The sequence below is a fragment of the Artibeus jamaicensis genome, unplaced genomic scaffold (genome assembly GCF_021234435.1).
Source record: "Artibeus jamaicensis isolate MK-2021 breed Jamaican fruit bat unplaced genomic scaffold, CSHL_Jam_final contig_851, whole genome shotgun sequence".
Taxonomy (NCBI): Eukaryota; Metazoa; Chordata; class Mammalia; order Chiroptera; family Phyllostomidae; genus Artibeus; species Artibeus jamaicensis.
Window position 1 is genome coordinate 10,144,723 of NW_026521986.1, and position 288,358 is coordinate 10,433,080.

Consider the following 288,358-nt stretch of genomic DNA (forward strand, 5'->3'; position numbering starts at 1 on the left):
GCTCTGGGAAGGGCCACTTCTCACATCCTCTTTCCAGTGCCCGCCAGTGGGCAGGACCTGAAGTTCACCTGGGAATTCGGCCTCAGTGAACCAAGAGGGTCTTCTAGGTGCCAGGCATCAGCTAGGCCAGTTGAGTATCTTATTTCATTTAGTTCTCACAGCAGCCCTCTGAGGTCTGTGTGATTGTATTTTCATTATGTAACTGAGGACTCTGAAGTTTATACAACTTGCCCAAGGCCATAATTTACAGGGGCCTGTGATTCACACCAGAATTTTCAACTTGCAGGTGCCTGGAGGTGTCAGGGAGGGGAGGAGGAGGCGGTGATGACCTTTCCCCTCCGTGCCAGCCCTGGGAAGAGGTGGAAGTGCCTGCCACATGCCTTTGATTTATAACCGGCCAGGGGGTTAGTCCCAGCTGTCAACTTGGGAAGCCATTTGAGGATTGTATTTAAAAAAAATTGCCTTGAATTCATAATACTGAGGAAAAACAAAACAACAAATTCCGAGCAAACAGGAAAACAAGTTCAATGTCCAACAATGGGGGCACCAGTTAAATCACTTATGGTACAAGCTGTAATTTTGCAGCTGTTTAAAAATATTTTCAAGTATTATTAACATAGGAAAATGCTCCAGATGATATAAAAGCATGATTATGTTTATACAACATGATCCTGATTAAACAATGATAATTTTGTATATGACTTATTAAACATAAAAAAAGGGTAGAAGAAAATGCTCTGGAATGTTAATAGCGGTTATCTCCAGGCTGTGAAATTTTATGGCAGTATAAAATTTCCGAATTATACTACTATGTATTTGGCACATATTTTACAAATCATTTCGTTGACTCATAGACCACTGGAGTCGAAAGGCACAAGCTGGCATCCAACCAGGGCACTGGAGAAACTGAGGCTGGCGGGCTGGCGGGAAGTCAGGCACGAGCCTCCTCACACCCCCGCCCCACACCCCAGCCTTGGGCCCCCCTGGGTGGCCCTGGCCAGAGTGGGGGGTAGTCCATGACCACGTGGGGCAGCTGGAGGGGCGCCCCCCCTTGCCCAGGGGCATATCTAGAACACAGAGGAGGGGAGCAGGGAGGGGTGCAGGTGGGAGGGGGCTGGGTGGAAGTGAAGATTGGGGACCTTTCAAAAATGGAAACCAGATGAGCTGTTCAAAGGGGAGCACATTCTGCAGGCGGATCCTTTGTTGGAGCTTGTGAGGCGGCAGTGGCAGCAGCTGTGCCCTCACCCCCAGTCCAGGCCCGATGGGTTGGACACGGATAACTGCATTAGACGCACTCGGCTCTTTTCAATGAAACGCTCTTGTTGGCGGCACAATAGGGGGAGCAGGGCAGCCACCTCAGGCCGGGCCAGGGCCCCCTGCCCTCCCCCAGGAGCACCGAGAGCACACTCATTTTTCAGGGCTCAGCTAATTGACATTTGGCCACCGTGTGGTTCAAAAGAAAAGGCCGAACTCAAGTCCACTTCTACCGGAAATGAGGCCGCCCCTCCCCCGCTAGGGTCGGTCTCTGAGGGCCCAGTGGGGACCACAGTGCAGCTGGCCACAGGTGGCGAGGGGACACGTGTCCTGCAGAACTTTTCCTGTGTTGCCCGGACTCAGAATATAAGGTGTCTTGAAGGTGTCTCTGCAAGGGCTTGGGCACCCAGCCTTCAAGTTCCTGTAGGAGAAATTAACCCTGGGAAGGAGGCAGGTGGCAGCTGCAAGCGTGCAAGACAGTTTCAGGGCTGGAGGACTTCAATAGCGATTACCAAATGGCACATTCGTTTAGTGAGTCTAATAAAGATAGCCCAGAACATTCTTTATAAGTTAACAAAAAAAAAGGGGGGGGATTGGGTATTTCTTGCCCCCTAACCAAGTTTTATCTAGGAGCGAGGTATTTACATCCCTGTTTTATGGGTATGCAAACCAAAGTTTAGTGCAGTTATTGGTGTGCTAACATCGCACGGCTAGGACAAGGCAGAGCTGGAGCCTGTGCCCAGGTCTGCCTGGCTTTAATGCTGGCTCCATCAGCCTGGGCATTATTGATGTTTTGGCCTTGATAACTCTGTTAGGGGGCTGTCTTCTGCATCACAGGACAGATGACAGCACCCCTGGCCTTCACCTTCTAGACGCCAGTAGCAGCCCACACTGACCCGCCACCCCCAACCCAAGTATGGCAACCAAACACTTCTCCAGGCGTTGCCAAATGTTCCCTGCGGGCGAAGTCATCCCCTGTTGATAACTACTACTTTAAAGCGACCCTGGCACCCTGCTGGAAGTGCTGGCAGACTGGCTTTTTCTGGGCCTGGTAGTTCACCTTTGGAGGGAACCAATTTGACCAGCAATGTGGGACTCACATGAAGTTGGCTCTGTGGTTTGTAGAGGGTGTGTCTGAGAGCTGGTTGTATCAGACAAGGTGAAACTGCTTGAACATCAGAACTCAAAGTTACGTTGAGTGCTGGGGGCATTTTGAATTGGGTATCTGTCTGTCTGTCTGGAGTGGCCCTGCCTATGTCTGCTCTCACCATTTCTTTCTGCCAAGGTTCTTCCACAGAGGGTGAGCCAGCCTCCCTCCTCCATTCACTCTGCCAAAGAGCAAGAGTAGCCTTGGCCACTAGAAGAGCTAAAACAGCAGGAAACACAGCCAGTGAAGGCAGCACGAGGGAAGGTGATGTCACTCGTGCAGAATGGAGCTGTGCCTCCCTGTGAAATAAGGAGACCTTGCGGCAGGCAGCCAGCCCCACCACTGGTGCCCTGGGTGATGGCAGGGGGCTTTAGCCTGAGTTTTCTAAGTCCTCCCAACATATTTAGCTGCTACTTGTATGTGACCCTCCCTCCACCTCCTTGTCCTGTGGTGGCCTGCTGCTGCTTTGGCTCAGTGACTGTTCCACTCCCCAGCCCCAAAGCCACTCAGGTCACTCAAAAGCCAAACTGAGGCTCTAGGGCCATACTGAACTAAGGCCTGGTTTTGTTCAGCTGCCTTTTTCCCACTTAGACTTGATTGATAACTGGCTCCATCATATTTATTTTTCCACTTCTGACCTTCCTCCCACCCAAATGGCTGTATTGACTTTTTACTGGAAATGCTATTAACAGAAACCCATCTGGTCCATAGGGAAGTCAGAGACATCAGGGCCTCAGTGTCCTCAGTGCACCCCCAGGCTACATATAGTTTGTGGGTGAGGGTGGCTCAGAGACTTGGGCATGAAGTTAATATTTTTAAATTGAGCCCTGTTAAGACAGCATAGAGGACAAGGGCTTGAGAAATTAAAAGGGAACAGACATCTGGAAAAAAAGGACACAGGAAATTAGGATAGTGTGAAGCAATCAACATTTCAGATAATGAAGGGTTAGGACTTTCGATAACTGGAGTTTGTTTTTTGTATCTCGTGCTTCCTGTAATATGCCTGTATGCATTGGGGGCAAGTGTAAGGGGTGCGCATAACATGTACACACCTTAGTTAGTTTTAGCTTGGCATGAGATACCCATCCCTTCTCTCCCCTCTCACAGTCAATGATACATGTTTGATGGCCAGACGTCTTTTTAAAAGGACCACATTAAAAAGGAAAGACACAGAAACAAGTGTGTGCAAACGTGTGTGTCTCCTCCATATGTAACGGCTCTTTTCTTTGCATGCCCCCTCCCCTGGGTGGTTTGCACTCACCCTCCTTGGGCTGAGATAATTTGCACTCTCCAACTTCATTAGTTGCACCCTCCTCCTGCCCTGGGACAAAAAATAGGGCCAAACTGTTCAAAAGAACACATGGAGACCCCATTAATGCTGGCCCTAATTGGGCCAATTCCAACCCCTCAATAACTCTAATTAAAACCTGTCTTGTGTGGGGCTCAGAGTGGCAACACAGCTGTCATTCCAAACAATTGCATAACAGAGCTATGGAAAAAAAAAGTCTCCATATGCAAGTTTTGGTGGTGGTCGTTATGGAAGGGGTCAATGGAGAGGATTAAGACAGCGGTGCAGTCAGAGTGGGGAACCTTGGGAAAGTCTTCTATGTCAGGTCACAGTTTGAAATCTGAAGACCTTTAGCTTTTTCCCTCTGGTTCCCCCTCCTGCTCGTCCCCCGCAGGCGGGAACACCTGCACGCTGACTGGAAGGGGCCATGACCAGCAGACACATGGGGACCACGAGTTGACTGAAACATCTGAAAGAAAAGGAAAGAAAAAAATCCAGGCAAGAAAACTGCACACCAAACACCGAGGAGTTTTTTTCTCTGCCCCCACCTTGTCTTTCAGGATCTAGCTGCACTTTGCTGGACACCATAAATAACTCTGCAATTACATTAATTGGTTGCATATTTGTTGACACTGGAGGAGAAGCCCTTGAGGTTGGGGGAGGTGGATTTCAGCTGCAATTTAACACTTTCCCCCTCTGCCATCCCTCCAAATCTTATTTCCAACCACCTTGTTTAGTGTTTCTGGATGGTGCAGGTGGTGGGCTGACAGGCCCATTTCTGAATAAGCTTTGACACCCCCAGTCAGACCCACGTCTCATTTGTTGGCTGTTCTTGGATCTTTTGATTGATCCACTGAGTTTAGAAGTTACATCCCTCTATGGGAGAAGCTCTATGAGAGACGGGTTTCTGGCAACCCTCGATGGAGTTTAATTCCCTCTGGAGCCGGGCAGTGTGGTGGGTTTATTGTCAGGTATATTGTTTGGATCAAATGAGAACTGGCCTGACCTCCATCTGAATCCCCAAACCTACCTTGGATGCTTCTACTGGCTTGGCCCATCTTGCAGAGTCCCTCAAATTCCATTCCTTGGGAAGTAACAGGATCTTCGTGACCTTGTTCACTTTACCTCTTTTGGTGGGCAAGAGCTGGAGAGTTCAGCTTGAAAACCTGCTCTCCGGACTTTCCAGGGCAGAGCAGAAGGCGAGTGGGGTGGGTGACAGGGACCGATGCCTGGGTGTCATTTCCAAGTCAGCTGAGGACCTGAGATACAGGACTCATTCCCTCTGCCAGAGTTAGGATGAGAGGGACTCAGGAGGGTGGTGAGTGGGTGAGAGTGTGTGTCACACTGAGGGTGTGTGTCTTGGAAGTGGCCCTGCTGAGTGGTGAGAGCCACCCTTCAGAGGAGGGGCCGTGTCTGTCGTGCTCATTGTCGTATCCTCACAGCACCCAGCATGAGCCCAGGAGACTCCAAGCTAATATATCAGATGGATGAAGACCTGAGGGTCTGGTTTCCAGGTGCTCTGAGCTGGTGAGAAGGAAGAAATGAGATCCATCTGAAGTCATATGGTTCACTTCACATGGTATGGTGGAGAGGGCACAGGCTTTGGAGCCAGAAGACCGTAACTTTACTACACCTACTTTCCAAAGCCCTTGTGTGGGTAAATAAGCCCATGTAAGTAAATACACTAAAAGTTACCTGCTTTTCCTCTGTCTGTGAAACCACTGAGGTGAAGAGCTTTCTGAATCTATCCGTCCGATTTCCTCACAGCGAAATAAGAATGATGCAGTTCTGCCAATTAACAAAAGGGAAGGCCGGCTTGAGAACCCAGCAGGCAGGGCCAATCTGGTCTTCTGACTCTCACTATTGGTTCTTTTTATTTGCCATTCCCTCTGCCTGGAATGTGCTTCTTCCAGATCTCTGCAGGGCTCAACCCCTTATTCCTTCAGGTCTCTGCTCAAATGTTGCCCATGCAGAGTGGGCTTTTTCAAGCACCCTATCCAAAATAGCAGCCAGTCACTTTCTATCTTCCTTATGGTGCATGCTTATCACCCCCTGACCCATTATATTTTAGTTGACTTGTTTATCTATCTTCTCTTATTATAATCAGAGACTTATGGGACTAGAAACTTGTTTTACTCAGTACTTTATCCATAGCACTTAGAAAAATGCCTGACACTTAGAAGATGCTCAACTGATAATTATTGAAGAAATGGGTGAGGGGCGGTGACACTCTCTGATCACCTAACAGGAAGAGAACACCTGGCCTCAACCATTTGCTGGGCCAAGTTACTTCATGGCAGCTGTGTTGTAAGAGGGCAGCCTTTCTCTCTTTGGTTTGCACCCTGTGTTCCAGAGCAGTGGTTAAGGTTGTGGCCTTTGGAGTCAGTTAGATCTGGATTCAAATCTTGGCTCCACCCCTCAACGTGAACTTGGAATAATTACCCAGCCAGCACCTCTGAGCCTTAGTTTTCTCATCTGAAGATAATCTTAGTTGCTGCCTCGAAGGACTGTGGGGTGAGTTGAGATAATGTTTGAAAAATATTTGTGGCAACTCTTGGCAGAAAGGTATGTGTACAACAAATGGTGTACCGTTGTCATCGTGGTCATCTTCATTTCATTATTTCAGTGCCGAGACCCCCGTAACTGACAGTGGCACCAATCTAGGGACTGGCTACACCATGGGGGTGAAGTGAGGAAAGGGAGCACAGACTTTTATTTTGAAATACTCTTTTCCAACTAATCTCACTTAAGGCAGAGGAGTGAGTCAAGCCTTCTTTTGCTGCTTCTATTCCTCTGCTCTCTTATTTTTAAAACTTGTACTTGATTGCCAAACACATAGTCACGTAGATGCAGAAGGACCACAAATTCCTTACTGAGTTTACTCTCTTGAGCTTGGACAGCTGGTGTGGAAGGGCCCCAAGTGGTATTTGGGTCATAATCACCTTGACAAGGAATCTGATTCCTCTCCAAAGCAGAACATATCTCTGTCCAAGGCCAGAGTAAAGGCCACCCCTTCAAAGAGGCCAAATAGATGAGTCAGGAGCAGACAAATCTGCATCTTGTTTTCCTCTTTCCCTAGGAGGTTGTGAGTGGGCATGCCCGTATTCTCTTATCAGTCACCAGGAGCTGGCGTTAGGTGTGGGCTTCGTAGACTGCCTGCTCCAGGGACTCTCAACCTGTCGGTCCATGTTTGGACCTATGACTTTTCTTGGGCAGGTTGGCATTTCCACTATAGTTACTCATCTAACCATTCACCCAGTGATCTACTAGATTGTATGACTATATAGATATGTATGTTTATGTATACCTATGGAAACACATGATATATATACAAACCCTAGTCATTTTCTGCTCTTGCAGTGTTGGAAACAGTGTGGACTTTGGAATTATCTAGACCTCAAGTTCACATTCTACTTTTGCTATGTGGTAGCTTTGTGACCCAGGTCAAGTTACTTATTTTCCCTAGAAGCATAACTGGGTAAAAGGTCCTAGGTGGGAAGTCCAGTCTAGTTCCACCTGTGTGAACATTTATGCACATCAGAAGGAGCTCTCCTTTCTCCCAGCAGGAGAAGTGGGCTTAGCTAAGCAAGAACTGGCTTCCTGGGTAAGGCAAGGGGCCAGGGGAAGAGCTTACCTCCTTTGGAGAAGGGAAGGACTCTTCGGTGTAGACAGTGACTGTACAGAGGAAAGAGTAGTGGTGAACCATTCCTGGAGCCAGATATCCACACAGTCTGGCCCAGCCCTGTTCAAGGGTGGTAGGTGCTGCTCACCCCAGACAGCTCAGCTCTTTGCAGCGTGTAGACCTCAGTCTATACACTAGCCATTACCTTGGCTCGCCTCACATGTGGGGAGTGCTGACGGGAGCAGGTAGGCTGAGGAGCTGAGGGCGGTTTCATCTCTGGGACAGTGCAGAGTCAAAGAGCTTTTCCAATAAGGGGATTGTGGTGGTCACCAAAGGGCGGCCCAAGGACAGCTTTCTGGGTGGGGGGGAGGAAAGAAGAGTAGAACTTCTAGCACTATTTGTAGTCTGTCTAAAAACAAGAAATAAAAGTGCTTGTTAATGTTTAATCACAGAGTGGCTCTTATTCCCTCACTCGGTTCGTATATCGTCCGGCAGGCACCATGCCAGGTGTGTGAGTGGGGGTCCCTGAGTCAGGAGGAAGGCCTTCGTCCTTTTCTGTGACTGCCTATTCAGAACACTTTACAAACTATATTGCTTGGTGGTAATGAATAGCTACCCTCACAAAGATTCCTGCCAAAAACTGAGTTTTAAAGATAGTAATAATATATTATATAACATAATATTGTGTTGCAAGAAAAAACAATGACAATGGATGAGCTGACACTTCCTAATGGCTCTTATGAGTTCTCTTTTTCAGCCACTTTATGGGGTAAAAACCATGACCTGGCAAGAACCCTATCTGTAAAAATGCGGGGAGGCAGTGCCAGGGTCCTGACTGTGTCCGGGACCTGTTAGTCACTGCAAGAACCAGGGCCTTACCCACAATGACACTTACACACTCATAACCAGTATGCCCATCATATTTAATTCCTACTTGCTAAAGACTTTGAGTGCTATTATCCTATTATCCTATAACTCTCTTATTAGGTAGTGTATATTCTATAACCTAAGGAGATAAAATTTTTTTGGATACATGTAATTCACCAGGTATTTAAAAATAGTCCACTCATCAAGGTTTTAAGCAATCAAACTTCTCTCTTCTCAGTTGGAGAAGAAAGAAAATTTTCCTGGAGTTCAAAAAGGGCTGGGCACAGAGAGGAAGAGGATCTGGGAGGAGCTGGGAGGAGGGTGAGGCAGGGAGCTGTGGATGGGAGAGAAAGAAGGGGGGAAAGCAGTGAGTGTCAGAAGAGAGAGAAGCATGGAGAAGGAGCAAGGGCTGGGGAGTGGGAGATGTTGGGGGGACCCTGGGGAGAAAGGGCTGTGGGCTCACTACACTCCCTGCTTCGATTAATCCAATTAAAGTGTTGAAAATCGGATCACATGGGAAGCTTTTAACATGAATTTTTCATTATGGCTTTGGGGTGGGAGTGCAGGGTGGGCAGGAGGGGGAGAAGGGAGAGACAAGATGTGGAGAAAGAAGCCCCTCTAAGTCTTCTCCAGGGCACACTGGGCCTGAGCCTGTTTCTCTTCTGGGGCCCACCAGAAACTCTGGCCTCCTCCCCCAAGTACCTCCTACCCCATTTTTATCTCCTTTAACCCCACACAACCCATTCTGTTAGTAGGGCACTTGGCAGGTAGGGTGAGCATGAGGGGTCCATTAAAGGCTCCCAGCTGCAGCCTCAGAAAGGGCACCCCTGCCATGTTCCTCTAGATCCCCTCAGCATTGCTGGAGCAAGGAATAAAATCCCTGTGCCTGAAACCATACACTTAACCCCCATTTGCTTCAGAACTCGGTGTGAGAAAAGTAGCCAGGAACCCCAGGCACTCAGAAAGGTCCCCCTACCTGGGTCCCGAGAAAACAGATCACAGGGAAGAGAAGAGGTGTGCTCAGGCTGAAGGGCAGCTCTCGTGCCTAGCTCCCCTCCTTCATCACACACCTTGCACACTTCATTCATTCCACTAACAAACAGGGAGCCCTGACTTGATTGACAGCTGGCATCATGCTGGCTCCCAGGTCTCCAGCACTGAGCTTCTGACGTTCTCTGTTCGGTGAGACTGACGATAAACGAAGTGAGCAAACAAACACATTCCTTCCGATGGTCCTAAGAGGGACTGACAGAAGCCATTCACATGTCTATTGGGTGTTTAGTCTCGGTTCGTGGTCTCCCTGGTTGGAAAGCAAGGCAAACAGTGAGGTACAACGGTCCCAGGTAGCCCTGTGAACTGATGGAGCTCAGATGAAAACCCAGACCCTCTGCCCCAGGGATTAGCCTCCAATTAAGTTTGTTGTGTGGCAAACAAATTTGGTTGATTTAAAAAAAAGTTGGTGGAAAAGCAAGTTTGGCCACATTTGGTACAGTGTTCTCATTGGTCCCACAGACTTGCCTTTGACTGTCCCTTGTCTGCTTGCAGGATGGATAAGGCTTGCCTGTGGTGAATGGGGATCCAGGTCAGCAGGGAGGGCTCTGTCCTCGAACTGCCCTGTCCGTGCTCAGCTCGCCTTCTGCACGGGAGGGGGGAGTGGGAGACCCTCCCTGGAGCCCGGTTTAATCTCCACCAGGCCTCCGCAGCACTGGGCCTGCTGTGTGTGGTCTTTCACAATGATGTGCCTCAGCAGCTGGAAAGAGTGAGGAGGCAAGGGGGACCTTGAGCATAAACCCTGGCACTTCTCAAAACAAAACAAATGATTCCAGCTTGAGAATTGTGTTTGGTTTTACATAGACAAAGCCCCCTTTTTTTAGGTCTCTGCTTTCAGAGAAATCCACTGTCCTCTACGCAAATAGCTTGGGCAGAAGGTGTTGGGGCTGTTCTGAATCTGGGGGCTGGGGGGAGGAGACCCAGGTGGTGGCTTGGCCTCCATCAGCCAGACCACTCTGTCTACGCTGAGCCTCGGTGTGGCTTAGTCCCCTCCCCTGCCCTCAGAAGCCAGGAGAACCACAGTGTTTGGAAACTGGGGCTCGCAAGAAACTGGGGCTCGCATGGCCTTCACCTTGGACAGGTGAGTGTCTTCAAAGTTGGGGCTGAAAATTTAAATTCAAAAAATTAATTTTTATGCTAAGATGGTTTAAAGGAGCTTGCTATTTCTAGGACCTCTACTGTGAAAGGATATATTTGTAAAGCAAAGAACCCTCTCCCGCCCTCTGCTCCCTGACCACTGCCCTGCCCAGGATTTTAGATACGGGGGTATTCTAGGGCCTGTAAGTATCTTCAATAGCTTAGTGCAAAGTCCTGGGGGAGGAGCCCTGCCTCTGGCCTAGAATTGCTGGACTTAGCAGATAAAACACAGGGCGCCCAGCTGAATCTGAATGTCAGATAAACAATTAATAAATTCTTAGTATAAGTATGTCCCCTCCAATAAAACAGGTTATGCCCTATTTGGGACATACTTGTTACAAAAAAATTACTCGTTGTTTATCTGACTTTCAAGTTGAACAGGGTGTCCTGTGTTTTCTGGCAGCCCTGCTGTGACCCTCTTTCACGTGGGGGGCCTGCAGGTCTTTGCTCTCTGGGTCTTTCTATGGCCTCCCTTTTTGTCCTGGGGTGTTTTGGGGATTTAGGTCTCCCCACAGCCCTGTTGTCTTTTTACCTTTCTGTCTCATTTAGTCCCCTCATGTCTCAGTCCGGGGTCCCCTGCTCATCTGCCGTTCCTTGTTCAGTCTGACTGGTAGGCCCTGGGTTGCTCAAGATTCAGCCTTTGGTTCTGAGCACTAAAGCTAATGAGGGTGATATCTCCAGTTTAGTAACTCCCTACTGTGTGCCAAGCACTGTCAGCTGCTTTACTGATGTTAATCCATTAGTAAACCAAACTAAAGGAAGAAACTTTTTTTACCGTGGTAAAATATATAACATAAGATTTACCTTAAGAAATTGAGGTATAATCAACTACCAACATTATGTTAGGTTCAGGGGCACAACGTAACGATTCGGTCTTCACATATATTGTGAAGTGATCACCATGGTCAACATCTGTCACCGTGCAGAGCAGAAGAGTTTCCTTATTATCTGTGGTGAGAACTTTCCAGATCTATTCTCTTAGAAACTTTCAAACATGCAAGATAGTATTATCAACTCTAGTCTTCACGCTGCACATTACGTCCCCAGGACTTTGTTAATTTGTGACTGGAAGTTTGTACCGTTTGACCCCCTTCACCCTTTTCACCCACCACCTCCTGCCCCTGGCAGCCGCCGATCTGTTCTCTAAGAGCTTGTTCCTGTGTTTAGCTTCCCCATATCAGTACGATCATACGGTGTTGTCTTTCTCTCCAAGACGTACTTCACTCAGCATAGTGCCCTCCAGGTCCATATATGTCATGACAACTGGCAAGGTTTTCATTTTTTATGGCTGACTAATATTCCATTGCATATAAATTTACTGTTTTCACCATTTTTAGATGTACTGTGCCATTAAGTATACTCACATTATTGTACAACCATCCCTTTCATTTATCTCTAAAACTTTTTTTATCTTCTCAAACAGACGCTGTTAAACGATAACTCCCCATCACCCCCTCCCTCCAGCCCTTGGTGACCACCGTGTTATTTTCTGTGTCTGTGAATCTGAGCACTCGAGGTGCCTCTATATGTGGAATTGTACAATATTTGCCCGCTTGTGTTCACCTTATTTTACTTAGCATAACATCTTCTAGGTTCATCTGTGTTGTAGCATGGGTCAGCGCCTCATTCCTTTTTATGGCCCAATAATATTCCACTGTGTGGCTCTACCACATTTGTTTATCCATTCATCTGCTGATGGACTTTTGCTTTGCTTCCAAGTTTTGGCTCTTATGATAAGGCTGCTCTGAATGTAGGTGAACAGATACTTGTTCTGGTTCCTGTTCTCAGTTCCTTTGGGTCTATACTCAGATGTGGAGTTGCTGGGTCATCCAGTATTTTCATGCTTAACTTTTTGAGGAGCCACTTTACTCTTTTCCACAGCAGTTGTATCATTTTACATTGCTACCAACAAAGAGTTCTGATCTCTCCATATTCCTGCCAACACTTACTGTTTTCTGGTTTTTGCCTTTTAAGATAATGGCTATCCTAATGGGTATGAACAAGGAAAGCACTTTTAATGGCTATTTCACAAGTGAGAAAACTGAGGCTCAGATAGGTGGAGTGACCAGTTCATGGTCAACCAACATCACAGAGGTAGAATTTGAATCAAGGTCTAACTCCCAAATTGGAACTCTTAACTATTACATTTCTCGCCTCTAACACATGCACCTAAATGCAAATATTTCTGTCTTTGCACAGATATCTAATTGTGTGAGACATCTAGCAAAGGCAGAAATGTAGGAATGAAATATATCCAAGGGGTTTTACAGATTCTTATTGAGACTATATCTCTAACATGGAAAAACAGCAATGACAAATAATTTCTCCTTAATAGCATTTCATTCTAGTTAATTTTAAAGTAACTTAGTCAATTTGGCCAGTCTGTAGTCCTTTGCCTCAATGTCATCTGGCCATGTAAATGGCCTACCGACAAGTGTGATGAGCATGGATTTTGACCTCACAGGGGAAGGTAGAAAAGCCAGAAAATAGGAGATTGGGGCCTCAGCTGAAGGTGCTTGTGGTCTAACTGGCCAGGCATGTGCATAGGCCCAGACTGCAGGAAGCAGTGGGCTGCTGGGAGGGCTGAGGCTGGTTGCAGGGACCCTGTGGCCTGTCAGGGAGTGTTCCTGGCCAAGGACAAGCTGCTCTTTGGCTTGGTGCAGAGCCTGTGTGAGTCCATGCAGTGCACCCCAGAGAAGGAGGCTGTGGTTGGCGTTGCCCCCTCTCATACTCCAGATGCTTCCCGAGTGCTGCTTTGTCCAGGGGCCATAGCCCTCAGATTACACTGGTAACTTTGAACTGAGGTTCCATGGAGACTGCCTGGATCCTGCTTCTGGTGCCAGCCCAGCCTGCAGATTGTCTTATACGAAAACTTCCATGTGGTTGTCCAGTTCTTCCAATACAGGCTAGTAGTGAAGAACATAGACTTTGGGGTCAGAAGAGCTCATGCTTGAAAAGCATGCTGCCATGAGGCCTGTGTAACCACAAAGAAATGTTTTAGCCCCTCCGAGTCTCACTTTTCTTGCTGAAATATAGGAATAACATCAGGGATAATAGGGTTGTCATGAGGAGAAATGTTTGTAGAGTGTTTGGTGTATTGTAAATGTTCAATAAATAGTAGCTATTAAAGTGCATCTATATGTACAGCTTATAGGAAAAAATACTAGATTTATATTTACTTTTCTTTGTTGGACAGTTTTGTCACTTTGGCTGCATCATCATGGTTGACTTCTTGGAGAAGGAGGCCAGTTGACTTGTAGGGAAGATGGTCTAGATGAGGACAGAGGCTGAATTCTGCAATGTGTGCGCCTTGCGCAGAGTGGGGTGCTGCCTGATGAACGATATCTTAGTTGGAAGGCAGGTTTCTCATGAGAGGCCATGAGAGTGAGGGACATTTATGATTTTGGTATGTGAAGAAGGCAGAGGAGACTGGACTTGACCTTTCCTTTTTATATTTTAAATAACACTTCCCCCTTATCACAAAAATACAGATAACTAAAGGTCCTTGAATAGGAGAATGGTGCAATGGAAATAGTGTATAACGACTTGTTTTCAGGAAATGCGTTGGAGGCTGGGAAAAACCCATGGCAGAGTGGAGGGCCACACCTGTGAGGGAAAGTGGTAGGGTTTGAAAGAAGTAGAGTGGGAGGGGTTTTGAGGCTGGAGGACCAGGTGTTTGGAGGTGTGATGGGTGGTAGCCAGGGCACAGGGGCAAGATGGGACTTTTGGGGCGGCCAGAAGACCATGCACTCTGTTTATGATGAGGCACTCGGGCTGAAGGTGTTAGTTTGAGAATCACCCAAGCACAAGTTGGTACCATAGCCCTGACGTTGACAACCCGTCAATTAAGGGATAGAATACAGGGGGAGATGAACAAAAGGCCCGCAGTTAGCGACGCTTTAGTTAAAGAAAAGGTGGGAGGGAGGGGAAATGAGGTGAGAGGGAACATACTAGGCTTAATAATCCCCTCTCCACAAAGATGTCCACATCTTAATCCCTGAAACCTGTGAATATGTTGCTTTATTTATATGGCAAACAGGACTTGGCGGATGTGATTTAATTCAATATTTTGAGACAGATTACTTTAGATGAGCTGACTGGGCTCACTGTAATCATAAGGGGTCTTACAACTCTGCCAGGTGGAAAGATGAGGGGCTGAGAGTTTGAGAAGCTGCAAGGAAACCTATGGGCAGAGGAGTGAGGATGGGGCAGCAATAGTGTCAGCTTCAGGTCATGCCAGTGGTGCCATTTCTCCCAAATCCAGTAAATCAGTCGTATTAATACCATCCAGGGTCCATTGGGCCCAATTCCAACTGATTTCTTAAAGTACTTGAAATTTTTGTGAAGCATTGGTATTTCTTCACTTTTGTATTAAGATATCTTCCAAAGCACAAAGACAATATTTATTTATTTTTTAGAGATAGAATAAAACTCATTCTATTTTGCAGTTATGAGTATATTGGACCTTAGTGATCATATATTTCCTCGTATCTTGGAATGGTTATTTTTGTCTTCCTAGAAATTATTTTATCACTACTCATCAAGTATTTCCAACTATGCTCAAAAAGACAAATAAGAAAACTGAAGAATAGTGAACTACCAAGAAGGGTAGGCCATAGTATAATAAATCATCAGTATTTTATCATCATCTAGTTTTCTTAATTCATTACCTAAAGTATTGCATTATTTTTCAAGCAGATATAAAAGAAAACTGGAGACACCACTTTTGTGGTCTGCTTTTAGTTTCATTTGATACAACTGAAAATTCTGAACTTTTCCTTTTCTGTCTATAATGGCAAAGAGAGGTGGAGGAGGAGGTTTCATAATTATTATATAAATCAGAAGATTAATGTAGCACTCTAGACTATAAGCGAATGAAGATGGTAAAATTGGTTGTATAAGACAAATCTTAGCCAATGAATCTTTAGATAATGATATCCTAGATGATTTTCAATAAATTAAGACAATTTTTTAAGGAAAAGAGGAAATATGGTATTTTCATTCAGTTAGTTAACCAGATGGACTTAATTATACAACATTTTATGACAAGAGCCTAAAATTTTCTGTTTTCCTAAGAAGACATATGACAATATTCTGTAATCCTTTAGATTTTTTTAGATCCTTTAGATTTTAATCCTTTAAAGGATCTAAATCCTTTAGATTTATTAAACTTTATTTAATAAGCTTTTATATTTCAAAATGTACAGCTGGTGGGACCTGATGTTCATGCATCTTCACCAGCAGCTGGGGCGTTCCTCCCTCAACCCCTCGACTTGGTGTTTCTGGTGTGAATTACTTGAGCTCTGTGCTTTGAAACTAGTTGAATCAGTCCTTCACTAAGGAGCTCCTGAAGGGCGCCCCTCGCCAGGGAACCGTGGTCTTCAGTCTCTCAGACAACAGCTGGGGTTACAGCAAGGCTATAGTTAGGAACTCCCTTGTCATGCGTAGCTTTGTCAAACAAGACTAGGTTGTTGAGCTTGTCTCAAACTTTGCCTTTGGACCACTTCTTCATTTTGGCCTTGCCCCCAGATTTGTTCACTGGGACTGTGTCTTTCTTGGCTGACTTTCCAGCATTTTTCTTCTTGTCATCCTTGGGTACAGAGTGAAACTCTAAGAGCAGCTGCTACCACTGCAGCCTTGCTGAAATGTTGGACAAAAGAAGTCATCTTACAGATTTTTGTGCACCAAAATTTACTTGAGGTGGTTTGTAACTGGTCAAATGTTGAAGGCAGGCGTGCATACAAAGAGGAAATAGGTGACATAGAAATAAAAATATGAATTGGATTAAAATTTTAAATTATGTTGTTGATCTACCTGAAAATGAAAATGTTATTCAATTATGGAGCAAAGAAGATGGCCATACTTTCTTCAACAAAATCATGAGCCACCAAATCCTGCAAAAGTATTATGCTTTTGTGATGCAAATGCAAACAGAAGAACCATAAGGAATGATAAGTCAGACCAGTTAGAGATACATTTAAAATCTGGAATCTGTATTTACATCATCAGTATGTTCCAGGTTCATGACATCTGATGAGCAAATGCTCTCAATCAAAGTTTATTGTCTATTTCACATACGTTACCTTTAAAACTAGAAAAATATAGAATATAATGAATATAATGTTGAGTTTATTATATTTACATTCTTATTAACATTTCTAACAAAGTAGTTTTTCACTACATGTGGTGGTCAGCCTCCAAGGTGGCTCCCACCGATGCCTGCCTCCTGGTATTCACACCTGTGTATATTCCTGTTTCATTTCATACCAGGGCTGGTCCGTGTGATCAATAGAATATGGCAGAAGTAATGGTAGGTCTCTCCTGAGATGAGCTTATAAGAGACTATGGCTTTCTTCTTGGGTTCTCTGGTTGATCACTGGCCCTGTGGGGAAGCCTTCTATTCTGTTGTGAGGACCCATATGGAGAAGAATGGAGGTATCTGGCCAACAGCCAGCCCACAACCATGTGGCTGAGACTGGAAGCGGGCCTTTCGGTCATAGATGATGGTAACCCTGGATAATAGGCTGACTGCAACTAGAACTGGCTACGTAACTTAAGGGGTCCAATGCAAAACAAAAGTGGGGGTGGCTCCTTGTTCAAAAATTGTTAAAAATTTCAAGACAACAACAGCAGAGGACTAAGCCAAATGTGGGGCTTTGCATGACTGCAAAGGTTGCATGCCTCTGAAGCTGGCTCTGACCAAAACCTCACATGAGACCCTGAGCCAGAACCTCCCAGCTACGCCATTCTCAGATTCCTCATCCATAGAGACTATGATAGAATGTTTGTTGTATTAAGTTAAGTTTTGGGAGTAATTTGTTATGTGGCAATAGATAATGAATACACTATTCCTTTATTCCTACTTCTTTAAAGTGACTTAAAAATATAAAAAACATAAATGAGACCATCAGACCCAAATGGTAAATAATGATAACTATTTTTTCTGGGCTACTGAGACTTAAAGGAGTAAGAGTGATCCAGTTCGTTGCAAATGTAGTTCCATGTTTTCTCCTGCCTCCGTGCCTTTGCACATGCTGTTTGCCATGCCCAGAATACTTTCCCCTTGCTCTTTGTTCAGCTTAAACATCACATCCTTAGGAAAGTTGACCCTCTAGATTGAGTTACCTGTCTTTTTAATAACTACCCTGTACATCTTTGTAGTAAGTACTGTGAACACTTGTAATTAGTGAATTAATAATAATTAGTTGCTTAATGTCTGTCTTCCCATTAAACTGTAAGCTCTTGGAGGTCAGTCGCCTTCTCCCTTTGTTATTGTGTACCCAGTGCCTAGTGCAATGCTGGGCACACAGGTGGGATGCAATGACATTTGTTCGATTGACTGGTTTGTCTCTGTGCCAATGCATTAGAACCAAATGGTGATAATTTGTAATGGAGTCTTAAATCCTACACTGAATGGGATCCTTGTAACAATGCTTTCTCTGAAGTACTCAGCTGTGGTGGTTATGGGCCTGAAGACATGGAACAGGCTCCTTGCCTTGTGGGCACCAGTGTAATAATACAAACCAATGAAGCCTGCAAATGAAAATTAAAGCAGGTAAGCTGGGAAACTTCATACATATGGAAATAAGAGTTAACCTTCAGTAATACATAACATAGCATGTGCTTCTGTTCTCTAAAACTAATAAATTTAAGAGGATGCTAAAACTTTTGATGTGCATGCAAAATTTCAGGACCGCCCTTGGTAAGGTTGACCTTTGTGATTAAGCCTCAGTTCCTCATCTGCATAATGGGACTAATACTACTGACCACATAGACTGGGCCTGAGGATATGAGATCACATGGGGAAAGTACTTAGCAAAAAGTTCTGTTAGTAGCATAAGGTAGATTGGGTTCAAGTTGTGAGTCTGCTACTTGTTTCTGGCTAGGTGAGTTACATAACCTCCCAAAATCTCAGTTTCTTTCTTAGTAAAGTGGGGCAATAATGGCAGCTACTTCATAGAATAAATGCCAGAGTATGTGCTTAAGGTCTGTGTACTTGGCATTTGCAAAGTTGTCTTATTACTACTACTATTATTAATAATTTAAAAAAGATTTCATTTATTTATTTTTAGAGAGAGGGGAAGGAGAATGAGAGGGGGAGAGAAACACTGATGTGTGGTTGCCTCTCATATGCCCTCTACTGGGAACCTGGCCCACAACCCAGGCATGTGCCCTGACCAGGAATCAAACTGGCAACTCTTTGATTCACAGGCCAGTACTCGATCCACTGAACCACACCAGCCAGGGCTATTATCAATAATTTTGAAAGCAGGCCATAGAAAAGTAACCAAGTAAAAAGAGAGATTTCCTGTAGGTGGAAAAGGGAGGGAAAGAACTAGATTGGCAAGAATATTTTCACAAAGATGTGCATCATTCCTGGTGATCATGATTGACTGCTGGTCTCTTTAAGGGGCTCCTTTCTTGCCACCCTGGCACAATGTGGCTTGAGCTTCATCCCTGTATGTTCTTGGTTCCTCCCACTGAAGGTGTCTAAGAGGGAAATAGCAGAAGCAAACTTTTGAGGCATCAATAGTTCGGGTAAAAATAGAACTATCATGTGATTCAGATATTCCACTTCTGGTATTTTTCTGAAGGAAACCAAAATGCTAACTTGAAAAGATATCTGTGTCCACTTTTATTGCAGCATTATTTACAATAGTCAAGACATGGAAGCTACCTAAGTGTCCACTGATGGGTGCATGGATAAAATAAATGTGGCACATGTACACACACACACACATATAATAAAATATTAGTCAGAAATAAAAAGGAAGGAGGTCTTGTCATTCGTAAGAACATAGATGGCACTTGAGAGCATTATGTTAAGTGAAAAAAGTCATAGAGAGAGGGAGAGACAAACACAGTATGATCTTACTGATAATATAGAATCTAAAAACAAAGCGAACACAGAACAGATTGGTTATTGCTGGAAGTGAGGGGTGGAGATGGGCAAAGGGGTGAAGGGGGTCAAAAGTTCCAAACTTCCTGATAAGTCCTGGGATGTAATGTACAGCGTGGTGACCACAGTTAATAATGCTGTTATCACATATTTGGAAGATGCTAAGAGAGTAGATCTTAAAAGTTCTCATCACAAGAAAATAATTGTAACTATGAGGTGACATGTTAACTAGACTTACTGTTGTAGTTATTTCACAATATATACAAATATTAAATCATTATGTTTTGTACCTTGGGCTAATACATGTAATATGTCAATTACATCTAAAAGAAAGAGTCTGGGTGTCAAACCGTTAATATTTTTCAGCATGAGGGAGCTGGACATGCAGAGCTAGAGGGAAGTCACAGCTGAATCCTTTGGACTCCATTGCATTGTCCATGTTTTTTTCATTTGGCAGCTCAAGCTGTCAAATGTTAACAGCCCCTACTGCTAGTTGTCCACAGTATTTTATTTTTCCTTAGTTACATAAACCCTGATTTTTAGCTGGAAATCTTTGGCTATCTTGAGCTAAGACTATATATTTTTTCCAGCTCTCTTTGAAAGTAGATGTGATGACATTCTAGCCAATAGATAAAATGAAATGTGACTGTTGGAAAGTGTCCTTAAAGATAGAGGCATGCTCTTCTTTTCCCCTTTGTCCTCCCTGTTGATGGGAAAACAGGTGTGATGAGCAGCTAGAATGGACCATGAGGTAGGAACCGCTTATTAAGTATGGCAGAGCAATATTAGAGAGGCCCTGGGTTGGAAGAAGCTACCCTGTACTTTGAGGGGAGTTTGTGTACAAAAGAGAGAAATAAGCTTATAAGTGGTTTAAGTCACTGTAATAATTTTTCTCATGCATATTTTGCATCTTTATTTAGGTGTAATTGACAAATAAAATTGTGAGACATTTAAAGTATATCATGTGATTTTTTAAAATATATTTTATTGATTATGCCATTACAGTTGTCCCATTTCCCCCCCTTCATTCCCTTCTATCCTGCACACCCCCCATTCCCCCTTTTAGTTTATGTCTATGTATCACAAGTTCTTTAGCTTTTACATTTCTCATACTATTCTTGCCCTCCCTTCTGTCTATTTTCTACCTACCATCTATGCTACTTAGTCTGTATCTTCTCCCCCCTTCTCCTCCTCCCACTCCCCTGTTGCTAACCCTCCATGTGATCTCCACTTCTATGGTTCTGCTCCTGATCTAGCTGTCTGCTTAGTTTGCTTTTGTTTTAGGAGTGGTTGGTAATAACTGTGAGTTTGCTGTCCTTTCGCTGTTCATATTTTGTATCTTCTTTTTCTTAGGTAAGTCCCTTTAACATTTCATATAATAATGGCTTGGTGATGATGAACTCCTTGAATTTGATCTTATCTGAGAAGCACTTTATCTGCCCTTCCATTCTAAATGAAAGCTTTGCTGGATAGATCAATCTTGGATGTAGGTCTTTGGATTTCTTCTTGGAATACTTCTTGGAATACTTCTTTCCAAGGTCTGTAAGGTCTCTTTTGAGAAATCAGCTGACAGTCTGATGGGAAGTCCTTTGTAGGTGACTGTCCCCTTATCTCTTGCTGCTTCTAGAATTCTCTCCTTCGTTTTAATCTTGGCTAATGTAATTATGATGTGCCTTGGTGTGTTCCTCCTTGGGCCACCTTCTTTGGGACTCTCTGAGCTTCCTGGGTTTCCTGGAAGTCTATTTTCTTTGCCAGATTGGGGAAGTTCTCCTTTATTATTTGTTCAAATAAGGTTTCCACTTGTGACTGTTCCTCTTCCCCTTCTGGTACCCCTATAATTTGGATGTTGGAACATTTAAAGATGCCTTGAAGGTTTCTAAGCCTCTCCTCATTTTTTTGAATTCTTGTTTCTTTATTCTTTCTTTCTTCCTTTTGGTCCACTCCATTGGTTTGAGTCCCAGTTTTCTTTCTATCACTATTGGTTCCCTGTGCATTTTCCTTCATTTCACTTAGTGTAGCCTTCATTTTTTCATCTAATTTGTGACTAAAATCAACCAGTCCTGATCACCAGTGCTTTGAACTGTGCATCTGATAGGTTGGCTATCTCTTTGTTGCTTAGAAGTATTGGCTCTGGGGCTTTGAGTTGTTCTTCTGCTTGACCATAATGTTTTGGTCTGTTCGTGCCTGTTACATATGAGAGGTGGAGGCTTAGGTGTTCACCAGGGTGGGTCAACCCAGTTGCTGAGTTGTGACATTGTGTGTGGGGACGGGGTCAGAAAGGGAGCAATGGCATTTGCTCCACTCTCTCTCGGATCTTGGTCTCCTCTGCCACCTCCCACAAGCAAATTGAGCCCTTCTGGTGCTGGTTCCCAGGTGGGTGGGCTTGTGTACATTCTAGGACCCTGTGGGTATCTCCAACAAACTCTCCTGTGAGGCTGGGAGCCTCTCCTGGCACCTCAACCCCCAAAAGTTTTTCTAATTGGTGCTTTTAGGCTTTATTTCCCAGCACTAGGGCCCTGTGTTGTGCGGTCTATCTCACTGTCCAATTTTTTACCTGGTTTATCTGCCTGTGAATGTGTGACTGCAGTCAGCCAGCGCCTTGCACCCTCACTGGGTCTGCCTGTTGCCACCCCACACCTGGGATCTACCAACCGCTGCCTGCGTGCCTGGGTCAGTCCAGCAGCCACCGCTTTTTCCTGCCTCGACCCCTTTCTACTGGCTGCTGACTCTGCCCCTCTTACTGGTCTGGATGAATGGTTTGTTGTTGTCAGACTGTGGTGCAGTTCCATTTTCTGTCTGTTTTGGTTGCGTTTTTGTTTCTAAATCTTTGTTGTCCTTAAATTTGGTTGTGTGAGGAGGTACAGTATTTCCACCTATGCCTCCATCTTGACCGAAAGTCCTCATGTGATGTTTTGATATATGTATACATTGTGAAAGGGTTCCCTTCCTGAGTTAATGAACACACCCATCACCTCACATATTTATCATTGTGTGTGTGAACTGTGATGTATATTTAAAACTTAAGGACTGACTTGGTAAAGTTAACTTCTGTGGATCAATCTCATCTGCATAATTGGACTAATAATACCTGCCCCAGACCAATGCTAAGTGTTACTGCAAGTTTGTGGTAAGTCCAGAAACAGGACCCAGGATTGTTGATGACCCAGGCTTCTGAGCTCAGTAGTTTATTTTAAGAGTCCTGCACCTTAGACAAAACTCACCTTTTCTATTTGTAGTTGTTGTCACAAATAAAGCAAATGTAAATCAAGCTATATTTATATTATAGAAGCACCTTTCTCCAAAGCCCCATTTTGAATCTGCCTTCTTCATGGGACCTCCCCTACCCGTGAGTTCTATAGTGGGTCTCTGCTCTGAGTCCCTAAAATACGGCTCAGCCTTTGCTCTGAAATACAGTCTCCAAGTGTCTGTCTGCTTTGTATCTTAGACTGTAAACTCTCAGAGGGCAGGGTGTGCATCCAGAGACCCCTCATAATGATGAGCATGTGCTGGATACAGAAGGAGATGCATCAAAGTGCCTGTTAAAATGAATGGAAAACTTTTATTCTGAATATGACACAGAGCAAACTTCCTCTGGATTACACAGAAACACAGATTTGTTTGAAATGGGCATTCCTGGCTAGTACTAAATATTTGAGGCCCTTAGGCCTCAATATAAGATATAGAGTATTTTTTTTCTTCTACTGAAATATCCCCTTGCAAATAGAAGTCCCACAGGACTGTACGGCTGGAACTGGGCAGACCACATGCCCGATAGCTAGATTTATTTGTAAGCCTGTCTCCAGGGAAAGAAGGAACTTGTCAATTTCACTCTTTGCTTGGATCAGAAGATTGAGCCTGGCAGAGAGACACTGTTTGAGACTAATAGTTCCCTGGAATTTCGAACCTTTTCTGGACTTGGGAGGCTTTGGGAGAAGAAATGCATCATTTGAATGATGGCCATGGTTATGACAGGCCCTGCATGCCAACCTGAGGGAAAGAAAATACTTGCTGAGCAAAGTAACTGGAAAGCAGTTGCTCATATTTTAAACTAAACTACGTGGTTGAAATACAGAATAATGTAGATTTTTGGACCAGCGACCACTTGGAAATAAGCTTTCTGGCTGGAAAGCAGCATGCAGTGTTATGGATGGAAAGGACTATTGCAATGCCTTTTCCCTGGGTGTTTGGTGCTGCCAGATCCTGGGGGCCCATCTCAAACATATTTACTTACTCCAACAGATTTCTCAATAATTCCAGCAACAGAAAGAAGTTGACCAGCTTGCTGGGGGTTCACGTAACCAGGTGGCAGAGTCTGGACAAACCTGTGGGGCTGCTGAACCCAGTGGTAACATCTCCATCCTGTGGAGCCCTTGGTAGGTCAACACTTAGGTGGGCACATGGGGATTGATGTAAGTGCTGCAGGAGGCACAGTAGTGCTGGGTAAATGTCACAAGTCCAGCTGGACAAATTCCCAGGATGCCGGATCAAAAGGGCTGTTTCCAGGAAGGGCTGACCCTTGCTGCTTCCACGCTCTTTCCCAGGAGCTCACTGAAGCTCGGAAGTCTCAGTGCCTGTCAGGCCCCTGAAGAGGTTCCCAAGGAGCACACAGGGAATGTCTAACCCTATGGCACTGAAGATGGGACATCATGGTTATCACAGAGTTAGACTCTGAAAACCTGGCCTTGAATCTCACATGTCATTTACAAGCCAAATGATGTCAGGCAAGTCACTGTCTCATGGAGTATCTGTTTGCTTCCTGCAAAATAGTAGTTGAATCTATCTACTACTTGCCAGATGGTGGTATTTCTAACTTAGCCATTCTAAGGGCTTTATATACTCCATCTTTTAAAAAATCTGACAGCAACTCATGAGGTGGATGATATTTTTATCCCCATTTTACAGAGGAGAAAATTGGACTCCAGACAAGTAAAGTGACTTGTGCAAGGTTATACCACTAGGTGGCAGACCCAGGATTTGAACCCATCTTGTCTAGCTCCAGAGAGCTTGTCTGACCACTGCACTGTTTCCCAGCAGAGGAAGCCAGGCAGTTCTCTTGGAGGTGTGCTTTATTTTTGTTGGGAACACCTCAAGTACTTTGTTAGTGTTTCGGCATCTAGTCTGGGCTTTTCAATCTGAGGGTGCTGGGACAGTTGACTCCTTTCAAGCAGCAAGCAAGTGATGCATTTAGGTTTGCTCTTTGGAAGAATGATTGGCTGCAAGGTGGAGGCTGCAAAGGGTGGGCAAGGGGCATGGGCAAAACAGAACAGGGGAACTGGATGGGGAGCTTGTTCATACAATCCAGCGGGCAAGTTGTTGGCATGCAGGCCCAGACGAGGAGGGGAAGTTAAGCGCTGCTGTTGCTGCTAGGGTTGGAGAGAATAATTTTTCCTCATGAAGTGGGTGGCTCGTGTCAACAGGAGTAAATTCTAAAGGGTTGTGCTCCACACAAGAAGGGAAACCATGGCTCTCTTGGGTGAATGCAGTGGAACACCTTGCTCTGGTTTGGGGCTGGTACGACACTGTGGCAGTACCCGAGAGGGTCCTCTCGAGACCACCCTGGTCAAAGCCTTCCAACATTCTACTGGGCCCTTTGCTGTGCTGTCCTATCCAACTGGGTCAGGCACCCAGGAGAGGTCTCCCCTCCCCCTCTGACTCACTTCTGAGGCCTTTGCACCCACATATGCCTTCTCCTGCACCAGGAGATGAGGGCCCCTTTGACCCCCTCTTCCAGGGCTCCTGGGCCACAGAGAGGTTGCCCTCCAGGTCAAGGCAGGGATCCAGGCAGAATGCCTGGGCTCCAATCCCAGATCCACCACAGATCCACAAGTGGGCCACTGTGGCAGACCCTGTCCAGCAGAGTCCACCTGTTGTGGCTTATGATGAGAATCAATGCACAGGCAACGACAATCCTGTGTGGAAAAAGGGAACAGGCACGACTACTCTCTCAAGGGGAGAGTGCCTATGGTTCCTCGGCCACTCCCTCAAGAGGGGAGCGCCCTGACCCTTGCCTAGACAGACTTTTATTGTTTTCCTGGGGTCTTACATCATAGAAAGATTTATTATCTATTACATAGAGTATTATTGTCTACATTTTAGGTACAACCAAGAAAATGAAAATAACATGCAGAGGGGAATGGCAATGAGCTGATTAGCTCTGTCCTTGGGAGAGCTCATACAGGCTTTGGAAATTACCTTGAAGATAGACAATATACACTTGTTGTTTTAGACCAGGGTGATGGAGTTTTAGCAAGAGCAAGCCATAACAATCTGTAAACATTTTCTAGGCCTGATTCCCACGGGAAAACTCGGTTTGAAGGTCTGGCTCCTGCCCACCACTTTGCATCTGTAGGTTTTCCATACAGAGCTGACTCACTTTTGCCAGGCCAAGACAAACCGGTCCCCTGCAGGCCATTACCTCACACTCACAGGGACTCTCCCTAGGGGACGGATACCCAGCGGTGCTTTGCCTTGTCTCTTCAACACTTCTCCTGGGGCAACCGCTGTAGAACTTGAGTGTCACCCTCCAGAAGCTTCTTTAAAAGAAGTGAATGTGTCCATTCCCTACTCCCAAGGCTGGTAACAGCCTGCCCGGTAGGGGTCGTATAGTGAGTGACTTTCTGATTCTTGGTGTTGAAACAGCGGGTAAGCAGATTTCTCAGCTCCTTTGTGCCCCTGTACTGTCATCAGAAAAATGGGGCTAGGAGTATTTTCCCTGTCTTTTGGGTTGTTGTGACCACTCAGGTACTCCTGTTGAAACCTGTTCGTGCTTAAGGCATTGTTTTGAGCTGGGTGGGCATGCTGGTAGGTGAAGGCTGCTGCAGCTCTCAGGCTTCTTCGGCACAAGGGTGGACAGAAAGTTCCTCTTGACCCCCATCTGTCCCTGAGCAACCGGGTGTCTCTTCTATGCGGGATTGACCGAGAACCGCCCCTCTTTTTTCTCTCCCATTGGCTTTCACCTGCCAGAGGGGAGGCTGCTACGGGCTTCTCGACCCGTCAATCAGGACGGGCTCCGCCCCGCCCCTCACAGGAGTTTATAACGGGAATTCCCATGGCCCAGGCTCTGGCATCCAACCTGCTGCCGCCGGGACCTGGCCCAGCTGAGTGACTGCCGACCGCGCGCAGAGCACACGCTCGACTCCAGCTCCCTCCTTCGCGGTTCATGACCGAGCGCTCTGCCCGCAGCCTCCGCCATCCCGCGCTGCACCTCCGCTGCCAGGGCCCCCGAGGGAAGGAAGGCAGCAAGGCAGGCGCAGCGGTGCGCCCGGCTGAGCCCAAGACCCCGGCCCGCAGCCCGCTGGCACCATGCTGCCCACGCACTGCGTCCGCCTGCTCACACCCCACTTGCTGCTAGTGTTGGTGCAGCTGTCTCCGGCTGGCAGCCACCGCACCACGGGCCCCCGGGTAAGTGCTTCCCCAGCCGCGCGCCCACCTGCGGAGGGAGACGAAGGTCACTCACCCTCACTCATCCTCGGGAGGGGGTTGGGAGAAAGGGGAAAGAGTAAGGGGTAAGGGAGGTGTCAGGCCTTGGTCCCCTCCCACCCTGCCACCCCCCCAACACACACATATTACTCAGTCTCCCGCGGGCTTCTTGGCGAAGTTGCCGAAATAAAAATTTCTCCCATTGTTTGTCCCCCACCCCCAATTCTTTCTTGCAGCACTGACTCTGCTTAGCCCCCAAACCCCTGAACTGTCACTGGTGGGTTTTCTTTCTCAATCTCTTCTCCCAAGGCATTTTTTCTCTGAGACCCTCAGAAGTGCCTCCTGCGTCCGAGAGGCTCGCTCTCCGCTCACGCAGAGCTGCCCTGTGGTCTCACACTGCACCCGCTCCGAGCGCTGGCGTTCTTGGCAGGCGGCGGGGGGGCCGCTCTGCCTCCAGAGTTTTAAGTTACCCGAGAGAGCCACACAAGGACCTTGTGTTGTTGTTGTTTTAAACAGCGATCGCTGCTCATAAAACCCACAGCAGATAATTTTAATGCTCCCTCCTGCTGGGCACAGCCCTGGAGGAGGTTAGAGGTGGGAGGGCTGTGGGGAGGTGGTGGAAAGGGGCTGCACGGAGTGCAAGGGTCTCTTCCCCTGGTTTGTGGGCTGGGAGCTTGGGCTACTTTTGAACCTTGGTCTGATTGGAGTTCCTAAAAGATATGGAACATGCCAATTCTGTGCACAGGACAGGCGGTCCGAGGCATTGTAAACTCTCCTGGAACCCACGACGTTGTGGTCATTGCTGGTCTAGATTATTGCCTCCCCTCCATTGGTCTAATGAAGAATTCCACTGCCTTAAAAAATGGACTATTAAACCACCTCGTTGTTCATGTAATCAGACAATCTCTGACCAAGAATTAGCTTATGTCAGGGCAGTCGCCTCTCAGGGTGGCTGCTTGCCTCAACAGGCATCATGGGGCCCATGAAATAGCTATGATCTTTGTAAAAACAAGGTTGGCTCCTTAACCAAAATGTGCTTTCCTGGGTATCCTTGGGCCTGGCCTCATTCCCACCTGTTCAGATTGCAGGTTCTTTATTCATTGCTGTTATGAGAATCGTCTTTATAGTCTTTATAGCTGTCGTGTGGGGAGCAAAAGCCCTGCAAAGTTTGACGAGCTTTAATGACTGGCCAGATGCTGGCTGATTACATCCGAGCCCAGCTATCACTGTGAGATCAGATTTGCAGCCACTTAGGAAAGAAAAGTGTTTGTCCCCGTGTTGGGCCGGCCCTTGCTTTTATGACCAGATGTGCAACAGCAGCAGTTAAAGTGCTGCAGATTAGATCCAGGGCGTGTCATAAATCCTCGACAGCAGGCATTCCCAAAGCTGGGGCAAGTAAGGGCTCCGGGAGTGACTTTTATGGATGCAGTTGAGGATGCCTTTTAAATGAAGCTGCTTGGTTTGATATTAGGACTCGCAGCTCTTAAACTCTGAGGTCAGGAGAGCCATGGTGTTCTCTCCAATAATTAGGAACAGTCAAGACAGAGATGCAGACCAGAGCACCCCGGCTGAAACCTGGACGCCCGCCCACACGAGAGGCCCGGAGACAAATGGTGGGGGGCTCTTTTGCTGCTGGGCATGTCTAGCGTCTCAAGCCATATGGCTCTCCTTCCCTGACTCCTGAAATTGGAGGGAGCAACTTCTCAGGGAAAACTAGGGGCTTCAGGGGAAAATAGGGGCATTGGTGAGATTTCCCTCCAGCTTCTTTAGTTTTTAATTTGACAGGAATGGTAGGACATAAATAGGAACTGTAAATAGGTTTGTGTGTGTCCCAGCTGCATTTCCCCCTCACATGCACACACACGTGTGTGTGTGTGTGTGTGTGTGTATGTTTAGAGTGTACCCAGGGGAAGCTGCTGTCTTGAGCATGTGGTTACCTGAGTGCGTTTATAGGCAACAATAAGGCTACCATTTATGAACACTTGGGCTAGGTATTGATATTTCCGGGGTTGCTTATGCTTAGGAGAACATTTTGTGAGTGAAACCCAGGGCGGCTAAATGGCTTGCTTGAAACACTCATGGTGCATATGTAGCTCTGGGAACCAAACCATGGTTTATACAGATTTACAGGTTGTGTGCTTGCCACACCACCGGGCAGCTGCAAGGAGTGTTTGTTGAACTAGGGATGCTGTTGCTTTAAAGGAAGATAGGTCAATGAGAAAATACTGAACCCAGATATGTGAGGCAAGTCTGTAAATATAACAATATTTTTGGGTGTCTGTATCTCTAAAGGGTGATGTCTTTGAGTTTCCACATATTCCAAAAGACTACAGTTTTCTTATGCTTCTTCTTGGTGGCCTCTGAAGTGTGGCAGTGTCATACGAAGAGCAGAAACATCTGGCTTATTGCAGTATTCCCTTGGGCATCCCTGGGTCTCTTCTGTTAATCTTTTGAGTGACAGAGGCTTAAGGATTGGCATCTTTTCCAGCTGGCTTTCTAGGAAACCGAGAGCATGCCCTTTCGGTTTAACTTTATCTGGCTCACTAATTGAGCTCCCTCGAGGCCTAGACCCCAATCTTTGCCCCCTTATTTGCTTCCTGCCTTCACAAAATTCCTGACATTTGTTTGACTCTGGAAACCAGCAGTGATCAAGTATCAGATTGGAGGCTATTATGTCGGAAGCACCTGAGTTTTTGGTCTCTCAGCTCTGGGCAGCATGACTACCTGGGACGTGGTCAGGATCCTTTTAATTACTGAGGAGGCAGCCGTTTCTTTAATCTTGTACAATTTACTGAAAAGTTTTCAGGAGGAGAATGGGTTGGGGGTGGGGGGGGGGCTCTCCTGGGCCAATGGAGTCTGGCTGATGGTCAGGCCAAGCCTGTCTTTGTCTAATTCTCTGTCTGCCCTTGAAAGCCTGGTGCTGGGTGAGAGCAGAAACTGTGCCCATCCCGTCTGTCAGTGTATCCCCAGAGCTCAGCACAAGGAATTGACTTTGTAGGTGTTGGTGGAATGAGCAAGTAAACGCCAATCATGCATTTACAGTGATGGATAGGTACCACTTTCTAGGTGTTTTAGCAGGACCAAAGGCAGGAAATAGATTTAAGAAATTTGAGATATAGGGGAAAATGGGAAGGTCCAGAAGTTTGTGTTTTCGGTCTGTTCTTTATTTGTTCTCTCTCTTGTTGCTTATTTGGTTCGTCCTGCGAAATCCAGCTCCTGCTTCCCTCTCTAGGAACTTTCTTATTGGTTAGAATTAGTCACGCTCACCTTCTACCAACTTCTGTATCTGGTGCACTTGTGTTCTAACTTTTGCTAATCTTCTACAGTGAGCATCTTGAAATCAGGCCAGCATCTGCATCTTTTTAGCACTAACCGGCCCCTCTGGCACTTCATGCATGATCCTGTCTTGTTAAATGAACAAGCTCGAAAACCCTCGAGGGCAGAATAGAGATCTTGTTGGTCACACTGCAAAGCATTCTGTAAATATTTATGGCAATGAATTGGACCGTACAGTGATTTCCAAGCTGGACCCTCTGCTCTCATTTGAACCTGAAATTGGTTACTTACAAGTGATTTCTTTTCTCATTTTAAGGCTTTCGTTCTTTGTTTAAAAATAAGTGTGTGTGGTGGTTACGGGAGGTTTGGGGGAGGAGAGCAAGCAAACTTGGATAGGAAACAGGCATAACTCCACCCTAAGCCTTTTTTTTCCTTGTTACCTCGCTTTCACCAAATGTGAAGCAGCTTCTAGACCGTTCCCTTCTGTTGGACTAGCCTGCCTCACGTCAGGGCCAGGGTGGGTCCTTGTGTCTGCATGGATGTCTCTCTTTTTATCTGTGTGCCTGAAAACAACCCTTCTTTTCCACGTGGGGCATTTATCTGAGATGCTACTCATGTGTTAGGTCAAGAACTTGCTTTAAACATTTTGATGGAACTGACATGCGAACTTTAAAGAAAGAAAATTAAAGAGGACAGGAGGAGGAAGCAATCATCTTGGAAACTCTGGGAAATGCAATCAAATGGAAAGCACTTTGATATTGTCTCATTATCTCCGAAAATTGAACATGCACATTTCTATGGCCCAGCAAGGAGACATGTGCAACTATATCTGTACCACCATGATCCTGGAGAGAGTCCAAATGCCCATCAGTTGGAGGACAGATGAACAAACCATGATGTACTCACACAGTGGAGAATTAAACTAGTCACAACAAGTGAGCAACAGTGCGATGCAAAACTATGGATGAATCTTGGCAATATGACATTAGCTAAAAGGACTGCACCGAAAGACGCAACACAGCAGCTTTTACAAATAGCTCAGATTAAATAGCAAAAAAGTTTAGGAATGCATACAGCTGCAATACAACTATATCAAAAGAAAAGCAAAGTAGCAATGGACACAGGATTCAGGGGGAAGTTAGAGTGAGGCAGGGGGACTGATTGGGGGCATGTGACCTGTCGGTTAGTGTAGGTTAGTGTCAGTACTTTAGCACTTTTTCTGGGGGAGAATGAGTTGGAAGGTATTTGTCCACGAGTGAAGATCCAATAGCAGATTAAATGAAAACAAAAGTGTGCCCTGCATGTACCATTGTTTAGTGTGTCACAAACCAAACATTATCATTAATATTTTTGCACTTCAGGTCAAGTAAAAATTTCCTAAGTAGGGATTCCTTTCTTGCCTCCTGCTCCCCCCACCCCCTTTCCAGATGTGCATGTGGCCCTTCCTAAAATACCACCTCAGGGAGTGATTATTGGCTCTGTTTCAATGCTTGGCCAGTTAGACCCAGAGCAGGCCCAGGCCCGGCACAAACATCTACACCAGCTGGCCAAAGGGCTCATGGAAAGCTGAGCTGGCGGCGGACAATCTTCCCTCTCCCTTGCTCAGGGGAATCCGCCCTGGACATCTGAGCGCCCAGCCCTGCAGAGTAGAAAAGTTCATTAGCTGAGGCCTGGGTCAGAAGCCTTATTTGCCAGTGGGGGTGGGGGAGGCGTATTTCTGGTTTGATTCCTGTCTTCATTCCGACCTCCTCCTCACCCCCCTTTGCTGAGGCTGGGGGAGGGGGCATGGCCCCGCTTAGCAGGTACAGGGCACCCTTTCTCTCCCGACCACATAGAGATCTATTGTTTAAGCAGCCAAGTTCCTGGCATTGCTGTTGGTGGAGGGGGATGTCCATGTGGAGGGCCCCCTCCTTCAGCATTTGTCACTGCAGAGCTGTTCGGGAGAGGACAAGGGTTGAGTTGCGGATGAGAAATCGATCGGACCTGCTTGTGAGGCCTGCCAAACAGGGTTAGCATTGTATATACACGCTCTGCACAAATCCCAAGTTACCTGGGGGGAAAGAGGATTAGATCTCCATGAACACTTCCAATAGCCCCATGAAGACCCCAGAGCAACAATGGTCATTATCACAATTAAATGGATTTCCCTTTGCATCTGACATCATTCAGCTGAATGGCTAGATCACAATTAATCTTACCTTTGGCAGACAGCTAAACTTGATAGGTGAGGTGCTCTGTGTACTTCCTGGATGTTCCCTGGGTAGATTTCAGCTTCCTTTCATTGGAGCCGGTATGGGGCAGCCTCTACAAAGCAGAAATGGCTACTCTTGAGAGCTGGCCTCTCAGCCCCTCCCACCTCCACACAGGACCAGGGATGAACGAGGTTCCATAAGATAATGTGTCAGGGGCTTTGAAACCTGACAAATACTGTACAAATGTGAGCGACATGCCCTCCCCCCGAAAACTGTTTTACACTCCAGTGTCGATCTGATAAGTATACATCTGTAAGCTAAACGGTTTTCTTAAAAAAAATTGACAGAGGAGAAAAATTAAACCTACTTCTGAGAATGTTGTTGTTGTTGTTTTTTGAATAGATAAATATCTGTAGGACAGTGCTGGGAATTCTAAATATTTTTCGTATGTGACTGTTTATTGTGCATGTATTGAAAAAATTCTGCAAAGCCCCTGGGGAAAGGGCACAGAAGTATATAGTAAGTGAGAGAAAGTGAGGTAGAGAGTGTTTTGAAAGGATGTGAATCACTCCTTCACGTACCCAATGCCACTGAGTAGACCTTTTGGCCAGGATGGAAATGGTCTGTATCTGCAGTGTCCAAGATTACACACGTATGGCTATTTGAATTTTAATTAAAGTTAGTACCACTGAGAAACAGAAGTTGTGACTTAATCTGATTTTAATTAATTTAAAGTTAAATGTTAATAGCCACACGTGGTTAGATGCAAGCTCCTTGGACGGGATTGGGGTCTGACCAGTGTGCCCTGGTTTACACCCACTGGGTATTCCCACATGACCCGACTTCGGCGGAGCTGAACCATGTTGCATTTCCTGACCTTTCTTCCCTTCCCATCTCTGTCAGTGGTCTGCCCCTCATTTGAGAGGCTCAGATGGCTCCACGCAGCCCTCACTGCAAACGGAATTCGTCCTCCTGTGCTGCTTACTCCTAGAGAAGCGTGCGTCCCCATCTGCCCTGTAATCCAGCCGACCAGAGGGAGGGGAGGTAATGGGGCAGCCTCAGCGCAGGCCTTGGAGGTACACAGATCCAAGGCAAGTCTGGCTCTGCCACTGTGAGCCTGTAGTAATTTAACCTTTTGGGTCCTTGGTTCCCTGATTTGGCCAATGAAGGTCATAGCATTTATGTGCCAGAGGGTGGGAAGAATGAGATGGGATGTCTTAGCTTCCTATTCCTATTGCTGTTGTAACAAATACCACAAACCTCATGGCTTACACAACACACATTAAAGGAGAGTGTTCGATGAACAAGCCTCAATGGGTTAAATAATCAGTAAAGCTGAGTTTCTTTCTGGAAGCTCTAGGGAGGGATCTGTTTTCTTGCCCTTTCCAGTTTCTAGAAACTGCCTGCATTCCTGTGCTCATAGCCCCTTTCACCTTCAAAGCCAGCATTAGCAAGTCCGGTCTTTCTCATGCTGCATCCTGGCCTAACTCTTCTGCTTCTCTTGTCCCCGTTTAAGGACCCATGTGATTGGGACCACCGCATGAGTCTAGACTGGTCTAGATTAGCAACTGTAATTCCACCAGCATCCTTAATTCCTTCTTGCCAGGTAACATGGCAGTATTAGGATTAGGACCTGGGCGTCACTGAAGGGCCATTATTCTGCCCCCCACCCACTCATTAAAGGTCTTATATAGTGCCTGGCTCATAGGAGGTGCTTGATAAATGGGGGTCATTGTTATGACCTGTATCTATTAGTTTCTTTCCTTTTAGAGTGGGAGTCTCTTAATGGTGGAGTTGTTTAATTTCCTTTATAGACTTCATCCTGCCCAAGAACAGGTGCTTAGTAAATGTTTATTGAATAATAGAATTTTCAATAAATGCAGATTGTTTCTTTTCTTGTAAAGAAATATTGAACAGTAAAAAGAAGTAAAATGCAAACCAGAATATATGATCCCCTTTGTGCAAAAAAAAAAAAAGTTGGTGGTTGCATAGAAAAATCGGGTGGATGATACGCCATGCTGTTAAGGTTGGTTATCACAAGGATGTTCCATTTCCATCAGACATGTCTTAGTGATTGTTAAAATATTTTTGTTTACAACGAATATCATTTAATATTAGAGGAAAGTAACAAAGGTTAAAACATGCATGATTCTTTTCAAAAGCTCCAAAGCTGTTTCAATCCAGCCTGATCCCCAAGTTGCCCTTGGACTCGGTCTCCATCTGGTGCAGGCGGCCTGTGCTCATGTTGGCCTGATATTTAGGGTTAGTAACTGTTGGTACCAGGCCCCCTGCTCATTTTCAGAGAGCTTTGAACTCAATCTGCTTTAAAGGGGGGTTTTCAATTTACCTCAGCAGGACATAGCTGGAAAAAATGTATTTATTGCTGCTGGTGGGGATATAAATGAGTATGGTCACTTTGTAGAATTACAGTTGAAATCGCACACACTCTTTGACCTTGTAATTCCACTCCGGTATACATGCTAGAGAAACACATTTAAATATAGACCAAGAGACATGTTTAAGAACCTTCACAGCAGCATTTTTGGCAGTAGTGAAAAATTGGAAACCAGCTAAGTGCCCATCAACAGGAGACTAGAAATATAAATTATGGTATGTCCAAATAACGGACTACCACTCAGCACTGAAAATAACTAATCTAAAGTTCTATTCATTATGAATCAATTTCATAATCAAAATATGGAACGAAAACTGACAAATAGGATAAAATATGCATTACACTACTTTTTATATAAAGATTGAAAGCATGAAAAAACTATATGTTGTTTAGAGGTACATATAAATGGAAAAATTTGTGAGAAAATTAAGGGCAATGATGACTCTGAAGCTCAGAGTTATGCAGGCAGGAGGGAGAGAAACGTGTTGGTTGGTAATGCTTTATGTTTTTGGAAAATTGGATTTGAAAATTCCTTTTTGGGTGTATTGTATAATACATCATAAATTTTTTCATAAAGAACAAAAATGCATTTGGATAGATCACAACAAGGTTTTAAAGGCAAATAATAAAAGTGATGCTTCTGTAAGGGGTCCTCTGCTCCATGCTGCTGATTACCATTTTCCTTTCCCCTGAAGAACCTGCTTGGCACATTCAGCCACATGTGTGCCCTTCACTGCAAGTGCTGGCCACCACCCTCCTGCCCTTCTGAGTCCCTGAGTCCAAATTCCCCTGACCAGCTCAAGGCCAGTTTCAGCCCAAGGCCAGGAGCAGCCCAGGGCCAGCTCAGAGGCAATCCTGCCTCTGCCTGTTAGTGCCTGTGCCCTGCCCCCCCGCCCCCGACTGCCCTGGCTTCTTTCTGCTCTTCTCACTGCACTTGCTCTCTCTAGATGACAAGCGCTCAGGGCGACCACTGTCTCAAATTCATTCGCCATTAGTTAGGGTTGTCAGAGTTGGCGAATAAAAATCCTAACCTAGGCTTGCCTCAATTATAAATTGGGTAAATTTGAATGTCACAGAATAATGTACATTTTGAATGATCTAATGTAAAACAATGTAAATTGCATGAATTTGTATTTAGATAAGCAAGAAATAATGTTTTGGTGTAAGTATGGTCCAAATAAGAAATTGTTTTTATTATTAGCTGAAGTTATTTGTTATTTATGTGAAATGTAAACTTACTTGGGCATTCTGTGTTATATCTGGCAATCCTCCATTAGTTCCTTTTCTCTTGGGAATCATCTGGACAGATGTTTTGCTAATTTTAAAAATAAGGGTAATAGTTTATGTTTCTTTTTTTCATACCTTACTGCCTGACTTGGAAGAGTTTTATTTTTTTCTAAATTTTTAAATTATTTTTTAATCCTCACCGGGGGATATGTTTACTATTTTTTAAAGAGAGGGGAAGGGAGAGAGAGAGAAACATTGATCATTGCCTCTCACATGTGCCCTGACTGGGGACCAAACCCGCAGACTTTTAGTGCACAGGATGGTACTCCAACCAGCTGAGCCACCTGACCAGGGCCCATTTTTACTGTTTTAATACTAAGTATAATAATTTGTTTTTCTGTCATGTCTGGCAAATGCCTTTCATTATGAAAATGCAGTGGTTTTCATCTACTAAATTTTATACCTTTATGAGCTAATCTGTCTTTGGGGTCAGAGTGAAAAAGGTCTTCCTCTTCTAAGATTATAGAAATTATAATAATTTGGATTCTATTTCACCTTTGGGTCCTTTCATAAAAAATCCCCCTTTTCTTTATTATGAAAACTTTCAAATGTACACAGAATAGGAGAGAACAGTGTAACGAATCATGGAGCCCTCACCCAGTCTCAACAATAAGCAGCTCTAGGCCAAACTCATGTCTTCCATCCACCCCCCTAGTTTTCCACTTAGATTATTTTGAAACAAATCCAGACATTGTATTTTATCATCTGTAAATATTTTCATATATATACACCTAAAAGATAAAGTCTCACAAAAACTCCAACCACAATACCATATCACAATGAAACAATATTAACAGTGATTCATTTCTTCATATAAATAATTCAATCAACATTCGAATTGCCCTGATTATGTCTCAAATATGCTTTCCTGTTCACTTGATCCAAATAAGTTCCACATATTGACTCATCTACATCTTAAATCTCTTTTAATCTATGAGTTTCCCTCTATCTCCTTTTTACTTTGCAATTTATTTGTTGCATAAACAGGTTGTGCTAGGGTTTTCCACACTAGGTTTTGCTGTTTGCATTCCTTTAGTGTCACGTGACATGTTCCTGTAAAATGACAGATCTGGAGGCTTGATCAGATACGGATTTGATATATTTAATATTTTTATATTTTTGAAAGTGTGTTTCAGGGGAGTTGGTATGTACTTCCATCAGGAGGCACCTGGCATCAGTGGTATTAGCACCCAATGGAGATGACTTTGGGACCTATTCATTTGTTAGGAGTTGTCACTGATATTTAAACAAGTAGACTGAAAAAGGCACCCACATTGCCATCCTTCCAGTCTCTGGTGTTGTCATGGAAGGGTGCAGAGGAAGAGGATTGGATGCCATCATTGCCTTCTAGGCCCACGGGTGGGGGAGCTGTGTGTGATGCAGAGCTATGAGAGAGGACCTCTGCCTGAGTTCTTGGTTGGTGGCCAAGGAAGGGGAGTCTCCTGGGTTTTGGGTGCAAGCAGTAAAAGCACAGAGGAGCTGGTTTTACTCTCTAGTACTAGTCAGGAGGCCTTTAAAGTGTAATTGTAGACTAGCTATGTGTGATCTTTGGCAGGTATACATTTTGGAATGTACATTATAAGAAACAGATAAATTGTGAACTGGCTTACCCATTGGCTCACGTAAGAGCAGAAGATACAGATAAAAAGTGGTTTTCAGGACTGGTTTGATTCAGTAGTTTAATGATGCCATCAAAGCACTCAGTGAATGGATGTCTCTCCCCTCTACCTTTTGTGGTGTCTGTTTAATCAGAAGCCTAGGTTTTCAGGGTGGTGGAATTCCTGCAGTGGTTCCAAGCTTCACATCTAAACAACAATTTCTAGAAGGAAGCGATAATTGGCTTCCAGTAGCCCTTTCCTCACATGCTCTCAGAAACTTTGGCTCCTTGCTTATTGATCTAAATTGGATCAAGTGCCCATTCTTCTTTTTTTAAATATATAGGATCTGGCACAGATAATAAAATGATTTTATTACAAAATATTTTATTACAAAATCATAAGCATGTAATTCTATAACATAACAACATCACACACAAGCACATCATATGACATTTTAGGTGCAATGTTCAAATTAAAACTATAAATTATTATTTATACCAACCACACTTAAGCAGGCATTATTTCTGCTAGACCCTGTAAGTATTTTTAAGATTTTATTTATTTATTTTTAGAAAGAGGGGAAGGAAGGAAGGAAAGAGAGGGAGAAAAACATTGATGTGTGAGAGAAACATCAATCAGTTGTCTCTCGTACACCCCAACTGGGGACCTGGCCTGCAACCCAGGCATGTGCCCAGACTGGGAATTAAACTGGCGACCTTTTGATTTGCATGCCAGTGCTCAGTCCCCTTAGCCACACCAGTCAGGGTCAAATGCCCATTCCTCTAACCAACCTTTTGGCCAGGAGAGTGCCATTGGGTGAGAGACTTAGGTCTAGATTCCATAGACCATTCACTGTATCAGGGAAGGTGATTAGGTACCCATTTCTGGAGCTGGGGGTCAGGTGATTCCTCCTTCTTTATCCTGACTGCATAGCTATACAAGATAGGAGAATGCAGGGGATGCTGAGACAATAAGCCCAGTGTCCACTTTGGGACCTGGAGCTTTGGGAGACCAGGAGAGTGGTGGTTGGGATGAAGTGAGGGGGAGAAATGTGCTAGATGTTGATGGTCAGAGCCCAGAAAGGGAGATCTGTGACTGTGTGATCAGTTCCTTCATCTATTTAAAAATTTTTATTGTTATTCTATTACCGTTGTCCCAATTTTTTCCCCTTTACCCTCCTCCACTCATCCCACTCCCACGGTCAGTTCCCACTCTGTTGTCCATGTCCATGGGTCATTCATACATGCTCTTTAACTAGTCCCTCCCCTTTCGTTCCACCATTATTCCCCTCCTCCCACCCCCTGGGTCACTTTCAGTCTACTCCATGTTTCTATGCCTGTGGTTCTATTTTATTCAGTAGTTTATTTTGTTCATTAGATTCTTTTTTTTAATTTTATGTAGTTATTTTTCAAGTACAGTTTTCTGTCTATTTCTCCCAGCCCAGCCCACCCTGCCTCATGCTCCCCACCTCCCTCCCATTTCCAACCCCCTTAGTTCTTGTCCCTGTGTCCTTCATACTTGTTCCTCCAAATCTCTCCCCTTTTTTTCCCCCTTAAATTCCCTCCCCTCTCCCCTCTGGTCACTGTCCCCCTGTTCTCTATTTCAGTGTCTTTGTTTTTATTCTGCTTGCTTGTTTGTTTTGTTATTTAGCTTCCTGTTAAAGGTGAGATCATATGGTATTTTTCTTTCACTTAATGCTAAGTGAAGTAAGGCAGTTCCGTCATCTATTGAAAGGAGACTAACTAACCTCCACTGTGAGTACCAGCATAGACATTCCAAGATCAGGAGCTGTTAGAAAAAAGGGAATGTAGGAAGAATTTGGACACTTACAGAGTAGAATAAATGGGTCAGAGAAGATGATTCCAGAAGACCCTCGCCCTTAATGAGGAGAGCATGATTATGTAGACCCATAGTTGGAAGAAATCTTGGGATGCCTTCCTTTTATACGTGAGGCAAGGATTGTCCAATTCATGCAGCCAACCAGCCATCATTTACAGCCAGAGCCGGAACCCAGATCTGCACCTCAGTTGCTCTGTCCATGACCTTTCTACTCACAGATGCCCTGGAGATCTGGGGAAGTTGCACAAGTCTAGCCAAGGGGAAGAAATAGCTTAAATTTTTGTAAAGGATTATCTTTCGGAGTTGCCTTTGGCTAATTAGCCTATTTAAAGTGGTTGGAACCAAAACAAGTAGCCAGAGATACCAATTGAAGAAGTGGGGTGGATCTTAACATTAAGACTCCTAATGCTGGTTAATAGCAATGCAACCATTGCAGACACACACAGAGTCACATGGCAAAGGGTCTAGGACATAGGGGGCAAGTTTCATACTTGGCACAATGTATTCTTGAGAGGCCTCTTAAAATCAATACCCCATTTGGTGGTTGAAATGGAAGCCCTCTGTGTTTGTTGACGAGTGCCTGACGGGGTCCAGGGCCCTCCTTCTATAGATGCTTTCTCCCTGCATTTCTGGCAGTGGCTTCAGAAAACCTTAGAGCAAGTTCATAGCTGCACTGGCCCAAACTGTCTGAAGTCAGGGGCCCAACAGAGGACAAAGTGTATTACTACTGTATGACTTCCATCCATCTCATTTTCACCTTGACTTTGAGGGTCCCGGACCCTCTCCAGGTTGTGTGTTATTATGCTTTCTTCTCCCATCAAGGTAGAGACTGAGAAAAAAGACTGGGCCCACTGTCGATTTCCAATTTTATACCTTTTCTTTTCTTAAAGCTCCATCTACTATGATTATGAAATGCACCTCCTTCCTCATTGCTGGATGATGGGACAACTTTGATTTGTTACCATTTGACTGCATGCCTGCTTTCTTGCCCATCCAGAAGGCACTGTATTGAGTGGCTTGGGGCCAAAGAGACCTAGGGTTAAGTCCAGGCTCTGCCACTTTCTAGCTGTGTATTCTTGGACAAATTAACTGAAGACTAAGCTTCCATTCTCTCATTTGTAAATTGAAGGTATCATTTACCTCATTGGGTCGTTGCGGAGCTTAAATGAAATAATGGCAGGATCCTCAGTAAATTTTCACTCTTCATAAAAATAGCAGATGAACCTTGGCTGGTGTGGCTCAGTGGATTGAGTGCTGGCCTGTGAACCAAAGGGTCGCTGGTTTGATTCCCAGGCAAGGCACATGCCTGGATTGTAGGCCAGGTCCCAAGTTGGGGGGCATGTGAGAGGCAACCACTCATTGTTTCTCTCCCTCTCTTTCTGCTTCCTTCCCTTCTGTCTAAAAATAAGTAAATAGAATCTTTACAAAAATAGCAGATAAAATAATAAAATATGGAGACCCCCAAACTTTTTTGTTTCATTTAGTTTTCCCCCATTACATGCGAGATTTCTAATCTGTGATTCTTTTTCTTTGGTAACTAATTTTTTGTGCAATAAATCAGATTCCTCCCATTTCCCAACCTGCTACAGGTCAGGGGGACCCCCGTAAATGGAATCAACGGAAGAAAAACGTGCTCTGGTGTGATTTCTGCGCATGCCACTGGGCTGCGTCTTCTCCAGGCACTGTATACCCTCTCCCTCCTGAAGTCTTCTTTCATTTTCTCTTTGCCTGGGATGGCAGGCTGTTTTCCTGAGTTGAGCATCTGAAGGAAGCTCAAGTAAGCGAGATCACCTTTCCTTTTTTCTCTAAGATTGTGAGAAGCAGTTTTGCCTTTAGGAAGTAACCCAAAGGCCCTGCTGACGTATCTTCCTTAGAGCTTCTGAGTTTGGGGGTCAAGAGGTGATTGCCCCGAATGTTCCCAGATCTGGTCCCCAGGCAGGTAGGTCCCTGGAGCTGGAGGAGCAGTGCCCGGTTTTTTGAACGCTCCTTTTCCTCTCACCCCCATGCCAAGCCTTCCCTTGTCTGGGGTTGCAAAGCCAGTCATAGCAGGGCCTGGGGCTGGGCCCACACATGAACCAAGCTGCTTTTAGAGCATTTCTGAAGCAAAACCCCTTGCTGTTCACATGACTTTCTAGAGGGATGTTTCCAGATAAGGTGGCTTGTGCCCACCGCATCTACTTTTTTCCCCTTCTAAATGTTTTCAATTGGTGTATTAAGACCATTGACATTTAAGGCGATTGTATTAATTATGAAAAACCTGACAACCAGGTGTTCCCCAGAGCTAAAGAAAATGAGTTGTGCATGACATACAGATTGCTTGTCCATCCCTGCACTCATCATGGCTGATTGGGCTCATGAGCATGTACCACGATGGCCTGGTCCAGCATGTGGAGTCTTTAGTCATGCCGCCTATAACTGGATGTCATCATTGGCCTCAACTACAGTGAGTTAGCTAGGCACTAAAATTGGCCTCTTCTCTGAGGAGCTGAGAACCAGCACTTAAGAATCTTGTTCATCCTGTGGACTTGTATTTCTCAAGGGTGTATTTCCTACAGTCCAGTCTGTAGCTCACCTGAAATGCTACCTGGTCCAGGACTCTGCATTTCTAAAAAGCTCTGTAGGGGATTCTCATGCACACTGTAGCTTAAGACTTTTTGAGGCTGAAATTGTAGAGGAGAATAAAATTTTAGGCAAGGCCTAGAATCTATGACTTAGACAATCTGTCACTTAAAAGATCATAAATGAATGCTAATTCCATTTGCTTTTGCCAGTAGCTGTTCACATATGTGAAGACAGGCTCTCTTGGAAGGAGAGCCTCCTGCTGTCTCTGGCCTTTACTCTCCCAGATGCTGTGTTCATGTTTGAAGGTGGCGTGGCTTCTTGTTTTGGGTTGGAACTATTCCTGCCCTGACATGAAATTAAGAATCTTAGCTGGGCAGCTGCAATTCTAAAACAGGGATGTCTAATTCCATGGAAAATCAAGTTTTAAGGCCCACCAGTAACTGCTATTCCATGAGATGAAATTAAAATGAAGATTTCTTTTCTCAGTGCCTTCCTTGTCCCATACTCTGGAGGTGTCTGGGAAGATGAAGACTGTTACAAAGTAAGTTAGTGCATTGGAGTCCAAGAGGTTCCAAAGAGATGGACTGGTTGGATTGCCTCAATGACCACCTTTGCCTCCTGTACCTGGGACTTTGGGCCTGAGCACAATTCTGGTTACTGAGGGACATTTTGATTCATTCCCTCATTCATTCATTTATTTATGAGTTGGCCTTTAATAGGGCTGTGGGAGGCAAGGAGGAAATTGTGTCTGCATCTGATCCAGAAAAACCACTCAGTTAAAAGACAAAGGGCATTCTGATTCTTATTAGGGAGGGGCATATTTGGGAGCAATGTGACAAATGTCCAAGAAAGGACATCTTTTGCCAGATGGAAGAATTGTGCAAGTGCTGTTGCCAAAGGCTTTGTCCTGTGTCTTTGTTTTTCATATTCACAACAAGCTCTTCAATGGCGCACATACCACCCCACTGGGAAACTGGGACTTGTCAGCTGGGGAAGTTGTACGGTGCATTGGGGGAGAGAATTTCAGTGCCCTCTGAGGGCTGTGTGCCCTGTCATCACCTCGAGAAGCCTATTATGGTAACCATCTGTTGCTTTGGTCTGCCTAGTACCCTTTCTCTCTTTTCTGGTAATAGAGTCTCTACTTTATTTTTTTAAAACATTTTATTGTTATTCTATTACAGTTGTCCCCATTTTTTTCTCTTTGCCCTCCTCCACCCAGCCCTCCCCATTGCTCTCAGTCAATCCCCACCTGTTGTCCATGTCTGTGGGTAATTTATACATGTTCCTTGACTAGTCCCGTCCCCAGAATCTCTATTTTCTTTGGGGGGAAATCCCTCTCTCATTCCTAGTCCCCAAAACTTAAGTGGACTGATTCCACCTCCCAGTTGCAGAGTAAGTGTGTGACTAGGACTTGCTCAATCAGTGCGTGCTGTCTTCCGGTCAGGGATGGGCACGTGATCCATGCTGGGCCAATGAATTCAATTCTAGGAATTTTGTTGAAACTACTGGGGAAGAGAAGTTCTGGGGTTGGGACATTGTGAGGATGTAGGTCTGTAGTGGTTGGTGGTTACTTGGTCACTATGAATGCTTGCCTGAGAATAAAGCCAACATAGAGAAAAACAAACTGAAAAAAGAAATTCAAGACAGGTTTCTGATAATACATTGTGAACTTTTGGATGCAGCTATGCTCAAAGCTCCCTTGTATCTACCATTTCAACTTTCTGTGATACGTTAAATATGGCCACAGTTTCTTTGTGGCTCCTTCCACTAAGTGGTGGTCTATTTCCCTGTGTCTTGAATCTGGGCTGGCTGGTAACTTGCTTTGATTTGTAGAATGTGATGAGAGAAACATTGTATGAATTTTGGAGATGGGGCCTGGGGGGGGGGGACTTGCAGCTTCTGCCTTCACCCTCAGACCTCTGCCCTGAGGCCACCATGTAAGAAAATCAGTTTGCTGAAGGATGAGAGGCCATGTGTGGGAGGGAGAACCATACTGGGGACTGCCTTCCAGCCTAATGCAGCCGTGTGAGTGAGCCCAGGTGAAACCAGCAGAGGAACCGCTCAATCAGCCTACAGAATCATGAATTGTTATATTAAGTTACAAAATTTTGGAGTGGTTTGTTATATATCAATAAATAGCTGATACATTCCTTTTGGCTTGTCAGTTTGACTTTCTTTTTTTGTCATTTGCAACAGAGACTGATTTGCAACAGTTCTGAGACACCTGTGTCATAAGTTAAGCCTTACTAGAATTGTGTGGAACTTCGGCCCACCTCTGCTGTCAATGCAGTGATATCAGCTGCCTCCACCTACTGGATTGTCATTTGTTAGGTACCTATACGTGAACCCCCTTGTTGGTGGAATCCATTTTGTGTTCATGGTTGTGTAACTTATCTGCATGATAGTGCTACTGTCCCCCCAAAGCATGGGTTTCTCCAGCACATGCACCCAAGTGGATACCATTCAACAACTCTTCTCTGCTGGTCCCTTAGGCAGTTTGACACTTGACATTCCTCTGCTTCATTGGAAGAAGTTCTCTCCAAGATGACTTCTTGAACTCGATAGTTCCTTTTAGTAGGTTCTCACGCCTTTGACTTCTGGGGTCCCTGGTCTGTTTTTAAAATGGCATCAGTTATCTGAGATGAGAGTAGGCAGTGGGGGCAGTGAAATAGCACAGGCCCTGGAGTTGGGCATATGGGTGTGGTCAAAGGCTGGCTGAGGGCCTGATTTCTGAAATCATCATCACTTGGGTGACTTCAGAAACTAGATGCTGTCACAAATCACATTGGGGAGTACAGAAAATAAATCAGACTCAATGAGGAGCAAGGAAGGACTGTTTTGGACTTGTTGAATTTGAAGCATCTCAAATCCAGGTGAAGTTTTTAGTACATATTCTAGATCAGATGTTGACTGAGGAACCACCAAAGTGTAGATGAGAGTTAAAGCCCAAAGCATAGTTAATGCTCTAATGGGAAAATGTGTTATGAAACTCTGGAGAATTAATGCTGCCGTTAATTTGGGCATAGGAAAAAAGCCATGGAGGAGTACTGTACCAGACTGCGTTTTCCAAAGACAACTGCAGCAATATCCTCCATCCCTCGTGTTCTTCTCACTGTGTGTCAGTGACATTCCTTCTGGGTGGGGCGGGCGGTGGTCTATGTCTCTTTTCCATGATCTAGCAGGCTTGTGACTCCAGTGTAGGTGATGCCGTGTGACTTCCAAGGCTAGGTAATAAAAGAAGATGCAGCTTTCACTGGTTCCTTTGGAGCCCTGAGCCACCATGTAAGAATCTGAGGTTGCCATGATTTGAAGAACTCAGGCTGCAGGGAGAAGCCAAGTGTAGGGGTTCTGACCTGCAGCTCTCTCTGAGGTCACAGCTGACAACCAGTATCAACCCCCATAAGTGCCCCCTGCTGTAAATTCAGCCTGTAGCCTTTGAGTCCTTCATGAAGCAGAGAAATGTTACCCACTGTGTTCTTTCTGAATTTCTGACCCATAGAATCTGTAAGCATGACAAAATTGTTGCTTTAAGTTGCTAAGTTTTATGGTCTAAATGTTTGTATTCCCCCCTTCATATGTTGAAATCCTAACCTACGGTGTGATAGTATTAGGAGATGGGGGCCTTTGGGAGATGTTTGGGTCACGAGGGTGAAGCCCTCATCAATGGGATTAGTGCCCTTGTAAAAGAGACCCCAGTGAGCTCTCTCACCCCTCATGCCATGTAAGAACATAGCGAGAAAATACTATCTATGAATCAGGAAGTGGGTCCTCACCAGGCACCATATTTGTCAGCACCTTGATCTTGGACTTACCAGCCTCTGTATCTGTGAGAAATAGATGTTTGTTATTAAAGCTGCTCAGTCTATGGTGTTTTCGTTATAGCAGCCTGAACTGCCAATTACATGGGACAACTTGCTATGCCGTAATAGATCCATGCCAACCAGAACGATGACAGCAAGAAAGTATCAGAAGTGGGAAGCTAACCAAGCAAGAGGGAAGCCCAGGAGAGGTCCAGACAGCTAACACCATGGGGTGTGCCATGGGTGTGGGCCACTAGGAAACCATTAGCATCTTCAGCAGGAGCACTTTCAGTGTATCACGAAGACGGAGGTCAGACTGCCGCGAAGGAGGAAAGTGGGAAGGACATGCAGGCCACTTTCTCAATAAGCTTGGCTGTGAAACAAGGGGCAGGAAGAATGAGAATTAGATGGAGATACAGAGTCAAAGCATTTTTAAAGATGATAGGAAACCATTTGAGACTAGAATGTGGTTGGAGATGCAGAAAGGAAGAATTATTACTGGAGGGAGGTCTTGGAGGAAACAGGAGGAGTGTGACAAAAACAAGGATGCTAATGGAGCAGCCTCTAGAGAAGAGGGCAAGAGGTTCAGTGGATGGTGGTAGAGGGAGTTTCTGAGGCTGGGAACTGTAAAGGCCTTTGCTTCCGGCGGCCACTGTGGTGTTCTCTGCAGAGCAGACATTGCCTTAGAATTCAGGGATTGACAACCACAAGAAGTAGTACGACTCCTTTTCCTTTTAATGTCTCATCCTTGAGGAATTGTGTCATTGTTTTGATAGCAAAACTCAGCTAACTCCACTATCTATTTATAGAAGGTGAAATTTACCACCAGGAATCTTTAGATGTACGACTAAATTCTTTCTAAAACATCCTTACTGATGATCTATTTTCTTATTTAAGTATGTAAGGATTGCTTTTTCCACTAAATGAAATTTCGTCTTTCTGAGACTTCTATCCATTCACCCTAGTTCTCCCTACCTACGCAAAAAGACATTCACCAGCGGTAGAGAGAACAAAAATAAGGACTCAGGATTTGAGGTGACTCGGATATTTTTCAGCTGTAAAGACAGTGTGCCTCTAATTTGGTGACATTCAGTAAAAATGGGGGGGGGGTGAGACAGAAACAGAAAAGAAGAATTAAGAATGAACCTAAGTAGAAAGTAGGTGAGTTATGGCACAGATCCATGGCACAATCTATAAAAATGGGTGAATTCGCAGTGGATTTCGTAGGGAAAAGGGAAGTTTAAACCTTGTGTTGTGTATTGTAGAGTCCCATTTTGTAAATGATAAATATGCACAGCAAAAAGAATACATGTTAAAACAGTGATAGCCCTGGCTGGTGTAGCTCAGTGGATCGAGCGTGGGCCTGCGAACCAAAGGATCTCGGTTTGATTCCCAGTCAGGGCACATGCCTGGGCTTCAGGCCAGTTCCTGGTGGGGGATGCATGAGAGGCAACCATACACTGATGTTTCTCTCCCTCTCTCCTTCCCTTCCCCTCTAAAGATAAATAAATAAAATTTTTAAAAAACAGTGATACTTACCTCTGGGTGGTGGGATTCTGGAGATTTTTATTTTCCTTGTTTAAAAGGAGTATGCATTTCTTGTGTGTATAAACACAATGAATAGAAATGAAGCAACCACTGAATCTGCCTCTCTGTTCATTTCAAATGTTACAAGTTGACTGACAAGATTGTGTGGCCTACCTACATGCAAGAAGGTAGATTGTGGCTGTCACCTTTCCTTGCAGGAGGCCATGTTGTACCTTCATGATGGCTGTTGCTCAGAGGGTGGTGCAACAAGACAGACTGGCCACAGAGCAGGCTGTGTTTAAACATAGAAAAGGGAAGAACACAGCCAGACCCCTGGGAATCTGCCAGCCGGGACTGCAGGGCCTGGGCCTCAGCATCCCTTCTGCCCTCCTTCTCATCTGGCCTCTGTCCTGTTTCTTTGAAACATTTGTGTATCTTGGATGCTTCTCTAATTCTGGTGATGCCTTGGGGTCTGCGGGTCCTGTGCTGGCCTTCCGGTACCCTCTGATGTTCTTCCTGTTAGTGTTGGAGGGAGGAAGGAGAGACCATTCTAGTCTATTGTGGTAACCTTCCCAGGTAGGACTTGGGATGGGCTGGGCCCGAAACAGTTCAGGGAGTTGTTTTTCTGTTTTCTTTCTCTTTCCTTCCCCTTTTCCTGTGAATGCTAAGTATTGAGGTGTGTGTGTGTGTGTGTGTGTGTGTGTGTGTGTGAAAGAGAGAGAGAGAGATGTCTGTGTATTTATTTACTTACTTTTTATGAGATATTTATTTGGGAGACATCTACTCTCCAGATTATTTATTTGAAATGTCCCTCTCCTCTTGCTTTCTGTCTACTCACATCTGCTAAGGGATGGATTGGTTTGTTCACTGTATGTTTATCTTTTTGCCCCATTAGACTGTGGGCTCTGTGGGGCAGAAATCCCATATTATCAACTATATCAAAAGTACACAGAAGACAGAGGCCTGTCTTCAATCTCTGTATTACCAACATGGTAATTCACAGGGCGCAATAGGTATTAGGTGCTGAATAATCATCTATTATGCACCAACCATCATAAATATGTGAGTTTCCTGTGTCTCGGGATCATAGTCCATATGTACTCTATAAGCAATGCACTTTTATTTTAACTAGTGTATAAAATATTGCCCTATGATCCAAATATGTAATAAACTACATCTGATAGCAGGAATTGGCTAATGCTCTTTCCTGTTTGGGGTAAACTTCGGAGGGCAAATACGTGCCCTCTGATGGACTTCACTTTTCGTAGACCGATACATTGGATGCTGACTAACCAAGCTCCCCTGCAGGGTCTGGGCAGTGGGGAGAGTTAGCTTTTCATTCAGGGGATCGCCCTGGGGAAACACGACTCCTGGCGAGGATTTATGTGAAAGCTTTTCAAAATTGTGACTGTCATTAATGAATGTTCAGTCTCTCATTTTTGTGAAGAGCTGTTTTCCACTGGAAAACAATCTTGGTTTTAAGGTTATACTGTGTAAAAAGTTTCCAGAAAATGTCAGGGCATTTTCCAAGAGCACCCTAGGAGGTGGGAGCAGTTAAAGCGCTTTAAAAAAAGTTTGTATTCTGATGGACATTGGTCATTTAATTTGTTTTTCATTGATTCTTGGGCCAATAAAGAATTCTAACCAGGTGCGAATGAGGGTTGAGGGAGTGAGAGAGCAGAGGTTTATTGGTATAGCCCTCCCTAGGAAGGGACCCCACTTGACCATTAGTCAAGGAGACACAACCAAATTTCTTTTCTTCACTCATATATCAGTCACTCCTCTGAACCAGGTCCTCTAACTTGGAGCAGATGGCTCCTTCCTTCTGCTCTCTGGTCATTTGCCTCTGCTCCCTGTGTCAGCTTTGTTTTTCAGTTGGGAGAGCTCCAGACAGAGGCAATAACCCAGAGGAGAGAAAGACTTAGATGCGATGAGCATGTTTTATGAGTCCAAGACCATGTCAGGAGTTTTGCATAGAGCCTCATTGATTTCCACTCACTGTTTTTGCAAAGGGGACCAATTATTATCCCCATTTATAAATGAGCAAACCAAGGTACAGAGAATTTGAGGAAAGTGCTCGGGGCTCCTAGGAAGAGACTGGATTTGAATCCAAGTCTGTCTAGTTACAAAGTCCTTGTGTTTTCCAACATGCTGTGCTGCATTTGCAGCACATTAGAGCAGGGCTCAGGTTACCCAGTGCAGGTGGGTAGAAAAAAATAGTTGGGAAGAAACCTTTCTGTGAAGGTTTTTACTATATTTCAAGCATCTAGGATGGAGTTTATGATGGCCAGGCAGGAGGTTTGAAGCTGGCAACGCTATTCTGGCACCTTCTTCCCACAAGACAGGCTCTGTTTATTTCATGCCAGCTAATGTGGAGGGTGCCTTAAATGATTTATGTTTGAGGGATTTTTTTTTGGTTGACAAAAATACCCCTATTGCAATAAGCCTTGGATACTCAATATTTAATAAACCAGGCTTAGTAGCTCATAAGGTCAAGAGAGACAGACTGTGCTTATGCTGAGGAGGTGTCAAAGCAAATGCACCCTGGTCAGAATCCCTCCCAAGCAGATGGAATTTCCATTGCCTGACTCTCAGGGATTAACCCTGGGTGTTCAAAGCTTTAGGGTGTTGTATCCTCTGGGAGATCGTCGGGAATCACTATCAGGAAGCCTGAAACTGGGGATTTTGGTGGCAGTGGGTCTGTCGTCTGTATTATTACCAAGGAGTTTCCAAGGACTGAGACTATTATGAACTATAGATTTAAGACTGACACATTGAACTGCATCCAGATTCCATGTTACCCTGGGCAGATCCTCAAGTCCTGGGAGCTGGGCAGCTGCGAAGGCCAGTTGCAGGGAGTCACCATGGAACGTGTTGCTAATGTTTATGCAGTGGCCTGTACAGAGCTGCACACAATATGGCTATTGTTCTGCATTTCAGGGGTGCCAGTTAGTGGCGGGTGTTAGAGTGTGTCCAGGATTTGGATGGAGAATCCCCTCCGCCTACCACGGTATTAGGTTCTGGAAGAAAGTCCAGACAGTGTCTGCAGGTGGGTGGGGGGTGGAATCTACTGGGACAGACACTGAGGCTGGGTCCAAGGTGGACACCCCAGGAAAGCCACAGGACCCACAGCTATTTTCCTGAAGACCACTCATTTCAACCTTTTAAACATTTATTTTCAGTTTGCTAGAGTAAATGAAATACTCTGTTTGGTGCACAGTTCTATGAGTTTTGGCAAATGCGCAGATTTGTGTAACCACCACGATAAAGATACAGCGCGGTTCTGTCACCCCCTGAATTCTTTCGTGTTGCTCTGTTTAATCAACCCACCCCACCCGAACCCCTGACAACCGCTGATCTGTTTTTCATCCCTAGAATTTTGCCTTTTCCAGAATGCCCTATAAATGAAATTATATAGTCTTCTGAGTCTGTCTTCTTTCACGTGTTATAGTGCATTTGAGATTCATCCATGTTATTGCATGTACCAATAGTTTTATTGCTGCGCATATATCACAGCTTGTTTATCCATTCACCAGCTGAAGGATATTTGGGCTGTTTCCAGTTTTTGGTGCTTATGAATAAAGCTTCTAGAAACACCCATGTACAGGTTTCTGTATGAACATAAATGTTCATTTCTAAGAGTGGGATTGCTGGGTCCCAGGGCAAGTGTATGACTCACTTCATGAGACAATGCCCAGCTCTGGTCCAGAGTGGCTGTACCATTTCGTATGCCCATCATCAGTGCATGAGGGTTCCAGTTGTTCTGCATCCTCTGCAGCACTTGGTCCTCCCACTTCTTATTTACTTACATTTATTTTTAGCCTAGGTATGTGGCATCTCATTGTGGTTTTAAACTGCATTTCTATTGAAATGTTTTGGACATTGTTTCCAGATGAAGTTACATGTACAGTCACAATTTACAGCATTGAAAGAAGTAAATAGCACAATTATTTTTGTATGCAAAAAAAAACGCCCATTCATCCATCAAGTGCATATATGGTTGACCCTCAAACAACATGGGTTTGAACTGTGTGGGTTCACTTATATGTGGTTTTTTTCCACGTATGAATGAATATTGTAAATGCATTTTTTTACAATTTTCTTTTTAAAAATTTTAAATATATTTTATTGATTATGCTATTACGGTTGTTCTATTTCCCCCTTCATTCCCCTCCACCCTGCACACCCCCTCACCCACCATTCCCCCCCCTTTAGTTTATAACCATGTGTCTCAAGTTCTTTAGATTCTATATTTCTCCTACTATTCTTGCCCTCCCCCCTATCTATTTTCTACCTACCAACTATGCTACTTATTTTCTGTACCTTCTCCCCCTTCTCTTCCTCCCACTCCCCTGTTGCTAACCCTCCATGTGATCTTCATTTCTATGGTTCTGCTCCTGATCTAGCTGTCTTCTTAGTTTGCTTTTGTTTTAGGTGTGGTTGTTAATAACTGTGCGTTTGCTGCCCTTTCACTGTTCATCTTTTTTATCTTCTTTTTCTTAGTTAAGTCCCTTTAACTTTTCATATAATAAGGGCTTGGTGATGATGAACTCCTTGAATTTGATCTTATCTGAAAAGCACTTTATCTGCCCTTCCATTCTAAATGAAAGCTTCGCTGGATAGAGCAATCTTGGATATAGGTCTTTGGATTTCATGATTTGGAATACTTCTTTCAGCCCCTTCTTGCCTGTAAGGTCTCTTTTGAGAAATCTTTTCTCTAGGTTATTTTATTGTAAGAATATAGTATATAATGTATATAACATATAAATACATGTTAATACTATTGCTAAGGCTTTTGATCAATAGTAGGCTATTAGTAGTTGAGTTTTGGGGAGTCAAGAGCTATATACAGATTTTGACTGCACGAGGGTTGGTGTCCCTAACCTACATGCCAGTTGTTTAAAAAAATTTTCTTTGTATTTTTTTCATTACTATTTAGGCGCCATGCCCCCTCCCCCTATAATAACCACACTACTGTCCATGTGTCCTTTTTCCTTAGTCCCTCCACCCCAACCCTCTCTCCTTAGCTGTCATCTTTCTCTCTGTCTGTGAATCTGTCTCTATTTGCTTGTTTGTTCTGTTCGTTCATTAGATTTCATGTATGAGTGAAATCGTATGGTATTTTTCTTTCTCTGACGGGCTTATTTCACTTAGCATCATGTTCTCCAGGTCCATCCGTACTGTTGCAAAGGGTAAAATGTTCTTTTCTATGGCCAAGTATTATTCTATTGTGTAAATGTCCCATAGTCTCATGGTTATCAAAATATAAAGAAACATCGAAACAAAGTTAAACAAAATTTAACACAATTTAACATAATTTTGATAACCTTATTTTGGAGTTTCTTTATAGTTTGATATGCCCTGAGCCTGTAGCATTTAGGGAGGATGTCTGGCTGTGATGAACAGATATTCACCTATAATTTAGGCTTCATTATATTTGGGTTTATTGTCTCACATAAAGGACTTCCAGATGTAGACTGTTTGGAGCTGGTGTGGTTGTCCCATGAAACAAACCATCAGGGACCCATGTTCTTCTTGCTTTTGTGCCACCATCCTTAGACTGTAGCATCCTTCCTCAAGGTCATAAGGTAGTTTCTGGAGGTCTAGCTATCATGCCACCTTCCAGGCAGAACATAGCAAATGGGAAGAGGCTCTTTCAGCTTTTTCTCCTGTGGGTCAGGTGCATTTCTTTACCCTCCTGGCTGTATGCCTGCTCAGGCTCCAGTTGCTCTTTTTTCCTTCAGTGTGCGTGTGAGTGTTCTATGCAGAGGAGAGATCCAGGCTTTCACTTGGGGCCTGTTTGTTTTCAGTTTAAGTGTGATTTGAACAAGTCTGTTACTATAACTTCATTTGCAAATCAGAAGCATTAAATTAAAAAGTTGGAGGAGGGACAGCTAAAGGCTGACAATGGGAGACACTGACCACTGACAGTGTGACAATGAAACTTCTTTGCAGACTAAATAGCAGATGATGGCCTAAGGCCATCTAGTATAGAGGTAAATAGCTCTAGTGGTTTCAGTGCCTCTGGCATCTTGATTGTATAATTCTCCTTCTAGGATTGGCTTGCCAGTAATAAAATAATTTCTGTACCACTTCCTACTAGACTGTATTTTCCTGAGGGGAGGAACATGGCGGATTTTCTACCTATATTCAATGTTCTGTGTACATATACATGTGAGCTTTCTAGGAAGACCAAATAAAGAGAAATGTAGTTGGATTCTTTGGAGAACCTAAGAGCTAAGCCTGACAGATACGATAAGGATACCTGCCCTGACTGGTGTGGCTCCGTTGCTTGGGCAATCATCCTGCAAAATGGAAGGTCATCAATTCAATTCCTGGTCAGGGCACATGCCTGGGTTACAGATTTGGTCCCCTGTTGGTGCTTGTATGAGAGGCAACCAATCAATGTTTCTCTCTCACATTGATGTTTTTCTTTCCCTCTTCCTCCCTTCCCTTCTCTCTAAAAATAAATAAATAAAATCTTTAAACACATAAGAATACCTATTTATTTTGTGTTTCAAAGAATAATATTTTTAAAACTATAAGTATATCCCAAATAGTGCATGGAATATACTTATACTAAAAACCTATTCACTGCTTATCTGAAATTCCTGACTAACTAGGCATTTTGTGTTTTTATTTGTTAAATCTGGCAACCCTAGTTAGATTACATGTGTATTGGGAGAAGGCCCTGATTACCTTTTAGTCTGAAGCAGCTGGGATCGAATCAATTTTAATAATTCAGTCTTGGCACAAGGGTACAGAATTTTTTTTATCTAATTTTGCTCTGAGTATGGGGCATCTGATGCTGTTGTGAAGCAAGAGAAAATAAGTTTCCCTTTTAAGAGCTGCTCATAAGACAATACAGTCAATAGAGCAGCCCTCAGAGAAGCCCTCGCTAGGGCTTCATGAGACCCAGGGGTGATGTGAGACTTCTGTTCCCTTATCTCCTTGGCTCATCATATGCCTGTTTAGAGAGGTTTTTTCAAGGCTCATGTTCCTTTTCCTTTAATATCTACTTAGCATTCGAACCTAGAGTTATAACAGCAAAGTTCGTGTTCACTACAGAGTCATGAATAAAGTCCTTATGATGTGAGCACAGTAGGCATATTCAGGTGACATATTCAGGGCTTTCCCTGAGCCAGTGGCTCTCAAAGTGTGGTTCGTGGGACCCACAGCATCAGTACTGCCTGGGAAATTGTTAGAAATGTGAATTTGGGCCCCATTCCAGACCTGTTGAATCAGGATCCCTTAGTATTGGGCCCAATAATCTGTTTTGAACAATCCTAGAGGTGATTCTGATACATGGTGAAGTTTGAGAACCACTGCTTGAAATCAGGGTGAGGCAACTTTTTTTTTCTTTTTGTAAAGAAACAGAGTAAATATATTAGGTTTGGGGGCCATAAATTCTCTCTGGAGAGAATTTGGGACTCAACCCTGCCATTGTAGTGGAGAGCAGACACAAACAATACATAAAAGCGGGGGTGTGGCTGTGTTATAAAGTAAATAAGGCTTTGTATTCACAAAAACGAGCGGCCGGGCCAGATGTGTCCCTTCTGAGTGGTTTGTGACCCCTGCATAAACTAAGACTCCTTCAGAGTAGTCAGACTTGCTTGTCACTTGCCTCTTCTAGTTACTGATAGATGGGAAATGCTCCTAAAATGCCAAATAATCAGAAGTAGGTGAGGAAGAAAGAAAACCAAACAGCCACCTGGACTCATGCAATAGCTGCTGTCATCAGAGAAGGCTTTGTCTCAAAGGGCCCAGTGACTAGCGTGATATTTGTCCATCTGTAAGGCTTCCCATTTCCAACTGGAATGCTTAATAATGAGACCATTCGGACTGTTCTTACTAGGAATTTGTTCCTGTTTATCTCATGTTAACTGACAGTTCTGTTTTATTTCTCCAGTGCATTCACTCTCCCTTTGTTCTGGAAGATGAGGTCTCACATTCCCTTCTCAACCTCTAATGGCATCCTCCCATCTCACTCTCAGCTGGTGGCCTTGCTTCCTTTTTCACTGAGAAAATACAGGCAATCTCTGACCCTCATGGCTCAGTTAGTGGGGCATCTTCCCATAAAGGGAAAGATCAGTGGTTTGACTCCCAGTCAGGGCACATGTCTAGGTTGCTGGTTTGGTCCCTGGTTGGGGTGCGTACAAGAGGCAATGGATGGATGTTTCTCTCTTACATTGATGTTTCTCTCCCTCTCTTTCTCTCTCTCTTCCTTTCTCTCTATTAAAAAAAATATAGACGAGAGTAGAAAAGTTCCATAGGCCATTATTACATCTCCACATCTACCAATTCCTGTCCCCAAATACTGTAACGTGACAATGTTGCATTACCTCCAATTGGTTAAGTCTATGGTCAGTGTTCAGTCTTCATCTTACTAGGCTTCCAGCAGCACTTAACATACTTGTTCACTGCGTCCTTTAATTTCTGGGATATCACTGCCTCGGTTTGTGTCCTGCCTTCTTCCTAGATGCTCAGCTTCCACCTCATCTCCTGGTTCCTCCTATCTCCCACCTGTAAATGTTGGAGTTCTTCAGGACTCAGCCCTTGGAACTCTTTCTTCCCTATCTATTCCTTCACTGATCTCATCTAATTTTATGTTTTAAAAAAGCATCTATATGGAGAGCTATCTCACATCTATATCTCTGGCCTGGATATATCATGCGAAATATCCAACTGCCTATTCAACATCCCTCCATGGTTATCTCATAGGTATCTGAAACTGAAAATACCAAAACCAAGCTCTAGATTATTTTTCCACCAACCTATCAAACCCATTTATCCTGTAGTTTCCCCCCAACTTAATCAGTGACAATGCCATCTTTATAGTTGTAACAAAACCTTTAAAGTCATTCTTTACCTTTCTCTCATGTTTGCGTGTTGGCTCTCAATGATATTTGATCAATTTGAGTTTATCTAATTTTTACCTTGTTTTTGTTTCCCTTTGTAAAGTGTTGAGAAAGACCTGATTTACTTTGCAATAGCAGGATATGCTTGAGTTACACTGACCCAGAAGTTTGAAGGAAGGATAGTAAGATAATTTTATTTCAAAGTTGAATGACTAGCAGTACTTAACAACTGTTCCTTCCTTTTGTCTCTCTTTCTCTGTCTGTCCGTCTCACACACACATACACACCAGTCTAGAAAGAAATATCCAGATTTATAATAAGGTCTCAAACTGTCAATAATTGGCTATTATTATGATGTGATAAGTTACACACTCATGGGTTTTTAATTGACCAAAACACTTTAACGGGACTACTTGCCGAGTGTAATTGCCTGAGCCTTTGACTGCAGTGCACATGTGCTGTTGTGGGGAACTTTACTTGCTTGTAGAATTTCACATGAACAGACATGTGCAACCTCAATTAAAAACAAACAAAGCAAAACACATAGAGCTTGTTAATCAATGAATGACATATTTAGAAAACACACAGAGATATAGCCTGGGAGAAGTTCTATTCCTGAGTGTTGTGCAAAAACCTTGGGACCACAAGACAACATGTTGGCAATGTTTAGTGTGTCAAAATGTGGACAGTAATACATCACTTGTTCATTTAAAAACAGTTAAACTGTTCTGACATTCTTTTTCTTAACCCTCTTTTTTAGAATGGCAAACGTGGTTTGTTTGGGTTCTATTATGAATAAAATCTACTGAGCAGTCGGCATCAGGACAGGGAAGCTGGGTGTCTTTTCCAAAGGGCCGTTGGGATGATTCCAGATATAGCCTCTGCGCACACAGTAGATAGTCCAGGAGTGAATATTAGATGTTAAATGAACACAGCGGAAGTCAGAAGGGGAAGCAACATGCAGTGTCCTCTTTAAACAAAATCTTGCTTCACCTTTCTTCCCGCCTGTATGATGTGGTTTTGACCATGAACCGTAGCATCAGACTGGCTGGATTCCCTGTGTGGCCCCATCAATAACCAGTTGGTGACCTCAACCAAGGAACAGAACTTCCTGGGCCTCAGTTTTATCTTTCAAATCTGTGGAAAATGCCTATTTGACAGGACTTTATTGAGGGTTAAATGAATTAACATGTTAAATACTTAAAACAGTGCCTGGCAATAAAAAAATCGCCATTATAACTACTATTATTATTCTAAGAGGTGACCCTTCTCAGAGCAGTGCAACAGGCAAAGACCTTAGGATGTTGAACTGCAAACAAAGCTGCTCTGTCCCTTCTGAATGGTAGTATTTTGAGGGGCTCAGTAATTCTCAGGACATCAAACACACCCAGACAAGCAATACAGAAATAAGGACCCGTCTTCTTTCTGCTGATGGGTGTATCAGGGGCTGATGATCTGGGGCATCTCTGACTCCCACTTCTCTGGAGTTTAAGCCATCTGTTTTTTTTTTTTCCTCTGCCGCCTCTTGAGCATACCCACTTGGGGGTGGGCTGGAGAAGTGATAACTTAGGGTTATTTTTTTGTAGAAGGGGGCAGAATTTTCTTTCTCATAGGGCTGGATTCCCGTGGGGAACCCCCGTTGCTACCTTGTGCAGCCAGGTCAGGCCCATGGTAAGAGCTGGACAAAGCAACCCTGTCCTATTCTGGGACATAGAAGATGCTGAGAGACCCAGGCGTGCCTTATAGGGCTGAAGAATAATAGCCAGCCTCCTGGTGCAGCCCTCCCAGTCCCTGCCCCCAATTCAGACTCCCTCCCCAGCCTTCTGTCTCCTTCATCTAGCTTGTGTTCTAGCCAATGAGGACATTACTCTGCTTCCCACAGGTAGCCTAAAACTTTTTGCCTTTTGTACTTTAAAAAATGGGGATGATTATTATTTTAATCATTAGAGGCAGCAATTATTACTACTAATATTTACAGAGACCTGGAAGGTGCCAGGTATATGTAATATCATATCATTTCACTTGATTGTTTCCATTTTATGGACATGCAGAGCAAACTGGTGTATTAGATTTGGCCTAAGCCTAAGGTCATTTGGCTTGTGAGTGTAAAGCTGGGCGCCAAGCTCTGAGCATGACTTAAAATCTCATGCTCTTAACTGAGCTGTCCAAGCTTCCACGAGGGCCTGAGACCTGTAGGGAATCCTACTTCGCTTACTCTCTGACTTTGACAAAATCAGTGGAAACCTACCAGAGGTAGATTTCCCTTTTTCATTTTCTAATCCTCACCCAAAGACATGCACATTGGTTTTAGAGAGAAGAGAGGCCAGGGAAGAAGAAAGAGAGACATTGATGTGATAAACATTGATTGGTTGTCTCTCACGTGCACTCTGACCAGAGATGAGCCCTCAACCTAGCTGTGTGCTCTGACTAGGAATTGAACCCACAACCTTTCATCTTATGGGATGATGCTCCAATCAACTGAGCCACCAGCCAGGGCGGAGGTAGATTTTTTTAAAAGTGTTTTTATGCTATAATTATTCACATAAATTTGGAGGATTATCCATTATAGAATTAACATAACCATCTGGACTAAATCATCCCATTAAGACAAATCTCTCTCTCCCTCTTTTTTTCTGGAGTAGGGATAAAAGACACACATCGTATCTTAATGCCAAGGTGCGTGCTGCCATGCCCATGGTCTCCTGGGAGCTGTGGGTGGGCTCTCTCTCCCTTGTGTTGCCGAGGCTGTTGCAGTAGGATGGATTCAGATGAAGGAATCTCATCAGAGCAAGGCTCAGAGCCTGTAGCAGGGCCTGGGTCGGCAGATAGACAGTGTCTGCCCCTGCAGCAGGGCCAGTGCCAGCAAGCATGACAGCCAGGACCCTTATATTCTGTCATGAGAAACTCTTTCCATGATTGGTTTCTTTAGGGCTTTGCTCTGATTGACTCTGAATGAACGAACCCTAATGTGCTCACCCTAGATATGTATGATCAGTGCCCATGCTGGCTCTGTTCTTGCCACCCACCTGGCTGTGGGTTTGATGGATATGCAACTTAGGCAGGTACAGATGGGGGCCCTCATTGGAAGCAGGCAGCCCTTATGTTATTATTAATACAGGACCGTTACAAAAGTGGGACTTAGAGTCATGATTCATATGCTCATACATCACCACAGCTTCTTGTCATATGCAAACCATTTGCTCCACCCGAAATGCCACTTCTCTGTCCTCCCAACACTATTCTAACATTCACCCAGCACATTTGTATTGAGCTTCTGCTCTGTGCCAGACACAGCCCCAGGAGAGGATCCAATGATGAGGCCAAAACAGACACAGCTGCAGCCACCACAGAGCTGGCTTCTAGTGGGGGAGGCAATAACATAATCACACAACTAAAATATAGCTTGTATGTAGTGGGATCTGCAGAGGAGATCTGCTTGACCCTGGGGCTTTGACTCCATTTGGAAGGTTATGGAGGGCCTTCCTGAGGGTGAGATGTTCCAGGTGAGGTCTGGAGGAGGATCAGGACTCCCTCAGTGAAGAGGGCAGGGAGGTACCCTATGTAGAGGTCATTGCCTCTACCTAGGAAAGGTTAGGTGGAGGTGGCCTGCTGAAATCCTCTCCATTCTTTTAGCCAGTTCAGTCACTGTTCAGATGGGGATCCCTGCTCTGTGCTCCTTAGCACTGGGTTTCTTAAGGTGTTTGATGCACCCCAGTTCCTGAGTGACACTTACCTTCTTAGGGATGAAGGCCCAACTTTGGGTGCCTGGAATGGGCCATGAACTACCCTCTCTCACACCACCTTCATGCTGCAGGGCTGGCCAGATGCTGCCCGAGTGCTGTTTCCCGACTGAGTCGCAGGCTGGGGAGACCAGGGGCAAGACCTTACAAGCTGGTGGAGAGAAGGAGTGAGCCTCATGTCTCACACAGTGTGACTAGACCTTCCCAGGACGTGAGGCTCACAGCCACCTTGTTCTTCATTTCCACTGACTCACTGTGAAATTCAGAGTGATGATTTCCTCTCTGTTCTGGGCCAAGTTTTTCAGTGGAGCGGAGGAGACATCGATTCATTCAACAAACATTTATTGCACATCTCTGATGTGTCATATTCCGAGTCCCTGGCCTCCATCCTGTATCCTTGGGAGCTCCCAGCCTGGTGACAAGGCCAGCCCTCTTTACCCTTTCTGCACTGGTCTGCCAGAAGGGTGAATGAAATCCTGTATCTGTGCAGGGCTTGTATTCTGGGGAGGGAGAGGGCTGACATAAACCCCAGGAGAATTTTATTAGTTTTCTGTTTCCAACCCAAGAACATTCCCAGGGGCTGGGCTGGTGCTCTAACTTGGGTGGTCTCACTGCATCCAGCTGGAGAACAAACTGATGCTTCTCATGTGTTTCTTTCCTTTTATAAAATGGCTCAGAGGGTCTTGAAGGCTCCAGTGCTTTGTGGTGGCAACCAGAAACAGCAGGATAGGCATCAAGATGGGGGGAGGGAGACCAAGGGAAGCAGGCCTCCCCCCTCCCCAGGGCCCCCGAGGTGCTCTGGGGGAATTGGGCTGGCTGCCGTCATGGATGCCCCTCCTGTGTACATTGCTCCCATCTTCCCCGACCTCCTCCCTCTCCTGGGATCTGTTTCAGAGTTAGTCAGTGCCCCCAGCTCAAAGCAGTGGGCTTCACATTCCATGAGCTCATTGAAGAGGCATCTCAGTTGTCAAGATGCAGGGACCACGCTCTAGAGTGGGACTGCCTGGGTCAGGGCTGTGATGCCCTGGGCTAGTAACATGATCTCTGGGGCTTTCTCATGGGCAAGATATAGGTGCAAGCTGAGTGGATAGACTGAAAAACACACTTAATGTCCTTTGCACAGTGCCCAGCATAAAGTCAATGAGCTCAGTAAGCAGCTGTGGATATAGTTATCTGCTTCTTTTACTCTTTGCATCATGCTTTGGGGTGTCTGTGTATTATTATATGCTCAGGCCCAGGATGTGCTGCTGCTTGAAATGCTGGAACCAGGGTTAGTTAGCTGAACCCTTCCTGCTATAGGAACTGGCTTACCTGGGGAAAGTCATGGCTCAGGCTGACCTCCTGCTGTTGCCCTTGACCATTGCTCTTTGGTGTAATATGTTCTCTACACATCAATGCTCAAACTGTGACCACTGCCCAACATCTCTGACATCACCTAGAGACATCAGAAATGCAGCATCCCAGGCCCTCTCCAAATGGACTGAGTGAGAACCTGCAGGTGCACAGTGATTCATATGCACCTTAAATTTTGAGAAGCCTCCTTGGCATAGTATCAGCTCATGAGGATAGAGCCTTAACTCTACTTTTGGGTGTGGTAGGGGGAGGGTACATAATGGCAAGGGAGAGGAGGGGAGTAAGCCGAGGAGATAACTGAAAACCAACAGAACTTGACCTCTGACTTTCTGCCTTGCACTGGTTGTCACACTGAACTTTGTTTGACCGGTGACTCTCTCCTCTCCTAGGTGGGCTCCTGGGGAAGGTCTGGGCCATCTTTACCATCCACCCTCCATGCCAGCTTGTTGCCTGGCTCACAGAAGGACTCAATAAATGTTTGAGTAAATACAGTGAACCCCTCCCACATAAACATGAATTTCCTATCATTGGTTCTGAAACCCAGGCACAGAGGAGGGCTGAGGTGGTGAAAGTATGTGGGGCGACTTGGTGTAGACTAGAAGGAGTGAGAGAGTTGCTGGCTCTCCTTTGATCTTACTGGGTTTTCCTTTTCAGCCTCGTTGGCTGTGTCATTCCATTTGCCTGTTCTCAGTGTGATGTTCCCCCAGATGATGTCTAGTCCTATGGCTTCACATTTACATTGCCCAGTCCTTACCTCTAGACTCCTACGACAGCTGCCTATTGGACTGCCTATTAGGTGTTTTTATGGTTGGTCTGCATGGTTGCTCAGACAGAGCCTGAGATGGGGATTCTGGTGCATGGATTTACTGAGGGCATGCTCTCTGGGTAAAGGGATCAAGGGGAGCATGGCATGGTAGAAGAAGAGGCTAAACAAGGATGTGGTGTCACTCCCTTACACATGGAGTCTGAGAGAGTTGAACTCATCGAACCAGAGAGTAGAACAGTAGTGACCAGGGGCCGGGTGGGGAAATGGGGAGATGTTGGTCAGGGTTGCACACTTCTAGTTATAAGAGGAATAAGTTTTGGGGATCTAGTGTACAGTGTAATGATTATAGTTGGTGTGTACTTGAAGTTCCTGAGAGAGTAGATCTTGTGGTCTTACTACACATTGAAGGTAACTGTGTGAGGTGATGGGTATGATATTTATCTTGACTGTAGTGGTCATTCCACAATGTATACATGTACCAAAATATCATGTTGTACACCTTAGATATATGCAACTTTGTCAATCCTGCCTTAGTGAAGCTGGAACACAAAAAGGATGTGGTTCCAGATAATGTCTGGCCTTGACCAGATCTACTGAGTGTGGTGGGGAGGGTGGATGCATAACCTCCCTGGTGTCCCCTGGAGGGGTGGCTGCCTTCATCAAGGCCATTCTATGGAGAGGATATGCAGTACTTCCAGTGATTGGTGGATGGAGGCACCAGCCTGAATAGAGAATCTGGGAGGGGTGCTACGAATAGCCACTTGTGATGCCCAGTGAGCATCTATAACTTAATAAACCTCAATTGCTCTTCCCTTGCACACTTAGTCCTCACCAGACTTTCCTATCTCAGTAAAGGGCACTGCCACTCACCCATCTTCTCCAGCCAAAAATCTAGAGATCATGCTTTTTTTTTCTCCTCAAACACCCACATCTGGTCCATCAGTGAATCTTGTTTAGTTACTACTATATGCAATCTGCAGTGACTTATCTCTCACTTAAATCATCCTACTCTAAACTGCCTGGATAACCTCAATAACCTCAATGTATTGTTCTCCCTGCTTCCTTTCTTACCCCTTTTCACATAGCTGCTGGGGTAAGCCTTTTTTAAAAAGAGCTATTTTTTAGAGTAGTTTTAGGTTTGCAGAAAATTTAAAGGACGGTATGGAGATTTCCCCTGTACCCATGCCCCTATGCACGCACAGCCTCCCCTACCAGAGTGCCACCTTTGTTACGGCTGATGAACCTACACAGTTCACCTCAGGGTTCACGCTTGGTGCCATGCATTCTGCAGGTTCAGGCAAATGTGTAATAACATTTATCTATCATTATGGTATCATATAGAGTGTTGTCATTGCCCTCAAATTTCTCTGTGCTCTGTGCTCATTTCCCACCCACCCCACTGATCTTTTTACTATCTCCATAGTTTTGCCTTTTCCAGGATTTTATATAGTTGGAATCATACCATATGTTGCCTTTTCAGATTGTGTTCTTTCACCTCACAATGTGTATTTAAGGTTTCTCCATGTATTTTTATGACTTGATAGCTTATTTCTTCTTAGTACTGAATAATAGTCTACTGTTTGGGTGTACCTCTGTTTATTTATTCATTCACCTACTGAAGAACACATTGGTTGCTTCCAAAATTTGGTGATTATGAATAAAGTTGATACAAACATCTGTGGATAGGTTTTTTATTAAACATAAGTTTTCATCTTCTTGGACAAATACCAAGGGCTGCAGTTGCCAGATGGTATGGAAAGAGTATGTCTCATTTTGTAAGAAACCGCCAAACTCTCTTATGGAGTGGCTGCACCACTTTGCATGCCCACCAGCAACGGCTGAGTGTTTCTGTGGCCTCACATCCTCATCCGCACTTGGTTTTGTCAATGTTGCGAGTTTTAGCCATTCTCATTGTTGTTTTAATTTGCATTTCCCTGAGGACATAGGATGTGGAGCATCTTTTCACATGCTCATTTGACATCTGCATATTTTCTTCAGTGGGTGAGGTGACTGTTAAGGTCTTTGGCTTATTTTTAATGGGTTATTTGTTTTCTCATTAGGGGTGAATCTTAAAATATATATATATCAAATCACATCATCCCCTTGTGAAAACCCTTCAATGCCTTCTCATGCCACTTAGGATGACATTGAAGCTCTCACCCTGGCCTGTGTCATGTCCTCTGTGATCTGGCCTCTGCCCCCTCACCCACTCTTTGCCACCTCCTGTATCAAGTGGGATGAGGTAAGGTCGGTGAGGTAGGCCATGACTCTCATGTCTGTGCATCTTTCTCCTCCATTCTACTGGGAGACTCTTGAGGGGAGAAGCCATGATTTTCCCTTGATTTTGTGTTGGCAGCTCATTCTTGACATTTAAGTTTAGGCTCAAATGTCACTCCCTGATCTTTCCTTGACCACATGATCCAGTCATTTGCTGTGCCCTCACCTTGTTTTGTTTTCTTCAGAACAAAAGTTACTGTCTGAAATCATTTGTCCACTTATTTGTGTACTCATCTGGCCCAACCCACAAAGGGCTAAAGTTCAGGAGAGCAGGGCCACGCAACCCTTGCTCAGGGCTATATCCCCAGCACTAAGAAAGTGCTGTGCACATAGTAGGCGCAGATATTGGTTGACTGAATGACTTCACACTGGGAGAAGTGCACGAAGAGACGTGAGGGCCACCAGCTTTCTGGTATCTCAGGGGCCAGTTTAGGGCAGCTCTAGCCATAAAGTTCACTGTAGGTTAGAAGTTGTTCTTTTCCCAACTTTCTTCTTATCAAAATAAGCAGAGCAGGAAATAAGACCCAGTTTCCTGCTTATACCTCAGACCACCAGGAAAAAAAGACGAATCTGGAAAAACCTGAGCACAGCCTAGAGTGGTGTCCCAGTTCTTCCCAGCTGAAGACACTCCTCCCTGGGGACTTGCTCAACTCCTCACTAGGGGCTTCTCTCAGGAGCCCTGTGGCACTGGGGCCCATGGGGCTGCTTAATATCACAGTTTGTTAAAATAGTTTCCATCTCCTGACTTGGTGTTACCAAAACCCTGACGAAGTCTGGAAGTTGCATGTCCAGGGAACAAACACAAATGACCTGTGTTCTCTTGGATGACAACTTTGAAGGACAAGAAGCAGGATTTTCCTGATGGGAGAGTCTTAGTACAGTCACGATGCTAAACGAGTCAGGCCTTTGAATTGTGTTCTGAGGAGAAGTTTTGGAAGGAGAAGCCTCAGTGCTGGGGCCCATTACCCTCCTAGAGACAGTGAGGTTGGATCTTAAGTGTCTGATTCTGTGCCAGGGTTCCAGGGGCCCAGAGGTCCAGGGGCACAGGGAAGACTGAACCACCCTCCCCTGTAAGCTGTAGGTCTGCCAGCTGTAGGGCTGGGCAGACTGTCTGTCCTGGTAAATAAGAGCCCAGGGGAGGGAAAAACAGGGCTCGAGGGGCCAGGCCATGGGTGCAAGAGAGATTTGGATTCCTTTTCTTATTGTGCCTCCCTCTCATAATCTCTGGTTTCAGAGTTTCTGCAGAGGATGAAATGCCATTTTCTTCAGAAGCCAGTACTTCTGACCAGTTTTGCTAACTGCTCCAAACCACTTTCCTCTCTTCACACAGCCTGCTCCTCCCAGGGACACGGATGGGGACCATGCTCTCCCTGCTCGCCATTGTTGCCTCTTAAGCAGAATGATACATTAGCACCAAATAACCATTCCCGAGTGCTGAATGGTGGGAAGTGTTTTGGAGTTAGAGACCTCATGGAAAGCTGTGTTCTAGCTCTTCCTTACGTGGTGACCTTCACCTCTTGGGACCTCTGCCAAGCTCTGCCCAGGATGGCTCACAGGTTGCTGTGAGAACCCAAACATTGTTACGATGATGACAGTAATGGCTAATATTCCCTGAGAACTTGACCAGTGCCGGGAATGGTGCTACATTCTTCACCTGCCATTTACTTGTTCTTCACTTTGCCTAAAACATCCACAGGTGATAGTTCTATTATCACATGCATTTTACAGCTGTGGGAACTGAGGCACAGATAAGTGCCACGACATGTCCAAGGCCACAGTCAAAGTGAGGGATTGAACCCATGCACTAATTTCCCATGACCAATTGAGACAATATATGCAGAACGTGCTTTGTAAACTGCAGGCCAATCACCAGCTGTTTCAGTATTACAGGTGGGAGAGGCTTCAGAAGGTCCAGGCCTGGGGTTTGGTCTGGGAGCTCACTGACAACTGAGTACTTGCTCTGTGTGCTGGGACTCACAAACCCCAGATGGGAAGGGCTTTGTGACTGCTTGAGAACGTGAGGGGACTGGCAGCGTAGGGAGCTGGGCTTCATGAAATGGTAGTGGGAAACCTCTCACCCTGCCCAGAAAACCTCAAAGGAGGTTCAGGGTTGCTTGGGGCAGGGCCACTTTGCAGCCATTCTCTGGTTTTCTGGAAGGACATAGTTCTTCTCCTCTGCTCACATTTGAACCAAGGACTTGGTAGGACTTTCAGGTCACCTTGGCCAGGGGTAAGGGAGCAGAGTTCCCCTCTGTGCAGTGGAGAGAGAGCCCTTGAGGAAACTGGAAGGGGAATAACCAGGTGGTAGTCAGTGTGGGGAAGGAGAGGGTGACAGGGAACTGGGCAAGGAGGCCAAGGAGGACCGCTGGGCTTGATGCAATGGGATTATTACCAAAGGGAAGAGTTGCCTTGAGTAAATCCAGGAAGCTCCAGACCTGAGGCCCAGATGGGAGAGCTTGCCCATGGCCTGGATGAGGCCGTGTCTATCTGCAGATATTTGTGGCTGACACCCAGGCTTGGGGGCGGGAGGTTGGACTGACCCCTAGTTAGCCTCCTCCTCCAGGAAGCAGGCAGCCTTCCTCAGCTGTGCTGTGTGCAGCTCTGATTTAGTTAGAGATTTGCCTCATCTGTATCAGAGATGGTTTTTCTTGGCAAATTGCAGCTCTTTCAGAAAACAAAAAATGCAATCTCCTCACAGCCTGGGTCAGCGTAATCCCCTGTTTGTTTATGCAGGCTCCAGTGTGTTGGAGGCCAGGGCCAGAGCCAGCCAGGGATGAGGGTCCAGCCCAGACAGCTTTGTAGCTGGATTTGCAGGCTCCAATGTGGCTCCAGCTCTGGACCCTTCTGATCCTTAGTGCATGTAGTGTATGTGTGTGTCTTGGATTTCCTGTGTGCCCTAGTTTGGGGGTACTCTTCCACGGGCCCTTTCCTGTTGCCCAGGAGCTTTATTTCAGAGTCCAAGTAAAGAACCCACCTCATATAACAATGTGGGAGAAAATCTAGAGTAATCCATTTTGCCCAGTTAATGTGTTTACCTGGGTATAGTTACTAATATTACATATCTTCAGAGTCCACGTAGTAAAGTCATGCATATTTATGCTTCCTATGCTTACGTTTGTTCTCATTTTCCGCCTCCATCCTGAAATCAGGTTTGGTTTGAAGGCTGTAGAATGGTCCTAATAAACATAGCTACCATTTTTCGAGTGCCAGGCATTGTGCTGAAGTGCTCGATACGCATCATCTCACTAGAACTCACAACAAATCCATGGAATGGGCATTATTCTTATTTTACAGATGAAGAAGCTGAGGTTCAAAGAGGTTAAGTGACCTGTTGAAGGTCACTTACAGCAAGTAAGTGGTGGAGATGGGATTTGAAAACCCGGTCTGTCTGATTCTAAAGGCCACATTCTTAAACATCATTCTACACTGGTCACAGAGACGCCTGAGAAACTGAGTGATTTCCAGGACTTCAGGGTGCATATTTTAAAGACACATTCTAGTAAGCCATTTGAGAGAGTTAAGCCTGGACACAGGTATTGAATCTTGGAAGCTTCTTAAAAAAATCTCAGTCTCCAGAGTTGGTGGGGGATGTCTTGGGTCTCAACTAAACTTAGTAGTAATTGGGAGTTTGGCCATATGTTGTGGGGCTCGTTTCTCTGTGTGGACATGGAAGGAGGCAGGCCCAGGATGTCGGGCTGGCAAAGGAGGTAAGAAGCTGTCTTACACTGAAACCTCTTCCTGGTGTCTGGGCCAGGCGGGGGGCAGTCTCCTGGAGGTTCAGGTGAGGTCTAGTGCAGAACTCAATGAGGGCCCTCTCAGTTCCTCCCCTTATGAGGTAGGACACTGGCCAGGGGGTGTCACAGCCCCTGGGACAGCAGCCCAACCCTCAGGTCCACTTAGAAAGTGGGCTGCAGCATCCACACTTGCTGCTGCCACCACCTTGCTTCTGGATCATTCCTGGCTCTGCTACATCATCTGCCTCCCACCTCCCCTGGGCTCCTGGGGACTGGCACTCCTGATAGGCCCCTGGCCATCTCTGCGCTCCTCCAGCTGGGTCAGAGTGGCTGCACCCTGGGTCCCATGGGTCAGCTGCTGGGCCACCCCACTTGACAGATGGATATGCTCTGGGGAGGAGGGGTACTGAGTCCTCTTTTGTGAAACATTAATTTAAATCGCCTGAATCAAACTATAGCCTTGGGGAAGGTGTCTTTTTTTCTTTGGCAACCGACAGAGTGCAGAGTAACACCACCCAGCCACTTCCAAACACTTTTCCTGGGCAGGAGCCAACCCCCAGGTCCCTGGGCTGGAGTTTGGAGTGTCAGAGTTGTGAGGAGGGGCCTTGGGGACACTAAGGAATGGGTCAGGGAGCCAGAGCTGCCAGCCTCTGGGGCTGGGCCTTGGAAAAGCTCCCTCTCCAGGGAGGACCTGGAGAGACTGTCCCAAGAGGAGCCTGGCAGAAGCTTGCTCCCCCTGACAAGGACACTCAGCTCCTGAAGTGGTGCTTGGCCCCAAGCAGGGAATGCAGGAAGTGACCTAATTACATCACATTTACTGAACTATGCTGGAGCCAGAAGATAGTGACAGCCATGTCCAGAATCTTCCTTTAAGCCATCTCCAGTACTGATTCTGTCTTTCCATCTGCACTGCCACTGGGTAGCCCTGGCCCCTGTCAACACCTCAGGCCTCGATTCCTGCCAGTGCCCTTCACTGTCTGTTCTGCATTTATTCTCTTTCTCCTTCAGTCCCCTCTACCCACTGTGGCCAGAAAACCAGCCGAAAACCACCGGTTTGATGAAGTGGCTTTCCTATCCCAACCTTCTGGCCTGAAGGACGCAGGGACTTCTCCCCACCCTCACATAGACATTCTGCTGCAGTTGAATCGGACCCCTCTGTGCCCTGTACTTGCATGGCCTCTCTGCTTACCCGCCCTTCCTCCTCCCAACTTGGAGCACAAGTTGCATTTACCCTTCAAGGAGCAGCCCACGTCTCATACCCTCTGTGTGGCCTCCTCAGCTGCTTCAACTCACTCTTCTCCGAGAGCCTATATATAGCCTGCTTGCGGTCACTGCTTTCGATGACCAGGTGATGTGGCCAACAGCGTATGGCTCCTTATTTACGGATCTTTTCTCTTCCACCAGAGTGTCGGCTTCAAGAAGGAAGGAGCCATTAGGGCTCTAATGGGTATTCGAGAAATGATTGTTCAGTTGTTCAAGAGGAAGTAAGCTTGAACTGTAGCCTGAGAGATTTAGAATAGACTTAAGGAAGGGTTTCTAGAGAGTAGTGTGATGTTTAGAAAGGACAACCAAGGAAGGTGGTAGCCATAGTAGGTCTAGTAATGTCTACAAAAAATCAGAGAAAATTGATCTGAGTGGTGCTGTCACGGTGTGTGGTGTTGGTAGCTGTGAGGTTCATGCAGAAAAAGGGGAGGAGAGACAGATGGCCAACCTCCAGTCAGACTCCAGATTTTCAGCTGGAATCTGCCTTTGTACTTCTCATCTTGTCATGTCTCAGTGCCTCCCCTACTTTCTCTCCTGCCATCCAGCCATAGTCAGGTCATCACTGAAGTGGACCCAAGGGGTGGGGAGAGAAGGGGAGCAGAAGGCACCTGGGGAAGACAGACTTGCCAACCCTCTTGGGAATGGATTTATGGAGCCATTTGCCTGTTCTGGAAGTCCTGAGCCAAAGAGTGGCTTTGCCATGCTGTTACCTGAAACCCGAGCTGTTCACCAACCGGTGACCAGGTGCGCAGTCGGTTGTACGGTGCCAGCATGCCCCAAACAACAGATACACACCCTCAGTCACTGCTGTTCCCATGTTTCCCCAGACACAGTTGGCTAATCAGGAGTGGCCACATGCTCTGGTTTGCCAGGGATGTGTGGAACCACAGGCTCAGCTCCAGGACAGGCACAGCTTCGTGAAGGGCTCATTGAGGAGGAGGGTATTGGTTTTATGGTAGGTGTGCATTTTTGCAGTAGAACACTGCCTGGGAAACTAGAACACAGCTAAGACACGGGGAGTGACCTTCCTCTGCTGGTGTGGGTGCACTTCCATGCAAAGCACCCCCAGAGTGCTGCAGTGTGGCCCTCAGCCCCTGCGCCTCCTTCTGTTTCACTGGAGGTGCAGTTGGGGGTGCTGCATGAAAGAAGTGACGTAAATGAGGAACAGAGACAGCTGCATCAGAGTTGGGGACAGAGGCAGTGGGAGCCACAGGAACCTTTCAGTGCCCATTTGGGCTATAGGTATAGTAGCATCGTTCATACAGGTGCAGCCCTCTTTCCCTAGCCTCCATTCAAGGGTGCATTTTTGGGGCTGGGGACTGGCCCTTGGGCTTTGGGAACCCCTGTGCCAAAGATGGAGAGACACTGACTGGCAGGTCAGTGGTGGCTCTCTCCTAGGGGTCACAGGAGCTGTGATGCGATGGTGGGAGCAGAGGCTGCCCTGCTGGGTCTGGGAGTTTTGTGGGGCTGGGGACACTGGTCCTCCTTTACAACCTTCTATCACCCCATGACAAGCTCTGAGCAATTCAGAGACACTATGTACAAGGCTAGACCAGCCCAGGGCATCAGTTTTCAGACTTCCTGAAGACATGGAACTCTTGTATTAAACCAAGCTATCATAATTTTAGTATGTGTAGAGCTCACATGTTATATGTGCAAAGCAGAACTTTAAAATTGGTAGGGATTTCTGAGTTTCACCCATAGAACAGCACAAGCAAAAAGAGGGTATAGTTTTGTCGCAAAATAAATCTTTTTTAAATTGCTCTTACAGTTGTCCCAATTTTCCTCTGTTGCTCTCCCCTATCTTGCCCACCTCCCCACTCTCCAGTCAATCCCCACTGTCTAAGTCCATGGGTCATTTATACCTGTTCTTTAAGTAGACCCTTTTCTTTCCCTTTTCCCCTCCCTTCTGGTCACTGTCAGTCTGTTCCTTGTTTCTATGTGTCTGGTTCTATTTTTCCTTGTTTGTTTTGTTGACTAGGTTCTACTTATAGGTGAGATCATATGATATTTGTCTTTCACCACCTGGCTTATTTCACTTAGCACAGTGCTCTCTAGTTCTATCCATGCTGTTGCAAAAGGTAGGAGTTCCTGCTTTCTTTCTGCTGTATAGTATTCCATTGTGTAAATGTACCACAGTTTTTTTTTATCCACTCATTTACTGTTCAGAGCAGCAAAATAAATCTTCAAGATACAGTTTTATCTTACTCTTTTCCTTCATGCCAGTGATTCCTACTGGGAGGAGTGGGTCACTTGAGGTGGGAGTGTTTACTTTTTGGGGAGACTCAGATGGCAATTATGGGATCTTCATAACATTATTCTCCCATTTAGAAAATTTAGCATTACTACCTCCATAAAACAAATGAAAGACGTTTTTGACTATAGGTACTAAATTTTAAAATAGTACATTTAAAAAATATACCATTTTAAAATTTATAACTGTTTAGAACTTAAGTATCTTCTACTTCTTTTTGTCATTGTTCTTGGTGATCCTGCTATAGATCAAAATAATGAAAAAATAATGTGAAATTAGAAATGCGCTCACACGAAGGAAGGTAATACACAAAATGTGGCTGTTTCTCAAAATAGTCAGAGTTTAACTGTGTTTGCAGACCAGTCTGCAGGATCTTCAGTGACAATAGGTGAAACTACAGAATGCAGTTTGACAAACCTTGATTTCGTTCATAATACAAGAAATAATATGGCAATAGCTAAGATTTACTAAGAACTTTTAAAATTATCCTAAGGATATTCTTTTATCCTCAGATCAACTTTTGATAGTAGACCTGCTATATTTCCTTGTATTAACAGATGAGGAAACAGACTCACAGGGAAGTATCTTGATTGAGGTCCACAGTCTAGGGACTGGGTCAGTGTATGTTTTTAACACTTGAGTTTTCTGCCTGATGTGGTTCCTAAGACCTTCACAAACAACACCTTCTTGGCTGTGTCCTGTGAAAGGCTCAGATCTGGCTTCTGTTAACAATGTTGCCACTGACTGACAGTTGGGGGTATCAAGTTAGGCTAGTATCCATCTTCCCCCAAACCATAAATGAGGGCAGCCTCTTTCTCCCACATCAGAAATAGAATGGCATTGACTCTGAACTTTGCTCCTGATATTTGCACCTCACCATATTAGAAAGAAGCTCCCCAAGAGACAGACAGGATTACTTCCCTACCTCCGATCCAGCCAGGGGAGCTGGGAAGATGGGTGGAGCTGGACCACTGGGGTAGAAGTGTTGGGTTCTGAGAAAATTGCTGCTGTCAACTGGTTGCCATAGCCAATGAAAGATCCAGAATCTTTGCTTAGTCCTGTTATTCCCCACTGGTCTCCTGTCCTGTATTTTTTTCTAGGGGGAGGGCTGGGGCAGGTGAGAAAGTGGTGGTTGGGTATTAGAAGCCTAATTGACTAGAAAATCTAGTCAATTTTCTATACTCAACTGTGTAAGAACATAACCACATCAGGCTGAAATCTTTATTTTTTATTTTTAAAATTTTTAACTGAATTTATTGGGGTGAAGTGATTAATAAAAGTATATAGTTTTCAAGTGTACAATTCTGTGATACATCATCTGTATATTGTATTGTGTGTTTACCACCCAGAGTTTCCGAGGAGACTATTTTTTGGATTGCCAAGCCTTTACATAGTCCGAGGCTAGATTGGCTAACTCTTATGGGTCCTCACATGGTTTGTTGTTCCTTGTTGGCTGGGATATTATGGAGTCACAGATCTGGGTTGGGATTCTGACTGTGTAGCCTTGATCAATTACTTAATTTCCCTGAGCCTCTGCTTTCTCATCTGCAAAATGGGATGCAAAATATTACCTCTTGAGTTGTTGTCAGGGTCAATTAAAATAATCTATACAAAATGCCTTGTACTGTGCCTGGTACATACAATAAATCAATTATTTATTTTCATACAATAAATGAGTATGCCCCCCCCCATTTATTTCTGCCATGGCCTCTTCCCCCTAACTCTTTCTTAGAGTGCTTTGGAATTTTAGCTATGCATGAAGGTGCTTCATAATCTATGTTAGATTAAGGTAGACTTTTTTTGAACTTCCATACTAAAATACAGTGTTTTGAGGCCATTTTCCAGTGAATACTGAGACCCTGACAGGTTCAGATCTGGCATCAAGAATCTATTTAAAGCAAAGAAGCTTCTACTTTAAGCATTTTCTTTGGAAATGCTTTCAAATACCCCAGTACTTGGGAGGACTTTCCAACTTCCCTAGAGGGAATATGTAAGACCAAGAGTACCAGCACATTCCCCTTGGCCCTGTCCTCTTGGAGGCCAGGCTGAGGCAGTTGCCTGGGGTCTTGACTCAGTCAGAGTCCTCTGATTAGCTCAGGCAGCATCGGAAGGTGGGCTGGGGCCCTCAGGAGTCTCTCTTCCAGGGAGTTACCTGGGTCTCTTTAGAGTTGATCTGTTTTTCTGGATCAGCTCAGAAATGGCATTTTCTTCTGTGGGAGCACCTGTGTTGTGACTCAGGCCAAGATGAACCTTCCCTGCAGAATTTGCTACATGTGGGTGGCATATCCTGCTTTGGCTTATTCCTACTCAGAGGTCTGTGCCTGGGACCCAACTCTATCTAGAAGGACATCATCTTTGTGTGAAATATGGACAACAGGATTGTAGATTCAACACAGCCCGTGAGGGTGGGGACCATGTCACTGTGTCCCTCAGTCTGTGCCCAGTGCCCAAGCACTGTCTCTGGCCCACAGAGGAGTTAATAAATATTTATCCAGTGAATGAATGTGGCAAATTGTGGAGCCAGAATACAAAACTGTCTTGTAGATTTTGATTTATCTTGCAAGGAACAAAATGCAAACACATTTTTGTTCCAAAGGTATCTTTAGCCATGATGGGAATGGTCCTCTACTTCCCTCCCGTACCTGAAGCTACAGCTGCTTGTCCTCCAAGGCCTTATTTTTAGCCACGTGATTTCCACTTCTTCCCTATCCTCCCAGATGACCACATATTCACCCCCCATCCTCACCCTGTACTCTGATGGCTGATGCAGGGCACCTGTGTGCCTTTGCGAGCAAGGCTGCTGAATGCCACTGGCAAAGCCTGTCACAGCTCTGCGTTGAACCAGAAAGTTAAAGCTCATCCTGACTGGTGAGATTGAGCCTTCCATAGAGAAGGCTGAAGACTTCCTGTCTGTGCCACCTGAACTGAAGAGGGAGACAATGTGGTGATGAGGCCATTGCCTGGATAGATGCTGCAGTCATCATTAGGCACCAGCGTAGCACCATGTGGAAAGATGCTAAGTTGTGATTCAGAAGAATGGGAACTTGATCAATATCTGGGAGATAGAGAAGCCAAGGGGAAGACAGTTTTCCCTTCCCACTGCAAACTAGGGCAAGCTTCTTCCAGTCCTAGGCTTTGTATGGGCCAATGGCTCTCAGGCTTTGATGTTGCTGAGGTGACAACCAGAGTCTGGGGTGCAACTTTGCCTAAGAAGCAGGTCTGGGTCACTCTATTTGGGGTTTTGTACATGCTTTACCCACAGTCCCATTAAAACATGCATATGGTAGGAAACTTGGAAAATAAAGAAAAATGCAAAGGGAACACAAACAAGCCAACCCATGTGTATTCCTACTGTTTAAAGATAGCCACTGTTAACATTTTGGTGTATTTCCTTCTATCTTTGTCCTCTTTCTCTCCCCCTTCCCTTTCTTTCTCTTTGGAGTGGGAGGAAGATATACATGTATATATGTATACCTATATGTATAATGTGTGTGCATGTATGTATGCATGTGTATATATCTTTCTGTCTATACACACATACATATATGTTTGATAGTCTTCTTTGGTTTTATTTAACCGTTTATTGTGAGCATTTCATTGGCCAATAAAAAGTCTTGAGAACCACTTTGGAGCCTTCTACTGCCAAGTTGCTGTAGGCACTGTCTCTCAGAAAGCCAGGGAAACCCATTCCTTGGGAGTGGGCAGGCTTGCAGGGTGTGTCCTGAGGGCTCTCCTGAACGCAACCAGCCCACCCCCTGTGTCTCGTCTGCTTCCCAGGTGGGAGATGCTGCAAAGGTACTGGTAAGCATCCTCTCAACCAGGTCCAGTGTTTCAGGGAAATCTGGACTGAAGGGTTATAAATGTCTGAGCCAGAAGAAAAAGATCCTCAAAAGTTAAATACAGGTTTTAATCCTGAAAAGAAAGGCTTTCTCTGTGTCCAGAAACTAAAAGGGTTGGAAAATGGAAGGACCATTCTTTCTCTGCCTCAGGAGTGGGCTTGCTTTGGTTTTCCGCTAATCGTCCATTCCCGCCTGTAGAATTTGACATGGTTCTATTTACTTTTCCTTGGCCCAGTTTGGGTCAACAGGGTTTCTCTCCTGCCCAGAACAACCTCACATTTGTGCAAAGTAAGACGTGAGCCTGGGCTCTGAACAGCAGTAATTAATCCTTGTCTGAGCGACGCAGTGGGGATTTTCAGCCTGAGATAGTCTGACAGCACCAGGTTTTATGGCACATGGCAGTCCCACATGGGCCAAACTATTTCTTCTTCTCTTTCAAGGCGCACATGTGTGTATGCTCATGGGCATGAATGTATGTGCTTCTGTTTTGTGATCTGAAGCCCACCACCCTTAGAGCAGGATCTCAAGATGAGAGTGGAAATTGCAATAAAAGGAAACACACAGTTTAAGCACACCCAGCCCAAACATTGTTCTACAACATAACAAAACTGGGATTTCCTCTTCTGTTTGTTTCAGTCTGTACTGGCTCAGCTCATCCCAGGGCTTAGTGCTATAAGGGAGTGGATTTCCTCAAGTGCTACGAGTAAAGCATTTCATCCTCTATCTCCCTTGTCATTGTAAATTGCTCCACTGCACAAGTGGATACAAATATGAGCCTGTGTGTGTGCTTTTACTGAGCCTTGCCCAAATGAAACAGGAATTAAAATGACATCTTCCTTTGTGATAATCCCATGACATTGAGAGTACACCAATTTCTCTGTTTAGTTATTATGGAGCCATGAGTTAATTCCCAGGGTCTGGGAGGCTGAATTACTCCAGCCTGTTCTTCCCACTCTGGTTAAACTGGGAAGGTTTTCTTTTTTATCTTGGGTGGACTAAGAAAAGGCTGTTTTGGGCCCCTTTGTGTTGATAAGGAATCAGTAACTGGTAAAGGCTGGAGGGCTCACTGCAAAATATGTGAGTGGACAAATCTCTTCTAAGGCCAAAGGACTAACAGCAGTAGCACTGAGGATCCGGAGTGGTGGACTCCTGAGGGCTAAAGGCGGTCCTTCTAGCCAGATAAGAAAAGAGGCTTGACCAAGATAAGAGTCTGTTTTTCAGGTTAAGGAGCTCAGTCTTGAAGGGGGTTTGGGTGTCTTGCCTTCACTCAGGATGCTGTGGGGCTGTTGGTGTGAGGATGGGGGCAGGAAGCGCACTGGGTGGTGGGACTCACCTGGCACACTGGCCAGTTGTAGGAGGGACTAGGTGTGCATGATCATGATGTCTCTGGGTGTTGTGAGGTTCACTAAGTGCGGTCTGCATGCACCTCGACTGGGGAACACACTGTGGTGTCAAAGGACTTATATCTGACAGGGCAGAGCAAGTCCCCAAGGAGAGGACAACAAAGACTTCAGGGCTATTTTTTTCCAAGTAACTTAGCTAGCAGCTGTCTCCTTCAATGTGTATGACCCTGTATTCTTGAACAAGGGCTAGTGATTTGCCCCCTAAAGACAATTCTGAGTGCGTGAGTGTGCACATGGATGTGCACACACTCATGCCTCTGCTCATGACCAGACTCAGTTGACTGGCCCTTTCTACTAGGGGACTGGCTAACTCCTGGCCACCTCTGACTCCCCACCCTATTCTGGACCAAGTGTGATTACCTTTATTTCAACCACATTATGAGTTCCTGAGGTATTTTGTTGACCTGTCCGGGAGCCTGACAACCATATTGGAAAATTGATTTCTGGATCCTTGGTTGGCCTTTGCAAATTCTTCCTAAGTTCAGGGCTGCTTGTTTTGCCTCCCACAGCCTGCTAAATGGACCTGCACTTGCATTAGCTTTTGTTCTAATAACTGGAATTTCCAAGCCTCTTCTGTCTATGATTACAAAATGGTGCCACATTTACCTTTACTCCCAAATTACAATGACTCATCTGCTCAAACAGCAATCCCCCTCAGTTCCTACTTTGGGGTGCTTTAAATATTTCCACAAACCAGTCACAATTTTTCCCCATGTCCAAAGGAACTTCATTGCTGGCAGTGCGCATCCTGTGAACACCCAAGTTTGTGCCAATGGAACTGTGTCCAGCTGCTGCCAAAGCTGTTGATTCAGCTGCCAGAGCAGTGCTAGGTTTCATGCAGAGGTGGGGAAAGGGACCTGCCTTGTTTCTGTGTCTCTTTGTCACCTAGGCCCTGAAATAGCTCTCTGTGTGCCTAGAATCTCTCATAGTGATCTTGAGTCTCTCAAGCACCTTTTTCAGATTCTGCACCTCCTCCTTTGCCCAGAATCTCACCAAGTCTCCTGCGAAAACAGTTCTGTTTCAGGACCTGGTCCTTTCATCCAGGGGGGCTCAGTCACCATCCAGCACCCAGCTGGAATAAAGACCAATCTCAGTCACCCCAACCCAACCCCAGTCATTAGTCACAATCCTGACCGAGCTCCTTGCTTATTCCGCTGGTTATAAAACACATGTCACGTATCATTGGTCATAGAATCTACTAGTGATGGCGGGACAGAGAATGGTGGGCAGGGCCAGGGTGGGCAGCAGTAGTCTCTGGCCCCACTGCCACTAGCCAGGATACTCAGTGACCCGTTGAAGAGTTCCGAACTTAGTAATAGTGAAAACTGGGAGCATGTCACTGGACCGAGCCTGCAGGAGAGTTCAGGATAGCCTTGGAAGGAGCTTCTAGCCCTGGTGGAATAAATTACTCCTGCCTCGTGGAGAGATAATGCTCATTTAGCAAACCCTTCCTACCAGGTGGGGAGATGTCTGTGTCATCGGGATGAAGGGCCGGACACTGAGATCCAAACCAGGACTTAAGAACACTTTCCCTGTCCTCTTTGCTCAGAACCCCATCTGAGTTCTCTCTTGTAATCCATAATCTCTTGGATGCACCCCAAATACAAAACCACTTTGCTGCTCCTTGTTAATACCATTAACTTAACCTTTGTTTGTTTCCAGTGCTAGTGGGCTGAGAGAATTGAAAAAATCTGGGCCCTGGGTCCTGGAGAGCACACTGTTTATTTGATTTGGAGGGAGAGGAGTTTTTATTTATGCTGGTGGCTGAGTTTGAGGGATGGGGCGGGGATGGGCAAGGGACTTTCTCCATGCCCTTGACTGTGAGTTCTGTTGCCTAGTGGTTAGCGATGGAGACCATCAGTAGAAAACAAGAACTAGTGCCTTTCGCCTCGATGCCCTGTGAGTGACCAGGGAAAGCTAAAACCTGCATGCATGGTTTTTAAGCTGAAGGACTCCGCTTATTCAAAGCAATGTATATTTTACTTTGATATTTAAATTTTTTCTTTCAATTTTATTTTGTATTGGTTTCAGGTGTGCTGCTCAGTGGTTAGACAAGCATATACTTTACATAGTATTCCCAGTACCCACCTGGCGCTGTACATAGTTATAACAATATTACTGATTATATTTCCCATGCTGTACTTCCCCATGACTATTTTGAAACTGTGCATCTGTACTTCTTAGTCCCTTCCCCTCTTTCACTCCGTCCCCCAAACCCCCTCCCCCTGGCAACCACCAGTTTGTTCTCTGTGTCTATGAGTCAGTTTCAGTTTTATTTGTTCATTTATTTTGCTTCAAAGAAATATTTTATCTCCACTCGTGCTCTATTTCTTCTCCCTTGCCCACATGCTTGCCGTGTCCCACCTTTTGCTGCAGAGCTGGGGGAGGCCCAGCAGGCCAGGTGCGGTGCACAGACCCTCCCCCGCAGGTGACCCTCCCCCGCAGGTGGCCCTCCCACTCCCTACAGACAGCTGTTTGGTTCTTGGTGCTTTTATCTCATCCAGTTGTCTCACCCAGCCGCCTCCTGGGCCCCCATGTCCCCCTTCTTCTCCCTTCCCCCTGCTGTTATATTCAGCTGTAATGACCTCCCAGTTGGTCTCTCTATTGTCTTTCATATCCCTGCCAGAGATCTCTAAAGCTCAGGTCCGAGCTTGTCTTTTACTTCCTCCGCTGGCTTCCAATTCTTTAAAAAAAGGTGGAGAAAAAAGACAACTGGGAATGTTCAAGATCCTCCATGATTTCACCCCAGCCTGGTCTGGGAGCCTTATTTCTCCCATAAATAGTCATTTCTAAACTATCTTCTGAAATGAGTTTGCTTCTTTACTTCCGCGTACCTGCTGCTGTTGCTTAGGTTGCTCTTCAGACATCTCTTCCTGCCCGTGGAAATCCTTTACAGTCCAGTTTATGGCCCTCCAAGAAGCCCACCTGGACCTGTTCAGTCTAAATTAATCTCTCACTTTGCCCCACAGAACATGGGGTCAGCTGCTGTGTCCCCAGCACTTGGCACTGTCCTGGGGCATCAGTGGTTCTTTGCTAAATGGTGCCTCTTTTTCCTTGGCTCTCCTCTACTCTCCTCTGCTGTCCTCCCCTCCTCTCCTCTCCCCTCCCCTCTCATTCCCTCCTCTCCCCTCCCCTCCCTTCCCCTCTCCTCCCCTCCCTGTTTTAAAGAGTTAGCCACCTCAAATCTTGGACTTCCTGGCATCCTGCTTTCAAATGTTCTTCCCTTTTGTCTGTCTGTGACTTAGGCTTCGCTTCCTCATTGCTGGTTTCGAAAGTGTAGTCCCCATGGAGTCAACTGTACACATGTCAGTCTTTGCCACAGGCTCAGCTTCTGGGGACAGATCCTTTGTTGTTTATTTTTATAACCCCTAATTTACCTCAAACGATGCCTGGTAATTGAAAGGGGTGGGCAGAGAAATCTCCAGAAACCCCTTTGGGGGACTATGGGAGATCTGCCGTTCAAAACAAACATTCTTTGGAATTATTTTTTGTTAGTTTTATGCCTTTCCCTCTTTTTGGTTTATTGGCATGTGATTTACATGCAGTACAAGTCACCCCTTTTAGGTGTGCACTTTGATGAATCTGGGCAAATTTATGTAGTTCTGTCCCACCCCCATTCTATCCTGCTCTGCTCCTACCGCCAGTCCCTGGCAATCGCTGATCTGATTCCTATTCACCCAGTTTTGCTTTCCTCAGAATGTCCCTTATAAGTGGAATCATATCGCATGTAACTTTTTGAGCCTGGCTCCTTTCGCTTAGAATAAGGCTTAGTGACTTAGAATTTTGGAAGCTTAGTGACATTTTATCTGCACCCACATTTCAGCAGACTGGCACGGGGCATGGATTGGGGATGTGGATGGGGTCTGTGTGAGTTCCAGCCCAGGGTCCCAACTGCTTTGTCAAACTCACTGACCCCCCCTTTCCCTGGCCCCCCACAATGACACCTGGTGTAAGACAGCCTTCCCCCGCCCCACCCCCTGGGTCCTGGCCAGTCATCCCTGTGGTTGTAGGGGGCACAGTGGAGGAGGAAAGCTGGGTGGATGGGGTGGGGTGACCACTAAATTCCTCCCTTGGGGAGGGGTGGATGGGGTGACGAAGGTCAGGCCTCTCCTGGCTAAAACAACAAAAGTGGTTCCAGCTGCCGAACAGCTGGAGGGGGACGTCTGCTTTCCCTCAGCAGCGTGAAAAGCCCTTTAATCGGGGCATGCCATTGTCAGGCCCGGCAGTGGAGGTGTGTGGAAGAAGAGCAGAGCTGTGTGGTGCAGACCGCCCCTTCCCTTTGACCTCCCTTATCTGCCCTCCTCCATCTTCACCCGGCTGCAGAGCCCACTCTGAGCGCCTGCTCACGGCCCCCCTTTGCACCTGTGTAAATGCAGTGGCTGTGGGGTCAGGGAAGGGTGAGAGCGAGCTGGCAGAAACAGGGGTGTGGGTTCTCAATGCAGATGATGGATGAGATAGTGGGTGGGTGAGTGATGTTTTCATGGGAAACCGCTCTTTGCTCCCAAAGACTTGGGTAGAAAAGGCCACAGTTGGGTTTTGCAGATGAGGCAGATGACAAGAGGCGAACAGTCCCTGGTTGGAGAGTGAGAGGCCGAGCTGTAGCTAGACGTCTGGAATGTGCTCGCTCCATTCTGTTCCAGGCACCAGCTCCAGGAGTGGCTCTTTTCCCCCTTCGAAAGCACATATACCTCCCAGAAATGCTCTTCAGTGCCTGAGTTCTAAAAACTTGAGCTGCACTTTGATTTACAAACATGATGGGAAAAGTACCCCTCCTTTAGGAAAGCTCTCTTTGCTTGCAGAGCTCTTCTCTCCCGTCTGCCACCAGAGCTGACAGCAGAGTCCCCTCCGCCTCTCCGCCAGCCTCTGGGGCTCAGGGCTGCATTCCCTGCGTGGAAGGAGGCAGCGTGCTGTCTGCTGTCATAGAGAGTCCCGGCTTTTAGAGTCAGACTTAAAGGCATGCATCACCACTCGCTAGTTCTACCTGGCTGGCTGAGCCTCAGTTTTCTCCTCTCAATCAATCAGCATTTATGGAATGCCCACTCTGGGCAAGGCCCCTGCTGGACACTGGGGATCCCACAGTGTGGCACCCAGCAAATCTCGGCTCCTGCCTGCAGGGAGCTTACAGCTTAGTGGGGAGGATAAGCAAGAAACATAATCGAACAGTTGGTCATTTAATTACAGGTGTGACGAAGGCCACAGAAGAAAGGAGGGGGTGTACAGAGGCGCATCAGAGGGGGCTTGACCTACTTGGGAAGCAAATGCCCCAAGGAAGCTGCATTTGCTCTGAGGTCAGAAGGATGAATAGGAGCTTATGAGGCGGAAGCGCAGTCCAGGGAGGAGGACCAGCAAGTGCCAGGCCTGGGAGCAGGAAGGACAGGGTAATGGGGCTGAGGAATTCCGCCCGGCCAGGGGCCCAGGCCTCAGGGTCCATCTGTTCCCTACTTGGCAGGCACACACGTTCCCTCCCCATTCCTTCCCAGTAGGCATTTGTGGATGGAGCTGGAGACTCGCTGTTATTTACAAACTGAATTCTGTGGAAAAAATGAACTCAGGGTGTGAAAAATCTGACTTATAAGTGAATCCGTTTCATTATCAGGCTGTTGTTCTTACTGGAGTACATGCATATGGTAGCTGTCGGAAAAACCAGAGTGCTAATCACATTGGCTGTTAAATTATACTCATTTTAGGCTCAGCCACCCTGGGCATTTCAGATTACTGCCTGACTTATGGGTGACAGGAGTGATCTGCAGGGTGGTAGAAAGGCTTCCTGGGGGGCTGTGGGAGGCGATTCTCAGGCTAAGGCAGCCTCCTTGGGAATGGGCCCCATGGTGACTTAGTGATGATATGCTGTGGCAGATGAACACTGTCTCAGCCACTTCGGTACATTCTCTTTGTCAACGTCTTAGGGTTTTTCCCCCTTTCCTTTAATTCGAGGGAAAAATTGCTGTGTTTAATATATGGTTTTCCTTATCTAATAGATGTTTCCTAAAAAGGGAAAAAAAGAACAACCCCGGCTGGTGTGGCTCAGTTGGTTCGAATGTTGTCCCGTAAACTGAAAGTTCATGGGTTCAATTCCCAGTCAGTGTATATGCCTGGGTTGTGGGTTCAGTCCCTTGTCAGGGCATGTGCTCTAGGCAACCAATCAACAGTTCTCTCTTTCATTGATGTTTCTCTCCTTCTCTCCCTCTCTTCCTCCCTCTTGAAAATCAATAAGCATGTCCTTAGGTGAGGTTAAAAAAATTTTTAAAAAGAACTGCTTTCGGCTCCGCTTACTTAACGGCACGAATAGACCAAAAATGGCTCTAGGACAACTCAGAGCCCCAGAACCGATAGATCTAAGCGATGAAGAAATAGCCAGTCTTTCAGATGCACAGTTCAAAACACTGGTTTTCAGGATCCTTACAGAACTGGTTGATTTTAGTCACAAATTAGAGAAACATATGGAAGCTAAACTAATTGAAATGAATGGTAATACAAAGGAAACCAATAGTAATGGAAAGGAGATTGGGACTCAAATCAAGGGAGTGGACCAGAAGGAAGAAAAACGTGATCAAACAGAAAAGAATGAAGAAATAAGAATTCAGAAAAATGAGGAGAAGCTTAGGAACCTCCAGGACATCTTTAAACGTTCCAACATTCGAATTATAGGGGTACCAGAAGGGGAAGAGTCACGAGTGGAAACCTTATTTGAACAAATAATAACAGAGAACTTCCCCATTCTGGCAGAGGAAATAGACTTCCAGGAAATCCAGGAAGCTCAGAGAGTCCCAAAGAAGTTGGACCCAAGAAGGAACACACCAAGACACATCATCATTACATTAGCCAAGATTAAAATGAAGGAGAGAATCCTAGAAGCAGCAAGAGCTAAGGGGACAGTCACCTACAAAGGATTTCCCATCAGACTGTCAGCTGATTTCTCAAAAGAGACCTTACAGGCAAGAAGGGGCTGGAAAGAGGCATTCCAAGTCATGAAAACCAAAGACCTACAACCAAGATTGCTCTACCCAGCAAAGTTTTCATTTAGAATGGAAGGACAGATAAAGTGCTTCTCAGATAAGACCAAATTCAAGGAGTTCATCATCACCAAGCCCTTATTATATGAAATGTTAAAGGGACTTACCTAATAAAAAGAAGATAAAAAAGATGAACAGTGAAGCAAACTCACAGTTATTAAGAACCACACCTAAAACAAAAGCAAACTAAGAGGACAGCTAGATCAGGAGCGGAACCATAGAAATGAAGATCACATGGAGGATTAGCAATGGGGGAGTGGGAGGAGGAGAAGGGGGGAGAAGGTACAGAAAATAAGTAGCATAGACAGTAGATAGAAAATAGATAGGGGGAGGGTAAGAATAGTAGGGGAAATACAGAATCTAAAGAATTTGAGACACGTGTTCATAAACTAAAGGGGGAAATGGTGGGGGAGGGGTATGCAGGGTGGAGGGGAATGGAGGGGGGGAATAGAACAAATGTAATGGCATAATCAATAAAAAAGTTAAAAAAAAAAGAACTGCTTTCATTACTCTATGCTCAATTGAGAGCTTTAAACTTTTGGTGATATTTGGACAAAGAATCTCTCTTTTTATAGGAAATAATAGAAAAAGGAGTTTCTTATCTAGAGTATATTATAGGCAAGGTTTGCTATTCACCCATTCATTCTTTAAATATGTATTGAACAACTGCTTTAGACCAGGCATTGCTGGGTCCTGTGTATATAAAAAGGAATAAGACAGTCTTTTCTGGACATGTAAACACATAAATGATAAAGCAGTACATCCAGGATTTTGATAGAAGTATGAATACAATGCAGCTGTAGATTCAAGGAAGCCAATGGTGGTGTTTAAAGCATGAAAGCATATGCTTTTTAAGGTGATAACCTCAGTGACTATATGGAAATTGATCTTAAATAGGGAAGAAAGGCTGGGGGTGAAAAGTCAAACATCTACGCAAGAGATAAAGGACTGAATAAAGTCGTCATGAATAAGAGGAAAGCCAGCTGGTGAGAGAGGCCCTGCCAGCCCCCCAGCCATTTTAGCCACTCCAGCTGAGACACTGGAGAATGATGTCCTTATGGATGTTTGGGCCCCAGCTGAGCTCCCAGCTGAATGCAGCCAGGTGTGTTACCTCATCTGACACCACATGGAGCTGAAGAGGCTTTCTGCTGAGCTCAGCCAACCCACAGAATTGAGAGAAATCATAAATTGTTGTTTGAAGCCATCAAGTTTGGGAGTGGTTTGTTTTGCAGCAATAGATAAGTGAAGTAGAAATGTTAAGAGTACCTGAAGCTGTGTTACACATGAGTTTATTAACAAACCCCCCTCCAATTAGTTACACTTGGCCTGTGATTTTTGACTGATATCACAAAGGGGAAGGCAACTTGCTGCCCCAGATTGCGGGCGTCTCACTTCCGAACCCAGTGGATGGGCCACTGTGCTGGTTGTTTAGTGTGGTTCCTACCCCTCTTCTACACCTGGAAAACATGCAGAGGTGAAGCATGCTACCAGAAAGATACCTGGGTACACCGTTACACACAGGTTTAGTCAGCATGGTACAGGTGGAAATTAAGACTGTGAAACCAGCTCCATATTGTAAAGAATCAAATGCTTCCCTGATGGAATCTTAGGCTGCCTCTGTTGTTGCCTTCATTGTCATGGAAACTTGGCAGGCAGTCAGTCAAACCTAACACAGCTTGTGGTCCTGAAGTGGTCTCTCTGAGCAAAAGCTATGGCAGGGTTTACATTCTACTCTGCTGGAGACTGCAGGGCCAGGGTCAGTGTGCATGCGTTTCAGACAGTGGGACTGTTGGGCTAATGTTGATTCCCCTCCCATCTCTTCTAGGTGAAGAATGTCCCCATTGGTAGCTTACTATTCCAGTAGGAAGGATGGATTGTTTATATGTATTTCAAGTGCTTGTCCTACTTTACAAATGTGAGCAGACCACAAAATGTCGTGTGTTTGCTTTGGAATCATGCACTCTCCAAGGAGAGAGGGCGGGAGAAAATTGCAAATGCACAATTGTCCTGGCCCCTTTTGTTTGGTTTCCTTATTACGTAATCATATTTAACATAATTATTTTGTTTTTGTTGTCTTTTGGTTAGGACGAAGGAAGGGAATGTATGTGAGGATTTTTATGAAAATACTGTTTTTCCCCAGAGGGAAATAGTTCAGTGTTTGCCTCACTGGGGAGACAGTTTGCCTTTGCCCAACACCAAAAATTTCCGCTAACCATGGTTGCTCTTGAGCCCACAGCAGACTTCTGTGGCTCAGAGGTTCGGGTCTCAGCAGGGTGACTCAGACCCTGAGTTTTGTCCGTGTGCTGAGAGAACTGACTCAGGCCACAGGCTGGTGCTGGAGACTGCTAGCTTGTACCTCCTGTCACTGGCATAAGAGAGAAAAGAAATCTGCCTTTGTGACTTCCGGTGGACTGTGATAAACTCCTGGGATTTCTTCTGTTGACCCATAAGTAATGAACTGATTTCATGTCCAGTTTCAGAATGTGGAAATTATCCTTGGGATTTGCTTCTTTTCTCCTCCTGGGTCCAATCTATCTGAGCATAGCTGAATGAGGGAAATTCCAGTGAGGGTGAACCTGTCTCTCCTCCCCTCTCTGACTGTGGTCTTGAATATAGTGACCCTCAGCCACATATGGCTATACAAATTTAAGTTAACCAAAATAAAATGCAACTAAAAATTTTGTTCCTCACTTGCATCAACTACATTTTAGTTCTTAATAGCCACATGTAGCTGGTGTCTACCATATTGGGCAGCCCAGATGTAGAACATGCTCATCACTGCAGAAAGTTCTGCAGGGCTATGGCTTTGTGGCATTGCAGAGATCCTAGGATTAAATCCTCTCCTGTCCTGCAGTGTCCTGTTCCCTTATGGCATCATCTTGCTTGTTCATAGAACCTGGGGTGCAAGCTCACTGAGGGCAGGACCATGTTGGTTTTGTTCTGCTTCCCATGCCTCCTGAATGGGCTTATTGCAATGCTCACTTGTTGAGTACAAAAGTAGGTGAATGGGCGGTGGCCAGACAAGCAGTGTTTGTAAACCCGCAGTGATCCCCTTGGGGCCAGGGAGGTTCAGGTAGCCCTGTTAGAGGATAGTCATCCTATCAAAACTCCATTTTATAGAACTCATGGCCTTCTTATTTTTAAACAATCACCAACACACATAGTCCCTAAAACAGATGAAAATGAAAGACCACAGATAATTGAAGATGGTCTTTAGCAAGGCGCTGTGCTGTCTCAGAACTTCCTTACTTGGCCTCAGAAATGAGTAATTTTTAGACAGAACCTTTGGGAGCTCTTCTGAAGCTGGAAGGCTTCCATGTGTCAGTGTAGGTGGGGCTTCTTCTGAAGCTCTTTAACCTGTCTGTTGTACACACAGTGTTCCCAAGTTATTAAGCTGGTCTCTGGCACAACCGCTGTGGCATTTCTGTTGGCCCAGAGAAGGCCATCTCCAAACCAAATTAATGGCCTGCAGTTCAATGCCACGATGACTCCTGCAGCTGCCATCCATGTGAGCTGAGCTGAGGAGGAGACAGCTGGGTAACCTCGTTAACAAGAAAATATCTTTCTTGGTCCCTGTTTGTTTGTGTGTGTGTGTTTGTGTGTGTGTGAACAAAGCCCTATGAGGAGCTTCTCATAGTAGGCTTAAAGTGGGAAGGGCTTTCTTTTCTTTCTTTTTTTTTTTTTTTTTGAGAGAGGGGAAGGGAAGGAGAAAGAGTGGAAGAGGAACATCAATGTGTGGTTGTCTCTCATGAGTCCTCTACTGGGGACCTGGCCTGCAACCCAGGCATGTGCCCTGACTGGGAATGAAACCAGCAACCCTTTGCTTCACAGGCCTATGCTCAATCCACTGAGCTATACCAGCCAGGCTGGGAAGGGCTATCTTATCTAGATCTTCAGCAGTTAGTATCTGGCACAAAGTAGGCTCTTGTTGAAGAGTTTTTGACTTTGTGAGTCAGTTTTGCAGTTGAGTGGGAGTTGGTTTTTTTGTAGTGTTACTCTGTAAGAATGAAAGCAGTGTGGTTTAGAGTTAGGAGTGTGGCTCTGGGGCCAGGCTGTAGGTAGAAGTGCCAGCATGGCCACGTACATGCTGTTTAATCTTAGAGAGGTTTCCTGACTCCTCTGGGCTTTAGTTTTTTCATCTGTAAAATGAAGATTGTAACAGATCCTGCCTTATAGGGTTATTGTGAAGATTAATTTGGTAGCATATTGTAAGTGATATCTAATTATCACCTGCTACTATTATTATTCTTCAGACTTCAGGTCTGGCTTCCAGATCCCTCTGTGACCAAGGATAAATTCCTTGGTTTTCCCAGGTGTTAGAAGGGAGATCTTTCCATCCTCATGTGATCATGAAAACAGAGGGCATGCTGTTCCTTGGCTCCTGCTGATTCACATGGCAACATAACCTAACAAATAGGTCTTAAAATTCAGGGTGTTACTCCATGTAAGTAGCCCTGACTTCCATGGACAAGGTGAGAGTGGTGTGACAACAGCAGTACCTTAACCTGTCTTAGGCCAGTCTTGTGCGTGAGGACACCGATCCTACTGTCTGGCTTGGTGTCTGCTGCTCACCAGGGAGAATCCCAGAGCCAGGTCTGACTGCATTTCTAGGTGGCAGCCAGATTAAAAATGACTCTGAGGGAGTCACATTGAGGGAGAAAGAGAGGCTGGCTTTGCTGTTTGCAGCAACCCATGTCCTGTGCCTATCCAGGAGCCTTTGGCCAAGGCTTGGCGAGCTTGCTGCATTCAGCTGGGCCTCTGGGTCCCAAGCTTGCCCTGGTGCACTGTTGGTTGTAGGCTGGGAGGGATGTAGTGGCAGAGGGGCCGGGGGTTGGGGGTGGGAGACGTACCTCTCAGCCTCAGAGGTGGCTTAAATTCTGAGGTGGAGCTAGGGCAGGAAGCTGTAGACACTTGCTACCCACCATGTAATTTGGAAGGGAGGGGGAATCTCAGAGCAGAGGGGTGAAGAAGAGGCCCAGGGATCCCTGGGGTGGCAGGAGCCTGGGAGGCCAGGCCTGTCACATCGCACCAGCAGGGATGCTTTCTTTCACAGAGAATTGCACTGTGCTGGGTGCTGCCTGGGGATGCATTCACAGTCAGAATAGACATTTTTCTTGTCTTCACAGGGCCCTGAGTTGGGGCTCCCATTGTTAGTCAAAGCCACAAATCAGTTCATCACCACAAACTATATTAGAAGCCACAAAGGAAAAGTGGGGTGTGAGATACAAGGGGACCCAGCCTCACCTGGGGTAGTCAGGGAAAGCCTTCTAGAGATGACGTGAGCCAAAATCTGAAGTAGGGGTGGGAGAGATGGGAGAAGGAGCAGTGTGTCCAAAGGCCTAGAAGTGGAACAAATGTGGCTGGCTCCTTTGTGGAAAAAGCAAATTGGAGTGCCTGACTGGCAGCAAGCGGGGGCGGGAGGCAGAGCAGGAAGTGCTAAGGCCAGAGAGGGGCCCTGGGGCCAGAACACACAAAGGCCGAGAGACACCACTCAAGGGCAACAGACTTGGTTCTCTTCTCTCTGTCTCTGTCTCTCTCTCATTATTGTTCAAGTATGGTTGTCTCCATCTTTCCCCCACCCCAGGATCTCTACCTCCCAACCTCAATCCTACCCCCCTTTGGCTTTGTCCATGTGTCCTTTATACATACATGTTCCTTGATGACCCTTCCCCCTTATCCTCTATTATACCCTCCCACTTCCCCTCTGGTTGCTGTCAGTTTGTTCTTTATTTCAATACCTCTGGTTATATTTGCTTGCTTATTTGTTTTGTTGATTAGTTTCCACATACAGGTGCGACCATATGATATTTGTCTTTCACCACCTGGCTTATTTCACTTAGCATAATGCTCTCCTGTTCCATCCGTGCTGTCACTGAGGGTAGGAGCTCCTTCTTTCTTTCTGCTGCATAGAATTCCATTGCGTAAATGTACCATAGTTTTTTGATCCATTCATTTACTGATGGGCACTTAGGTTGCTTCCAACTCTTGGCTATTGTAAATTATGTGGCAATGAACACTGGGGTGCATAGGTTCTTTTGAATTGGTGTTTCAGGATTCTTAGTATATAATCCTAGCAGTGGAATTTCTGGGTCAAAAGGCAGTTCCATTTTTATTTTTCTGAGGAAATCCCATACTGTTTTCCAGAGTGGCTGTACCAGTCTGCATTCCCACCAACAGTGTACTAGAGTTCCCTTTTCTCTACATCCTTGCCAGCATTTATTGTTTGTTGATTTATTTATGATAGTCATTCTTGCTGATGAGAAGTGGTATCTCATTGTGATTTTAATTTGCATCTCTCTGATGGCTAGTGATGCTGAGTGTCCTTTCTTATGTCTCTGGGTCCTCTGTATGTCCTCCTAGTAGAAGTGTCTGTTCAGGTCCTTTGCCCATTTTTAGTTGTATTGTTTGTTTTCCTGGAGTAGAGCTGTGTGTTATTGATTCTCAGTATTGCTTTCTAATAAATAAAACCTTCCAAAGATGGAATTTAGAAATTTCCAGGGAGTTCCTAGTTTGGGAAGTGCTGAAAGAGATGACTTGTGATCATCTTCATGAGGGGAAAAGCAGAATGACTCCGTGGTATAAGCTTTGATTTGACTTCTGGCCAGTCTTGGTTCAAATTCATCACTTACAGAAATGTAACAACAGGCAAATTACCTCTCTCTAAGCTTCCCGCTTTTTAAATCTGCAAAATAGATGGTTTCTATTTCATAGGGTTGTTGGGCGGATTAATGAGATAGCTCCTGCATGTGAATCACTTAGCACAAGAGCCTTCCTTGGTTAGAATTTGTGGCTGCTTGGTTCCCTTCCACTTCTGGGGTTTAATAACTGGCTTTATTCTGGGCTTGCTAAAGCAAACCAGTATGGTAAGTCATAGACTCACCCCTGATTTTCTCGCAGGAGTAACCTTTATACCTTTTCACTTTTTTTTTTTCAATCTAGTTTCTCATAAGTGACCGCGACCCTCAGTGCAACCTCCACTGCTCCAGGACTCAACCCAAACCCATCTGTGCCTCCGATGGCAGGTCCTATGAGTCCATGTGTGAGTACCAGCGAGCCAAGTGCAGAGACCCAGCCCTGGGTGTGGTACATCGAGGTCGATGCAAAGGTGAGTGTGTGCATCTCTGTCCCGCCCAGGAGAGGTGCCTGAGCACCACAGCTTCTGGCACAGTGCACTCCCTGTGGGGGCAGTTTAGAATGGGTCTATTTATTCCGTGTGTTATCCTATTTCCCCACCCTTTCTACCAGAGAATATAAGGAGAACTGGTCTACCTGAAGGTATGAGCACTTTTCTCTTTCAAACACTGTCGCCAGGCTCAGGCTTAGAGAGGGGCCCTGCTGCTATTTATTTCTGTTTTTATTTTCTAAATGGAGATGCTTCAAATGGCAAGACATTGTTGCTGGCTTATGAATAGGGGTTCTAAATTTTTGATTAAGAGATGTGTTTTATTTTTTTGTCTGCTCACATGTTTAAAAATATTTTTAAAAATTTGAGACATTTCAAAATTGGGAGATGCATTGTAAAAATCTGGATGTTTGTTCTTCTCATAAAAAATTGGAAGCTTTGAGAATGTTTCCTCCCACAAGGCAACACGTGGCTAGAGCTGAGTAGCACCTACCTCCTTTAAAGGGAAACATATTCTCCGGTTGTCACAGTCCTCAGCATTCCCTATGGTGTCTCCAAGCTGAATGACATCCATGGCATACCCAGCTCACCTCTCTAATTTATGTCACTTTCCTACACCCTGTGGATATTTGAATTTGTGATTCTGCACTGCTTAAAGCCATGAAAGGATTGTGAGAGGCTAAGCAGGCCACTCTAGAGCCTCTGATTTTCCAAAGAAAGTGCTTCCCACTGTTGAACTATAAAACATCTTTGAGGCCCCTTGGACTAGCATGTTTTATAATACACTCTGTGAAAAACAATAGTAATGGAACAATTTTTCCTGAGTGGGGTGGGGGTACTTGAGAGAAGAAATAAATAGAATGTGGTATAAATACAACCCCCCACTCTCCTAAGAATAACACTGAAGAAGACCAGGCCGGTGGCACTCACTAGCCACTGCCCCTGTGTCGATAGGAAAGTCCCGGCTGTGTGGGCTCCGCCATGGGCCATGGGCCTGGGATTTTCTCAGCACTCTTAGAACCAGGCAGCCATTTCATTCTGTGGCTTTACTACGGAATCCAAGTGAAGTGCAAAATATGCTCTTTCCTCTCCTGTTTCAGATGCCGGCCAGAGCAAGTGTCGCCTTGAGCGGGCTCAGGCCCTAGAGCAAGCCAAGAAGCCCCAGGAGGCGGTGTTTGTCCCAGAGTGTAGCGAGGATGGCTCCTTTACCCAGGTGAGGCCCTGGCCGGGTCTCCCAGGCCGTTTCCTGGATTGATGCCGAGGGGGTAGGGGACTGCTTAGCATGGGAAGGCCCCTCCAAGCCTTGGTGTTCTGGGAAAGAGCTGAGGCCTCTTTGACACCCTCTATGCTACCTTCTGGTGCCTAAGTCCCCCCTCCTGGACCCTCCACGCTTTCCCCTGCCAGCTGGCAGTGGGGTCTGAAAAGGCATATGCAAGTCAGAGCCAGGAAACTGGCGTGGCATGGTCCCCATCCTCCCTGCTGGCCCTCTCCGTTTTTCTCTTCTGTCAAATGGAAGCTGATTATTTTTTCTTACCCTTGCCAGTTTCCATGGGCAACCCTGGTATTCCCTTCACTGTTTATTGCTACCCCTCTGTGCACCCCTTCTGCCTACCCCCAAGTCCTCAAATAAAGCAGGGATCCCTTTGAGTACAAAATGAGCTGTGGTTCTTGGACTACATGTGGGATGTATGTGTGCTGTGCATAGTATCTGTGTGTACACACATGTGCACACACACTAATGTGTATACACACATGTGCATACACTCATGTATATGCATGCACGCAGATCTAAAATGTTCTTTTCAGGAAGTCCCACCTCTCCTCCTGCCCTGGTTAGAGCTTTGAGTAAAAGTAGCACTGGCTATATAAGTGTTGGCACAGACCATTTCTAAAACAGGCAGCATGGGACAATAGGATGCTCCTTCGGAAGCTTTTAGGCTGGAGATGGGACACAGCCTGGGGGGCAAGAGGCAGCTGGATGAAGGCACTGTTGAATGGAACTGGGGAAGGTCACTGGACAAGGTTGAGCTGGCTATGCGGTTGAGCATGATCTGGGGCCTCAACTCCCTCTATGCGAGAGAGCGGAGCTGGACGGAAGCAAAGGCTTCAGAGGTTTCAAAGCTTCCCTGCAGTTCTGAATCAGTGGGGCAAAGGGCGTGGGATGGCCTCTGGTCCCATGCTTTCAGATTTCCTCTCCAGGCTGGGCCTGGGGGATTGCTGATTTCAGACTGACCCTCCAGCTTGGGAGGAAATGTGGGGGGGGGGGTATAGTGGGGAAGTGATTGGGCTTCCTATTTTTAAAACTTCCCAGCTGATTCAAATGTACATCCGGGACTGAGGGCCACTGCATGAAACTGACTGTGGCTGCAATCCTGTGAAAGGTGCTGTTACTCATTTTCTCATTTAAGCCTCTTTCCGGGCCTATGAGGTAGGTACCATTATCCCCACTTACAGAGAATTCAACCACAGCAGGGTACAGAATGGCAGACTGGGCTGCAGACTTAGCTCCCTCCTGCTCCAAAGGCCTCCATATTCTGCTGTTCTCTAAACTGGCAGCTTTGAAGGAGGCTCTGAAGTGGGGACGGACAGAAGGCAGTCTAGTGCTGCGGTGCACTGACCCTGGAGCCAGCCTGCCTGAGCGTGACTCGCAGCCCTGACCTCTCAGGCAGGTCATGGAGCTTCTCTGGGTCATAGTATCCTTATGTGAAACATGGAGATTACCTCCATCATTATACATAATAATAATTGTTATTATATTATACATATCATGCTACCATTATTTTTGCTATCATTAATAAGTATTGCTATAGCTTACCTCGTAAGCTTGTGATGAGGATTAAATGAGTTAAGGCCAGTAGTACACTTGGAGCACGTAAATTGCTGTGTAAATATCTGTCATTATTATAATCGTTTCCCCCATCGCTACTCTGGTCCTGCCACTCACATCTTCCCCAGATTTTCTGGCTGATGCCAGTTAAGGAAAATAAAACATTTTGTTGAACCTCCCCAAATTTGAAAATCAATGCACTCCCTCATCAGTTTGTTTATTGTGTTCTAGTGAAAAGAATGCAGGTGATCTTTGTATATGGGTTGGAGAATTCATGTGTGGGGGAGAAAAGCAGACCTCTCTCAGCTGAGTTTGGGGCTGAGACAGGGTATAGGTCACAGGGAGGAGGCAAAATCTTTTTCCCCCTTTCTCCGGGCTTGTGCAATCCTGAGTGTGTTGCTTATGAGAACAGATGACCCCTGCCCTCCTGGGTTTGAAGTGTTTGCTGCCTCGTGACAGACAGCTGCGGGCCAGCTTTTGTTTTGGCGAGGCCGGGCTGGGCCAGGTGGTGTTTGCTGGAGAGAGGAACTTCCAGATTAGTCAGGGCAGGATTGCTAAGTGAGAGGGCCCCTGAGGTTCAGCAAAGGTTGGATAGACAGTCAGGAACCCCCTCATTTGTTTGACATGCTAAGCACTGCCATGTGTCTGTAGGCTCAGGGCGGGTCACCCCGGTGGGCTGTGAGGCGGCCAGACAGCTGGCCTCTCCCCGTTCCAGTGATTGAAATGGATGTGCTTTTCTCCGTGATCAAAGACACTGCAGTAACTTCACAAAGTGAGGTTGTCTCTTGGAGTGTGCATCAGTTGCACTGACGGGCTGCCAGAAGGCTGGGGACAGAACGCTTTTCTCCCTCTCCCCACCTCCTCTATCACTTAGCTGGACTTTTTATTTATCTGTTTGTTTATTTATTTAAGACCAAAACCCAGAGATCAGGTATGTTGCTTTAACATTCTTTATAATATTGATGTGCATATATCTTGGTGTTAATAACATGTTTTCCCTGTGAATTATTATAGTAATTCAGTCTTGAAGCTTATGGAGGCAGTGAAGGGACCCGAAAGAGACCAAGTTTGTCTGGAGTAGGGCACAGCTTGGGATCACGTGACTGGGTTGGCTTTAATGGGGCTTCTGTGGGAAGCAATGGTCTCTGTTTTCTTCTTTGTTTCCCCTTGTCCTCTTCCCTCCAGACCCTTCCACCCCAACTCACAGAGCAGAGTGGTTGGTGCACATTAGATACATCTGATTTTTAAGAACATCGATACCTACTGAGTCCACATCCCAGATGATTAAATCAGATTCTGGGAGTGGGACCCAGACATTGTATTGTTTCAAGCTCCAAGGTGATGCCAGAGTTTGGTCAAAGTTGCAAACAGCCCACTCTTGTCAGGGCTTCATTCCCCATGGTCTCAATTGCATCATTGGAATGTGGAGTTAAGCCCTGTGGCGACCTGTTGAGTAACACTGCGGACTATGGTCTTTGTTCTCTGCTGTGGCCTTATCTGGTTTCTCTTCTGGATATCAGGAACATGACTCCTGACATCTGTTCTACCAAGTTCTCTGTAAGCAGTTGCGTGATGCCTGAGCTGATTCGCAGAGCCACTGGCTCACCCCCACCGGGAGATGCTGGCTGGAGCTTGTCAAGCTTGCTTATGTGAATGATAATGATGGCAATTTGGTGCTAGGCACTGAGTTTTACACATTAATCTCCTCTAGGACCTTTGGAGATAATTATTAATGCCCTTATTTAGAATGGAAAACTAAGTTTTGAATGGAAAACTAACTGGTTCAAGGTCACTGAGCTAAAAAGGATTTGCACCCAGCCTGCCTAATTTCAAGGCCTGTGCTCTTAACTGTTCTATGCTACAGAAGGGTCCTTGGTGTCAATGTAATTCATTGTTATCACAATTGTTATTCTAGAAATCCCCTCTCTGATGCTGTGAACCAATCAGTCAAGTAGACATTTTTTAAAAATCCTTTTGATTATGGAAATTTTCAAATATACAAAAAAGTAAAATAATAGTATAATGGATTCCATGTACTCATCACCCAGCTTCAACAGTGATAGACATGTGGTTGACTCTGGTTCATCTTACTCCATTTGCATCTTCCACCCCAAACTGGGTTGCTTCAGAGCAAACCCCAGACACACTATTTTTTCATCTCACAACTTGGAGGTGTCCTATGTTCTGGGCTAAGTGCTGGTTGCTCTGGGGCCATTTGAGAAATGTCAAGGAGCTTCCGTGCATAAAAGATGTGACAATATGATAAAGTAGCCAGCATACGAGATTTTACACATAAAGCTGATTATATTTCATGTGCCCATTTACAAATTGGTAATTTACAATCCTGAGTGTGTTTTATTGTTAAGAAAAATGTATAAATTTAAAATATTCACATAAAAATCACCTTAAGCAAAACTAAAAGGTGAATGACACATGTTAGCTTTAATGGCAAAAGGCTAATATTATATTAAAAAGCTCTTACAAACTGAAAAGAAAAAGATTCTAATATTAACACGGACAAGAGATGTCAACAAGCAGTTTACACAATAACAAATAGCCAATAAGTGAATGTGAATGAGGTTATTTTCCTTAGTGATTAAGGAAATACAAATGAAAATAATGATGTGCCATTTTGCTTACCCAAAGTGGTAAAAATTGAAATATTCGGGCTTGAGTGAAGGGAAAACACTACCCCCCATTGCAGTGGGGAAGATAGATTGGCACTGACTTGTTGGGTGATGATTTTGCAATACGGGTCAAAGGTGTTTAATTGTGCCCACATCTCGAGCCTGAAGTTCTACTTCTAGGAATTTATTCTAAGTACATAATTTAAAATAATGTGCAAGTATTTAGCCACAGGGATTTCCAAATTGTGCTGATAGTAGCAAAAATTTGGAAACAACCTAAATATCTAATCATAGAGAATTGATTAAACAAAGTATGACAGCCCCAGTATGCAGCTTGTAAAATGATGTGTTGCAGATGTGTACAAATGTGTATCTGTATGTATGTTAGAGACTTCATTAATCAAATAATTAAAGAGAACTATTTTCACTTTTTTCTAAATAGGAAAGTTATATACACTTTGTAAAAACGAATTCTGACAATACATAAGGTAGGAAGGTAAAGCCAGGAGTTTCATCTTCCTGAAATAGGAAAAATGATGTCTATAACCATCTAGATTTATTTTCTTTGTGTGTACGTATTAGTTAGGAAAGAAATGGCATAATATCATATATCATTTTGTAACACTTTCTCAAACTAATTATACTGTGGACTTATTTCCAGGTTAATCACATGTACCTTTACCTCATTTTTTAAATGGCTGCCTTGTATTTCATTGTATGAAGGTACCATGAATCCTGGAAATCTTGGAATTGTAACTTTGGGGCAGTGAATATTGGGTCAGAAGGACCTGCACTTTTTAAGGCATTTGATGCATGTGACTGAACTGCCTCCACAGCAGTTTTGAGCCACAATGTGGCTGGTTAGTGGTGGTTGTGAAATACATTCCAAGCCATCTTAATTTCTTGTGCAGATGGATTTTAGTGCTAATAATACTGTGGAATATAAAACACCACTTGTAATGTTACTTTGATGTGAAAAAATATATTAGGTTTTCCATCTTTGAGCTCTATGTTCTAGGTACTAACACTTTTCCCATTTCTACTTGACTAATCACTGTTTCCCCACCCATGCACACATATATATACCCTTTTATTCCTGGAAGTCATTTTTCTTTTTTTTTTTTCTTCATATAAAGTCCTGGGAACTGTACTTTCTCCTTCATGATGCTTTGTTCTGAAGTTGGAAGCACAAAAAAAAAAAATGTGCTGTGGCTTTTTGGCAAAGACAGTGAGCTCCCCTTCACTACATTTCTGTAACTCTTACTGTCGTATTTGCCAAAACCTAGGGAACTGCAACATATTTCCTAAGTACCCGAGCAGGCCTTGATGTTCATTTTTAGTTCCTCCTCCTCCCCATCCCCACAGTACAGAACTGGTCTTCCTGAAGCCACCCCTGCAAACTTGGGCCATGTGACCATCTTGCCCTGGAAACAAACACCTGGCTTTACCACTTGGGCCTTTCTCTTCCAGATCCCCAGCTAGTACGGAAGGTATCGGTAATGTTAGGGACTGGGAGCCTTTGTTGGCTTCAGCTGATTAAGCATGGACTGGCTGGAGTGCTGAGCATCCTCATCGAGTGAAGAGATCTGTCCTATTTTTGATGAGTCTAGAGATCCCCAAAGAGCCCAGAGACTCGGGACACTCCAGTACCAAGACCCTGGTTGCATCTATATGCTGGAGGGTTCTGAGCTTCTCCAGCCCATTGGATTCCCCCAAACAAAGCTAGTTCTGTTTGTTTCACTTAGTATAATCTTCATTTCTTCCTTTATGGTGTTGCTGTACTCAGTGAGTTCTTTGAGCCTTCTGAATTCTGCATCCGATAGGTTGTCTATCTCCGTTTTGCTTCATTCTTTTTCTGGGGCTTTGTTTATTCTTTCATTCGGGTTATATTTCTTTGTCTCCTCAATTTGGCAGCCTCCCTGTGTTTGTTTTGGTATATTAGGTAGAGCTGCTTTGACTCGCTGTAAAAGGCACCCCTCTGGATGAATGTAGCTTCTTTAAATCCTTTGTTGTTGGAATTCTATACAGTTCAATTTTCTGACAGTTCTGGGTGTTGTTTCAAGATTTAGTTGTAATTCCCTTTTGTGATTGCACCAGGAGGCAAAATGTGTCTATCTACACCTCCATCTTGATGGGAACCTCCCTAATAACTATTGACACTGACCATCTTTTCATGTGCTTTTTGGCTATTTGTTTATCTTATTTGAAGAAATGTCTATTTAAAGCCTTTGTCTATTTTTAAATTCAGTTACTTGTCTTTATTATTGAGTTGTAAGAGTTCTTTATGTATTCCAGATACAAGATCCTTATAAGACATGTAATTTACAAGTATTGTCCCCCATCCTTGGGTTGATTTTTCACTTTCTGGGTAATGTCTTTCAATGCACAAAAGTTTTAATTTTAATGAAACCAAATTTATCTACTTTTAAAAAACATACCTAAGAAACCATTACCTAATTCAAGGTAACAGAGATTTACTCCTGTGTTATAAGAGTTTTATGGTTTTCACTTTTACATTTAGATTGGTGATCCACTTGAGTTCATTTTTGTACATGATGTGAGCCATGTACAAAATCCCAGCACTATTTGTTGAAAAGTCTGTTCCTTCCCACCTTAAATTGTCATGGCACCCTTGTTGAAAATCAGGTGACCATAAATATGAAGGTTTCCTTTTGGACTTTCAGTTCTATTCCATTGTCTACATGTCTATCCTTATGTCAGTGCTGCATTCTCTTTATTGCTATAGCTTTGCAGTAATTTCTGAGTTTTCCTTTTCCTTTTTAAATGAATTGTGAGATGAGTGTTTTTCTGCACCCATGTGTGGGGACAATGCCAACTGCCATCACTAGGAGAGCGAGGAGATTCACAGGGACCTATAGCCTGCACTGTGCTTTTAAGTTTTGTGACAAGTATCAGTGTCCTTGGTTTGGTCTTTGCAAGGGAAGGGGAGGATGGGGGAGAGAAAGGTGCAAATACAGAGTGATTAGAAACTCTCTAGAATCACTAGAGAGCTCTCTACCTTTGGCATGCTAATATTTCTTCTTTGAATCTATGAGCAGGGAAGAGGTTTCTTTTTCAAATTAGAAACTGGAGGTTTCAGCAAGTCGTGATGCCTTAGAGAAGTATTGCTGCCTGTGTGAGTCAGGCATTGGACTGGGCTTCCTCCTCTCCCTACATTGACTTAGCCTCTGGTCATTAAGTTTCTGAGCACATCAAGATTTGAAAAGATGTAGAAACAGGAGCCCTGGTGAGCACGAGCTAGCTGCCAGCTTCCCACGGGGGCTCTACTTCTTGCCTTCCAGTGGTGGTCTACATGACATGTAATTTGCAGTGAATATACAACCTCAGTTATGTTGCTATCAAAGCAAACTTTAAATTTGTAAATGATGCCAAGGACAGGGCCTGATTCATCCCTATACAGAAAGGACTTGTCTAGCAAGTGACTCATCTAATCTCCTGTATATAGTGGGAGCCACCACTCTTGTCTTTTCAGTGAGAGACTGGCACCCCCCTGGGGTCACCCATCAGGTGCCGACATGTGCATTGAGATGCTGGTGGATGGAGCGTGCTTTGTGTCAAGGACACTGGATCCATTGTGTCTTGTTGGGACTTGCCTACCCTGATCACTGCTCAGTCCTACTCTTTAATGGCTTTTCTCCTGCTGAATGGCTACTGAGCATCCTTTCCCAGGTTGCCTAGCCTCATTTGCTTTGGAGCAAGCATGCAGTGTCTGGGTGCTCCCAGGGGGCATATACTCTGGTGAGGCTGTCCCCACAGTTGGTCTATTGTGGAAGTGAAAGAAGCAAGCTCCAGGAGGTACATGCAGCTGCTCTTCTGCAAGGGGGTGTACTTGGTAGGGAGGGAAGGACAGAGGACTGCTTCTCTGGCCTTCCTGCTGCCTGTGGGAATGGGGAGGCTCAGTGATGGGAGCTTTAATTGCCACCTCTGCTGTTCTTTTTCAGATAACACTTACTTACATAGCACTTACTACATGCCAGGCTGTTTTACATGTCAGGCACTTTAGTAAATGCCTGATACATATTAACCTACTCAATCCTCATCATGACCTGTGAGGTATTCAGTCATCAGTGTGACTTATGACACTATTATATGCCCATTTTGCAGATGAAGAAATAGAACCCTAGAGAAGCTGACTAGCTTGCCCAGGGTCACACAGCTTGCAAGTAGTAGAGTCGGGCTCAAACCTAAGCATCTGGCTGCAGAGTTCTTGGCCCTCATCACTGCTGTCTATGCCTCTCTAAAAGACATTGCATCTTTTAAAGTGATGGTGGCTATAGCAGAGCCAGAGGGTGGGGACTCAGGTGAGTAAAGCTGGGAAATTATGTCCCATGAGGAATATTCAAAGCAGCCAGAGATGTTTGATTTGGAGACTGGAAGAACCAAAGGATGAGGGGTATGAGTGGGAGAGATGACCAAAGAAATACAGGAGCGCCATCTTTGGATGTCTGTCTGTGGATGACAGTAGTTTTTTAATGAAAAGCTGGCCCGGGATCACTGAGCAAAACATATAATGACTCAGATTCTGACTCAAAATACGCAAGAACATTTCACAAGTAGAGCAATTCACAGATGGAGTGTCTGTGATGCAAAGAGGGCATAACTTTTTATCCTGGGAAATGGGTAAATGGGGACCACATGGCCCTGAGCCTGGGGTGGGGAGGCAGTGCCACTGCCCTGGGGAGGAGCTTATACTGAAGACTCCTGGGAGGTAACTTGCACACTTCTTAAGATTTAATGAGATGGTAGCTAATGTTCAACCAGGTGGGCGTGCACACAGTAGGCCCACAGCAAACACTTACTCAGGAACCATCCAGGCACAGCCATTTATACCCACATTCAGGCCTATTGCCCCTGCACTGTGTGTGCATACATGTCAGGTGACCCTGCAGGTCAGTTTACTCAACTGTTTTGCAAAATTAAAGGGATCGGATATTTTTCCACGTCATAGTAGAGATGTAATAGGAACATGATAGGGAGGTACAAAGGCAGGAAAGCTGAATTAAATGTGAAGTCAGATACAGGAAGCCAGAAAGAGCTCCCGCCTCCTGCAGGCCACCCTTGTGCCAGCACCAGCCAGAGTTTCAGGGTTTGGAGCTAAACTAAGCTCTTACACAAGAGGGACTTTTATTGGGCATTTTTTAAAACATAAGAACATATTTGATTCCCCTCCACCACCATGGAAATAAAAGTGAATGAATTAGGTATCATATTTGCTCTTTACAAAACCTGGGCCATTCTAAGCAGTAAACAGAGGGCCAGGAGTCAAGAAAATAAAGCCCATTGAATCCCTGAAGCCCTGATACCCAGATTTCAAAAATATCTTAAGTGTGTGTTGGGTGGGGGAGATGGTGTTCATACTCTTTGGAAAATACAAAAAAAAAAACACAAAAAACCCAAACAGGTCTTCATCGTGTACTTGGAAGCGTGGTAGTAACACTGACAATTAACTACTAGTTATAAATTTCCACCTTACTCCTAAGCAGCAAAAGTTCAATTTAGAGCAGGGTTGTAAAATCACAGAATTTTGGGTTAAAGGGGACCTCATCTGCTTCATCAAGTATCTGGTTCCTCTTCTCCTTTCTTTCCCTACTGTGCCCCAATCCAGGGCTCAGGTTCCACTGATAGTTTCTCACCAAGCGGTCATCTAACTTTTGCTTGATTGCCACCAGAGACAGGAAGCTTATCACCTCCAACAACAACATGCATAATTTATTTTGGGACAGTTTAGTTGGAAAGTTTTTCTCTACAATGACTTGAGAGCTGTCTTCCTGTAATTTCCATCAGATGACCCTGGCTCTAGCTGGGGGACTTTGTAGAATCCACGGAAATCCCACTTTCCACAGAAAATTTTGAAAACAGACACCATTATGTCCATGTGCAATCCTGTCTTTTAGCCAACAAATATTTCTTTCTGCCCTGGCATAAATCCTTAGTTCTATCACTCATTCCTATATCATAGAAACTTCTGTCTCTCCTTCCTCCTAGCCTCTTTCTTCTGAATTCAATACGGAGTGCCCTTTCCCAAACTGGAAACGAGGTTTTGGATGTGGTCATAAACAGGCTGGGGAGGAATGGGACTGGCTCTCATTTTACACGCACCTCTCCTCTAATATGGTGTCAGCAGCCACATCATACCATCATCCATTAGAAAACACAATCAACAAAGAATCCCTTATTTGGGAGGATTTGACATTGAAGAGTTATCCCGCTTCCCTGTCCCTCCTCCATTACATTCTGGAGGATGACATTGATACCGTAGAAGAAAAATCCCTCATTCCTTAGCAGACAGACAGTCCTCCCTAGGCCTGGCATGGAGCGGGGGACAGTGTTTACAGCCAACAAGGATAGCTATGCTTTGAAGCTTTGGCCTCCCTCCTCCCCGCACAGGGGGAGGGGGAAAGGATGAAGTCAGTGTATGCTGAGCACCTACTCCTCACCCAACACAGTTTTAGATGCTTTATCCAGGGTTGGGAAAAGGTAGGTGTACCATTGTGAGTACACCAAACAGTTTATTGTTGTATTATTATTTATTTATTATTATATAATTTTCCATATGAACAACTCTAAGCCTACTTTTGCCTCCACTGTGTAGATCTTACTTCATTCTGTCTTCTCAATGACCTTCAAGGTGGACACCATTAGCCTTATTTCATAGATAAGCTCAGAGAGGTTAAATAACTTTACCAAAGTCACACAGCTTATGGGAAAGAGGGTATTTAAACGTAGGTCATTTTGGCTCCAAAGCTGTTTTTCCTCCTGCATCTTGTTGCTTCTGAGCCAAACCTGACCGAAGATGAGGAGAGCATTTGTGGGATAACCTTTCCCAAACTGAGGACAAAACATGCTCATACACATTAGACCAGAAGGGACTCCATCCCTCCCTTCTGCCCACCCCCAAAGCCTTCCAGCTCTCCCCCATGGGTGAAATCACCCAGGAAGTTAATGCTGCCATCACTAGATCCATGAATTAAAAGACCACGTGTCATCAAAACTCCTGGGCTATAAAAACTGGAAAGCAATGTGGTCACAAGGCTCCTTGTTCGCACAGTGCCACCTAGACATTTTTGTACTTGTTTTTTGAGTGTTTCATGATAATTGCCAGAAAGGGTGGTGTGAGAAGTTTCCTTTCAAATAGTGGCTCTTAAAGGGTGGTCCCTAGACTGGCAGCCATGGTGTTACCTGGGAACCTGTTAGAAATGCAGATTCTCTGGCTGACCCCAGACCTAATAAATCCAGAAACTCCATGGGTGGGGCCCAGCCCCACAGGTAAATCTAACCACACCCAATAAGCCCTGTTCTCCTATAGCTTCTGATGGAGAGACATGTTCTGGGGACTTGGAGACCCAGTCTTCCAGCAAGAGCCCCTGGCACCCCTGGGAAATACAGCTTCTTAGAGTTTCTGTAGGGAATGCTGACAAAGTGAAAATGGGTCTTCTCTGGAACAGAACGATCAGCTAACTTTCACTGTGCATTTGTCTAATCTGAAGACTCTTCTAACCAATTTAGAGCAACTGGCTGATTAAAAATAAAAAGACAGCCTCATATTTCCCACCGCCCAAAGAGACATAGCCACATGCCTTCTGCTTTTAGTTTAACTTTTTCCTTAGTAGGAAATGTTCAGGTACATGGTATTAGTCACTTCATCTCAAGTTTGGTGGTTGCTACTAAGGATGCTCAGTCAAACCTGTCTCTTTGCATATGGTTCACATTTTCTATTTTACAAAAGAAGCACAAAGAAATGGGGCGGGGGAATAAAACCACCGGGTGAGAAGAGGCCATGCCTTGGAGGGAATCCCAGTTGTCAGTGAAGGTCTGAGGCAGTTCAAGACACATTTTTTTTTTCAAACAAATACAGAGCTTGAGAAAGTGTTACAAAAAGGCGGTGGGGGCCTGCTGTAGGTAAATTATTTCAAGGATAATGAATGAAATGAGAGCCTGATACCCAAACTATAAAAACATAGGTCTTCGAGAAGCAAAGAAATGTGCCAGGGTCCTGAGCTTCATTATACTGCCTCTTTTTTTTAAAGCAAATTTCTGAGAACATTAGTACAATGAAATGTGCCCCACACAAAATTAAGGAGGGGTCCCACAGTTAAATAAGTTTAGGAATTACTACAAATGATCGCGTCCCCTCAGAACAGTCACGAATTGATTTAAGGCTCTGAGGCGTTCCGCTGTGGAGACCTCATTTAATTTCAGTTAACCCAATACTTCCAAACTTATTTGGCTAGAAAACCTCCACATCCTCGATAATTCCCGGTCACACCTCATAGGATACCAACTGCGTTCATCAGTGTATCAAAGTGGCAGAAGCGAAGGAGCTAGGAACAGAGTAGGAAAGTGGGCATGTGCAGGAAGGACCGGTCTCCTAGGGAAGCAGGGGACTCTTCATAGGAGGGAAAGCAAAAGTCCAATGACAGAGAAGGAACTTTGGGATGTGCGGTCTGACCCCATCTGAGAACCACCCTCAAGAACACCCAAAGGAAGACAGGCCTACCATTGGATACAGCAGAGGCCCCCGTGTGGTTCCCCAAATAACTCCAGGAAATGCCTCACTGGAGCTGGAGCAAAAGCCTCTCTTCCAGCTGCCTCCTTGATCTGAGTTATTTGTCCCATAGCCTCCTCCCCCCCCCCCCCCCAAAAAAAAAGAGTTCCATGTGCTGGAGATTACAGGCACAAAGAGGCAGTCAGTTCCCTCAGACGCCTGCATACCTGCTCCCTGCCACAGTGAGGTGCTGGTGATGAGGCTGCCTTTCCCCCTCTGGGCCTTGTTTTCCTCCTCGGTAAAATGTTTGGGTGTGACTGGGGATCACACAAGTTTTCTCCAGCTGTGTCTGCTCTGAGATTTTATGAGAGTCTGGAGATGGGGGATTGGAAAACCTACGTTGATATGAACTAACTGTGACACTTGAACAAATAACCTCTGCTCCCTGTGCCTCTCCTGTGGAAGGTGTGCACCCAGGGCAACTGAGGCCCAAATGAGATAATGCACAGATCACCGGTGGTGATGGAAGGCCACTGGAAAGTGCAGTTGAAGGTGGTGGTCTCCATGGGAGGCGTGACACCTGTGGGCATTGCTGTCTGGATGTGTTTGTCTTCTCTGTTGGTTGCGGTGCCGTCCTCCAGTCACTCCCAGACGTGCTCTGTCCCGGGAGCCGGTGTTTGCTCTGTTCTTCTCTCCTTGACACTCACTCAACTACATCTGCCAGGTGTCTGGGAGCTGGGCTAATGTTGAGGCTTAATAGGCTTAAAATAATTTCAGATTTTGTCTTAACCTGGACAGAACTTGACTTGTAGTATATCACTGGGCGGTTTATTCAAAGGACTTCAAGCCAAAAATCTTAAGTATATGAGTCAGAGATGAAATTTACTTGCCTAAGAACACACTGTTTTAGAGTACCTTTAGGAATACGGGTTACGTTCAACAGTATAGTTACACAGAGACTGACATTACTTGAGTTGATGAACAAACACAATTTGTTAAGGAAGGGTCCATCAATTGACATTTCAGCCTTCCTGGGGTGTTCCACAGTGGGATCTGTTCCTCTGGGGCCAGAACAGCGCAGAGTTTTGAGAAGCACATGGTGGGATATAGAAATGGCCAATTAATTACCTTGTTAATTCCTCTTGGCCCATGTTCTCCCTGTAGATTACCATATTTTGCTGTGTATAACACGCACTTTTTGGCCCAGATTTTTGAGGGAAAATTAAGGATGCACATTATACATGGACAGTACTAATTCTGTATCTGTATAAATGTTTTTAATATTTATTTATGCTTATGTGTTGAAAGTGTAACTTTAGAAAGCAGTGATGATATCTGTATGCAAAATAATACCCTAGAATATGATAATCAATTTTGTTTCTAAATATAAATAAATAAATAAATAAATAAATAAATAAATAAATAAAGGAATTAAAAAATTAAAACGAAAGATTTTTTTCCTGAAAGTTTGAGCCAAGAATGTGGGTGTACATTATATACAGCAAAATATGGTAATCCAAAAGTTGATTAATTTGTGGCTGGGGATGGGGAAGGTAGAACAAAGAATAAATAACTGATTTATTAATTCAAAAGAATAATTAAGTTTTCAGAGAAGGAGGCTAACCTAGGTGGAATTTACACCCTGATACGTGTGTACACTACCAATTCTATAGAATTGATATCCTGATCATTTTTCCGCTGGAAGCCTTACTTCTCTCCTCTGAGTGCAATGACACTGTTGCTGTATAACCACCTTCCCTTCCTGCATGAAAACTTTTTCAGACTCTTTACTGATTTCGCACTGCCCCCTCCTCTGTGGCTGGTCAGAATAGGATGGTCTTTGGTTCCCATCAGAGAACCTGGCTGTGCCCTTTTTGGGTGCATAGATAGATTGCTTAAAAATAACACAATGATATATAGTGTAGCTTAACTGGGTGCTTAACTGTGTGAACTAAGTGCTTTATTTTCATTATCTAATTTAATTCTATCAACAATGGAGCGAGGTAGGTAGGTATTATTATCTCCCCTTTTCAAATAGACTTGGGCAGTCTGAGACTCGGTTCAACTGAGAAGCTGTTCGAGGCTGCAAAGGGTTAGAGAGTCAGGGGTTAGGTGGTGGAAAGGTTTGCGAAGGATGGAGGGCTGCAGTCTGACTTTATGGACACTGCTTTCCGTCTTCATGTCACTTCTTTTTCTTCAAGAAAACATCTTGAAAACTCCCTGAGACAATTTACAAACACCCTTTTGATTGGAAACTGTGGGTTGATTCACTTGGGGCTCTTTCAACGAAGGAAAGTGACTTTTCTGGGTGACCCCTGTACCTCCTGCAGTCTGCTGCCCCTCCCCTGCAGCACACCTGGGGCAGGTGTGCCCAGTTCTGTGTGCTCCAGTCCCCTGAGGCAACGATTTCTCATTTGGTTCCAGTTTTCTAGGACTTGGAAGCAGCTCCCAGCCTGAAGATTTTGTAATCTGGAGTCTATTCCTTGGAGCCTGGTCCAAGGGAAATGCCGAGGGCCCTAGGGAGAAAGGGTCTGTGTTTGGGCCTGTGGGCCTGGCTAGGGGCTAGGAGGTAGTGTCCGGGTGTCCTCAGGGATACAATGGACATACTCAGTGAGCACGTGGCCCTTGGGCCCTGCGGAGCCCAGAGGTCAGATTATATTCCTGGAAACAAAGCTTTGAGCTTAAGCTCTTAGTCATGCATTTAGTTCTGTCCCCACTAGCCTCAGAGGGGGCTCTGCATTCCTGGGAGGAGGGAGCTTTCCATCCAGCAGTTCTTTTCGGCCTGCTTGACCACAGTGCCCAGCTGTATGTAACAGGCAGCACTGGGCCAAAGGCACTGGCTTGGGTGCAGGGCTTGGACAGTACCATCCTCAAGGAGAGGGAGGCTGGCCTTGACCATGGGAGCCAAGGGGCCTGGGAGTGAGTCAGTGTGGCTGCCCAGCCCCAGGGACAGGTTTCCCTTGAGGTGATTATTGGCCAAGGAGGAGAAAGCAGCCAGCCAAGCCCTATTAAAATTCTGTCAGTGGCAAGAAATCATCTCTAGGAACTCTCCCCTGCAGGGCTGACAGAGTCTGAAGGGGTATAATCCAAGATTCCAGCAGCGTTTCCCACCCAAGCTTTGGGAGATTACTAGGGGAGCAATGGCATGGGAGCAGGCTGGCTTGCCAGGTATTTCTGACACAGAGGAGAGCAATGATGGCCACAGCCACCCTGCATCCAGCCATCACCCCTGCCCGGCACTGGACTCACACTGTTTGTTTACCTATTCAGAGCATTCCAGGCTTGGCCTCATTACCCCCATTTTATAGATGGGGCTCACAGAGGTAAGTCTGTAACTGGCGGGACCAGGATTCAAACTCAGATCTCTCTGGGTTTCCTTCTGTTCCACCATTGTGCCTCCTCAGAAGGTTGCGCTGACCTTGTGTGAGCATCTGGGGCAGTGACCCTGGCCAGGGGAGTGTCCCTAGGACATGAAGTGGGAGTGGAATGTGGCGTTGGGGTAAAAGGCATTGAGTATTATTTCCTTGCGTGGACAGGAGATGTAAATGCCTCTTTTACACACAGAATCATACTGGTAGGAACAGGATGCCCTCCACCTTGTTCTCGTCCCGATTCGGGGGTTAGGTCCACGGGGAAACAACTAGTTTGGGATCCGCACAAACATAGAAGCCTTCCTCACTGATAACTTCTGGGCGGAACCCAGGCCCTCAGATCTTTCTTTTACCTCTGGCCTCTCGGAGACCTCAGCGCTCAGGTTGTTTGCTATTATTGACTATCCTCCATTTCAACATGTCTTTGGTCCCAACAGGCACACTTCCTCACACTTTAATATCTCTGCAAACTGGCACACGTCTTGTCAATGAGGTCTACATTTGATGTGCTGGGGCTGTTTAAATGCATGTTACGATTGTAGACTTGATGGAGACCAAGATTGAGAAAATATGATAATTTATACATTTATTCAACTCATCAAATGCTTACAGTAAAAGTCAGGCATTATGCTAGATGCTTAGAATACAGAAATAATCTCTATGTTGTCCCTTGCCTCTGGGAGATCACATTCTAGGGGGAAACAGACTAGATAGAGGAGCGGCCATAGCTCTTTGTGATAAGGGCTCTGAATTTGGGAAACCAGCATATGTGGGGGACCAGAGGAGGGAGGGAGGGAGGGGAGGGGGGAAGCCAGGGCCACTGTGCAGAGAAGGTGTATCGCCAAGAGGGTGGGAATCTGAAGGGATTAGGAGGGGGCTGCCACGGGCGGTGGAGCGTTATTCCAGATGGATTGAGTAGTTGGAGCAAACTGTAGGACCATGAGAAACCTGGATGTGCTTGCAAGCTTCAAAGGGTTCACTGTGGCTGGAATGGAGAGTATGTGTGGAGACCTAGTGTACAATGAGGCTGGGGGAGCAGGTAGGGGCAGATCAGGGAGGGCCCGAGTGCTGTGCAATGAACAAATTTGCACGGTGCTCGAGGTCCTGCAGGATCATAAGTTTCATCTCCATCCTGAGTCTAGCAAATCACTCAGGGTTTCAAGCAGGGGAGCGATGCCCTGATTTGTGTTTAGGAGCTCTGTAGAAAGTGCTGGGAAGAAGATGGCGGGGTGGGAGGAGGTGGATAGAGTGGCAGCAATTGCAAAGAAGGAAGAGTTACCTGAAGTGAAGCAAAGACTCGTTTTCATTTACTGTTCCCAGACAGGGTGGGCCCAGTCATGGAGGCTTGAACAAGGTTGCACAGTGGTGCAGAGGGGCACCTAGAACCTGCAGGCACGAGTAACCTTGTTCTTATCTTAATCCCAACACATGTGCTCTTGTCTCAGGAGGACCACCTGAGCAATAGGCAGGCAGGTGAATGGATGCTGGGAAACGCTGGGAAAAGAAGAAAAGCTTAGCTCTTGTCTCTGCCTATTAAAGAAGGGTCATATCAACCTACAATGGTGACATTCTAACTGGTACTTGCCCAGTTAGTTTACCAATCAGAATTTTTTGCAGTTGGATGGGAGTGTGCTTAGGGGGGAAATGTGTCAGTGTCAGTGAGAACTATCACAGGAAACACATATTGGATATATCTAAGTATAAGGTATTTGAAGTCAAAAGTCATAAGAAAGCAACGGATACATTTCTGTGGTTTCGCATGGGAGTCATGCAGAAAACATAACATACCAGGGATGCTTTCGAAGGGGTGGGAGCTGACTGCTGATATTATGACCCGAGACTTACAGTTCTTTCCCTGCTTTGACTTCTCTGTGCAGGTGCAGTGCCACACTTACACAGGGTACTGCTGGTGCGTCACCCCGGATGGGAAGCCCATCAGTGGCTCTTCCGTGCAGAATAAAACTCCTATATGTTCAGGTACTGCAGAGAGGGGCGGGAAGGAAGGAAAGGGTTGGAGAGAGACCCTTGGCTGTCTTCTGCCTCTTGTAGAGAAGTTTTTGAAAGATTGGTGGTAAACCTGAACCATCCCCCTAGTGAGGGAGGGTCCCTCTTAAACACGCACTTGCTCTGCAGTCAGCAGGGCGATAGGGGCAGTGTATGCCGGTGTGCGTGTATTTATTAGTCTTTAGTATTTACTGGGTTTAAGGCTCTCTTCCCCAAGTGCCAGCTGTAACCCTTAGAGCATGGCATATATTAGAGATGGCATCTATGTTTTTAGCTTGAACACTCTGGTTACTGGTGGCCCTGGGAGCACTGTATCGAGGTGGCATCAAGGCTACATGGGAGTTAATCAAACATCAAAGGCTGTGATGATTGATGAATGATGTCTGTCACGAGCACAGAAGGGGAGAGTGGTGGCCTGTGTGCCATATACTTGCCATCCCTGAGCGATGTACTGTGGAGTAGCAGAGAATTTCCCTCACAGTGGCCCTCAACTCTGGCTGTCATCAGCGGTGCCCGGGGAATTTGAAAGAACCCAGGTGTTGTCGCCCCTCCTTGCAGATTTTGACCCAGTAGGCCTGGAGTGAGACCTGGAGCCCACAGGTTCATGAAGCTCCGCGGGTGTTCTGATGATCAGACAGGTTAGGGGACCACAGCTCACAGCAACCGTCTAGGTCAGCCCCCGGCAAAAATTAAGCCTTTCCTATGTCCAGTTTTATAAGCACAGAGAAATTTTGCCCTCAGGTCAACTTCATGGCACTGAGAACTGTGGATTTGCACAAGCCCCACACTTCCCACTTAAATTAATATTGGAAGGGACTTGAGAGTCACTCCCTGAATCCACCATGCGGTTCAGCCCTCGCTAAACACACCTCATCCCACTGTCGGCTGCTTCATATTTCTCTATGTCTGTGTGAGTGAGGTTTCATTTATTTACTAATTTTTCATTTTCAAGTACAAGCAAAGTGTAAAACATTGATCTAAAACCTATGGGAAATTCCGAAGGCTAGTAGTCCTGCTATCCTAACGTTTTTCCTTTTTCACAAGATGTATTCATTTTTCCACTGGCCCTGCTATATTAAAGGGAGAAGGACGTGGGAGGGGCAGTGCCTATCTACATTAGGAAACCAGGATTTGCAGGCTAAAAAGGAAAGTTTACTTTATTTGTGGTTTACATGGAAACTGGAAACCTTAATTGGGGATGTTGAAGGGAGGGGAGGGAATGGGCCCTCCTTGCAGATGACCTGGAAAGTTTCATTTAAAGCAAACAAATGCACTAGAAACAAGCCATGCAGGGTAAGATAATTGAATTCTCATAAAATCAGCCTATGGCAAAGAGGTATGGCGTACACTGGGAAAAATGGGTTTTTTTTTTCTTCTGTTGGCGGGTCTTCCTGTGGACGAACTGGCTGTGCCCTGCCTGTGTGGGCTTCCTGGAGAGACAGGTGCGTCAGGCCTGCAGGATGGGCGCGCACGGCACCCTAGCATATGCAGGGCAAAGTGTTAGGCCAGACACACCTACCACCCCCTCCTTGAGGAGCAGCCCGCTGCATCTAGAAAATTGTTTCCATGCCTCAGACTAGTTTGGCCCATTCAAGACAATTGGGCCAACAATTTTCTACTTACTGCACATGGAAAATCGCCGATTTCCTGCCCTAACCAGCAAGGGATGTCAATCACTGCATTTGCAGCAAGAGGGGGTTTCTTTTCAGTTGGCCCCGCTGAGTGAATATGGCTCAGAACATGAAGCTGGTGAGAGTGGGGGAGATGGGGGAGATGGGGAGTGGAGGCGAGGGGCAGTTACTGGAATGTTCAATGAGGGAGTTATATGGATGTGGAAGTTTGTAGAAGTCTGGTTAAGACTATTGCCAGGGAACATGGAAATTATGGTTCATCTCCACAATGCTGTGATATCAGTGACATTGACATTAAACAAACCCCACTCAACACGTGTGTATGTACTAACTTTGTATATAACGTCCCTAGATGTGTATACTATGCATATACATAACCATATGCTCATAACATCAAACTTTGCCAGCTCTGTGAAAGGAACCAACCACGATGCATTCTGAATGTCTGTGTTTTTGTTTCCCGTCTCACTCAAGGTTCAGTCACCGACAAGCCCTTGAGCCAGGGTAACTCAGGAAGGAAAGGTGAGTAGAGTTTTATGCTTTATCTACATGTTTGCTTCTAAGGCCAGTCCTAGCAAGAATTCTTGGACAAGATGGAAGGAGCTGGGGTGAAAGCTAAAAGTGCCCGGCAGAGAAAATCTGTTCTTATTCTGTGTTTCCTCCCAGAAGCACTGGAGGTAAGTAAGGCTCATCAGTGGTGGGGACCAAGCTCCCAGAATTTCTGAGGGAGGCGAGTGAGTGTAGGGCACAGAGCTGGCAGGGACGCTGAGAATCTTGGCGCCTAGGAAGTTCAGTCCATCAGCTTACCAGTGTAGCCAGCACTAAACCAAGAAGGATAATGGAAGTAGGCATGCTCAGGTCTGCCTTGACTCTCTTATTTTGGAAACCTGTCTGAGCATTTTTCCTCTCATGGCTTCTCCTTAATAATTATTCCAGCTCATCCAGATTCTCTTTACTAAGACTAGGCTGGTGTCATGTGCTTGCAACCTTTGCAGTTGTAGTGATGAAATTCTTAATTATTTTGTCTTTGAACCTGTTTTTTAAGTACATTAAGTCAACAGGACAGTGAAATATGTGTGCGAGCAGAAGAAATGTGTGCAATGCCCCCACCTGCCTCTGACGTTGGCTCCCATGTACACACAGCTTTTGTGATGCATGCTGGGGGTTTTCTTTGCCTAGAATAACAGTAAATAGCAAATCCAAAACACTGCCACAAGTCAAGAGAGACACTATGGAAGAGAGAATAAAACTTTATTTTTAGTGTCTTTAGTGACACTTTTCCCTGCTTTTTGAACAAAATGCCTTTTATTTTCATGTCCTACTAGGCTCTACAGATTATATATACCCTGATTAAGGCATTTGTCTGAGTGCTCTTTCGTGGGCCAGCAGCGTGCTGACCATAATTCCTGTGTGGCAGACACTAAGATTCACTACTACTCACCTCTAAGCGACATGCACAGAGAGAGCTGTAGTCGCGTAGAAAACAACTATCAATTTAATTGCATGAGAAAGCAGTCCAGAACCCCCATTTTGAGCACTCAGGTAAGACCCAGACAGGGACCTTGGCGGAGTCTGAGGTTTCCCACTTGACTTTGGGCCTTGGGAACTTCTTGCTCGTAAGAGCCCACATGATAGTTGGATCTGCAGAGGATCAGAGTGAGGTACACACACTGTCACAGGGAGACCAAGGCGAGTGGCAAGGTCACCCTTCCTGAATGCAAGCGATGAGTGTCCAGAGAACCTGCTGCCCCTAAAGGCAGGTGCTCCAAGAAGATGTGGAAGCGGAGTATGGTAACACCATCACCCACTAAAAAAGAGGGGCCAGCAGACGAGATGGGCTGTTCTCCTTCCTGTGAGCAGGAACGAGTAAGTGGGTGAGACAAAACAAATGCCTCTCCAGGCCTTTCCCAGGACAGAGGAGACAGCCACAAGTGTTGGCGGCTTCCTTTTAATGAAAGAGGCACGTGTTTGTTTCTTTCTGCAAAGGCCTGAAGTCATCCACACTGTGAATGGCGTGTGTCTACAATTTATTTGGGTTGAAAAACAAAGCTGCCTTCCATTGTGCTTATTGCAACTGGAGTCTTCACATCATGGCCTTTATTTCTGGGCATAAGGTACTGGTGGTAGAAAAAAATTAATTGGCAATCATGCAGAACTGACTGCCCAGATTTTCCCCATGGAAGGGAACTGAGAGCATATGATGCTGAATAAAGCGCCCATCCCAGGAAAGGCCGCCCATGGGTTTGGGTTTGGGTTCTTCAACTGCACAAAGGAGTACTCTTCAGGTTGATGTGGCTTTGCGCCCTGAGAATAACAATAAGAATCAGACACATGTCATGGCGAGGCCTCGTGGAATCACCTGGAAGAGGACAGGGGACCTGATTCCTCCAGGGATGGTGCAGGGAACAGGGGGTAGAGTCTGAAGTCTCATCTCGGAGATAAGTTACCATCAATTTTCAGTTCTTTGCTCTCCTACTCAAGATGAATTCCTCCCTCTCAGATGGTTCTTCTGAGGCTTCCTCTCTAGTGAAAAGGCCTTGGGAGGTGGGGGGGCGGTGCAGAGAGGGATGCTAGGGCTCACTCACCCCCGGAGAATTGACTTCTGTCAGTGGGCTCACTTTCCTTCTGCTTTGGAGGATCAGTATAAGTGCTGGCCCTCTTCTCTTTGTCTGCCATGGGCAGTGCAGTGAAAAGCAGTTTCGGGCCACCTGGAGGAAGGGCCACCTGAAGCCACACCTGTCCAGGAAGCTGAGTTTTGAATGGGGACAGGGTGCGAGAGGGCATTCGTAATATCCTGTGTTGGCCCGCTGAGGTCCCTCTTTCAGCTGCCACTTAAGAATGGAATGTGCTCCAGAGGGCAGCAGGTGGGAAGACACAAAGGCCCCTTGTCTGAGCTTGTGCCCACACGTGGGGTCTCCTAGAAGGCATCTCCAGAGAGCTGGAGCTCACAGCCCTGAGGCCGGCCACAGACAAATGCTAGGCCTGGCCCTCGAGCAGGGTAAGGGGTACAGCTGGAAAGGAGGTGAGGCTGGAGGGCTGGGTGCGTGAGTGGTGGGGTGGGGGGAGGAGCAGACCCAGCCTATTCTTTCTCCACTCTGTTGCGTTTGCTCCTCTGAGGAGGCTGGAGGGATCGGTTCTCTCTGCCTGGAGGGAATGAAAAGGCGTATTGTGCAATGATGGAGAGTCTGGTTGCCAGCCAGGAGTCAGTGCTCCAAAGGAGAGGAGAAAGGCAGAGCAAGAGGAGGCAGGGCAAGGAGGCCCGGAGAGATAGCGGGAGGAAGGGTGGAGGGAGAGAGGCCAGGCTGTAGCTGGTCACAGCCGGCTGGCTGGGACAGGGTGGCCTGGGTTGTTGAGGCTCCTGGGTCCACAGGTGTGGGGCCTGAGGGGAGAAGGGGGGTCAGGAGGGAGGGAGGTGCTGTTATCTTACCCAGATGCACGTGCTGCTGTGAGGGAGAGGGTCAGAACTTCAGACTATTTATTTAATCCCTTGGAATGTCCTTCCCTCGCTCTGATCTTTGGGCCCCTTGTGTTTCACGAACCCCTTTACAGGCACATGTGTGGTAATTAACACATGCAGTGTGGGTCCTGGCCATGTGTTTGAGTTTCAAATATCCATTGATCTGGGGTGCTCCCATCCTGGCCACCCCTCCCCTTCTGCTCCATTGGTCCTCGCCCTTGAGAAGCAATGGAAAGGGTCTGCGTGTGTTTGGAGGGTGGGGGACACATGTGCATCCACATGTATTTTATTGAGGCTCCAGAGGAATGTCAGAGCAGGGGAACGGGCCCCGAGCAGCCCCTTAAGCTTTGATGATCTGCTGCCACTAAGCCAGCTGAAGGCTGCAGAAGTTGCAGTAGAGGTGAATTTTTGGTTTCAACTGAAGGAGTCTGAAGAATGGCTGAGAAGCAAATGTCTTTGGAGACCATGAATTTATCCCGAGTGGCTTTGCCTGGCTGACCAGGACTTGTGGTTTTTCCCGTGGTGCCTTTTTGGGGGGTCTTGATGATAATGAATGTGTGTGATTTGAGGAGCTTTCAGGTTAACTGAACACAGGCAGGACTGGTCCTGGTCTTCATTACTTGTAAGGTACCAGAGGGAAGTTCTCAGCTTCCAGCAGGGTGATGGGGTGTGGGGGGGTGGCATGGTGAAAATGATTACATGAAAAAATAAGAGGAGAACATTTATAAAACGATTACTGGCAGTTGTCTGGGAGTTGTTTTCTTCTGAGTGCCCAGGATTTTAGAGATTCTGGGGTGCTGCTTCTATAAATGACAAGTGAAAGCTTGGGGCCATCAGGAGTTTTCTGTGGGTTGCCCTTTTCCTACTTGTAAGAAGTCTGGGAGTTAGCCATTTAAGGAAAGTGAGGTGAAAAATTAAAAACATTGGCAGACTTTGCATGCATTTTTTGCATGGGCTTCTGTGTTTGTCAAGCCAGTCTTGGAAAGGGGCTGAATTTCCAAAACCCGACCCACTTTTACTTTGCAGAAAATGTGGTTTTGTTTTTATCATTCCCTGGCTGTTCCATAGTATGTGCTCTAGGTAAAGAGTGAGTCACAGTCATTTCCCTCTCTTTGTCTCTATCTTCAGAAATTCTCATGGAGGCTGGTCTGCAGATTGGTACCAACTTGCAAATCTTGTCACTCAAGTGATGGACTGGGCAGCACCCTCAGTGGGGCTGAGGGGTGTGCTTAGGGCAAGGGTGATGGATGGCAGGCACCCCAGAGGAAGTGGGCCTGCTGAACAGAGCTGTGCCCAAGCAGCTCCAAGCCCATGAGAGGCAGCTCTTTCCTCCCTGCGTACATTTTGCTGCTGCTCTCTGGTGCTCTGAGCCACCCTGACCAAGCCTGGCATATCCGTGTGCCAGCTTTGCAGAGATTAGTTGAAGAAGGGGTTGGTACAAGTGTGCATAAGCGCTCATGCATGCTCCCTCCTTCCCACAGTTCAGTTCTCCCCCAGCTTGGCTCCACCTACTCAACCCCCTGCCCTTCAACTTAGCCCCTATTCTGGAGTCTCCAAAAGGAAGCTTATGCATGGAAGATATGAAATTAAGAGTTTGAATCCCGACCATATTCCCATTTCCAAGAACTAGAGAAAAAAATGGAGTATAGTGATCTGGAAGAGCCTCCTAAGTCATAGCTTCTTATGTATCCCTAGTGTTATTGGTAACCAGTGATGTTTTATTTGGTTCTTTTATTCTTTAATTCAGCAAATACTTACTGAGAACTTACTGAGAGCCAGGCTCATTAGAGTCACCGAGAATCCTGTGACAAGTAAACTGGTAATACCCCTGGCCTCACCTTGTAGAGCTCACTTTCTAATAGCTCAGTATCTTCTTATAGAAGTTACCTTCAGGTACAGGGAAAGCCTCCCAAGAGAGCATGGGCTTCTAGACACTAGGAAGCTGTCACTTCTGCAGGAGACAGAGGGCAGGTGGATCCTCCAAACAGCCCTCATTGGTAGCTCTCAGGGCCGGAGCCTCTAAGGAAAAACTTTTGCCAGAGGCTGCCTGCCAAGCTGAGCAGGGCCCACTGGCAAGTTCTTGGTCCCTCTGCCTTGTACCTTTATGGGGCCCCTGAAGTCCAGGTGAGACAGTTCAGAGCTTGTCAGGCCACTTGACTCGTGAGTTCAGTTCCAGGTGCAGCACAGGAGCCTGGAGGGATGCAGGGATTACGGGCTGTGGGGAAGGCCTCAGGAGCACCGCCGATGCCCTGTCTCCAGCTCCAAGCACCAAGCAGCTCTGCTGGTAAAGGCTGAGGAGTTATCGCTCTTGGGCCCTATTGCCCCAGTTCCGTGCCTGGTGAAAACCAGCTGTGAGATTCAAGGGCTGCTTGTTCTAAAATTTATATGAAAAAGTAACAAAACTAGAGCAGCTAGAACAAATATTTAAAAGAAAAATAAAGCAAGAACTATCACTCTGTATATTTTTTAAACAACATTATTTTAACATTTTTTTCTTTTATGACCCTTTATAAATTTTTAGTGGGTGCTTCCCTTTGTCCTTCAGAACAAATACTGTGACCTTCCCCCTTTTAAATGATTGTTCCATTTTCTCTTTCTTTTTTTAAAGACTTACTTGTTTAGAGCAGTTTTAGGTTCACAGCAAAATTAGGAGGAAGGCACATAGGTTTCCCCTGAACCTCTGGCCTCACCACATTTGTAGCCTCCCCACTAAAATCTCGCCAGAGTGCTGCCTTTGTTACAACCAATGAACCTGCATGGACACATCGTTGTCACCCCAAGCCCCTAGTTTACATTGGGTTCACTCTTGGTGTTTGTTCTGTGGGAATGAACAAATGCATAATGACATGTATCTACCCTCACAGTATCATACAAAGTATTTTTGTTGTCCTAAAAATTCTGTGTTCCATCTATTCATGCCTTCCCACTCCCTCCATTATGCCTTGACCACTGATCTTTTTATTATCTCCATAATTTTGTCTGTTTCAGAATGTCACATGGTTCAAATCATAATACTCTGTTTGATTTTAAGATTATGATGCTGCAGTAACCAAGACAGTGTGTTACTGGCCTAAGGACAGACATACAGATCAATGGAACAGAATAGAACACCCAGAAATGGGCCTACTTACTACACAAGTATGGGACACTGTTTTTGGGCAAAGGTGCAAAAGCAATTCAGTGGGGGAAGGACACTACTTTCAATAAATGGTGTTGTAACAATCGGGCATCTATAGGCAAAAATAAAAGCCCCAGGACCCTCACACCTTATGCAAAAAATAATTCAAAATGAATCTTGGACTTCAATGTAAAGAGTAAAGCTATTGAAAGTTTTAGGAAAAAAAATAGGACAAAATCTTCAGAATCTGTAGCGAGGTGAACCTAGAGCTTTGTTGTCTTAGAACACCAAACACGTGATCCAAAAATTTTAAAGTTTTGATCAATTGTTGGGCTTAATCAACATTAAAAACTTGCTCTGTGAAAGATCCTGTTAAGAGAACAACAACAACAACAAAAACCCACCTGCAGACTGGGAGAAAATACTTACAAACCATATATCTGACATAGGACTTATATCTAGAACATATAGAGAATTCTCAAAAACTCAATAGTTAAAAAACAATTCAATTTAAAAATGGACAACATATGTGACTGGACATTTTGCCAAAGCACATAAGTAGAAGGCAAATAAACACACAAAAAGATGTTCAACATCATTAGCCATAAAGAAATGCAAGCTAAGACTATAATAAGGTATCACTACACATCTATTAGAAGAGCTAAAATTTAAAAAAACATAGGAACAATACCAAATGCTGGTGAGGATGTGGACAAACTCAGTCTTTCACACATTGTTGGTAAGGAATGTAAAATGATGCAGCCACTCTGATGAATACTTTGGAAGCTTCTTTAAAAACCGAACATCTAAACATACACTTACCATATAATCTAGCAATTGCGCTCCTGAGCATTTATTCCAAAAAAATGAAAACTCATATCCACATGGAAGCCTGTACACAGCTCATCACAGCACCTTTATCTGCAAGCGCCAAAGATGGAAATAGCCCAAATGTACTTCAAGGGGAGAAGCAAACTGTGTTGCATCCACACCATGGAAACTACTCAGCAGCAAAAAGCAACAGACTGTGGACATGTGCAACAGTGAGGATGGATCTCAAGGATATCATGCCAAGTGAGAAAAGGCAAATCTCAAAAGATCCTATACTGCATGATGCCATTTATGTAACATTCTAGAAATGACAAAATGATAGTGATGGAGTTAGTGGTTGGCAGGGGGAGGGATGAAGGGGAGGAGGGGAAGTGGGATCCGATGGGTAGTGCAGCGGAGACCCTTGTGATGGAGCAGTTCTGAATCTTGGTGGTGGTGGTGGTCCCATGAATCTACACACGAGTAAAACTGCATATAACTACACACACACACACTCTCAAATGAGTGCATGTAAAGCTGGTGGAATGTGAGTAAGATCTGTGAATTATACCAGTATCAATTTCCTGATTTTGCTATTGAACTATGATGATACTAACTATATAATTATAAGTTACTCATATTATCACCTTAATGATAAAGATGTTATCAGTGGGGGAAACTGGGTGAAGGATACATGGGACCTCCCTGTGTTATTTTTGCAACTTCCTGTGAATATATAAGTGTTTCAAAATAAGTTAAAAAAATTAGTGAAGTCTTCTGTGTGAACCCAGCTTCTCCTGTCTTCCTCTCCCTCCTCTTCCTCCTCCACCTCCTCTCTCTTTCTCCCTCTTCTCTTTCACTTCTCATCTACCCTTTTCATCAGCCATATGTTTTTGCTCTTATTCATGGAAATGTAAAACTTTAGGATGTGGACACTGCTTGCAGAAAGACAGTTTTGAGCTTGTTTTCACTTTTGGGGTGAGGGAGTGTGCAGGTGGGCAGACGGAATGTAAAACATTGATCTTTTGCTCTGGAAAGAACCCAAAGTGCAAAGATAGCATCTCCTCTCAAGGCTCAGAATCAGGACAGCTTGCAGTACATTTCTGAGCCTCGCTGGTCATGGGACGTGCATCTCAGGAAATGCCAAGGTTGGCTAACATTCCATTGCTCTCCCGGTGTGATTCGGGCCAGATTTTTAAGGGACTTTTACAAATAGGCACAGCTGTCTCTTTATGATGCTCAGAATAAGTGATCTTGGCTCCCACAGTGGATCCCAGAGTCACATGTTGAGGGGGATGGTGGCTTTGGCATAAATGTGGCCCCTTCAAAAGCAAGAACCTACCACACTCCTACCACACCATGCTAAAGTTTATCTTCATGTCTTTTGGAAAGATGGCTGACGGAGGCCTGAAAGAACGTAAGTGAGAGTGGTCAGTGGTGGCCACGGTCTGGGCAGAGCCCAGAATTGAAGGGGACTTGGGATCATTGAGAGACCTTCCAAATCTCAGGATGGGGGTGGTGGTTTCCTTTTTCCCTCGTTCTCCAAGACTCCTCAGTCTTGAGACCCCAAGAGATGCCATTAATAAGGATTCCTCCTCTGGCCCCTTTGACACATTTGCTTTTGAAGGACCTGGAAGAGAAAGCTCTTTGTATGTGGTCAGAATAAACTCATTGTACACCCAAACAATTAACTCCTCAATGGACTTGCCAGACCCTTGAAAGCCCCGTCCCTGCTTCCCTGGACCTCTTGGGCTCTATTCAGTCCCTAAAGCACACCAATGTTTTTGGGTTTTGTTTTGTTTTGTTTGTTATTCTGAAAAGTCTTTTTCTGAGAATAGTCAGAGCGGATCGACATTGTCTTCAGCCCGGCATTTATCTCCACTCGCCAGCGAACGTCAATCAGAAATCAAAAAGCCAAACAGAGGAGGCTTTGAACGGTGTCATCGGGGGTCGAAGTGACTTCCAGCTGTCTGTGCGTGGGCCAGGCCTTCTTGCAGGGCAAGGAATTGTGCTGTCACACAAACCCGCTGTCTGTACAGGCTCCCAGAGCCTGTGTGGGGGCTGCAGCTTTCTGGGGCTGCACCTGCAAGGAGGCGAGTTGGGGGTGGGGAACACTGGAAGGCCATACTCCATGACTCTGGGCCTAGGCAGTTTCCAAGGGGGCTCACTGCCTCTGGGGCCTTGAGCCAATCACTGCCTTACTGAGACTTAGTCTCTTTTTGCCGGCCTGGTGACTTCCTCTGCCCTGCACGGTGGTGAGAATAGATGAGCAAACCCACCTGCCAGACACTGCTGCCAAATGTGGTAATGTTGTTGTTGTTGTTGATCTTGACATCATTCTTCAGAAATTCTTTCAAGTGTGCCTTATTTATTTCTTTAATGTTTCCAAATTTATTTTTTTCTCCCTAGAAGAAAAGTGAAAACTTCGAATTGGCTTTTTTTCAATGTTTTATCCACTTCACTTTGGCCTAGACTAGAAGCGTGTGGTGGTAGGTACGTGAAAGAGAAATAAAGTCTTGCTAGTTGAGGTCCGAAAGAATCAAGCATGAATGTCAAGCATCAAATTATCATATGCATGTATGTGAATGAGGTTCAGATATATTTTTCTTTAAAATACATGGAAAAGTCTCCCCCCAAATCAAGAATCGCTCAGATTGTCCAGCAGCTGCTCCCTGGTGATTTCTCTGCCATGACTTTGACTCTCCCTCCCCTTTTGTTTTAATAGCTTTGTAGAAGTGTACTAACATACCGTAAATTCACCAGTACTCACTGTCAGTGTACGATTCAGTGAGTTCAGTACATTTCTGGGGCTGTGCAACCACTACCAGTGAGCAATTCCTTCACCCCCCAAAAGAAACCTTGTACCCATTTAGAGGTAAACCCCACTCACACCCCCACCCCCAGGCCCAGGCAACCACGGATCTGTGTTGTCTCTGTAAATTTATCTTCACTAGGCATTTCATGGACATGGACTCATACAATGTATAGTATTTGCCATCGGCTGCTTTCATTTAGTATAATGTTTTTGAGTTCCATATACATTGCCACATGTATTAATAATTCATCCCTCCTAACTACTGAATAATATTTCTTTATATGGAGATATCACAATCTGTTTATCTATTAACCAGTCAACAAACATTTGTCACCAGTTTGAGGCTGGAAATACGCTGCTGTGAAGATTTCTAAACATGCCTTTAGGTGGATATGTTTGGTTTTTTTTTTTTTTTTGAATGATTCTCAGGAGTGGAATTTCTGGGTTGAACGATATGTTTATGTTTAAGTTTTTAAAGTAAGCCACTCTTTTTCAAGGTGGTTACCTTCCCAGCAGCAATGAACATGAGTTTCAGTTCTCCACATCCACACCAACAGTCAGTATCGTCAATTGAAAAAATTTTAGCCATTCTAGTAGGTGTGTCGTGGCATCTCAGTGTGGTTCTAATTTGTGTTCTAATAGCTAATGACTTGGAGCATCTTTTCATGTATTATATTTAGTACCCTTCTTTGGTGAAAGGTCTGTTAAAATGTTTTTCCCGTTTTAAAATGAGGTTGTTCATCCTCTTATTGAGTTGTAAGATCACTTTATTTTTTAACTCAAAGACTTTGGTATAATTTAGATTTTGCAAATCCAATTTTGAAAGTAACCTGGAGGAAAAGATGTTTTAGTACTATTATTATACCTCCTTTGAAAGGCCTTTAAAGTCTTTTTCTCCTACACAGTGTCCTGAGGCTGGGCGGGGGCAGCCACACTTCTCCCAGAGGAGAAAAGTGAGGAGATCAGGTTACCAACTTATTGCATGTAATGCCTGGATCTGGAGTGTGACCCCGTTGGAGACTGGGAGGCCAAAAGCACATGTGGAAGCTTTTCTCTCTCCCCGGTGCCCAGTGTGGGGCCTGGTGTTGCCCTAATGCTTGCCAGGAGGCGGAACTGATGTGGACCTTGGACCCAGGTCTTGGACCTATTTGGCGAAGGGAGCGCTTGTTTGCCGGGTTGGAAGCCAGGTGCCCAGGTGCCCGGAGATGATGGTCAGAGGGTCCTGTTGGCTTTGGCTTGGCTTCCCATCCTTTGGGCATGCTGGATTTCACAGGTGGCTCTCCTGGCAGCAGGGTACCTTGTCTTTTCTCACTTCATAAAGGTTTCCATCTAGGGCCTCCCTGTGGCAGCACAGCTGTATCTGTTCACCCTCAGTGACCCTACCCTACCGGAAGGTTGGGTTCCCTCCCTGCATGCGGCTTCATGCTCTGTGGGCGCTGAGCCTGCATCTGAGCAATGGAGGAGGTCCTCAACCTGCACACATGCATAACTTCCCAGGGGGGAGGGGCCGGAAGCCCTTTTTCCTCTCCCCCAGCAGCAGACGGTATTTCCGACTGCTGGACCAGATGCACAGTTCCAGGCACTCATCTGGATGATGGGAGGAACAAACAGAATGTGTTCTGTTGTCTTCCTCCAGAGAGAAACAGCTCTTGGAATAAGATTGAATTTAATTTTCAATTTTAATTGAATATTAAAATCTTACATAAGCCATTTTCCACTTGGGTTCTCACCCAGGGTTGTCCCTCTGGCAATGCCTGATTTCTCACTTTCCCTTCATCACCCTTAAGACTCCCCTCCACGCTGTGCAGAGGGGCTGAGCACACGGTGCTGGGCTGCTTAGACCCCAAACTCTGCATCCAACAGGAGCAACCAAATGGGTATTGCAGCTGCCAAAAGACTTCATTCAGTGGCTCCTTGAATTCAATGGAAAGAGGTCAAGGAAAGTGATGCTATTAGAAAATGACATTGTGTGGCTCTGCTCCATGTTTATCTTCCCTCAGTGACTTCCAGACCAAACCTACCCAGTTTGGCGTCAAAGGTGTCTATTCCAGACTCCACTTTGAGGCAAATAAGGTATCCAGCATGGTTAGTTACTCTTCTCTTCCTGCTACATCTTATCCCTTGGGATGATTGTCCAGTAGTTCAGGATCGCCTTGGCCCCTGTGGGAGTTTGGTCTTGATGTCAGAAAATATTAGCAGGGTCAGGTGTCACACGACTGTCAGTGTGCTGACCTCAGCCTCCAGCAAGGGTTAGCATCCACAGAGCTCTCCCATCTTAAGAGCTCAAGGGTTGGGTGTTGGTGTCAGAAAGGGATCAGGACGCCACGTTCTTTTTTGCTCTCTCAAGAAGACGCAGGGAAGTCAGCCAAAGGTTCTGGGAGCTCCAAGTGGTGCACGGTTGTTATTATTGATGATCTGACTGGCTTTGCACAGAATGTCTGAGAACTTGCATTCTCCATAAATAGCTGATACTTGGAGATTAAAGTGTTCAGTTCTAAAAGACTGCTGGAGGTCTTGGGAAGAGAGAGATGGTGGAATCCTAAAAATGTCTGAGACAACAGGGCCCTCCTTCTCTCCCCACACTGAAGGAGGAAACTGAGAATTCTTTAAACTGTGCCTTCCCGCTGGGGGCAGAGCTACCTGCTCCCAGCTTTCACCAAGGAGGCAAACATCAGTTGTAGGGGTGGGAAGCATGCCCTGGTTACATATAAAGCACAGATATACACACAGTACACACAGGATACATAAAGGGTATCTGTCTTATTGGGAAGAAAAATGGAGATTAGGAGAAAAATGTCTGAAAATGCTTCTTAGGTAGGCAATAATGAAAATAAAGTAGAAAAAGACTGCTGTAAACTAAAGTTTTACTTTGATGAAAGTAACTGAGTCCTGGAAGGTGAAGAGAGCACACACTCACTCCTGACCTGCCGAGGTTCTTGCGGTGCAGAGGGAGCTGCCGGTGCCACAAGGACGAGGAGTATTAGTGCTTTGTTAGGACCACGAACGCCCTGTATCTGTCATCCGTGTTAGATTTTGAAGGCAAACCCAGGGTGCAGTCTCCTAGGTCCCCTCTCATGTCGTGTGCCCTCCCCTCTCACAGGGAAGTGGGGTACACACGGTGTCCCAGGGTACCCAATCTCTTTGGTTCAGCATGCTGGAGAGAGAATGGTCCTTCCTGCCTTCTCTGCTTTTTAATTTTTGTTTATTTACTCATTTTAATTTTTCCATTACAGTTGACATGCAACATTATATCTGTTCTGGATTTAGAACATAGTGTGTAGACATTGATATAACTTGCAAAGTGATTGCTCTGATCAGCCTACTTCCCACCTGACACCATACACAGCATTACTGACTGACTTCCCCATGGAGGGGTAGCTGGAAGTCTGGGAGGGAATAGCACCACAGTCTCTTGTTTTCCTTAAGCTCTTTAATGAGGACCCCTGAAAGGTACTGGGCTGTTACTGTTCACAAGAGGGCAGGAGGAAACTGGGGACAGCAGAATTCCATGCTACAGTGTGTGATGTCCTCATCACGCGTGGCCCAGATTCAGGGCTGCTGGGGAAGACAGCATCCCAGCTTTCCTGTGGGGAGGACCAAGGAACTCAGATCCGTGGGGAAGGGTCCTCCAAAGCCATCACAGCCTCAGACCCTCTGTCCCTCCCTTGAGCGGGCAAGCACACACCTGGGTTTGTCTTCCTGCTGGTGTCTCTCTGTGGCTCTCTCTTCCTTCTCGTTCTCTTCCTCTTTCTCTTCTTCCTCCTCGGTCTCTTCATTGGGACTTGGCCGGGCCATGTGCAAACCCAAACCATTCAACAGTGCTGGAGAGTAGATAGTATTTACCTCAATAATGGTAGTCTCTTTTCGCTTCTTTTTAACCCTCAACTCAGATGACGGATCTAAGCCGACACCCACGATGGAGACGCAGCCGGTGTTCGACGGGGACGGTAAGCTCTGGTGTCCCTTCCGACTCACTCTCCCCCGCCCGGGGTTCAGATTTGGGAGAGGTAGGACTTTCCTTCGGATGTTTATTTAAGCTTTATTAGTATTATTTTCTCCTTTTAAATTTTAATTTCTTCCAGTTTAAGCTGGGTTGTTTTAACCTTTTAAAAAATGCAAACCCTCCCAGGAACTGGTATACTCTCCACTTCTGGAAAGGCCCTCTGTCCTTGCCAGGCTTCCTGCCGGGCTGCGGCCGTCCAGCAATAACACGGCCTGGGCTCAGGAGCCACGGCCGAGAGAGACGGTCAGGCTGGCATCGTCCCTCCGGTAAAGGAGCCAGCACGTAGACGGGGCTGCTCTGTGCCTGGCTTATGGGCTAGGCCTCTGGAGGACAATGGAGAAATAGACAAGATAAAGCCCTTACTCTAAAGACAGCAGCAACCCCTGGAGAGCTTTATGTGTAAAATTATATGGTCACAGTTGTTATTGTTGTAGAAATTGATGGAAGAAAGAGATCGCCATCGTCTCAGGAGGGAGAATTAGGGCATTCCTGGCAGGGGGACTGGCACTGGTTGTAGGGGGCACGGATATTGTGGGGATGGGCAGGGGTAGTAAGGAGAGTAGCAGGAAAGAGACAGGTTAGTGGAACTGGTTTGGGTAAGTCATAGGGACCTTGAGAGTTGAGTTAAGACATCTGGGAAAGGAGGCATTCTAGGTGAGGAGAAGTAGGGGTGGCTGGTGGCAAAATAGAGACTGGATACCCCTGGGGGATCAGGAATGTTCAGGAGAAGTTTGGGGTACAGAAGGCTGGCCTCAGTTTGAGTTTGAGGTGCTCAGGGCCTGTGTTCTTCAGGGTGCTTTGCTAAGTACTCCAGGCTCCCATGAGGAGGAGCAGGAAACTTGGCACAGTGCCAAGTCTGAAAACCAGGTTCAGGCCTTATTGTAATATATAACACCTTTTCAGCAGCTTTTAGCCAAGGGTATCCAGCTGATCATGAGACTAGACAGTGACACAAAGGGATAAAAAGAAATCATGCCACTATTTGGTACTGTAGCCAGACAGTCCCTAGCACAGTCTCAGCTGTATGTAGAGAAATTGAAATGTGAGCTTTCCTTTGTAACTGATCATTTAGTGGGACATAGTGTGCTCATGCCTAGAAGTCCACATGCTTCTGTGATCCACAAAGGTCCTTTGTCTTTGGAAAGTCTGGGATACTTGGTGGGGAAAGGAGTTAGGTGGGGAATGGAGACCACACTAGCTTAGGAGACCTCCCCAACACCCCCACTGAAGATCTCGTCACTCTACAGTATGTTTGGGCTCATCCTGGATTCCCATACCACCTGTCCACTGGGGGATCCAAGCTTTGGGGGGCCTAGGAGCACCCCAGTGCTCTTTGAGTGGAGGTCGGCCTCTGGTCAATGAGAAACCGTTGGGGAGAGCATTGAAGCGCACATCAGAGGCCTTATTCTCTTTCCCACATGCAGCCAAGTCTCAGCACCTAAAATCTGTTGTGGCCCAACTGTTTCCTCCAAAATGGTCTTTGTGGTTTGTTTGGCATTCGTTTGTTGATTCATCCCCTTTAAATTCTTCCAGGGAAGCAGCTGAGAGAGACTTGGCTTGGCCCATGTTCCTCACCTCCTGGGATAATATTTTTATTCCTGGATGGAGTGGCTCAGTGCTTCTGGACTCTGACCACTCTCCCTCCCAGAATCAGAGACCCTGCTTAGCTCCTATAAACTGATAGGGAGAGGACCTTCCATTGCGAGGGAGGGAGAGGTTTGGGGGCCAAGTGGCGACGAGGCAGATAGTCAAGCCTCGATGCCTCAGGCTTTTAAAAAGCCATTAAAGAGTGTGAGGGTTACACTCCAACGTATGTGCTCTCTGTGCTGACATTATATTCCCACTCTCTCTCTTTTTCCAGAAATCACAGCTCCCACTCTATGGATTAAGCACTTGGTAATCAAGGACTCCAAACTGAACAACACCAATGTAAGAAATTCAGGTAAGTAACCTGCCTTGGATTATGGACTTACCTGATCATGGTCGCCCATGGTTACCCCCTGACTACGTACAGTGTGGGCTTGTACAAGTTTTTAAACCTGTCTGGTCTCCAGTTTCTATAGCTGTAGAATGAGATTAAATGAGTTAATCCCTTCCAACTTAGTTGTCTTGAATTATTCTTTTAGGGATCATCTTTCATGAGTAGTTGACACTTTCAGCTAAAAAAAAAACCTTTGGGGTCTATTTTAGTAGTTTTAACTGAAACTCTATATTTGTAAGGGTGGTTGCACATAGAACAGTTGGTCTTCAACCCTCAAGAGCCATGGTTATATGTGTTTTTAAGGTTCTAAATAGATGCTCAATGTCACCTTTTCTAGTCAGATCTTTTGAGGATCTTGTAAGTGGTCAGGTTTTGGTACTGGCTGAACCCCTTGTAGAAAGGTGATAATTTTTGAAGAATGGTTAGATTGGGAGAGTTCATTTACCATCAGTGAAGACCAAAGTCAATACAATTTACTTACCATCAATAAAGACCAGATGTTCGCCAACAGAAAATGTATTAATAGACTCAACCTATAGCTCTATTAGGGAGAAATTGTTCTTCTTTCTGCCTAAGGCTTTATTGTGAGAAATGTGACCAAGCATAATTTGTGCCTAGTAGTTGAATTCAGCCACATCATCTTTCCCTTGTGGATAGCAAGGATTAGAAACAAACGGTACACCCCTTTCAAGTGGCAGACAGAGTTTAACATGGCCAGTAATTCACAGGTGTGTTGTCCTTGGCCCTTTAGCTCTGTCCCAAAAGTGGTAGGTAGTGTGAGGACTACCATGCATGGAGTGAGTTAGACTATAAGGTGAACCTGTGAAGCATCGGTTGATACCTCTGTTATTTGGGTGGGCCAGTACCTCAGCACATGTCTGGTTCCCTGTTTGATGAAAATTGGAGGAGGTGTGGAGTGGTGCATGGGAAGGAGACCATGTGAACTCCCCTGCATCAGATTCTTTGATAAAATGGAGCTGTGGTTAAAGCCCAGGCTTTGGAATCGGTGAAATCTGGGTTCACTTTTTGGCTCCAATGCTTAGTGAGTGACCCAGCCAAGTCAAATAATCCCCCTGAGCCTTAGTTCTCATCTGGGATCATGATCACTCTCTCAAAGGACTATGGTTAAAGGTTAATTGAGTTCATGTCTGTATAATACTTAACTGATGCCTGACTAAGTGATAAATAGTAAGCACATGATGAATTTTAAGTACATGTATTTGTTATTATCATCATTATTGGTAGGAAAAAATGGGGAGATTAACAATGATGCCTGTAGTGAGAATTGTTCAATCAGGAGAGAATTTGTAATTGTCACCTGAGGCAAAAGCATCTATTAGGCAGCTTCTACAATACTTAATCTTCTCCACTTCCCCCAGGCAAATATCATAAGTCAAAGAGAAATGGTTTTGGTGCTTGTGGTGCCTGGAAGTGACATCTGCAAGTGGTCTCCCCAGCCCCTGAGCCTCCTGCAGATCTGCAAAGCCCAATACAAGGTTTACTTCTGTGACTAAGTGGTCAATATGGAGGTGCGCTGTCTCTGAAATTGTACAGCACCTCTTGCCTGGAACACTCATGTGACATTTAGCAATTGCTTCCGGCTTCATTTTTATTCACAAGTGGTAAATTTTTCTTCCTGGATTAGAAACTCGGTGAGGACAAGGGCTTCACTAGCCATCTGTCCACTCTAGACTCTAGCCCTGGGGAAGGATGGAGGAGGAGAAATCATCATCCTTGGTAAAATCAGAATCATGGCTGCCATCACAGCTCATCCAAGTCAGGTCCTGTAGAACTCCACATGTACCACCTCCTCTGAGCTTTACTGTCCCCATCTTACAGACGAAGAGTCAGTGGCACAGGAGAGGCACTAACTTGTCCTGAGTCACAGCTGTCAATTGGTGGGGCTGGAGAAAACCACAGATCCTTGGGGACAGAGTGCTGGTCTTTCTGAGTTGCAGCCTCTGCACATGGTACCGTGGCAGTATCCCGTTAGCTGACTCTGTTGCTTCCACTCAGTTCTGCTTTCCATTCCTACTGCTGTATAGTTTCCAGTTGGATGAGTATGAGGTCACACTGAGAAATGACTTCTGGGAAGGTATAAGCACCTTCTTTTGTTAGAGTGACCCAGCCATGTTTCATTTTGCCGGGTTGGCCTCAGTTCTGTCTGTGAGGTTAGTGTAAAGCACAGAGTGTTGGGAGAGATATCAAAGCTATAGCTACTCTTGATGAAGTATTTTTATGTATAGTGCTAACCACTTTTCCAATGATTGCCCTTGGTCTGAGGAGAAGTCAGATACACTTTAAGGATAGCTCGTGTCTGGGCAGCCGGCTCTGGCATGGACCAGAGCTTCTGGGTCCAGCCTCTGAGACAGTTTCCCAGTAGAGTTTGTCGAGAAATTCTGGGACTCAGAGCCGACCTGGTGAGAGCTCTTCTTCTCACTCTCTGTCTCAGAGGCAGAGAGGCCATCTCAGTTTCTTTTACGTCCCAAACGTCCTTCTTTCACGTCCCAAACGTCCTTCTTTCACACTCAGACCCAGTGACGCCAGGTTTGTTTTCTGGCTTGGGGACTGTTGACGTTGGAGAGGTTCCACTGGGCAGCTGAAGTTTTGCAACAACATGACACGGATGCCTGCAGGCTGATCCTGTCTCCTTCGCTGCTCCTGGAGGTTTTGGTCCTTGTTTTTAAGGCTTTGTCATGTGTTCACCATGGTCACTGTTGCCTTTTGAGTACTTGGTAGGTTCAGCGTTGGCAGGTTTGCCTCATTGGACTTTTCTCTGATTATAGACCAGGAGTTCTTTAGGAAGCCCACGTACCTGGCCGCCTAACACCTAGAACTTCATAGTGGGCATCTTCCATGCGTGAGTGTCAGCCAGAGACTCTGTTCTGCTTTTGAGACAGTATGAACTCTTGCTGAGTTTTTTTGTGTCAGGGGTTAGCTACCAAGGGATTTCTTAATATAGCTAGAATTTAAACAATATTTAAAAGTCACTTACATTTTATAGAAGAGAGTGGAGAGATTAAAGAAATGACAAAAACTAGGCTTCACCTCATTCTTCATCCGATATCCCACTGCTTCTAATTTTACTATTCGTGGACACTGGCCTTTGGCTGTGATTTGTAAGTCTTTTCTTTCTTCTCCCTCTCCTTTTGTATGACAAAGTCTGTTCTCTTCTCTGGGAAAGTACTCTCTCTCAGGAAGCATGGTCCTGCGAGCCAGAACCCTTCCCTAAAGCAGTACCAAAATCCCCTTAAGGCACAGGGGCCTCTTCCCCTGGTCCCAGACCCAGGGGCTGACTCCTGCAGCCTCAGGTGGTGTCATTTAATTTCTCTTTCTCCTTCTCCAACTCGTTCTCTCCTTTATCTCCATCTTTTCTAGTTAACTTCTTTAATGATCTACTCTGGGACCTCAAGAAGGCCTTGAAAGCTAGCCCTCTGGGTTAAATCGAGAGAGACCATGTCTTTCCTTGCTGCCTCTTTGCCCAGCAAAACTGTGCAGCAGCTTTTGGTGACTATCCATAGACACAGCCATCAATGGGGATGCAGGTAGAAATGCATTTCTTATATGTTCTGCCTGAAAAATGGCCCCCCTCTCTCTTCGTACGTTAGTGTGTTTGCCTAACTCCCCACCCATGGCAGAGCACAGCTGTCTGCGGCATCCTGCCCTATTCTGCCTGTATTAAGAGCACAGCTCCTCCGGGCCTGCTTTGGGCCCCTTTGACTGCATTTGGATCGTTTATCCTTCAGCCAGGAAGTGCCTGCCTGGAGAACCACTGCTATGATTGGGCTTGGGGGTCACTGAGGCAACGACACCTCCTGGCTGATTCCCCTACCCCCAAACCAGTACTCTCAGCCTGCCCAGAAACCGCGGAGTGATGTAATGACCTGAGGCCTGGAAAAATAAACAGCTCTCAGGGAAACCAGAGGTAGCCATAAGCAAATACCCCACAGCCACCTGGAGCTTCACACATGGTGTGACTGGGAGGAAGAATGAGTAATCCACTAACGTTAGCAGCCGAGGATGGGTCTGGACTTGTGTGCATTTACAATGTCTATGTAAAAACAGACCCTTGATGTTCTATAACTGGCCTTTTGGAGGTCTGCCCATCTATCTTATGCAGGTGTTTCGGTCAGTAACGGTCAGTAGAATAGAGCTGGGGACGAGCGATCATCTGTACGGCTTTCTCTGTGGCAACAAAGGCCTTTCTTAAGTTTGCTCTTTGCAGAGAAGAGCCATAAACATGTTTGGAAGCCCCAGAGAGCCTGGCCCCCCGTCCATTTTTACCTTATTTTAAAACTAGCTTTTCTGGCTGCCTTGGGCCTTCGACCCCAACGTGTTTACTTGGAACACAGAGGTGAGGTGGTGTGGGCTGTGGGGGTATAATCCAGCCCCTGGAACACACTCAGCCGGCAAAGGTTTTGTTTTTCCTGTAGGTGAGTTTGTTCCCTTTTTAGGGTTGATAGCAAAACCATGTGTCCCTGTGTTTTTCTTTTGGCCTCTGTTGATAAAAAACGGAAGTCAAAGGTCCTGCCTGCCAAGGTATTGTAATTGATTCCTTCCAATTTGCTAGAAATCAGTTCTGGTCTCTGCTTTGATCTGAGGGTCCTCATCCTATGTTTATTTGTAGAATGGCTTGGGAAGTAGGCAGGGTATAGATTTCATAAACACACTCGCACATGTGGCATTAGTGTTTCGGGGGGATGAAGAGTGAAGTGATGGTACTTTATTTTGACAAATTAAAAAAAAATCTCTCTCCCATCTTCTCCCTTGGCCTTTGCTCCCTGCTTCCTTCTGGCCTGAATTTTTATCTACTAGCTCGTGTCCTTAAAAGACAGTTTTTCAAGTCAAGGTCAACGAGTTACTGAGGAAAAACTAGAAAGAAGACAGCTTGCCACTTCTCATTGCAAAACCACCGTGAAGCATTTCATTTTCTCTTTGGTGGAAGGGTCATCTGGGCTCACTCAATGGCGTGAGTCAGTAGGGGCAGAGCCTTTTCTAAAATCTGAGGGGATGTGAGTCAGTGATGCTTTGGGGGAAAAGTTCTTTTTTAAGGTGCTTGTAGGCTATATTGAGACAATCCATCCTAGAAGAAATATCTTTGGTGGAATTTATCTTGTTTTCTTTCACTCCTCAGTTTCTGTCTGTGTGGGAAGGAGAGGTCACAGTGGTGCACCATGCATGGCCATTTGAGGTTCCTCAGAGAGAAATCCTTTAAGCAGGCTGGTTGATTTGCCATTTCCCCTTACCCCTCCTCACCTGTAACGCTCAGCCCAGCCACAAGCCTGGTGGACAGAGCCCACTGCAGATGCCCTGGGAGAAGAGCTCTCAGCCAGCGCCGGCATGTGGGATGGGCTGAGTTAATTTTGTCCTACAGAAGGGACCGCAGAGCCATCGCAGGCTGGGCCCCTCAGCAAGAGCATGAAGGGCAGTCCAAGGAGCAAAGGAGAACCTGAAGGCCCTCAGCAGCCTGGCCCTGCAGTCAGGCCCTCTCTGATGCTTGGAGGCCCCTGCACTGTGGGGATCACGCCTGACACTGTCTAATTGGAAGACCGTGGGCCACCAGAGTGGTCTCATCTATCACCACTGCATCATTTTAAATAAGGAAAAGGAGCTCAGACTAATTAAGGGCCTTGTTCAGGGTCACAGGCCCATCAACAGCTATTATGTGTCACATCCTCTACATGGTGCTAAGGGGCCCACGGAAGAAGGACAAGGCCCATCTCAGGAAGTAGCTGAGCGCTGGTCAGTGGTGTGACTAAGGGAGGGCGCAGTTCCGCCACTGTGGGGGAATTATTTTACCACAGGCGTTGTTTTGAGTTGCTGGCATGGTGATCATAAAAAGAGGACTGGTTCTCAGTTATATTATTTTTCGAGTTTACCTACAGTGTGTCCCTTTGTTGCCCGCCCCTGGAACAGGCTGTTCCCACTGCCTGCCTGTGGTCAGCCCCTGCAGTCTTGTTAGGGAGACTGGTCATTCACAGGGATGGGTCCGGAAGTCTGGGTTTATTCCACATTTGCTGAGGACACTGCTCCTTGGACCAGCTAATAATCTACCATTTATCAACTTACTTTGGTGCCAGGTTAAGTGCTTTACACACACTACTGCATTTAATCCTCACAATGACCCAGGGAGGCGTGTGCTATTGTTACTCGGCTTATTCAGGTAAGAAGCCAGGGATTTAGAGAGCTAAGTAAACTGCCCAAGGTCACAGAGCTAACAAGTGGCAGAGACTGATTTATCTGACCCCAAAGCCCACGTCTGGGCCACCGTGCTGTGCTGCCTTTGTTACAGCTGTTGGAATAAGGTTCACTCAACCTTCCATGGGCAGGCCCTGGGTGGCATGTGCGGGACCAGGGGAATAGGCACTTACTCTTGCTTTCAGCCTTGCAAGGAAGCCAGATAACCACACCTACCCCCATTCTGTTCCTGGAACCTCTTCCCTCTGTCTGCCCTGAGCTCCCTCTGGCACTTGGAAACAGCCTTCCTGATGAGCTTTCATAACACTCTCTCCTCTTTTGGGCTGGAGCTGAAGAAATCTCTACTCTCAGCCACTTAGTTCATCAGAAGTGTGGCCCCTCCTCTAGGGAAGTGGTCCAAGATTCCGTTGTAGGTTAAGATTGGGGGATGATGTTATCTTTTGTACTGCATTTAGCTGCCTACTTTTTGGGGGAAAGGGCTTTCAGAGTAAATGAGATAGGGAGAACTTATTTCCATGGAAGAGGTAACTGTTTTAAATGTGTGCATACTTTATTTCTACTCTCTCCGCCCCACCACTCCGTCTCCAACCTGAGCAGGATTTCAGGGGTTGGCTTTGTTCTCTGTTGGTGCATCTGCTCCTTCCCGGCCCTGGCAGGGCCTCTGCGGTGGGCCTCTCCTTTTCTAGGCCTACGTCTGCCCTCTCTTCCAAAGGGAGCCCTGGGCAGTGTTTCTATGGGTTTCCCTTCTCTCTGTGGGCTTCTTGGAGTCCCTAGATGACTCTGAGACTCAGGAACTGGCAATGGCTCTGTGTTGGGTGTGATAGAAAGCCCATGGTGGAAGGGCAGAACCAGCTCAGCAAGTGGTGCCTGGAAAAATGGTCCCTTGGGGCCACTTAGCCCCTCCTTTGAAAAAGTGCAAAGTCCACAAGTAAGAAAAATAACTTCTTCACAGAGTTGGCTTGAAACCTTAAGGGCTAAAACGCTGTGTGGCTAAGTAAACAAAAGGCCCTGCTCAGTGATGTACCATAATCCCTCCCAGAGACTGTGGTCTCCAGGAGCATCTGTTTCTCCGGAGATCACATCTGTAGGATTTGGGCGGGTCCTTCAAGAACAGGAGTCGGTGCCTTCAAAGTGGTCCTACCCTCCTTTGTCTGCTCTCCCTTCCTCCGCCGCCCCTCCACACCACCCCAACAGCACAGCCACAAGCCAACCCAGGGAATCCCAAAGCAGGAGACACATGGGTTCTTATACCTCTGGAATTTCATGTTGTGATTTAGGGAAGGTGGTTTTTAACACACTATTTCTCATTTTGGGTTATCATTCAGCATTTCATGCACTTTTGATGAGGCTAAGTGGGTGTGAGGTATTTGAAGGGGTTTCAGGGTAATCGTAGGCAAAACAATGCTAGTGTTTTTCTGAATATTCTTGGCCCAGAGGGACGATTTCTTTTGCAATGAAACATAAATAAGCTCTCTCATTTTTCAAGTGGGTAACCTTTTATTGATTTTTTTTTCCTTAAGAAAATTCAGAACTCGATAGCCTGAGAGTTGAGTGTATTATTTCCCAGGATGAGTCAAAGGGACAGATATTCTGTTTGCAGCCTCTGTGGTCTCATCCCTGCTGTTTGGCAGTTACTCAGCACTGGGTGGTCCCATCTCTGAAGGGTCAGGCTAGCACAGAATTCTGTGGCTGGGAAGGGCCTAGCAGGATTGAAGCAATGGAGGGGTTCTTTAATTAAATACTCTGTGTGGATCCTTTAACCCCCAGAGTCCATCGTTCTCTTATGAATAAGGAGCTGGGGACCAAGGATGGGTGTGGTAAAGGATCAGCGAGGGTGTGACAGGGTCCTGCTCTCAGGAGCTCAAGTACCTGCTCTCAGGTACTTGACTGTACCTTGGTACTTGGTACTAGTCAAGTGACAGTACCAAGGGTAAGGCAGGCATAAGGGGATAACCTTAGTCTCAGAGCAGGAAGACTTCTCTAGGGGTTAGGGTGCTCAGGGATGGAGGGAGGGTGGAATGAGGGTAGGTTAAGATCCTGTGGCCAATTCTTTCTTCTTGCTACATTTGACAAAATTTTTCTGACCTCTCCAGAGCCCGACATGGCGCCAGCACACACACAGTACCAGCCTGTGTGAGAGCTGGGTCCACAGAGGCCCCTGACCTCCACTGCGTGCTCCTGTGGGTCCTACTTTCTGTGTTTCTCAGGATCCTGAGTTAGGTCTGAGACTTAGAAACGCCCTTCTCTCTGGAAAGACTGCATTGCTCATGGAGGCATTTTCCCAATACTATGGCCCATGATTCTCCTTGGTCCTTCTGGTGATGGTTTTGTATCAGATTTGGCTTTTTTTTCTTCTCTCACTTTGTGCATCAGCTTGGCTAGGCCACAACACCGAATTTGGTCAAATATGACTCCAGGTGTGGCTATGAAGGTGTTTTTTAGATACGATCAACATTTAAAATCAGTTAAGTAAAGCAGGTGACCCTTTGTAATGTGAGTGGGCCTCATCCAATCAGTTCAAGAGCAAAAACTGAAATTTTCTGAAGAAGGACTTCTGTCTCCAGACTCTCAAATAGAAATCTTGCCCGAGCTTCCAGATTTCAGACTTGAGCCAATTCCTTAAAAATCAACCAACCAATCAATCAATCTCTTTGCATATATATGATAAATATATATCTTTCACTAGTTCTGTTTCTCTAGAGAACCCGAACTGCTGCTGACCTTCTCCGACTACTGCCTTCTCTCTCCACTCATCTCTGTTTTTAAAAAATATATATAATCTTTATTATATTTTTTTCTCCACTCATCTCTTCACTGCCTACATCACCACGAGGTTCCCCTGCTATGTCCAGAGTTCACTACGTGCCTGGATTACCTGTACCTGTTGACTCAGGTGTGGGGTTACTCAGCACCTTGGCTTTGCTATCTGCTAAATCCTTCAGCAGCTCCTCCTCTGGAGGGAAGGAACGATAAGCCCAAGGACCTGAAACTAGAATCTTCTAACATTTGTTTGTTGGCCATTTTGTTTTGAAAAAGTAAAGAAGAAACAAAGGAAGAGATGATAAAGGCAAAAAGGTTCCCAGAACAAAAGGATAAACTCTGGGCTAAAATCAAGGTTGGGAATTAGCTGAGGATTTAGGCCCTCCACACTCCCCTTGGCTGCTAATTACCATGAGTAACTGAGAGGTTTGGAGGCCTGGGCTTGCTGGAGCAGACAGTGCTGTTCTCCATGCTTGTCCTGTCCTGGCTGGCCACATGAGAACTTGTGCCCTGGGCCTGTAGACAGGGTTTATGTTCGAGCAGTTCAGCCCAGTCTTTCTCTTTGCTGTCCCCCTCCCTGCCCACTCCCACCCTGCTTCAGCCCTGCTTTGCTCTCGTGCTCTAATTGCTGATACAGAGGCAGGCATGTTTTCTGGTGGCTGGGGTGGAACCGTGTTCCCATTTCTCCCACAAGATGCTTTTCTGTTGTATTTCTTCCTTTACACAGCCAAAGATTTGTGAGTGAGATTTAAACTGCCCCTTGCCAAGTGGGAGTGATCATCGGGGTTAGGGTTATAGGGGCGGGTATGCATGAGTGTGTAGGAATGTGTGGTCAGGTGCTCCCATGCTCCCTAGACTGCTCCGTTGGTTCTCTTTCCCCTGCTGTTTACGTCTTTCAAGTGTTTACATCTAGTCCTGGCCCATTCTCTTGGTTATCAGGCCAGACCTTCTAATCTTGTCATTCTTCCTGGAACTCTCCTAAGTAGAGATCAAATATTTTAGAACCATATACGTTCACTTCAGGGGAGCTCTTCCTCTGTGACCCTTGAAATAGATTCTTTGCCTTGCATTCTGGAAGGTGAATTTTTGGTATCTAGAAAAGCTTCCAGTTGGAAACTAAGATTCTTTGGGTGGGGACTCAGAAAGGTAGGGGGTGCAAATGGCTCCAAGGATGGGACTGGCTTCTGGGTCCTCAGATTCAGAATGAGTTTATGCTCCGTGTGTGTGTGTGTGTGTGTGTGTGTATGTGTGTGTGTGTGTGTGTTATGTGCCTGACAATCAGCTCTGACTCCTTGTGACCTTATGAATGAAATGTCTTGTCTTCACAGCCCTGCTCAGCTCCTGTGGACTCAAGCGTAGGTAGGGCTTCTTTAATTGAGTCGATACTCTTTTCCTGCTGCCTTCTATTGTTCCCAGCATTGTTGTCTTTTACAAGAAAAACCCTGCCATCACATGATGTGCCCAAAGCAGGACAACTTCAGTTTTGCCATTGTTCCTCCAGGGATGTTTCAGGATTAATTTGCTCTAGGACCTACCTGTTTATCTTTCTGCTGGCCCAGTGTATTCATAAAACTAAGCATATTTCTAATGAATCCATCCCCCCCCCCATCAGCCTTCTTCTCTGTCCAACTTTCTCATCTGTGCATAGCACTTGGGAACACAAGGGTGTGGATGATCTTAGCTTTGGTCTCTAATGACACGTCTTTGCTCTCGATGGTCTTTCCAAAGTCTTCCATTCATCCTTGTTACACAGTGGTTAGTATTTGCAAGACTTTGGAGAAGCATTGCAGGAACAATCAATTGATTGCTTGATTGGCTGAAAGGTCTGAGAGAGCGACAAACATACAGGTAAACTGATTAAGAGTTGAGCAGGTCTAAATTTGCCTGTTATCTATTGCTATTTAACAAACCACTATAACACTTAATGGCTTAAAGAGAAAATGATATATCCTTCTCAATGTTTCTGTGGATTGACTGGGCGGTTCCTTGATTGGTTCTACCTGAACTCACTCCTGGACTCATCCAGCAGGAGGGTCATCAGGGCTGGAATGTTCAAGATGACCTCACTCACATACCTGGCAATTGGTACTGGCTGTGGGCCGAGCCTGTTCCGTTCTCTTGTGTGTAACTTTTCATTTGCCAGTGAACTAGACTGGCTTCCTTAGGGGGTGGTCTTGAGGTGGCTCCTGAGAAAGTGAAAGTGGAAGGTTCAAGGCCTCTTAAAGCTCAGGACTGGAGGTCACACACTGTCACCTCTGCCCCTTCCACTGGGCAAAGCAAATCAGAGTCAACAGATATGGAGGGGTCTAGACAGGGATGGATCCTAGGAAGTACAATTCATAGGGACCATTTTGTAACGATCTGCCTCACCCAAGTAAAAGGAAAGTACAGGTTACAATAGAAATCAAAGCAGCCTATGTATGGCAGTTAGAGACCGTAGTACAGGGGTCAGGAGCGCAGCCTGGACTGGTGATGCAGACACCGGCCTGCAGTGTCCGCGCCATTATGGGTGAAACGAGATGTTCACATGGACTACCGAGTCAGGTGGAAGAAAAGGGACAGCATGGCTTTTCTCTCAAGGGGAACAAAAGCCGAGGCCCTTGCCATGACCAGCCTTTATTGGGTTTCTCCGCACATGATGGTCCTCATTTACTATGCACAGGTTTGCAGTTAGGTGGTTACCTTTTACAGAAGACAAAGGAGCCAATGCCACTAATCACATCACAGAAGAGGGATATTTGCAAATGAAAAGGCGAAATTGGTTGAACCAGTTATACTCATCCTTGGAAGGTTTAGTATGGATTTTAGGAAGTTACTTTGCAGTAAACGTTTGCCACAAATCCAGGTGAGGGAGTTTTTAGCAAAAAGCAAGACTCAAAGCAGCCTAGGTGCCTTGTAGGCCTGATTCCTCACGAGAGAACCTATTTGTGGGCATGGGTCCTGTGTATTTCTGAGTGGGAGCTGGGCCCACACCATGCAGAATGGTCTCCTACAGACTGGGACCCCAGCTCTGCCACTTCCTAGTTGTATGACATTGAGAAAATCACACAGCCAGTCTGTGCTCCTGGGTCCTCTTCTGCTCAGTGAAGATGGTGATAACACCTGTCTTAGAGGCTTGTGATGAGTCAACACCAAGTTACTACAAGTGAAGTACCAGTAGTACTGGTAGTACCAGTAGTACTAAAGTACTACAAGCTTGGCACACCGTAAACACTCAGATAGATGTTAATCATTACTATTAATTTTACTCTTCTATAATGGCAGAGGAGGGACAAATTTGCCTTTAAGTTTTTCAGGTCTGAGGCAGAGGAAAAAATACTTGGGTAGAAGCTTTGTAGTGTGCTTAAGCTGAGAAAAATAGTTTCAGAAGAAGCTGTGCTGTCTAGAATGAACAAGTATGTGTTTTGACACACTTGATTTTGAATGCAGCAGTTTGAGATTGCAAAGCAACTGACCTGGAAAAGTGTCACACTATAAAAATAAATATATTTTTCCATGAGAGCAAATGATTACAGGCAGGACTATCTAGGGATTAGCAAGAGAGGAGTCTGGGCTAGAACCTCAGCCCTCCTCTTTGCAGCCTGAGGGAACCTGGGGAAATTCGTGGTTCTCTCCAACACTCATCTCCCTTGTCCACCAAACAGTCATAACCATGGTGTCCACTTCACACAGATGAAGAGACCAGGCAAGTAAAGCCCTTGGTCTATCACCTGGCACATGTTGCTCAATGAATATTTGCTTTGACTATTATTAGTTTAAAGATGGTTTTAAGGGAGATTTTTTTTTCTCTGCTGGAAGACACTCTCTGTGTACTCTTCACAAACTGCTAGTGCTATTATTATAAACCTTTCCCATCTCTCTCTTAGAGGTGCACCTGGACTTGTAGGAACTATCATGAAGTGATAAGCAAGCAAGCAAACTAATCAAAGGGCGGTGAACCCTGCCTTTGGCCGTCTCTCTAAATTCTATGGTAGCCTCCATTTTTCCAATTTAGCGAGCTTTCTCAATTGTATGGCTTTTATTCTCCATTGAACTTGGTGCAGCCTCTATGGGAGCTGGCTATAGGCATTTCAGAACAGCCTTCAAGGTCTTCCAGAAACAAGTCAACTGCCCCCAAACCACGGCTCCCCCCTCTTTGCAGATGGCTCTGGTCCACATTGCTGCCGTTTCAGGATCCCCAGTGGTGCGAAGTCAGGTTCATCATTCACTCTGCCCCTGGGGAAGCTCCTGCCCTGCCTCTTTGCATCTGGCTTTCAGTCTGATTTATGGCTTCAGTATGTTGGATGGTGGGGGGGGGATCTTAATTTCAAGCCTCTGTTGGAGGTTGCTGCACAAATGTGGTATCAGTCAGAAGCTGTTTTCCTTTGGTTTTGCTCCTTTGTCACCTTTCCTGTGGCATGAAATATGAGGTAGGAAAATGAGGCTGCCCAATTGGAGGCAGCCTGGAGGAATTGTTGAGAAACTCTTATGTGATCCCCTGGCAGGTGCCAGGGCTCCATCCCAGCCAGGGACTCAAGTGAAACCTCTGGGTCATCAAGCCAGGTTCACCCATCGGTTTACATCCCTTCCCTAAGCTGCTTCTCAAGGCTGTTCTGTGGGGTAGCACCAATCAGGTTCAGAATCCCTAGTCTGATGCCTGTCAGCTGTTAAAAACTCCTGTTCCTTTAGCCAAGCAGATTCTGCTTAGCTCTGCTGTGTTTTCACTATGAAAACAACAGTAGGTTTTTCACTTCGCAAATTCAAAACTTTGTTTTGATGGTGAATGGGCTATGCATACCTGTCTTCCCAGACCCTCAGACCCTCATACACTCCTCAGGGAATGTTCCTCTCCTCCCGGGGTGAGAAGCACTTCCCAGCAGTTTTCCTCAGAGTGAGATCATCCTTTCCCAGTTATCTGGCATCCCTCTCGGTCGGGGTCCAGCTGCTTTGCATCTCTGTGCATGACCAGTCTAAACATCTGTGCTGTTCACATGCAGAACATTCACAGGGCCATCATTTCAAAGGGGTTAGCTCCTTTAGAGTTGAATTTCTGTTATTTTGACCATTTGTCCTGCTGGTCAGTGAGTAGCATGAGTCTCCAGGTGGCTGATACTAAATTGCTGGCCCTAGGAATGGTATTTTTGTAAGACGTTCTAAGAACTTCACGACATGCTCGAGACTGTATTCCTGGCATCTTCTCGAAGAGGGAAGTCCCAGGATAATGTTCATGAAAAAAGTAATGAGGTAAACAAACAAATAAATAAGTAGATTAAAAAGCAATTGTACAGGTGTATGACACGATCTCTTTTACTGTAAAAATACAAGTAGGTGCATGCACATGCCTTTGCTTGTGTAGATGCGTAAGGAAAGATCTAGGGAAGGTGGCATTTAACTAATGGGATTATGGGCTTTAAACATTTTCTTTATAACAAGAAAAGAAACCCAATGTTATTTATTTTTAATAATTGCAAGACAAAACACAGCTGAACCACAATAACAAACAAACAAAAACAAGAAAGGGAAGTCAGACAGGTTGACTGGTTCACCAGGTAGGATTTTTAGGTCAGTGGCTGTGGTGTTGGGGGTGGAATATGAGGTGCCCTGAGCTGGCCCTGCCTGGCACAGACCTCCACACACTGCCTCAGCCTGGGCCTGGCTCTGGGGAAAGCACGTGTGGCTGTTCAGACTCATCCACATGTTTCCTGAGGCCACTGAGTGCAGACACCTCCCTGTGGGCCTGTTTCTCTCTCCCATTGGCTGGAAGCAGTGTTATGTAATAGGATCAAGTCTGTCCATTCAGCTTACTTTGGCCAGCTTTGTTGGAGGCCTGGAAGTAGTGGGGTCGGGCCTTAGGTCTGCTCCTCTCGGACGCTGAGCATGGCTCCCCCTGAGACTGGCGGCCTGTGGCTCCCTGCTGTGTCTGGGCTTGGGAGAGTGTCCACACCGGGGCATTCCTGCATCAGCTCATCAGCTGATCAGCTCCCAGGGCTTGCGGAATCAGGCTCTGGCACCCACCTCTCCCAGAGCCAGCAGACAGTGCATCACCAGGAACTGCTCTGAAAACAGGAAATCTATCCCACCCTCAGCACACAGCTGCCTTGTAAAGAGGGTCCCTGCCATCCCTGGCTAGAACCTACTGGGTGCGAATGCTGTTGAGCCCTGGCAGCAGACAAGGCCACAGTGCCTCCTGTGGGCTGGTGTGGGAAACACAGACAAGCCATCAGTTCCTTGGCACTAGGCTGGGTCTTTGCACTGAAGGCAGTGACAATGTCACAGGAGTGATAGCACAGGCTGTGTCTTCTTTTGCAGAGAAAGTCCACTCATGTGACCAGGAGAGGCAGAGTGCCCTGGAAGAGGCCCGGCAGAATCCCCGAGAGGGCATTGTCATCCCAGAGTGCGCCCCTGGGGGGCTGTATAAGCCAGTGCAGTGCCACCAGTCCACCGGCTACTGCTGGTGTGTGCTGGTAGACACGGGGCGCCCGCTGCCTGGGACCTCCACACGGTAAGTCCCCCAAGCCAGTCCTGCCGCTCAGGTGGATCCTGGGGCAACAGCACCAGCTTGCTGTCGGGCTGGCCCCTGGCACCTCCCAGCTTCGCTGTCCTGGATGGTGGGAGTCAAGGCATTAGGAGAATAGTGTTTCCATTCATGGGCGGATAAGGTTCTGATAGAAAGATCCGCATCCTGGATGCTGGGTAACCTTGGAAAAGTAGGTAACCTCTCTGAGCCTCAGTTCACTAATGAGAAGGTTACCACCTTGCCTGAGTCACTAGGTTCTATGGATCAAAAAAGTCCCATGTGCAGACATAGGTGACATTACTATGCTTCAGTGATTGAAAGGACATGCATGGCCCTGGCTGATGTGGCTCAGGTGGTTGGAGCATTGTCCTGTGGACTGAAAGGTCATGGGTTCTATTCCTGGTCAGGGTACATTCCTAGGTTGCAGGTTTGGTCCCTGGTGGGAGTGTGTATGCGAAGGCAGCTAATCAACATTTCTCTCCTTCTCTCTCCCCTTTCCTTGCTCTCTAAAAGCAATGCAAAAATGTACTCCAGCGAGGATTTAAAAAAAAACAACAACAATAAAGAAAGGACTTGCCTAAACCTGTCTCAGTAGGAATGTTGCTGCTGCAGTTGCCTCGTAGTTGCTGGACAGTGCAGGGGGCATTGCACCACCAGCCCTGGGAGCCCTGGGCTTCGTGACAACACAGATCGCTGCTGGCTGTAGTGGCCGAGTCCCCTCCTCACCCACCATCTCTCTCTCTTCCCAGCTATGTGATGCCCAGCTGTGAGAGTGATGCCCGGGCCAAGAGTGCGGAGGTGGATGACCCATTCAAGGACAGGGAGCTGCCAGGTGGGAGATGACGCTGCCCGGCTGCCCGTTGCGCACCTCACTTCTTCTGTCCCCCCCGCCCTCCCTCACACAAAGCTGCCCTCTTCAGGGTCTGTTTCCCCGTCTGTGAGATGGAGCAGGAATCTGGATGGGGCCTCCCAGGAAGGAGGAGCCAGAGCTGGGGGCTCTGCATCCAGCCTGGGATTTATCCCTAATGAGTCCTGTGCCCTTGAGCACGTTCCTCCTCCCCTTAGCTTCTTATCTTTAAAACACAGTTGTTGCAATTCTACAATTCTTTCTCTATCCTATGGTGATTGGGATAATGTTCTAGGCACTGTGAACCCCTTTTCCCAGGGCTGCCAAAAAAGAGATAGCTTATAGGGAGGGGCTGTCCTGGGGGCTTGGGCAGTGTCTGTCACCTGCCCTGCCCAGTGCTTTTGCAATGATCCCTGGTGGCCCAGGAATGTCACTGGGCTGTGATGTAAGACATACAGGCAGGAGGCCCAGGACCTCTAAGTGGCTTCTGTGCTGGGTTACCATTATATATAGTATTCCTTTACTAATGACTTACCAGAAGATTAGCAAATATTGGTGGCTCGCAACACTCTAGTTTTAATTAGCACACACTCAAATCAGGGCACGTGGGTGCTGGGCCCACTTTCCCATTCCACATCAGGACTCCAAAGTGAGAGCTGAACACAGGGTCCTGAGAGTCGGTAGGTTTCCTGGTCAGGTATGTAGAAGCCACCGTTCCAACAATGGAGTCTGGAGGCCAGGGGCCTCCTTCTAGCCATCTCCTCGGTTGAGTGTGAATTGGGGTTCTGCTGTGTGCCAGGCACTGAGTGTCCTCTCATGATCAAGTTGACATGAGGCTCACGTGGTGGGGGAGACAGGGTCCATACACATAAAGGAGTACAAACATACATGAACAGTAGTGATGGGAAGTCTGACGGGACAGAGCAGGGTGCTGTGAGGAGGGCAGGGAGAGTCTACTTCTGAGTCTGAGCTTCTCTGAGAAGGCAGCATCTGACCAGAGACCTGGGGGATTTGCAGAGGAGAGAATGAAAGAGTCACTGCAGGGGAGGGCTATGCAAGGAGTGTTGCGGGCCCATGGGGGCTGGCGGTTATGAATTTACAGGAACACCCATCCATCCAGTTGTGTGGTGGTGCTCACACCAGCCCTACTGAGCTAGATGGGCGTTGACTTGGAAAGGGCATGTCTGTGAGAAGGTTCTTCGTGCTCTGGGTCTGGCTGGAATAGTACAGTGGAGGAAAGAAGAAGAACAAAGGATTTGAGAGCATGTATAAGGGAGATTTGATCATTATTACTGAAGTTGAATGAGAAGTGAAAAAATGGAGGAGGATCTTAGCTAGATAAACTGGTAGGTCTACTTGAATCGACTTTGACCAAAGGGGGTTTTCTCTGTCCCTTGTGCCCCTTCAGCACCTGGTCCTTCCCTGCAGAGACCACTGGATCATGCTATACCAGAACTAGCTTGAGTTCCCCAGTAGACTGTGAACTTCATGAGGATAAGGATCCTATAACCCTGTTCTATCCCTAACATTGAGCATAGTGCCTGAGTTGACACACAGCAAAAATTGATGGAATGAAAAGAAATAGAAAGAATTATTATCCCTCTGGTCTGACGGTCCTATGTGGGCTGCAGGTGGAAGAACTAGGGTTTAGGAGAATCATCTCAGCAGTAAATGATTCCCAATTTGAATTGGTGGGCAAGAAGGACCTGGATAGGTTTAGGAAATGGTGTTCACTGAGGGAACTGTTCACTGGATTATTTACCTGGCATTGGTCTTCAAACCTCACCTTATTTTTCAGGCTGCCCGGAAGGGAAGAAAATGGAATTTATCACAAGCCTCCTGGATGCCCTCACCACTGACATGGTGCAGGCTATTAACTCAGCAGCGCCTACTGGAGGTGGGAGGTGAGAATGTGAGGAAAACTTGGGCCCAGTGGGGAGTGTGGGGCCCCAGATTTTTCAGATACTGTGGAGGCTGGGGCAGGCAGCTGGGGAGGGGTTGGGCAAGGCCAAGGCTAGAAGTCAGTCCTTCTCCTGAGACCACTTTGTCCCACCCTCCACCAACAATTCCCCTGCCCCTCTTCCCTCCCTTTTCTTTGTCTCTTGACTCTAGCTCATAGTTACCAGATTATAGGCAAGTCCAGGGATGTCTAGAAACTTCCACACTTTGGTCTCAGAGGTAGATACGTAGGAAGACTTTGGTCTTCAGTGGCAGGAAGGGGGATGGCATATGATGGAAACAGGGCGAGCAGGGAGGGAGTGCTCTTCTGTTCTAGGGAGGGAGACATGTGAGAATTTCAAGTGGCTCTGGGCAGTGGGATTGGATACTCCCATAGCCAAAGACAACTTGGGAGCTGATATGCTGGCCGAGGCAGTCCTAATATGAAGCCACAATGCATGTGCTCCCCAGTGATCAGCATCTGTGGCACTCACTAATTTGGGCCCATTAGGTCAGTTGGTTGAAGCATGCACACATCCATCTGTTTGCTCAGCACCTATTGAACATGCACAGCATGCTAAGCACTAGGCTAAGGACTGGGATTCCAGGGGCATGAAGCATGTCCCTGCCTTCAAAGAACACAGCCTAGTGGGGATACCAGGCTCTAGACAGATACTGACAGGCTGTGTGGTAGGTGCTAGAACAGAACAGAGCAAGCTTTGCTAACTCAGTCTGGAGGAGTCAGAGAAGGCTTCCTTGAGGCGGTGATAGATGAGCTAAGTTTTGAAGGATAGGTAGGACTTAGCTAGAAAAAGAAGGAAAGCCATTCCAGGAAAAAGGAAAGACCACTGTGACTCCAAGAATGTACATGTCTAAGTTCAATACGGCTGGGTAGAGTGGGTTGGGTAACAGGGAAAAGGCAGGCAGGAGCCAGGTCTGTAAAGGCCTGTGAGGGGTGCTTCCCATTATGGAGGCACAATGGAAGGGATGGGCTGGTGCTCAGGTGCCTGCAGTAGTGCAGCGGAGAAGTACCGTGTGCTTGGCAGGGATGGGCAGCCTGCCTCTGAGCCTATGTGGCTCACCAAGAAGGGGGGCTAGCCCCCACATGCCTGCCCAAAGGCAGAGCTGTCATCAACAAGACAAGGACTGTCACCATGAGGACACCCCCAGGCCTCCAGGCCCAGAGAAGGGCCCAAGTGCAGTGATGTCAATGATGACTAACAGAACTGCAGGTGTGTTCTGGGGCCGGGGGGGGGGGGGGTGAACGAGGATGCAGACCCAGCTGTCAGTGGTTCTGTGTCTGGAGCAGGACAAAGGCAGCCATCCTGAAAACCCAGTTTTATGTCACATCAAGCCCAGTGGGTGCCTTGTGGGTTTCACTCTTGGAAACTGCTTGTCTGGGGTGCTTGCTCTCAGCAACCCTCCAGACCTGGGAGCTCTGGGGCTGGTTTCTGGCCTTGGCTCTGATTTTTCACCCCCCATGGATGGGGCCAGGCCTCCCCCAGCAGAGCACAGCACAAAGTCAGAGAAGATGGAAACAGGGGCTGATGGGTTGGCTGATGGGGACAGCCCAGGGTGCTCAGTGATGAGGTGTCTCAAATAAAGAGGGCTGTGTCCAGATCTCCAAGAAGATGGGCAGGGGGTGATTCTTGAAAAGGTATATTCAGTATTATATACCTTTATGCTATTTTATGCTTAGAATACAAAAAAATGCCTATAGTGTCATACAGAAATGGGTATGAGATAATACTGATGTTTATTAAAAGAGGGGAAAAAGGAAGGGGCATGGGTTTGAAACTCCCACATCTGTGTACTCTCCCCCAAGCCCTGTGAGGGCTGCTGGCTCTGGTCAACCACTCAGGGAGCCGCTTGGTACTTGAACTTCAATGCCAGGGAGACAAGACTTTAAGCTTCATTCCATTAGTTTCCTTGGGAGCCCTGACCCTGAGACCACGTGGTCTCGGTCCAGGCAGGCTGAGGGTGCTGGGAAAGGACTGAGCCTGTGGATCCTGGGCCAGCAGGTAAGGGGCAGGCGGGAGGCCGAGAGCACAAGTGGACCTTATTGCCAGGGACAGTTACGAGTGATGTCTTACCCTCCAATTGTGGGCTAAAGGGATGTTTAAAGAAAATAAAAACTAAGACGCTTATAAACACTTTTAATAGGAAAGGGATAATTTTCTTTCAAAAATCCCCTCTCTTTTAGGTGTCATATAGAATTGGGAGAAGTTTGTAGAAATCTGTTTTTCTAACATGTTTTTGAAGGTTCTCATATAGCTTGATCATGTTTGGTTTGATGAGAATGAAAGCTTTGACCTGCATTTGGCGGTTGTGTTACCTGGAGACTGGTCTTGTAATCAAATGACAGACAAGAGGAACCCAGAAATAGCTGAGAAATCAGGAAAGGGTCAGGGTAAGAAGGAAGAGAAAGAATTGGTTAAACTGGGAGGCAACTGGCCAGGGTGGGCAGGTTTACTGGGTGTGAAGCCCTCCCAGATCCTCCCCATACATTCAGAGGGAGCCCTAACTTGACCGGAACTTGCCCTGCAAGATGGGTTTTCTGGGTTCCTCTCATCCTCCTCTTGTTCCCACCCTTACATGGCAACCATTGGCCCTTCTCAGTTCTTCAAGGCCAATCGCATGCCTGCCCCAGGGCTTCCAGGTCCATTCTCTGTTATCCAGAAGCTATAGGACCCTGGTGATGAAGAAGTGCCATGATTTCTCCATCTTCCTGTACCATGATTTCTCTATCTTCCTCAGCCCCTGCTTGTGCATTTAAATGCCACCTCTCAGACACCACCGGTCTAAAGGAGCTGCCTGGTCACCCTCCATCACAACCTCTCTTTTAAGTCTCAACCTAATACTGACTACTATCTGGTATTTTGCTGTATTGCTCATTCATTGTGTCACACTGCCGGATGAAAATTTCAGTTTCATGAGAGGAGCATTCTCTGCCTTCCTCCCTACTGTATTCCTAGAATTCAGAATAGGGCCCGGCTCATGGTAGGTGCTCAGTAGATATTTGTTAAATAAATGACCAGCTCTAAGGATGGGTGGATAGGTGGAAGGATCACTGGCTGATACAGAGAAATATGTCTTGATAAGCCCTCTTTATCTCGGCACATGTGAGAGCATCAAGGATACCCCATCTGGTCCCTCCTGCATCCTCTCAGGGTCTGGCAGTTAAAGCTGGATATCAGCAAAGGGCAGTGGGAAAGTCCTACTCAGGGACAGTGGGAAGAAGAGCCAGGAAAGATGTTTGGGCAGTGCAGAAAAAATTGTCTTCTCTTCCAACCTACCACCTGGCAGGCATGGAGATTTTAGTCTTGCACCAACTCTTACATCTCTACTCTCCCCTATGTAAGCTCTATGTTGGGTTCTGGGCACACTTGGGAACAAGGGCACACTCCCTGGTCTGGAGGAGCTCCTGAAAGAAGAGATAACTAATCACAAGATTTCACCATAAAGTCATTATCATAATAAAGGCAGATAAAGTGCTCAGACCCTCAGGGGAGGGAGGACATGGGAGAGAAATCTTTACACAGGAGGTGACATTTGAGCCTCCTGTTCACTTATGAGTGGGAAAAATGCCCCAACCTAGATGGACCAGGGGTAAGCACATCCCAGCAGAGAGGCCCCGGGGGTAGTGAGGTATGAACAAGGTAGGGCCTGTGGAAGGAATTGCAAGAAGTATGGTTTACATTTGGGAGGCAGGCTGTGGACAGGCAGGAGATGAGGCTGGAGAGTTGAGCAGAGCCCAGATCACAGTGGGCCTTGTGATTCATGCCAGAGAGGGCAGCAAGGGGTCACATGATTTGATGGGCAGGAAAGGAGCCATTTGGGCAGGGAGGCTACAGCAATTGTTAGAGTGAAAGGTAAGGAAGGGCGGACTAAACCTAGGGGGCAAGGGATGATGTGCTGAAGCTTTAGTAATGAAATCAATAGGATTCAAGACTTTTTAGAGGCAGGAGAAGGAAGAGAGGGAGATGTCTACTTCTTTCAGCTTGCTAGCCTAATTTAGGGGGTAAAGCAGTGCCAGCCAAATCTAAAAGTAGACAAAGTAGAATGGGGTGTCCACGGAAACATCTGTGGCTGGTACATGGAAGGGGGTGGCCTGCTATCATTTCATAGCAGCCTTTCAGAGTGAAGGCTTTTTGCATTATCCCATTGATCCTTCCCACCAGAGCTCCACAAGGCAGAGCTCTCCCTTAGCAGAGGATCAGTCCTCTCATGGCACCCCATTAACATTTATCACTTCTAAAGGAAAGGTTCTGAGACCCGAGCTGGAGGAATCTGCTTGAGCAGGGGAACCCATTCCAGGAGAAAGACAATTGTGAGGAGAGGCGGGATGGGCCACGCGAACCTCCTGGCCCTTTGCGTGGCCCTCTCAAGGAGGGACAGCTTTATTGTAGCTTCCTCCTTCCTCCCCAATAAGTGTGGTTACTTATTGATGGCATTGCAAGGAAGAGGCTGGAATGTGGCTGACTTGGCATTTCCCAGCCCTTTTCCCCTGCACAGCTGGCAGGACTGGACCTGACTCCAGATGCAGCTCAGTTGGTCTGCTTGGTTTGGCTACTGCCTCCAGGCTGGCCCACCTCACCTTCTTTAAAACTGCTTAGGACAGCAGAACTGGGCCCAAGATCTTGGCCGAAGCAAGTTTCCTTGTGGTAAATGGGGCTGGCTCTCCAGCTGTGCATCGCAGCCAAGGCCTGGCGAGGCTCAGGCTACAGAAGCAAAACTGAAAGCACTGCAGAAGGGTGGCACCTGCCACCTTTAAATTTCGAAGAAGGCGCATGGAGGCCAGTCCGAGGGGACTTGGCCTGAGGGGACTCGTGTGTTTCCTTATCCTGGGAGGCAGGAGTCAACAGGACAGCCACTTAACCAGCCCAGAGGCACTGCATTTTATTGTGCCTTTTCCACGGTATCCAAGGAAACGTGGGTGCTCTTCGTGCCCAACGAGCCCTTTTAGTAGAAGCAGAACTTTACTTGTAGGAAGGCCATAGCATGGACCAGCAAATCGATGTTCAGTGGTCTTAATGAACCATTGCACCCTCTAATGTTGGGTCCCCAGCCCTTACTTAAGCAGCTTTGAATTCCAGCAGTCCTGATTTCCAGTGGGTGTTCTGTGTGCACCTGTGAGAGAGTTTCATAGTTTGATGCCAGTATACATCTAGAGCTGGGGGGTGAGGTGCAAATTGTCAAAGCCTCTAAAGGACCCTTTGAGAAAACTACAAGAGTGGGAGATACCAGTAGAGTATAGCTCTAAGGTTGGGGTAAATTTGGGGAGTGTAACTGTGATGGAAAGGGCTCCAGTCAAGACTGTTTGAGAGATTCTTGGAAACTCTAGGGGAGGCCCTCCTGCCCCACCTCATCCACACTCCCTTGGGAAAGCCGTAGCTTCTCCTTGGTTAATGGAGGCCCCTTGTGTCTTCTTTCACGCGTGCCCACTGTTGGTTTGGCTAAACCAGGACTCCCAGTGGACCTCAGTGTTCACTAGATCTAGTATGAAGCTTCGTAGTTTTGGGACTTAAGGCTCTTATGAAACCCAAAGCCTGATTTACATAGTTTTGAACCAGGTGCCTTCTATTGTTTTGTTGGAAATACATAAACTACCCCCAAGTCCTTCCATGTTACTGTCTTTTGTCTCACCCCATCCTCTTCTGGAAGGTTCATGCTTAAACATTCTTCCAGGTCGTGGTAAGAGTCTCCTTCCCACTAGATCAAGGATTCTTTAGCTGAGTCTATGACCTTGGATGAGGTTTAGGGAGTCCATTAAACCCCTAAAATCTGCAGAGTGCTATGTGTGTGTGTGTTTCTAGTGAGAGGGACTATAACTTATTTAGGTCCCCAGAAGGGTCACGATCTCCCAAAGTTAAGAAATGCTTGCTTTAGCATTTGGAGCTTTAGCATTTAGCATTTGGAGCTTGGCCGGGACAAGGTGTTGGGTTCCAAAGTTGGAAGCACTGCCAGCTTCACATGTAGGGCTGGACTCTGTATTTGTGAGATTCTGGAGGTCAAAGCAGTTCAGAGCTGAGAGCCCTATACTAGCTGGGGAAGAGGGAGGAAAGAGGCAGGACCCTCAGGCTCCACAGGGCAGGCTATGAGTTGTGTCAGTGTTAGAAAGGGAAAGAGGCATTTCTGGGAGGAGCCTCAGAGGACCTCTTCTGGACAAGTGTCCTTTGAGCCTCCGGGAGCCAGGTCAGGAGGCAAACAAGGGGAAGCCAGCAGTTGTAAGTCATGGCAGCTCTGGGCTTGAGGTTCTGCTGGGAGTGAGGAAGGCAGGGGCATGGTTCTCTGGACAAAGGAGATAGGGCAGAAGGGGAGAGGCAGAAGAAAGGGAGGGGAAGGGGAAGAAGGGCCAAAGGACAGTAACTCTCAGCATGGGAAGAAACTCTTAGGAGTTGTAAAGGGAGGAGAAGAGAGGCTTCTTGCTGCAAACCTCCCCAAAAGTAGGTGCAGGGGGCCCCATCAGTGGAGGTGCTGAGAGCTGGGCAGGCAGGGGCCCCAGGAACACGTTGGAGGCAGCAGGCCTCTCCTGGCAGGGCGTCCAGGCGGGGTGACCTCATTCCTTCCCGTCTCAGTGACTGAGGCTTTATTATTCCAGCCTCTAGGTAGACATTACGCTATGCTGAGCCTAAAGGTTAGCTGCCTTTGCCTGGGACGCTCATGGTCCCCTGGCCAGAGGGGCCGCCCCCCTATGCCAGCTGCCTTTAGAGAGCCTCTGGTGGGAATAACTGAAACATGTCTCCCAGCCCCCCACACACATACCTCCTCTCCCAGGTTTAGGGGAAGGCAGAGGCAGGCAGAGAGAGCTAACCACCCTCCCTCCTGCACTATGAACATCCTCGTAGAGAATTTTCTGCTGCCTAGCTGGTATTCCCTGCAGGGGCTGGCTTGAAAAATGAATGTGGCAGGTAAAACAGAGAAAGCTTAAAGACACCCAAATACTATGTACTGGCAGAGACAAAAATCTGAGCTCTGCATTAAATACCTCCATGCCTGCTACAAAGGCCTCCTGAGCCTGGCTTCCAGGACAGCCGAAGCTGATTGCCAGTGAGCCCAAGGCAGCCCATTTCCCCATCTTCCCTGGGTTCTCCCTGCATTAAACCCGGTGCAGTGAGGGCCTGCTGGCGGATCCACTAATTGTGATCTCTTGGAATCTGTCCAGGGTGCCCGAGGGGCCTGTCCGAGACTGCAGTCCACCTAACGAGGACTGGGTGCTTAGCAGGCTATTTTCTTTTTTTGTAGTGAAACTTCTTTTTCCCTGAATGTTGAGGTCACTTGGGTGTAGGAAGAGGAGGGAATTTGGTGGCTTGTTCATAGGGGAGGGGTAGCGATGGTCCCTTCCCTTCTGGAAAACTCAGCAAACCCCAGGGAAGAACCCCGAGAGACTGGCAACCGTCTTGCATACTCTTCTTGGTGAGTACAGCTACAGAATGTGCTGGCAGGCCCAGAACCCCTGAGCTAGGATCCCTTTGGGACACGGAGACCCTCTGTCCTCTTTCTGACACATGGTGGTGATGCTGTCTGTCCCAGTGCCCTGTAGACTAAGTATCTGGATGCATGGAACTCCCAAGCTCAGTCTTATGCCCCTAGCAAGGAAAAGCTGCCAGGAACTTGAACGCAAAGGCCTGGACCCCTTTCACTCAGGACCAGTTCTGGGGGGCAGGAGACATGGGATTCCTGTGGCTTTGTCCTTCTGGTCAGAGATCTCAGCCTCCCCTCTGTAATACACTCATCATTGGCTTTAAAAGTTTTGAGGGTCAGCTGGCACCCTGAGTCCTGTTGGGGAGAAGATGGGGCATAGTAAACAAAGTGGTAGGTAAGCTTGAGTACAGTCATACATGTAGACACTGCCACTGAATGGTTACCACGTGTACGCAGACCATTGGAAATGGTCATTGCGGTGCATCCAGACCCCAGGAAGCTTTCATGGCTACTCTAGTTCAGCACTTTCCAGAACCCCTGGGGGGTTCTAATAAACACGTGGTGTCCTGGGCCCACCCCAGCCCTCCTGACTTAAAACCTCTCTCTGGAGAGACTCGCCTCGAGCAGGTCTAGGACTTGCCAGTTTTAGAATCTGTCTCTGTGTCCATTCTAACTGCCTTCTTCTCTCAGTTCCTGCTGTACTTGGTACCCAACAGTGATGGACCATGGGAGCATCACAGTTCACACTGAACTGTCACTGTCTGGTTTCATGTTTTGGCTTTGTGTCGTGAGACAGTGAGCAGCTTGAGGCAAGGGGCTCCATCTCTCCCTTCAGAAGCCCTCCCAGGGCCTGTCCTAGTTCTGGGCTGTGGTGCACACTCAGAGCACACTTTCCCATAGTCACATTCATTTGCACATGCATGTTCATGTGTGAAGAACAGCTTGTCTGGCAGGGAACACTAGGCCACGAGGAGGACAATTTAGACCCAATCTGGTTTTCTGAGGTGAGTTAAATCCAAACAATATGTCTTGAATGCCCATCTTGTACAAGGACATTCCTGGCTATGGTAGAAGGTGAGGCAGAATCATGCCATAAGAGGTACCCAGTGAACTTCCATCATTTAGGCTGGAGACTCAGGTTGGAGAGGAGAGCTTGATTATGCTATGCCAAGCGAGTCTGGGAGGCCTTTGGCCAGAGGAGCCATTTCTACCTGGCTGCCCACCTGAGGGCCCTGGCACCTGACTGAGGGAGAGAGTCACGGGTGAAGGGTTTCTGCAGCATCCTGAGCTGTGTCTCTGGGTGGGGGTGTCTGCCTGTGGCCCAGGTTCTCAGAGCCGGACCCCAGCCACACCCTGGAGGAGCGAGTGGTGCACTGGTACTTCGGCCAGCTGGACAGCAACAGCAGCAATGACATCAACAAGCGGGAGATGAAGCCCTTCAAGCGCTACGTGAAGAAGAAAGCCAAGCCCAAGAAATGTGCCCGGCGGTTCACTGACTACTGCGACCTGAACAAGGACAAGGTCATCTCGCTGCCCGAACTGAAGGGCTGCCTGGGTGTGAGCAAAGAAGGTGAGTGCTTGCCTTGGTGATTCCCACCTTCCAGTACTTGTCCCTCCTGGCAGAGGCACCAAGGGCCTCCCGGGTAGATGGGATCCCAGGGACTCATTTGTTTGGCTGTTTCCTGGGAGCATGTTATATTTTGTGCTAGATGCCTGTATACTGGAGGAATCGAAGTGTTTACATGCATCGTGATAAGTGCTATGAGAGTGTATTAGGATAGGCCAGAGGAAGACCCACACATGTAAGGGCTCAGCACAGTAGAGATCTGTCTGCCTTGCTCACATCATAGTTCAGCCTGATTTCAGGTCATGGTGCATGTGTGTGTGAGTGTGGTGTGGCTTGCAGGGAAGAGAAGGAGTGTAGATTGCCCTGTACAGCCACTCTGAGATCCAGGCTAAGAATGACTCTGCCATCCCTATCATGGGGTTTCCAAGGTTGCCGTGGGGGCCACCTGCATCCCCAGTCAGCCTGCAGCAAAGCGCGGAGCCATGCATGTAGGGGGGTTCATGGGCCAGCCTGGAAGCAATGCATGTCACCTCTCATGTTTCACTGGCCAGAACTCAGTCACTGATCCACACCCAGCAGTAAGGGAGGCTGGGAGCCCAGGAGGAGGAGGGGAGGATGGATTCTGGCCAACATCTAGTTATCTCTGCCACAGGCAAACAAGTACTAGAGTACTGCAGGGACATATGTAAGGGCGCCTACATCAGTGTGGGGACAGATGGCCTTGGAGAATTTCTTGGAGTGACTGGTGTGTAAGTTAGGGGTCAGCAATCCCTGGCCATGAGCCCAGTCTAGTCCATGGCCTGTTTTTGTGTGGTCTGTGAGCAAAGATGACTTTTGTATTTTTGAAAGGACGTAATTTTTTCAAAAGATGAAGAAAAACCAGAGACAATACATGGTGAGCTGTATTGTCTAAACAATATCCACAAAGCCTAAACTATTTGCTATCAAGTCCTTTACAGGTAGGTTTGCCAACCCCAGTCTAAACCGGCACCTGAGTAAGGAGTAGGCATTGGCAAAGCAGACAGGTCAGAGGAGGGAGAGGAAGAGTGACAATGCCACAGTGAGGAGACAGAGTTTGAGGGGAACTGGAAGATGTGTGACTTGGGTGCACTGAGGGGGCCAGAGAGGGGAGGTGGCAGGAAGCAAGGTGACCTTCAACTTTGTAAGGTTAGTGGGGAGCTGTTGAAGGGGCTGAGTCCGAGAAACTAGAGATCAGTTTTGCTTAAAAAAAAAAATTACTCGGCTGTAGTGTGGGAAACTGAATAGAGGTAAGTGAGGGCATGGAGCCCAGTAGGAGACTGTGGCGTCGTGAAGGCAGGACGCGAAGGTAGCCCATGTCAGGAAGGGGACGCAGGGGTGTAGAGGAGTGGGGGGACTGGAGAGGGGCAGCACTTGGTGACTGGGTGGAGCTGGGGATGGAGGCTGTTTGGGCAATGGGATGGGGGGGTCCCTTCACTGAGATGGGCAGTGTGGAGGAAGAGCGGAGCGGGTATGGGGTTGGGGTAATGTCTGTGGTGGGGACATGTCGGGCGGGATGCACTCCAAGGATGAGTGGGTCTGTAGAGCCAGCAGAGGGGCTGGGCTGAAGATGCTGGTTTGGGTGGTGCTGACTCACCTAAAACAGAAATTTTGGGAGAGCTGAGGTTGCCGAGGAGGAGACCTCAGGGCTTTCCCTAGTTCTGATCCGTGGTGGACAGTATGAGCCCAGGGGACAGCATGAGCAGTCGCTGGGTTGCCACCGGTACCCAGTCCCAGGAACTGCCCCTTCCCTCTCTGGGTTTCAGCCCCAGTTCTAGGTTGAGTGACCTTATCACTCTGGGCACTCCCATCTGACAAGGAAGCCACTCTGTGTCTCCACAGTACTTTGAGTCCCCAAGAGACAGTGAAATGTCATGGTTCAGACCCTGCCTCTGCCGCAGACTAGCTCCTTTCACCATCCATGCACTACTCAACCACGTGGGCTTCAGTCTCTTTATCTGTAGAATGGGAGTAATCATAGCATCTACCCCGTAGGGCCATAGTGCTGATTCAGTGAGACTGTGAGTGGCAGCATTTACCATAGTGCCTGAGACATTCGAAGAGCTCAGTAGAATCGCAATATTACTCTTTTTCTTCAGAAGATTATTGCCTCTGTCAGCAGGGCTTATCACACTGCATTGCATTTGACTTTTCTGTTTCCCCCTTGAAGCCATAGACTGTGCCTTTAGATCCCCACCCTCTAGCCCAGTGCTCGGCACCTAGCAGCCGCCCACTAGAACCTTGTCAGATGGGTGAATGAATGGGTGAGAGGTTGCCCCTTGCGTGGACATGGCGCTTCAACACACTGGGAGTCTGCACTCATTTCACAGAGCACAGGCAGAGGCCAATGTTGGGGAGAGACCACCTGGTGGGATTACAGACCTCAGGCTCCCCAGGGGTGGACTTCTGGGCTGAGCAGGGGTGCACTTCCCAAGGTCTGGAGCGACTCTGCCCTCGGTCCCCTGCCCATGCTGGTGGTTCTGGTCCCCCCAGCACACAGGTTTAGGGAGGCACAGTGCAGTGACCTCAGGTCTACGGAGCTCAGGGAGGCTTCCTACTTCGCACTGAAGCCTCCCTGGGCGCCAGGTGCCTGCCAATCCCTGCTGGTGCCCAGGGCCTGAAGGCCTCCAGTTTTTCCTTTTACTATTTCTGCAATCTTTGGCAAGTTATCCAAACTCTGAGCCTCAGTTTCCTCGTGCAAAATGGGGATGATATTATCTACTTCATACATTTGGTGAGAAGATCTAACAAAATGGTACATGTGAAGGACTTAGCTCAACATCTGGTTCGTGGTGAATGTACAAAAGCAAATTAGTAGCAATGGAGGAACACACCCAGGGGCTGGAAGCAGCTTCCCTCAGTTACTGTGCTCTGGGAGCTGCACAAAGCCACTTGGGTAGATGGTTGGAGGGAAAAGAGCCCATGCCTTGGTCATCTGGTGTCATGTGGTGCCCTCTGGTGGGCAGAGCGGGGCTTGCATGCCAGATGGGGAGGTGGAGTGGGTGGGGGAAGGAGGGACACAGTATTGAGAGTGAATATAGCATTGGGTCTGCAGGATGGAATTTCTTAGAAGTGACTCCTGAACATGTGTATTTTTAGCAACCAGACTCCTCACTGGGAGCTGAATTCTCTGTAGCATATAAAGGCCAGACATTCTGAGAGCCGGACCTCTTTCTTAACTGGTCCTTTATCGGGATTACTGTCACCATCCTGTGAGACAGGCAGGGCGGAGACTGGTTTCTCCATTTTTGAAAAATGGCGCCTTCCCCCTTGGATTGCCGAGGACGCCTCCTGCTCTGGGGTCAGGCCTGTTTTCCCTGCTGCCCTCCCCAGTGGCTGGGGCACAGTTCTGGAAGCAGAGAGCCACCTCCAAGTTCGCTTCACCACGTAAAAGCTGTGCCAACTCCAAGTCTCATTTGGTCACCCTAGTATGGGGATAATTGGGTTCTTTTATATAAGTATCACGTACACTTGCTGCAAGGAGTTCATTACCTGACTTAGGGGCAGGGATCAGTGCAGCGAGCCCTCACAAGGGAGAGCTGGTCACTGCTGGCTGCTCGTGTTCTTCCCAAGTCTCAGCATGGAGGGCAGGGCTGCGCAAGACTCCTGTTTACAGGTGTAGGTCACTCTGCTCACCACCGGAGAGGCAGCTGCCACCAGAGCAGATGAAAGACGGCTCTGCCACCTCCCACCTGCCCGTCTCTCCGTTTGTTTGCTTGTCTGTAAAATTGATGTTCCCATGTCTGCCCCACGCCCCAGCCCACCCCATGTTTTCTCTCTCCTCAGGTCTTCAGGAAGGTTAGCATAACTGGGGGCACAGAGCCTATGGGTTCACTGACCCATGGGTGGGTGTGAATTCCATACCACTCCACGCTCCACAGAGCCCTTTTTCCACCTGCATGAAATCAGTCACTCCTCAAGGCAATCCTGTGAGAGAGGAAGATCAGAAGCAGCAGGGCTATGCCCTAAATTCATCTATAGACCGACCCAGAGGGTGATGAGCATGTACAAAGTCACATGGACCCCAGGGGTCACAGGAGCTAGTCCAGCTTCTGCTGTGCCTGCCTCCTAGCTCCCCACTCCTCCCGTAGGAGACCTGGGCCCAGCAGAAGCCTCTTTGTGGGGCAGAATGGGTGTTAGCAGAACACACCTTGAACCCTAGTTAAGTCACTCAACTGCTCTGAGCCTCGGTTTCCAGAGTTGTCAAGTAAAGGGGTTAGGCCAGACGGTCACCGAGATTCTTCCCCCCTGTGATGTTCTGCAGCTTGGAGAACCAGGACCCAAGAAGGGTATGCAAATGTCCACCAACACCCAAGCTCTTCTCAGCTCATAGGGGAGTGGATTCCAAACAGGTACCCCAGTGGGGTCCTAGCCTTCTGGAAAGGAGACTTGGTTCAATGGTGTTGGCTGGCAATGGGATCACTCAGGCGGAGCTGGGCCACCAGCACCCACAGGACAGGAAGCACAACTGTGCTACCTCTGGCTCTTTCCCAAGTCTGTTCTTCATTCCAGGGCTCAGAGGCAGCAGGGACCTAGGTATAGAAGAAGCCGTACCAATTCTCAGGGTCAAGGCCACTTGAGTGTCATATATTCCTATTTGTTGCAAGTGGTAGTCTTGGCAGCTTCCCCCAAGGAAAACGAACAGGCACAAACCCATTCAGTAAGCTGCCTTCTTTCTGGGGCCTGCTGTATGGACCCCTCATGCAGCTTTGGATGCTGCAGCGGGAATGGAGAGATTGGCCGAGTAACATAGCCTCCCATTTTATTATTTGTTGTTGTTGTTGTTGAGGATGCAAGAGGAAGATTGGTTAGTACTGTGAGAATCTCACCATCCCCACCTGTAAACAAGCACCTGTCATTTCTGCCAGCCCCAGGTGGAAAGGTTGGCATCCAGGAGAAGTGTGGTTTGTACAGAGGGCACAAGCCCAGGGTCCTTACTGGGCAAAGCCTAGTTCTCCGGAATGACAAATGTGTGCCCATTGCCATGGTGATGCCTCCTAGTGGCAAAGGATGGGCTGAGAACATGGGCTTATCTGTAAGTCTAGGCTGGCTGTGTCCTGCCTGACCCCACATGGAGCAGCAGATGGAAATGGCTGCTCTTCTTGGGAAACTGATCAATGTGGTTGGATTTCTCATACACCCAAGTCTAATTTTTTCTTGTTCATAACTCCCCTTCTCAGCAGGACGCCTCGTCTAAGGAGCAGAGAATCGAAGGGCAGGTGGAGAGGCCAGGGAGGCAGGACGGGTCATCAGACACCTGACCCTCGACACTGCCACGGCCCAGCCACAGCCCCGCCACATCCCATGTAACATGAGTGGTACCCACCATGTTTGCACTTTTAATAACTCCTATGTGTGTGTTCTCTTTTCTGTTTCATTTGTAAACACCAATACCTAATACCACAGTGGAAAAGGAAAGGGAAGAAAGACTGTTTATTCTCTCTCTTATTGTAAGATTTTGGATCTGCTACTGACAACTTTTAGGTTGGGAGGTGGGTGTTGTGGGACTGAGAAGAAAGAGATTTATATACTGTATATAAATATATATGTAAATTGTATAGTTCATTTGTACAGGTGTTGGCATTGCTGTTTGTTTGTCCCCCCCCCCTCCCTGCTCTGGGTGTTTGGAGCTCTGGACACATGGCCCAGGTTTAGGCTTAATGCCCAGCCCACTTGCACGTGGTGGTGTGGAAATGGCCCCCGGTGGTGTGCACATGGACGGGAGCCCTGGGATTATACTGCAGGCTCCCTCAGTCCTTTCCAGTGGGCCGAGGGGAGTGCACCGTGCCCTAGCTGTCAAGATTGGTGAGCCACTTCGTGGCCGGCCCTTTCAGGAGGGGATTGGGTTGGGGGAGGGATGGGAGCTGCCTCTGCAAGGGGGGGGACATTTAGCTCAGACACACATTCTCCCTGTTTTCCAGACCCCCAGGTGGCCAGAGATCCGTAGGTAGACCAGGATCCTAGTGACCCACAGTACACGTGTCCTTGGAGCATTTGCATTAGGTCAGTTGAAATCTTTTCACCCACATTTAGTACCTACTCTGTGTAAAACATGAGAGGGGAGGCAGAGAGGAAAAAGGCAGAGGGTGGGGGCTTCTATGTAGATGTTCAATATTTAAGCAGCAGAAGGAAGAGGACAGAAAGTGTCATTGGTGAGTGCAGCACCCACCCAAAGGAAGTCTCCTGCCCTGCAGACCCACAGCCTAGGCCTCTGAGACCCAGCCCCCCTGCAAGGCCGTTGGGTCAGACTGGGTTTTTACCTCCACTTCCAATCCCACACCCCCTACCCCCGCCATCCCCAGTGGTCAGCACAAGCCCGAGGGAGGAGTGGGGTCCATCACCTTGTTGGCAACTGAATGGTTCTCTTTTTTAACCCAATACTGAGGTTCTTTCTGTTTCCTCAAATGCTTTTAAGGGCTCCCAGGCATGAGGCCAATTCCAGAGCCTCCTGGAAGTGCAGGGACAACAACCCAGATGGGGCAAGTGCAGGCCTAGCTGTCCCCAGACTTTTTACCAGGGTTCCTGCGGGGACTTCCCAGCCTTTGGTGCAGACGTGCAGCTTCCTTTGCCCAGGTGACCCATGCACATTCAGACAGAGAGCAAGCGTCACTTAGCACCACTTCCCATGAGCAGCCATGGCAGCAGTGAGGGAGGGCGGGTACCCCAGGACTGGTGCCCTTGTTGGATTGCTCTTGGGAATCTGGCCTCTCCTTGTATCCCAGCCCAGCATTCCCATAAGTGCACCCACCTGGCAGGCTGTGGGCCCCACCTGTGTTTGGAATGCTTTGGCATCGTAAGCCAGCCTCCCCCAAGGCCTTGGGGGAGGGCCCCTCGGGGGGAATACGGCCTTTTTGGAATATGGTCTGAAGGTTCCGGCTGTCCAGGCGAAAGTCCTAGAGCTTGCCTCGGGGATGACTGGAGGCCCCATCCCAACACGGGAAGGAGGAAAGGGAGCCCTCACCCATTAGCCTGGCCCGGAGGACTCGGTGTGCTGGAGCTGGATGGACCGTCCAGGAGACCCGTCCCCTGCTCCGGCCTGGAGGAAACCTGTCAACACAGACAAGGCTCTCCCTGTAGAAACCTGAGTCTCCCTCAGTCTTCTTCTTTCTCACCTGTGTGTAGGCTGTTTGTGGTTTCCTTTGTGAGGGGGAGGGACACTATTAGTAGCTTGTTTTATGAGAAATAAAAATGAGTAAACCTTGGTGGCTGTTGCCTCTTTCTTCAGGCGGCTTCCTCTGATGGCGGGCTTCATTTCCTAGAAGGTCTGGGTGTTTTCCCTGGCCCGGGTGCCCTCCACTCTGATCCTAGGAAGTCCTGGCTGCTGGTGGCACTGCACTTTGCTGTGAGGACATTGACTAGTCCTCTCCCCCTTGCCTATGATCTGTGTGTCCTCTTTGTAATTCTCCCTCAACCCACACAGCCGTTTCCTCCAAACCATCCTGCAATGTAGGGAGTGTCACTGGCAGCACTGGGGGGAAGCCCATTCTGTGGCTTCAGGCTGGTGGGAGTGGGCACATTGGCCACAGCAATGCTCTAGACAGGGAACAGACCCCCAGTGTGATTCATGCCAGCTGTGTCCTATCGTCGTAGGGACATATTCAGACGGAGGCAGCTGGTCTGGGTCTCAGGGCTGGAGGACTTCAGGTGAGGGCTGGCAGAGAAGACGACGTTCTAGATTCTTTCCGGGGCTCCAGCAGCTTTTCCTCCCGCCCCCTCTCTGCTCACAGCTTTCCCAGGAACGGCTTCCTCTCTGCGTTCTGAGAACCTCCTCCACGTTCCTGTTCCTTTTGTTGCGCTCTGCATGCTTGTCATTTGCTAGTGAGCAGGTGGTATTTCCCCTTGAAAAAGTCTCTCCCAATCCTTTCTTTAGCTATGCTTTCTTGGGAAAGGATCTAAGCCTTTGAATGTGGTCACACGGGTCCTTCCTCCTCCAGTGTGACACTGTGTTGGCTATGTCACAGGCCCTGTCATATTTATCACTCACCACAGCCCAGGGAGACAGGCTCCCCGTTCACACAGGTGGATTCAGACTCCGGAGTTTAGTGCCTTGGTGGTTGCATGCACCCAGCTGCTAAAGGCAGACTTTCCTGACTCCAGGCCCAGAGCTCCGCCCACTCCCCCAGCAGCCTCCCTTGAGGGGCTAGAGCATCAACCTTCTTACCTGCCCAGCCCTGACTCCAGCTGCTTGCCTTCAGCTGTGAGTGCATCTTCCCCACTCTGAGCAGTTTAGTCTTCTTAAGAGCCATTGGTTTGCAGAGGACTGTCGTCAACTTTAGGGATTTGGGGGAAAAGAAATAAGGGAGGCATTTGCCTATGCAGGACCCCACTGGGAGACTTGGGGATGACCTGGCCTCCTGTAGAGACCAGCCTGGTGTGGGAAGGAGGCGGGTCTGAGCTCACACTTGACTGTGAGCCCCATTTAGCTTTCCACTGCTTTCTCAAAAAACAAAACACTACCAACCAAACAAGCAAAACCTGGTTTCTCCACAGCAGGACCACGAGCCAAGGAAAAGTAAAAGGCCATCCTGTTTCTTCCTTCACCAAGAAGCTCCAGCACCAAGTGCAGCCTCTGTGGGGAGGGGGAAACCTGGCATTGTCAGCCAGGGAGTCACAAGGTCACTGCTGCTGGGCCAGCCATCTCTTCAGGGCCCCTCTGGTGCTGCCAGAGGAGGGGGCTCCAGGCTGGTACCCCCCTCCTCCGTTCCCTAGGGGATCAGGGTGGGATGGGAAGCTCGCAGCACCAACTCCCTTGTAGAAAAACCCCAGAGAGAGCTGGGCTGGTCATCCGGTCATTTCTTCCCAAGTTCCTGAATAACCCACCAGGCCACAAGTGTGCCCACGGAGGAGGCCAGTTTTCCCAGGCACTCTGACCCTCTGCTCTGTGGTATTATTAGGCTTTTTCCCTGAGTATAGGTGTGGACAAACAAAACATTTCCTTTTTCATGTAGTGCCACCAAATCAAGCCCTTAATTCTAGGGCTTGGGTCACTGCACCCCTTCATGTGACTCATGAATTGATATGGCCAAGGGTTGTGACCTTGGTTATATGCCCACCTACTAAAAGCCTGTGTAACCCAGGTATCTCTCGTAATTTCTCGTCAACTCTAGGCGAGCACCCTGACACTAGCCAGCACCTCATCAGCACAGCCACAGACCTCCCGTCTTCACCCTCCTTCTTCCTTTAACCTGATGAAGCTTACTTTGCTTGGAGGCAGCTGGTCTGGGTCTCAGGGCTGGAGGACTTCAGGTGAGGGCTGGCAGAGAAGACGAGGCTCGAGATTCTCTCCGGGGCTCCAGCAGCTTTTCCTCCCGTCCCCCTCTCTGCTCACAGCTTTCCCAGGAACGGCTTCCTCTCTGCGTTCTGAGAACCTCCTCCACGTTCCTGTTCCTTTTGTTGCGCTCTGCATGCTTATCATTTGCTAGTGAGCAGGTGGTATTTCCCCTTGAAAAAGTCTCTTCCAATCCTTCCTAGCCAGAGCCTTGACTGCAGCTAATGGTCCACGGTCCTGCAGGTGGCACCCCAACCCAGGCAACCCTAATCGATCACACGTGATGGTGAAAGGGCACCGGATACTTGGATGTGGTCTCCCCACAAGATTGCTAAAGGAGTCGTGAGACTCTGTCAGGAGAGACCAGCATATATTGCAGTAACATACACTTCCCAGCCTCAGTGGCTTAAATCACTCCTACAGCATAACTATCACATCCTCAGGGGACGCTGTTTTTCACTGTCCTCACTCAGGGCTCCAAGCTGAGGGAGGCTCCATCCTCCAATGATTGTGGAGGAAAAAAGAAAAAAAAAAGGTCAATGTGGTAATTGCACCCTGGTTCTTAATCACTGTACAGCTTCCCAGATTAGGGCTGGTGTGTCCACTGTGCGGTCGATGCCCAAATGCTGGGACCCAGGTCAGATCCTAGGGAGGGGCCATCCCACTGCACAAGCCCTTTCTGTGGAAGGTTTGCTCCAAGGTCATGGTTGTGTACCTGTGAGAATGGTCCATGCCTTGCTCCCTGCTGGGGTGTCCACTCACCTGTGGGCAACTCATACTCCTTGTTCTAGCTAATGGCGAGGTGCTGGCTGATTCTCAACGCCTCCGATCTTGGCTCTGCATCTCTCCCAGTTCTCTCCTCCCTGGCTTCACTAGGTAGAGGAGGCTGATCAGTAAGTCTGTGGCTTCACAGAGGACCAACTGGGAAGTGAGAGGTCAGGCCTGCACCCATTCCCTGAGAACCTCCCGCTTTTTCAGGTTCAAGCAGGAGGAGAGGAAACCATCCAGGGATTCTTGCCTCTCTCTCCTCTCCACCCCAACCCTTCACTATAGATCGGGACCGGGCCGGGGGCCTGGTTGCAGAGCTATTTCAAGTATCATGCTATCACCAGGGAAGGTGCCCAGCTGCGACTGTTGTTCTTTAGAATATGGTATACTTAGCATCTTTTCTTCTTCATTTTGGGCCTTAATTATTGGGAAGTAGAAAATGTTACCCATCAAAGTCGTGTTATGGTGGGTTTAGTGATAGGTGCAAAGGATCCCAGAGAGAGCCCCCCAGGGGTTCCAACCCCAGGCTCAGGGATCCCCCGGCTCCTACCATCAGAATCCTAATGGGTCTGCTGCTCTGTCCTTGGGGCATCTACCCCAGGCCACACAGGACCCCTGGTGACCCACTCACCCCACTCCTCACACAGGCCTCTGTGTAAATATATCCTCTAAATTTCTTGAGTGGCCAGTTTCTCTTACTATTTCACCCCCTGCAATCCTGGAACCATGGAAGGACTCGGGCCCTTTTAATGGGACTCCTTTTAGAGCTTGGCAGGCGGCGGCAAATGGAAACCCCAATCTTTCCCGTTCTCCCATCCTCCCCACCCACCAGTGTTGAGAAATTCCTCCCTACAGGCAGAGCCCCTCCCGTTAAAGGCAGGACTCTGCTTTCCTAAAGGTCACTCTTGAGACCCAGGTAGAGGGCCAAGATGACTCCAGGTTTTAGATGACCCCCTTGATTATAAGTCACTTCAAAATCCTTGAGGGGTGTGCAGCAGACCTGGTGGGGACCAGGACCCTGTGCAGCAGGACTGCTGCCTGGGGCGGGGGGGCCAGGAAGGCTCTGCAGCATTCTTTTTGGGAAAGGTGGGAGGGGGTCAGTGGGAGATATGAGGGAACCCTTGGGGAGCAGCAAGAGGCCAGCCGAGGTGAGAGAGCAGGTGAGGGGATGTGGACTTAGCTGCCTGCTATTGCTCATTTCCCAGGTGTCTCAAACAGAATCCTGGACTTCGAGTCAGATCAGCCTCTCATTTTGGTTTGTCCATTGAATTAACTTTAGCTTTTTAAAGTTTCACTCCCTTCATCTTTCACAGACCCAGATTCCTCCCGTCCAGGCTCTTTGCTCTACCGCACACAGGTCAGCAGGTCTTGCATGGAAGGAGGTTTGTGTGTTTTGGGGAGATGGGGAGGCACACACAGAGACAAAAGGGGTCCAGACAGGCTGAGGGTCCACAGAGCGAAGAGGGGCCTGTACAGAACGGGGGGATGCAGCAAATACACCTTTAGGAAGTAGGACACGTATGAGACGATCTTCTTGGAGGGGATCCACATGATGGGGCTGTGGTTAGCAGTGATGGAAGAAAGAAATGAGAAGATGAAATGTGTCTGCTTTAGAGACGAAATAAGAAGCAGACAAAGCAAGAGTAGGGAGGCAGACGTGCAGGGGAGGGAGAAGAAAAGCCGCAGCAATCAGAGGAGTGGCTGAGAGAGCCCTGTGGAAGGGTCACGTTTGATGAAGAAAGTCAGAGGAGCTGGCTCCAGGGGAGGAGGATATGGCCGGGGGAGGGACAATGGAGAGGGGAACGAAAGGCCTGGAGTGGAGCGGGCGGGTAGAGGAAGAGGGGTCAGAAGGAATGAGACACCGCAAACTTGGGAAGCAGACTGGGATCAGGCCGAGGTGTCTCTGCGAGGCAGCTTGTGTTGGGGGCTTTCACACTGTGACTAGAATGATGTGCAGGCCAGCACATGGGCTCCTTTGGGTGCATAACAGACACTCAGGAAAATCGCAACTGCACCTGAAATCTGCTACTGTGATTGTGCCAGTCTCAGACTCCAGCCCAGGTCTCTGCGAAGCCTGGGCTCCTGCACCCTCCTGCTTGGGTGTCCCACAGGCCTGGAAACGCACTGTGCTTAAAGCCAGGCACATCCTCTCCATCTGCCTCCCATCAGCGCTGGCTATGCCAGCCAGCCACTCCCCCAAGCCCACCCCACAGCCCTCCTTGCCTCCTCCCTCCAATGTCCTTCCCTCCTTATGTTCCTCACTGTGTCCTATAAATTCCCCCCTACTTCTCTTTCCCCTGTGCCCTCCTCTCCATGCCCAGGGCCACAACATCATCTGCCTCCTACAGGAGTCAATAGTTATAAATGGCCTGTGCTCTCCATTCCATCCATTACCCCTCAACCATCCTCCACAATGCAGACAGTTCAGACTGAGTAACTAAAAGGCAAATCAAATCACACTGCTGCCCTGCTTAAAGTCCCTCAGGGGAGGACACTGACTTGTGTCCCCTCCAATTCAGAGGTTGAAGCCCTAAATTCCAATGTGACCATATTTGGAGATGGGCCCTTTAAGGAGGTTAAATGAGGTCATAAGGGTGGGGCCATAATCCAATAGAACTCAGGTCCTTATAAAACGAAGACAAGAGGCTAGAGATCTCTCTCTCCAAGCACAATGGAGACACAGTGAGAAGATGGCCATCTGCAAGCCAGGAAGACGGGCCAAACCCAAAACCAACCCTGATGGCCCCTTGATCATGAACTTCTAGCTTCCAGAACTGTGAAAATAGAACTTTTTATTGTTTAAACCACCCAGTCTATATTACTCTGTTATCACAGCCTGAGCATACTAATACCATAGCTTGCAGTAAATACAATTGCCTTAGTTTATCCCCAAATACTATTCTTCTTGATCTGTTTCAGTTGGTTCATATGCTTCATTGGCTCCTTCCCATCACTTGGCTTTTGGAAGGGACCCTAGAACATACAATGTGCTCACTACCCTCCTCTCCTTACCTGAGTTGTTCAGACCAAGGGCGGACGCCTGACACAAAGCAACCCATCCGCAGGTACCCCAACCACATGACACAGTTTTCTGCAAAGAATTGTACTTTCTGGGAATGGACTTTTGCAGGTGGGGAAGTAGCCACATTCTCTTCAATGAACATTTGCACTCAGACTAAAAAGTTAGTCTGTTAATTTTGGGGAGGTGGAGCTACAAGGTTGTGACATAGCATCAAGGCTGATGGCTGTGCTGGGCCATGAATGAGACAAGCAAAGCAAAGGGAGCAGCTGGGGAGGGAAGAGAAGGGGACTGGCCCACAGGGAGAAGGAAGCAAGGAGGAGGGGATGATGTGCTTTGGAGGAGGTGGAGTGGTCTCGGTTCCTATGGGTTTTCAGGGCCCCGTGGCTGGCTGTGCCCCCTGCCCTGACCCAGGCCTTTGCAATGTCACCATTTCTCGAACTCATTTAACAGGTTTCAGTTTCTCATAAGCAGAAGAGCCTTGGTTAAGGGTGTTTTACCTCCCACTCTGGACTGTGAGCTTTTTGGCAGCTATAACTTTATCTTACTCCTTGTGCATCATCAGAATGAAGCTCAATGCATAGAAATACACTTGTTAAATGAATGATGAGCAAACAAATGAATGAATACAACTATTGATGATCAATTCGGGGCACTGTTTGCCTAGCTGGAATCCTGCCCCACCACGCCCTTCTCTGTATTACAAAGATTTCTTTGCCCTTTATCACAACTCCACTGCAGATGTTCTCTAGCACCTGAAGTCCAGATTTTGACAAGTGGAACTTCCCTGAAGTATTTTTGGCTTTAAAAATACTGCATCCAGCACATTGGCATCTGAGGAGATGACAGATACAAATAGGAGGTGACACCTTCACCTCAACCACATCTGCTCCAGAAGAAACCCAAGGTGGCTTTCTGTACCTTCTGAAGAAAAACGGGTGAAGCAAGCTGTATTTAGAGAGATATAAGTAGAGCTTTTATTTTTTTTAAACCAACCCAACATTTCCATTGGCAAGTGTCAACATAGCTTATGACATGAGCACGGTTTCTTTTTCATTATTTCTTTTTCTTAAAAAATGTGTTTAAAATTAAACAGGTGTTTTTTAATTTCTTTTTTCCTCTTAAAAAATGTATTTATGTCAATGCAGAAAGCCGAAAGCTCTGTGAGCAGTTTTGTGGCGATCTCACGTGTGTGTTGTATGTGTGTGTGTTTTAAAGCCAGGTCCATTCAAAATTAGTTGGGAGAAAGTCTGGAGGGCATAGCAATCTCTTTTTCTAGAAACCCAGGCTCAATGGTATTCTGGCAACTAAGATCCCGCCCACTGGGCTGAGAAATAGCCCACAGGCTGGAAAAAGAGCTTCGGGGGGTTTAAAAATAAGAAGGAATGTGGGAGAGATGAGGAATTCCAATCCCTATCTTGTGAAATTGCTTTCAGACATAACCTAGGAATCCAGGAGAAGTGGAAGGAGCCCCTTATTGTCTTATAGACCTCTAAGTTTTTACATTACCTCAAGAAATATAGTCAGACCCCTCGGTGTGGTGCATCTGACAACCAGGGGTGGTAAAGCTGACCTTTCTCAGAGGCACTGACATGTTAAATATCTTTCCCCCTTAAAGATTCTAACTAGTGGGATATGCCTGCTCTCCTGCCTCAGATTATGAAGCCAAAGATACTCAAGAAGGCAAAAATCACTTTGTTTCTCCAGCTGCCCTCTGTCATCACACACCATTCTTATTTTTGTCCCATTTGGTGGGTCTTCCCACAGAAGAAGCATATAGGCATCGACACCACGAGACAGAATTTGAAAGGCTTGGCAAGGAAGAGAACAATGACTTTTTCTTTTGAACTTGATTTTGACATAAGCCTATGAAGCTTCTCCTGCTCCAGCCACCACCCTTGTTTTTTAGTGCCCTGCGTGGGCGCACAAACTGACTTCCACCTAAACGTCATCAGTCCACCTAAGAATTCAGAGGCAAAAAGGAGATGGACAAGACCTTGATGGAGCCAAGAGGCACCTGCCAACCAGGGAGTGGGAGAGGGTGTGAAAATTCATGTCCCTGTCCCTCAGCTAAGACCTTCCTTCACAGCACCTTTGGCACTAACGTCAGAAAGAAAAGGCAAAACAAATGGACGATGAGCAAAATCTGATGGAAAAACAAAAGCAACCACAATAATGATGACAATCATCATTGTCATCATTTTCATCATGAAAAGAGAACCCCGAACCAGCCACATGGCTATGCCTCACTTTCACAACCCACCAGCTGCGAAAACAGGGGGCATTGGATGGGACAGAAAGGAGGAACCCTCCCTGCCCTCAAGGAAGGTACAAAAGCACAGGAATAATCAGAAGGTGAAACAGAAGAAGGTGAAAGGATCTGACCTTTGCTACGGGTCAGGGACACGGGTGGGGAGATGGGTGGAGGTGGATTTGTTGCTGTTGTTGGTTTGTACTGAATTAAACACTCAGTACACTGGATGTTTCCTCCATTCTGTTTGACGGATTAAGACCGCCCTTCCAGATCACCGCCAGGGCGCAGGTTGTGTGAAGTTCCTGGGGCTTGCGTCCTGAAGCTGCCTCTCCAGGGCTGCTCATCCCGGGAAGGTCCCTGGTGGTGAAGTGTCCTTGCAGAAGAAGTCCTCGGCCTGCCCTGCTCAAGGCCTCATCTGTGGCTTAGAACCCCTTGATGTAGCAATAGGCCTCCAGCGAGGCAAAGAGTATGTAGAGAAGCCACAGGCTCACAAAGAGCGAAGTCGTGGCAAGCTTGCAGCCACGAGGGCCACCTAGCTCCCCGCCTAGGTGGGGCCTGCGGCGGTACAAAAGCACGCTGATACAGACAAATGCGAAGATGGTGAAGAGGGTGACGGAGAAGGCCAGTGTGCCTGCAGACACGTGGAACTCCTGTCCCTGCATGGCCCAGTAGATGGCGGCCACGGACCAGGCCAGGCCAATGCCCAGGAAGACATTGACTGCGTTGCTACCTGTGACGTTGCCAATGGAGGCATCTGCATACACGTCCTGGATGGCGGCAGCTTTGCTGGCAAACGTATCTGGAGAAAGGCAGAGATAAATGGGAGCTGGAGGGAGGCCAAGATGAGGACAGCCTACTTTTACATCCAAAAGGCAGCTTGGGCTAGCGAACTGAACCCAGGAAGGAGAAGGAGCTCTGCCATTAACAAGCCAAGTGGCCTTGGACAAGTCATGTTACTTCTCTGAGCTTTCTGTTCCTCATCTGCCAGAGTCTGAAAGATTCCTAAGGGCTTTAGTGGTCCTGATATTTACCAAGTGAGTTTATTGTTCCCTTTGACCGTTTTTTCAGTAAGGGAGGTTTACTATCCAATAATACCTTCCCCTGGAGCCTAGAAATCCTGGGAGGTGCCTTAGAGTAGACACCTGATTGTAACTGTCACCTGGGGCATTTTACTTAGATACACGATTCATTGCTCAAGGCCTGTGGGCTCAGCATTGTGCTAGGTGCTGCTGGATTTAGGCGGACAGAGGACATACTGGGAACCATGATGAGGACCTGCAGGGTGAGCTGTGTGGACTCACAAAAGAGGGGGCACTGCCTTTGCACTTAGTATGTGAGCACATGACCCTATAGGCTGTTTGACTTTAGATGTCGGCATGGATTGTAGGCACTAGAAGGACTATTGGGATATATAGTCACCCTTTTATTTCACAGGTAAGAAAAATAAGGGTCAGGGAATCTACCCAAGGTCAAATGGGAAGTTAGCAAGAGATTTGATCCTGAAACTTTCACAGAAGGGCCCATTGCATACCATCACCCTATGTCCAAAGAGATTCAACCAAAGCCACCAACTTAGTGGAGTAGACCATAGCATCACCTTCTTCAAGCCCCTACAGCTACTGGCTGTTCCCTGGACCAACTGCAAGAACTTGGAGGTGCCCCAAACTCTCCCTGAGGTTCTGGCTTGCCTCCTTGTGGCCAGTTTTCTCAGATCTCCCAGAGGAAACTTCTTGCCTATGACCTTGCTTTTTTCCCCCTCTGATCCTCTGCAATTTCTTCCCATATCTGTTCTTTTTCCCATCTGTTCCTTCCTCTTTGATAGCTCCAGTCCCTTGAGACCTGGAAAACAGAGATCAGAGGGCATGTCCTCCACAGCCTGCCCTGGATCACCCATCTAATTTCCTACAACTTGATGCATTTCCATAATAGCCAGACATCTTGCATCACAAACATAGAAATAATTTCATTGGTCTTTGCCGTGGTGTGGGGAGGATTCCGTTACTCTCCAGAAGGATTTGTTTTTTGGGGCCAGGAATGGTTTTCCTGGGCCGAGCCAGCAGAGTACTGTGTGATGAGATTCAGCCTAACCCTTGTGTAGGAAGATGCTCTCTCTTCCTGTGGTGACTGGAAGGCTAGCAGCAGTTCAGGGTTCAAGTAAGGAGCCTGAGCTAATGCAGACCCTGCCACCTGCTAACTGCTAACTGCTATTCATTGCTCCAGCCCAGCTTACGTATGTCCTCTCTTGGAAGCCAATCCCTGACCCAGCCTATCCCTGGTCTCCTTTTTTACACTGGTACAGCATCTGTAGTTTTTCTTCATGGAACTTATTGAGATGATTTTAATTATGGCAGTTGAGTGTAATCTCTGTCACTAGATTATAAAACTCCATGTGGAGAGAGGACACATGTGTGTCTTACTTTCCATTTTCACCCCTGCCACTAGCACAAGACTCTATCAGGCTCGGTAAATATTGGTCTAATTAATGAATAAATGCATGCTTGTTCCTGTTCATCTTCAGGTATTTGTAAGAAAAAAAGAATATGTAATTCATCATATGAGAGACACGACATTGCTGAGCTTCCTTTGCCTGTCCCCATGGAAGACACTTTGTGCTCACAGGTATCATTCTAAGTAGTAAAGGCCAGCAATGCTGTGGGCATTTATCTGTTATGACATCTTCACACAGGCTAAGCTGTAGCTTCTCAGGGCCTGCCAGAGGGAAATGGAAGTAGAACGTCATCTACATTCTTTGAGTTACATTTTTGGTGGCCTATTCATATAATATGAAGGTTAAAAAATTGAGCCACTTATTTGGGCAGGTAACTCAACCTCTGTGGACTTCCGTTTCCTTATCTGTCAAGTGGGCCTAACAACTGTCCCTATTGAATATGGTTTTGGTGAGCATTACAAGGATAAAACATGTAAATTGCTTCATGCCTGACACATTCAACTCCTCAAGAAATGTTGGCTATCACTAATAGTGGTATCATTAATCACTTTGATTGACTTTTGTGCACCTTAGGGGCAGAGGGTCTGTTAAGCTCAGATCTGAGATATTAAGAAGATAATTAGGCAGAGGGTTGGGGTCACTTAAACCCAGTAATATTCTCAAGCATCCCTCACTCTCACCTGGTACAGAGGTGCCAAACGCCACGAAAACAACAGCTGTGACGGAGTCCTTGAGGCCAATGGTACAGCCAAAGTGGGAGGCCAGGTCCCCGATTATGGCCGTGAGCATGCCGATGATGAGGATGGAGACGACGAAGCAGGCCCAGCCATTGCAGTACTCTGTGGGGGGCACGCAGGCAAACAGCACCTTCCAGAAGACGGTCAGGAAGTGCATGACGTAGTCAAAGCAAGACGGCAGCCTCTCCTCACCTGACTCATCCTCATCCTCGTCCCCTGCTAGAGGTGAGATAAACAGGCTCAGAAAAGGGTAGTGAGGTCAGATCCCCATTCTCAAGAAGATCGAGTCTAAGCCACATCACAGGTGTCAGCAGCTGGGGGAAGCCTCCAGCTCCCTCCTGGGCCACTGGCACAGGCCAGGGCATGGGCATCAGCTGAGAGATGGGAAATGAGCTGGAGTGCACCACTGGTCAAGTTGAATGGACAGTGGGATAGAAAGGATAGGGGAATAGACAAGAGAGGAGAGAGATTAAGAGCTAGCAGGGGGAGGACTTCCGCCAAGATGGAGGCGTAGATGGAAGCACTGCACCTTCTCCCACAACTAAGTTTAAAAACAATAAAGTTTTAGCAACAAAAACGCAGCCAAACCACAGAAAATTGAACTACACGGAAGTCCGACAACAACGAACCCTTCAGCCAAACTGGTAAGAGGGGCAGAGCCAGCAGCAGAGCAGGGTCGGGCAGGAAAGATCCACCGGACTGACCCAGGCGCACAACCCAGGTGCGCCAGCAGCCGTGGGTGGATCCCAGGTGTGGAGAAGCGGGCGGACCCACTGAGGGCTGATCACGGTCACACATTCACGAATAGATAAACTGGTGAAGGAGCTAGCAGTGAGACGGACCGAGCAGGCCCCAGTAGCAGGAAGCGGCAGAGAGAACTGCCACTGTCCCTCTCTGACCCCACCCCCACATACAGCATCACAAACCAGCAACCTGAGTGGCCCCACCCTGGTAAACAACTAAGGCTCCGCTCCTCACACGTAACAGGCCTGAACAGATCAAAACATGGCTCAAGAACAACTCAGAGCCTCAGAGCCCATAACTCTGAGCCACCAAGAAATAGCCAAACTTTCAGATGCACAGTTCAAAACACTGGTGATCAGGATGCTCACAGAACTGGTTGATTTTAGTCACAAATTAGAGGAACATATGAAGGCTAAACTAATTTAAATGAATGGAAATACACAGGAAACCAATAGTAATGGAAAGGAAACTGGGACTCAAATCAAAGGAGTGGACCAGAAGGAGGAAAAAAATGACCACACAGAAAAGGATGAAGAAACAAGAATTCAAAAAAATGAGGAGAGGCTCAGGAACCTTCAGGACATCTTTAAACGTTCCAACATCCGAATTATAGAGGTAACAGAAGGGGAAGAGGAACAGCCACGAGTGGAAAACTTATTTGAACAAATAATAAAGGAGAACTTCCCCAATCTGGAAAAGGAAATACACTTTCAGGAAATCCAGGAGGCTCAGAGAGTCCCAAAGAAGTTGGACCCAAGAAGGAACACACCAAGGCACATCATCATTACATTAGCCAAGATTAAAATGAAGGAGAGAATCCTAGAAGCAGCAAGAGCTAAGGGGACAGTCACCTACAAAGGAGTTCCCATCAGACTGTCAGCTGATTTCTCAAAAGAGACCTTACAGGCGATGGAAAGAGGTATTCCAAGTCATGAAAACCAAAGATCTACAACCAAGATTGCTTTACCCAGCAAAACTTTCATTTAGAATGGAAGGGCAGATAAAGTGCTTCTCAGATAAGATCAAATTCAAGGAGTTCATCATCACAAAGCCCTTATTATATGAAATGTTAAAGGGACTTACCTAAGAAAAAGAAGATAAAAAAGGTGAACAGTGAAAGGACAGCAAACTCACAGTTATTAAGAACCACACCTAAAACAAAAGCAAACTAAGAGGACAGCTAGATCAGGAGCGAACCATAGAAATGAAGATCACATGGAGGGTTAGCAACAGGGGAGTGGGAGAAGGAGAAGGGGGAAGAAGGTACAGAAAATAAGTAGCATAGACGGTAGGTAGAAAATAGATAGGGGGAAGGCAAGAATAGTATGGGAAATATAGAATCTAAAGAACTTGAGACACGTGGTCATAAACTAAAGGGGGGAGTGGTGGGGGAGAGGGTGTGCAGGGTGGAGGGAAATGAAGGGGGGAAATAGAACAACTGTAATGGCATAATTAATAAAATATATTTTAAAAAAAAGAGCTAGCAGGGGAGAACACCGATGGGCCAAGGCGGTGGAGGAGAGAGAGAGAGAGAGAGAGAGAGAGAGAGAGAGAGAGAGAGAGAGAGAGTGAAGTGGGCCACACTGGTCGCCTAGGTGAAGAAAAGTGAAATCAGCATTGTGCCCACTCTTCACTGGATGCCAGTGGGGCTCCTCTCTAATTTCCCTGACATAACTGCTGCAGTAACCTTGTGGTTCTGGTCGTTATCCATTCCCAGAGGGACAACTGTCATTCCAGATCATGCAGGTTTACCAGAGAGCCAGTGCCAGCCTCCAAAAATCCCATGGGATGGAGCAGAGTTAGGCTCTGTTTGTCCTTGACAGGAAACGTGGGCAGACTTGCCCACTCAGCAGACCAGGAGAAGAGGATGTGCTGAGGCACACTGGCGCCTAGTCAAGGGCAACCTCTGGAGTGTTTGGACACAACTCGTGGAAGCCAGGTTTCAAAAGAGCAGGAGCCAGGAAACCTGGGTTCCAGCTGCTACTTGGCCATGAAACGAAGCTGTTACCTGGGTGAGTCACCTCTTGTTCCTGAACCTCAGTTCCCTCATTTGAAGAGGAAGGGGATTAGGTTTTTTGGCCTATATTCCATTTATTGTCTCTCCAGGGACAAAGGAAGGTCCTTAGAGGGGAAACTGGGAGTATCTGAAGCTGGTGATGTGAGAAGTGGGGTAGCAGAAGCAGCAGCCCTCTGTCCTGGCTGTGCTTTGCAAATGGATCTGGGGCTTCAAAGATATGACCCCATGGGTTGCTATGACAACAAGGCCTCATGAAAAGAGACAAGGCAGTACAAGTTGGCCTCAGTGGTGCTGAGAGGCAATCTTGGTGGTGGTGATGAGACATGGCATCTGCGGGCCTTGGGGACACTGGCTGTGTTGTGGGTCCCCAATGAGTGAGTCTGTCAGTAAATGCTGAGGGAAAGGTCTGGCATCATCCAGGGTGGAGATATGTCAGCGAGCCAATGCAAAGACTGTATAAACTCCAGACTCCACATCTCTAAATCAAAACAGTTCGCTATTTTACAAAAATAAAGGCCAAATTAATGAGAGGAGAGAATGATGGAAATCAGAATTTACTGGATTTGTGTTTGGTACCAGACTCTGTACCTTTCTACCTCCTGTTTTGAGAAAGGTAGCAATACTTCCCATTTTGGATAAGGAAATGGAGGCCCAGATAGAATAACTTGTCTCAGTTCAGGCAGCAGAACCAGGACTTGAAACTAGAGCTAGCCATGCTCTTTTAGTTACTCCAGGAGGCTTTTCCAAAGTGACCCAGTGAAACAGACAAACATCCAGGGCCAGGGCTGGGAGGACTGGACACTGAGGCCTTCCCAGAAATTGGCAGGCAGGCTACTGATGTGGCTGTTTTATTCCTTCTCTGGTGCTACCTGCTTCTCTCAGCAGGGCCCATGCCCATCCCACAATCTCTTACCTGCACTGACAGTGATGGCCTCCATGAATTGGTCCCTCCAGGAATGGGTCCCCACAACCAAGGCCAGATTGGTCTTCTTGATCAGTTTGTCCACTGTGCTCTGTCAGGCAGAGAGAAACTTGGAACCATGAGGTTAGAATGCTCAGAACCATTGAGGAGTCTGGTGCCTCAAGGGAATGAAAGACTTCCTGCATCCTAGGGTGCTCCACATGCAATCTCCAAGCTACTCATGGAACCATCTTTGGGGATTTCTTCTAGGACAATCTTTCTATTTCCTTTTACTTTGTTGTAACTGCTGACATTGGATATTTAGAGTAATATAACAGAAAATAACAGTAATGATATCAATGAACCTTGCCCTGGAGTAGTAAATTTTAGTATCTTTGTTTTAATAATACAGTTAAGCCATAGCAGTGAGACATCATAGCCCATCTATTCCATATGTTATGTTATGTTTCCTCACAATATTCCCCAGATAGAAAATAGCCAGCACTGTAACTTCACACAATCAGTGGTACTATGGGAACAGAACACAGGGTCATCTACCTCCCACCCCATGACTCTATTACTCAATTAGATCTCATTTATGGCCTGACCTTGAACTCATAGGACTCTTCAATGATGACCTCTAGTTTGGGGTGTTCACCCAATACTGGCTTTCCCATTTCTGCTATCCTCTTGGCTTCCTCTTCCTCCACAGTCAGCTTCCTGTCTGTCACCTCTGCAACAAAACAAAATCAGACTAGCTTTAGCATGTTCTCCATTCCCTAAAAATCTAAAGTTCAAGCATATTAGGCCTGGGCAGCGGGGATAAAGCAAACAGCTCTGGGGAATGGGGATTTTGTACACCTTTTGGTGCATATTTCTATAAAGCACTGAATACTTTATGACCATCAGACCATAACAAGTTTCCCTGCAGACCTGGAATAGGCACCCCTCTTTCTGTTTTACACCTCAGTGGGCAACTTGACCCAGTGACCTTAAGTCCCCAAGTTATTTGGTAAGATTGGAGAGATGGGACCATATCTCTTGACCTTGAACTATCTTAAACTGTTGTGCCTGACTGTTCAGCTACTTCATCTAAGAGTTCTTGGAGGTCAGAGGCACAGTCAAACCCTGGGTAATGTCCACTGGTTTATAATAACATCTGCTTCCAACACTCTCAGCACTATCCCCTTTATAAAGGAGAAAGGGGGGATGTTTCCAGCAATATCTACACTTCATACAAATGAATATTATCCCTTCAAAGTTTTATCATTTTCCAATGAGAGATCCCTAGATTTCTGTAGGAAGCTGGCACATTTCTTGTGGAACATAAATATTTGTTCTGAGGCATTCCTGTGTCCCTCAGCATCTTTGAGTCATTTATCAGTGGTCCCTTCTCATGTTGAATGGTTAGAAAATTTTTCCACTTCAGCTGGAGAGTCCATTTTAAGACCACTTCACCATGAAGACATGTTTTCTGGATTAGAGTGAAATAGAGATTGAATCTTTTTATTCCCCTTTGATTAGATAATTGCTCTTGGCAGCTTGTTTCTTTCAGAGCTTGTTTAAACATTTTTCCATCCAAGTCCACATTCTTGCATGCAATTAATTCTTTTATTCAGCTCCTTTAACTGCTTTCATTCCACACAGTAAATATCCAAGGGAGATCCTCTGGTCTTTGGATAATCTCAAGGAATGGGTCAGAGACCACAAAGATCTTCTTTTGTATCTTGAGAATTAGTGAAACATGGGAGGGATGAGACTCGAGCTCTTTAAGTTGCAAAGAAAAGCCAAGGATGTAAGTTACCAAGCAGAAGAGCCTATTTTATATGAGGATTTTCTTAGTGGGTCTGAATAAAGATGGTAAGGGCATGCAGAGAGGATCCCTGAACTGGCTGTTTCACTCAGTGCTTCTGGCACCAAACACAGAAGGCGATTCCAAAGTGTTTGGGAGCTGTCCGTGGTGCTGCTGTCCTGCTGTTAGTGTTGGTGATGGCTTTCAGAAACAAGTATTTCTCAAAGTTCTACTTCTAAGTCAACAGACACCATCTAGTAGCCTGACTTCTTTTAATTCATTAATTTTGAGTCTCTTATTAGTTATTTCTTAAGGTAAATCTGGGCTCATCCAGAGTTCTGGCTATGAAGTCAGTGATCCCAGAAGCTAGACTGCAAGCCACTCTGAGAAAAAGCCTTTGTTTGAAAAAGACATACATTCCTCAAAAGCATGGGTACTCTTTTCCTCTGCCTGTGGGTTTTGGCACCATGCAGCAATGACTATCCTAGCAGCGACAGTATTGTTCCACTCCCCCTCCCCAATTACCCCATGTCGTACTTTATATGTGCCACAAGTACTTTATACCAACATAATGAGCTCTCCAGTGACATACAAATGTACCTGTCTAACCCCTTGTCTAGCAATCAATCTAGCACAATATCTATCTGGCAGGCTATTGATCAACCTACTGACCTGTCCACCTCTGTGGTGACAGTTTTTCCATCTAGCTTTCCTGAAGAAATGCCTTTGACAAATAACCAATCCTCTGTCTTTGGATCTCCCACAGCCCCAGAGAGGTAATACATATATCTGATTCCATTTGAGACAAGTCTAATTTAGTGTTTTGGGTTGGTAGCAATTTCTTCCTTTTTTATTTTTGTAATAATAAAAATTGTTAATTTTTTCACATTACTTTTACTTTGTTCACATTAATTTCTTGACAGAGTACTGAATCTCAAACCTAAAAAAAAACATTTTGATTCTGACCACTTATTTATATAAATCTTCAGAATTTCATGTAAAGAGAATATATGGCAGGTGATGTTGATATTCAGACTGACTAAATATACTCTCAAACCTAGAAAAAGAAGGATGGGAGAAAGAGAGACAGAGAAGGAGACAGAGAATAAGATGAAAAGTTGAGTGGATATTGGAAGAACAAAGAGCTTGCCAGGATGGAAAGGAATAAATTGCCATGAATGCTCTACAGACATCTGCAAAAAGAAGTGAGGCAATGCAGCCAATGCTCTCTCTCCCAGGGCCCTGAACTTGGTGCTGTAGCTCAGAATGAACATATTTATTCTCCATCTTTCACCACCAAGCACTGTTAATTGCATTTGCCCATCCTTCTGGGAAAATTCAAACAAAAATTTAAAATTTTCAGTAAGTTTAAAGTCTAGCCAAGAGCTCTTAAATTAAAGTTTCAGTAGATTGAGTTGAAAAGATCTAGGAAATAACACCTTCTTTTCCTTTTTAAGCTTCTATTGGTATTTGTGACAATATGCTTAAAGTATAAGAAGCTTAAGTTAAATCACAGTCTGTTTTATATGGTTGGTGAGAGGTGGAGGCAAAAGTTTGAACAAAGAAGCCCAAATATCTTCAGGCAAGAGGATGAGGGAAGACGTGGTAGACAGCAATACCCTGGGAGACTAGTCAAAAATACAAGGTTGGAGGTAGTCCTTATCTTACTGGCACAAAGAGAAAGCAAGACGCTAAGGAAGCTGGAGTAACTTTTTTTTTCAGAAAGGGAAAATATAGGAATTTACCCACATTTTCTGTGTGTGTGTTTAAGGCAACAAGGGCAAATGTATACTATGTATACTTCCCCTTTCTCAAACCCAGGGTGAAGCCTATAGGTGGCTTTGAACACCAATACATTATATAAGATGCCTTGCCTCTTAAATTACCTTGAGTTTTTATATGTTCAAAGAATATATACTTTGAAAATGTTCTTTCAATATATACTAAGACATCCTATATAGCTCACTCTGCCTGCACCATGAGCTGCACCCATGAGCAGTATTGCTGGGTGTGATGGGCATGCTTTTGTATTTGCTCACAAAATTAGATGTTTATCATTGGATTCCATGATTCAAGCATGCTCTCAAAGTGGGCATATGTCCTGCAAAAAGTTCTAGGTTCTGCGTGAGAATCTCCTTAAAGTAAAATCTCTAAAATTTCTATTTCCAGACAGATAATTACCCCTCTCCCCATTATATCCTAACTCTTCTTGTTGTTCATGGCACATGTGACTTCAAGTACCAATGACAAATAAATCAAAGTTCTAGCAATTCAAAACTTAGCTGTGCTAAGATGGAAGATCTCCAGGATCTGCAAAATTTCAGATTATTTAAAAATTGCTTGTCATGTTCTCACAGCAGCTCCTGGATTATTTTTCTCTGGATCACTCAAGATCAAAGTATTTTCTTTCAAATCCCATCATGATCCTGTTAGGAGATTCAGCTCTGACTCTCATTCTCTCTTGCCTCACAACATGAGATGACCGATTAAGTAAGGCCCACTGGCTCTTTGGTAAGTTTCAATTCCCTTCCTGGTCTCAGAGAAGACCAACCTTGCTTTTATCTACAAACACTGACAGAAATGGTGCTCAAGGAATTGTCTACTTCCTTATGATTACTTCAAGTGAGGAAATCAATCTCCTAGTCTTTAGGAAAACTTGTTGGATTAACTTGAGCTTACAGCTCCTATGAAATAAATCAAAGGAAATTGGTTTTAAACTAAGTAACAGCACTGGCAAGAAGTAGAAAAAAGGGGGCATGGCACCTCTTACCTGGAGACAACAGGAGCGCTGTTTGCAAATGGATACCAGACAAGGGGAAGAAAGAAAAGGAAAGAGCATTAAGGTCCCATCTTTAAAGTTTCCCCAGGCTTTGTGGTTGCAGCAGCATAAGAAGCAGTGAGCTTACTTGGTGAGAGAGCTCTGCAGCCACATGCGAGAGGCAGCAGTGGGAGCATGCGCAGCAGCAGCAGCAACAGCAGCAAGAGGTGTGAGCCACTGGAGAGACTGCTGAGCACCAGGGCAGTGCAATTATGAGAGTTTCCCCCACACCTTCCCTGCAGCTTTGTGGGCCAGGGAGAGAGGAACAAGGATGGGGAAACCAGTGGGTGAAGCAGAGAAAGGGCTGGTCACTTGTGATCTTCTAAGGAATCAAGCTATTACATCCATTTTGGAAGAGTGAGAATCCAGTTACCTTGAAAACTGTATACAGATTGCAACCCTATTGTGGGGCTTGAATAGGAGCTCAGGGCACTGAATAATGGTGTATAAGAGTTTTGGTATCTATGTCCCATTCTGGATCTTCTATCCCTAACCTCATAATTAGATCATGCTCAGCCTCCCAGTGCTCATAAGATTTTCATGGCCACTGATGGCTTCTTAGCTACCATGTTGGCCAAAACTTTGAGTTCCTCTGAAAGAAATACCAACAGAACATATTCCTTGAATTTTTTTTTGTGTGTACAGATATAGCCTGGAGTTCAAGGCTGTGCACTCCTACTATTTTCTATCACCTGTGCCTAGCAAAGTCACTGCAACTAGTTGTTATTTGTTGACTGCTTTGGTAATTGTATTTTTCATAAATTCGTGGTGCTCCATCTCTAGATGGTTGCCTTTTTGTTCTATAAAGGACAGGCTAAATTAGAGCCCAGATATTCTGGACCAGAGAGACTGCCATATTTATAAAAAGTTATTCATAGATGGGAGATGCCAAATACAAGGTCTCTACATGAACTGAGAAGCTGAGTTAAAGGTGTATCCCACATAGGTTGTCCCTAGCCCCTCAGTTTGTGCTCATGCTGAACTCTTTTAGATTTCAAGGTTGAAAAAAAATTATTCAGATGTACATTTTCATCTTGATGGTGTCTAAACACAGCCCTTTAATCCCTGGCTCTTGTTCAATGAAAATCTGGGAATATCCTGCCACATACTCCTTTGTAGCTGGTGACTGACAGAGATTGCTGAGGAAGGAGTGGAGGGAGGGTGTCTGTGAATTGTTTCTTCTAAAAATCTTTAAGAGTACATTTAGACCTGTGATTCATCATCCTATTTTTGTAGTCCCTGAAGACACCTGTGGATCCAGAATGTTTATGGTATAAAAGCAAGGAGAACAGCAATTCTGACTTTTTCTGGTTTCTCCCATATGGAATCCCAAGGGGTAATGAATCCGTGGATCTCTGTACTATCATGAGATAGATAGAGAGATAGATAACAACAGAGGTTGTTCATTCTGCTTCTTCTATTGATCTGCATGGAGGACCCCCTCTTGGCCCTACTTCCAGTAGAGACCAGAGACCCAAACACAACAGCGCACCCAGGTAGGCTAGACAAGGGGCAGCTCTTCCAAAACGTCCCTGTTACCCCGTTTTTCACTTAGGCATAACTCCCAACACCAAGATCATCCCTAGCACAGCAAGATGGCTTGCAGTTAGCTGGAATTTCACTATTCTCTGGTCATTCTGATCTGGGACTTTACACCTAGCAGTTAAAGATGGGTCAGTATATTCCATGTAGCCCAACTTTGAGTGACGTGGTATGTCCCAGGTATTTTCCAGCTGCTACTGCTGAGAGAAGCTGGAGCTGAACTTTCACCTGCATTGATCCTCAGGGTTAGGTGAGAGCCACCTATCCATGCCCAGACACCTCAGGGACAAGCAGAAAACAACATAGTTCTGTGAGTAACTGGAGGCATCTGGGCAGCTTGTCAGAGTGAACCCATGAACGCAGCAAGAGGAGGCACAAACAGGCCTCATGCTTGGGGGGGAGGGCTCTCCCTTTCCACCTGAGACTTTCAGTGTCCAGGCCTAACGGCCTTGACTATTCTACTCAGTATTGCTCTCAGGAGTCCACTTCTACTCTACTCCCAGGCAACTGTGTTTCCTTTTCATCCTCCCTCTCCCCCTCCCCTAGCTTGTCCAACACCTTTAACCTCACCTCTGAAATCTGTTTTGGTTGCCAAGAATAGAATCTCCTATTTCAAATCCAGGCCTTAATTACTATTTTTTTTTCTTTTTGAGAATATAATTGTCATTTTCACCATGCAGAGACCGTGCTATTGTGAATACCTAAGACTCTCCCATGTGGCAGTCATAACAAAAAGCAATTTCCACTGTACTGTTTCTCACTCCAAGAACAGCAGGGAATTCTTGAAATCAGAATGGGTTTTCATTGATTCTGAGTCTAGGCAATTAAGCTTTATGACCTTTCACCTTATGGTCTGATACCAAAATACAGGAAGAACTGAAGAAACCAAAAACTAACCCAAAGGACAATATAGGACAGGATACCAGGCAATGAATACATTTACTATTAACCCCTTTCATCTTGGCATTTTGGTCAGTGGAAAGAACTGGGACACATCACACAGATGACCTGATGAAATCCCGCCTTTTACACATGTTCTCCCCCAGAACTAGGCCCTAATAGAACTCTGCTGACATCTCCTTGGACACAGAATCCAGTGCAGCAAAAAGGGGTCCTTAAGAGGGAAGTATCCACAGGCATTTGCATTTGACCCAGGCTTATCTTCGGTATTCTCTGTCCTGCTGCCAGTAGGATTGGTTGGGGAGGCAAAAAAGAAGAGCCTCTTTACTGGTGGAATAAAGTCACAAACAGACTTCCAACCTATTCTTCTTGTCCAGAGTCACTGCCTTCTTTCCAGCTATGCTATATGATCCCTTTGCTCTTTTCATTTATATCTGAGTTCTTGGGACGTGAAAGTTGATGAAGCTAGTGTACAATGATCTTATGTGTCTGCTACATCCAACCCTTGAGGAGGATGTGGAGAGAATGTACAAGGGAGGTGGGAATGAAGTAGGGCAGGTGTTGAGATAATTTCTGAGAGTATTCTCAGTGGTGGACATTGGAGGAGTGCCAGGAATACAATCTAGGAAGCAATGAAACCAGATTATTTTTTCCTTTCTTCCAGCACTCTTTGGCAGTCAGGCTCATGGCAGCATCTTATCGAGTGGCCAAGGAGAGAATGAGTAATAGAAGATGGAGAGGGCTTCTGCTTCTAGAACACCAGGAATGTCCAAACCAGTGTGGGCATAGAAGTGGTTAGGTCTGCAGAGCGAGTCCACAGAAGATATTGAGGGATGATCAATCATATTGGTCTGAGAAGACCTGTCAATGAGCCTTTGGGAGTATAGCTGCCAAATCACTTAGATCTGTCCTTGGGTAAAAGGCTTTAGGATGCTCTTTGTCATGTGGATATGAAGTAATTGCAGAACAATCACCCCTTTTGACAAACAGGTGTGTCTGTTTGATCTTCCACAGGCTCCCAGCAGCAAATGTCCCCTGAAGGGGAGTGTGAATGTCCTCCTCTTGGTATTTCCCACACCCTTACCTGTTCCCACTTTCTCCAATACTTTCAAAGTAGTAGCTTCCAATCATTTTCTTCAAGGCATGAAATTTTTCCTTACATCTCCCTTGGTTGCAGCATAATCAATCCCTTAGGAATGGAGCCCTGGCAGGTATTCCAAGATGCATGTCCAGAGGTAAGGAGATGAAGGCACTTCTTTGGTGTGGGATAAGGGTTATCTTGGGATCTGAGTGATATGCTCATTTGTAGATATGAAGCAAAGGCAGCCTTCCGTGAACCTTTAAACACCTACTTCTGAAGATCACCACCAACTATACCATTTAGAATCACTTCTCCAATCGGAAAAGTCAATACTCTGGGCCTGCCCAATATCCGTCCTTCTCCAGGGCCCTCTGGCTAGGGTGATTTTCAAACTTGGAACTATTTCCTTTCTTTTGCAGACTCTCAATTTTCTACTTTAAAGGTCTCATTATCCTAAAGTAGCCCAAATACAGTACCCTACCTTGGACTAGGAGCAGAAGTAGAAGGCAATAGGGTGGGAGGCCAAGGGGAGGAAGAATAGCTCAAGATTGCAAATTACATGACAATCTCAGAAGCCAGGTCTCTCTCAAAGAGCTCTCAGAAGCTATGGCCTCTGTCCAATGGCACACATTTTCAGGTCACAGTCTACCCAACTGTGAAATAGCCAGATAAAACACTTACCTCCATGAAGGGCAGAGGGGCCTATGGGGCACTCTGCAAGTGAATAACCTGCCAAGCACTTGATGGAGGGTGGGGAATGCAGCAGAAAACGGTCAAAGCATCATTGCAACATGGGCCCCAGCCCCCATCAGACCCTCCCCCATTCAATTCAGGCTAGAAGGTGAGGGGTGAGAGGGGAAAGAAGGCAGGATAAGGGTACCAGCATGCAGCATATCACATTCCTTTCTTTTTCTTCTCCTCCCCACCCACCAAGGAGTTTCCACATTTACAGGTTATGGTGGGGGCTGCTGTGGGGGAGAGTGCAGGGGACAGTGGTAATCAGATTACTGGAGAACAAGGCAGAAGTAACTCATGAGGGTAATGAGGAGTTGAGGCTGCAGCGCTGCCCAAACAGTGGGAAAGGAGGACTTGGAAATAAGCTAAGACTGAGAAGGCAGAGATGATACCGAAACAGGGTGAGAGCGCGAATACAGGAGGGAAAAGAATAAAAAAAAAAATCGGTTGGTCAAAAGGAGGAAGGAGGAAAAGGGACAAAAAACAGGGAGAAAAAATATAGTTGCTTTTTGTTGTTGCTTTTCAGTTTAATTTTTTTGTTATTGTTTTTTTTTCTTTTTAAAGAATCTCACACCTGATATTCCACGTTCCATCCATTTCGGTTCACCAAGGGCAATGAAGAAATTCTCTTGCCTTTCGTATTCCTCCTCATCTACTATTTTAACCCTTATGGTTTTCCTGTAGGGACAACAAGAGAGAGAGTGTGTGTCGAGTGGGTCAGCAATTGGATGGTCACTTGGAGCACAGCCTTTAATATTATCCCCCATCACTCTTGGTGCATGCAGCCCAGTCCCATCGTGGTGGCTTTGACAGGACTATGGTGGACTGTATTCTTGTATTTAAAAAATGGTCTTAGCTTTTCTTGTCTCCTTGGTCATAGTTGTTCTTATGAGTGAGAGGGAAAGGGAGCCAGGAGGCAAAAAAAAAGTGGGCAAAGAAAGGAATCCAAGAGGATGGCGAGGGAATGGGAAGGGAGAAGGGGTTGAGGGTGGAGAGGAGTCATTTTAAATTCTGCTGGTGGTTAGTAGGAAGTGAGCTGGGTAGCACATTCCACTGGGTGTCACATGGTAACAGTGGCATTTCTTTGGGCAGCAGGTAAACTATTGGCCCATTGGGAATGACCCAGGCCCCTTCTACAACAGGAAACCTGTCAACAGCACCTGGCTAGGGACTTCTTTCCCTTCCTTGTGTCTATACCTACTGCCTATGTGAGCTTCATAAAGAAAAATTTAAAAGGAAAGTATGTACAAGGAAGGGAAATGAGAGAGAGAGTGAAAGCAAGAAAGGCAGAATTCTATTATCTCATAGGGATTCCACAGTGAAAATGAAAATAAGTATGTTTTAAATACTACATGATATAGGGATCCTTTAATATTTATAGCTGATGTACTCATGGGAAAGTGTGAAGAAAATGATGTAAATCATCAAATTTTAAATCACCTTTGGACTTCTCTCATATCAGAGTAACATGTCCCAAGGCTGACTTCCTTCAATGCTGATTATCAAGGGCCCAGGGGACAAGGTGATGGGGGCTTCTGTTCACTTCTGAGTATCTTAACAAAGCCTTGTGTCTTTTAGAAACAAATCATGAAGGAATACAAGTTTTCTTGAAAATTGTTCCCCTCCAAAGACTGGCATGAGGCTGGCTCAAGCCTATTGTCACTGGAGAAGTTGCCATGCAGTCTTGGATCTCCCTGGGTCCTTCTCCTGGTCTTCCATGGAGCCACAGAGGGGTTGATGGGCCCCCATAGTGAGCCCTGATCTCTCTCTGGCCTGGAACCTAAATGCTTTCTAAAGGTCAAGGAAGTGCTACCAAACAATAGCTTAAAATGTCTAATCAAAGCTTCTGATGACCCTATGCCATTCTAAAGACAGGACCACCCTATCTAATGAAGTGGTGAGCTGATCTGAATTGTTTTGTAAGGCTTAGGACTTGCTGGTGTGTGTGTGTGTGTGTGTGTGTGTGTGTGTGTGTGTGTGTGTGTTCTACAAGCACATTTTTTGATCACCTTCCTAGCACTTTTTTGGACACCTTGCTCAGTGTCCAAAAAGACAAAGCTCACTGATTGCCAAGGAGCATTTTCTCAGAATTTCTCTCCAGGCCCCAGACCCTGGGGCTGTCCCTGAGGTGTGAGCCTGGCCTGTTTTCCCACTGCAGGGACTGTGCTGTGGGATGGGAACTGGCTGCTTGGTAACCATGTGCATGGCCTGGAGGGAAATGATCAACAGCTCTGCCAGGAAAGGACACAGATTCATCTATACAGAAAAGGACTGTCTGACTTGCCTGTCAGAGAGTATATGGGGTATATGGCATCATTTAAGTTCAAGACAAAAGCTCCCTTTACTCTGAGAAGTCCTGTGACTTCTTGAAGAAGCTTTGACTCAGGTCAGAATCTTCTTTCCCACGATTGTAACCCCCTGCCTTCATATTGTTTCCCCCTCACAGGGAAAACAGAGTACTGTGAGTAGGTCTTTGACCTAGACCTGAAATTCAAACCTGTACTTTCAGCTCAGTCAAGGTCAAGGAGAGGAACACCTTGATAGCAGGGATATGACACATAAGGACAGCTCCTAAGGCTTGCTTTGGGGAATGGGATAAACCACAAACAGAACCCAAATCTAAATACATTGATTCTCAATGCCCAGGGACTGAAAGCTTAGCCCTGAGAATAGCTGTCTGATGGAAATCTGTGCTGAGAGCCTGGGGGAGTCTATAAGGGCTACCCTCCCACCTGGCACTGTGGTGTCTGGTCTTTTCCTTTCCTGTATGTTAAGCCATTCAGGAGAAGAATAGGCATATGTGATACCCTCAGGGTTGTGGCGCTCCTCTTTCTCTCTCTTCTCTTTCTATCTCTCTCTCTCTGTTTTTCCCCCAAATCCATTTCCCCATCTTACAAAATTTACCATTGGCTCTTGAGCATCCCTCTTATAGATACCATGTGACAGGCTGGCAGATGTTAGGACACAGCTGGGAGCAAAGAGAGGAGAGGGAGAGAGGAAAAGAGATAACAAGAACAGAAACAAGAGAAAGTGAACCAGAGAGATAGAAGAAAGGGGAGGAAAAGGAGACAAACAGATTGGAAACAGAAAGAAACAGGAGGTGAGAAGAATGTCAATGTTAGTGGGGAGGACAGGGTACTACACCTTTCTGAAAACTCATATCCACCATGCGGGGACCCATCATCTCAATGAAGTAATTCTTGTTTTTCTCATACGCCTCATCATCAATTACCTTGATGTGAATTGTTTTGCTGTGGATGGAAAAATAAGTATCATAAGCAGGAATAGAGTGGCAGGGGAGAGGGGGACAAGCCAGCCAGAAGAAACAGGAAGAGAAGGAAACAGTGAAAAGGTCCAGGAAGGTCACAGTTTGCCCCAATATCACAGAGGCATGAAGGACAGGGGCTGCCCCAGTCCCCTTCCAGCCTCACTGGGCTCCTCCTGGGCTTCGTGTGACTTCATGGCATGCACAACTCGAGGACTGGAAAAAGCACAGGCTTTACAAAGGTTCTAGGTTCTGATCCTGGATTTGCTATGTGACCTTGGACACTTTAACTGGTGCACACACAGGCTGAATAATGGTTACTTGATCCCAGGGCAGTTCCAGAGCAATGAAATAATACACATATAATGGCTCAGGCATTTAGATCCACCATGTTTGCTTGCATATCCTTCTTGCTTTGGGGACAAGGGAGAATTTTTTTTAATTTATTTTTTACTTTAAAAATCAGCTAATATTGATCTGAAAGCTTTATTTATAGGAAAAGGGGAAGCAGAGGGGACTTGGCCTTTGGGAGTCTTGCCTGAAAAGAGTCAAACTTCTCCCTTTCTTTGGGGCAATGACTATCACAGGCAGGCCAGGAAGGCCATTTGGCTTGAGTTGCACATCCTGATAATTCACAATGGGCCTCAAAACCTACTGAGGCCCCCAAATGGGTGCCTACAGTCATGGGGATGCACTGACCAGACCCCAGTAGCTCCAGGGCATTAGCTCTGAACTGTGATTAGTTTATATATCCTACAGTGATATTGTGACTAGCACAACACTGTTTATGTGTTATGTTGTTTTTTTTTTATTAAAACTGTTATTTTGTTCATTTAAACATTAAAAACTGTAAACCAATTTTAGTAACTCTGTTTTGTATTTCTTCTTTTTTAAAAAAATATTACTAGGAGTTTTAAAAACCAAGACAGATCTGGGCCAGCTCTTCCAACCTTTGTTTGATGACGAGGATATTTCATGACTAGACCCCAGTCAAGGTGTTTAGGCCTGTCCCAGGGGGTGTGAAACATTGTTCAACAGGGGTAGGCATGAAGCTTAGTCTCCCCTAAGCAGTGGGAAAGAAGGAACCCACAAAGAAGTCTTGTTCTGCTGTCTGTGGGTATGCCCCTTTCAGACTCAGAGACCTGGCCTTTGTTCAGGAGGCTAAGGCCTTCAGCTCCTCCCATTATTCTTTGTTCTAAAGTAGGAATATCTTTACTTTCTGACTTGGGATGACCTTTCTGCTCTTCTGAGCTTTTACAAATCACCATTAGAGCTGGGCATCTACAGAACTTCCTTTGTCCACACTGTTGATTCTGTAGAAGTAGTTGTGGGTCCAGTGCTGCTGCAGTGAATGTAATAGCAGTTACTAACACACTCTAGACCCTGGGGACCAATGCTTCAGAAAAAAGACTCCATCCCCTCATCACTGGCCACACCCACTCCAGTCACAGAAACCCCACAGAAAGATGAGTGTTCAACCTCCAAAAGGCCACACTGGGCCTTCCTTCCTCCAGAGCAGTGGCATTGGTAATGGAGACTGATGTCTGGGGTCCAATTTGGCCCCCACCTCTCATTAACTGAGTGACCTTGGGCAACTTGCTAAAGCTCTCCAAGTCTCATTTGTGAAGTGGAATACTAGTATCTCTTCATAGCATTCTTTAAAAAGATCATGCATGGGAAGTGCTTGACAGGGTTTGTGTTCCCTAGTAATTGTTTAATAAATAGCAACCATTGTTATTGAGAGTAGTATAACCTGGTTGATGGCTGGAGAGTAATATATAACGGAATCATCATTTCTAGTCAATAAGTCAAAAACTAAGGGGAAGTCAATAAATAATACTGGTGACCCAACATATGGCATGGGCTGAAAATAGCAGGTCAAGAAAGAATTGGATAAAACAGGATGCTAGATACCACCAAATGGGTTGAAGGGCTTAGAATGGGGAAGGATGGAAGCATGGAGAACAAGTCTCATAATCTCCTCAAATTTGGCCTTGTGTCCTTAGGCAGCAACAAACTTTGGGCTGGAAGGATCACTTGCCATAAAACATAAGCTTCGTGTGATGTTTTGACGAGATAAACAGAATAAGAGAAGCCACCATAGTTGAAGATAGGGAAATGAGAACAAACATTGAGTAGTTACAAGAGGAATTGGGTTAGCTAGCTGGAACCACTTGTTGGAGGGTGTCACAAGTGGAGGAGGCAAGTGTGGGACTCCCTCACTGAGATCATTAATGGGGAAGGCATCACACCTGTTTGAACATAAGGCGTCACCTTGCCCAGAGCCTAGAGAAGTCCTTCACTTTTCAAGAGTTTTCAGCTCTTGAAAACTGAGAAAGTTCTCAGTTCTGCTCGAGCCACAAATGAGGTCCAAAAACATTTAAATTTAGTCTGAGTCACCAGCCAGGTCTTGAGTTCTCTTTCCAAACTTACCCTTCCCCATTTCAGTCAATGGCACCATCTACTATCAAATTGCTCAAGCCCCACCCAGACCTGTGTGGTTCGGTTGGTTGGGCATGCCCTGAAAAGTGAAAGGTGGCCAGTACATTTCTCTTTCACATCAATGTTTCTCTCCCTCTCTTTCTCCCTCCCTTCCCATCTCTAAAAATAAAATATATAAAATCCTTTAAAAACAACTGCTCAAGCCCCAAACCTGGAATCGCCGATTCTTTCCTTTCCCTCATCCCTCCTCCTCCCCTGAGCCCACCTCCAATCCTAATCCATTTAATTTGCATGGTCTATTCCTCTGCTATTAAGACCTGGATCAAAACACCATTAATTCTCCCTTGGACTTTGCAATAGCCCCCTAACAGATTTTCCTGCTCCTGCCTTTGCCCTTTAACTGCAAACCCTTCCCTGCAATAACTACCAAGGCTACCTATTAAAAATGCAATCCAGGCCCAACCACACCCCCTATAATTGGATAAATATATTGGGTTGGCCAAAAAGTTCATTTGGCTTTTTCCGTAAGATGGCTCTAGGAGCACTTAGTTGTCTTTAAGTTCATTCAAAACAATTTTGTTACATTGTATTGTGACAGCTGTCATACCAGCATACATTAAAAAAACTTATTAAAATTGGTGAATTTTATGTAGCCATTTTAATATTGAAGATCAGAGAAAATATGCAACACTTTCAGCAATTATGCTTTATTTCAAGAAAGATAAAAACACAACTGAAACACACAAAAAATTGTGCAGTGTATAAAGGAAGTGCTATGATATATGATTGAACGTGTTGAAAGTAGTTTGCAAAGTTTCATGTTAGAGATTTCTTGCTGGATGATGCTCTATGGTCTGGCAGATGAGCTGAAGTTCATAGCGATCAAATCAAGACATTAACTGAGAACAACCAACATTATACCATGTGGGAGATAGCTGACATACTGTGAAAATGAAAAATGTGTCTTTTATTTTACAGAGAAAACTAAACAGCTTTTTGGCCAGCCCAATATAATAAAATCCTTTCATGGCCTGCAGGATCTTCTATGCTACAGGTGCTGTTGACCTCACTGACTTCCTTCATAACATTCCCCCCTTGGTCTTTCTCTTTCTCAAATCAAGTGGGATGTCCTTTCCCACTTAGGGCATGGTCCTTGCTGTTCTCCATGTCTGGGTCTGTGCTTTGCCTCACCTTTTGAGTCTCCACATATATCACATACTACCTCCTTGGAGAGGCCTTCCATGGCCATATGTCTCATGGGTCACTTTCTTCCCCACCATTCCCCCATCTCTCCGCCATGGATCACTTTCTATCCTGTCCCTTCTGCTCATTCCCTTCAGGGCACTAATCACAGACTGAAGTTAGCTGGTTAGTTTATTAATTACTTGTTTATAGTCTGTCTGTCCCCATTAGACTGTGAGTGCCATGTGGGCAGGAAATTTGTCTCCAATGTGCCACTGTAGTCCTAGTGCCTGGTACAGAGGAGTCCCTCCCTCAGTGATGACTTAGTGAGTGATTGACTAATCTTGAATTTCTAATACACTTGAGGCTTCATGAAATCAATCTACTTTGCCTTTTTGTAGTAAAAATATAACTCAGTGGCAAAAAAAGGACAAAAATATTTTGAAGGCTATTTTGATGGAATGTTCAAGGATTCTCAGTGAGACAAAGAGACTAGAATCCCAGTGTCATTGAATATATCCTCAGATTATTAGCCTACTTTACTTATCCAATCTGCAGAAGAGCTCTCCAACAAACTGGGATCTAACTCATGGGTGTAGGCTAGGTTTTTGGAACCCTATGTCTCTCCTATTCCCAATTCCTCCTTCTGTCCCATTGACATTTACTAAGTGGTCATGGGGTCAGCTTATCCCAAGCAGCTGCTCCTTGAGCCACTAATGCTTTCTGAGGTTCCAAGGACTGCCCCTGCTTCTCCTTGGAGCCTCCTGCTGAGGGAGGTGCAGCATTCCCAGCTAATACCTGGCTGTGCTGCTTGGGAAAGATGCTCCCAGGGGATCTCCCACCAACAACCGGGAAGGGATTAGAAAATGCATTGCTGAGCTGCCTGACTGGAGCATTCCTTTGCACTGAAGACAGCTAATTCCAAATCAGACCTCTGGTCCTTGGTGTACTGCAAAGAGAAAAAGCTGCTCTTCAACCACTGAGTTCCCCTAGGGTGAAAGGGGAGGAAGTGGTATTGAGTTGTTGAATGGATGAGTGAATATTAATTGGAGGAGAACCCTGTGAATTTTCCTTTATGCAACAAGGAGATGTAAGATAATATATGCAGTTACATTATATTCAGCACCATGAGAACTTTCTTATTTCATGCTTATTTAAACCGTGAAACATATCTATTATTATTTCCCCTTTAAAGATGAGACAACAGACACTCAGGAAAGCTAAGTAACTTGCCCTGAGTAACACTGCTAGTAAGCAGCAGAGCTGGGATTTTAGCATATGTCTCCTATTACTCCTATAGCTGACTTTATACAAGCAAATGGACAAACTCTGGGTATCATTCCCAAGCTGTGGCCACAGTGAGGAACAACAGAACCTTTCCATTTAAATTCAGGCAGCACAGGCAGATTATAAGTGGATGAGCTTCTGCACTATGGTATGAGTATGCAGCTTCCTAACTCTGTGGCCTTCTATTGCTAGAAATAATCTCTAAATAATCTCTGACTTGGTGAGATTATTCCTCCTTCCTGATTCCTATTAAATAACTCTTCACCATATCAAGAAGGGCTCCTCTTGATTTCTAAATTTTTCCTGGCTGCTCCTGGCTGACAGAGGCTTATAAAGCTTCTTTGACCTAGGGCTGAAGAACGGAGCTGGTTTTTAGCTTTTCCATGGGAGCCTTCAGTAGCCTCACATCTCTGTCTTCGGTTCTTTTTTAGTCTTTAGCTTCCCAGTCGGGCATCAGTGACTCCCATCTCTTCCCTATGCAGGTTCTTGGCTCTGAACCAGGGCAGAAAAGCCCCTTCCACTGCCAACCACATCCTGATGACAGAACACTGATACTGTCCCGCCCCTACACCAACATTTGGGGAAAGGGTCTTTGTCTCATAAGAAGGATTAGGATGCTTCAATCTATCTTCTCTTGGAAATAGGGCCTCTGAAAACAGCACCTCTCAAACTTTAGTATGTGTATGTATCCCTTGGAGATCTTGTTAAAATGAAGATTCTAATTCAGCAGGTCTGGGGGCAGCCAAAGATTCTGCATTTCTAACAGGCATCCAGAGTTTTCCCATGCTGCTGGTCCAGGGCCCAAGACTCCTTGGAGAAGTTTCTCTGACTCTATTAGAAACTTGGGGGAAGGGAGGCAGCTGCTCAAATGCTATCATCAGTTGGAGAAAGGTGGGGCTGGAATCAATGTATAGCATTTCAACAATTAGGTCATTCTGACACTACCTTTTCAGGGGGACACTGGCGTGCCCTAGAGTAGAGTGACCAGGATGATAAAGGGCCTAAAAACCAGGTTTTAAATGAACATATTAATATTTATATAGTGCTTACTTTGTGCCAGGCACCATTCTATTCTGGCATTTTACTAATATTAATTTAATCTTCACAACAAACCTGTGAGGTGGCAACATGCCAGACAAGGTGCTATTCTCTCTGCATGTATTATCTCATTAAATCTTCACCATAACCAGTGAGGTACATACTATTTTTCTCCCCACCTTATAGATGAGGAACCAGAGGCCCAGAAAAGTTAAGAGACTTGCCCAAGATCATAGCTAAATAGGTGGCAGCACTGGGATTTAAAATCAGACAGTGTGGCTATAAAGATTATGCTTCAAACTGGGATCTGATGTGTGGATCCCGAGGAGAGACTCTCCAGGGAGCTAAGACACCCACTCCAAATGTTCTGGGGCTGTCGCAAGTACTGCTTCCAAAGCTCTGGGGGCATGGCAGGAAGGCTGGCTTCAACTCTACCACATTCCATTACATCAGTGAGGTGAACTGTCTGATAAGGGAGGGATCGCCCCATTCCTGGTGGTATTAAAAAGTAAAATGATGACCATGCATAAAAACAGCCATAGAAAGAATTCTTGTGTACTCCATGAGGTCAAGTAGATGAACTACGAAGGTCTACACCCAGTGGCCTACTGGTAAACCAGCGGACTAGGGGGCAGGGGTAGCAACACTGATTTGGGTTGTGTGCCTTCCATGGTGTGAATTACTACCACTAGAGTCAATATTAAGTTACAAATAGTTTTGACAACCAGCTTGCAAAATTCCTGAACACATAACATTCAGCTCTTGTGAATGGGTGGGAACCACTTCCAATATACCACTGATAAGGTCAGATTCTATTACAGTGTCTGAGAGAGGTTATGATGGGAAAAGGTAGTTCTGAATGATTTACAAATTATTTTACCACATGCTCGAGTTTGCTCAAAATGAGTAACCAATAAAGTAAAGTATTAATATGCTTATTCAAGCAATCCTTTGGGGGAGAAAGGGTTCAAAGGTTTGGCTTTTGAAAGGAATATAGGTGGATGAGGAGGCTGTGTTAGGTTGACTTTCTAGATTTCAGAATGTCTCACTGAAGATGTTCTGCCCAACTCCCTGGAACCTGCGACTCTGAGGAGCTATCACTTCCATGATATGTGATATGGTGTTATATGATGCAGCTGACCTTAAAATAGGGACATTGTCCAGGTGGGCCTGATCTAGTCACATAGACCCTTAAAAGCAGAGCTTTCTCCAGCTGAAGAAGATGGTGGAAGCTTGAGGAATTTGTGCATCAATCTCTTCAAAGCATAAGAAGGACACAACATGTTACTTCTGGTTTGAACATGGAGGTGTCTTGTGAGCAAAAGTATAGGCAGTCTGTAGGGGCATAGTGGTCCCTGGATGACAGACAGCAAGGAACGGGGCCTCTCAGATCCAGAGCCACCAGAGATAGGATCCTGCCAATAACTTTAATGAGCTCAGAATTAGATACTTTCTCAGAGGTCCCAGATAAGAGCCTAGCTGGCCAACACCTTGATTCCAACCTTGAGCAGAGGACCCTGCCACATCCTACCTGGGATTCTGAGCTACAGACTGGGAGATAATAAGTGGGTACTGTGCTCTGCCTCTAAGCGTATGACAATTTGTAACACAGCAATAGACAACTAACATGGGGAGCTTATTTACTATGAAGTCAGGAACTCAGCCAGGTGATCTCTTGGAGCTGCTTACAATAACTATCTTGTAATCAGAATTCTTTGTCCTGATGGCAGAGCCATTGCTAAGCCTAGTACAATACTGCTAAGCCTAGTATAACATCTTTGTGCAATGTTGACAAAAGATACAGCCCTGGATATATGCCACTCAGTACCACTTGGTATATATCCACAGTGCCTTCCTCTGGCTTACATAACAAAATGTTAAGCTACAGGGCTAGGGACAGAGAGCACTGGCTGGATTTTAGCCTCCACTCAGGGGTCTTTATGCAGTGTACAACTTGCATAACTGCAAGCAGCAGACCTGCTTAGCAAACTCTTTTGCCTGAGTCACTATCCACATACATGTCCAAACCAACAGGAATATGAGACAGGCTAAGGCAGAAAGATGGATTTCATTGAAGGACTTCCTACAAAAGTTGGGGGCAGGGGGATCAACTGGGTGGGAAGATGAGCAGTCAGGGAGGTACAAAGTAGGAGGGAAATGTATATGAGTATGCAGGGAGAATCATGATCATTGGTCCTTTGGCATCTATTCTGGAGTCTTCAGATGAGTCCTCTGCTGCTTGCAGCTTCTGCATACCTATGACTAGTTGGGCTGATCAAAGAAAGCCCACAAGGATATGGGTCCCCCTAAGCAAAATGTAAGAACATTTTGTCTCCACTAACAAATAAGATCTAAGTGCTGGGCATGTCCATGGATGCACACCCATGTGTTTGAGGGCTTGATGCTGATTCTATCCATTTTGGAATGTTTGGGCTTATAATTAGGCACAGTAGCACATGATCAACTCAATGTTTGGGCTTATAATTAGGCACAGTAGCACATGATCAACTCTTTGCTTTCCTAAATATCCCCTTTCCCAAAGCCTGGAGAGCTTCTTACCTTTGGCTAAATGGAAAGGGGCATCTGAGACAACTGTGTGACTATGGACCTAGATGTCATGATGTGGCTAGAGGCAAAGTGGTGTTGAAATCTCCAAAGGGGACACTCTGGTCAGGACAAAGTAAGGAAATTTTTAATTTTTAAAAAAGGCCATCTTCTAAAGCAGACACCCTTCCTTTCGAAGGCGGTCATACCTTACAGGACAGCTGTACAGGGTAGAAAAGATTTTAAATGACAAATTTTTATCCTCTCCACCCTTTCATAGAGAATAAAGACTAAACCCTTCATCCTAGAAACTGGAAGCTCTCTGTAATGTCCATCATTCACCCATCCATCCAACCATCCATCCAACCATCCATCCATCCATCCATCCATCCATCCATCCATCCATCCATCCATTCCCCCTCCCACCAACCCTCTTGTTTTTCAGACACATGTTCCTGCTATCATGAAACTTCAATCTTGTGATGTGAACATGTTTAGAAAGCATCACTTTTGACCCTCCCTTTAGTTTGCTTATATGAAATTTCCATGGGGTAGTGACTAATATTAAGTGCTAGGAAATTCAGTATCTCCATGGAAGAATGAACTTACTCATACACACGGGAAAATTAATATGTTCACCCATTGTCTAACTATATTTTTTCTGCTAGTACAAGAGTGCTCTCATCTCTTTAAGCAACAAAAAAAATTTCTCTTCCTCTTTGCTGCCCTATGGTTGGGAGTGCTCCACATTCCTGATTAAATGTGTATGCATGTGAGTGGGGGTATGATGGGGTGGGGTGAGGGTTGGGGAGCATTCCACAACACATTAGAGGAAAAATCTGGCCTTCATGAAAGTAGGCTCTGTAGGAGGCCTGCCTGTTATTTTCAAAGGGGAATTAAATTTTCAATCCCCACAGCAGTGGGCCTGTGCAGGTTTCAGCTCTATATGTGACTCAGTTAATTACAGTTCTATCTGAGCCCCAAGTTTGCCCTGCTCATCCCAACACAGCTGGTGGGGGAGAGGGAGGATGATTCACAGCTCCAATGCTCTCCCTCTTCTAACTCAAAGGGGGAAATTTAAAAAGCCCATCAATGGTCTTGTAATAAACAGTTTTGATGCATGAAGTTGATAAATTTCCTTCTTGAAAAGGCAGTGAGAATAATCTATAAAATCATTTTACTTAACAGTGTGTCTGCTCCCAGCACTGAAGAGAACAAATGGCCGGTTATCTGACTCAGCGTTGGAGATATTGGGTCTCTCTGTCTTGCTTTCTCTCTCTGCTGGGATCTCATTTTTTGATCCAAGCAGAAAGGAGAGAAGTTGTACTGTATCAGCATGAAACTTCAGGTTGGAGAATAAGCTGGCTCCTAAAGACCTGGGTCAAACAGAGTCAGTGCTCCTGCCTTCCACCTCAACTCCCTGTCCACTGGAGCAGTTATAAAGCCTGTATTTCTGGAGGATTCTTCCAGGAACTAGCCAGTCCAGGGAAGATTACTGTCCCTGGGCTGGGTGGAGAAACTCTTTCAATTAAAAACTTAGCCACATGGAAGATTAGCTGATTCTACAGACACGTTTTTGACTGAATCAGTCAGGGGCTACACTGAGCCAGAGCTGCAGCCCTGCACAAATGCAGTGGGCTCCATTCACATACCAGTCAACAGGATGCTTCACAGGGGGAGTGCAGTGCAGTGGCCCTGGCTGCGAGGACAGCATATGAATCACCAGTCAGCCATCACTGCCATTTGGGGTGTATTGTTTTGTGGGTCCCAATGGACTTGTCATAAATTTGTGCCTATGAGACCTCGATGATCTGTTTTCTGGTTCAGAGTCCGTCCCTTCTTCCACCAGCCAAATAGCAAGTTTTGCCCTACCCAAAGACAAAATAGGGCCTGGGCTGTGAAGGGCTGGAGCCAGCAGCACTGAGCCCCAGTCCCCACTCAGCTGCATGAGTGCTGAGTGCTGTATCCTCTGCTCTAATGTGAAAGCCTGGCTCACTGCTGGCTCCACAGAAGTTGGTGATTTCGGCAGGAACACAGGAGGCAAACTTCCTATAGAATAGAGTCTAAAAACAGAAGCCCAGATTTTCACAAAGGTGAGGGGGATGGCAATTCTATTTGCTTTGTGTTTAAAGGTCTGAAGTTCTTCTGATGGTCAATAGGGCCAGGCCCGGGGTGAGGCAAGTGAGGCATATATGCAAAATGTAAGGATACACTGGATAACGCGGTAACTGGGACAGATACTACTTTTACGCAATATTTTTAAAATGTAGTATTTTTTAAAACTGCACAAAATCCAGGATGAATGAGATGTCAAAATTTTACATAAAAACAGAGCCCAAGCCTACAGCTGCCTGACTCACTGTGCCCTAACCCTAATTCACTGTGAGGTTGTTTGGTGCTTATGTGACGGAGCTGATGAGAGACTTGAAGGCAGAAGAGCAGAGTCTGAGTTCTGCTGCTGCTTCCGTCCTGTTGCCTTCTCCACACTTCACCCTCCCTGGACCTGTACAAGGAGGACCAGAGGCCTTATTTCTTTCTTAGTATTTTTGTGAGTAATGATAGCAGCAAAAAAAAACAAAAAAACAAAACACTTTTATTTTTGGAAACTGCAGATCTTACTGAATTCTGTGTGTGCGTGCATGTGTATATGTGAGTGTGTATATGTGTCTGAGTGTTTGTGTCCCTGAGTGACTGTGTCTGTGTATGCACATATCCCTGTGTGTGTACATGTCTGGGAGTATGAGAGAGAGAGAGAGATGTAAGACCTCTAGAGCGGACCCTGAAAGCCTTTCCACAAGCCAGCCAACTCTCCTGGCCTTTCAGAGTCCATCCCTTCATCACTGTTCCCACCCCCACCAGAGGGGGCACCCTCCCTCTTGCAATAGGCAGATCTCTCTATTTTTAGACAATAGGGTGTAGATGGGGAGGGTGAAATGTCTTCTCTAAGGACATTACTCTTGAACTGTGCTCTGGACAGATGGCAGTCAGTTCTTTGCGGCCCTAGCTTCTGCTTCTCTGGTGTTGTCAGTCAGGTGTGGTCCACCTCTCTTCTCTCCCACTCCACCCTGCTCTAGCCATGGTCACCTCTGCCGTGGCCCCTGCAATAGCCCCCTCTTCTGGCTCCCTGCTTCCATTTCTTTAGCCCTTTTACAATCCACTCCCTCTTGACAGCTGGAGTGCTTTTAATATTTTTTAAAGAAAATGAAAATATACTAGTCCCCTACTTGAGCCCACAGTAGGTTCCCATTGCACTTAGAATAAAAGTTAAACAGCATAATCTAGCCCAGGAGTTCTGGAACTTCAGGTTACTCACTCTCATCAAGAGGGCTTGATAAAACACAGCATGCTGGGCCCCTCCCCAGAGTTTCTGATATCCAAGGAGGTCTGGGAGGGTGGGCGGAGGGTTGCATTTCAAACAAGTTCTCTGGGGATACTGATGTTGCTGGTCTAGGCTCACTCTCAGAAACTGATCAAGCCTGCCAGGCCCAGCATGGCTAGCCCCCCGGCACATCTTCCACTAGTCTTCCTCCATTCCCACCACCCCAGCTGTATCTGCCTTCTCTTTGTTTTCTCAAAGGCATCGACCTCATTCCTGCTTCAGGGCCTTTGCACTAGCTGTCTCCTCCGTCTGGAATGTTCCTCCTCAAGATAGTCTTTTCTCCAGGTCTTTTGAAAATGTCTCAGCTTACATGTTACTTTCTTGTCCACCCAACCTGATTGGCTCTCTAGCTACTCTGTTTGGTTTCAGGACCCTGAAATCACCCTGTTTTGTTTCACCTGGTAGATCTTTTTATCTGTGTACAGTGACCAGAACACCGGCTCCCCTACCGCGGAAACCAGGGCTTTCCTTTTCTTGGCACATGAACAGTCTCTGGTATATAGGCGGCTCCCAATAATGCATCTTTGTTCAATGAATGAATAAATGAATAAATGAGTGGCAAAGCCATAATGTGACTCGGGCACTGCCTGCAGGACCTAACTTGACATTTAATGTGTGATTACACTGGTGGAGTGCTGTCTGTGTCAGACCCGGGGCTGGTCTCCTCCACTCCCTTCTTACCCATACTCTTCAGAGCACTGCTACTCAGCCACCCTGAAGACCACTTTAATTGTTCCCCTCTCCCTTCCCAAACAAATCTAAGCTCCTTTGGCCTTCACCACATGCGTGACAGCAGTCACCTTGGCTAGAACCTGGCTCTGCCATCACTTCAGTTATTCAGTCATGGCTCCTGGTAAGCTTATTCTCCATTGTTGTTTCTGGTGTCTGATGCCATACAAATAATTATCTGTTCTGTCACTTAGTGGTGATGAGCATGGGCCCTAGGGTTGGGGATATCTGGCTTCAGTACTTAAAGAGTTTTAGGACTTTTGACAAATTACTTAATTTCTATGAACTTCAGTTCCCTTATCTAAAGATGGATGCAATAATTAAACCTGTCTCATGAGGTTTTGAGAGGATAAAATGAGACAATTCAAGTAAAATTCATAGCATAGTAACTGGGATATAATAAGCAGTCATACAGAGAAAGACAAACACCATGTGATCTCACCTATATGTGGGGGAAAAAAGCACCTAACAGGTACAAAGAACAGACTGGGGTTTGCCAGAGGCAAGGGGTAGAGAATGGGCAAAACGAGTGAAGGAGGTCAAAAGGTCCAAAGTTCCTAATAAGTCCTGGGATGTAATGTACAGCATGGTGACCACAGTTAATAACACCGTTATTGCAGATTTGGAAGATGCTAAGTGAGTAGATCTTAAAAGTTCTCATCACAAGAAAAAAAATGTAACTATGTGTAATGATGAACTTTAACTAGACTTACTGTGCTGATGACTTCACAATATATACTTACATCAAGTCATTTTGTTATATAACTGAAATATGTTACTAGTCAATTATATCTCAATTAAATATGTAAACATTAAAAAATAAGCGGTCATAAACATCACTTACTTTGACAATAGTCTCTTGTTTAAGTTGTAACTAGAGCAACCAAGAAAAATTTCTTTCCCTAGTTTCCACGAAAGGGTCAGAAGAGGGTGAGGTAGTTGGGAGTTTGACAAGTGTTGGTTTGGAACCAGGCAGGGAAATTTCTGAACTCCCTGGTTAAGCCTGAGGAAGAATTACAGACAAAGGGGTATGCCTGATGAGGAGTGCTTGCATTTCCTTAATAACATTCCTCATTTCCCTATCACTGCACATTGACCTTGGCTTGTCTCTAGGAAGTCTGTTTAGAAATGGGGATTATCTTTCTCGTGCACCCGCTGCCCTAGTGTTAGCTGCATGCCTTTCAGAGGATAACCTTCCCTACTATCCAACATTGACTGTTCTTTGTTCTTTCCTAGGATAGGAGCTCTGAGGGTGGGGCAAAGGCAGTTTATTTACATATTTTCATTCCATTGGTTAGAAAAAGGCCTTCAAGAGTCCTGACTGATCTCCATGGGAGTTTGTGTGGAAGAACCAATGGTACCAATTTGTCCTACCAAAGGCTCCTCAACCTTGGAGTAGTTCCCCACCAGAGGTCAGGTAGGTAAGAGCAGTATTTGAATTTACTTTCTTTTATCCTGATCCTGACTGCTCTTGTTGACAGATAAGCCCCCATTCACACCCTTTTGTTCCCGCAGAGATGCAAGAATCTGATTTTGTAGTTACAATCAGTGATGATTTCTCAAACTCCTTTCCTACCCTGCTCTCACCTCAACCACTTCCACTGAGCTACACTTCCTTACTTCGTTGGCCAGACTGGGTGGAAAGAGTCTGTTTCCCTTACATAACACCCCATCTGCCCTTCCTCCAATTACCACCTCTCAACCCTGTTCAGGGCCAAAAGGTTTGCAGTCAATATTCATCGCAAGCGAGACACTTGCATATTCTTGTCTTAGTGGTGGAAATAAAATGAGCTTGGGAAAGCCTGGGTTCACCGAGAAGCAGTGGCCAGCTGGCAGGAGCCAACCCAGAATGCCTCTGGACCCTCAGTTAAAAACATGTTTGTTTGTGCAGCACATCTCTGGGCTGCTGCCTTTCTGATGGCATCAGGGCATGTGACAGTCAGGCAGAGTTGCTCACCTGAAATGGAAAGCAGTGACACTCCAGGATGATAAAGGAAAACGTGATGACAGTGACAGTAATATAATACCTTTAAAATTCTACATCGGCCTGGAGGGCCTTTAATCAAGGATTTCAAAGCACATCCCCCAGATCTTGCCCGTTCATCTGCACCACCTCCCTGGAAAAGAGCTGGCAGGTAGGTAGCAGAGCACTATAAATAGAGTACTGTATCATTATCTTTGATGTGAACACTATGTATTTAGACAGCATTTCTCTGAAGAGCTAAAGGGCTCCACACACATTCTATTATCTAATTCTAGCTCATTCATCCAGCATCCCCTGGATTGTCTGCCTTGTAGGAAGTTTTGAAAAGCTTTGGGTCCACAGAAATTCACAGCTCTAATGCCAACTCCTCCCCTCCCACTCCTGCTTAAATCATAAGTGCTTCCCAGTGCAACTCCTGCTCCCTAAGGAGCCAATACCATAGCATGACTCACTTTGTCTACATACCACACACTTGGTTTTATGGTGGTGACACCAAGGGCTATAGGAAAAAGCTATAAAACATTTCCTAACTGCCAGATTGCATTTGGGTTTGGTTTGTTTGGTTGCAAAAGCTTTGTTTGCATGGCTGTCAGATGGACTTCATGATTATTATGAAGATACAAGACAAGGAATTGGTGTGCAGTCTGCACTGACCATGCTAAGGTACTAATACTGTCTCTCTGCTCATCTTGAAAAAGCACATTACCTTTAAAACTGACTGAGTGGATTTTTTCATTTGTAAGAGCTTCTTTATTTCCCTTCCACTGATACCATCAGGGAGGTGATATTCTTCTGTTTTGTACTTACAGTACATCTCACAGTTGTAGAGAGTCAATCAAGTATGTAATTATTTCCTTATGTGTCTTCCTCACTGTACTGAACTCTACAAGGACTGAAGTTGTATTTGTTTTTATTGTCTCAATATCTCCAGATTTAAGCATGTGTCCAATACTTACTAAAAATATTTGTTGAATGAATAAATGAGAGAATGAGTGATGGTATGAATCACAGTGAGTATATTCTGGTTTCAAGTTTCTAATCATGCCATTTTAATGCATGGAAAGGGCCTCTGGTCCCACTGTATATCATCCTGCAGTTTCACCAACAATGCCATTCATTCTCCCGACCCTTGGCCCTCACAGGGCACACAGAGGTTTCTTAGGTAAAAGCCGTATATTTGCCCTCTCCTCCCTGTCCACACACCACTAGGCCTAGTCTCATCTAATAATTTAGTGGAGGTCTGGACTCAGCTTATTTATTTGACCTTCTCAAAAACCCAGCATCCCCAGCAAGCTCTCTCACCTGCACATGTCTATGTGATATGGTAGGCAAAAACATAAACTCTTGGGTCCCAGAGATGTGGGTCAAAAGTCTGAGCTCTACTGCTTACAGCTGTATGACCTTGACCAAGTTCCTAGCTTCTCTGAGCTTCTTTGTCTTCAGCAGTAACATGGAGAAGACAGAGGGGCTAATTGAGAAGACACAGGCAGCAGGCTCAGTAAGTGACTGTTCCCTGTCCTTCTCTTCTACCCTTGACTCTTCCTTGACTCATCCTCCCTCCTGGCTGCCACTCATCCTTTGGATGCTTCTAGCTGTCACCCTCTACATTCTAGGCTCCATGCTGGAAGTGTTGAGACTCAGACTATATTTAGATGCCTTAGCTCTCTTATTTTTTATACCACTGTGTTGCTATGGTGATGGTGGGGAGGGAAGTGGGAAAGGCAGTTTGAAAGGAAGGATGGAGCTCAGCCATGAAGATCAGTAGATCTGGCTAGGGACTGTGCCTGGTGAGCTGGCGCTCTCCGAGGACCCTTGTCTGTGCATTCCATCAGGAGACGCCACCAGGAGATAGGAGGAGGCCCTGCCTAGTAAAGGCTCTTAAGAAAAAAGGAGATAAAGAGGCCTGACTGCTGAAAAGTGCTCATGCCTCTGGCCCCACCACACCCTTGGCTCCTGGAGCCCTCCTCAAATGATTTCTCTATCAATAGCATCAGGAGACAGCAAATGGGGTTCGGTGGAGGAATGATTTCATAATGCTGGAGTTTGGAAGATGCTTAAACCAGACTTATTCCTGGGAAGAAAGCAGGGAAACTCTTGTCTCACTCAGCTCTGAGGGCTTGGAGGAAGAAACAACAGGGCCCATTTGAGCCACATGATGAACCCATATCATCAAGGATTCCATCTGTGGGAGAATCAAAGTTGCACCAGGGCAGAAAGGAAGAGACGACCTTTATTCATGTGCAAAACTCCATATGCTCACTGAATTTGAATGTGGGCATGGCAGACTCAAAGCTGACAATAACAACTTATACTGTAGAAATCTGGTGTTCCTAAAGCTGTTGTTCACACATCATTTCACTGAATCCTCAAAAGGGCCTGGTGAAGTAGAATTATCTTTACATGAGGAAATGACACAAGAGAGGCTGGGAACTTCCCCAAGGTCACACAGCTGGTAAAAGGCAGAGCATGGATTTGAACCCAGGCCACCTGGATTCCAAATCCAGTGCTCTTTGCAGTGGCTATCCAATGGCTATCAAAACCAATTTTTTAAAGCTAAAGAAAATGTGTATGAATAAGGCAGCCTACAGAGAACTGTATGTAACCAAGCACAGCTGAGAAAAGCACTAGTGCTGCAGTTGAAGTGGAAGATCCCCCTTGGACAACGTCTCCTCCCAACTTCACCCGCAGAAGAGAGAGTTCTGGGTAGCCCTTCTCAAAGTATAGTGGTGGGAGAACCTGTACTAGAAACATCTGGGGCAACCAGGGCATAAGGGCTGACCCCTAGGTCCTCATCCCAGGTTCTGATTCAGTAGACCTGGGGTGGTCTCTAGGAAATGACATTTAGACAAACATCTCAGGAGGTTCTGATAAATACTAATTTAACTGGAGGTAAATTTGCAACTAGTGAGTCAGAAAGGCAAGAGATGGGAATTGATTGCATCACCTCTTTCTCTTTTCCTCTCCAATCCCTCAAGCTCATTTGTGGCAGGCAGAGGTCAGGCGCCCCAGAACAATCAGATTGAACTGGTTTGTTGTGGTTTTGTTTGTTTGCTTATTTGTTTTTGCTTCCTAATTGCCCTCTGGGCCTCAACCAGTTGCTGAAGTCTGGGCTCTAGGCTACAAACTGGTCATCAGGGTCTAGGCGAGGGTGTGGTCACATCTGACCTTAGTGGAGTCATCACTATGCCTAACAGAGCAGATGTCAATCCAAGGACCTGTGGGGGGTGGGGAGGAAGGGTGCCTTACTCAAGAGCACACAAGGGATGCTTATCAGGTGAAAAGTCTCAAAGGAGCGTGTGAGGTGTGGACTAAAAGTATACTTATTCGCCAAACACAAAATCTAGAAAATATCTAAAGGCATGAATGCATGACTACTTATGGAAAGGTTGAGAGAACTATATGACAAGGGAAGGAGTTTCTGAGGCTGCTGTTGAAGGGGCAGTCAGAGCTGGGCTAAGATTTTAGCTTCTCTAGGTTTTACTTATAGGGGAGGAGAGACCTTATGATGCTTTCCTCCCCTATAAGCAATAGATTCCTCTAGGCCAGACACTGTGCTTTAATTTACACCAATAGCTCATTTAATCTTTCCAAGAACTATTAGCACCTCTATTTTGCATGTAAGGAAACAGAAGTGAAGTTAATTTTGCCCAAGATTACCCAACTAGTAAGTGATAGAACCAAGACTTGATTCCAGTGGCCTAATTCCAAGGCTTATGTAAACTTTACCCCAAACTAACTTGTAAAATAAGTGTAAGAACTCTAACTAAGTTCCCATGATGAGATTCTCCTAAAGCTTGAATTACTTAATTTTTTTTCTGAAAAGAAATTTTGAGGGGGCGGATAACTCTACTTAGCTGTGTCTGGGTAATCTAGCACTGGGTAAGCAAAGAAAGGTTTCCAAGAGGGTTATTTCCCCAATTTCTCCTTTGCTACTTCCTGCTCTTTTAGGAGATTGCATCTTTAAAATTGTCTTAAATTTTTTTATTTACTGCAACCCAACAACAAAGGACTGCAACACATTTATTATATAAGTTCTGCCTACAAGACAGATCCGAAGTCCTATCTCCTGTAGAAAACTTCCCCCATGACTTGATCCACAGGGCCTCTCCCTCCTCCAGACCTGGTCCCATTTAGCAACCACAGAACCCACAAGCTCTGCCTTCTCTCATTCTTACTGTCCTGGGAGACCCATAGGGGAATGGCCATGTGGTTCACCTCTCTGTTTCTCCAGCTCTTGGGAGAGTGAGGTTAACTTGAGCCATCAGGCAGTCATGCAGGTGCAGGAAATTGAACCAAATGGAAACCAAAATTAAAGAAGGCCAAAAAATTGTGTGCTTGGAGGGAGGTGAGCATGAGCAGCCTGAATTCACCAGCCTCCTGTGCAATTTCAATGTAGATGGAAATGCTCCTGATTACATTTTTTCCCTTCCCACTTATAGAGTTTCCTGGGATCATAATCTGCTCTACTTATCATTTGTCCTGGGGTCCAGGAGGGAGTAGCAGGGAGAGCAAGGGGAGCAGGGGCAGAAAGTGGACATGACCTAGCCACATAACTCATGATGTGAGCTCATGATCCAAAGGAAGTTGGCTGATTCTGGTTCTAAAGCTTTCATAAGTTCAGATTCAACACAACTGGTTTCTATTGTTCCATTCTGGACACTGACCTGGCTCCTTTCCCCAGAATCTCCCTTAGATTCTGGCCACACATGTAAAGTAACTGGTTTTCTAAGAATCCATCCCTTAGGAAGGAACCTTCTGACTGTGATTTCTTCTCTCTGGATAGCCCTTTACCATTTATGAAATGTTCTCCCCTTCATGACCATTCAAGAGTTTCCCAACTACCCTGTGGGGTGGGCAGGACAGTTATCAAGGATTCCATTTTATTTATTGCTGAGAATGAAATCATAAGGTTAGTTTTGGGGCATCTTGGTTTATGTACACTCTCCCAAAGGGACACAAAATATATTAGAAAGGCGGTTAACATATGTCCTAAGTTTTGGGGAAAGAAGAGAAAGAGCAAAGCCAAAATTAAGCACAGTACCAGTTAGCAGACAGCTGACCAGGTTTCACATTCTCAGGTGCCTAGTAACCATTTTTAATACTTGAAAGGTAGGGAGCACCAATAGTCCTTTGCATTGGCACTAGGCACTTCTGTTTATAGAGTTATTTCATTTTATCCTCACAAAAGCCTAGTGAGGTCCATGCAGTTACAATCACTCCCATTTGAGGGATGTGGCAATTGAGAAAAGGAGAAAGGAAGGGATCTGCCTGAGGTCACACAGCTGGTAAATGGTACTGCCTGGATTACGCTGTGTCTTCAGATAAGATGACCAAAGATCTTTTCAGTACTTTATTCTTCCTCCTGGCCTATGAGTTTTACCTAACCCATAACCAGGCATTCTGAAGGTAACAGAAGCAATGTACAAAGATGGCCTGTTTCCATGGACCAAGTATATCACAATGTGAGAGAAGAGCAGAGATTTTGCTGTTAGCCTGATCTATGTCTGAGTCACAGCTCTGCTACTTAGAGTCAGGTAACAGTGGGAAATTACCTCATTAAGCCTCGATTTTCTCATCTATAAAAGGATGATGTGAGGATTAAGTGAGATATCCTCCTGCAAACTGCTTAGCACAAAATGCTTGATGTATACCCCCTGCTGTTTGATTGCTGACAACAACACGATCATTAATCATTGAATCTGTTTAAACCAAATGTTCCTGAATAAGATCGTATCATCTTCATTATTGTCCAAGGTGGAGATAGTGTCATAAAGGCTTAGGTATCTTCTCTGTTTCACAAGTTTCCCTCTCCTATTTCCTAAAAGGGGCTATACAGTTGCCTTTTTAGCATACCCTCTATTAAGAGTGGTATGAATGACTGTGTTGTCAACTTCTGGAGTATGAGGAGAGAAATCCTGTGGGTGGTGGTTATCTTTTCACCCCGCTGGTCATTATTCAGCCCAGCTTAAAGCATTTCTGCCTTTTCAATTTTTCCTCACACTCTGTCAAGTTTGTAGAGCAGTAAACCTGTCATTGAAGTGTTCAGACAGAACACTTAGCACTTTCCTCACATGTACCCGCTTTCAAAGTACTTTTCCATCTCTCTCCAGTGCTCAGTCTCCAGAGAGAATGTGGTACCCAGGAGCATGGCATTTAAAAGGGAACATGGGATATTTTCTGCAAATTGCTATATGCTTACTGGGGACTCCGAAAATGGTCACTGAGGAAGAGGAGAAATGGAGTTGGGGAGAGAAATCAGGGAGCTCTCTCAGGTCAGTCAACTGGATTGCAGTGTCCAAAGAGTCTTAGGTCTACAAATTTCTAGAATTCTGTTGCCCAAATGGCACTTGAAGTTTTTGAGAGACAAAAAGCAGTAGAGGAAGAATATGCCTGGGAAATGTTTACATGTTGCTTATAAAGTGGATGATGGAAGGGAAGATATGGCTGGACAAACTGTGTAGTAGAGAAAAGACAGGTGGGAAAAGTGTGTGCTTCTCAGACTTCAGAAATTCAACCACACCTATAAGTTGTTATAGAGCGTCAGACAGGCATTAGGGTCTGAAGGAGTCACAAACTTGAAGAAGACATTGTTTTCTACCCCAAGGAGCATGTCACAAATAACAAATAGGGAAAATGAGTGACCCAGAAGCCAAATTCATAGCTTACAGATTCTTGTCTGTGGCGATTTCCCTTGAGCTCTAGTCTTAGAAAGGGGAACAGGTTGGCACCCCATCTTCCATGCACACCAAACTGAGCACACAAAACATATAGTACTACTACTAATATTAAGACACATGCAAGCACACCATAACTTTCCCTTTCCTTCCACACATCCTCCTTGGGCGTGTGTGTGTGTGTGTGTGTGCGTGTATGTTGACACTCAAGGTGAAACACTGACCTGATTTCTCCTAGATAACAAGGTGTGTAGTTTGTGTTGGTGATTATTTGGTGTGATGCCCCTGAGGTTCTTCTCTCATCTTTAACCTGCTCACATCCCCACCTACATTGACCCACATTGACTGAACCCCATCCATATGCCCCGTACCATATTTGGCACCTGGTAAATGTCAGGCATTTAAATGTCATAAATGCCACAGCACAGTAAGATGCTATGCTACACAGAGATAAATAAAAACCATTTCCTTCCTCTTCAAGAATTCACAGTCCAAAGGTGGAAGGCAAACATGTAAGCAGATATACTGAAAACACAGCATGATTTATGAAACTGGGAAGGGCCTCAAGCCTTTGAAGTTCATAAGAACTTCAAAGCCACTCATTATTTTAAAGTAAAATAACAGCTAATACGTACATATCATTTAATGTGTTCTAGGCAGTGTTTTGAGTGCTTTACATGCATGAACTCATCAAATCTCCACAACCCAACAGGGCAGAAACTATTATATTATTTATTATCCTCTTTTAGAGATAATAAAACTGAGGCACAGGAAGGTTAAGTTACTTGCCTAGGATCACACAGCTAATAAATGACAGAGATAGAACTTGAACTGAGGTAGTCTAGCTCTTCAGTCCATGGCCTTAACCACCATACTATTCTGCCTTTCAAATGAAATAATTAAAACTGCTTTTAAGTGAGAGAGGAGATTTCGACCTTTGTCATCCACTGTCACCTTTGATTTTCTTTGACTTCTTTGTAACACTGTAGTAAGTGCTCTCAACACATCTCATTGAACCCTCATTACAGGTAGATGAGGCAGGTCCTAGCAGGACCACTGTTATGGTCTAAATGGCTATGTGCCCCTCAAATTCTGGCATTTCAATAACAAAAAGATGAGTTTTTTTTTTTTCAGTTCCCTCAGCCTAAGACCAGCCATGCCAAGCCCTCCACTTTAGGAATGAGCTTATATCCACCTCTCGCTGAGTCTGAGTCAGACCCCTACTACTGGGAGCCAGTGCCAATCAGCAGTGCTGGAAGGAAGACAATGAGGATATCAGCCAATCACCTCCTTGTAGTTCCAAAGGTCCCAAATCACTGAAGCCTGGGGGCTGCTGCTGAGGTCAGCTTCCACAGGTACCACTACCCAAAGTGCAGATTTCACCGTGTTTGATGACAGTCCAAGAAAACAGAAATTCTTCAAGGATCTCTAGCCATCTAGCCATTTTCCTTGGGGTAATGATTTTACTCAAAGGAAAAAATAATTCAGGATTATCCTATCTCTAGATGTCCTGGCCAAAGTCCAGACTAGAGTACTATTCTGATAACCATTATAAAAATGAAAAAAGGAAGACTGTTTGGCATGAAGAATAGAGAACAGGCAGACGGGCAGATGGCACTCTGTAGGAGTACTGCCTTCCTAGGAAGGCTCTTGGGTTGCTATACAACTTCCATTCATCTCTTTAAACTTCCTGGAACATTGGCCACTGATACACATTATCCATCCATCGATGGCCCAGCAGCCATATAAACACTGTCCATCAGTGGCCACAGGGGCTTATGTCCAACCAGTTCAGACACTTGTTACTTGACCTCATTTATCTTCACTTTTTTTATTGTTCTGCTATTAAAAAAAACTCAAGTGCTACAATCTCCTCTTTTTCCTGTCTTAAGCAGTTACTCTCTATCAAATACTCCATTTTCTGGATGTACAGAAAAATCACTTGAGTTGCCATTCACAATTTCAGCTCTTAGGCAAATCAAACAAATTCAAAACAATTTCTGCAAAAGCAAAAAGGGAAAAAATTGGCATCATCACTTATATACCTTTGCTTCATGGAATCTGAGCTCTGTGTACTATGTGTCATTCCTGTTTTGTAAAAGAAACACATAGGCCCGAACTTTGCAGCTGCTCTAACTGCCAAGGAGGAAATTTCCTAACTGGTCTTTTGAATATTTATGGTGCATCTACATATGTATGGCAATGTGCTAGAAACTAACAAATTTTCAATCTAATTGTCTGTCTGCCAAGAGAGTACAAGATATGTGCCTAATAGGTAGTATTTGAGAGTTACAGAACAGGTGCTACAGGAACTGTGCAGTCAGTGGAGAGAATGATCACTTTGTAGGTATTCATTAATACATAAGGTTCAGGTAGGGAAGGTGAAGAAGAGGGGAGAAGAAGGTTATAAGTAGTGCAACATTGAAAGAAGAAAATACAAAGTACATTCAGCAGACAACAGGTAGACTGATGTGGCCAAGCAGGAGGGCTAAGGCAGCACTTAAGTAATGAACTATGTATCTGTTTGGTGATGTTTTGAGAAATAACAAAACCTCTTGTCTAGATAGGAGTTCTTTAAGAATAGAATCCATCTCAGCAGGTTTTTGGGGGGAGCCAGTGCCTTCTACCTCTGATGGATACTGATGCTTCTTTCTTAAGGGTTGGCTGAGCAACACAATCTTCCCAGCTGCATCAGCCAGGGATGATTCTGTCCTCCCTGTTATTCTCAGGTAATGGTCCTGCCAGGCTATAAAACCCTCTCCTGCTGCTTCCTGCCACTGTCTGCTGACATCTGAGTCAGCTGCTTCAACATTGAAGCCTTTGGTAGCTGGCTCACAGTCTTCCCACCAGCGTCTCAAGTGATACTAGTGGCCCCAAGATGACTAATCCCACATTCTTGCCCCTCAGTCCTTTGATCATCTCATCTTGAATGACCTTCACCACTGCTTCAGCCATCACTTTCAAGTCCACACCCCAAGCTTTATCATCAGCTAAACTGCTCCACCTCTGACATAAAAATTCACGCATCCCAAAGTTCAACTGAAATACTTTATCAAAGCTATCTCTCCTGCTTCTAATCCTGGGGTCAGTGGGTCATATCACCATCCATTCATCCCCACATCCTGGATCCCTCTCCTGCCCACCCCCACTTCCAATCAGGCACCAGAGCCTGCTGATTCTATGTATTTACAGCCTGTGAATGCCATTTCTTCTTCCCAGTCTCCCATAAAACTCCTCTTCACTGGCTACTATCACCTCTGGCCCTGATTCCAGTAACTGTCTCCTAACTCATCTCCCTGACCTAATTAGTGCCCACTCACTCACTGTCGCTCTCCCAACACAGCTGTGGCCATCTGTTCAAGTGGCAAATCTCATTTGGTCCCTCATTCTCCTTTTAGTGGTTCTTCACTGTCCCCTAAACTGCCTAGTGGGGTGTAAAAGGCCGTTGTCTGGAATGCTGTCACTTGCACGCATTCTTGCCCAGTTCTTGCACATCCTCAGGACCTCATATGTCACCTTCTCTAAGAGTCTTTTCCTAATCTCCCTTGGCTGGTTTGGTGAGTCTCTCAGGTCCTCCCCCAGTACTCTGTGCTTGTCTTTGTGAGGACACTTGTCACACTCAACTGCAACTGTTTGTTTGTAAAACCATTTCCAACACCACACAGTTTCCAGAATATAGCAGGAGTTCATAAATGCTTGTGAAATGAACAAAGGAATGAATAAAAGAATGAATGAATGGATGGGTGAGAAAAACATTTTGAATGCAGAATGCAGTAACACAAAGTAAAAGGCAAATTTAAGGTTTCATACTGGGTGAGGAAGGTGGGGTGATAGACCAATGGACAGAGATAGGGACTTCTAGAAGAAGAGGAGTTGGTTCTGCTGAATGAAAATGATGCTTTCAACTTGGGCATGCTGACTGGGAGGATGTGGGTAGATATAAGAAGAAAGAGCCAAGGAGACACAGACTTGGGATATACACAAAGATGATGTCTGAAGCAATCTACATAAATGATGTCTTTACTATAGAATTCACAGAGAGAAGAGCAGAGGAGAGGGGCTTCTTCAGAAAGGAAGTTTTACCAATTATCCAGATAATTCAGGTCTTTTTTTCCCCTTCATTTTCTGAATAATTGTCTCCATTTTAAAAAGATTTTATTTATTTATTTTTAGAGAGAAGGGAAGAAGAGGGAGAGAAATCAATGTGAGAAATATTAATCTGTTGCTTCTCATACATGTCCTGTGACCAAACCCTGAAAACCAGGCATGTGCCTGACTGGGAATCAAACCAGTGACCCCCTTGCTTTGCAGAACAATGCCCATCCAACTGAGCCACACTGGTCAGGGCTCCTTTTTGTTTTGTTTTGTTTTTGTTTTTTTAATTTTGAAGATCTGCTCTGTGTGTGTCTCCTCCTAAATACTCTTTCTCTCTTTTTTGAGCATAGTCTGCTAACTCCAGCTGTTAATACCTCATTAAAAAATCAGGCCATGGTGACTTCGGTTGGCTGTTTTTATGCAGTGTGACAACTATTTTTCAATTGGCTTTTACTAATTTCTCTCTAAAGATAATTTTCTTCACCAACATTGGCTGGCTATTGATCCATCTGTGTTTTATCAGAAATATTCTTACTCTCCCCTTTGCATCCTCTTAGTTTATTTTCCATAAGAAATTCTAAATACTGAATCTCCTCCATTTCAAGTGAATATTTGTGAACCTTTAAACATGTCACATAATATGGGTACATCCTTATCATGCCTACTTAATCAATCTCAACATCTCAGTCCTCTTAGTGGATGAAAGCACAGTGCACTGGCCCTTCATAAGGGCTACATTTTACTGGAAGTCAAAGCCAGCCAACATTTTTTAATTTGGAGTATAAAGGTTTTATTTAACAAAATCACAATTATTTTTCAGGGTCAAAATATAAATACGAGAACACTTCATAAAACTGATAATGTTCTTTCCTGGGAAGATTCCAAGGGAAGAATCTTTGGTCTTTTGAAATAATTTGTATATGGTGCTCCTTATTCTAAGTAAATTCAATATACCACATTTCTCATTCTTATAGAATTACTACAATATGTCCTTGATGGATCGGTACAGCTCAACATAGAGCTGCTGTTGAAGTATACAAGTGCATCCCAGTTGTGTGCGCTGCTCTGGTCCAATCCGGAAGTCTCTAAGTGTAGAAAAAATTCTGTTCTAGGGACAAAGCCTTTTGAGGGGTCATGAATGGCTTTGATAGTTCAGGTATCTTTTACCAGAAAATCATACGTGCACTGCATATAATTTAACAGACTCTATGAAAACCCAGTCATTGATCCCCTGAACTCATGGGCTCCAGGTTAATAACCCCTAGACTAAGAGTTAAAGATCAGTTGTTGGTGAGTGAAAGATTTCAGCAACCTCAGAATGTGCAGACAACAGCTGCAATGAAAATGTGAACTGCTGGGCAGTAGCTACAACTCCCAGAAGGGGAAGCATGCCTTGTGTGCAATCATGCCCAGCATGGCACTGAGTGGGCTGCCATCTTTCCTTCTGCAGGATACCAACTTTTCTACCCATTCTATTAAAAGAGTTTTAAGTCAACAGAGCTCTGATGTTACAATGGAAGCCAGCAAAAAATAGCTCCCTTTTCTAAACAAAAATTTGCCTTCAGCTAAAACAAACCCCCTTCTAGCAAGAGGGCAAGGAGGTGAGGAGGAGGCCCCTATGTTGAAAGAGCTGCTCTTTCTGCTTCTTTCCCACAAAGCCCTCACTCCTCACTCTAATATCTGACACTCCCTTGACTTCCACTCACTTTTAATAGATCCCATTTCATTTTCTTGAGATTGGCACCTGAAAATCCTATGTCAGTTACAATCATTCAAATGTCTGGAATTTACCTCATTCCATATCACTTAGTGCATGTCTGATTTCTGGGTCTCACACCCTTCCCTTGAATCCTACGTGCAACTTGGTGCTTTGAATCACTGGAGGCACCATCTCCTACCACCCTTTTTAACTTGAGGCAACATACTCTCCCTCAATCAATATTTTTTTCCAGACTTAACTGACCTTTAATTTTTCAAAATCATGTTAAAAGCGTAACCTGAAAAATATGCCAACCACTGATTACAAACTATTCTGTGATCAACTCTGCCTGTCTCACCATCATCCTCATAAATGCATTAAGTAAGCTCATTAGTTACTCAGACAATTTGAGATTTTTCTCTCTTCCTGAAGGAAAACCCTCTGAAACACGGTTGTGCTACAGATGCAGTTTTCAAGTCAACATTTCTTACCATGTTACTTGTTATCCAATACTCCCCCCAACCCAAATACTTTGTTCAGGTTGTTCTCTATTCTACTCTGAACAAATCCTTTCAGGGTCCTTGAGATACTAACCCCACAAATATTTTCTGAAGATCCTTTATTCTTGTATCTTTAACATCGAGCCTTATTGCCCTGACTTTTGTACCTGGGCCTCTTACAATACTTAGCTATGTGCCTTTTCCAGGTTCTCACACTCTTTTGGATGTTTGCTAGTAGAGTTATTTCTGTCTGCAAAGCTCTTCTTTCCTTGTAATGATGCCCCTCCACACCCCAATTCACACCCACATGCGTGCCCCTCCTCTGGCTCTCAAGGCTCCTATGTCATAGAGTTTATGACACTGTCAGGTCAAGGACTGGGCATTAATTGTCACCTAAAGAGTGAACCTCCTTCCTCCAACCCTCTGCTTTGGGGTATGTTCATTCCTCTAACCAAGTAATTCACATGGGAGCTGCCATCTTCTTATATGTCCCACTTCCCTGGAAGAGGGAATGGTCTAAGTGGTTTCTGATGCAAGAAAGACAGTGTGTCTCCACTGTTTCTAAGTTAAAGATGTGAGCCTGACGACAGCCATATCCCAGCCCAGCGGAGGGAACCAGTCTGGAGGAAGAAAGCTGTCGTGAAAGGAGAAGACAGCAGGAATCCTGAAGATAGAATCTGAGTTCCTGATTGTGGTTATCCCTAGGACTGCCTTTCCCATGCTTTGCTTATCAGAGCCAATGAATCCCCCTTTCCCCAGAGCAAATGCAAGTTGGGAGCCCGATTTTGCAAAAGAGAAGCCGAGTAATATTGATCACCTTCTTCATGTCTCTACTTCTAGTTGCTGACTCCAGGTCTGGCATTCAAAAGGAGCTCCATAAACCTACCATTGTTAGCTCAAAGCCTGAAGTCCTGTTTGTTGTAATGTGGAATCAGTAACCGAGGTGACATGAACATGTCATACTATGACATGAGTATGACAATCACACCTTAGAGCTGTATCATGAAATGGTGACTCTACACAGGTTCTGAGCATCTATTTGGGTCTGAGTTTGTTCTTTTGGTATTTGATCAACCATCCTGCAGAGTTGTTGGCTAATTACTTCTTATCTAACCGAGAATAATGAGCTCTTCTAGGACATACCCCTGAAAGACAAATGAGGGAGACTATAGCATGCATACTCAATGACAGGCTATGTGGCTGCCCAGTCGGCTTTCTATTTGCACTGTGCACAGACCATTGGATGTGAGAGAGAAGAAAACTGAGATGGACACTGTGTACCAGCTGTGTAGCTCTGGAAAAGCAACTTAACTTCTCTGGGCTTTGCTTCCCCAATTTGCCAAGTGCAGAGGCTTGCCTCACAATGCTCACAGGACCATTGAGAGGATGAGATGAGAAAACACATATGGTGGCACTTTGTTGTTATCAAATCCTTTTTAGGGGAAATATGGTAGACCCTTCTCTAAACACAGGGGCCATTGCAGGGCTGACAGGCCTGCTTTGATAAACATATGGCTTGAGGCAGTCAACTGCTTCAAGAGCTGGCCCAATGCACCTTCATCAAGGGGTTGAGGTGAGCCTCCCCACATCCAACATCCACTTTTTTTCTCTCCTGCTAGCTCTAGTGCCAAACGAAGCTTCTGGACACCTCTCTCTCTCTCTCTGCCACTGCTCAGAACCCTCCCAGCTCAGCCTTTGGCCATGAAGACAGGTCCTCAGTCTCGAACCTACCTGTTCCATCTCTTAGAACATGCCCCTGGGTACTTGCCCTAGCTAACAAGTTGGGCTGAACCTCAGTGAAACCTGACAGGCTGTTCCTTCACAGGCACCCACCAGCTAGTGCAATATCCAGGATGCCTCTGTAGAAGGCAGCCAGCCCTGAGACCTGGTGATGACAGCTGGCTAGCTGGTGTGGGCCAGCATGGGCAAGGTGCCTTCGGGCTCCAGCCAGCTCTGACTGCTTCCTTCCTTGCTGACCTTTGCATAAATAGCTTCCAGCAGGTTCCCAGTCTGTTTGACTGAAAATGAACATCTCTGACACCCATTCCATGGCTTCCCCTCTGAAGTGGGGCAGTGGTAGAAAGACCAAGGCTTTAGAGACCTGGGTTCAAATACCAGTGCTGCCATCACCATAGGAACCAGCACATGGCATACGACCTGGCTGCATCATGTGCCTAGTATGTAAAATGGGGATAATAAAGCCTATATTACGTTGCAAGGATGACTAACAGTCCTGTAGCTGCCCAGTACTCAGGGGGTACTCAGTACTGACATTTCCTTTCCCATCCCTCAAACAAACAGTCCCCCATCATTGGGATATTGTATATCTCTGGCAGAAACATGCATGCAGACCCAAATCCACAAATAAAAAAACATTTCAAAAATAAATTGGGGGGCGAGGAGAACTCATCTTCTCATCTCCACAACCTGCTGAGACGCAAATTCTAGGTCCTGCATCCCCCCGCCACCAACAATGGAGGACACAGCATGAGCTCTGGTCTTTCTGGGCATGGGAAGGTGATGGTGGGGGGAGCAGGGCTTCCTCTGTCAGCCTGGCTCAGGATGAAGACAGACTGTCCCCCCTGCTGTTGGCAGGGAGGAGCTCCATGCTGGGTACAGCTCAGCAAAGCCCTGCGGCTGGCCGTGTGTGACAGCAATAAAAATAATTCCCGTCTGCAGAGGCTGCTTATGTTTTCAGAACACTTTATCTTCTTTCATCTGCCCTCCCCCCATTATCCATGTGACATGGGCATTATCGTTCCCATCTGACAGACGAGGAAATGAAGCAGAGAACAGAGTGTTGTGAGTGGCTGTTAGGAATCAGACAGAGCTATGTTCACATCCTGGCTCAGCTGTGTGACCTTGAACTAGCTGCTGACCCTCTGGCCCTAATTTGCTTGTCTGTAATCTGGGCCTGAAAGTATTCATCTCATAGGATTGTTTAAAGGTTCATGAGAGTTTGTCACATGGGAGAAAGAATAGAGGCTTTGGAGACCTGTATATAAACCCAACAGTAGTAGATATTAGTTCCAAAAGGGCAAAGACATGGTCCTGGGACCCAGATGTCCTTATTTCAGGGCCTGAGCCCTTCTAGAACTTTGGTTTGGATGTTTTTCTCCTGGGGCTCTCGAACTGAGTCTCTCCTAAGAGGACCCCAGGACCCCCTGGCCACCCAGTACTGTGTGGACGGCTATGGGACAAAGTAGGAAAAAACCACATTTCCTGTTGGGATTACATACCAGGTATGGTGTTCCTGCTACTGACACAAAGGCCAGAAATCTGAATCTCCAGCCAGGCTCATTCTGTGCCTCACTTTCTCCACATGTGAAAAGGACAGGATTTACTTTCTGCCTTGACCTTTCAAATTGTCACTTGAACCCTGACAACAGCTTCCTGCCCAGGCTCCCTCTTGCCCATGGTCCTGGCAGCTGTGTCTTTTCTCCATTTTCTTGCCCTTCAACTGGGTCCCTGATGCACCTCCTAGAATATGGAGTTTTAAGGAGGACACTGTGGCTGCCTGAAGCCATATGAGACTTGGGAGTGTTGACACAGGTATTTCCAGGTGCATGAAGACTCAGTGAAAGACAGCCTGAAAAGAAGGGGAGGAAGGAGGCAGAGGTGCAGAGAGAAGCAGGTGAGAAACCACAGGGTCCGGAGGAAGATGCAGGAGTCACTGGCGACATCCTCATCCCTGTTGGCAGCACCTCAGAAGGCTCGTTTGCCCTAACTTGAGTTCTGCAAGATATCTTCCTATCTTATGCATTCCACTTTTTTTTAAAAAGCTAGATTTGGTGCATTCCCGCTTCTGATAACTAAAGAGAATGGCAAGACTGAGGTACCCTTCCTACCTTGCCTGTAGGTTGCTACCTTGCTGATAAAATGACAATCATCTGTTGTTCCTGGTGGTGTCCAATTGTCACCGCACCTGGGCAAGACCCTGGACTTTAGAGGTTTCCACTGAACACAAGCCACTGACAATGAACAATCAGGCCACTATAGTTCCAGGATAGTTGGCCTCTGTTTTATTATGCAAGAAGATTGCAGCTGATATATCTCAAACTTTTCCTTGGACATTCTCAAGTGGGAGAAAATACAGACTGGTGATTAAGGGCCCAAGTTCTGGTGCCAAATTGTCCAGTTTTACATCACAGTTCCAACCAGAAACTTACTGGCTGTGTGACCTTGAGGAAGTAACCCTACCTGTCTGTGCCTCAGTTTACTCATCTGTAAAGTGGGGCTATTTTATGGTACTTATTTCACAGGGATATTGTAAAGGTTGAGGCATATACTATGATCCATAAACCCTCCACATATGTCCCCTTGATTTTCATGTCCTAAACAGAATAGGAAAAGCATTTAGAGGAGAGGCTGTGGCAGGTGAGGCTGGGAGTGGAGTTTGGTTTCATTGCCCCCACTTTGGTTTTATGAGGGATACGGAGGGAAGCTGGTAAATTCAGAGAACACCAAGGCTTTGAAGAAGGGCAGGTTGAAAAAGATCATCAAAGAGACTGGTGGGTAAAGAAGGAAGCAGCTTGCCAAGCTCAAGGAAAGCCCTCAGAGCTACCTCCCGGGGGAGTGATGAGAAAAAAGTGGGAAGTGAAATGTTCTCCTGAGAGAGGAGAAGCTGGACTGTGAGGCTGCACAGGAAAGGACAACCCACTGCCTGAGAATATGAGGGGGGGGGCACAGATGGACCAGCCACTTTGGGGAGCCATGGGGGCTCAAGAGAGACAAGGCAACAAAAACCAGCTGGCAATGTGAGAAGAATGGCAACGCAGGAGATTCAGAATGAAGCTCTCAAAAATCCTGACAGTAAAGACTTTTATGAATTTGGATACCGCCCTCAGAAAACCTTTGAAGAAGGAAAAAAAAACACATCTTTGAGAATGAGTGAAATCCCCACAGCACATCTGCAGACTACTTTGAGCCCATCAATACCAAGTTACTATAAATGAGTCTGTGCACAGAAAGCGGCTGAAAATGTACGACAGGCCAATGATATGTTACTGATTTAGGACTGCAGACTCAAATCGGGTGGGTTGGCTGCAAAACCCGGCCCTGCCACCAATTCATTCACTCCATGACCTTGAGTAATTGCTCTACTTCTCTGTCCTCAGTTTCCCTGTCTGTAGAATGGAGATAGTGAGGATCTAGCCCATCAAATGAGGGAAAAGAAAAATGAGTTAACATGTATTCAAAGCCTAAGATATCATGTGACCACAGTAAGGGCATTGGCTCTTCACCTGTGGTTATTGTTTCTTCATGTGGCATTATACATGGATGTGCACACGCACACATGCACATGTCAACGACTCCAATTAAACAACCAACCCCTTATCAAGAGCTCTCTCGAGTGCAGGGGTAGGGCTAGGGCACAGTCTGGCTGAAGAGCAGAAGCGAAAGTTCTAAGAAGCCCAGCAGCCAAGGGATGAACTTGGTATAAAGTTCCAGCACCAGTCCCACTGTTTGCCCTGTCTGACCCCCAACCCCATCTTTGGGTATAAACCACTGATGTGTTAAGATGCCTTCTCTGCCCTGCTGTCACTTGTGGCCTTTACACACTGAAGACCCCAGGGGCACTACTCTACTCTGCTGCTCTTCCTGCCCTGTACCTTCTGCCCCCTGCGGCAGGGGGACCCTTGAGCAATAGCATCAGTCAGTCACACTCCCTGGTTCAAGTGACATCCTGGCTGGGAGCTCATGGAAAGGGAGGCTGCCCTGACATGTGACCAGGACAGCTGTCATGGCAAGTGTCCATGGGCTTCCAGTTAGATAGAGCCAGCCAGCAGCAGAGGCCCCAGATGCCCAAGGGGAATGCTCCATCCTTCACCCCTTTGGTGATACCCTTTCTATCTCTTTTTTAAAAGTCTAATCTCTGTCCCTACTGTCCCCTCTCCCTCTCCCAATCCCTATCTCATTACACAACTGCACGGGCTAAAAATACTTCTGGCAGCCGTGATCAAACCCAAACTGAGCAAGATGCAGATTTAATGAGGCTTCCATGGAAACAGGTTCCTTTTGCCAGGCAGAACGTGTCTGCACCAGGGCAGGGGGTGGGCAGGGGAGTGTGTGGTGAGGAGTCAGAGATGCTGGTTAGATGGGGGCATGGGGAGTCGCAGTGAGCTAGTCGGCCCTGCAGCCTTCCTGGAAGGGGTTCGGCCCACAGCTGGGGACTGCACCCACTGGAGCCAGCTGTCCAGGTCAGGCGCATTCTAAGAGCCATACTGTGTGAGCTCAGCAAAGGGACCTACAGCTTCTTCCAGGCTCGAGATAAATATTTACCATGGGAGTCCCTTAAACAGTCAAACACTTGGCAGCTGAAAAATAAATTATAACATAAAAATAAAAAGCTGCTTACTCTAGAGTTCCTGGTAATGCTTCGATTATAACCAAGAGGATGAAAAGAAGAAAGGCTGAAAGGATCTGGAGATGTGAAGACAGCAGATGTTCGTTCCTGCCATGCAGGTTTCCTTCTCGTGAGAAAGCATTTCCCTTCAGCCAATGGTTCTCTGGGCTGCTGGAGGCATGAGGTGCTGGAAAAAACCTCAGAGTGAAAGGGGAACCCACCCTTCCATGGCACAACTGCCAGGTGATTAAATGACCCCTGGATTCATCTTGCCACAGCACCTACTGGAGCCCAGTTACCTCTCCCAGGCCCGTTCCGTTTTTCTGGGTACTTTGCACTGGAAACACTCCATTCTGACATCCTGAGAAATGTTGTGAGTGTGCTGATTAAAAGCAGGGTCAGCAACCTATGGCCCACAGGCCAAATCCAGACCAGATGTGGCCCATGACCTATTTTTTGTGTGGTTTGTGATTTCAAAATGGCCTTTACTTTTTTAAAGGTTTGTGAAAGGAAGAAGAAAGAATATGTAACAGAAACCACATATTGCCTGCCAAGACCAGGATAGCTACTATCTTCTCTTCGCAGAGATACTTTGCCAAGCCCTAATTAAGAGCAAAGGCTGTGGAATCAGATGGACAGATTTAGGTTCAAATCTCAGTTCTTCCATGGATAAGCTCAATTACTTTAAGGGATTTACTTTATCTCTTTGCATCTGAGTTTTCCCAGTTGCAAAGTTACCCTCAGAGTACCTGTCTCACAGAGAATGAAGACAGCAGTTGAGCACAGTGCTGGTTGCATGAATGCTCTATAAATGGTGGCCAGCACAGCCATTGGGAAAGATGAGAAGGTATGTTTATAGTGTGGCAGAAAAGTGACCCAGATTCTTCTCCATGATTGCCCCAGTTGCAAATATTCTTCTGCTTGGTTTGGACTAGGTATCAGATATGCATCCTCACAATTGGTTCGGGAACTAGAATTCTCAGAGTTTGGAGGTGTTCCAGGGGTATAGGGGTTCGGGGCCAGGAGTCTGAAAATGGCTCTGATGACAAACACCTATGCCCAGCATCTGCTCTTCACCCAAATCACTACCTTATAGCTTTGTGCCCCAAGTCTGATCCTCTTATGCACAAAACCTACCAAAGCCAATGTCATCACGTTAAGAATGTCATCATGTTAAGAACCTCATGTTGACTTCAGAATTGTGGGGCAGTGGAAAGCTGACAAAGTACGTGAGGTGAGAAATCAGAAAATCTTTAATAGTTCAAAACTGTGCTGGCCTACCTTTTTCTTGTCTTTACCAATTATAAAAGATCAATAGATACATGAATTTGAAAGCCTCAAAGAGACACTGCATTCATTCATCCTTTGGAATAAATAACTGAGCTACTGAGCTAAAGTGCTGAGAAGACAGTGCTGATGAGGTCAAGGTTAAACCTGGATCAGCCATTCAGCTCTGTGTGGTCAAAAACTCAGATGGTGTTCCCAGCAAGTTGCCCTGTGAAAATCCATGCTAGGTGGAGGATTCAAACTCAGCACCTTCTGTCTAGGGAAAGCAGCACACAAATGACCACAGGCTCTCTAGATTGATGGCTAATTTTTGGCATAATCTGTATTGGCTTAAAATTTTTAAAAAGAAGCGCTCAAATTTTTGAGATATATTTTTGCAACAAAGAGGTCAGAAACTTTAAATTGTATCAGGATAGCAGGCCAGGAATGGAAATGGGGCAAGTGCTCCATGTAGGCACTGATAAGAGCAAATGATTGTAAACCTACATAGTGTTTCCTCTGTGTGCACTGCTTTCTTCAAGGGCCTAAAAAGCCAACATAATTCCAACCTGAAAAATGCAAAACCTGCTTCAGAAAGAGGACTATACCTTGTACACATTGTTCCCTATGATGTTAGAAAAAACACAAGAGAACAGGAGACCAGTACAATATACCAAGAAAAAAGAAACCAAAGGCATAAGGGTAGAAAGGAAGTAAAACTATTTGTAAAGAATGTGATTGTTTATATAAAAATTCTAAGATAAATACAAAACAACTATTAAAGCAAATTTAGCACGGTCACAGGACATGAGATCAATGTACAAAACTCAGTTGTATTTCTATACATTTGCAGAAAACATTTCGAAAATAATGTTTTTTTATTTTTTAAATTTTATTTAACATAGCATCAAGAATACTAAAAAATCTTTGAAATAAGTTTAAGAAAATATGCATAAGGCATCTACAGTAAGAACTATATAAAACATTCCCAAGAGAAATTAAACATCTAAACAAATGGAGAGATAGATTATGTTCATAGATTAAAAGCCACAATATTGTTAAGATTTCAGTTCCCTCCAAATTGGCCTACACATTCAATACCACGTTTCCCATCATAACCACAACCAGTTTTTTAAGTAAAAATTGGTCAACTGATTCTAACATGTATATGGGGATGCAGGGGACCTGCAGCAATCCCTGAACAAGAAGAACAAAGTTGAGAAACTCCTGTTACTCAAATGCCGCAGTAATTAAGCCAGTGTGGCATTGGCGAAAGGATAGCCAGATCAGTGTAACAGAATAGTGAATTTCCAGTTTCCACTCAGGATAAATTGACAGATAGGAGAGTATAACTAAAATTTTTCTAAGAAAAATAAGTTACCTGAAGTATAATAAGAAGGTCTCTAAGGCACGTGAATAGTTGGTGCTCGGTGCAGTAATTGCAACTCAGGATTACAAAGAACAAGACCACTGGAAGAAGATGTGTCATTATCATGGATATGAGAGTGGCAGTCACTATTCCCACTCTTAATGCATGTGCATCTTATTTTATACATGACTAGATAAAATTTATTTTGCAACTTATTTGTGCTAATAGCCTCACATGCATTTTAAATTGTTTCATGAAATAAATACTCCTGAAAAATGGACTATAATCAATATCTGTAAATTGAATGATTTATTGTAGCAGGAAGTTTAGTATTTACAGAGGTCTTTAGAAAATGAAGAGTCATCTTTATGATACAAATAATCATTCCATACATTGTAGAATTGGAAAGTTCAAAAATTGTTAATGCCGTTCTTGTACTTTGATAATCATGTGGTCAGATTGCTGCTGATTGTAATGAGAATGGGTAATTACCTTTCTAGGAAGGAGGCTAATGTGCCTGGAAGAGAGCCAGGACAGGACAGTGATATCACTAGAACAACTAGAATTTCATAATGAAAGAAGGGCTCAAGGTTGGGCCCATGTTCCATAGTATCTACCTGTGTCTGCTCCACTAACAGATGGTGAAGATTTGAGGACACAGATGCTATGTTACTTAACTTTGTGTTCCCAGTGCCAAACACAGGACCTGATCTACAGGCACCCAAAAGAAAGAGGCTCTTCAGTGGAGCAGGAAGAATTTTTAGAGACATTGAGATTTCAGCTGGGTCACAAAGGATGAGACAAAACTCCTCTGGTGACGAAGAGCATTCCTGGCTCAATGATCACACTGAACAAAGACAACCAGTTCAGGATCCCACAAGTAGTATAGTTTGGAGGAGCAATAAAGGATTAACAGAGAACAGATAAAAGCTGAGGCTGGGAAGGTAGGTTAGGTTTAGTTTTTCTGACCTCAATAGACTATGATGGAATCTGACTGTTTTAAATCTCTTCATTTGGTAAGAACCTTATTACTTGGTCTGAGGACTAAAAGTGGTACAGAAATAGGAAATCAGTCACAGTGAAGCCAGATTCCTTATACATCTGCTGTGGATAACACATTTTATAAAAAAGAGACTAGCATGTTTCACACTCACATTGCAATAAATGTTGCTGGCAGCCATGGAGTGCTTGTAGACAAGCATCTGTACATCTCATCTTATCAGCAAGGGCACTCCAGGCATTTTCAGTCTCAGTATAGGGAGACATTTGGCTTGCCCTGTGCACAAAGCCTTGGGACATTTCCAGTAAAAGTCAGCCTCTTGATTTGTAGAGATACTGCAGTAGGTTAATTCACGCCAACCCGGTTCAGTAGGGTCCTAACATTATGCACAGCAGCCTTTGAGGGCCATAGCTCATCTTTTTATATACGCTGATTTATACCACAGGGATGAAAGATGGGTGAATCTGCAAACTCAGGGCAGAAGTCTTCATTTCTGCACGTTTGCTTATCCCAGAAATGACTCCAGCAGGAGCTTCCTGCAATTATTTCAAATTTGGGGCTGGGGTGAAAAAGGATTAGACAGAGATTGAGGTGCCAGAACAGACAAATTTTTCTACCCAGGTACATTTCCCTTGCCCTTCTTCTCCATTTTCTTTTTCCAAAACCTTCTTTCATCATCTAGGTCAGGTCTCACAACCTCTCTCTTGCCTCTGACATATGCTTGACATCATGAATGTGTTTGCCCTTAGCCCTCTTCTCTCACCCATGTTTAAAATGACTTCCTAAAGGGATCATTTCCACCCCCTCATGTTCACTGCTCTTTGATAGCAAGAGTTTTGTCCCTCTGATTCATCATCATATCCCCAAGGCCTGCTACAGCCTGGTACATAGTAGAGGTTCAGTACAAATTCACTGAACATCTGGAAGAGCAGCATGACTTATTTCCGAGATTCTCTTCCGAAGGAGTAGAGGAGACAGGCTCCTCTGTGTGACTCAGCTGAAGGTTGTAGAATAGGGAAAAGGGCTCAGGACTGCCTTTCCTCTTTTTATTCTTATGATATCCCTGCTACAATAAGTTGTTTTCCCTTGCTGCCTTATTTCCTCTGAGACTAGACACATCACTGGGTTCCTCCCAGAACAAAATGCCCCCTTTATGAATTGGAGTTCTGTCTCATAGTGCTTGGCAGGAGGACCCGCTCTGGATTAGAACAGCTGTCACTTATAGTGGTCTAGTCCAAATATACCAGAGTTTATTTAAGAAGCTGCCATCCCTAGATAAATTAGCTTTTAAAGAGCCATCTCATTATTTTAGAATGCAAAAGTACTGAGAGTTTCCTAGTACATTGAGAAGAAGAACACCTAAACTTCTTACTGTGGATTCTGTGGCCCTGTCTAGCTCCACACCTTAACCACTGTCCTGCCCTACTAGCCTTCTTCATTTTCATTTCTTCTCCAGGCTCTTCCCCACCTCGGGGTCTTTGCCTTTGCTCTCTTCTCTATCTGCCTATTCAACTTCTGCATCTTAACTTTGGCTTTCAAGGGGTCTTCTCAATATAAAGTACACATATTATTTTCATCTTATTGCCCTTTATTTTCTTTACAACACTAACACCTTTCACAAATTGTAATTTATATATTTATTGATCACTTAAACCAGTCTTCCCAGTAGGCTGAAAATTCCTCTAGAGGAGGGATTTTGTTTTTATTGCTGCTGCACTCTCATCACCTGGCAGTTACTGATGCATAAATGATTCTTACTAAATATTGTATGACTTAATAAAGGAATGAATTAAGAATCTACCCTACCTGGCCATCTCTTCTCCTTCTTCTCAATGCAAAAATAACCTCTGCAAATGTATAGCACAGAGTATCTCTGACAGTTTCAGTGTCAGGCCATGGAGCGTGGAATACAGTGTTTTTTATGTCAAGTACACAATGCCTTCCTCTAAAGTCCACTGACCAGTTTTACTTTTACAATATGGGGACACATAAGTTAAGTCACCTCTTGCTCTTCCATGGGTCAGATTTTCAAATACTAGAATTTCTTTTTTCTTTAATCCTCACCCAAGGATATGCTTATTTATATGAGAGTGAGAGAGAGAGAGAGACATCAGTGTGAGAGGAAATATCGATTGGTTGCCTCCTGTATGTGCCCCAACTGGGGATCATGTAACCTAGGTACATGCCCTGACTGGAGGTAGAACCCACAACCTTTTGGTGTACTATGCGATGCTCCAACCAACTGAGCCACCCAGCCAGGGCTCAAGTACCAGAATTACAAGCCACTGTGACAATCCAAAATACTGCATTCATCTCATGTCTTACGTTCATTGTTAATGTCCTTGATAGAGTCTGTTACTTGAAGCAAAATGACATATAACTAAACCAGTTTTACCATATTCTAACTGATATAAACAAGAGGAAAATTCCTATAGTATCTCATCAACATTGTAATGAAAGGGTGTTGAATGAAATGACATTATTTGAGGACTGGCTCTACTTCACAATTAGAATGAAAGATATGAGCAGTGTAGAAATAACCACAATAGGAGGCAGAATGTGACAGGAGACAAAAGAAAAACAAAGAGGGGCCCAAAGACAGTGACACACTGGCCAGCAGTTTACCTGTTGTGATCTGTTTCTACAATTTTTCAAAGGAATAATAGCTATCTACCCTTCCCAGCTACTGAGTTTTTGTGAGGTTTGAGAAAATGCACATGAACACATTTTGGAAACTGTGACATAATATTCAAACATAAAGTGACAGTGGTGACAACGGCCATGATGACTTGGGACAAATTTTAAAGCATGTCCTGGATTTTGGTGGGTAGTGTTCTTTGGTGTAGCAGTGGGAGAGGTGGGGGGGGGGCAAGTATAGCACTCAGAGCTAAGACACATAGGCTGAAAAGCAGCAGGAGCATCAGGGAATCCTGAACAAGACAGTAAGTACAGAAGAACCACGGGACATATAATAGTATGCTACGGTGGGGAGATCTGGAGGCCCGCTTGAGTCTTCTGCCACAGAAGAACTTTTTCCTTTTTTAAAGTAGGATGGATCATGCTCCCTCCAACTCAGACCTCAGGCAGTACTTTGGATATTTTTCTGTCATTATCTAAGTTGGCATTGGCTCAGAAAGGGACCTGAGTCATAAGGACTAAGTAGTAACCCTCTTCAGTGGTCCAGACAAAATATAATGAAAGCCTCATTGGTGGTATTAGCAATAAAAAAAATTTTTTTTTTAGGAAGAGCATGGGGCTAGAATACAAATTATTCAACCACTGAGATGAGATGATAGGCTCCAAAATGACTTCAGAGTGACCAGGAAAACAGTGCCACCTTGGACAGAAACAACACACAGAAGGAGCAGGGCTGAGGTGGAAGAGGAAGGAGGGAGAGCCCTGAAGTGGATCCCAGGTGTCTCAGGGGGGTGGCAGGAGGTGGCTGGGGGGCATGCCCCATGCAGAGAGAAAGAGCACAGAAAAGAAAGAAAATTTGAGGAAAGATCAAGTTCAACTTCAGGCAGGTTGAGAAGGAGGTGTCTTGGACATCAAGACAGAGCTACCTTGCAGGCAGTTGAAGAAAAGAGTCTGGAGATCAGTGGTGAGCTCTGGACTAAGGATAAGATTTGTGAGCCATCAGCATGCAGCTGTTCATTGAAATTATAGGACTGATGAGATTAGCTATAGATAGCTTATAGAATGAGGAGAGACAATGGCCAACAACAGTGGGTGGAGGAAGAGGAGCCAACAAAGATGTTGAGAAGGAGGAGTGGGAGAGGTAGGAGGAAAACAAGGGTCCAAGCAGGTTGAGAGTTTCAAGAAGAGTGAGTGGTCCACAGTGATAAGTAACCAGGTTAACTGTGCACACATACATGTGTGTGTGTGAAAGGTAAAGTGCAAAAACTTAAGGAAAACTTGTTTAAATATGAGACTTGTGTGATGCTTTAAAACTAGTGTTTGAGATGTCTTCAAAGTTAATAGAGAGAAGATGATAGGATTTGTTGTTTGGGAAAGTCCCTGTTGGCTTCATGTTAGGAGGTGAGGACAGTAGTCTACTAGAGTTTTCTGAGGTGGAAGGAGTGACTATTAATAACTCCATAAAGAAATCTGAAGGTCAAGGGAAAAGATCAATACTGTCTGAAGAGTGTGTTTGCTGGTTTTGTTTCATTTTATTAAGAGGGACCTAAGACTTCTTGTAAAAAGACAACAAGAATGGGGTGGGAGAAAAGCACAGGAAGGGAAAGATTGAGACAGTAAGCAGACAGGGAGAGAAGAGCTGAGGGAATAAGGTCCCTGAGGTTTCCAAAAGGGTTGGGTTCAAGAGCACAGATGAAGAGAGTCTGTTTGACAAGCAAGAGGTGGACATCTTCCCTCAGACACAGGATGCATAGAGGGTCTGGGTGAGGAGAGAAGCTAAAAGTGCACTCATCAATGTCCCCGAGTAAACCATCAATCGAGGGTGAGGCAGGTGGATGGATTTGGAGGCTTGAGAAAGGTTTGGAACGTCACTAAGGGGAAGGCACAGCAGTCTGTGAGAGAGGAATAAAAGGTTTGCTACATAGCCATGAAGGTCTGGGTGGGACTAGCAGGCAGGATTTACAGTGAGACCACTGGCAGGCTTAACAACTTCCTGTGTTCTCAACACCTGGAAGTAGGAATAAAGAAAATAGGCAGTGAATACCCCAAGGCTGGGGGTTTCTCGCTCTTCCCATTTGTTCTCATGTGTCCTCCAGACGCCTCTCCATCCTGGTTGTACTAGTTCCCTAGGGCTGCTGTAACAAAGGACCATACAGTGGGTTGCTTGAAACAACAGAATTTATTGCCTCACAGTTCTGGAGCCTAGAAGTTTGAAATGAAGGCGCCAGCAGGGCCGTACTCTCCCTGAAGACTCTAGGGAAGAGGCTCCTTCCTTGACTCTCCCTAATTTCTGATGGTTGCCTGCGATCCTCGGTGTTCCCTTGCTTATACAGGGTTAGGCAAAAGTAGGTTTACACTTATTTGTATGAAAATAGAATAATAAATAGCAATACAAGAATAAACTCTGTGCTGCCCCACCCTGTAGATTCACCCCTCCATTCTCTGCCTCTGTCATCACATGACCTTTTCCCCTGTCAGTCTGTGTGTCTCTGTCTCTTCTCTTCTTATAAGGACATCAGCCATATTGGATTTAGGCCCCAAGCTACTCTGGTATCATCTTATCATATTACATCTGCAAAGACCTTATTTCTAAATAAGGTTACATTGTGAGGTAAACGTAAACTTTTGAAAAACTCTATTCAACTAAATACACTGGCCTTTGTGCCCAGTAGAGACTCAAGTGTGGGGATGGTCTTGAAATAGTGTCTAGACCTGAACTCATACTGTTATGATCAGGGGAGAAATGTGCCAACTTCAACAGAGCTAAGAACACTCCTACTCCTTTCTTTTATATTCCCTTATCTATAAAGTCATTTGTATTCCAGAAACAGCTCTTATTTAGCTATTCTTACCTCAATGTTAATCCCTTAACACAGTGAAAATGATCCTGCTAAAAAGAAGGGGAGATTAAAAATGAGGCAAATTACTAAACTGTTAGCACTATAACCACAGGCCAAATCAACAGGCACAGACAACACCAGGATGGCCTCAGATTGGTTCAGAAATCCACCTCTGTGCTAAGGGAAGCAACACATTTTATAGCATTTCATTAGTTCTCTTCTTTATCTTGTCCAATTATAACAAGTCCAAGGTCAAATCAGAATTGAGCAACCCAACCTGACTGTAGCAGAAGGGACATTGTTGTTGTTGTTGTTGTTGCTTATATTGCTACGTGTTGGTAAAATTTTCTTCTGTGAAGATTTGATAATAAGCCTTGTGAACTCCCCATACTACACCCTTCCTAGAGGGTATCCATAACCCAGAAAAATCTTTTGCCTTCTTCCCCAAGAAAGTTATCAAATAAAGCCCTAGGTTCTTTGTTTGTTTTAATTTTTTGATTTTGCAATTAGAGTTGACATTCAATATTATATTGTGACTTGAATACTTAGGAGGGCAGATCAGGTGGTATCAACAAAGGTGACTGAGAAGTCTCAGGTGGAGGAGAGTTTAAACAGGAAGGACCTAAACCTTTGTGGACTGCATGACATTTCACAATTCTAGGGCCTGCTGACATCTGAGGATCATCTAGGATTTTAGAGTTAGAAAAGACATGAGGATCATTTAGTTCAAGCTTCTCATTTTACAGATGAGGAAACTGATAGGGGAAGTAACTAGCTCAAGGACACATGAGGGGCTTTTAGTGGAGCTGGGAACAGACTCAGGTCTCCTGACTATCTGCCCCATCCTCTTTCCACCATAAGCAACAGCATCTGAAAGAAAAATGTAGGTGCAGGAGAATAAACCCAGCTCTCCCACATATGATTTATTTGGCATTCTCCAATACCCATCCTGAAAAAATTCAGGCTCAGAAATTCAAGGGCTAAAATTTTGGGAGGTTTATGGGTTTAAAAGAACATTCTCTAAATATCTCTTCTTCCTGTCCCCATCGTCACTATCCTTTGGCAATTCCATTAAAAATAGGTTCAACTTGCCCTGGCTGAGTATCTCAGTTGGTTGGGACGTCAGACCATACACCAAAACGTTGCTGTTTTGATCCTTGGTTGGAGAGCCGAAGGGTGACAGCCAATTGATATTCTCTCTCTCTGTCTCTCTCTAATCAATAAACGTATCTTCAGGTGAGAAATAAAAAAATAACTTTGACTTGAAATTGGCCTGGAGATCATCATCTACCCTACAATTATACAAGCCTTCAGATGAAGGCACTACCATACCAAAGAAAACCTGAAAGGAAAGCGGAATCCCTGCTGGGATCTGTAGGTGCTGTTAGGAGAACTTCTGCATATTCCTACCTGAGGGTTTGTGTGTGTGTTGGTGAAGGAATGCTCCAAAGAGTTGGAGAGGTGGAACCTACCTATCCTAGCCTCTCCCTAGGTGGCATGACTGGGCAGGGCTGATATAAAATGGACTTTACCTAACCTCTGAAGTGGTAATATTAACAAATGTAAAGGGAGGTGAGTAAGTTCAAATGAGGCCAGGGGTGTGGAGCAGCCACGGTGGCACTTACTGGTGTCCTTATAGGAAGAGGAAAAGACACCAGAGCTTTCTCTTCCACTATGTGAGGTTATACTGAGAAGGTAGATGCCTGCAACTCAGAAAGCAGGCCCACTCTGGACACCAAATCTGCTGGCACCTTGATCTTGGACTTCCAGCCTCCAGAACTGTGAGAAGTAGTGCCTATTGTTTAAGCTACCCAGTCTATGTATATTGTTGTAGTAGCCCAAGCTAAGACACTACAACTGATCGGTTGATCCCAGGAATCATATGATGTCCAAGTTGCCAATTACCTCAGATCTCAACCAGTTTAACCTTCTCACTTCATAGAAAATGAAACCAAGATGTAGAGGTTAAAAGTAAACTGCTGAAGGCCACTCAGGCCACTTAGTGACGGGAGCAGTTTCTCAGGCCGAAAGCTAAAAACAGTGGAATGTAGGAGACAGGAGCCTGGGCTCTGGAGTTATGGCTTGATTTTGGATTTGCCACCAATCATTTATGTAATCTTATATTCTGAGTTATAACACAGACTTATGTTACCTTTCTACTATCAATTTTTTCATCTGCACGTTGAGGATGATAACTTCATAGGGTTGGTGTAAAGATTAAATGAAATAATACCACATTGCCTGGCAAATAATAAATGCTATAGGAATGCTATCTGCTTGTGGTGGAGACCAGTATAGATTCACCTCCCTTCCATTGTGTGCAGTTGCTGCTGGGATGTGGCCGACCAGTCAGGGACCACATTTCCCAGCTCCTTGTGCTCTAGGCAGGGCCACATGACTGAGTGACCACCAGATGAGTGGAGGTAGGAGTGATGTGTGTGACACTTCTGGGCCAGGTGGTTAAGGGACAGGTACAAAGTCTGCCCTCCCCTGTTGGCTGGATTATGCAAGAGCAGCTCTGCAGCCCCAACTCGGTGGAGCACGATGGAAGCAGCCTGCATCCCTAAGTAATGGCTTGGAGAAAAACCAAGATATTAACTTTTGCATGAGTAAGAAGCAAACATATGTAAGCCGATGAGATTTGGAGGTTGTTACAGCAGCTAGTATGAAGTGCCCTGGCTAATGTATTATTGCTATTGTTATTAAAGCAGGACATGTTTTGAGATAATGAAAGGGAAAAGTAGAGTGTTTAACCAGTGTGACTCTTGGCTACAACCTCTGGGTCTGAGGGGGGAAAAGTGTGCATGTGCAACACACATAATCCCACTAAGCCTCACACTCAAAGGCATACCTTCTCCTGCTATTGAACAGCAGAGGGCAAAGATGCAGAGTCCAAGCCTCCAGAGGGGCTGACATAGCTTTCCTGATCAGTGGTGAGAGGGTTCTAAATGACTGCAGCCCTGGTGGTACACTCCTGTGGAATCCCTTGCAAGAATGATAAAAGAATTAGAAATGTTGCAGGAGGGTAGCAGCAAGAAGGTTCAGACAGCCTTTAGCTGACTGTGTAACCTTTGCCAAGCCACATAATGTCCTCAGCTTTAGTTTCCTCATCTACAAAATGAGGAACTGAAGGATCTCAAAGGATCCTTTCTGCTCTACTGATTTTTACAAGTTCATCCACTTTTTGAGCACTTTTCTAGGTACTGCAGGTACAAAGATCTTTAAGATAGGCTTGGTCTCTGGCCTCAAGATGCTCAGAGTCTAGAGAGGACTTGCCTGTTCTGGAGTCAGGCATGGTGGAGGTGGTCTTTGGGCAGCGTTCTCTGCCTTTATAGCCACTTATACACTTAATTTACCTTGACATAAAATAGACGAGGAGGAGCATAAGGACTATAAGGGAAGGACCCTAAGAAAGGTGTTCATTCTGAAAAAGCCCAGGATCTGCAATACAGCAAGAATTCAGAAAAGTCACTTTTCCCCCTCAGCAACTCAAAAGTACTGACTGCATTTTTAGAGCCGAAAGGAGCCTATTATCTCATACTGCCTCATTTGCAAGTGAAACTTAGACCTGGAGAGATTAAATAACTCATCTGAGGTCACTTACCTGAAGCTAAGATCAAGTCCAGACTCTGTGCCAATCATCTTAAGTCATGACTTTGGAAAAGAAGGGAAATTTGAAAAAACATCCCCACTCTCTGCCCCTTGGAGGAGCCAGGGCAGTGTTTCCCATGGCAAACACCACTCAGGTTCCTTGCTTTGAGAACTTCTGGATTTCTTTAGTGGATGCTGTTGAAGGAGCTGAGAGACTCTTGGTGCCCATCATCCCTACACACCACACAGATTCTGATGAGTCCTTGCTCTAATCAGGACTAACAACCACAGCTTTCACATGTTCTTGCTGAGAAACCTCCAACCAGTTGTCTCCTTAAGCCTTTCAGCCTCAGTTTCCACATATTATACCTGTTTCAATGTTTAAAACTCCATTCATGTAAACAAAACTAGTCACACAGCTCAAGGGTATGGGGTAGAGTGTGGAACATGGAGAAGAGCCAACAGCCACCTTCTGGTTGAAAAGCTTCAACCCTCTGAGGAAAACAAAAAGCCCCTTCCTCTGTTGCCATGGGAACAGCTCAGCCATGCTCTGGATGCTCTGCAGGAGGTTTGCCTTGGAGCTGGGGAGAGGGCTTTCTTTCCAAAAAAAGAAGGAAGGCTATTAGTGAAAAAGCAGTCTTGTCAGCTCTTCTGATTCCTAAAGGGATGGGGAGTTGTTACCCAGCCTCTGGTCCTAGGGTATCTTTTTTTCACAGCATTGCCCAGCTGGCAAGAAAAGGGGCCATAGCCCAAGGCTCACTCCAAGTGGTTATGCAGGTTAAACAGGTTCCCTGTTTAAAGACTTAAACTCACTGAAGAGGAGAAGTATCCTCATCTTCATTGGTACAGCTGTATCTCTGTCCCATCAGGACAGGATCACTGGGTACCCCTTGTATGAAGAAGCAAAGATAACCAGAAAGGGAGCCATAGCAGAGAAAATTTGGGGCAGGACTGGAGGAGGCAGTGTGTGGATGGAGACAGGGAGCAGCCACAAGTCCCCTCTATGTGACTTTGAGATCCTTCATGGCCCCACTCCCACACCACACATTCACACAAAGATTGACAATGATTATTGTCTCCTGACCCATTTTTCCTTTCGCTCTGTTCACAGAAGACTCATTTCTCAGCCCACTCCCAGCTGTTTCTGACTCAGACACACCCCAAGGGCCACATTTTACACCCATCCCTTGTGTAGAGCTCCAGCTTTACTGGGTCAAGGACAGTGGGGAGGGCTCCAGTGGCACACCTTTTAAAAGCATGAGATCTGATGTCAGACTGCCTGGCCCTGTGACCTCAGTCAGATTTCGAAGCCTCAGAGTCTTGGTTTTCTCATCCGTAAAATAGACAGTAAGTTTATTTACTTCATAAGACTATTTATTAGGAGTATTATATGATATTTTACACAAATAGCATTTAGCCAAGGGCCTGGAATAAAGCCAATTTAATGAATGTAGACTTGGCAAAAAAAAAAAAAAAGAAGAAGAAGAAGTTTAGACTAAATGACCTTGGTAGCTTTCCCAATTGTAGAAGTCTGTGATTTCTATCCCCACTTGCTTTAATAAAATGTATCCTGACCCTCTTCCATAGTTAGGATAATTTCAACTATTTTTAAATGCCTTGTTCACTCTCCTTTTCTTATTCTTCTTTATAAATAATTGTTTGTGCTAAAAACATGGAAGAAAAAATACAATAAAATGTAAACAGTATGCTCGGTGGCTAGAGACTATGTGGAATGTTTTTTTTCTCTTTTATAAGATAAATAAAAAATTGTTAAGTGGTATTATTCAACATTGCATGTGATCTCTACTCTGTTTTTGACATCTATTTAAGCAATCTTAAACATTGCTTAACTTTAATTATCACTTCCACAGAGAATATTTTCAGGACTCCACCTCTGGGACTGACTTCCCTTCCAGATTCTGGTCCCAACCAGGCCTGCATACATCCATGTGGGTGAGCCAGAAGAATCCATAATCAGTCAATTGCTGGTGGTTTGTTACCATTTACAAGTCCTGCCACACTTGTGTTTTTTTTTTAAATCTTCAAAATAACCAACCCTGTGATATGCCTATTAATATCATCACCCCCATTTTACAGAAAAAACATATTGTTTTTAAAAGCTTTTGAAAACATACTGATGTCTGCGTCTCATCTTCATGGGTTCCAATTTAATTAGTCTGGGAAAGATCCAGCACTGGTAGTTTTTAAAGCTCCCAAGATTGGGAACCATTGGTTGAAGAAAAGGGCAGTGGGTCCTGAAGTTCAGGTTTTAATGAATAACTGTGTGATTGTGAACAAATCACTGTACGTCAGTGGGTCTTCATTTAGTCAGAAAATAAAGTGGTTTTACTGCATTGTATTTAAGGTGCATTTGAGTTCTAACAATTTTTTTTCTTCTGTTTTAAAAAAGAGTTTCTCTACCAGCGGAGTCTAGCTTTATATTGGGGATCTAAAAGCCTTCACCAAATGCTCTCAGAATTAGAAGAAATGGAAATCCTAACGAATATTCTTTCCTTACCCCCAATGGAAACACTGCTTCTTAAATCAATCAATCAATTAATAATGATAAGGATAATCATTAAGCTGCTAGTCATTAAGCTTCAGCTATTCTTAGATATGCACAATTGACATATTGTCATATTTGTGAAATGTGATTTAAGAAAAGATTCTAAACTTCTTTCGAAATCTGTGTCAACTTTATGGAGCCTCCTATGTAGGAAATTTGGAGCTGCCTAAAATCAAGGACTTCATGAATCTCTATTATTGTTTAGAATTATTCAAGGGGCTGTGTGGAGAACAATGTTCCCCGTTGTGCCCAGGGGATACATTCCAACTTCCCCAGTGGATGTCTGAAACTGTGGGGAGTACAGAACTCTATATACCCATATGTACTATGTATTTTCCTATACATACATACTTATGATAAAGTAATTTATAAATTAGGCACAGTAAAGGAACTAACAACAATAACATAATAAAATCGAACAATTTAAACATATACTATAATAAAAGTTACAGGAATGTGGTTTCTCTCTTTGCGTCTCTCTGATAACCAATCTGATAACCAAGATGGCTACTAAGTGGCTAATGAGTATGCACAGGGCAGATACTCTGGACAGAGGGATGAGTCATGCCCCAGGTGGGATGGAGGGATGGAGCAGTTCCTCAAGGAAGGGATCTAGACAGGATGGGATTCCATCATGCTACTCAGAATGGAACACAATTTAAAACTTATGAATTGTTTATTTCTGACTTTCCATGTAATATTTTTGGACCAGGGCTGCTGACTGAAACCAGAGAAAGTGGTTAAGGATAGACTATTATACAAAGAAACACAAAATTTTGTCCTGAGGAACAGAGACTATCACTGAGGGAAGAATATTAACACACAGTTCAGAACTCAATACAGACAGGGTCCTGACAGTAAGAGCTTTCAGGGGCACCCAGGAAAAGGAAAGACTCATGTTCCTCCTCCCATTCCCAGCTAGGTCTCTTTGACCTTAAGAGTGCTGGTATCATCTTGAGCCTACTCTCCAGTTTAGTCACACCATGACTAATTCCTGGCCATAGAATAGGGCTCCCAGGATGCTTCCTAATTGCTGAGCACAGCAGGAAGAAGCAAGAAATATCTTCCACCCTTCCCATCATCTCTGCCTTCTATTCCCCTAGTAATGGCTCCCAAACTCATTCCCAAGCAATTTACATGCAAATTAGACTAGAAGGAGGCAGAAAGGATTGGGGGTGTTTGGGGGGCAGCAGCAGAGAGAAAGTAAATTGAATCCCAGACACCTACAATTGAGAACCAAATGTTCTGTTCCTTGAAAACAGAGTCTGAATGGTGCTGAGACTAGGTCTACAGAGGACGTGGTGAATGTAGACTTGGTAAAGGTCAGACAACTGGGCACGGTGTGCTGAGCAGGCAGACTCTCTGAACCTGCCCAGGCATCATAGTACTTGATTGATAGGTCCTGCAAAGCAGTGTTCTTTGGCTATCTCCCAGGGGTTAACTCTCAACACTAGTTGTTTCTCTTTCTGTGAGTGTGATAAGTAGTTGCTGAAGGCTGCTGACAGTCATGGCAATTAGGTTAAGCTGAGTCCTGCCTACCTGGGACCAGCACCAGAACATTCTTTCCTGTCTTAGACACTTTTTGCTCAGTTCCACCTCAGAATAACCTTCTCTAGTAGCAGCTGCTTTGTTATATTCTCTCCAAACATGGCTTCCCAGAATGTGGACCATCTAGTCCACTCCTGATCTTATAGCTAAGGAAGTCAGCCCCTTCTGTTAGGGGTTGTCAGCATCACAATGCTCTGAGGGTGTGTGCTCAGGTCTGAAGGGTACCAGGAGAAGACAGGACACCACACAGCCTCTGGCCTCTTCTTTAAGTTCTAAATTAACCCCTTTGGTGATCTCATCTACCCCCATGTCTTCCATCTCACTTCCACTCTCCGACCCTCTCTCTAAACCTGTGTGGAAGGCCAGGTCCATATTTCCCTTTGTCTAAAACATTTTTTCCATGGCATATGGGATATGTCTAAAACATATCTCATCACTGCCTCAAAAACAGTATGTCCCAAATGGACTCATAATTAACCCCCAAACTCCTCACTAACTTGCTCCCCACTTTTATATTTTTCATGTTTAAGGACAATCCTATCTGACCTGTCATGAAGGATTAAAACTGGGCAGTCATCTTTGACTCAACCCTCTTATTTTCCCTCCACAGTGCCCCTCAGTCTCCAAGTCTATTGGCTCTCATCATAGAACGCCTTATTACCCATCTATTACTACCTATTTTAATAGACACACCCAGAGCCCCACTTTGCCTCACCTGCATTATTGTGATACTTCCTTAATTTGGTTCCTTCATCCTCTTTCTGGGTGCCCCCCATTGGCCCTTTATCCATCCTCCATACCATTGTCAGACTAACCCTTCAAGAACACAGATCTGTCAGGCCACTCTTCTACTCAAAACGAGATTTTGTGGTCACTTTATGGCCTGTAATGTTCAAATCCTTCAGCCTGTTGTCAAGGTGCTCTATAGTTCGGTCATACTCTGAGGTTCCTTCACTCTTACCCTGCTCCAGCCACACTGCATTACTCATTCCTTCCTCAGTAGGCTCCAAAACTCCCTCTCTTGACCAGAAATGTCCTTCTTTCCATATCACCTTAACAAAACCCTACTTCTTCTTTAAGACTCACTTCTTTAATGAAGTCATCTCCCATCCCACGCATTCTCCTAGAGTGGTGACTTTTAACATTTTAAAGTTTACTTGATGACATGCTGGTTATTAAGACTATGATAAAAAGATATTAAAAGAAGCAGTACAAAAAGCAAAACCATAAAAAACCTAGAGAAGGTGGTCACAGGGTGGCCTCTTTCAACGTGTTTTTTTCCTTCCAATCAATGGACCAGGCCTCAGGCTGTTAAAATCCTTCTGCCCTGTAATTTTTCCTTTGCACTTCTAGTCAGCTCTTACCATTTGCCATTCATGATAGGTGCTGGTAAAAGAGTTTTCCTTCCCTACCAGTTTAAAAGCTCATGCAGACAGCACTGAGGAAGTCTGAACATTGGGGTGCCTTGACGTTTGTCAATGTTATTGCCAGATTATTGGCCTCTGCTGTAGTTATGGGTACAATGGTTGTGGTGCTGATAGTAGGAGGTGGCTGCATACATGAAGTGGGCCTCATTATTGGCTTGGGCTCTGGGCCTAAATACCCATGTATAACTCCTCCATACCAGGCAACACAGATTTTGGGGAAGCATGTTTTCCTGTACAGGGTAGACCTACATAAAATTCCCCCATACACCCAAACCCATCTCAGATCACACCATTCTCAAGCCATACTGTGGAAAGGCCACACTGAATGCTTATGAGTAGAGGGCAAGAGTTCAGCAGAGCACGGGTAAACCCAAATAACCTTATTTATCCCCCTAGGGAAGCACCTACAAAAACCACAGTGCCCTGGGATCTGACCATTCTGATCCGAACTCCTGGATGGAAAGTGGGGGAGAAACTGTGCTAAGAAAACTTTTCCCGGAGGCTACCATTACACAGTGACTACTGTCACTGCGAGTCAGGTGCCTGTGCTAAGAGCTTGACACACCTCATCTCAATCCTCCCAGCAATCTGATGTGTGTATTATATTATTACCATTATTTTATGGAGATACAAAAGTTTAGAGAAGCTTGCATTTGTGACTCATAAAACAGAGCATTTAGTAAGCTTTATTAATGTTTTAATGTATTAATTGAGCATTTTACTACTGTGCTAGACATTGTAGCAGACCAGGGAGAGACTGGTCTGCTCCCTGATGCAAGAAGTTCACAGGCCAGTGGAGGAGACAGTTAAGTATTCAAGTAAACCAGATTTTGTTAGGGAGAATAATAGGTTGGCATTGACTTAGTCTTATTTAGAAAAAAAAAATTTGGGCCAGAGGCCTCCCAAGATAGGCCAGATTCAAAATGCAGATATAGGAGGGCACGTGATTTCTGGGGAAACTAAACTGTGAACTCATTGAGAGCAGAATCAAATCTTTTATGCATATTTCTAGTCAAGAGATTTTTATCAAGTGTCTTCTATGTACCTGCCAGGGTAGTATGTGTATGAAGACAGGGTGAGATAGAAAGATAAATAAGATCCAGTTGCTGCCCTTAGATCTCTGGGCAAACTTATTCCTTAGTCACTAGCAGTATTTTCTTCTTTGGCCACCCAAGGATCTTCTCTTGCTCCTTCCCTCTATGAATACTTGACTGACTTGTTTATTTGACTGTCCTCTGATTGGTCTGGGTCAGACAACCCTGAACAGCATCCGGGGCTAGAATTCTGAGATGTAAAAGACTACAAAAAAGAGCTTCACATCCTAAAATATTTAAAGGTCATTTTCTAAGCCTGTCTGTGCACATACTTCAAAGGAGATTTAATGATATCCAGCTTTGCCTGAAATTCACCTGCTAATTCACATGTCCCACCCTTCATGGAGGTGCAACAATGCTGATGCTTGGGAAGGAAGAGATGCTGGGTTTCTCATGTTTTCTTTTATCCTCTGTATGCACATGTGTGTGCACATGTGAGCCTGTGTGTGTGTACACACATGTGATACCACATGCAGGTACCAGTGATACTTCTCAGGCTTACCACCCACATTGGAGGAACCCAGGTCTGGTTTCCTGCAGGCCTGCAAGGGTGATATCCATATCCAGGAAACCACCCCATGCCTGACTAATTGACCTGAATGGCAAGGCAAGCCTCTGGGAATTCCCAGGGGCTTGTCTGAAGAGAGCTATAAACAGTCCTAATAACAAAGGCAGAAAAAATAACAACAGTCCATCTTGGCACCCTGGCTGTAAATGGCTCATTTACTCTGGCAAGAGGAATGGAGTTTTAATGACAAATTGTAATGCTGCACAGCAGGCTTGGTTGTGTGCTGTAAATTATTTTGAAAGAGGCACTATGCCTTTTAAAAAAAGGGATTGTTCTCTGCTGTGGAGTCTGGACTCATTGTGAAGTGAGGACGACTGGGATCTCCCCCCACAGTCCCCACTTGCACCCCCTTCTAATGCTTCCCTGCTCCATCTCCAGGTCTATTCTTTTCTGGCTCTTGGGCAATGAAGACATGGCACTGCATTTCATAGGTGGGCTTCATAGCTATTGCACTTTCTCTCCTGGGAGTGCAAAGGAATAAAGCCGAATTTCACAAGACCCAGATCGAGCGTGGACAGGTTTCAAAAGGCATCTGCTAATTTTCCCTGTTGAGAACTTCCTGGTCTCTTGTCCATACAGGATTCACTTTTACCAAGGAAGAAAGAGTTCTGAGAACTGTGTTGGAGAGATTTAGGGGCATGCCAAGAGACCTTCCTGCTTACACCTTCGACATCTTTTGACATCTCTGGGGGTAAGAGACAGATGCCACTGAAGCACTGTGCCAGAGCTAGTGCTCACTCAATATTCACACCCTCCACTAAACTTCCCAGACTCCCCTGTAGTTGGGTTGGGCTATATAACTGGTTTTGGCCAGTGGACTACAAATGAAAGTGAAATGTGTCATTTCAAAGTCAAGACAGTTAAGATCCTATTTGGCTTCCCTCTCTCTACATCTCAATGGTGATCTTGGAGGTCGTTGCCTCTAGATGGAGTAGGTATGAGATAAAGAAGGGCAACATGTCCAACATTAGAACTTGGAATTCTAATGAACAAGAAATAACATGGTATTGTGTTAAGCCAGTGAGATTTCAGGGTTTTGTTATTCCTGTAGTGCATTCAAGCCTAGCCTGACCAGTGTACCTGTCATCTATAGGACCCATATTGAAATTGTGTTTCCTGGTACTTGGTAGCTCACCCCCATACTGTTCCTGTACATTAACCCTGTCTGCACTGAGGCCTGTCTGTGGAGCAGTGTCAATGCAATCAGAGAGACCTGCATTCCAGCCTGGCTCTGCCACTTAAACTAGGAGCACAGTTTACTTTGGTGACCATGTGAAGAATAGACTTGGAAAGGAACAGGCTAAAGACACAGAGAACATTTAGGAAGCTACTTCAGTTTAAGAAAACAGAGATGATGAGAGCCTGATGTAAGGGTAGTGACAGACAGATGGAAAAAAGGGGGATGAATTATTGGAGGCCATTCTGAGATGGATCTATGAGGACAAGTCATTAGGAAAAAGGATGTGAGATGTGATCGGATGCAGAACAAAGCAAGGGTGGCTTGAGAGAATACCAGGTTATGACCTGACCAATGTGGCTCAGTTGGCTGGGTAACATTCTGCAAAGTGAAAGGTTGCTAGTTTGATTCCTGGACAGAGCACAGGCCTAGGTTGTGGGTTCAGTCGCTTGTTGGGGCACATACAAGAGGCAACCAATTGATGTGATGTTTCTCTCTCACATTGATATCTCTCTCCCTCTCTTTTCCCCTTCCTTCCCTTCATCTCTCTCTCTAAAAAAAAAAAAAAGATCCACTGACAAGGTATAAGTTGAAGATATGATGCTATCAATTGAAGGACAGGCAGTTCCATGAGGAACATAACAGTGAAGAAGGTCTGTGAGACATTCAGGTAGCGATGTCTAGCAAGTAGTGAAATATATGGCTAAAGATATAAACTTAGGTCTTGTCAATACTGAAATTATAGACAAAATCTGAGTGGATAAAATAGATGAAGAAGACTATACAGCAAGAAAGCGAAGGTGAGAATCTGAGGATCACCAATATTAATGGAGTGTGATGAAGAACAAGCTACCAGCAAGAGGCAGAGAGAGACTGAGAAAAGCCAGGAGAATGCTCGGTAAGTAAAGAGTAAGGAGCTTCAGGGAGGCCAGTGGTCAACAGTGTCAAATACATTAGTGAGGGCTTGGATGATCTCAGAAGTGGCAGAGGGCCAAGGAGTGAAGGGAAATGGGGGCAGAGACACAGACATTTGAGAAGTCTGAGTGGGAGCTGGAGGTGGGAGAGGGCAGGAGCTGAAATGATGTAGGAGAGGAGGCAGAGATTCTGCAATGCTTTGGAGTCAAACACAGCTTAGCTAGACTCAGCTTCCATACAGTTGTGTGGACTGGAATGCATAATTTAAGCCTGTTTCTTCATTTGTAAGATCAATATAATAAAAGCTAGACCACAAGGTAGACAGTGGGTCCTCAATAAATAAAGCTAGAGGTGGACATGAGCATAGAAGGGCTTGCTAAAAATCAGAAGTAATAGGGACTGAGGACAAATTCAGATGTTGGCCCCAATAACATCAAGTTGTGTAATTCGAATGCTACTAATTTTTCTTTCTAAAAGTGGAAGATATTGTGGGGTTTTAGATCATTGCACTTGATGAACTGAGATGTGTTGGCTACAGACTGTGACAGAGTCGGTAATTGCTTAGAAAGGCACTGTTTATGAAAGTCGGGTTGAAGTTGAGGGATAATAGTAAAGATCACAATGATAGTTCAGAGGTGATAAGTACAGTGAGAAGACAAGTGATGAAGTAGAACAAGATGGCAGATGAAACAAGGCCATAGGGAAGGAAGGAGAGGGCGGGGTTAGGGCTGTCTTTGAACAGGAGGAGGGTCATTCCTGGCATGTCCCTCATAGGAAAGTTCCCAAGTGAGCAAATTCTCACCTGGGGGAGGGGAGGAGGGAGAGGAGTGATTGGTGATCATCCAGGTTGCCCATTTGCCATGCAAAGGAAGAGCTAGAGTCCAGGCAGCTGAATTACAGAAGTTACACACATGGCTGATGCAGAGCTGGGCTAGACCCTGGATCCCATGCCTTTTCCCATGGCATCTGTTTGGTTGAAATGAATTAAAAATGAAAGAATTGGCTTGTCTTGTTTGGTGAGTTCCCCTTTTGGTGATCCCTTCTTGCTGGACTAGAATGGGAAAGAGGAAACATAGTTTCATTTCCATAAGAAATGAAAATCCTCCATCAGAGAAAGTGAACCAGGGAAATGTCATAGGTTTCACTGCAATATTTAGGGGCCCACACCCTTGTACTATATACTACTTTAGTTTATTAGCAAGACACCTAGTATGTTAGTGCTAAAAAAAATAAAAACTAGTTATGCAAGAGGCAACTCACTTTTCAGATGAAGAAAGCACACAGGGAATCCACAGCCACGCTGAGACTGGAACTGAGGTGTTCAGACTTCCAGCCACAGGAACACCATTGTGTGTGTGTGGTGTGGGCAAGCTAATGGTGTTCTGGCTGCTTTGACTTGATGCTCTAAGTAGCTCAGAAGGCAAACATGGAGGAAACAGGAAGCCCTTTGTCCCATTCTCCAGTTGCATCTTAAGGGCAGTCTTATGAGGCGATGATCCTGGCAATTTGGTGTTCAGGGAGGGGTATCTAGATTGACCAGATAAATTCAGCTCTTTGCTTTGCTGCTGAATGCCTGGCCTTGTGGGCAAGTGTGTGTTGTTGGTCAGCCCCAGGGGAAGAGAGAGAATCTCTTCAGGGAAGCACAGGTAATATAATCCCATCCTTGGGCATCTGGGGATTCACCATAGGACAGAATGAGACTACAAATCCCTTTCAAGGGGCCAGCCAGTAATTCACTTGTCTCTGCTGCCTGCCCCTCACAACACCTTCCACCTCTGTTTATCACTGACTGCTGTGTTTGGATTCTAATTTACTGTCAGGAATGACACTCCCTCTAGCTACAGCCCATTCCTCCAATCTCCCAAACCAAATAGATGTCTTTTGAAGTTATATAAGGGAGAGGGGAACTTCCTTCCCCACTAGAGTGGCAATAGCACTTAGCATTCACTTAGTGCTTTTAATGGAATGGCCTTTGCCATTTGTTCAAGCCAAAAATAATGAGGCCATGAAGGAGAAGGGAAAAGAAACAATAGGATGTAAGTGATGCTTAAAACTCTTCTGTGTTCCCAGCTCAGGCAGAATCACCTCCACTCAACAGGCTGGACAAGTGGTCAGAATGACAGGCTGTGGCTCTAAGATGGTTGACCCCAAGATGGTTGACCTTGCAGGCCTTCATTCCTTTATTGTCACCCAGAAAAAGCTCAGGAGGGCTGGGGATGCTGTTCTGGTACAAACACCCTAATATTTTCTTGTGTAGTAATATCTTATTCAGAGTAAGGTTCATCAACGTTGAAGAGGAGCTGATACTCAGCAGGTCTCCTGGTAAAGACCATGCATGGGAGGGAGAACCCAGGATGAGGCAAGAGCACATCAAATGGTGGGGACCAATGAAGTCATGCTATGCTAGATAGCAAAGCCAGGAAGATTCTCTTGGTGATGACCATCCCAAATGCCCAAGTCAGCTGATCTCACAGGAATTCAAACAAAAAAACAAGAGAAATATAAGCCTAAGGGATGTTCTGATGAAAAAGCCAGCACTGGTAGAAGCAAAATTCTGGGGTTTAGAAGAGCTGAGGTCATAGTGGAGTAGGATGGGCCCCAATCTAATATGCCTACTATCCTTACAAAGCACAGGGACAGCCCCAATCAGGTGGCTCAGTTGGTTAAAGCATCATCCCATTCACCAAAAAGTTCTGGGTTCCATCCTTGGACAGGGCACATACTTAGGTTGTGGGTTTAATCCTTGGTTGGGGCATGTATGGGAGGCAACCAATTGATGTTTCTCTCTCACAGATGTCTCTCTCACTCTCTCCCTTCCTCTCTCTCTACTAGTGACCTGGCCTGCAACCTAGGCATGTGCCCTGACTGGGAACTGAATGAGTAACCCTTTGGTTTGCAGGCTTGAGCTCAATCCACTGAGCTACACCAACTAGGGCTCTCTTCCTCTTTCTCTAAAATCAATAAACATCCTTGGGTGAGGATAAAAAGCACACACACACAGGGAGAACACCATATATGACAAGGCAGGCTGCAGTGACACAGCTGCAAGTCAAGGGGTGCCAAAGACTGCCAGAAACCCACCAGAAGTGAGGAAGAGGCAAAGGAGATTCCTCTACAGTGGGAGTATGGCTCTGTTGACTCCCTACTTTTAGACTGCTGGCCTCCACAAGTCCAAGACAATAATTTTTGGTTGTTTGAAACCACCACTGTTTGTGGTACTTTGTTACAGGAGCACTAGGAAGCTAAGACCCATGGCTTCTACAAACCTGTGTGATGAGTTTTCTGCCTACTTGGCTGAACTCCCTTTATGCCCTCTCACCCTTACTCCAACCTCACTGTCTTTTGCTTCAAGTTCAAGAACAGAGTAGGGCCCATATCACTTTTAAGTCCTTTTTCATAAAACATAGATCTTCCAGCTCTTCATGTAATGGGCATTTTCTTATCTGTTTGGTTTTGCTTAAACTGTCACTATTTCAGAGGTGCCTTTCTAGACCATCCTGCTCCTTTCCTTCACAGCACCAATCTTGACCTAAAATTGTTTAATTTTCTTTTAGTTATCTACCTTACTCTTCCACTAGAATGTTAGTTGCATAGGGGCATTAAAGTAGGCTTGCTAGTCTAAGCTGAGCTCATGGTTACTGTCTCAAAGTGGGTTGTTCACCAATACATCCTTGAGTTTTCACACAGCGCTTGGCACTTGGAATCTACTCAATGAATATTCTTTTAATAAATGAATGGCACTGGCCACGTGGCTCAGTTGGTTGGAGCATTGTCCTGCACACCAAAAGGCTGCAGGTTTGATTCCTGAGCAGCACACATACCTAGGTTGTGGGTTCAATCCCAGCTGGAGCACATACAAGAAGCAACTGATCAATGTTTCTCTCTCACAGGGATGATTCTCTCTGTCACGCTCTCTCTCTCTCTCTCCACCCCTCCACCCCCCTCTAAAATCAATTAACATATCCTTGGGTGAGGATTAAAAAAAAATAAAAATAGTCCTAGCCAGTATGGCTCAGTTGGTTGGGCATCAACCCACAAACTGAAAGGTCACCAGTTTGATTCCTGATCAGAGTACTTGCCTGTGTTGTGGGTTCTGTCTCAGGTTAGGGAGTGTACAGAAGGCAACCAGTCAATGTTTCACTCTCACACCAATGTTTCTCTCTCTCTTTCTCCCTCCCTTCCCCTCTCTCTAAAATCAAAACATTAAAATTAAAAAAAATAAAAATATATAAATGAATAAACAAATGAATGCTACACTAAAGGCACATCTAGTTATAGCTCCCTATATTGAAGGAAGGAGTGCCCACTAGGAAGCACAGAAAGCTAATCAACATAGGTGATAGCATACCTGTGTTGGCATCAGAAACAGAATTAGAAACCAGATCGCTAAGACTTGAAGCTCATGCTTTTTCTACCAACATATGCTAAGAATATCATGAAAGTCTGTTTATATATCAAATTCTTATAAATCAAGTCATATTTTAAAAGTACAGAAGGAGCTTGCCACTTAAAAGGAACCCTGAGGTAAACCAATCTATAAAATGAGCAATAATTTTCTAACTCATAATTTGTGAAAATTCAGCTCTGTGACTATGGAGGTAGTAGGTATCAAGGAGAAACCGTTACCTCTGTTTCTGAAAACACAGTGATGCTTCTTTGTGCCCCCTGCTCAGAGGTGGAGGCATTTTCAATATAAACTCCTTGTTGTTGCCCCCTTTTCCAGGATTGGATGGCAAGTACAGTGATCTGTTCCAAAACACCAACCCACCTGCCTCTCTGATTTGAGAGTTGTTGGTGACTTTTTTTTTTGGCCAACTTGGAAACCTCCCAGCACTTTGTTAATTTGACTCTTTGGGGGAAATGGGATCTTCAGTTCAACTCTATAGGGGAAAACAATGATGACTTAGTATGACCTGTCCTGTAAGCTGGTCTCCTTGCTCCCAGTGCTGGGCCATGATTCAGTTCCATGGTGCCTCAGTCTATCACTTCTCTCCATCCTCCCACACACTTTTCCTGGTGCTCTGTGGGGAGAGATAATGGATGGCAGAGGTTCCCTGAGATCTTGCTTTCAGGAGAGGGGAGGCAACAAAGTAGGGGGTGGCCCTGCTCACTGTCAGTGATGAAGTCCCTGTTCTTGAGGGATCAGGTGGTTGAAAGAGCTTCCTGATGGTCTGTGTGACTCTCAGAGTAATGGGTCCCAGGAGTGGAGAACAGCCTGTGGCTTCTCCAATAAAGAGAGGGGCTGCTGAGAACAGGACTTTCAATCCACAGAAAGTGAGGTCCTTGGGGCAGGAGTTTCACCTGCTTTGCATACTGCTGCATGTTCAGTACCTAGACTAGTAGTGACTCAGACATCACTGTTGACTGAAGGAAAGAAAGAATGAGTGAAAGATCATGCTGGCTTCCCACCAGTCATATAAAATAGCTTAGAAGTGACAGACTCTTCTTTGAACCAGTGGTTTCTTCCTGCTCTGAAATCATAGCTCTACCCACTGTACCATGTACCTAGACCAAGCAGACTAAATCCTGGAAGGATTCAAACCTAGAGGTTCAATCCTCTCCCATCACTGTACCATCTATAAACCCCTGGAAGGTAGGGACTTGGAGCTCTGCTTACAACTCTTTTTTTGGTCTCCATACTTGAAATAATCCAACTACGTGCCCTGACTTAGAGTTCAGAAAAAGCTGTCTCTGAGGCCTAGAGCAGTGCTTTGCACAGAGCAGGTTCTAGTAAACACTTGTGGAATGAGAGTGTCTAGGCTGCGTCTTCCAGACTCCTGGGTGGGATAAGGACACAGGGCAGAGAGTGCCAGTCTCAGTGTTTTGTTTATCTTGCCATGTGGTGACAAAGGATCTTAGCTGCCTCAAAGGTTAAGCAAAGAGGAAAATCATACAGCAGGACTCCTGTTGGCTACCACTTAGAAAACACCTGCCCAGCGCCAGACCCTATGCTAATATGCATTACATATTTAACAGGACGTTGGATGGAACTTTTCCTGTGGTCCCAACACTGGCAGTTGGGAGTGCAGGGCTGAGGCAAAGAGGCCTTAAGTCTCCCCAGACTTAAAGAGAGCAACTGAGGTCAGACACCTCCCTCAAGACTTTGCAAAAGGCAGCTGAGCTGGCTCTAGACACCCTGCCTCCTAGCCTTCACTCCAGGCAGCCCCATTCCAGGTCTATGAAACAGAGCAGGAAAGAGGAGGGGTGCTCAGCTGCTGACTGGAGGAGAGATATTTGGCTTCTCCCTCTCTTCTCATGATGGAAAGAAGTGTTTTCTCTCGCCCCTGCCAAGACAAGCAAAAAGGGCACCAAGAAAATTATTCAGAAATATGAGGGCTGCCACCAAGAAAAGGACACTGGTCTTTCCCTCCCAGATAATATTCCACATGCCTTGTTTGCTACTGCCACTAAAATGAGCAGAGCAGATATTTGAGAGAGTTCTTAAGAGAGCTACAGTGACACCTGAGGATTGGGGGTTGGCATATGAGATCTCAGGATTCGTGTCTGCTGCTTCTTGCCCAGCAGGTGGCCACCTGGACCCTGTGGAGCCACAGGTGAGGATGGATAGTAGTGTGGTGTTCTAATGCCCCTCCCCTTCATCCAATTGCCTGTGGGTCTAAGAGAGTATGAAAGAGGAACACAGAGGCCCCCCGTGGCTGCACAAAGGTGGAGGATAGGGAGGAGCTGTGAGGCTACCCGGGCAGCTTCTGGATCAATCAAGGTAATGGTCCCTCACTTCCCCTAGATGGGTGGGAAGGGGCCTGGTCTAAGAAGAGTACAGCTGCCCCTGTCTTAGAGGGTCCACAGTGACTGCCGAACTGTGCAATCAATAGACGGTGGAAGCCAGAGTGAGTGACATCCAAGGCATTTATCTTCTTTCCTCTCCCTGACCCAAAACATCACAGGAGTTGGAACCTAGAAGGTGGCCGGGGCAGAGGTGTCCCAGAGACAGACCACGAATCGCCAGTGCTACTCCAAGGACCAGGGCATGGGGAAGAATCAGCAGTGTATCATGCCTGAAGTCCCCTTTGAGTCATGAGCCTGGCTAACACTGGAGGAGGGAACCTCAAATGAGATGTGGGATTGGTACTTTAAACTAGAGGGACAGAATAATTTTCACAGCAGGAAATCATGGATTCTGTCCAAGATGTCATTAAGGTATGAACTTCAGGTACATGCCCCAGAGAGGGAGGGCAATTCAACATAAGGCTTTTGGAGACAATGAATGAAGAAAGGTAAGACTGTCCTGTATACCATTTTAGTTCAGTTTGCCTAATAAACTACTTACACATAGGTTATAATACTGCACATTTACAGTAGCCATATAAAGTATGATATTCTATCCTCTCTGAAGAGATGAAGAAACTGAGGGCCATGGAAGTAAATAACTTACCAAAAGCCACACAGGAGCAGGTATCAGTGCTCTTAACTTTTGCAGAACATCGATCCCCACTCCTCCCTGTGGACTGAGCTCCAAATGGGTTCAAAGGTACATGCTGTGGAGGATTCAGAGCATGGATTAGGGGCAAGGCAGCAGGAGATTTGTCACTGCACCACTGTTTCACACCTTGGCATTGTGGGCAAATGACTTAATGAGTCTGAGCCTCACTTTCCTCTTCTATAAAATGGGCATGGTGCCTGACATGGAAGTATTGTGAGGATTTGATAGCACTTTTGCATAGGGCCTGGTAGGTAATGCAGGTGTACATTAATACTGATTCTTCCAGCCCTTTTCTTGAGAGCCTAGATTAAGTTACACTCTTCTCCTTTCTCTCCCATAGTATCAGTAAGATCTTGCAGCTGAATCCTTTATGTGCAGCATCCAGCACCTCCCACAAACTTCTTTGCATATGTTTAGTTTCCTTTCCATCTGATTGCATCAACTCCTCCTGATTTAGACCATAAGCTCCTTAAGGGTGGAACCACATTCATACTTCTCTATGATCTAGAGCACCTGGCCCCAAACACATGCCTCTGCTGAGATGCTCGTGTATGAAACAGCTGGGAAAACCCGAGGCCTATGGAGGAGAAAGAAGATGATGCTAATGATACTGATCATAGCATTAACAACTAACTTATTGAGCAAATAATCTGTGTCAGGCATGGTGGTAGGTACTTCAAATGCATTCTCTCATGGACTCCTTCCATCAACCCTGGCTGAAAGGTTTTCTTTGCTGGTGGGTTAGTTGGTTGGTTTTAACTAACATTTATCAAGAGCTTACCATACACACAGGCACTGTTCAAAGTGTATTCAATGTGTATTATTCTATTTAGACTTTACTGCAAATCTATATGATAGACACTAATATGCCCATTTTATAGGTAGAAAAATAGAGGCGAGGACAGGTTAAATAGATTGTTCAAAGTCATGTACCCAGAAAATGAAAGGTCCAAGATTCAGATCCTTGAAATTTATCTTTAAAGCACAGTCTTAACTCCTGTGTACTAGTGATAAACTAGTAACTAAGAGTTAAGTGATTTGCCAAAATGTACATGGTTAATAAATGACAGTTTGGAGATTTGAACTCCCTGGCTCTGGAGTTCAGTCAAGTCCAATGTCTACTTGTAGAAACAAGGCTGCAAAGCAGCAGTTCAAAAATATACCATTTCTTTGTTTCAGTCTGTGGACCTCTTCCATAGAACGAAAAGAGTTCAGGGGGCCCCTTCTAACCACCTGTCAACAGGACAGCCTCTCCTCAGACTCAGATGTGGGCGGCGGAGCAGATGATCCCTGGTTTATCTGAAAGATTCTTCATTTGACCACAGGGCTCCCTGAAATATGATTTAGCTTCTGCATAAGTATTCATGAATTTATGTAAAATAAAGCATTTAGGTCATTCTTTGCTAGAGTTAGTTTAAGGCTCCATTCTTGGACCCAATCAATCTTGTATAGGCTGGCTGATTTCTCCCAAAGAAAAACACAGGCACAATGCTGGATTTTGTCTTGGGAATCACAATGAAATCTATCATTGCCTTCTGAGGAATGGACTGGATAGAAATATACTCATTTATGCACGGAACCTACTCTCCAGGAGACCTGACTCAATAGCAGTTATTTGAATGTTAGTTTTAATGGAGGATCCCCTTATTCTTTCTCTAAATAACTTTTCTTCCATCAACTCTAGAGGGTAAGACTCTGCCCTGCACAATGACATGGATTAAATATAATCTAGATTCTTCTCCCTCAAAAAAAGTCACAGTTCTAGAATTTTTCTTCAATACGTGGAAAATTAATTCATTGCCTTTGCCTTACCAACAAAGTTTTGGTTTAGAAACTGTGCTCATTTGATTATTTAATCAATGACCACAAATATGAGCTTTGTTCTGTTCCCACCTACCTCTAGGCTACCCTATGGGGAACATTCTTCCCTCTGCAGCTCACATGTCCCCCAAATGAGAGCAGCTGGAAACAGGTTATTCCTTCTGAATGGTGGTCTCAGATGATTTACTCCGTGGCATCAAAGTCCTAACATCAGCCTGTTCCCTCTGGTTTGAAACATTAAGTGCTGAAGGCTCAGCCCATAGGACCTGTGTGAGTTCTTATTCCTAAGATGGGAATTCCTCCATGTAAACCTCACAATGAGCCGATGAGGAGGTACTACTGCTGTCCCCATTTTACAAAGTAAGGATTTATTAAGTTTAGGTAGTTTGATTAACTTGACCAAAGTCACTACATAGTGACATGAAGACTTAACCCCAGGTGAGCTGGGACCAGGGCCTGGGAGCACCTCAGGAGTGCAGGGTGATAATCTAGCACAGTTCTCAACCCTAGCTATGGCTTAGAATTGCCTGGGATGCTTTTAAACTATACTGTTGCCCAGGCCCAGCTCAGCCCAATGAAATCAGAATCTCTGGAGATACGACCCCAGCATCGGTATTTATTAAGCTCCCTAGTAACTCTAAAGAGGAGCCAGGCTGAGAACTACTCACCTAGAGGCAAGAACTGAACTCACACCTAGGAGAGTATTTGGATTCAACGTTCCAGAGCTGATGAGAGCTCTAATGGCAACACTAATGTAATGTTTCTGCCACTGCTGTTCTAAAATCCCACAGCTACTTCTGCTCCTCCCTCTGCCCTGGGAGGCCATAGCTCCATCCCCTCTTATCTGGGCTTGTAAACTTTTCACAGCACCCAGCTGCTTACTGATCCACTGTGAATTGTGCCCCTGCACCCACACCCCCTCTCTGTCCCTCCTGTAGGGTTAGTCATTCTTTCTTGTGAGTTCCCACACACTATGATCATCCACCTCAGAGAGTACCTTGGAGAATACTTATCTCATTGTATTGTCACCATCTTTTTTACAAGTGTGCCCTCCCCTTCCCCACCCTGGCCTGGACTGTGAGCTTCACAGGGATGGGGCTGTGTCTGAAGAGTCCCCATGTTCCCACTGTGTACCAAAGCATTTAGCACAGAGGATGGACTCAAACAACATTGGTTGAAAGAATGCATTCAGAAATGAAGAGCTAGATTCTGACATCAGAAATATCTTGGACTTCCGCCAAGATGGAGACGTAGGTGGAGGAAACACCTTGCCTCTGTGCACAACCAAATCTAAGAACAACTATTTTTAACAGCAGTCACAACCAAGCCACACAGAAAATCGACAATACGGAGTCCAAAGGACAACTAGATACTCAGCTGGACCAGTACGAGGAGTGAGGCCAGCAGCGGAGCAGGTTAGCAAGAAAAATTCCCAGGGTGGTGTGCGGTGCACGCAGGCAACTGAGGGCGCTGAGCGCGAGTGAGCTGGCTGCCGGAGCGCACAGGGAAGAGGCGCGGTGGGGTGGTCGGTCCGCGAATTTATGCGCGGTCGTCCGCGAATTTATGCGCGGTCGTCCGCGAATTTACGTGCGGAGAAACCAGTGAGAAGGGAAGCCGGCGGGGCAGCAGGCTCGCACAATTCCGATCTAATAAACAAGCCCCAGGCGTGTACGGGCTGGGCTAGCGGAGAGGACCGCCATTGCTCCCTCTCTGACCACGCCCCCACACACAGCATCACAAACCAGCGACCTGGGTCTCCCCGTCCTGGTAAACAACTAAGGCTTCGCTCCGCTCACTTAACAGCACAAATAGACCAAAAATGGCTCTAGGACAACTCAGAGCCCCAGAACCGATAGATCTAAGTGATGAAGAAATAGCCAGTCTTTCAGATGCACAGTTCAAAACACTGGTTACCAGGATCCTTACAGAACTGGTTGATTTTAGTCACAAATTAGAGAAACATATGGAAGCTAAACTAATTGAAATGAATGGTGATACAAAAGATACCAATAGTAATGGAAAGAAAATTGGGACTCAAATCAAGGGAGTGGACCAGAAGGAAGGAAAAAATGATCAAACAGAAAGGAATGAAGAAATAAGAATTCAGAAAAATGAGGAGAAGATTAGGAACCTCCAGGACATCTTTAAACGTTCCAACATCCGAATTATAGGGGTACCAGAAGGGGGAAAGGCACAGCCACCAGTGGAAAACTTATTTGAACAAATAATAAAGGAGAATTTCCCCAAGATGGCAAAGGAAATAGACTTCCAAGAAATCCAGGAAGCTCAGAGAGTCCCAAAGAAGTTGGACTCAAGAAGGAACACACCAAGGCACATCATAATTACATTAGCCAAGATTAAAATGAAGGAGAGAATCCTAGAAGCAGCAAGAGCTAAGGGGACAGTCACCTACAAAGGAGTTCCCATCAGACTGTCAGCTGATTTCTCAAAAGAGACCTTACAGGCAAGAAGGAGCTGGAAAGAGGTATTCCAAGTCATGAAAACCAAAGATCTACAACCAAGATTGCTTTACCCAGCAAAACTTTCATTTAGAATGGAAGGACAGATAAAGTGCTTCTCAGATAAGACCAAATTCAAGGAGTTCATCATCACCAAGCCCTTATTATATGAAATGTTAAAGGGACTTACCTAAGAAAAAGAAGATAAAAAAGATGAACAGTGAAAGGACAGCAAACTCACAGTTATTAAGAACCACACCTAAAACAAAAGCAAACTAAGAGGACAGCTAGATCAGGAGCAGAACCATAGAAATGAAGATCTCATGGAGGGTTAGCAACAGGGGAGTGGGAGGAGGGGAAGGGGGGAGAAGGTACAGAAAATAAGTAGCATAGACAGTAGATAGAAAATAGATAGGGGGGAGGGTAAGAATAGTAGGGGAAATACAGAATCTAAAGAATTTGAGACATGTGTTCATGAACTAAAGGGGGAAATGGTGGGGGAGGGGTATGCAGGGTGGAGGGGAATGGAGGGGGGAATAGAGCAAATGTAATGGCATAATCAATAAAAAAAAGTTAAAAAAAAAGAAATATCTTTAGAGAAATCTATCTTATCTCCTTCTGTTGCTACAGCCTCTCCTTCCCTTCACCTCCATTTGACACTCTTTCCATTGGAAGCAAAAACCAAAAGTAATTCACCCTTCAAGATATGGCTCGAAAGCCGTCTCCAAAAAGATGATGTCTCTTGGGTTGTCCCCAGCTTGTAATGATCTCTCTTAGTGAATTTTTAGAGTCATTACAGTCTGGATAATTCAGCTGTCAATTGCATTCTTCTGTTACTATCTTCAATAGTTGTTTTTTTTGTGTGTGTGTTTTTAAAATGCTCATAGGTTTGTGTTTTCCCTTACTAACAAGACTGTAAACCTCCTGAATTCATGAACTATCTCTAAGGTGGTAGATTGTTCTGCTGGCTCACTTGTTTGCTGTCCCCTGACATTCCCTGACATTGCTCTGCATGGGCATCACCAGGCACAGTGCTGGCAAAGGCTAGGAACTTAGCAGGACTGTGTTAAATGGAGACATTTGATAACCCTCTTAGCCCAGTGCCCTGAACTTACTAGGTACCCACTAATCATATTTGCTGACTGGGTATGAAATGAAAAAGCAGAGTTCTTATTAAAAGATGTGGTTCTTATGACACACAGAAATTCTCAGAGTAAGCCTTATTTCGGTTTCTTTTTTCCTTTTTGTAAATAGTCACTTGGTTCTGAAGGCAAACAGAAGTCTCAGGGAAAAATCCCTCATCCACTTCCAAATTCCTTCCCTATCAATTTGACACAAAGCCCCTCAACCTTCAGTTCAAATCACTCTGGATTTCATACATACCCATGATTAACTTCAACAAGGCACTGAAGAGAAAAAACAGTGTGTCTGTATACCCACACTTGCTCCTAGGTAGGACTTCTAAATGCGAAATTGGGTCTGCGATTGAATTTCTGAATGAAGGAAATCAATGCCCCAGCCCTCTCAGTGGAGATGCCTCTCTGCTGTATCAGCTGCAAAACACAAGATTCTCTTCTGTGTTGCTGACTGATGATGCAGTAGGGTCCCCCATGGATGGCAGGTTTGGGACCCAAAGACAGCCACATGGCCAAACAGACCGTTGTTTTGTTTTCCTCTGGTGCAGTAAGAGGGGGGCAAAAGAAACAAATGAGCTTGCCTGCCCCAGAAGATCATTGCACCACCCTTTTGGGGCCTGTCGCCCAGCCCCAAATTCCAGGCCCCATATCTGGCCTCACAGCTGCTGTGTCCCCACATACACAGCTGTTGCTAGAGTTCTAATGAGAGGCAGTTAGCAGGGTCAGAAGAAGGGAAGGGCTTCGATGTCCCTAATGAGGAGGCGTGAAGACAGGTGCTCGGCAAAGCTGGTTTTAAAGCAGATGAGTAGAAGGCAGGCAGAGCCAGAAGACAGCGTGTCCCAATGTTAGAATTAGAGGCTATGTATAAAGTATCCTCTGGAACACTACATGTGTGTCTCAAAGCCACCACCAGCCGGGGCTGGTTGCTATCCTTCACCACAGCAGAGGAAAGAGGAAAAGGCATCTTGCTTGGCCAACCCACACCCAGCTCTAGCCACTTGGGCATCACCCCTTTAGCATTCTTTGAAATATAATGGCTGCTGTGGATGTTTCCCTACTACAGGCAGCAGAAGATCTGTAACATCCATGATGCCATGGCTGGGGAGTTCAAGTCAAACTATTTTTGGCAGGAATCTGGGCCAGCAACAGGCCGAGGGGTGGGGGTGGGGGGGCTGAATCCCTGTCTGCAAAAAACTCAAGTCTCTCCCAACACATTTTGCTTCTTAGTAAAGAGTGATGTGCAAACAGGGTTTTAAATCAGTAGTGACTCAGTTTCTCTCTTTTAATGGTGCCTTAAAAGACTTTTGAAATATTGTTGAGGATAAATGCTCTCCAAAGAGGCCCAGCAAGAGAAAAGGGAGGGCTCTGACTTCTGACCCTTGTGTAGCTCCTAAATATGGTTATGTTAAAAACACTAGAAAGAGATTTGAGAGGGGGAAATAACCTAGCTGTTTTCTATATACTGTTTATAATATTGGGGTCACTTGACTACTTGTTCCCAGGGGAGGTGGACCACAGTGATGCTCTGCCTTCTTGTTCCATCTCCACCTGTAAACAAGTGCCCTTTGCAGTCTATTTAGTGCCACGTTCTCCATATTTCCATCGGGGGCTTGGTGGTGGTGGTGGTTTTGCTGTTTGAAATGGCCCCCAAGCATAGAGCTCAAGTGCTACCTAGTGTTCGTGAGCAAAAAAGGCTATGATGCGCCCTGCGGAGAAAATATGTGTGTTAAATGAGCTTTGTTCAGGCATGATCTATGGTGCTGTTGCCGTGTGTTTATTGTTAATTAGTCAACAGCATATATTAAATGAAGTGTCTTTCAACAGAAACACACTTAAAATGAGCTTTCATCAGTTAATGAAAATGTTGTAACCAGAGGCTCACAGAAGCCTAACTCTGTATTTCCCCCATGAGCAATGCTTCAGTATTTACTAATTCAGTGTTTTCAGTGACTTTATAAAACATAACTATTGCAAATCACAAGAATTGATGATACTTTTTGGCATAATTCTGACTACTTAGAATGGTTGTCTATGGCATTTCAAAGCACAGAGCCTGCAGGATAGATGAACAACAAAAAGGAAGGTAGGTAGGAAACTGTGGTATTGCATAGCATGAAGGTGAAGAACATCAGCTGTGGAGGTGGGTGGACCTGTATCTGAGCCCGACTCAGCCACTCTTTTGCTGTCCTAGTTTTCTCTTGCTATGTAACTACCACAGACAATATTGATTATTACCTCTCAGCTTCCATGGATCAAAAGCCTAGCATAACTTAACTGTAGTCAAGGTGTCAGGTGCGGTTGCTGTTTTCTCTGAGGCTCACAGTCCTTTTCCAAATCCAGTGGTTGTTGGCAGAATGACTGTCCTTGCCACTGTAGAACTTGGGGCTTGCTTCTTCCAGGGCAGCAGGAGAGAGTCTCTCACCTCTTTTAAAGGGCTCGCCCATGAAGAATGATTTCCCTTAAAGTCAAGGCTTTAAAAGTCAACCAATTAGGCACCCTAATTATATCTGCAAAATCCCTTCACCTTTCCCTTGTAACATAATCACTGTGGATAACCATTACCACGTTCACATTAGGTGACAGGAAACGGCCTTGCTTACATAAGATGAAGGCAAGGGTGAGTCATCTCCGGATACAAGGAGGCTCTGATTGGGAAAACCAGAATGAGGCTGGGAAATATTTCATTCTTTGGTCCCTGAACTTCCTCTTCTGGGTAGTGCAGGGGAAGGGACAGCACCTTGGACAGCACTAAGGGACTATTGCTTATCTTGCTCCAGGTCAAGGCCACTAAGAGCAGGATTCTCCATCTGGATGGAAGAACCAAAGCCCTACAGGCTTGTGGTTTTCAGCACAGGAGCCCACAGATGGGACTCCACTGTGAAAGAGTAATTGTTCTGTTTAAGCTTCCTGATCAGCAATAGGCTCTGGGGTAGCTGGTGTGCCCAGGGGCCTGGGAGTCGGGCCGAGTGAGAGAGGCCTTAACACTGCCTACCTGCTGCTCAGAGACATGCTCGGGACCCCTTGGAAACCTGTGCTATAGTTCCTGTAGTTGTCCTAGCCCCAGAGTCCTGCTAGCAAGTGATTTCACCTGTACTTATCCTCGAGCCAAGAAAAACTTTACCCATCCGCCTCCCAGCCCTTCTTCCTCCCTTTCCCCTTACTCTCCTCTCTCTGTTTCTTCCTTCTTTCCTCTCATTTCCCAAACAAGCCCAGTAAAGTCCACATCAGGATGCAGAGGAATCAACCTCAAGGTCACCTTCTACCCAGGCCTGGGGCTGCTCTCCTGAGAGCAGACTGTCATGTTCCCTGACACTGTCAAAGAAAGCTAGGAGAATATTTCCCTCCACCTTCCTCCAGACAAGACTCTTTGACTTTCTATCTTTAGATCAATAGTCTCTTCCTTAAAGCTCACCTTGGACTCAGAGAGGACTGTAACTACTGATGGGGGAAACTGAGCAAAATGCCGGCCCATATAGGTCAGCACAGTTGTGATGGGGCCAAGATTCTATTAATTAATTACTTAACTAATAACTAGAACATGACACAGCTGAGGAGTAATTTAGAGTCAACACTACGTTAAATGTTTTGTAGTTGTATTCAATCCTTGCAGTAACCCATGAGGTAGGTACTATTATTATCCACATTATACAGAGGAGTGAAGTGAAAAGTTAGATAACTTTCCCTGGATTGTATCACCAAGCAGTAGCTGAGCTAAGACTCCAAAGTGGTCTGTGTGACCCCTGGTCTGAGCATTAATCACCCTGCTCTATTACCCCACTGTGTGTATGTGGGCTTCTACCCACATTGTTGCTCTTACACTTTGGTTATTGGCAATTTTGTTGTGCAAATGACAAAACTCCCCAATACTCACTTGGTGCCCCCGCCACCCCAGCTATTAGTGCTGCCAGCTATGGCTTGTTTGCCCTCAGGTTGCTCAAGGCATCTTCAATTATGCTCTAGCCAGACCCTCCTGGCTTTGCAGAGGGAGCAGATAACGTACCTGCATATTGGGACAAGCCAATGACACACCTGCATCTCTGGACCAGATGCAAGGCACCAGCAAACTCCAAAGGGAGAGGTGATCTGAAGAATAGGACCCTGTGTTGCCTTCCCAGTCACAGGTTTAAAGACTCTTAACTATACAGCGAGGTATTGCTTTCAATGGTTCAGAGTTTAGACATTGGAAGAATGGAAAACGAGGAATGTGCCTGTGGTTTGTGGAGTATCAGCCAGAGCCTCTGGGAAGTTGGGAACTACCCATGGACCAGGACTCAGGAGACTGGAAGATAGAAAGCCCTTATACTACCTGTAATAATGTAACTAAACTGATAGGGTATGTGGCCTAGAGAAAGGGGCCATTTTGTTTATTTTTTGGATGCTTATCTAACTTGCCAATGGAAACTGAAAAGATTTACTACCCCAGTCCACATGCAGCAAAGCAGTTAAGTGTGCTCTGGCCTCCTCCTTGGGAGCTGTGGGTCAGCATCCTAAGGGCAGGTGACCCTGGAGGAAGCACGTCTCTCTGCTGTCCTCTGATCACCTGACCACCGGTGTGAGGTCCCTCCCTCACTGAAGCCTAGAGGAGGCATTATGTAGAGTTTGCATACTAGTTTCCTTCAGCTGCTGTAACAAATTACAGAAACTTGGTGGCTTAAAAACAGCAGAAATGTATTCTGGAAGCTGAAGTCTGAAACCAAGGTGTCAATGAGGTTGGTACCCACTCAGAGGTTCTGAGGGACAGTCTATTCTATGCCTCTCTCCTAGCTTCTGGCACTTGCCCAAAATCCCTGGTGTCCTTCGGTTCATAGCTGCACCTCTCTTCACATTTGTCTCTGTCATCACATGGTCTTCTTATAAGGACGCCAGGCAGAGGATCCAGGGCCCACGCTGAGTGTAACCGCACCATAACGAACTATTCAATATGTCTGCAAGACTCCATCTCCAAATAAGGTCACATTCTGACATTCTGGGTGGACATGAATTTGGGAGGGGGACTCTATTCAACCCAGGACAGTTTGTCCATGGTCTTTTTGGTAGATACCAAATAACAGGAGGGAAAGGACTTGAGTTCCTCAAGAGGAGGGCTAGAGTAGACCTCTATGCAGGTGGGGAGGTGAGCAGAGAGACTACCCTGGGCAGTGTCCATGTAGACTGAGCCACTGCCCCAGCATCTAAAACAGTTTACAGAAATTAAGCCCAAAGGAGCCAAGACAGACATGCAGAGAACTGAGGCAACTTCCTATATAGCTCAAAACAGAGCAGCCAGCCTTCCCTCTGAAGTGCACCATTTGAATTATCCAGGTAAAAATGCCAGGTAACTCAAATCATCTCACTCCCCACTCCCACCCCCAAGCTAGCCTGAAAAATGGGAAAATGCCTTTATCTCCTTTCATCTCCCCTCTAATCCCCAGAAGGGCTGGGCTCCAGACATGAAACCAGAATGAAGCTCTGTCAGCCTCCCCACTCAGCCACTCCTGGAATAATCCCGGGCAAGAGGGCTTGTGGCAAAGAGTAGAGCAGGGTGGAGTGAACCCTCACGGTCTCCCAAAGCTGCCCTTTCTGCTAGTGGGTACTCACTTCTAAGGCCTTTGGAGAAAGGCTGTGCAGTACTGCATCCAATCTGAACTAAGCAGATTAGTGTCCTTCCAGCAAAAGGTTCTGGGCAGCTGAGCAGAGCACAGTAGCAGGGGGCTGTCATTACAAGACCCAGATAGGGCATAATTAGATGCTCCCTGGAGGGAGCTCCTAATTGAATTACAGGGTGTCCCCTGAACATCAAAGGCAGCCCAGGAACAGACCCTCTGAGGAGCTGGTGCAGAGCAGGTTTCAGGGACACCTAAGCCCACAGGGCTCCATGGATTTCCTCAAAGCGGGAGAGGAAGAAGGCAAACAGAGAGGGGAATGGCAGGCTCCCCTTGGTCCTCATGTTTGAGGGATTAATTCCAGTCCCATGTCCCCTGGGCTTGCTGCAACCTGAAGGTGGTACAGAACCAAAGGACATGCCAGGAATTCACTTCATTCACTCATTCATTCATTCATTCATCAGACATTTTTCTGTGTGTTTCTTTATAATGGGACACAGAGTAACAAACTCTGATAGACATAGGGAGGAACCAGGTGCTGCTGTGGTCTGGGGGTATGGTCTGCCTGGGGACCATTTATGCCTGAGACCAACTTCTACTTATAACTGGTGTGTGGCCCACAAGCCAAAGCACCTTATTCATTCTTATTAAGTCCTGAGTTGACTGTGGGGAAGGCATGTTGCACAATGACTCCAGTTTAAATTCAGTTTAATGATTCCAAACTGCATCCCAACAAAGAGGCAGGGGCTGTGCCTCTGTGTGGTCACAGTCCTCTGTGTTGTTTTGTAACAACTCTCCGACACACTTCTCTTCTCCACCTTACCTGGAACTCCCCGAAGACAGGGACTGTGCCTTTTCTCACTGTGCTTAACCCACAGTATGAGCTCAACAAATGTCTGCTAATTGCATCTTTAACAACTGACGCTTGCTTCCCTGCCTCTGCTCTCCTGTGGCTTCTGGTCTCATTGTCTTGGAGGGCACTCATGGGTTTTCCAGGGGCTGAAACTGAGAACCTCTGCTCTCTCAACGACCCCTCTAACCCTGGATACCTTCGGATACCATAGACACAGCATGAAAGGAGGCCCCATGAATCTCAACACATGGTCCCGAAGCAGCCTTGTCCTATTCCCCAGGAAGCAGGCCAAAGCACCACCTGTTGGTAGTTTCTGACGGTGAAGTGGCACAAACAAGAATCCCTTGTGCACTGGCTTGGGCAAGGGTGGATCTCAGCCTTCAGTCGAGGGTGATGAAACCAGATTTCTGAGCTGGACATTAAAGAATTTACTTGGCCCTTGCCAATTCACTGGGCCTAGTTGCCCCTGAATTAAGAAGAAAGAAGACAACTTTTGATGTTCAGGAAGAAATATGGGATGTGCTCTTAGCTTCTTCCATATGAGAAGAAAGCCTTCTGCTTTCAGCTTCATGACCTTATTCTGAGGCTAAAATATGTAGCACAGTAGAATGATCACATGGTTTAGCATCAGAAGATCTAGGTTTTGTTTTCCTTTTATCCTCATCCAAGGACATGTTTTCCAGTGCTTGTAGAGAGAGAGGAAGAGAGAGACAGAGAAATATCCATGCAAGACAGAAGTATTGATTGGTTGCCTCCTGCTTGCACCCAGACTGAGGACTGAACCCACAACCTCGTCATGTACCCTGACCAGGAATGAAATCTGCAACCTTTTAGCTACAGGAATGTGCTCCAACCAACTGAGCCACACCAGCCAGGGGAGAAGATCTAGATTTTGATACTAGATCTCTTAAAGAGCTCTCTTAAGAGTTCTTAAAAGCTCTGTGTTCTAGGGTCAATTACTTAATATTTCATAGACTCTATTAACTAATCTGAAGGAAATGATAATATTAATCCTAAAGGTATAACAATATCCTTGTACTTTTTATATTTTCATTTAATATTAGAAGTTTTACAATATAAAGAAAATAACAATAATAGTAATATTTCTCCAAGATCTGAACAATAGTGAAGCCCAGGTAACCAATGCTGTGCCCTATATTCTGATATATTCTTTACAGGGGTATCCCACCCACAGCCTGCAGGCTGCATTTGGCTCAGGATGGCTATGAATGCAGCCCAACACAAAACTGTAAATTTACTTAAAACCTTTTCTTTGCTCATCAGTTTTCATTAGTGTTGCTGTATTTAATGTGTGGCACAACTCTTCTTCCAGTGCAGCCCAGAGACACCAAAAGGTTGCACACCCCTGTGAGTCTATAACATTATGATCCCTCATGGGGTCACTCTCATCAAAACAACTTTTAGCAATTAGAGCTTAGTATTTTTAAAGCATTTTACAGCAGTTAGTTCCTTTGAAAGTTGGCCCTTGGTTATGTTCTCTCTACTCCAATAGTCCACGCAGGTTAATTAAAGTGTCATTTCCCTATGCTTTGGTTATATTAACTGACTATAGTAACACTAGTTATCTTTCTGTTTTATGAAAAAATGGAAGTCCAATTAATTTTCAGCTAGTAATCTTCTAAAACATGGGCTCCATGAAGAGAGGCAGATAATTTAAATGGCCTGCATCAGGGATCTGGTTGGGAACCACTGGTCAACTTTATGAAACTCACTAGGTCAGTAGGGGTTCTAGAAGATTCTGGTCTAATAAGAACATTATCTGCTTTGTGTGTCCAATGGGAATTTATATCCTTGTGGATTCACTCGGGGAATAGAAGAAGGTTCTGTATCATGCAGGATGAGGAAAAGTGTGATTCAATGAGTTTTTCCCATTAGGATTAGGCCAGTACTGGAGAGATAGTGGCAACTTCATGCTAATGAGGGAGACTCCTAGTTTCTTTACCCCACAAAGTTCTTTCCATCTCTCATCCCCAGACTAGCACTGACATTTGGCCTTTTCTTTTCACATCCACAGTTGAGCCCAGATACAGTCTCAACCATCCTTTCCAAGATGGCCCCATGGACATCTACTACTAACTGACTGGAGCTGACCTAGGAGGAGCCCTATTGTAACTCCAGCCCTGTGCCCTGGCACCTGACAGTCACACACTGTGCCACCTGCAGATGAGAATGCTCTGGCTTCCGGGGAGTTCCTGGAAAGGCATCAAGTTACAGCTCCAAAGATAAAAATGGGGTGCCTGCTGGCTCTGTTGGAGTCCAGCTGACCAGCTGTCCAGCAGGGGAGGGGAGAGGCAGGAAAAGCTGTCATTCTATCCCTGGCTAGCATGAGTGGCAAGGAAGCTTTCTGCCTCTATCTGGAACACAGACTGCTCCGGAAACTCAAACCCAGAAAGAGGCTTTGATAGTGACTCAGTACCCAAATAGTGCACCTGAAGATGACAGCAGATTATCTTATGACGCTAGTATCTTGGAAAGGACAAAGCAGAGGAGGGTAAGCGGGGGGGGGGGGGGGGGGATGACCCTGGCAGCTTTGAGATTTGTGTCCCTGAGCATCAGGCTCTGAGAATGTTTTCTGCTGACCTGGGCAGAAACCAGCTTAATCTTGGCTGCTGAATCAGTGGTCAGCTTGATGAATCTGATGGGGCTGGGGGCTTGAGAGGTGGCTATTTCTCCCATGCTCCAGCCTACTGCCTCAGCACAGACCCCTATAAAAACAACGCTCTCCCTGTGGCACTGCAAACCGTATGTACTATGTCAGTTTCGAAGTGACAGACTGTCTCACCTGGGACTTCCTTCTAAGTGACATGCCCACCACTTACTCAACTGTTTAGGTAGCTTACCATGGAATCCCCATGGCAACTCCACTTTTCCACCCTACCGTCCAGTATGACTGATTACTGTTGGGGTAGGAGTGGGGATGGGGAGCTGCTTAGTTTGATATAGGGCATCCAACAATTATCTGGCCAGTGGCCTTCATGTGGCCAAGTTATAGAAATAATGGTGTGGATTGGGTGGGTATCAGATTCTCTCTCATGAGAATCTGAGCTGGAAGAATAGAAATATCTCTCCAGGCAGGAGTTGAAAGCATATATGGAGGGAAGAGCCATAAGATAGGACTACTGGGCCAACAGGTATCACTGCAAGCTGGAGGCTATACAGGAGAAGGCCACAGAGAGTAGCGGAGACGCCAGGAGGCAGAGACCATGGGACCTAGCAGAGCCTGCTCAGCCTCTGAGGGTTCTCCGGTACCAGTTTCAGTCTATGCTGGATCCTCACAACTCGACCTTCTTGCCTTAACATCCAGTCAGGCAAACACTTTATGGTGAAGGAGAAAAGCACCACAGCGCATGGTTTGTTTCCAGGGAGGCACTGGTCTTCTTGGTATTATCATGATGCTAGTTCTTTCTGTGGAAATGATAGGCTTTCTTAAGTGATACGCGGCTGACTCTTGATCACTCAGGGAATGTGTGGATCAGATGGCAGACAGAAGGCAACCCAACTACAGGTGCCAACAGTGTGAAGAAAGGGGATGCGGGGACTGGGATAAGAATAAAAAAGGAGACAGTACTAACAGAAACAGGAAGGGGAGGTAATGAGTGTGAGCAGGAGTAGAAGTCACAGCACCAACATCCACAGCACCTGTAGCATGCACAGCAGAGGAAGAAACAATGCAGCAGAAGACATTCAGAAGAGAGAGCAAGTTAAGAGAAGGGTATACAGACAGAAGGTAAAGTATGAGGAGGGAACTTGAGATTGGCAGATATGAAGGTCTGCAGATGAGAATGCTCTGGTTAGCCCTAGTGACGGTGGCACAGTACACCCTATGGCACCACAGCCCTGCAAGAGAGGGTCAGGTGGTAGGGGCTTCATAAGGAGAACTCATATGAATCACACAAGGAGAAAACCAAAAGGACAACAAAGCAAGACCAGGAGCTCTGGAGAAAGATGGAGTACTAGGGAGAATTGGCAGTATTGTCATCCATAATCCACAAGATGTTCTGCTGCCATATGCTGAGTATTATGTTACTGTCACGATGTTACTCATTCTCAAAACAGCAACGAATGAACACACAACAGAGTGTTGTATGTATCATAAACAACTGGTTTTATGAAACCCAACAACCAAGTGGTAAATGAGCTGGGCTCAGGCAGGGACAGGTTAACCAGGTTGTATCCAGGTAGGTATGCTGACCCATAGCTAGAATGGGTCAGCATGGTGCCACATCAATAGCTGAACTTAAATATAGACACATACCTATGGATGACTCAGTTTTCATAAAGGCAAATTCTTCCCTAACAGATGAGTTTCACTTTCAACTCTACTTTCTTCTATATGTATCCAGGTAACTTCCTATTTGGTCACCGGGTAGGTGGTAGGGGTGGGAATGTAATTCCTATGAATGATAACTGGCCTGCCACCTGAGAATGTTTATATCATATGCTTTCCTTCATGGTCACTTAGCAACTCTCAAAGTATTTGATTCCTCCCAAATGCTTCTGGACTGTGCAGAATTTAAATATAGGAACTTGTGTATCTGCACATCAAGGAGTCCCCTCTCTCCAACTCTCAAGTATATACTACTGGCTCTCTGCCAGGGCTTTCTCTTGGGTTCTAGAAGCACAATTTAGTTTCTCTTTTTAAAAATAACAAGAAAACTACACCTTGAATAAACCGAAGCCCACAGCTCTGAATTTCCACTGTCTTCCCTACAGAGCTGACGGGGACACAGCCCCCGTCAAGGTGGAGAGGGAATGAGTACTCAGACACCACCCAAACACACCTGGGAGACTGATGAAAGCCTGGACAACAAGGACGAGTCCTCCCCACTCACCTGCCTCACTTTGCCCAGTGTCCCTTTCTGTCACTCATGTGAGTGAATGAGGAAGTTTGACCTTAGGAGCCGGAAGTCAAGACAAAATAAGCAAAGCTATGGCAGAGCTCCATCGGTTCCCCTTTATTATTACTTCCTGAAGTCCAAACGAGCACCTCTCCAAGTAGTATGCAGGGGAGCCTGCTCCGAGGATCAGACTGTTTCATTTTCTGACTGGCCAGTCATGTGGTCATCTCCAATCACAATGTGCCTTTCTCCCGAGACCAACCTACATTGTGCCTTGTAGACTCTCCAACTCTGAGACTCTCCAACTCTCAGAGAACACTGAGTTTTCTGGAGAATGAATTAATATGAGAAGACCGGGGGCAGACACATTGGATGCTCTACTGTCTATGGTCCCTGACCAAGTCAGGTAGAGGGGGTGGTGCCTCATCCAGTGTTGCCAAGGGATACTGCACCCTTGGGCCTAAAACAAACTAACTGGAAAGGCTCTGGACTTGTGGTGATTTTTGCAGACATGTGAGGTTTAAGTAGATTTGGGGTGCTTTATGGACTTTGGAGTTGGAATATGTCCTTCTTTGATACAATCTTTGGCAATTTCAATAACTGAGAAGAAAACAAAAAAACCCATCAGGACGTGGGAACTTTCTGGGCACAACATCCAAAGCTCTGCTAAAAATGCTACATAGCCTTCAATCAATCACTGCTTTGGACCCAAAAGGGGGAGAAGTGTCGAGCAGCCGACTTGAAATGTTCCACAGTGCTGTTAAGTTCCCCCCATTCAACAATGGGCTTAGCTATGGATTCTCTTCTTCAGGACAACTCTAAGCCAAACACATAGTTCCACTATGAAGCCATGGGTCCTGGTGACTGACTGTTTACCTAAAGCTGAGGAGAGATCTTGTTATTGGAACTCAGGCACTGAAGACAGAGGTGAAGAACAAGGGAGGGATGCCAGTCCTTGGAGAATTATCACTATGTCCACTGACTCCCACCCTCACTAAGCTTGCTGTTTGTGACTCTGGAGGCAAATCATCTCCCTGTGTGGCAGGGAAGAGACTATCCTAACACTTGGCTGAGCCAAAAGAAAAGGAAAGAAAAGCCTACTGTGCTTTAGACAAAGCAGAGAATGTTCAAATCGTGTCCTGGAGCACTCCAGATCTTTATAGACTTTGATGGAAAGATTCCTAAGGGTTGAAACTTCAAGGAGAAAATACTCCTGGATTTGGCCTGCATCATTTTGGGAAAATTTTTCATAATTTCATAGAACAAGGTCTTGTCTGCAGTTTCCCAGCACTGCCTGAAAGATGTCCCAGCTATGCCTGCCACATTTTCTCAGTAAAAGATTGCCAACAGAAAGTTTTTATTTTTAAAATTTCCATGGGCTCAACATTTTCCTTCTTGAACAGTCTCAAGGTGAACCGAGAGATTTAAAATAGTTCATAATATATTCTTAGTGTTAGTTAACATATTAGTCACATAGTATTCTTGGATTTGTATTTTCAGTGTCTTCCATACAAGAATTTCCATATTCTTTCCAAAGTTAACATGTTTCTGGTGGGTTAAAATAAAATAGAAAAGTCCAAAGAGGTAGGGGAGATATTAAATTGGTAGCCTTCAAAAACTCCTTTCCAGCACTAACTTTCTTTCGTATATAGCTGTATGATCTTGGATAAATCATTCTCCCTCTCTGGATTTCAGCTTCGTAATTTGTATAAAAAAAAAAAAAAAAAAGCTGTCAGATACCTTCCAGCTTGAACAGTCTAATTTTGTTGGAAAATCTGTGGCATAGCTACTGCTCCCTTCTTCTTCGAAAGTGGCCCATGCTATTTAATTACAGCAGACCTTGGCATTTGCATATTTGACATCTGTGGCTTTGACTATTCCCAGAGACCCCAAAGGTCCATGAGCTGCAGTAATCTGTTATTTTGCAGAGACGTGCTGTGAGCAGGGGATACAGGAGCCAGTCACGTGTTTAGTGAGAGAGATTAACGTGCTGGCAGAACCCACGCCTCCCTGAGGTTTTGCTGTGTCTGCAGTAGGCTCAAAGGCCACGATTCTCGTAATGTACTGTAGTGGTAGTCGTAAAGGTTGGGGATTCTTCCAGATCACAAAGACACAATAGTATCCCTCTCAAATGCCAAGAGTTTATTGTAACGTGAGTTTAAAGTAATCATGTACCCACCCCCAGCCACCTACTTCACTACTACCTCCTAACGGAGGTGACTTTAAAGACTTTAGTGGCATTGTACACACAGCAAGGAGATTTTATTCCTTTTCTATTGAACTTATCACTACCGTACCACTTCTCCCACGTGTTTTGATTTGTCTGTATGTCTGTGTCCTCTCCATCATCAAGATCCTTGAGAGCTGAGATGCCAGCTTGTCTTATTTATTATCTGTATCTCCCAAGTACCTAGTACGCAGCAGATAATTAGTGAATGTCTACTGAGTGACTGAGCACCTTCTATGAGCAGGCATTTTGCTAACAGTGCATTTTCTTCACATCTGTATGTAATACTTAATTATACCCCTGCAAGATAGATATTATTCCTCCTATCATTCCAATAAAACATCTGGGACTCAGACAAGTGAAGTGACTTGCTCAATATGATACAGCTGGTCAGTGATGGATTCACATCTGTCTGTCAGACTCCAAAGTCCATGTCCTTCCATCTTACCATCTTTGAAGAAGTAAAGCATAAAACCAAATAAGTGAATTCACAGACCCAATATTATTGGTGGAGCACAGGCCTGGCTTCAACCTGGATAGATTTAGAGGAGTGTGGTGAGGACAAAACTGACAATGTTGCCAGGCCCGGTAGCTACATAAAATTAAGCCACATAAAGAGGGAGGGATGAGAAAGTGGACTTGTTGCAGGCATCACACAGCTTCTGTCTAAGAACCTGAGGCTGTTGATTTCAGTTTGTAGACTGGTACTGCAATTAGCAGGGTCTCAGATAAGAGCTAGGTTCTAGCTTAGCTGGGGTTGCATTGGACCTGGAACTGGAAATTTCAGTAGGAAGTGGAAAGCAAGCACTCATGATTCAATTAAGCAAGTCATTTGAAAAGTCACATTCCTTCCTGAGGCTCATGGTTTGCTTGAGAGATTTGGAGCCTTTCAACTCTAAGGTGGGAACAGCAGTATTGCAAGCTTGTTAGAAATGCAGAATCTCCAGCCCTACTCTAGGCATTTTGAAACATAATTTGCATTCTAGCAAGGTCCCTGGGTGGTTCATCAGCACACTAAAATCTGAGAAACACCACTCTAAAGAGATGCTAAAGTCCTTGCTGGCTCTAATATTTTAATCTTTTATGAGTTTACACTGGGAATCTCCATGGCAGTCAAAAAACTAGCATGCTTATTAATGAGGGTCACATAGAAATCCAAGTAACATGATCACTTCAATGAGGTCTTCTGAGGATTATTGTTAATGCATCGACATTACTATTAATGGCCTTATTTACTAAGCACATACCATGTACAAGGAACCTTGCATACAATATCTTGAATCATCATAACAGTCCTGCAAGAGAAACATTATTATCCCCATTTTGCCAATGAGAAAATAATCTCATAAATTAATAAAATCCCCCCAAACTACATGGATAAATAAATAGCAGAGAGAACTTAGATTTCATGGTTTTTCTGCTACATCATACTGCTGCAATAAAATTACAATTTAAAATGTCAAGGCCTGGCTGGTGTGGCTCAGTTGGTTGGGCACTGTCCCACAAACAAAAAGGTTGACAGTTCAATTCCTGGTCAGGGCACATGCTTAGCAGGCTCAGTCCCCAGATGGGGCATGTACAGCAGGCAGTCAATCAATGTTTCTCTCTCTTATCAGTGTTTCTCTTGCTCTCTTTCTCCCTCCCCTCCCCTCCCCTCTCTCTAAAATATAAAAAAAAAATTTAAATTAAGTATCAAGCACAGGGCTGCGATGTGAGGAGAGACTAGCAGGTTTGGGACTCATTCCTCTGCCAAGAGGACCAAAGGGGCAGTCTAAGTCTACAGAAGTCTAGAAAATTATGCACAGGAACAAATGGGAACCCAAACTTGTTCACTAAACCCTAGGATACCTGGACCAGAATCTCAAATCTGTTGATATATGCTTAGAACCAATATCACCCAGAAGCTGACTTATGTTTTCAAGCTGAAAACATAAATAGGAAGGTTTAACATATTCACAGGTCCTAGATGCACAACTGATTATTAATGGGACAGAGAAATTGGGAGCCAGGCCTCCATCTCCCAAAAACTACCCCTCAGTGCCCTTAGTAGACAGGTACTGAATTGGAGGAACCACAAGACTATCAAATTATGGCCAATACTGTGGTCTTGATGTCATTTAATGCCCAACAATAACCTCTTAGATACTGACATTGCCATAAATGCGTAAGAAATTTCAGTATGTCTTCCCAGGGAGGGCCTGTCCTTCATTCACATGTATAAACCCTCTCCCCCAAAGCACATATAAATGGACAGTATTCTCTAGAAGTCACATGTTTTTATTTATGCTAACAAATGACTATCTTTACCAGTAAAGTGACTAAACAGAGCTTTCATAAATCAACTCGTCAATGGCTATTTCCCTTCAGGAAACAACATTCCCTACCCCACCTTTGGCTAGTGCAAATATGACCTACAGTGAGTGGCCTATGTCAGTGGTACAGAAAATCCTAGGGCTGGGAGGAGCTGCGAAAAGATCCGACCCTGCCTCTAGGCATGCAAAGTGTTGTTATTCCCACTTTACAGATGAGACAGTTTGCTTCTAGAGTGAAGACTAAATGACTTGCCCAAAGTCACATTATTAGGAAGAAACTGAGGAAGGCCAAGAACAGTATTCCAGGGATGACCCACTAAGCTCTGTTGTCAGCAGAACCCAACCCCTTCTGAGCTCTGTCCCAAGGCTGGACCTGGGAAGAGGCTCTTCTGTGACATCTCTCCCTTGGTTCTATGGACACCCTGTTCCATGACTTCCTTTGCGCTTCTGGAAGTGGTATGTTTCCATTTCCCACAGAAAGTGTTTTCAGCAGGTTCTCGGAGCAGTTTGACATCCCCCCTTCCTATAGAGTCCTCTTTTGCTCTTCACACCTTCTCCTGCTACTGCATATTGCTTGTGGCCACAAGCAGGAATTCAGAGACAAGGTTCTCCTTTCTCATCCCCATCCTTCTTGGCCACCCTGGAAGGTCTACCCTCCCATAAACTGAAGGTCCTGGAGAAAGTCATTCTGCTTTCTTCTTCACAGCTATCTCTCTGAAAAGGGACAGAACACCCAGTGCAAGGAGTTTCCATGGGGAGAGTTACTGAAACAATAGACATGTGACACCCACAGCATAAGGAGGACTAAATGGGGCAGTAACCTGAAAACTATCTCAGGAGAATTCCGGACTGTGAAAAGAGATAACCACAAAGATAACCACAAAGATAAATTGTGGTATTTCATCCCACAATTCTTAGGAGGCTTCTCATTCACTGCTTAGCCAGATTTTGGAGCTTAGACCTGTGACTAAAGACAGGTGGCTGCTGCCCTGGGAGCTCTGCTCCTCCAACACACATCCAGTACCCAGGCCGGCCTGACCCATCTCACCTAGACCAGGCAAGCCTCATAAGATAGGCCATGGGCATTTAAACAAGTTGCCAAGTTTCCATCAATTTTGCAATTTCCAAATTGAAAGAGAGGTACCTCAAATCTGGTTACATAATACAACTGCAATATGGCACTGAAAAAAAAAAAAGGCAATGCCACTTGCTTTCTTGAGGATGTCCTGACTGGGCTACTGCTGTCTCAGAGTGCAAAGGATTTGCTTCAATGCTCATCTAAGCCCTTGGCATGAGGAGAGGAGGAAGGAGAGACCCAAACAGTCTCCTAGCTTTTACTTAGTCAAAAGAATTCTTCAAAATCTGATATCAATGCCCTGGCTGGTATAGCTCAGTGGATTGAGCACGGGCCTGTGAACCAGAGGATCGCGGTTCGATTCCCAGTCAGGGCACATGCCTGGGTTGCCGGCAGGTTCCCTGCAGGCCAGTTCCCTGCAGAGGCAACAGGCCAGTTCCCTAGAGGCAACCATACATTGATGTTTCTCTCCCTTTCTCCTTCCCCTCTAAAGATAAATAAATAAATAAATAAAATCTTAAAAAAAAATCTGATATCAAAACTTCTGTCACCCCACACTCCACCAGCCATCATGTTGAGTTTCAGTAGATAAGAATCTGTGTCCTTAGATCCTGTCACTGGATTCTTTGCCCAGAAACAATTTTGAGTGAGAAAACTGAAGGAGAGTTTGGGGGCAAAATTGCCAGCAGTGTCTGCTGATCCTGCATACCTGTGATGAAACCAAAGTTCAACATTAACACAAATACAAGGAACATTTTAAAGAGCAGTGCAGAAGGACAGAAGGATATGGCAAAGGATGGGGGGATAGAATATTGAAAGGTTACTTACACAGTTTCATCATTCTTGAACTCCAGCTCCCCATATGTGTCTTCAAAATCCTCACCACCACCCTTGGCTGTCCCTTCTACTGTCCTAAAGGGGACGATGACTGTGCCCCGGGCACCTGATGTCCGCAGAACCTTGACCTCCATGACACCAATACTCTCACTGACATGAATAGTGTCACATTCAAAAGTGAAGATGCCTGCATGGTCATCATCCAAGATAGTGACAGTGGCCACACAAGGAGACACCAGGACAGCCCGAGGTAAGGGAAGACTATTAAGTATAGGTGGAGACATCCCCTCCTCTGGCTGCTCCTCTTCTATGCGGACATTGCTCAACCTGACAAAGAAGTGTTCATCCTCCTCAAAAATGTCATCATCGATGATGCCCACAGAGAACTCCTTGTGGGTCTCTCCTGGCTTCAGAATCACGGTGCCCTCTGTGAATTCATAGTCAGCTCCTGCATTGGCAGAACCATCCTCTGTTTTGTAGTCCACATACATGGTCTTGGATGTGTCCCCCCCTTTCCTCACCACAGTCAGGAGGACAGCCCCACAGTTCTCCAGGCACTGGTAAGAGCATGGGTCAAAGAAGACCTTGGAGACAAAGTCCTCAGGCTCATCAGTGTGCACCTCACTCATGCTGGAAGACTTTTTGGCTTGTTCTGCAGCATGTTTCTTCAGGATATTGCCTGCACCAGTCATCATACGGGTGGCTTGAATCCGGTAGAAGGCGCGGCTCTTCTGCTGATGGGAGAGAGCATAGTAATTGGCCATCTCTACCAGCTGATCTAAATCCTTCTCTGGGTGTTTTTGCTTTAGATCCTTAAGAATCCGGATCATCTCCCTGCGGGACTCATCCACTTCCTTCCCTTCCAGGGGCACCAGATTCCCATCTAGGAAGTGGGAATTCATCATTTTCCCATCCATCTCAATGCCCTTGGGGTGGTCACCCTCTGTCTCTATGATAATTCCCCGGTGTTTATCTGTGCGATACTTTTTGTGCATGTATTTGTAGAAGAGGAGTCGCCTATCTGCCAACCAGGCCAGAAAGACACACACTGGAAAAAAGAAGAGAGTGAGGAGGCCTTCCCAAACCTGGACCACACCAGGAGAGAAGACTGCCAGGATCATGTAGAGCCAGATGTAGGCAAAGATGCTCCACGCAGCAGTGACGAAGAAAACTCGCAGGTGCTTGATCTTGCGAGTCTCTCCATCAGGGATCACATATACACAGATGCCAATGATGATGAACATATTGAAGGCTGCACTGCCTACAATGGTAGACGGTCCTAGATCACCAGCAATGAATCCATGACCACACACCTCAATTAAAGAGAGGAGGATCTCAGGAGCAGAAGAACCCAGGGCCATAAGCGTCAGGTTGGAGACAGTTTCATTCCACACCCGAATAGTTGTTGTGCTGGTCTCTCCATTGGGCTTTTTGATAGTCACCTCTCTCTCTTGAGAAGTGATGACTTCAATAGATGCCATGAAGCGGTCAGCAATGATGGATACTCCAAGGAACATGTATATTAGGGCCACAAAATAGACAATGACCCTGGCAATCTTATCCCCAAGGGAAGGGTTCTCTGGGTACCAGATTGGTAAGATAACACCCTCCTTGCAGTCTGATGACCCTGAACAGGACTCATTGTTTTGCCCTGTGCTGGGGACATCCCCTGAGCCACCAGCCTCTGCCCGAAGACCATTCAGGAAGAGCGCAAAAGTAATCAGCCCAAAATGGAGGAAGGCAGAGGTGAGAGGCTGCAACCTTAACCACGCCATACACAAGACTTAGCCACTGGCTTCCACCGCAACACCAATGGTCCTCCTGATGGGCCAGAGACCTAGAAAAAAACAGAAAGGCAGGAAAAGGAATGAGGAAAAGGGAGATGGCAAATGGCAGGTTCCCACCAATACAAACTGATATTTCACCTCAAATGACATATTGTGCTAACATATGGGACAGTCTCTCACTTGGAAAAATAGCTCCTCTGTCCTCAGGACCATCTGGTGGAGACTCAGTTGAAGAATGGCTTAAAATAGCCAGGAATGTTGGTAATGGAAACATAAGTGATGCCCATCTTGTCCTGTTTCCCAACCCTACTGTTATCTGTGATAGCTCTAAAGAATCTACTTAAAATAGGCCAAGAATGACCTAAATTTTTGTCCCCACCTACACCATTTCTAGGGTTTTCAGCCTTCTTTACCTCACAGTCATCATACTCACGAATCTTGTACAACATAGGTTTGCAAGAGCGTATGTTAAATTGAACTTTTATCATGTGCTAAACTCCAACACAGAACACCCTGCTTGTGTGCAGCTGAGCCCACTTGGAAGAAATTCCTTCTCTCAATGCAAAACTTCTGCAAGCAAGCTGTAATTCTAAGACTGCTGGGGAAATCAAAGAAGGTGATTCTGTGGTAAGTGCTACCTGCAGTGTAGCTAATCCGAGGCCCTGTAAACTATGTTCAGGACCTTCAGCAAAACGGGCTTATGAAACAGGTTTGGTATCCAATTACAGGAAGATGAAGATCAGTTAGCCACTCAAATTCCAAACCAAAACAATGAAAGAGCCAAGTGGTGGAAATCAGTGTTAATAAAACATGCAAGTGGCTCTCAAATAAGTTTATTTTTACACAGTAGACAAGATTTTAGGGTGAAGTGCAGCCTCATCTGCTGGTCGCAAGCCATTAAAAGGTGAGCAAAAGTCTGGAAGAAATTCAACTGAAACTACAGACCCATCTTCTTTCCACTCACCGCCTCATTCAGAGAGCATAAAATGCAAATAACCATGCAATAGCTTTTTAAAAAGCTACTCGACAATTTTTCCACCTCTGCTACAACCACGTGGGGTACTTTTAGTAACATAAATGCTGATTCACATCTGTACGGTGACTTAAGGATTCAAAATCTTTGTCTTCCATACCCTGTTCCTCCTTTTCTGCTGTTTCCCACCTCAGAATATAGCACCTCCACCTGCACGGTTACTCATGCTAGAAAACAGGTAGTCTGCAAGCCTTCTTTCTCCTACATGTCCCTTATCCAATCCAGCACTAAGTCCTACCAACTCTCCCTCATCACCATCACGGCCCAAGACACCGTGACTCCTCACCTGAAGAATCTATGCAGAATCCACCAAACTGAGCTCACTGCTCCAACTCCTGCTATTCTCTCTTCCATTTCCTCACAAAACTACAGTCATCTTCTTTAAAAAAAACCCAAACCTATGCTATCACTTCCCTATTTGAAACCCTTCATCAGTTTCCTCTTGCTTTTAATATAAAGCCCACAGTCCTTCCTGTGACCTACAAAGCCTGGTCTGAGCTACCTTCTTCATTCTTTCCCCCCTTTATCTTTTGCCACACTCCCTCTTACTACCTTTCAGCAACAATGGACTTTTATATTGGGTTTTTTCCACCTCAGGACCTTTGCACATGACATCATTCTGTATGCCTGATGTGACAGTTTCTTCTTTGCATCTGCACTCTTACCAATCCTTTAGATCACAGCTTCAATGACACTTTCTCAGAAAAACTTTCACTCACCGCCCAAAATGGTCAACTCCCCATGTTATGTCCTCTCATCACACTCTTTACTTTTTCTTCATGGCATTTATAAAACTTTGAATATGAATGTATTTTTGTGAGATTATATGATTAATACCTCACCTATCCACTAAACTGTGAATGACATAAAGGCAGAGACTCTGTCTATTCTGTTTATCATGGTATTCTAAGTAATTAGTAACTGATCAGTAAAGGTATGTTTTTCAAATACATATATTGTAGTCACTAAGGTAGTTTCCTCAGTGCTACGAATTTGAATTGTGTCTCCCTCCCCCACGAAATCCATGTGTTGAAACCCTAAGCCCCTATGTGACTGTGCAGTGAGATGGGCTTTTAGGAGGTAATTGGGGTATGAGGTCAAAGGGCAAAGGGTAGTGTCATAACCTGATAAGATTTGTGACCTTATAAAAAGATAAAGAGGGAGAAAAAGAGAGAGAGATGTCCATCATGTGAGGACATACAAGAAAGTGGCCATCTGTAAGCCAGAGGAGAGCTCTTGCCAAAAACTGAATTGGCCAGCACCTTGATCTTGGACATCCTAACCTCCAGAACAGTGAGAAAATTAATCTCTATTGTTTAAGCCACTCAGTCTATGGTATTTTGTTATGACAGCCTGAGTCAACTAATATACTCCAACATTAGCCTTCTTTAAAGACATTTTATGATCTGAATTATGGCCATTTACTTTAGGAATAGAATATATAGGTCTCATGGACAAATCCTCACTTGATTTTAGAGGCTATTAGGACCTCTTTAAATTCCCAAGACTTGTTGTAGTCAAAGAGAAATTCCCTTCAGGACACAGTATACCTTGGTGTACACTATAATCTTGAAGGCCTTACCCCCAAAAGGCTGTGTGGATTAACCTGGCTTCATATTCCCCAGAATGGCAGCCAAGTGCTGAGGCCACATTCCCCATTAGCCCAGGCACTGGGGGGTCATCACAAACTGTGCTTTGGGCTTTGACCTTACTCAGAAGAGAAAAGATTATGAGACTGTTTATGGCAGAGGAGGGTGAGTAAAGATGTTCAACATCCATATTCAAAGATTGAAAAAGCGCTCATAATCTGTGATGTATACAGAGACCCCATTCACAGGCTTGGTACTCACCCATTCAGGAGAAATGTGGACAGAGAAGGATCTTGGCACCCTGCCTTGACCTCTGGAAACCCCACACTTTGTGGATTCTTATGAGCCCCATGCAAGAGGAGACAGAAGGTGGGCACAGCTGGAGCAGCTCTTTGATCAAGAGCCAACGAGGTGACAGGAGGTGGCAGCTGCGCAGACCAGCCAACACCAAGAAGGTAGGCTATCCTCAGTTTAGGGAAGAGAGCTGGCCCTCCGCAGTCAAAGGATGTGGCACACTGAAGCAGTCATGTTATCCTGATTAATGGGGATAAGAACTCTCTTCCTCTCACCCACCAAGAAAATCTAGGAGGATCATGGTCTTTGCTCGCCTCAGTCTTTATAGACACCTGTGGCAACAGGTTTTAATGGGAAATGACCTATCAGGTGTTCAGAATCAGAGGCCTGTTTAGAAAGACTTTCCCTGTGGGGGAGAAAAATGAACTGAAGGAAAGGATGAAAGAAAACAAGGCAAGAAGGAGGCTAGTTAGTAAAATGTCTGCACCAAGTTCTTGGAATTGAAAATGGAAAATGACTTGTGATTCCCAGTTGTTCTTTCCAGCCTTGCCAGAATGGTTTTGCCTGAGACTTGAGAGGAAGATGATCAAGCCAATGGTAACTTTTTTGTGCTTCAGACACTGGCTGAGTGAGACAGATCCCGTCCTGGGGTCTACCCCAGCTCCTCAGAGACCTAAATGGTTCCAGAAGGCTCTTAATCAGCCCTAAGGTATACTCAGAGATATGACTCAGCTTGAGACCCCCTCAAAACCACCCCAAATAATGAAGATATTAATAGCAGTAACTAACACTTAAAACTGCTTATTGTGTGATAATACTAAGCATTTCCTCAGTTAATCCTCACAACAATCCAATAAGATTAGTACTATTTTTATCCTTATTTGATGTTTTATGAAATTGAGTCTTAGTTAAGTCATTTACTCAAAGTATAAAGCAAGGAAGTAGTCAAGCTGAAACCCACACACAGATGACATACAATTTGTGGTTTTAACATTCCATTTTACTAAAATGTCCCATTTTGTTATGGAACATCCATGACCCCCAATCAGCTTCTAGTCCCCTGGGGACTTAGAAGCATTATGACTACCCCGCACACCCTAATCGGAGAGACTAGCCATTTGGTACACTTGCCTAGTCCCCAGGCTTACAGGGGGTTGTAGTGTTTGGTTGCCTAACACAGTCTCCCACCCAAATGTTCTTCTTCCATTCATTAATTTTTACAAAAATCAATGAAAGCTGGTGATTTGCCAGGCCTGGTGCTAGAGGCTGGTAGATAAAATGAAAAATAAGACTCAGGGTTTGCTCTCTAAGGTACAATCTAACAAGGATGGATAGCTGCACAAATAGGCACTTTTACTACAATAAGTTAAGGCAGGGGCAGAATGCTGTGAGAATACAAGCGAGCCACTGAGTCAGTGTGGGCAGCCAGGGTGGCATCTGAAGGAGGTGATCCCTGAAATGAGTCTTTAAGCATGAGTGAGCTCTAGTCAAAAAAAAAAAAAAAAGTGGGAAGGGCATTTGAGTTAAAGTGAACAGCCTAAGCAAAGATGCAAAGACATGGAAAAGCCTGCTGTATGCATGGGATTACACAGAATTCAGTGTGAAGCGGAAGGGGCAGAAGATGGGTATGCAGCAGACTGGACACATAGGGAGGACTAAATTTATGGCGTCTTCTATGCCAGAGTGGGAAAATGGTATTGTATCCGAAGGGCAGTGACAAGTCAATGATAGGATTTTAAACAGGAGAATGACATGGTCTGATTTTTCATTCAGAAAAACCAATTCAGCTAAAGGGTTTGGGATGCTTAAGATGGACAAGACCAGAGCAGGAAGATCAGTTAGAAACCAATTGGAAACAGAACAGATACAGATAAAGAGGGAGGGCCTAGGGTATATTCTGCAAACGATGACCCTGTGTCCCCATGTCACATTCCTCTTCCTTGGCTGAACAGATGCCCAGGCTCAGCCCACAGCCTCTCTCATCTCTTTCCTGGATTATTTTCCTAACACCCCCGGGGCCATCTGCAAGGTGTCTGTGTCCTCAGCAGTGGCTCCTGACATCTTTTAATATCACTGGCAAATTTAATTAAAGTCACTGTTCCTCTGCTCTTCCAGATCATTAATAAAACAGAGCCACCAGGCCAGACTAAGCAAATTCTCCCTTTGCTACGCCCTCCACTTTCTCCAATGGGGACACCGCTCTGGGCCTGTCACTGGCCTGTGTAGAGTCGTCCTGCTCTGCTTCTAAATCTGGACCCCTGCACAGGCATCGCAGCCAATTTACATTAAAATTTTAAGTGCAGCCAGACTGCACTGGATCCAATGTGTCACTTGTGTCCAAAAGCACTACGTCTTCTCCTGCACTTCCTCTGGCCACAGGGGATAAGAGTCAGTGCAGAGTCCTCTCTGTGGTAACGCACCCCCACACCCATGCCCACCCAGAAATACAGCAACTAAATTCCCTGTACTTCCAAGAGTAGGAAATACGTGACCCCAGTTGCTTAGGTAGTTTGAGTGTCACAACTAGAGGAAAATATAACAAGGTTTTTTGTGCATCACCTCTTTGAATCTTCACAATAAAGAAAGTACTCCTATCATCATGCCTGTTTTATAGATAAGCAAATTTGAGCTCATAAAGATTAATTTGCCCAAGATCATAGTAAGTAAAAAATAAGCATTTACATCCTGGAAGCCTGACTCCAGAGTACATGGTGTCAATCACTGTGCTTGGTATGTACCCTGGATTTGGGGGCCCCTTTGAACAAGGGCCTAAGGAGGACAGGGTGAGTCTTTCTGGACAGGGAGGCCTCACCACAAGCTTGGGGGCTCTACGTACTTCATGAGGCACAGGACAGTGGTAGAGCCCTAAATTGGAAACCAAAAGGAAAGAACTTCTTTCCCAGCTGTGCTTCAATAAGCTGTGAGACTTTGAAGAGTCAGTGAACCTCTCAGGATGTTAATTTCCCCAACCAGAAAATTCATGTTGGGTTGGATGATCTCCGTGGTTCCATTAAAACAAAGAAGCTTTGATTGCAGGCAGCCTGTCTTTCAAGAGGCAAAGAAGTAAAGGGGCATATCTGAGTTAAGTTGGACCCAAATAATATAAGACAGGCACAGACTTGAGTCTCACAAACAGACCTCAGTGGATAAGAGAGTAAGGGAAGGTGGTAGGAAAAGGGAGGCCAAAAGAAAGTCAAGGAGAGCCAACATTTTGGATTTACCAAAACACCTTGGATCAAATCCATTTTTTGAACTGCTCTTTGAATGCCCATTTTGGGCCAAGCACTGTGCTAGCGATTGGGAGTGCAGCCATGAACGAGCTACACCATATCCCCAACCTTAGAGAGTTTGCCTTCTGATGAGGGACAGAGACAAACAAGTAATTACGGGAAAAATGGATTACAATGATGTCATGGGAAGTAATATCTGTTTCTCGTTCTGCTCTAAGCTCTCAGGTTGGTTGCTGCACAAAACCATGTGGGCAGTGGCTGCAGTGCAGCATGGCTTTATAACACAGACAATCTTGCAGTAATACATAATACAATGTTTTACTGTTCTTGCTAGTCCAATCTCATCCAATTGTCATATTTTGCCTTCTATGAAGGCCTTCAAGTCCTTCAGGCATCCAAACCATATGATCATTTCACGGCACCCTGACATTTTCCCGGGTACTTCCACCCACGAAGAGGAAGTCCCCTGAACAGTCCAAGTGCCAGCAGGCCTCATTCTCCTCATGCTCTACGTGAACCAAGGACTTGAAAACTGACAACAACAACAACAATCACATCAGTGCATTCAGTGCCTGCTTTATGATTGGCACTGCATTAGGCACTCTTCATAGCTGCTATTTAGTACCTAAAAATTCCCAAATGAGACAGGTATTAGTATATGTTTTAGAAATGAGAAAACTTGGGCTCAAAGAGAAATAACCCACCATTGGTCCAGTAGTTGAACAAGTGACACAGCTGGGCTATGTAACTTAGAGTATCAAATGCCAAAGTCTGTTTTTCAACCCCAGGTGGTAGAAGGGAAGGTAGAAGAGCAGGGTAAGAATCTGGAGCTCTTAGGTCAAGAACCTAGAGTCCCCCTTTTACCTGCTCTGAGAAGCCTTCCTGGACAATGCCTTCTTCCTCCCCTTTCCAAATGAGTCATTTACTCCCATGTCCCTGTAGCACTTTGATCACCACTGACACACATGTCACACTGACCTGGGCTTACCTGTTCACATAGCTATTGTCTACACTAACGTAAACTCCCTGAGGGATTTCAACTCAATATAGGGACTTTATCTGAGAGGTGGGGGACAAAAAGTGGTCACAGTCAGTGGAAATAGATTTCAAGTGGAAATCTATTGATAGGGCTCAGAGGTAGGACTTGACTTCTGATATTCTTTTTGCCTCTAAAATTCTATTATTTAAAGCCTTGTTGATTCTATGATTCTAAGGTTTACTTTTGTCAGACTCTGTGGAAGCCAGAGGACTTTGCCTTCTGCAAGTCCTTGACAGATCTAGGGAGTTATAAACAATAACTGGGTGGACCAAGAGAGATAGGAAAAGGAAGGGGGCCTGAGAGAAAGAAAAAGGACAGGCTTTGCACACTCAATTTAAGCTCTGCTTTTCCCATTGCTGGATCTACATCTGCATTTAAGTCATCCCCCAAGGTGGAGGCACTAGTGAAGTAGGACCACATGCTAGAGAGGGTTGTGCATTAGAATAACTTTGGAGCTCTAAAAAACACAGACATTTGGATCCTACTTCAAACCTAAGTTCTGGACTCTCTGGGAGTGGAGGCTCAATATTTAGGTTTTTTAAAAGTTCCTTAGTTGATTTTGAGGTACAGCCAAAGTGGAAAATGCCAGGAGAGAAGACAGGAATTTGGTCTGACTATGACATTTGCATCTCAGGGATTTCAACTATTAAGGCCTTTCTTTGGACCAGGGGAAGAACTCTTAGTGTACCATGAGTTGACTCACAAATGGGAACTATAAAGCCTTTCTACACATTGGACAAATACCCCATCATCTTACACTCTCACTTTCCTACCTTGCCAAGAACAGTCAGTGTCAATTCCCTACACACATAAGTAGATTTTCTCTTTGTCTCTCCCTAAACACTTTTACTAAGGAAACGTGAAAGATTTAGAGGTCCCTTATCTTTATAGAAAAATGATGATACTCATCCATTTTTATCAAGACATGTTTCTAGTTGTTTTTCCTCTCAGTGACGTTAGCTTAAGTTGACTTGTCCATACTTTTTCCCACTGCCCCTTTGTTTGTTCATTTATTTATTCATGCATGCATGCAAGCATTTGCATGAAACCCAGTCTACATGCTGCAGGTTGACTTTCACTAAAATTATGGTGAAAAAACTTACTCTGAGTTTTGCCCAACTCATTTTTTGGCACCCTCAAAAAATTACAACAGAAGTTCCTGGGGGGTAGAAATGTTTATCTGTTTGGTATTTATGTATCTTCGGTGTTTATATCAGTGCCTGGCACATAGCAGGTGCTCAGTATATATTTATTGAATAAATACATACATTGACTAAATGTGCAAAAATAGAAGGCATAGTATCCAGCAATTTCTACCACTCTTGGCAGTGTTCAGATGGAACATCCCATCCATCAGGGAAGCTATGAGAAAGGTTTCTCAAATCTGAATAATATGAACAAACTATAATCCCCTTCAAGAACACATTTCACTGGAAAATAGTGATAGAAAAATCAAACAATTATAACTAAACAAGTACTAGGGTTAGAAGCATGTGTGATGGGTAAGAAGCATAGAAGAAGGAAGGTCAGTGCTGCCTGAGATCATCAGGGCCGGTTTCATGAGCCAGGAAACTTTAAATCTAGGACTTGTAGAATAAACAGGAGTTAACTGGGTAGAGGCCAGTGCATCTCAAACAAAAGTAAAAGAAAGCCGATCCTAAAGAGAATGGCAGCCTGAATGAGCAGGGTTTGTTTTTAAAAGGGTGAGCAATGTGACTGAAGGACAGGGCAGTTGAGAAAAAGCAGCAAAAATCAGTGAGAACTAGCTCATAAAAAGGCCTTGTATACCCAGCCAAGGAATTGGGACTTTTTTTTTTTGTGGAGGCAATAAGGAACCGCTGAAGGTTTTTTAATCATAGGAGGGACAAGATCAATGGTTTTCCTTTGAATTGCACACCTAGAGTGATGACGGTGTGGAAACTGGATAGGTGAACAAAAGCAGGGAGACAAGGAGGTGGGAAGACTAGTTTGGAGTCTCTCATGGCATTTGAGAGAAACATGATCAGAACCTAAGCAGAAGAAGAGACAGTAGGCTTGCTGAGGAAGGTGTGGATTTAAGAGCGCTTTCAAAAGCAGAGTCAGTACATGTTTGAGACCAACTGAAAACAGAAGAGGATGGTGGAAGAGGAATGAAGAGGCATAGCAAGGACCAAACCACTTCGGGTGCCTTCTTCATCCCACTGGCCTTGCAAAGTTCCTCCCGATTCTGACATCTCCAGGCCCAAAGAGATGGAAGCTGACAGAATCAACACAAAACCACTGAACTTATACACATTTAGCTTCAGGAGTGTCCTATGACTGTGAGACAAATGAGGCCACTGAGAGTTCTGGGCTCTCCAGGAAGAGAGCAGGAAGGCCCTAGACTTCAACCGAGACACCAGAGTGTTCCTCGGTTTGGTTGATGTAATAACTATTTGCTGATTCAATAGTCCAGATGGCGATAAGCTCTGGAGATGCAGTGATGAAGTAGGTCTCATCTCTGCTGTGGAGAAGTGCACACAAAAGTACATAAGATCAGTATCCAAATGCGAGCAAAGGGTTTTGGGATTCGTGATTTCAAGAGCATCATGGAGATGGTAGATTGGATTTCTCATGTCTATTCCAAAGAAGAAAGCAGTTTCACATAGAAGGAAATGAAATCATGGGATGCACTGCCCCTGTGAAATACAACTACCTAAAAAAAATAAAAAGCCTTTTTAAAAGCTCCAAAATATTGAGATGAACTCAAATCCCAGACTGACTACAAGAGTCTAACTCCACTCACTGATTCATTTGCCGAGCACTTGCTATGTGCCCATCCCAGTCATAAGGTTTGCGAGAATCATTTCTGCCTGGATGTCTACACGTTACTGAGTTACTGTGTGCCAATTGTGTCACACTCTGTTCTAGCTCCAGGAAGTTCAATAGCATATCTCCCGCCTGGACTACTACAATAGCTGCCAATCTTGCCCCATCTCTGAAAGTCCACATTCCACAAAACAGACAAGAATCTTTTTTATCTATGTAAATCAGATAGATCATGCCCTTCTTTGAAAACTTCTCTTCAGGTAGGAACTCCCACCCCCATCTGACTCCTAACTCTCTGCCCTTAACTTCCACCACTTTGTTTTGCTGGCTCCATACCCTACTCCAACTATGGTAGAGTTCTCAACATTTCTAGAACACACCAAGCACATACCTGCCCTAGGACCTTGGCACTTACTGTTCCCTCTGCTTAGAATGCCGTTATCTAAAGATCCCAATGACCCCTTTTTAAATTGTATTTGGGTCTCAGATGCCCCTTTCTCAGATCTTCCCCCACTCACCTTATCTACAGGTGATCTTATCCCTGCTCCCCAACATCAACACATCACTTTTCATTTTCTTGATAGCACATATCACTTGCTGAAATCATCACAGATTTATTTGTTCACTGG

The 288,358-nt window shown here is 45.5% G+C and overlaps 2 protein-coding genes and 1 pseudogene across 7 annotated transcripts in view; 1 reads left to right on the forward strand and 2 right to left on the reverse strand.

The window, feature by feature from the left end:
* Positions 1 to 15,589: 15,589 nt before the first annotated feature.
* On the reverse strand, positions 15,590 to 16,390 carry LOC119035499 (40S ribosomal protein S25-like; annotated as a pseudogene).
* A 9,913-nt stretch (positions 16,391 to 26,303) lies between these two features.
* Positions 26,304 to 162,383, forward strand: SMOC1 (SPARC related modular calcium binding 1). Of its 3 annotated transcripts, none has more exons than XM_037127255.2 (12): positions 26,304 to 26,665; positions 90,599 to 90,764; positions 91,883 to 91,995; positions 109,991 to 110,090; positions 112,223 to 112,270; positions 125,806 to 125,895; positions 127,813 to 127,893; positions 143,179 to 143,371; positions 144,136 to 144,218; positions 146,032 to 146,137; positions 154,922 to 155,166; positions 160,362 to 162,383. In XM_037127255.2, exons 1-12 carry the CDS (start codon positions 26,567 to 26,569, stop codon positions 160,376 to 160,378), a joined length of 1,341 nt encoding a protein of 446 aa, XP_036983150.1. In that variant the 5' UTR covers positions 26,304 to 26,566; the 3' UTR covers positions 160,379 to 162,383. The 3 variants fall into 3 exon arrangements, with proteins under 3 accessions (XP_036983150.1, XP_036983159.1, XP_036983165.1); XM_037127264.2 differs by having other exon boundaries at positions 160,365 to 162,383; XM_037127270.2 differs by having other exon boundaries at positions 26,305 to 26,665; positions 125,839 to 125,895.
* Positions 162,384 to 169,243: 6,860 nt separating this feature from the next.
* SLC8A3 (solute carrier family 8 member A3) overlaps positions 169,244 to 288,358 on the reverse strand; it is a 127,287-nt gene continuing 8,172 nt past the window's right edge. Inside the window, exons 1-8 of one of the 4 annotated variants that reach the window (XM_037127302.2) lie at positions 275,962 to 276,013; positions 272,994 to 273,041; positions 189,439 to 189,457; positions 181,901 to 181,918; positions 177,947 to 178,071; positions 177,351 to 177,450; positions 173,620 to 173,895; positions 169,244 to 171,289 (exon numbers count right to left, since the gene is read on the reverse strand). In XM_037127302.2, coding sequence (XP_036983197.1) covers positions 170,913 to 171,289; positions 173,620 to 173,895; positions 177,351 to 177,450; positions 177,947 to 178,071; positions 181,901 to 181,918; positions 189,439 to 189,457; positions 272,994 to 273,014 — 936 coding nt within the window. In that variant the 5' untranslated portion in view covers positions 273,015 to 273,041; positions 275,962 to 276,013 and the 3' untranslated portion in view covers positions 169,244 to 170,912. Of the gene's footprint in view, positions 171,290 to 173,619; positions 173,896 to 177,350; positions 177,451 to 177,946; positions 178,072 to 181,900; positions 181,919 to 186,780; positions 186,885 to 189,350; positions 189,458 to 272,993; positions 273,042 to 275,961; positions 277,808 to 288,358 lie in introns of those variants that run through there. The other 3 variants (XM_037127291.2, XM_037127281.2, XM_037127299.2) reach the window with 3 other exon arrangements.

Excerpts from the sequence above, each read along its gene's own strand:
- SMOC1 (XM_037127255.2), top strand. The coding sequence starts at position 26,567 with ATGCTGCCCACGCACTGCGTCCGCCTGCTCACACCCCACTTGCTGCTA. Across the intron at positions 90,765-91,882 it reads ACATCGAGGTCGATGCAAAG|ATGCCGGCCAGAGCAAGTGT; the intron begins GTGAGTGTGTGC and ends CTCCTGTTTCAG. Across the intron at positions 110,091-112,222 it reads TAAAACTCCTATATGTTCAG|GTTCAGTCACCGACAAGCCC; the intron begins GTACTGCAGAGA and ends GTCTCACTCAAG.